Raw genomic sequence first — 232,304 nt, 5'->3', positions numbered from 1 at the left:
ACAAAAAAACGTCTCGTCCTGCAACGTTCTTTTTATAGTCACATAAATTATAATGCTTTTCTTTATATATTCCTTTAAAAATGTGTCAACTTTTCCAGCAACCTGGAGCTTGAAAACAAGCTTTGTGTCAAGTGTTGTAAGAGATGTATAAATTCCCTGTCACGTCTGGTCTGTGTTTTTGTTAGTTGTTTTTCTGCTTTGTTATACATGCCGTATCGGTCACAGTCGTTTCGGCCATACTGCCAGACTTGCCACAGTCGTTTCGGCCATACTGCCAATGTGTTTTAATTTAAGAATGTTATAAAAATATTCGTAAAATGTTGATTTTTAATAAAAAAAAATATATTTTTATAACAAGATATGTTTATTAATGAAAAGTGGTATATAATATAACAAGATAAACAAAGGAGTAGGTCCGGTAAGGGCCAATTTTGGCCTCAAAATTCAGGTTCATCTGATGAAAGATTTTGGACACTTTTTAAACACTTAAGTGTCTACTTCAGTCGATTCAATTAGTTTATGTGAAAGATTTGAACTGATTTAGTCATTAAAGACGCTCAAATGCAAGCTTAAATATGAAAAATCTATCAAATATGCCATAATATGTCACTTTTCAGATGGTTTTTGTCAAAAATGAAAGTGGCCGCATCCGTGTTCATTCTCAACCTTTATATATGTTATGTATTATCATCAAATACAACTTACATCTAAATATTAAGAATGAACACAAATGCGGCCACTTCCATTTCAGACGGAAACCGTCTAAAAATTAACCAAAATGCTAAATTTTCGAAGATTTCAGTAATTTAGCATGATTTAATGATGCTAGTACCCGATACATGTTCATTGTATTGTCAAAAACAGCCCATATTTATGTAACAGAAGTATTCTTCTTTCCAATAAATAGCTAAAAATTTACATTTCAACAATTTTGTAAAACTGCTATATTTTGGGGCCAAAAAGGGGTCTTACTGGGCCTACTCCTTTGAGGGGTGAAGATTTTGAGATAATTAGAATTACATTTTTAAATGGCAGTAATTCTATCTTTGCAATAACCTGTTTTGCGCATATGAGAAAATAAGTTATTTTGAAAATATGTATGATTTTTATAATATTTAAGATATTTCCTTAGAAAATTACCGCCTGTTTATGGACAATGAGGTCGACATTATTTGGATTGTGCAGAATGTGTAGATATTCCACAGAATTTGGGTGAAGAAGAAATGGAAGTTGAGGTACTGAAATTTCGTGATTTGAAAAATATTCTGTCAACTAAACACAGAATGAGTGCTTTTGCACGATTTAGATGTGGGGTAGCTCCCCTAAAATAGGATCTGGAAGGTATGAAAGAAAAAAAGTCTGTTAAAATAACATTCTAACATTTTATAATTTTTGAAAACTAAAAATAAGGATCAAATTACAAATAAAACATTGTGGTAAAAATAAAAGAAGACTCAGATTCGATTTAAAAATATACATTTTTGTTAATTATAATAGTTTTTGCATGTATTAAATGCACAGTGTACTATTTTGTCGATTTGTAATTATAACATTGCATGACTACGTGAATCTTTTTGATATAGTGTGTTTATTTTTCATTCCCAACCTGAAGCACCAGCTTCACCACAACTAGCACCAGCTTCACAACAACTACCACCAACTTCACCACATCTAGCACCAGCTTCACAACAACTACCACCAGCTTCACAACAACGTACCTCCAGCTGTAAAATTCCTTCCTAAGCAAAATTCTGTCAATCTAATTAATGCACAAGAACAATATGAAAAAGTATGGCCGAATCGACCGTAATCGAACTGATAGTGTGGCCGAAACTACCTGTGGACGAACTGGTAGTACGGCCGAAAAGTCTCAAAAAAAAGAAACCTAAATGACAGAATTTTGATTTATAAATATGAGAAGAACTCCTTTATAAAATGCTGTCAAAAAATATAAGCAAAATTGGTATATTATACCTGGGACTAATATACTACAAATGTAACTATACATGAGGGGCCTGATGGGTTATTTTCGTTCTTCGTGATCTGCGCATTTTCGCTATCGTGATCCGTTTTTCTACAGATTTTTTTTTTTTTTTATATTTTCGTGATCCGTGATCATGGATATTTTTTTCTGTGAATCGTGATTGACAAAAAAATCAACTCGTGAATCGTGATGAGACCCCCTATCAGGCCCCTCATACATGATGTCCCAGATTTTACATATGATAAAACAAATAGATATGTAATTGTAGTAACTTTTATTTATGGTATATTTGATATTACCTGATTAAAAACTATTTACTTTTACCCTTAATCATTACGGTATTAACTCTCGCGGCTGACGCGGCTGCACCACACTGCGCTGATACTGTTGGCCTCTTGATAAACGTAGTTTTAAAGATGCAAAGTAGTCTCCCTTGATAAACCGGAAGTTGATTCTTAATGCAATGGAAGTGGGAAATGTTTTCATTTACATTACAGTTATTTTGTCAGCTTTCACTTCTTTAGGTATTGGATGAATGACATGTTTAGTTTTTATCTTTAATTATGAATTAAGAAGCAACTTCTTAGCTTCAAAACTCTAGCCGACATTTAATTTTTCTTTGATATTTAACCCGGTTACCATTATCATTCATTTTCATCTGTCACTCTACATACATATCCGGAAGTAAAGTACAGAATTGTTTTCATAATCCACGAAACTGTGAGAAAGGCGACACGAAAGTATGATATACAAACTCTTTTTAATGAACTCCAAACACGATCCACAACATCATGATCATAGCCATAGGTGGTAAACATAACATGTTACTGTTAGCCCTGGTCCATTTCCCCAGTTTCCATTCTCCAACAGAGTTCGTTTGTCCAGTGTCAGTTTGCCCTATAATAATTTATTAATGGAAGTCCAAAATAAATAATGAGTTTCCTATTTCAAAAAAATAGGTAGAGTAGGTAGGTAGGTACATTTATGTAGGTATAACATATTTCTTTTTTATTGTTTTTTTTGTTCCCCCGCCGTTGCGGAGGGGGCATTAAGTTTTACCCTTGTATGTCCGTCCGTATGTCCCAAAATTTGGTTCCGTTCTCTAACTTTAGTTTGCCTCAACCAAATGTTATGAAACTTATACGCAATGCTTATTACCACAAAACACAGATCAAGTTTGAATTTTGGTGGCGTCACTTTTACTGTTCTAGAGTTATGCCCCTTTACAAATGGAAAAATTGCTGAATTTTTCGTTTCCGTTCTCTAACTTAATTTTGCCTCAACTACATTGTAATGAAACTTATAAACAATGCTTATTACCACAAAACTCAGATCAAGTACAAATTTGGGTGGTGTCACTTTTTCAGTTCTTGAGTTATGTCCCTTTAGAACATAATATGCATTGTGATTGGTTTTAATCGTACTGAACAATGGAAATTTAACTAATGATGTAACGTTATTTTCAGTTTGGTGTATGAACAATGATATTACTCATAGGTTTTAAATTTTAAAGAGGTGAATTGGAATTTTTCTAGCCTGTCTACATCATTGGAGAACATTGTGAACAGATGCTAAGCAGATGTTGATTATGATTACTCTGCCCTTGCACCCACTTTATTTAATATACAAAGAGGGTTTTTCATGTTAGACAGAATGGGATCTTGAAGAGTGGGTGGTTCTGACAATTATTAAAATTCCAGGTCTTAGTCTTAATATACTGGTTAAAGAAATAGCAGATATACATTGTAAATATGACATGAATTTTTTTGCTTATCTTGTATAAATTGATATGGATCAACCGGAGAAAATATAAAAGAATAAAAGTTGACATGGTGCAGAGGCAGATTCATTTATAAATGAACATCAATCATACACCAAGTCTGCCTTTTGGGGAAAGCTTCTTTTTCTTTTTCTGCCCTCTGCCATCATTAGCTCAAAGCATTGACAGCCATTTTTGTTGCTTCCTGAGCACAATTTTATACAACATTCGCAAAAGCATTTTTTACAACAAAAGCTGGATTGATTTAACATTCAAAAAATGTTTGTCAATTCACAAACAGATACAACCTGTCCAACCTGGAACGATTCTGACTTTTGGTCCAAAGAAATTGAGCAAAATACATCAACTTTGTATTTTTTTCATCTATAGGTCCCTCGTGATGTTCTTCAAAAAGGTTCATTATTTCATAATTATCTGGAATCGATTGCATTATATTTTTCGCATCCATGTGATCACATTTCACATATTTGACAGCCTATACACTGCACGGTTGTCGACAAGCCATGCTTTTTTATTTAAAATCTTGGTTCTTGATATGCTTTACTTATGCGTATTAGTCGTAATAATCAAACACTTTTTTTTGTAGATCAATAGTTATAGATTATCAATGGTTTTTTAAATGAGAGGGTTTTTCTCAGGAACAATCTCATCAAAGGGCCCTGAGATGAGATGTGGCAGAGAAACATCCTCGAATTTGAAAGACCATTGATAATCTGTTAATTTGCTATTTTACCTATGACGTTGAGGATGTTAACATTGACCAAGTGTGCACTTAGTCTCTGACAATAATTTTCCATCTCAAGCGAGTAGCGTGATATGAAAAATTATCACAAAAAAGAGAACAGGAAAAATCCACAAAATAGCAATATTATTGTAAACAAAGAATCGGATCCGGAAAGACAGAAAAATCTGAATTTTTTTTTTTTTATAAATCTTCAATAAAATGTTTAGGGTCGGCGTCTGAAAGGGAGTTGAGGTTGTGAGACCAGAAACACACAATTTATTAATTTTGGCCTAAGTACATTTATGTAAATGAATTGTTAATTTATGAAAACAAAAATTTAATTAGAATATGTATATATTTAAATGACAGCTGATTTATATTTAGAATGCTTATTAGGTATTATTATAATGTGTTTGATCTCAACAAATTCTCATGATTATAATAAAACACAACAAAAATTATAAACATGAATGAGGCAAATAGTTAAGTGGATGAACAGGTACGTCGGTGAACAGACCCATGTAGCTCTAAGATAGGATATACCAACTAAGTTAGAACTTTTCAAATCAGTTTTCCTTTATAACAAAATATATGCAATATTTGGCCAAATTAAAAAATATGTGGGTTCCAGGTTCCCAACCAATCCTAGTTTAAACTTGACACCCAAGAACTTTTGCATTTCTGAAAAAGAACTTTCCCATTTTGTGGAATGTGAACTTCAAAAATTATATTCACAGACTTCTGTAATCTGAATTTCCATTAGAAGTATCTACTGCGGCTAAAAATACAACAAATTCTTAACAGAATGCAACAAAATTAACTAAAAACATAACATGTCTGTTTATTTTACAACCAAAGGATCGAAAAAGGCGAAATTCCATTTGGCCTAAGGGCCGTGTATAACTCGGGAACTAGACAGTGAAAACAATTTTTTTCTGGATTTTTAAAATCCCCCCCAAAAAAATGCCTATCTGCCAACCCTTTTTTTTTCCAGGACGTACATGTAACTGGAACCACACATATATTTTTATTTGGCCTTATGGTATTGGCACATTGTATTTTTGAAAAATCTGAATTTGCTGATTAATCCTCAGAAGGTTGGTCATTCATTTCATAAGCAAGTTAACTCATACAATTATAAACCTGTTCCACTAAAAGTCAACTCATATTATTGTCAACCTGTTCCACTAAAATTCCACTCAAATTATTGTCAACACTTACCATAAAAAAGTGTCCAATATCCAGACTGTTTTATTCATTGTATTTGCACAAAATATATATTTTAAGCCATATGATACTTCATATTTAACCAAAAGATTAAAACTGTATATATGTTTTAGATAATTGATTGACTAAATTTTATTATAAAGCATGTGTACATTGATTTTCTTTCAAGTAAAAATCCTTTGTTTTATCTAAATCTTCACAAAATGAACTGCTATTGAATTATCAGTTTTCCACTGACAGCTTTTCTGTGTACATGTTACTTTTCATTAGAAATCTGACAATCGCAATGCACAAATACAAAAGGACCTTACATTGAACATGGACATGTCACCTCTGATTAGAAATCTGACACAAATTCAAAGAGAAAAAAGAAGATGGAAGAAAAGTGGATGGAAAAAAAAGTAAACAAATGTGGAAGGAAGATAGTATAACCAATTCTGAAATAACAACTGTTATGACAAAGTTTAATTAACAAATGAAAACGCATTGAAAATATTTATATAAAAAAATACAAATAAACATTGCTCTATCATTTCATTTACTATACCAATGCTGAAAATGATGCTCACCTATTTTTTAAATATACGAATGCAATTGGTCCAATTTGATGAAGTTGTAGTATTTGACAGTGTATTTTCATGCTATTCATGTTTTTTAGTACATAGTCTGAGAATAAGTAACAAGACTTACATTGAAATCCAAGGAAAAGCATGTTTTAGACGTATGAACGGAACACATCAGATTGGATGTTCATGTAAGTTTACTTTCATCTTAACGTATTTGTCAAACAGGGAAATAATAGAGGTTTTATTTTTAAAAAAAATGAGTTGTTTTGTAGATGTACATGAGTGAAAAAAGTAATATAAGTCAGAGAAAAAGAATAATAACACAACAAAGAAAAGTAAAAAAGCCCTTGACACAGAAAACTAAAGTTTAGAAACAAAAACTCGAATAAAAACTCAACATGAACTCTGGTGCTGCGGAAGGGTAAGCAATTTTGGTGGCATTGTTTTGTTGCTCATGACAAGTAAAAAGTCTAATAAATCCTGAACAAATAAAAGAAGAAAGGATTGGACCTACAACATGTGGAGTAAATCTGTGGTCATCTGTGGAACCTTAAAAGACATTTAAAGAGTTCATTTTATCTTCACCATCAAGACCCCTGGTGTTTAATATGTATCCTGATATATACCTAAAGCATTTTGTAAATGTTAGTTTTAAATTGATCCTTACTGTTAATTTCAAGTACAATTTTAGGTAAGAATCAGACCAAGCTGTATTAGCAGCATCATTAACAATGAAATTCAAAGAGACCATAGCCTTACATTTAACAATGAAATACAAAGAGACCAAAGCCTTACATTTACCAATGAACTTCAACTTGAAAAATGGTGAACCAACACCTGAAGTGGTTATCGTGCGGTTGGGTAATAGCGGGTGGATACCACGCGGTATTCACAGTTGTCTTTCACTATAAAAGCAAATAAACGACATTAAAGACAACAACACCCATCAATTACCGCATGGTGATTAATTTATTGTGGTCGACATGTTTCGCCAACAAGCGTGGCGTCTTCAGGACAATATTATACATGAAATCAAACAGTGAAGTACAAATTTTGCGGTTGTGTGGTTCGCCGAACAATAGAGGTTGTTATGACGATGTTATGGATATAAATAGAAAGTGAAAGTGAAAGTGAAATAAGAATCTAGTATAGTTAAAAGAGAAAGTTAGTCAATAAAGTTATTAACGATGTGGTTATCGGCTATTCTTGCACGTCTGTGTAGTGGTCCTCATAGAAGTTTCTAGTGGTAATATTGTAGAAATGATGGAAGTAGCTCATAAAATGTCAGTTCATTTCCAAATTGGACAACACATTGAGTTAGTAAAAGGTTTACCTTTTACTAACTCAATGGAAGCAGTACCTCCCTCGGAGCGAAGCCAGTTGGATTGGTACAGGATGGCCAATGGGGTGTTGTCCAATTTGGAAATGAACTGACATTTTATGAGCTACTTCCATCATTCTATGAGGACCACTACACAGACGTGCAAGAATAGCCGATAACCACATCGTTAATAACTTTATTGACTAACTTTCTCTTTTAACTATACTAGATTCTTATTTTACTTTCACTTTCACTTTCTATTTATATCCATAACGTCGTCATAACAACCTCTATTGTTCGGCGAACCACACAACCGCAAAATTTGTACTTCACTGTTTGATTTCATGTATAATATTGTCCTGAAGACGCCACGCTTGTTGGCGAAACATGTCGACCACAATAAATTAATCACCATGCGGTAATTGATGGGTGTTGTTGTCTTTAATGTTGTTTATTTACCAATGAAATACAAAGAGACCAAAGCCTTACTTTTAACAATGAAATACAAAGAGACCAAAGCCTTACTTTTTACAATGAAATACAAAGAGACCAAAGCCTTACTTTTAACAATGAAATACAAAGAGACCAAAGCCTTACTTTTAACAGTGAAATACAAAGAGACCAAAGCCTTACTTTTAACTATTTCTTTTTCTTTCTTTGTGTTATTTGATGACTTTATCTTTTGTTTCTTTTTTTTCAGCTGAAACAAAGGGGAATGTTGGTATTTTATATCACATTACTGGTGATAATGATACAGAATGGTTACTGAAGAGAGGTCCAAATAAACCATATATTGTGCTACTTAATTCTCTACATTTCAAATTGTAAGTTCCAGATATAGATAGCTAACCAATTGGCAGTGTTAGTTCTTTGTATACAGTTTCATATTTCAAAAGGTAGAAGACCTGTATACTTCATATATTGCATACAGATGCCTGATGTTCTGAAGTTTCTGTGTGATATATGCTCATGTTCTTGACCTCATTTTCAGTTAAAAACTTGATTGAGTGGAAATATATGAACTGCTCACTGTGACCTTTTGAAAATGCAAAATCCATATGAACTATTATATACAATGAAGGGTATTTTTCTAAAAATGTTTTGTCCAAAAATCTATAAAAATTCTTTTTGTATGTCGGGAAGTGACTAAGTGTACATAGTCCAACAGTGGCATTTAATTAAAAATGTTAAACAATAGCTTTCAATTAAGGAACAATATATATTTACAGAGATGTACATGTATTTCTGAATCAAATAGAAATAGATTAATTTCTAATGGTTTCTGATCTAAAAAGGGATAAAATATTTATGCTTCTGTAATATGTATAAATTACTTCCTTCAAAACAGGGAAAAGCTTGCCAACCAGCCTGCCTTTCTAACATATATTTACATCTATAATTATTTCTTAACTTTATAGAAAGAAACATTTGAGTTCTTGCATTCATTTAACAGTAACGATTTTTTATAAGCATTAATATATATTGAATTATTTTATTACAGAGATTTTGTAAAAAAGTTAAAGAACTCAGGGAAAGTAAATGGTATAATTGTTATACATGTGCTACAGAATGAAACATTAACACCATTCCCACCAGAGGGATTTTCTCCTGACAGTTCCTGTCCTAATGATAGATATGGTAGGTAAAAACTCAATCCCGCCAGAGGGATTCTCTCCTGAGATTGCCTGTCCTAATGATAGATATGGTAGGTAAAAACTCAATCCCGCCAGAGTGATTCTTTCCTTACAGTTCCTGTCCTAATGATAGATATGGTAGGTAAAAACTCATTAAGATCCAAGTACAGCTGTACTGAACACAGCAGAATAACACATTGATGTAATTCATGTCTTAATGGTAGATAACATTGGTAAAGCTCACTTGAGGGTCCAGATTGATTTCATCCTGCTCACTTGATATTCTGTCCTGATTAGTCATTTTCTGAATTTTGATGTGGTAAGTATTTAGAAGTTACTCTGTACTGCAGAATAAATCATGTATTAGTGATATAGCTGGGGAGATCTCATTTAACCATTCTCATTTTTATGAGGCAGAAATGGTAAAAAAAAACACCAGTTTGGATTTAGACAGAGAAGTCATGCAATTGTTATATACCAATAACAGGTTTTTTCCTTTATGTTTACATAATCAGCAACAATGCAATTTCCTTATTTTATACATTTAAATATTTGAATTATTAAGATTTACTTTTCTTGCTTAAAAAAACTTTCATTAATTTTTGTGTCTATATAAAAATAAGAATATGTGGTTTATATTGGTATGAATGCCCATGAGACAACTTTCCACCAGAGGCCAAAAGAAGTAGAAGTTACCAACTATAGGTCGCTGTATGGTATTCAACAATAAGAAAAACCCATACCGCATAACAAGCTATAAAAGGCCCTGACATGATAATTGTAAAACAATTCAAACAAAAAACTAAAGGCCTGATTTATGTAAAAAGCAAAAAATGAAAATCATATCTGATATGCAGCAACATGTTCATTTCGTAAGACTTCATTATAGGATTAAATGCCTTTTTAAAGGAATTAATTGGTGTATAAACTAGACCAAGTCACTCACAAACATATAAAAGTCCTTTGGTCCAGTTTATACACCAATAAATTCCTTCAAAAATGCGTTTAATCCTTATAATTCTTTTAAATTGGAGATAAGGAATTTGACATCCCCACTGGTAACCTCTATCACAGGTAAATTGTATATTTGTGTCATTGCATTTGCCTAACGGATGAATATATTTTTTGGTTAACAAAAAAAATGTACTCCATGTTATTTGCTATCTGAAAAAAAATAAACTACAAAAATATCTTATTATCATTCGAATGAATGTTTTGTGTTAATTATTTATATTAACATTGAACACAAAGTGAAAATGAATATTTTTAACGTCAAGCTGGTTTGTGTTATTATCACCGCCATCTTGCTTACATTAGTTACGAAAAGACGTTCCGTCAACCTCGTCAGTCCAAAAATATATAACTTCAAGAGCCACTACCTGAAGCCGTCTTGACCAATCATACATGTATAAACATATTCCCTAATATGCAAATCATATACTAAGAATTATCATTTTATATTGGGGATATTTGATTACTTCTTTTTCTTACAGAACAATATAATTCTGTAATAATTGGTTATGTATGACCTACATTTTATTTTGTAGAGTGATAATTATACATCATCTCATTGAGTGAGTGGTTAACTGTAATTGCCTTGTACATCCATATTCAGCTTTTTTTATGGAATGAGTCAAAATTTGGTCTTGAACTTTATGATGAAATATACTACATGTGATTCTCAGATCTAACAGTCATCCTGAACATGCTTGAAATATTTGCCACTGTTTGTTTGTTAAACAACCAACAATCAATCAATCAATCAATCAGATCTGACAGGGCATTCACTGCCAGTTTTTGATACTTTGAATTTTTATTATACCCACTAAGCAAGGAATTTTTTCATTAGATACAACTCCGCCTCTGTGTTCAGGAATACTTTGATTAATTGGTCTTGAACTTTATTATGATTAGTTGACCCTAATAAACAATTTTAAGATATGCCTGGCAGTCTCTTCCTGTTTGACAATACTTTGAATTTTTATTGTACCTTAGCATGAAATTTTTTTGTGACTTATTACCAGTATTCAGCTTCAGTATTAAGAAATAACAATGAATTTTTACAAGGAACTTTTTTATGATGAATGGTACCATGTAAGTAATTTTCAGATCTGTTGGGGAGTTGCTTGCTATTTGATGAACCTTTATTATTATACCAAATTAGCATGGAATTTTTCGTCATTCTCTGCTAACAAAGTTGGCTATAATTTGCAGGACGTTGCTTCCAACTTTGTTTTCTATTACACACTTTTAACTTCATAAGTAGGGGATCAGAAATTGTTGCATAAAGTTTTGTTTATTTTTAAGAACTTGATAGTAAGGTCATATTTAACCTGAACTTAACTACACCTATTTGAATATACTTGCTTTGTTTTAATGGAAGTTCTGTTATATATTAGCAAATCAACATATAAGCATGTTTAAACTGCTATCTTCAGAATTTTAATTATATAAAAAAATATCAATTCTCTGTCAAAAAAGACTATCACTTTTTGGGGAAAGTGCCACTTTTAATAAAGTTGAGCCATAATGTCTAAACAGTTTTCTAAAATTAATGTAAATCAACAATTCTACTTTAAATAGTCTTCATTTCATACTAATGAATGATAAGTATGTCAATAATATGGATACTTAACTACAAATATTTACATTTTATTTCAGGTTTATACCATGAGGATAAAAGTTATGGAAACTGTCAGAATGTAACATGGAATCCTGTAGGGCATGGCATGATGTTTGAGGACTTTGACAAGTTCCCCATCTTTGTTGTCATTAACCAGACTGAGGTTGATATTCTGATAGAAGATGTAAGTTTAGAGGCTACAAAGTATAAACTGACAAGTTCCCTATCTTTGTGGTCATTAACCAGACTGAGGTTGACATTCTGATACAGGATGTAAGTTGTTAGGCTACAAAGTATAAACTGAAAAGTTCCCCATCTTTGTTGTCATTAACCAGACTGAGGTTGACATTCTGATACAAGATGTAAGTTTAGAGGCTACAAAGTATGAACTGACAAGTTCCCTATCTTTGTTGTCATTAACCAGACAGAGGTTGACATTCTGATACAAGATATAAGTTTAGAGGCTACAAAGCATAAACTGACAAGTTCCCTATCTTTGTTGTCATTATCTAGACTGAGGTTGACATTCTGATACAAGATGTAAGTTTAGAGGGTACAAAGTATAAACTGACAAGTTCCCTATCTTTGTGGTCATTAACCAGACAGAGGTTGACATTCTGATACAAGATGTAAGTTTAGAGGCTACAAAGTATAAACTGACAAGTTCCCTATCTTTGTTGTCATTAACCAGACATTCTGATACAAGATGTAAGTTTAGAGGCTACAAAGTATAAATACACTAGAGTGTTGGTTGTAGGAGGGTTGAAGAAAATCGGAAAATTACATCATAGAACTAAAAATAAAAGGAGATGAGCGGTATACATCATTGAGACAACAACTTAACAACAAAATAACAGGAAAGACATTGTGAGGTCAACAAATGATATGAAACAATAAACTAATGTCTATGCAATTTGTCAAGTTCTATATTAAGTCCAGAAAAAAGGTTGATAAATTTAACAGAGACTACCAAATATTTACCTCAAACATTAAATTCTTAAAGATTACTAAATCTCAAAGAAATTAATTGTATGTGATCACATGATAAATTCAGGTACATATTATTAACAAATTTTATTTTAGTGTTATGAGAAGTTTAACAAACCTTTACCAGATGGTTCTGTCAGAGAATATCCTCTATGTGCTGTTCAGCTGAAAGATACTATGTCTGGTGCTAAAGATGCTAAAACCTGTTACCGTAGAACACAAGTCCCTACAAATCTCAATCCTGACACATACTGTGATCCTCTGGGAGACCACAACGTCATAGCTACAATAAAAGCTGTTCCTAACCAGGATGTCTATCCTAACAACTCTGTTATATTAGCTGCTGCAAGGGTGAGCTATTTTTAAGTTTTTAATTAATTTTGAAAGGTAGTATGTTTAGAGTTAAAAGTATTACCCATGAATCACAAAAATTAAAAAAGTGCCCAAACTCTTTCAAAAGTTGGTAATTTTCCAAAGTTTACAGGCTATATCGGAGGAAAATCGTTAATTATGATTTCACAGTTATGTCATCCATACATATCATAATTTGCATAATTTACTGATTCGTGTTTTCCCCCATCTGCAAAGCACAGATATTTAAGCTCAGAATTCTGTCCCTCGATGTTGTAAGTGCTCTTACACCATTAGTTCTCATTGGATTTTAAATATAATTTATGTCAAAGGTTGGAAATATATAGGATGAGATGGAAAAATATTTTTAGGGAAGTTATGTCCCTTGGAAATTCAAATTATGTTAGCATCATCATTTTAAGGGCTTTCTTGTCAAAATTTTTGAAATTTAACACAAAGGTTTACATTGGCAAAAATCAGTTATATTCCTCCTGGAACTGTAAAAAATATGGAAAATTAACTTTCTTAGAACTCTTCTGTGAACATTTTTCATTGCAGTTTAATGAAATTAATTTCTTAGGAATAGATCTTTCAGAGACAAATTTGAAAATCAATCTGGACTGATTATTTTTATAAGAGTTTTTATTACATGTTACCCTTGTCTGTACATACATAAATACGTCCCAAATTTGGTTTCCGTTCTCTAACTTTAGTTTGCCTCAACCAAATGTTATGAAACTTATACAAAATGCTTATTACCATAAAACACAGATCAAGTTTTAATTTGGTTGGTGTCACTTTTACGGTTCTCTGGTTATATCCCTTTATAACGTTATATGCAAGTAGGGGATGGACACATTCTACATTTATTTCAGTATATTGATGAGGGACATCAGCTTCTCTGTGGCAACTTGTTCTTAATTATTTCAGCTTGATTCATTTTCTATGTTTGAAAATATCTACCCTAGTGCAGACAACCATGTAACAGGAATTGTGGGATTGCTAGCAGCTGCAGAAGCTCTTTCTAAATATAAAGATGACATCATCAATAATAATAATACCAAAGATATCCTTTTTGCTTTCTTTCAAGGTGTAAGTATATTGTTTTTACTAAGTTATTCATTCAGATAGTTATAAAGAATTTCAAAGTAAAATAATGTTGAACTCTTTTCCATATCAATAGACAGTAATTATTATACACTGCTGACATTTGGTTTAACAAACATAACATTTAACACAGTTTAACACTGCAGTACAAGACAGACACACATAAAAGAGTATCTAATGTATACAGCTGTGGTCCATGTAGCATGCTGTCTTCTGAAGGAATATGTATTATCAAACATATTGATATTCCAGATTTACTTCCAATATATGACAGGAAATACAACTTAAAAAGTCAACTGTATAAATGGTAAAAGACAGAATTCTCCACAATGACAGAGCGTTTTACTTTGTCATATTTTGATGAAGTTATGCATGCAAGTTACATTTTTTTTGTAACCAAAAATGTGATAAAAGTTTAAATGTGGAGTGTAATGAATGAAATACTGACATCATCACAACTTAACAATAATAAAAACATTTCGGAATTAACATCAAATTTTTCTAGATTATGAAGTGGGTTTTTAAACATTGACATAATAAGACTTCACAGATATTTATTATGTATGGAAATAATTATATTCTAAATGACAAGTTTAAAAAATGAATCAGGAGACATTTCTGATCTGAGATTCTTTACAGATTTCATCAGATATGTGTATTAAGCTTGTATAATTGAGTTTATATATTTTAGGATGCTTTTGATTACATTGGATCATCTATGTGTATTTAGATTGTATAATTGAATTTCTATATTTTAGGAAGCTTTTGATTACATTGGATCATCTAGAACAGTGTATGACATGCAACATAATGTTTTCCCGATGGTGGAAGAAAAGGGAAAGTCTACTTTACATTTGGTCAACTTTAGTCACATATCACACTTTGTAGAGGTCAACCAACTCGGATATAGAGATGATGGGAAAGTCTGGCTCCATACAGATCCCCTCAGTCAAATTAATACACAAACATCTAAAGAGGTAATCATAGCTTACATTTAACACAACATGCTTCTTTTATTCATGACTTCCCATGTCTTATTTTATTCACACTTCCTATATCTTCTTTTATTCACACTTTCCATATCTTCTTTTATATACACACTTTCCATATCTTCTTTTATATTCACACTTTCCATATCTTCATTTATTCACACTTTTACACTTCCCATATCTTCTATTCACACTTTCCATATCTTCTTTTATTGACACTTTCACACTTCCCATATCTTCTTTTACTCACACTTTCACACTTCCCATATCTTCTTTTATTCACACTTTCACACTTTCCATATCTTCTTTTATTGACACTTTCACACTTCCCATATCTTCTTTTACTCACACTTTCACACTTCCCATATCTTCTTTTATTCACACTTCCTATATCTTCTTTCATTCATACTTCCTTTATCTTCTTTTATTCACACTTTCCATATTTTCTTTTATTCACACTCCCATAACTTCTTTTATTCACACTTCCTATATCTTCTTTCGTTCATACTTCCTTTATCTTCTTTTATTCACACTTTCCATATTTTCTTTTATTCACACTTTCCATATCTTCCTTTATTCATGCTAGTATAGTTTAGGTACATAATTGGATAGGAAACTATAACCAGGAATCAAGTGTCTATGAAGTTGAAGTCAATTTAAATCTGACCTTGTGTCTGAAATTTTCTTACCTTTCATTTTGCAACAATGGTTTCAATAGTTGAGTGTTTCATTTTTAGTATCATAATAACTGTTATTGTTTAAAACAGAAATTAAGTTTGGTTAAGTTCCAACAAATTTACTGCTTAAATATGGTACAGAAATGAGACATAGTTATGAAAACTTATCAAAGTCTTCTCACTTAAAAATATATAGCTGTAGAATTTTTATAGAACAATTCATACAAACAATACCTTATATTTTGAGTTATCACATGACTTAAAAACGACAATGATTATGATGTGGTGTGATGTGACTTAAATGTTTGTAGAGTGTATGCACCATATTATGGTAATTTGCACAACTAAAACCTCTTTGATCATTTGAATAATTCATGTTGATAATTATTTATTGACATGTTCAAATTAAGTTGATATTTTTTCTGGTATGTAGTTTAGGTTAGCAAATAAGATCTTTCTTAAACAAATTTAATTTGAACATTTAAAGAAGAAATTGTATGAATCTTCATTGTTATCACCACAATTACAGGATGAATCTGAAATAAATCTTCAAAGTCTGTTTCAAAATTAAGAAAAACAAGTAATTTTTTGATTGATTCTGATGAAGGTCTGATGGGGTTTACATAATAGAGAATATTAGGCTTAAAAAAAATAAGAGAAAAATTGGCAAACAAAAAACGAAAAAAATGATCTAAAAATACAAAAATGAAAATCCCCATCCAGACCCTCAAACATGAATAGGTGTTTTTGAGGAGATATCAGGATTATTTATGACACCAGATTATCAAAAAGTCAATATTACCATTGGTCAATTGGAATAGAGGTATAGCCCAAATGTGGAACAAAGTGTTCAAAGGTTGAAAATATTTCTGTAGTCTTTGATGGTGATCTTACTTGAGCAAGTCACAACATTGTTTGAAAAAAGAAAGACTTATATAAAATGTGATAAGACGATTTTAGTGAAAACATTACATTATAGATTGACAAGATGATAGAACTTATAAAGAGTGTAGCTGACAATATGAGTTTAGGTATAGGAGAGAACAGTAGATCCCAGCCACTACCTCCAGCATCTGTCCAGAGGTTCCTAAGAAAGGAAAAGATTCCAGCAGTGGTTTTTAGTGACCACCAACACAGTTTTACGAATAAGTAAGTGAAAATGGTTGATTATTGTTTGCTTAGGCCCAGGGTGCAATTTTGCTTATTTTCTGCATCCTTTCCAATATTTAACAACAAAATTTACTTATTGCATATATTTCACTGCTACATTTTCCATCGTTCAAAATACCACGATATTTTTGATTACTTTAGCAAAAGCGAATTACTATCATGGGAATGAATGTGTTTATGAATTAGGTTCTTTGTTCAAAGGACTTATCATCTGTATGTATGATGCTATACAGGATCATATTCGAAACATATTACAAAAATAAACAGCATTCTAGCAGCCAGGAAATGAAGGATCATGGATTTCATTTTGTGAATGTTTTTACGGTTCTTGATGTTGCTGTTCAATTTTTGATATTATTATTTGATATTATTTTTTATACATGTATCCAGGGGATATTTATATATTTTATTCCGTCATTGTAGATACTACAATAGCAGATTTGACATTGCCAAAGCAATTGAAGCAAGCACCAACGACTCAGACATTATCACAGAGCAAGCCAAAAACTTAACCAGGATATCTACCATGCTAGCACGGACCTTATATACCTTGTCTACAAGTCGGGATGCTCCTCAGGATATGAAAAGTTCTGAATCTATAGTAAGTTTTAGGTTATATTAAGCTTATATATGTAGGACTCAAATCTATGGTGGGTTCCAAATGTATGGCAGATTCCTAATCTATGGCAAATATGACGTTACAAATCAAATCTATGGCAGTTTTTTGTTTTCTCCAAATGTATGGCAGATCTTGAAATTGCGTAATTGTCGTGGGAAAAGAGTAACATATAGCGTCACAATTAAATGACTCCATAATTACGTCGTCGTCGCCTGTGCTAACGTTGGCAGAACCGGCATAGATTTGAACTTCATTTATAATTTTTTTCTTTTAATTGTATGATGTAAACCAAAAAAACAAATATTTGACACGGGGCTCACAGATTGCAAGTTTTTACAAACAAAAACACAGGGAAACACTCTCCCTCGAAAAACAATTTGCCGATGGTTTAAAGGAAGATGTGCTGTACTGTCTGAATCCCGCGATGAATAAAGGCATGGCTGTTTTTAGTAGTGGATATTTTAGGAAAGAAGTTATAATTAATTTTTAATCCTGAAGTCTGTATTATGGTATGGAATGTTTGTTTCAAAAATGTTTATAAACATGCTTCCGTTTTCATACATTTTCACTTGTTAAAAATTACAAAACTTGCCATAGATTAGGATTGTAACAAATCTGCCATAGATTTGGGATGTTAAATAGATGATAACTAAATTTTGTAAACTGTAATGCAATACAGAGTGAAATGTAAAGTTGGTTGACATATGCATAACAAATTACTCAACCTATCATCACTATATCTAATTATCCACTGGACATTAAGCATACAACAATCAATCAATCAACAACTATATCTGAGATTAAAGTCTCCTAGCAGTCAGTTGCAAAATAGGACTAAGTGCACTCCAACTTGTAGTTGTTTCAGTTACTTGATAAAGGTCACAGCTTTACCCAGTGCACTATGGTTTCTTCCAATAAAGGTCACAGCTTTACCCATGGCACTGTGGTTTCTTCCAATAAAGGTCACAGCTTTTACCCATGGCACTGTGGTTTCTTCCAATAAAGGTCACAGCTTTACCCATGGCACTGTGGTTTCTTCCACCTCTTTCTTGATATTATATCCACATTTATAAAAGGACAAATTAACAAATATATATTATCTGCATTTGAATAAATGGAGATGTGAAGCAGGTTTTAAGATGGGCCAAATCACTATTCTGTAAGAGTTATTTATGAGTAAAACAATGCACTTGTATATTCATAATATTATATTTATAATTAATCAATAATTCAAGGGATACTAACTTGGTAAAACTTGGATGGAGAGTTGTCTCATTGGCACTCATACCACATCTTCTTATATCTAAAAAATGTTTATATCAGTCGAACAACAAAAATGTCTTTTAAAATAACTTTCAGTTGTCATCATAAGAAACATTTTTACACTACTCACTGAAGAAGAATTTTCTGTCTAAAACATCCCCATTCTAATAACATATAACATAATATTGAAAACAGAACTCTTTTGATGTTTTTGTATTTGTAGGTGAATGACTTGTTATTTTGTTTTCTGATAACAAGACAGTGTGAAATGTTCAGAAGAGTTTTAGATGATACTGATAACAAAAATCTGGGTATGTTATGTTATCAATTGCTGTACTGTAAATTCAAAAATTATTGCATGTATTTATTATTGTGATTTTTGAAAAGTCCAGAATGGGAATTTAAGTATTGTGATTTCAAGAAAATCTGCATAAAGATATGTGTATTGATTTCAGAATGTGAGTTCTTATTATTGCAATAATCACCCAGTCGCATTATTCGCATTTATAGATACCTCACAATAATTTCTGAATATACTGTATTTTCCTGCCATGGAATGTGGTCTAGACACATTGCTTTATGAAATCAATCAGTCAAACAATTGAACCTGGGACCCAGCCCATATACTGATTTACCTCTGTCTGTCTGCATCCCTCCATAACACATTTCCGGCTCATATTGTCAGCAACTAAAAATCATTTTTTCTTGACATTTGGCGCCAAGCTTCATGTTGGTAAGATATAGACTTTTATACAATTTTAGATCCATCACTTGTCAAAATCCTGTTGCCATATACAATATAAGAATAAGGAGATGTGGTATGATTGGCAATGAGACAACTATCCACCAAAGTTCAAATGAAGTGGATGTAAGCAATTATAAGCAACCGTACAGCCTTCAACAATAAGAAAAACCCATACCTTATAGTCAGCTTTTAATATAATGTATGTGCTTTACATTGATACATTTATAAGAAATGTTTGCTGCATCTTATTTCATTTTCTTTTATTTCATCAAGGGCAGAAGTTTTTTTCAATTCTTTCTTTGAATCCCATATCCTATTTTTGCTTTGTCATATTTTCATTTTGTATAATATCATATTTGTTTTGTCAATAATTATAGATTATCGATTGTTTTTCAAATGACAGCCCTGAGATGTGATGGGGCAGAGAAACATTCTCAAGTTTGAAAGACTGTTGATAATTTGTTTATCACTATTTTGCCTACGACATTCTTGATGTTTATATTGGTAATGGCATGTGCAGCCTTAGTTTCTAAGGATAATATTCTATCTCAAGCGAGTAGCATGATATGAAAAATTATCACAAAAAAAGATCAAAGGAAAAATACACAAAATAGCGATAATTACATTTACATGTTGTTTTTTTAACATTTCAGATGAGAGTAGTCTCCCTTACCCATTCTATGTAAGTGTCACAAGCACTAGTAACCAGGTGACCTATTTAACCAAGAGACTTCTGAGTTACTTTATTGGAGATAGAGTCAACAATACAAAAGACAACTGTAAACAGTCTGGAAGTAATAAGGTAGTTATATTTGACATATTTCTATAAATATCATCAGGCCAAAAAAAGTAATACATGTGTTTCCGCTAACCCTACCTACCCTAATTTTTAGTGCCTACCCTAACACTTTTTATGCCATTTTTGAACAAGCACTGTTAAAGTCGGACAGATTCCCTAGTAGTAACCAGCTAAAAAATGTTTGTAAAATAAAATGATATTGTCTACCTACCTACCTACCCTATTTTTTCCCAGCACGTTAGCGGAAACACATGTATTATTTTTTTTGGCCTCAGTCAAAATCATACAAATGTTTTCTTTAGTAAATCAAATATGTATATATGTCTTGTAGAGAAATTACTCCCAATTTTGTTATGTATCTCACGAAGTCCCTGTTATAGTTCTTTGTTTATTGAAGTCTCGTTGACTATTTTTATGCCCCAGCCGCAGCTGAGGGGGCATAAAGTGTCCTAAAGTTAGTTTCCGTTCTCTAACTTTAGTTTGCCTCAACCAAATGTTATGAAACTTATACACAATGCTTTTTACCACAAAACTCAGATCAATTTAGAATTTGAATGGCGTCACTTTTACCGTTCTTTAGTAATGTCCCTTTCTAACGTTATATGCAAGCTGGGGCATCATTTGTGTCCCATGGACACATTCTATATGTATGTTCCATATGTTCTTATATGGTAGAAACAAATTCCTTTCCAATTATATATCATTGAAGAAATAATTTTTTAAACCCTCATGTTGAGACACACTGTTGATAATTAAACAAAGTGTGATCAAGGTTGTACCATACTTTCGAAAAATCATAGCTATATATAGCTTAGTTTACCCCAGTTTTGGTTGGGTTTGTGTTGCTCAGTCTTAAGTTTTAAATTTTGTGTTTTGTGTACAGTTGTTTGTCTTTTCGTCGTTTTTCGTTTTTTGCCATGACATTTTCTGTTTGTTTCAACTTATGAGTTTGAATGTCCCTTTGGTATCTCTTGCCTCTCTTTTAGTGTACCTCTGTTTCACCACATAAATATGGAAATTACTTTGTTTATGAAACAAATAAAGACACAAACTATGAATGTCATATATTTAATCACATAAATATAACAGTACATTTGATTTATTTTAATAACAAGGGATTGAAAAGCAGAAAACAAATATGAGAACCTGTATTAATGGATGTATGATCATGTGACATAAATATCAATTCCTCACTGGTTGTATTTATTTTACAGGTTAACCAGTATTACTGGATGCAGGGAGAAGTGAATACAACAACCAACAAGAGACAAGGATTCTGTAGCAAAAGTACAGCAGTGTACACCTTAGCTCAATCTCCTCTGTTTGATCAAGATGGTATTTATTATTAACTAGGCATATTGTATATAAAGCTCACAAGTAGATACTCTTACTTCCTCAAAGTCTAGCGAATACAATATGAAGGTGTAATACCACCAAATCATAGTACGTCACATCCGGTTGCATACGAAAAAGCGTCGAAAAAAAATATTCCCTTGAATTTGACAGTTGCAGTAAAAAATTTCTGAGTCATAAACATATATCTTGGGTGTTTCAAAGCACCATTCTTTTTTTATTTGGAGTTTCTATAAAATATTTTGGAAACTTGAGGTTACATCGTTACTAAAGCTTGTAAACAGGAAAGAAAAGTGTGGAAATTTGATTGGTTAACTTCCAGTGATGGTTATTATCTTATATGCAATGAAATGTTATGTGAAATTTTGTCTGTAGTACTGGACAGGATAAAACTTTACTCATGCCAAGTATTTCTTTATTTGAATCAAAGATAAATTCTGCACAATTTTTTGAAAAGTGCAGATTTAACAAAGACTAATAGGGGAAAAACAATGTTGGTATTACACCTGGAAAATGGAGTGTCCATATTATCTATGAGAACAAAATAATTATTCTGAGTGAGAAATGCAATCATTTACTGAAAAAATCTGTGCATGGTTCATCAAGATACATTTGCTGGTAAGGTGAACTAAATGGATTGATATATGTATAGTCTAATTACCCCATCTTTATGTTCCCTGCTATTATTTTTATTGGTTATGTGGTTAATCTGGTTATCTAGCCACTATGTAATTTGTGACCAGTTATTCACTGAGAAAAATTCATGATTCTCACTGTAAACTACAATAATAACTCTCTGACAAATCTTGGCACACAATAACCTTTATAGGCAGACAACCATAGGAAAATATCGTCTTTTAGATTAATATGATATGAAAGTTATAAATTATAAATAATGAATATCCAGTATGAATAAAAAAAAATCCAGGAATTCCGTTTGTAATTTATTGCTATTTGTTGTTTTGTAGATTATAATTGGAATATAGATGAATACTCAGCTTGGACAGAAAGCAGCTGGCAAACAGATTCCATACAAATGAGGATTTTCTTAGTCCCAAGTAAACATTTAGAGGTATGTATTTAGAAAATAAAATAAAGAAATTAGGTTCTTTATCTTGCACAAAACACCAGTCTGTCTTAGTCTCAATTTCCTTTACTATCTGAAATTTTTTTCAACATAAATGACTTGTCTTACCTTTCCAATTACGGCAAGAAAAATAAGGCTGATACTTGCTTTTGATGTTTATAACACAGTATGTCAAAAGTGTTCAATTTTGCATTCACTTTTCTTATTCTGATGCTTTATCTTTTGAACATCCATTCTTATTGGTTGATGGCAAAATTTCACAGTGTAAAACACACCATTGATGGTATTGAAAAACATGTATAATTTACATGATTGTATGTCAGTTATTTATCTATCTGCAAAAGATATGTACTTAAATTTACAGTTTTATTATAAGTGCTCCTAACATTATTGTGTGTTTCAAAATCTACCAACAACAATGCAACCAGTAAAATATAAATTTTCTCTGAAGGAAATGTATTGTTAATTGACAAAATAGGATTCTGCATCAATTAAACAATAGGATGTGATGTATTTTTGTTTTTGAATCTGTTAGTTCACCTTTTCATCCCGATCGATGGTTAGGTTGTTTGATATGAAGCTGAACTGATACCATAATGTGGCAAAACATAAAATAAGACATGTTAAAAATATAGGTCAAAAGAGTGAAATGACCTCAATTTTATAATTCAGTCATCATGGTAATGGTTTCAGTTTACCTACAGTTTTCAGGTTATGTGAATCAGATGTGATATCACAATGTCAATTCACTACTGAATAAAACAAGATATGAACAATTAAATATATAAATCCAAATGATAATTTGACCTAAATTTTCTGTTTTATTGATTATGTTAGTTATTGGTTTAGTTTAAGGGTAGATATAACACCACAACATAACATATTCAGATATAAGCAATCAAAATATATATTAAAATGATATCCATGGATTACTAGTATTTGTGTTTTATCATGTATCTGTTACATATATGACTATGTAGAAAATTAGATTAATCATTGAATGCTACAGCTGAAAGGTTTCCCTAAATACACATGTACAAGGGCAAAGTGAACTCTGTAAGCACACTTCTTCCCTTTATGTTATTAACTTATTACCGCTGAATCCTTATACTGGTTTATCAAATTTTAACCTTATTCATATTCCTCTGTTTCCCTAGTAACATTTCCCAAAAATCCCAGATCAACTGTATTCAATAATGAAATGACTTCAAGCAGGCCTATCATCAGTTATATCTGAATTGGATTATTTTTAAAATGCACCCATAAGGATCAATTTTTGGATATTGATGGTTTTCTTTTCATATTTTTTTAATTTGGTGGAAATTGCCTATAGGACAAGATGGCTAAGAGATCAAATTTCCCTTTTGAAGAAAAACCTTCCAGTTTTATTTCCTTTTGGAAAAATATTTGACGGGGGAAATTTACAAATTATTGACAAAACATGGAAAGAATGTCCAAGCTGTTTGACTTTCTGTTTTGAATGATTAATTTTTAATTCCTAGGATTTTGATACATAATTAATTTTACTGTAAACAATTATTATCCTAGTGCATAACTTAATAGGTTCTGCTGAAATTCGTCCTATCAGAATATTTGTTTTCTTTCTGGAGTTGGGACCAAGGCTTCCAAAACGGTCATATATGCCGGACATTTGTATAATGTCAGGTAAAAGTCCGGCTGGGCAAAGCATGAAAAGGTCATCTAATTTTTAGTTTTCAAGGCTTTCTTAAGAGACGGTCATTTTAACATAATTCGCGATCTTTTTGACCAAACCTTTTGCCATTAACAGCCACACATTTCCGGTCATAAAAGTGACATGATCATTAAGTACTATCAAAACAACCCCTACTTTAATACCTTCTCATTTTAATCAAGGCTAATTAGTTGTCCAACAGCTGAAATTTACCTGTTCAGGTGACAGGTAAACTATTTTGAACCGGACATTGATCGGTCTATTCAAAGTTATTTTCTTACATTTCAGCGGTTTGCATCTAATTAATATTGTCAAAAAGATTTAAATTATCAGAAATACGTTTACAAATAATATTTGATGAAAAAATTAAAAAGGTGAAAATGAAAAATCGTCATGAACCAGAGACATGTCTCTGTTTGAACTAGTACAAGTGTGCGCATGTGCGCAGTTGTGAAATTTAATTATGCATCCTAATTTCTTCAAAAAATGCTTAAATTGTCATTGATACCTTTATCTCACGTTTATTTTGAATATTTTCTTGAAGAAATAACGCAGAAAGAGCAACTTACACTCATTCATGCTTTGTAAACGTACACGGAATTTACGTATCCGTCTTAGGTCCATGTTTTACCATAGTCAAGATAACATCCTCTATAAGATTTAAAACGAAAGTAAAGTTTTTGACAACATTATTTTGCACAAATAAAGAGTCTAAGGCAGATATAAGTACGCTGATGTTGCACACTTCGAATGATGCCCTGCCAATTTAACAGTTTACGTCAGAACTTCAAATTTGAATCAAAGAAAGTTTAATATCGTTTTATTTTAATACAGTCAATCATTGGGATGGCCAAATTGGCAACTGATTACCATAATGTTTTTGTTTATTTTGTCTTAAGGGATTAAAATCGGGATAATATATAAAATGTCCGGCTGGCTAAAAATAATTTTGGAAGCCCTGGTTCGGACAGGGCCTTTCTCCTTTGAAAGAAGATTCTGTTTACTTGTAGAAAGCTTACACAAATGTTTCTTGTTATATCTATGTATGTTATCCTAATATTCTTACATACAGTAAGTTTTCCTCTATAAAATCACTCCCTATTACATAAATAAAAATAGGTGAAAGTGAAAATATATATTACAAAACAATGGTTGTGTAACAGATAAGAAAAACATACCATCACAGTTATTCTTGTTAGTATCTATGTCATAATAAACAGAGCCTTTGTCATTGTGCTAGATTGGTAGATATGTAGCAAATAGTTTATAAGAAAAGAAAAGCTTTGAAGCCATAATGTCTGGAGATTGATATAAAACTATGAATGAATGCTACACAGATATGCCATTCATACAAAGATTAATTTGAATGCATTTTACAGTCAATCTGTTTTTATTTTCAAAATTTGGAAATTTTACTCCAATGGCATCTTTGATTCTAAATATTCTATTTATTTACATTTGAATTCTTGATAAAAATAAATCAATACCAGTAGTTCGGATTAATTTTTAAGGTATTCTAAATGTTAATTTTGATTTTTCAGCTTTTGTTTAAATGTAATAAAAAAATCACAAATGTTTGCTGCATAGTCTATATGCTTACAAAATTTTGTATAAAATTCAACCTCAGATGAAATTGATTTTAATTTTGTTGACAGGTAGCCCTGTTGTGTTCAGGACTGGCCCTACTCCTTATTTCATTGGTCGCTGCCTATTTTATCAACCTGAAGGCATCCATTTTGTTCAGTATTAACAGTTCACAAACTACATAAGGTCTGCATTGTAATTAACAATATCTATTCAAGGAAAACTGGTTGAAATATTTGTCATAAACATGTCTACTGTGGATTCATTAATATTCGTTGGATATCAATTTTCGAGGATTTCGTGGGTACAGGGGAACCATGAATTTAAATGTTCAACAAATTACAAATTTTCTAAAGGAATGTATGCAGACTTTGCCCAAACAACAAAATTAAATATCCACGAAAATGCAAGTTTTCCTCAATCCATGAAAATTGATACCCACGAAAATAAATGAATCCACAGTATGAGGTTATGGTATATTAAACAAATTTACACTAGAATTTATTTCGGGTGTTAAAACAAAAACTGCTTAGGGTTGAAAACAGTTAGATTTTGTATAAGTTTAATGAATCAAGATATTTAAACAATAATAATTCCAACACCTAACAATTTTTTTAACGCAATTTGATATTAATTAAACTGACCATTGCATGAAAGTTTGTTAACACGCTAATAACCTCTGCTGAAAAACTGTTGAAGATCAAAAGTTAATACCTAAAGATAAATTAATTTGGTGATTCCAGTTTTCCTTGGATGGATTAGAACATTTGTATTTAGGTGTGTTCTAAATCTAGCTTGCATTCAGGTTTAGCCAACACCAATGCATGCTGGTATTATTAATTTGCATGAAAAAATACATAAGTATTCTGGAATTGGGTTGTACATGTTTATATGTTAATTTTGCAAATGAAATGTGTTGCAGGTTTTACTGTACCTTCAAAAATAAGTTTACAATAAATATGAAAGAGCTTAAAAAGAGAAAGAGAAAAAAGTAAATAATCTTTTAACAGGTGCAACTTTAGCTGACATGTCTAGTTCTTTTCCGATTATATATTCATATGTTATCTCTTAAAAATCTAATATTTTACCAGCTAAAGGTTTTTAAAACTATGTTGTCAGTACATAATGTTATGTATTTAAGTAAAGCAGACTATTTGTGACATAACATGTATTTGTTGAATATTCATTACGATATTGTACCTGTTGGATTTCACTATTATAACGCTGCAAATATTTAGTCTCAATGATTCTAGTGAAAAACCTGTGGAATTTTGAATAATATATTTTTTTGAAGAATATTAAACAATGAACAACTTATCGATTTGATATGATTATTTTGATCATTATACAATGTATAATTGCATGATCTTGCAAATTTTCTAGGCTGTAAGATCTTCACCAAATCTCTTATCTAGCATTGCTTCTATGTAGTGTGTGGCTGCATGATTTCTTTGAGTATAAGGTTGTCTGAGTTTTGCTAATATTGTAAATAAATGTATAAGTTAACTGAAAAATCCATGTCTTTAGCTATATCCAAGTATTTTAGCATTTTTAGTTCACATGGCCCAAATGACTCACTTTATAGGAGTTAATATCCTTTATAGATGATTTTATTTTTAATTTTCTTTATAATGTTTAAAACAAGAATGTTATACAGACATTTGACCAAAATGACCATCAATACAGATTCTGGTACACATAGTTTCTATTCATTGCACATAATCTTGCGGAGTTGTATCAATTTGGCAAAAATGTCAGGTGTGAGATTTAAGCTCCTTGTTTACTGATTGTTCTATTTTAAGTTTTTGTGAATCAGATTAATGTTAATTCTATTTCTTTTAAAGTGGATTATCTTATGCTTATTTAGTTATTAACATTATTCAAATCTAAGTCTTTTTTTTTTATTAATTGGAAAACCCTTGTAGAATTGCAATGCTATAAATAGGATGTTTCTGCACCTTTAAATTCATATCCTGTTGCAATTATGAAAACGTTGCAAGAATTTTTGAATTTAAAGAAACTAGGTTTCCTATGTAGGTGAGGAACCTATGATAACATATTGCTTAGAAATCTTTGATTATATTCTTCTTCAGGATGGTTCACAACTTTGACTACCAATGAGGGTTGATTGATGATGTGACAATACAACAGTTATCATCCACTGATATTTGACAGTTCAATCTGTCTTACTTGGAATAAATTAGTTCAAAAAGATTTAAGCACCTCAGTGGACTCCTTGTTGTGCCAGATCAAACTAAAGACTTTAAAATAGATATATGCTGTTTCACCCTAGATGCATTGTATTTAAGAGTGAGAGCAAAGACTGGTTGGCAGAATGATATGTCCAGATATGATCTTCCTGAAGATGTAACCTTATGTTAACATTCCAGCCAAGCATGTCTCTCTTATATAAAGCAGGGTATATTCTTATGTCATTAATATGTTATTGCCCTTATATGCATGTAATATTTGTTGCTGGTATAAAGCATCCCAACCTTCAATTAATCAATAACATTTTGGTTCTAGGAAACATCTGTGTGACATATGATCATTATTTTTCAATGCTGTTGACATATATATTAATGTAACTTACATTTACTATTGATGTTTTTTACTTTCAGACAGTGACATTGTCAGTAGGAGTTATTCTGACAGTTGTGTTTATGACCTTGACCTACTTCATCAATAAGAAGGCTGATGTTTTATTTTCACAGAGGAGGACAAGGAGATTTTAGAATGATAACAGTTTTGAAATTATTTTTTTTATTGTCTTTCATTGTCTTTATATGATCAAATCATATTTGTAACAAGAGTAGTTCTTGTCTATGTAGTAACTCTGATCATCATCATACTTTAATTAACTAACAAGAGTAGCAATAGTCTATATGCCAATTATCAATATGATTCTGTTATTGCACACTTTTAACACAAGTTGTTTACCTGTCAGTTGTAGACTGGTTCTAACCTGGACAAAATTAGCTACTACCAATGCAAAATTGAAAGTGATATAAAGGTGTATGTTGAAAGTGATATATATTTTATCTAACCAATTTTTATTGAAAAAATAACAATTGATATCAAAAAGTTTTAGGTAACAAAAGATTAAATGTAATTTATAGATTTGAGAAAAGTTACAGATTACTTACATTATGCACAGATAAAAGCTCTCTCTGCTTGCCCTTCATTGGCAATGAAAATGGATGCCTCTCCTAAAGGAAACATCTTGTGTAAATGGATCTCTAATTACAGGGTCAATTCAAAATTGATAAATAGACTATTATCTGCATCATATTCTAATGAACAAGTTTAAGATACACATTTTTTGAATAATAAAACAATGATGGGATAGATTTGATACTATTTGTTGAGGAGAACTATTCTCTGACCAGTAGTTATGACGCCTTCATACAATTTAGAAACAGGGATTACTATCTTATTAATGCTAGATCTTTATACTGTCTCAGGTGAAGTTTCATAATATCACTATTAACATTATGTTTATTGTGGAAAAATCAGCAAAATGAATGTTGAGTGCCATACACTAACATTGAGATATTGTAAATTTAGAAATTATTGTGTGCATTTATTATTTCAATTTTTTAAGAATGGACAAAATTGCGAGATTAATTATTGCGATTCAAGGAAAATCTGCATACTGATATATGTCTCAGATACCGGAATGTGAGTTTGTATTATTGCGATCCTCACTCTGACAGTCGCATTATTCACATAGATAAAAACCTTGCAATAATTTCTGAATTTACAATATTCATTTCTGTGTTAAATAATATTTCTTGGAAAACCTTTGCTACTATAATAACACTACATTATTGTTGTACATGTATAACATATTGTAAATTCATTAATTAATTACTGTGATATTTAATTAATGTAAATAGGATAAGCATTTCAATGTTCGACTACAAATGTACAGGACTAACATTTATTTATTTTACATAGAGTCAATTGTCAAAAATTTGCACCAATAAAAGCTGGCATTGATTTCTTAATTTGAAGTTTTAAAAATAGCTCTTAACAGTCACAATATCTTCAAAGATATATATGATCAATGGATAGAAAATGGTTCATTAACTCATTTAAAATCCATTTTAAGGGTGCTTTGCAGTGTCCAAATTTATGAAATGCAGCAATATTTTTAACCCACTCTGATATTGTGTAAAAAGAACTAAGGCTTGTCTTCAAGAAGAAATAAAGAAGTCTTTATCTGGTAAATTGACTTAAATTTCATTCACAGCATGCATATTTTTTTTATGCCCCCGCCGTAGCGGAGGGGGCATTAAGTTTTACCCTTGTCCGTCTGTACGTACGTCCCGAAATTGGTTTCCGTTCTCTAACTTGAGTTTGCCTCAACCAAATGTTATGAAACTTATACACAATGCTTATTACCACAAAACACAGATCAAGTTTGAATTTTGGTGGCGTCACTTTAACCGATCTAGAGTTATGCCCCTTTATAAAAGGAAATATTGCAAAATATTTAGTTTCCGTTCTCTAACTTAATTTTGCCTCAACCAAATGTTATGAAACTTATACACAATGCTTATTACCACAAAACACAGATCAAGTTTGAATTTTGGTGGTGTCACTTTAACCGATCTAGAGTTATGCCCCTTTATAAAAGGAAAAATTGCAAAATTTTTATTTTCTTCTAAATATCAAGTTTATATAATATATTTTTAAAATTGGAGTTATCTTCCTTTGACCATGATTATAGTTGAATCAACTACAATCAATGCTTTATACAATGCAATGTTTAATTTAGACTTCCACTGATAAAACACAGATCAAGTTGAATTTGGGTAGTGTCACTTTAACCATTATTGAGTTATGCCCCTTTATAAATAGAAAGATTGCAAAATTTTTTAGTTTCCATTCTGTAACTGAAGTTTTCCCCAGCCAAACATTATGAAACCTATACACAATATTCATTACCACAAAACTCAGTAAGGATCAAGTACAATTTTTTTGTTTCAGTTCTCTAACTTGAGTTTGCCTCAACCAAATGTTATGAAACTTATACACAATGCTTATTACTACATAATACAGATTAAGTACGAAATTAGGTGGCAACACTTTTACCATTCTAGAGTTATGTCCCTTTATAAACATAAAAATTGCTGATTTTTTTTAGTTTGTCTCAACCAAATGTTGTAAAACTTATACACAATGCTTATTACCACAAAACTCAGATCAAGTTCAAATTTGGGTAGCGTCACTTTTACCGTTCTTCAGTTATGTCCCTTTATAACTATATGATATGCAAGCGGGGGCATCATCTGTGTCCACATGTGGACGCTATCCACATTTATTTTATTATGTGATAATGATAAATTTTCCACTGTGCAATAAATATATGCCATGTGACATGAACAATTTATGACAATGTAGTTTGAATGTATTCAACCATTTTTTGTGCATTTTATAATTTGTTCAATTACACATGCCAACAAAGTCTGTTGGTTCATTGTGTACAGAGTCTGAACTCAGGAATTCAGAAATCCCATGAAAATAATTTTCCTTTCATTAATTCCAAAAATTTGTATTAAGGATAAAAATGAGTATAATGTAATTTTGTTTATTCCTGTGCTGACCTAGTATGTAGCCCTGTGTATGCTTTTTTGAAGATTTTTTGTTTTAAATAAACTTCTTGATATCACGATGTAAATATTTTTAACTTTTAATTTCCATTCCAAGTTTTTCATAGACATAGTGTAGATATTCATTATTTATGTCTATTTTACGTCTTTGTTACAGTACTGCTTCATTTAATGACAAAAAAATGTAGTCATCCCTTCCTAGTATTGTCCTGAATTGAAAATTACATTAATTTTGTCACAAAATAAAGTCCTTTCATTATAGGGAAACAATTATTAGGAAATAAAAATGTTCATTTCTTTCAGTTCGCATGAATCCATGAAAATAAATGTCTGTCAACTGGTAAAACATAAGAAGTACAAACTAGCACACTTTGGCTGGAAAATAATGGTTTACCACCTTTGTTTTTAGGGGTAAAGATTGCATGAATGCAATTAAAACTCTTTTGTAACTGGCTTGAGAGCTATATTTTCCAAGCATCATCTCTACATTTAAGAGCACAAACAACATATTGCATTGACTTTTACATTCTTTAGATCTTCTCCATGTGAAGCAATTTATTTATGATATATACTCAGATTTTCAAGTTACAAAATGATGTGTTTGTGTATAATCTTTCTTGACAAGAAAACTATTTTATTTTAATTACATACCGGTATACCTGGACATGAAATATGAATGTTATGCACTGCAATTATTGACAAGGAAGATAACTCTAATTCAAAATATTACCTAAATGTGTTCCATTGTTCAATACAATGCAGTTCACATTGCAGAATGAAATCAATCTTTACCCTTCTGTGCTCACAAGCACTTTGATTATGATCGTGCAGTAAGCTTTATTTGTTATTTTTACTGTATGTCATTGAGTTATTATCTCATGTACATTTACAATATGTCATTCATTGTATAATTTGTATGGATCATGAAGAAGAATAAGTGTAAAACATTGATTGAATATTTGCCAAACTTGTACATTATTTCCATGAATGTTAGAGGACCATAAATGAAGAACAAATGTATTATTATATTTGATTTTGAATTTATTATAAATATCATGAGATTATTTTTGTATTTCATTTATTTGAAACTTATGTAAATTGATTGTTATTTAATTTTAATGAAATCTGTTTTGGTATGTGATAATTTTATATTTCACTAATCATATGTAATAATGTGTATGCTGAAGTCATAAATTTTTAGTAAATGTCACGAGGAAATGAGGGATAATTAGCTTCAGGAGTTAACTCAATGTGCAGTGTGCAGAAATCTGTAATGCTGGCTGTTTCATTTTGAGAAATGAACATGTCTTTCCCAGTTCCTTACATAGTGAAGCTCTAATATAATATATATATATATATATATATATATGTAAAAATTGTCATTTTGTTTTGGTTTCAGAATTCAGTGTTATTAATGATGTATTGACATAATTAAAATGATATTGTGTCTTGCTTAAACAAGTTTATTTGAAGAAAAAAAGAGGAAAAAAGAAAAATGGAGTGAAAGGTTGAACATTTTATTTTTTATTTGACCTTCAAGGGACCAGAAGTGTGAATGTGAGGAATGGTAATAGATTATTGCATTAAAAACATTTTCTATGTTCCTGTCTAAATAAAGCATATAGTTACAACATTGCTTGTCTGTCCTTGATAAAAACTTAAGCAGCTTTCTTAGGTAGATATCACTGTGCTTTGACATAATTACTTTTAAAGATAGAATAGAGGTTAGTGCATTATGAATGTGTTTTTTGTTTGCTTGTTTGTTCTATTGGTCAACCCTATACACCAAAAATTCAAATGTATCTGAATTATCACTTGTCAATAAAATGCTATCACTTGATGTGTGACATCAGACATCAGTTGTCTGTCAGTAAAATTGTTCAGATTTTGTTCTCTGAAACCTAAGGTAAATTAAAACATACTTGGCCTTCCATTGGATTTCAAAAGTTTATATTCTGCATTTGTAGGTCATTTATCTTTCTCTTTTTAAAATCTTACAGATAAATTTAATTATTATGCATTGATGCCAATTGAGTCGATACCAGTTCTTTCGAGCCAAATGTAGGTCTATGTTTATTATGGTGTGTTTTGTCTGAAAGGGGCACAATCATATTTGCTGAAATAAAAAAAAAAGCTTTTCTCCATACAAGTCTGATTGGTTTTCTTTGCATAGAGATATTTGAGCAATGTTAATTTAATTGTCAAGAAGTATTATCAAGATTGAATTAACTTAAAACATCCTTTTCTAATTATGATTACTTGTTATGAAGTGCTTAATGTTTTTTTTTTGTATGAATGTTTTGTATGAGGATAAAATAAAAATGATGATTATTTTATGACTTTCTTGTCGTTGGATTTGATGGATGTTGATTGAGAACTAAACTTTACGACAAAAGAGAGGACTTCAATTTTCCCATTGTGAATTTTACAATACTATGTTTGAACATTCCAGTAAGACCTGCATATAGAGTATATCTTCAATTTGACACAATATTCTAGGATTAAGTTTCCTAACATGATTTCCATGATTGATTGATTGATTGATTGTTGGTTGCTTAACGTCCAGTGGCAAATATTCCATGCATGTTCAGGACAATGATCTCCATGATACAGGGTTGCTATTCACAAGAAAGCTACTGGACCAACTGTTCATGATGGTAAAGATAAAGTCAGTTCTTTAAAAGTTTTACCTCAACAATGTAGTACTGTTTGAATACTTCTTAATCATTGTACTGACTTTCATATATAAATTTTAGTAAAGTACTGGTTAATAAACTAACATGAAATACTAGGATATAACTAGATATTTTACCTGTTTACTAAATAACGTTAATAAAAACATTGGATTTTTTTTAGGCCTTCCTTCTGAACTACCAAGATATTCCAATGCCCTGCCCTTCCTGGACTGCCCAAAAGTTTTAAGGCTCCTTTTTTTCCTCCAATGTCCCCAGTCTGTTTCCACAATATTTACATGGACAGCAATTCATGATTAATAAGGTCAAGGTCATATGAACCCTGTCAGGCAGAATGTATACCTTACAATGATGATTGACAACAAATATAGCCTAAAACTTGGAAGTAACAGAGAATCTGATGTTATCACAAAATCTTTTCAGTTTATCAAAGAGCCATGCAAATGAAGTCAAGGCCATATGGACATGTACAACTTAGTCAATTTATATTCAAATATATCCCCTGTAATGTATAGTTTATCTCCAAAATTCTTTAGACCATGTAGTTTGACTGACAGTACATGAGAAACTAATCCCATCATGAAAACTTGACATTGACCATAGAAGAATTCTGAATGACAAACATGTACACCTTACAATGAGTTTATATACCAAATATAATTTACCTGTTACTCATAGTATATAAGAAACTGACCTAATAATGGAAACTAAATGTTGACCAGTGAACCATAAAAATGAGGTCAAGAACAATTGAATCTTGTCAGACATACATGTGCACTCTTAATATACAAATGCATACATTGCAATAAATTGTCCTATTACTTGAAGTATCTGAGAAACTGATCTAATCACAAAAATCTTTTTTCTTGACTAGTGAACCTTAAAAATGAGGTCAGTCATATGGACAAGACAGTTGCTGAACCATGAAATGAGGTGAAGGACAATTGACAAATACCAGATCAGAACATATGGTGACAGTATACAAGATATTAAGTATTCAGGTCTTCTACCATCTGAAATATAAATCATGATATAGTTTACATTGTTGGCATCCACTGGATTAGCATCCCTGTCTTGATATCACAGGTGAGACAAAACTGAATTATTTCATGTTAAATGTTTATTATATTGTGTTTAGGAAGAGACATTTATAAAGCATTCCATTTCTTTGAAATAGTTTTATGGTAAATTTTTATCAGATTGTTCTTGCCAACATCTAAATTATTTGGTCTCTTCTGGATAGTTGTCTCATTAGCAATCATATCACATCTCCTTATTTTATATTGGTAAATTATCTCTAAAAAAGTCACATATCAAACAAAAAGGGAAAAGAATTAGTGACCTGATGGCATTGTTTTTTTTTACACAAATCTGTTTTTAGTAACCATGACCTTCCAACTTCAAATTAATAGGGATCATCCTGTTATTATATGTTACCACATATCCAAGTAAGGTTGCAATCCAATATGAAGAATTTTATTAAGCACCCTAAAACCATTTTTCTGCACAAATTATGTATATTTTCATAAACTATGATCTTGACCATTGACCTTAAAATCAATATGGCTCTTCCTCTCCTATCTGACCATATATCCAAGCAAGGTTGCAACCCCATGTGTAGTATCTGATTTAGCAACGGGAAGCCCTTTTCTGCAACAATTTCAGTCTATTTTTAGTAACTTTGACCTTTATCTTGGATGTTGTGACCTCAAAATCTATAGGAATCTTCCTTTCATTTTGCGTGACCATACATCAGGGTATTTTTGCAATCCTATGTAAATTAACACACTAATAACCTCTTGAATTAATGAGTTTAATCCTTATAATTCTCAACCCAAATATTTGTTAATTTTTATGTCCCTCCTACTAGAAGTCGGGCAATTTAAAACGTATCCAATCGTATCAGGTGCGTTGACATATACGTATCTGAGGACATACTAAAATAATATGTGGTACTATCCTTGAGTTAATATGTGAAGGAGCTGCGCTTACGAGGTATGTGGCACTATGTGTAAAAGTGTGTAATTAATATAAATGTCAAATTTTAATTATCTCGTGTCTGGAACATAACCGAATCGAGTGCACCTTATTTTGAGCCACACACAATGTAGAAGAAGTTTAAGTCATTAAACTTAAGATTTCCAAATGGTATGATTTTAAATATAATATGATGCAAGATTAAGAAATGAAGCAAACTCAGCTCCTTTACGGAAACTGTAAAAACCATAAAACAGGCATAAAATAACATAGTCGACATAAAATTCAGATAAAGACAATCTGATGGACAGCAACATTGCTAATTAATTCAAAGTTGCTGGACCAACTAGTGGGTAGGGCCTTGAAATGGTTGACAAACTGAGATATACAGACAACAATGTAACTTTATAGAAAATATTGTCTATTGTAAGTAGTTCATATCAAACAAACTTAAGCAGAAAACTTACCATTGAAAATTGCTAATTAATTGAATCATGGCCTAGAGGGCAGGGCCTCAAAATAGTAATAGAACTGATATGTACTGATTGTAATGTAACTTCATACAAGATATCATTGATCTATCACAAGTAGTTCCTATCAAGCTAACTTAAGCAGAAATCTTAACAATTGTTGACGCCATCATATTCGTCGCCATCGCCGGAAAAGCAATCCCTATGGCGCAGGCGAGACAAAAATCATGGAAATAAATGCATACACACCAAGTGAACAATAAATTACTTTATTGAATGAGATAAAATGAAATAAAATAACAGTCTATTTACAAATTACTGAAACTAACACAACCTGAAGTCCTTCAAACTTCAAAAACATCTTTATATCAGAATGTCTTTCTAATTAACTTAACAATTTTTTTAAAACTCTTAATCATGCACTAGTACAGGAAATACTTGAATGTTGACGTTTTTACAATAAACAATTTTTCCATAGAAGAAACACTGCAAGTTATGTAAATGCAATTAATTTTTAAACATTTAGATCATTATTATCAGTATACCTCAATAAACTACAAACATTAACAAAATAAGGAAGATTCATTTATGAACATACAAAAATTATTGCTTTTCTAACTTAAATGTATTTTCAGCAAGTAAAATCAATTCAAGTGTCAAAGTAAATTTCATATGACAGTAAATTCACAGTTAAAATAGGGCTGTTGGTTTCTTAAAAATACAATGGCAAAATTTCATGCATGTCCAGAAAGTATATATCAAGTAGTACAGTCTAAATCAAAGTGCTTGTGAGCACTGAAAGAGTAAAGATTGCTTTCATTTTGCAATTTTGAGAATTTTAAATAAAACATTGAATCATATTTTGCTGGGCAAATTAAAATTTTTAGATGGAGCTATCTTTCTTTGTTCATGATTTTACATTTGTAGTTGAACCTATTTTTATAAGAGATTCATACACCATGCATTACTTATGTTATTTTTAATATTAAAATGTTTTCTTGACAAGTATTGTAATTCAAATACACATCATATTGTAACTTAAATATCAAATATCAAAGTATAACATATCATCAATAAATTGCATGACATTGACTGACAGGATCTAAATAATGATCACTTCACTGCACTATTTTGTTTGAACTATCAAAGGTAATGATAAACCTTGGAAAATATTGATATCAAATCAGTACCATATGGTTTTGATTACATTTCATGCAATCTTTACCCAAAAATGCATACAAGAGTACAGGGAAGGTATATAAATTTTCTTTACAAGTTATTAATTATCTGTCTTTGAAAGCTAAACTTTGCTAATAACTGAAATTTCATGTGTCGAGTCAAAGATGAAGTGATCTTAACTTAACCCTTTTACTTTTGGTCACATTTCTGTTGATTTTTTTTTTATCGTCATCTTTAAAAGACAATCTTATGTTAGTAATAATACAATAATAATAAAATGAGAAGGCAAAAAAAATGTCTTCAGTTTCACCTTTTTTTTAAAGCTACATATAAAAAAAGCAAAAAAGGATTATAAGAAATATAATGATTTTTTTTAATCTAATGGCCATGCATAGGGAGTTCAAATGTTTTTGAATTAACACTGTTAAAAAAGTCTATAATAAAAATGCATGAAAGTATGTATTTGTTTGATTTTTTTAATATTAATTCATACTTTACTCTTATTATGGACAAATCAGTATCTATTTTCTAAAGGATGGTCAAGCTACTTGCACAAAGGTCACTTGGCCATTTTATAGAAATTTCTAAGAATAATAATTTATTCTTTAGTGAAATCTGATAAGTGACATTTTGGTATAATTTTTTTATTTCTTTTTATTATTTCTTTGTTTTTGCTTTTTGTCACAAGAACATTTGCATTGAATATTTTAACCAGCAACACAGTGTAGGTAAAACCATAAAAAGAAGTCTTAAAACCACAATGTAAATTATCATTTTAAAATAATAATCATTATAATAACATAGTTTTCTTTAAAATTACTAAAAGGAAAATAGTAAAAATATGACTAATATGACTAAAAGGACACAAGGTAATTTACGAAGAAAATAATCATATCATTAATGAAAACAAAAGCCAAATTTGATTACATTACACAAGGTCTTATAACGTGTATAACAACATACAACGTTTAACATGAACACGAAATAACTACACAAGGCCTTATACACTGTTTGTACCAGAACAAACATTTGTAACAATTCTTTTGAAAAAAAGGTGAACAAGATTTGTAGCAATTTAATCCAAAAAATATTTCAACATTACAAATTTAAATATTACATCATAAAAATACCAAAATAGTTTTATACATATCATTATTTGTCATGAAAAATTGAAGACATGAACAATGTTACTTACTCTCTAACATTATAACAATAAACACAATATCTAAAAAAGTAAATGCACAAGGTTTTAGTTTTTTTTACTTTATAGTAAGTTTAATTACAGACATCATTTTTTTTAAATAATTAAAGTCAATTGCATTGATGTCTTTTTCATAAACACAAGTTAGGTCCAATAACAAATGCAATGTACATGAGGGTCTGGATGGGGTGTTCTTCATTTCTGTATTCTTTATTTTTTATGCCATTTTTCTCTATTCTTTTGGCAAATATTTCTGCAGTATTGGTCCATTATTCTCTGTTTTGTAAACCTCATCCAGACCCTTGTACATTGCATAACCAGAAATCTTCATGAAGAATGGAAAGTATGAAAATTAAATAAGTCTTGGTGGATATAACACCTTTACAACTGTTTTCTTACTGTTCATTGGTTGGATGAATATTAGGCGACATAAAAATTTAAGTATTGTTGATCTTCCCAATTTGCTTCTTTTAGGTCCAGTTTCTTTTAAAAAGTTTTTCTTATCCTTTCAGGTAACCTTAATATGTCATTAAGTAGTTCTCTGATATTTACAGTTAATATTGAAAGAAATTAGCAGACTACTGAATTAGAAAACTATGAATTCAGCCAGGACAAAAAACTGAAAATCAGTTTACTTTATTTTGTATTATTATGTAGTCAGCAATATCCTAGTAGTCTAAAGATTTAAAACAATAAATAAAAAACATAACTCTGCTGGCAGTCTACTTTAATCACAAAGCAATTAGCACAAGAGCTTTGCTATAAAAGTAGGATACAAAAGTTTTAAATTCACACTACAGAAAATGAAATAAAAATGTATGAATAGGCAGTTAAAGGTAATAACAACTGCAATAAGAACCTTAGTCAAGAAGTCATTTCTAACCAATACAAGCAACCTAGGATTTGTACCAGGATATTTTTAAACTGCCTTTGGACTTTGATCAAATGGAACAGATTCAATAGCCTCTAAAAACAATTAATCTAGCTAAAACATCTTTTTTGTTTCCTAATTATAGCTAATGAAAAAAGTCACCACCCATCTTTAGACTTTTCTCTAATATTTGCACAAGAAATTTCCAGTGATGAGCACAAGTTTTCTTAAATTCTTTGGAAATTGCAGGTTATAAACACTCCATCTTCGATCATCCGACTGACAACGTCAACTTCATTAATTACTGTACTGCTGTAGCTATTCCTTGAACATTCATTGGTATACTGGTTGAATTTGGTAAAGGTCTTCTGAATAGCAATACATGTGGTTCTGAAATAAAACATTCAGATATATATACAAATATAAACAGGCAATTCATCTCAAAAATATAACTCACCTATTTTTGTATCTAGGTCTGTTTTTTTTAACACAGATTGACAATATATCACTACTCTCGACTTTTCAGTTAAGTCAGAGTTAGATGCTTAGGTTAAATTACAGAACACTATTCCATTGTCCCCCTACTTGACACATATTTTATCTGTCCCAGGACAATAACTAAAAAAACTAGAGGCTCTCAAGGGCCTGTGTCGCTCACCTGTATTTACTGAAACTTTGGAAATCATGTAAAATAAGGTTAAAATCATAATTAATAGTATTAGATATTAGATATTATAATGATATCTAAGATAATAACAAAAAACTGCAAAAATTTTGTAAAATTACTAACTCAGGGGCAGCAACCCAACAACGGGTTGTCGGATTCGTCTGAAAATTTCAGGGCAGATAAATCTAAATCTGATGAACATTTTTGCCACCTGTCAGATTTGCTCTAAATGCTTTAGTTTCAGAGATATAAACCAAAAACTGCATTTTACCCCTATGTTCTATTTTTAACCAAGTCCGCCATGATGGTTGGAATGCGGGGTCATCGGACAAATTTTTTAAACTAGATACCCTAATAATGATTATGGCCAAGTATGGTTAAATTTGTCTCAGTAGTTTCAGAGAAGAAGAATTTTGTAAAAGATTACAAAAATTTACAAAAAATTGTTAAAAATTGACTAGTAAGGGCAATAACTCCTAAAGGGGTTGACTGACAATTTTGGTCATGACAACTTATTTGTAGATCTTACTTTGCTGAACATTATTGCTGTTTACAGTTTATCTCTATCTATAATAATATTCAAGATAATAACCAAAAACTGCAAAATTTCCTTAAAATTACCAATTCAGGGGCAGCAACCCAACAGAATGTCAGATTTGTCTGAAAATTTCAGGGCAGATAGATCTTGACCTGATAATCAGTTTTACCCTTGTCAGATTTACTCTAAATGCTTTAAAAGAGATATAAGCCAAAATCTACATTTTACCCCTATGTTCTATTTTTAGCCATGGCGGCCATCTTGGTTAGTTGGCGGGGTCATCGGACACAATTTTTAAACTAGATACCCTAATGATGATTGTAGCCAAGTTTGGTTAAATTTGGCCCAGTGGTTTCAGCGGAGAAGATTTTTGTAAAAAGATAACGACGACAACGGACGACGGACGCCAAGTGATGAGAAAAGCTCACTTGGCCCTTCAGGCCAGGTGAGCTAAAAAAAATTTTGGTTCGCTGAAAACATTTTTTATAAATATCTTAGAAAAATGAAGGTTTGAAACCTCTCACTGCAATTTTCCATACAATTAATATTTCCAAGGGACATAATTCTTTTTAAAAATTGTTGATGGGCACTGATTTTTCGAAATTATTAGAGAAATTGCTGATATAAACCCAATATTTATCTGGCAAGAATTGTACACACGAGATTTAAAATGGAATTTTCCATATAATCAATATATCCAAGGGCATAGCTCTTTTAAAAATAATTGATCTGCACTGATTTTAGAACTTGTCCAAGACATTGCTGATATAAAACTTTATAAATTTCATAACAATTTGGCTGGAATTGTACACATGAGATCACTTTCAATGCAATTTTCCATATTTTCAATATTTCCAAGGGCATAACTCTTTTAAAATTAATTGATTTGCACAGATTTTCAAACTTGTCAGAGACATTGCTGATTTAAACTTATGCTACATATTTCATATAAATCAGGCAAGAATTGTACAAGTTAAAGCTCTAAAAAGACAATTGTTCATATAATTAATAATTCCAAGGGGCATAACTCTTTTAAAAATAATTCATCATCACTGATTTTCTAACTTGTCCAAGACATTGCTGATATAAACCTATGATATAAATTTCACAAACATTTGCAGTGCCAACAAGATCCGATGGACAGATGCCCGGTATATCCAAGACCCCCGCAATGTGTTGTGCAGGGGTCAGTAAATGAAAAGTACATGCATCAACAATATCATGAATATATAAAGTAACTTCCACAAGAAAAAAAAACTTCCTTATATTATTCCTTAAAGTTAAGATTTGATTATCATTAGCTGAGTTGTTTCAGTGAAGATGAGGCCAAGTTGTGGTTTTTGTTTTGCAACAATGTTTTGGTATATTTTTGAGTGGTTTTGCAGCAAAAAAAAAATAGATGATAAATTCTACTAGGTTGTTTACAATAGTATCCACAGCAATTCCTAGCTAGTTCTTTATTTCTTTTGTAAGTATTGAACTTTGCAATGTTATTATTTTAAACATAAAATTACCTGGAGAATGAACCATGTAATGAATCCAGCCTGGAGACTGTTGTACACCAAGATTCCTCCATTCAGATTCTGTCATTAAATGATTCTTTGGAACTTTCTTAGCAATATCAGGTGGCAGTATAACATGTCTGTAAAATTAGTTAAATATTGTATTCAAATAATAGAAATAACAAATTTTTAATAACCATCTAAGATAGTGAAAAGTTGGCAGCGTCAACAGATGAATCAGCATATGGCATGCTCCTGGAACAGCGTGTGTTAGGATAGGCATGAAAATTTAAGGTACAGTGAAGAAAATTTTGGTATTTTGCAATAGAAACTATAATGACAGCAGACAGGGATAAAAAGATTGATCTAAGCTTAGTTAGTGTGCCTTATGTGACAAATGTGACTTAAATTTGATATTAAAAAGTTCCGTAACTGGAATGAAAGACCAAATAATGTTTAAAATTGAAAAGGAGCTTTTTCCCATTAATACAATGATGTGTTAATTCATATGCGGCTGACTTTACACAGGAAACTTCTAAGGAAGAAAGAAAAGAAGTTAGCAGTATCCTTTAACTTCACTTTCTGCTATATAGATGATGTTCTCTCACTAAATAATTCAAATTTTGGTGATTATGTTGAACACATCTATCCCATCAAACTTGAGATAAAGGATACAACAGATACAGTTAAGTCTGCCTCATATCTTGACTTACATCTAGAAATTGACAGTAAGGGTAGGTTGAAAACAAAACTTTACGACAATAGAGATGATTTCAGCTTCCTAATTGCAGACTACACGAAATTCGTCGAACCTTCGGACAAATCCGGTGAATAATGGATCGGTTTGGTAAAATTTTGTTGAATCTGGTCCGAATGTCCGGTGTTGTTTTTTTGTGGATTTTTCTAATAACCCTACATTTTTCCCAATTTTGGGAGCAAAATTCCCAAACGATCTCAAAATTCATTTTCATCTTTACTATTCATGACAGCGATGTTTATTTTGTTCAACCGCTAGCTTTATGCCGAAAATCGCCAACAAGTAATGTGTAAATCCGAGTAAAATCATATCTGACTGACAAAAACAACAATGGCTGCCATCAAACGGAAATATAGACAATACCGGATCAGATTCCGGGAACGAATAAGGCCAATTCCGGGTTTGCCGATCAAATACATAAATAAATAAAAAAAATCCAAGCAGGTTCACAAAATACAGCTATTAAATATAAACACTAGAATTGAAAACCAAAAGATATATTAAAAGGAAGAAGATACAGGAAATATTTCATACAGAAACTCTAAATTATTTTAAGTTCACAAATAATTTTCATGTCAAAATCCAATAAAATGTGACATAACTTTTCTTTATCACTGAAATGCATTAAAGCAATTGTGCACAACTTTCATCAAAATATATTTTACTCTTGTCACATGATTTTGTTTTTGTGCATTTTGGAGAAGAGTAGGGCACAACAAGTCATAAGTTTGTTGTATTTTGTCGGATAATATACAATTAGATGTAAAATTGGTCTGGTAAAGCTAGGTTGTTTACCAGACCGAATGTCCTGTAAAAAAAAAATTCATTCGTGTAGTCTGCTAATTGTGAACTTTTCATTTCTATGTAGCAACATTTCAGCAGTGCCTGCATACAAGTATATATCTCCCATTGATATGATATTCCATGACTTGTATTTCCTATCATGATTTCCTTGATAGAGGGTTGCTGTTCATAAGGAATTTATTAAACCACGAGTTCCAAGTGGTGAAGTTGAAATCATCCCTTTGTAAATTTTATGGACGCCATCACAAGTTGGTTGACCTTTATTGAATATCTGTTTCGCAGATGACGACGGATATGTTCCAATTGTCAAAAACTACAATCCTGTTCCCATTTTCCTCGAATGAGACCTAACAAATTAGACTTATCACCAGGTTTGTAGTTACATGAGCAACACGACATGTGCCACATGTGGAGCAGGATCTGCTTACCCTTCCAGAACACCTGAGATCACCCCTAGTTTTGTGAGGTTCATGTTGCGCAGTCTAGTTTTTTATGTGTATTGTGTACTGTTCTTTGTCTGTTGGGTCTTTTTCTTTTTTAGCCATGGGGTTGTCAGTTTATTTTCAACTTGAGTTTGAATGTCCTTTTGGTATCTTTCACCTCTCTTTTAAAATGCATGGGAATTGTTCAAAGCAAATTTGAGTTATTGTACGAAGTCCTGACATACAGACAGACTACAATATATAATATTATGTTTCTTAAGGACATACAAAAAACAATTTTTCTTTTGGAGACAAATTAGCCCAAACTGGTTATTATATCCCATTAAATATAAGACAGAAAACTGACACAAAAATTAGATGAACTAGCCCACACTGGCCCTTTCAGCCAAGTGAGCTAAAAATTGTAAGAACTACATTTCAAACTAATTGTTTTGTCTGGAAATCCCTTTGTGATTTACAATTTTGAGATAAAAATGAAAAATAAATCATCAACTGTTTTCATTGGAGTTTTTAGGTTGCATTAATATTGTCAGTTTGCTTTCATAATCATTGATACAGGTCAGAGGTTGACTTAACAAAATTTAAAAGTATGGCCAATAGGGCCAGTTAGAGTGTAAATTTACTGGCCCAACTCAAAAAAAAATTGCCCTAATAATACTATATAAGTGAACATATAGTCAAATGTAATTGCCAATGGGGCATTTAGTCTTTATGTTCAACTGGCCTTGGGCCAGTGGGCCAGTGCTTAAGTCGACCCCTGCAGGTCTTGACTCTGAAAAAGTTCAGACATAAGGAACTATGTCTTTTATAATATAATTAGCTATATTATCTTTTACAACTATTGTATTGAAGAAAAAAAATATTTTGAAATCAGACTTTACCTGTATTCATATTTATCATCAAAGTATTTTTCTGAGTACGATATCTGGTCAACTGGCATCTGAAAAATACATGTTATATAGTATAAATGAAAAAATTTAATTATCTACATCGATATATTAGATTAAGTATTGTGAATCAGTAATGATTTTGTTTTCAGTCACTGGTTAAATCATTTTTATATGGAACAATGTATTACACAGCATATTTGGATTATTATTAAAACTTAGTCATATGATATCTCAATCAAAAAAAAACAAGAATGTGTCCATAGTACACAGATGCCCCATGCACTTGCACTATCATTTTCTATGGTCAATGGACTGTGAAATTGGGGTCAAAACTCTAATTTGGCATTAGAATTAGAAAGATCATATCATAGGGAACATGTGTACTAGGTTTCAAGTTGATTGGACTTCAACTTCATCAATAAACTGCTTCGCTGAGCGCAGCTAGATACGCCCGCAGAGGTCCAACCCTGAACAGTTGGGGCAAAAATGGACACAATATTCAAGCTTGATTCAGGTCTGAATTTGGATTGTAATTAAATATTTGACATATTATAGGTTTCTGAATAAATGTAGTCAAAGAACTGGAAATTGGTTATATGAATTGAATTTATATTCAATTAAAGATTTCTTGCTGTTGTGCAATACTTAGTAAATCTGTTGTCAGACTATAAACAAATAAAGTTCAATTAATTCTCAATGACATATTAGAAATTTATGAAAATAAAAAGGGAGCTTACATCAATAGATATAAACAATTCACCAAAGTTTCATGAGAATTGGTGACAGCATTTTTGAGTTATTGTCTGAAAACTGAAAAATCACCCCTTTTTTTAATGAATAAAACCCCATAACTCAGAAATGTAAAATGTAAAATTTATAAAATTCTAAAGGGAGCTTACATCAATACATACAAATAATTCACCAAAGTTTCATAAGAATTGCTGAAAGCATTTTTGAGTTTTTGTCCGAAAACTAGAAAATCCCCCCTTTTTTTATGAATAAAACCCTGTAACTCGGAAACGTAAAATCTAAAATTTATAAAAATCGAAAGGGAGCTCATGTCAATAGATATAAACAATTCACCACAATTTCTTGCAAGTTGGTGAAAGCATTCTTGACTTATTGTCCGAAAACTGGAAAATCCCCCTTTTTTTAATAAATAAAACCCCATAACTCAGAAATGTAAAATCTAAATTTTTTAAAAACGAAAAGGAGCTCACGTCAATATATATAAACAATTCACCAAAGTTTTATGCAAATTGGTTAAAGCATTTTTGAGTTAATGTCCGACATGTTGACGACGGACAGAGGTATACCATAATACGTCCCGTAAACGGGCGTATAAAAACTACCTTGACCAAAAACTTTAACCTGAAGCGGGACAGATGGACGAACGGACAAACGAACGCACAGACCGAAAAACATAATGCCCCTCTACTATCATAAGTGGGGCATAAAAAGTTGAATATGTTTTATGTACATTTAATGTTACAGTTTTAACTATAAAACATGTGTACATGATCTTTCTTTTAAAAGTAAATCCTTAATCTGATCAAAATCTTCATAAATGTACTGACTGCTATTGAATTTTTGTCTTTCCATACTCTAAAATGGTGATAGCTTTTCCATATGCAGTCACCTTAACCCTGTGACCTCTTGTTAGTACTTTGGCAACTGCACCACACACATGTGAGAGAAAAACAGTGATGAAAGAAAAGGTAAACAAATGTGGAAGTTAATTTTGAAAGAAAGATTTTAATACACCAAATCATAAATTTAACAACTGTTATGATATATAACATTATAATGTTATAAAGGGACATAACTCAAGAACGGTAAAAGTGCACCACCCAAATTCAAATTTGATCTGAGTTTTGTGGTAATAAGCATTGTGTAGAAGTTTCATAACATTTGGTTGAGGCAAACTTAAGTTAGAGAACGGAAACAAAAAATTCAGCATTTTTTTCTATTTTTAAAGGGCATAATTCTAGAAAGATAAAAGTGAAGCCACCCAATTTCAAACTTGATCTGTGTTTTGTGGTAATAAGCATAGTGTATAAGTTTCATAACATTTGGTTGAGGCAAACTAAAGTTAGAGAAAAGAAACCAATTTCAGACTTACAGACAGACAGGGGTAACACTTAATGCCCCCTCCACTGCAGCAGGGGCATAATAAATATTAATCATCACTCTATTGCATGTCTATCATCTCACTTACTATTCATTGGTATGGGTTTTGCTCATTGTTGAAGGCTGACAGTGACCTATAGTTGTTAACTTCTATGTCATTTGGTCTCTGGTGGTGAGATGTCTCATTGTCAATCATACCACATCTTCTTATTTTGTTATTGGTTCAATAATTTCCTTAACATTAAAATTTCAAGAAACTTGCTACATATGAGTTTAGGTTAAGGCCTTTGAATTGAAATAAAATTGAATTGTTTTTATCGTCTAGTTAAACTTTAACCATTTCAAGAACCATTAGAGCTTAGGATTAAATAAGTCTATTAATATAACTTAAGTAAGAGTGCGGAAACGAAGAATTGCCATTTTCCAAGTTATAAAGGAGCACAACTCTAGAGCAGTTGATGACATACTGCAAAATTTAAACTCTATCTGCATGTTGTAGTTCTTAGCATTATGTATGAGTTTCATAAAATTTGGATGAGGAAAACTCGTTAGAGTGCGGAAATGAAACACTATGCAATTTTCCTAGTTATAAGGGACTTTAGAACGGTGACTCACTGCCTAAAATCGAACTCAGTCAGCGAGTTTTGGTTTTTAGCATTGTGTACAAGTTTCATGAAATTTGGATGAGGAAAACTTACTTCAAGTGTGGAAACAAAAATGGGACGTACAGAAGGTCAACGGTAACACTTAATGCCCCTGTTGCCTACGGCGGGGGCATAAAAATATAATATTTTGCCTTCCTACCTACCCTATTTATTTTTACATGTTAGCAATTATTGTATAATATTTTTAGGCCTTACATGTCACATGCATGTACAGTAAATCTAAGAAAAAGAAAAACCAAAATGAAATGCAAAACTCTCTAACAAGTCATAATTATAAACAAAATCCAAAAAAAAAATATTGTATGGTTCCTTCATGCTTCTCAGAATAGGGTATGTACATCATTTGTACATTGTAGGTAGCCAAAGGTAGAGAAATTTTTTACCGAATGTAGACTATTAAGGGTGTTGTAAATGTTTGCACTCAGCCACTGATTCCCAAGTAATAAAATATTGTTACTTTTGTATTTTTAAAATTTGCATCAGTTATTCATTAGTTATTCATACTTTGAAGTAAATTTTAATGAGGAAATACAGTATTTAAATAATATGTTTCACTTAACAAGTTATTACCTGTATTTATCTTGATCATCAAATATGGTGCAACTTTGTCAAGTATTATTCAAAATGTTGGGACTTTTTCTCTTTTGGTCTAATTTTCATTATTCCTGATGATTGCTATTATTCACTTTATTCAAATTAAATGGATATATAAAATTAGCAAATGTGCAGTCAAGCCCAATATTTAAAGTTGTAAGGCAAGTTGGAGAGAAAATAAAACAATATACGAATGTAATTATATTGCGTCAAAAAATGTCCATAGTTAGGAGGGTCAAGAAAATTAAATGCATCATAATCCAAAAAATGGGCGAATCAGTAATAAATAAATGGAGAATATGTCCATGGGAAACAGATGATGCCCCTATATAACATTATAAAGGGACATAACTCGTAGACTTACAGACGGACAAGGGTAACACTTAATGCCACCCCGCTGCAGCAGGGGCATAAAAAAAACCAGGGACAGTTGATTTTGGGAGAAACAACCCAACAAAAGATAAAACTAGGTGTGTCAAAACGACACAAAAGGCCCTGTCTCAAAGAGTTGAAAAATCTGCACTTTCAACAACACATGTGGACACAAACATGCATGGATAGTATCCAGTTCTCAAGACCAATACTAGTTTGATAAAAAATTTCCTTTATCAATGAGTAGTTAAATTTCAAACTATCTATCAAAGTCCAAAGTCCGTAATTTCGGCAAAAATTAGTAAAGCGGAACGAAACTTAAACTTGATCTGTAACTCAACATGGTTAACTCACATACCAAAATATCAGCCCAATATCAGAAGGCGTATAGAAACAAATCTGTATAACTGTGATTTTCAACAATTTATCAAAGTTCAAAGCCCATAATTTTCGGCAAAAATTAGCAGAGCGGAACGAAACTTAAACTTGATCTGGAAATCATCATGGTTAATTCATATACCAAAAATCAGCCCAATATCTGAAGGCGTTTAGAAAAAAAGTCTGTATAACTGTGATTTTCAACAATTTATCAAAGTCCTAAGCCCGTAATTTCCAGCAAAAATTAGCAGAGCGGAACGAAACTTAAATTTGATCTGTAACTCATCATGGTTAACTCACATACCAAAAATCAGCCCAATATCTGAAGGCGTTTAGAAAAAAAATTGTGTATAACGGTTTGTTGCGGAATGACTTTGTTGTGGGGCCATAAAAAAGATCTCTTCTGTATCTTGAACTAAACTCTAACCATGCTAACATGGTGTGTCCGATCAATTTGATTATTTTTTTTTAAACTGTACTTTAATATCAAACATGTTGCCACTTAGACAATCCCAACAAATGAGTTTATACCAGTTTGAAATCTATACACAATATGTTAATCTGCAAGGGAGACCATTATCACAGTCTACAGGGTATACTATAAGGTCTATTAACCGTTCTACCATAGAGTCTGTTCTCTCTACTTTTATAAAAGAAAATATGGTAAATATTAAAGAAATTATGTCATGAAGAAAATATGAATCGAAATATTTAAAAATAAATTACTTGCTAGGAAGCATTGATTGGATTCATTGTTACATTTGTTTTCATTTAGAATTACTTTAAATGACTGTTAATTGTAATTTAGAATGGTGATTAGTTATAATTATGATGTCTTCGATCTCACTGATTGTTGTGTAAATTGTCTTAGTTGGATTAATAATGAAAATAACATTTTCAAAATAAAAAACAAGTTAGCTTGGAATGAGTAAAAACAATAACGTACGAATTGTAAGACATGAAAGGGACTTTTTTTGGCAACTTAGCTTCTTTAATCTTAATTTTGTTTTGACAAATTTTTTATACATGGAAGTGGATTATTTAGTAAATCATGGTGTAGAAATGTAGGGTGAATGGCTGTGTGATAGTGTCTTTTTAGTATTTTATTTTTTTATAGAAAATTTGGCAGTGCTCCTTAAAAGTGGCGAAATTTTCAACAAACTTTAAAAAATTGAAAACAACACGTTTTAACTTACTGTATTCAAATTATATCGTTAAACAACAAGACAACAAAATAATGTAAAAATAAGGGCGAACATATACTAGTGTGAATAGGTATAAGGGCTAACAGGTACCAGGGCGCATGTGAATCAGGGGGAACGGACCCGATTCTGTCTAAAGCTATGCAAAACCTTGCGAAAACACACCTGGCTGAACCTTGACAGAATTCAAACAAAATAATGGATACCAAAGGCAAACTGGAATCAGTTCAAAACAAATCCGGGTGCTTAAGGATTGGCAAATTGGACGAGTACAAGTGATAACTGATATAATATTTGATCGAGTTGCAAAACTTAGTCATCAAAGATACCAGCTTTGGAATATAATTTGTAGACTAGAGATAAGACACCTATTCAATAGATTTCAACATCAATTATTGTAGGCTCAAGTATATTGGCCAAAGGGGTCAAACATTGAAGTTTCAGCAACCTAATAGAATTATTTTTTCTTTGTTTTGTAATGCTTTAACAGATGCAAAAAAAACTATTTCAGCGAGGAGAAAAACTTGTCAGGTTCGGTTACTGACGTATTTACGTCAACTCCACATTTTAGATAGACCATAAGGCACCTTTGATCAGATGTGCTGTATATTTTCTTCTGATATTAGTAACTACTTTTTTGTGTCAAAATAGGGCGGGATTCTCGTCTGTCATCCTTGAACTTTTGAAAGCAGACGATATTGGGAAAAGTGTGGTGTTTTCGTTTATGCATTGCAAGAGAAGGAACATTCAGAACCTACAGTGTTGAAATATGAAAATTCTACAATTATTTTCTTCTTTTGTGAAATGTCTGCGAAAAAATAAAGAGTTTTGACTTCATTTGTAGTTTCTCTTCTTCAAATTTCTGGCGCTCTTTTGAAGATCACGCGAGAATTTGGAGAATGGGGTGACTAAAAGAAAGAGGAACTAAAGATTTCAAAAATACGAACTATTTGATTTCAAAGGGCATATTTTTTGTTATATTCTCACCAACAGTGAAATAAAAATTATTAAGAGTTGCTATAATTGATTACTGGCCTTCGTTCTTGTTAATTTCATAATTTTTTTTTACTAAAGTGATTATCAAACTTAAACTGGTTCCTACACGCACTTGTTTCAATGAGCGATACACTAAAGGGAGGATCAAAATGAATACCAGATAACAAGGGAGAAAACCGAATTATGGCACAGCTTCTGAGGTGAAAAATATTATACAACGTAATAAGCTCTATCGCAACACAGAAAATGCATTACCCATATAAAAATGATAACGAATAAACTATTTGTAAAAAAAAACCAACTGCATAATAAAAAATTATCATTGAAAAGTCTACAGTGTGAGGAGTAAACACAAATGGTCTTGTTCAAGGACAAGTCCTAAAAAAAACTGATACATAACATCTTCAATTATGTAATTACAACTCTCAAACGTTGAGGTTACACCTTAAAATATTCCACATTTCACTCACCACACGCTTGTGATAAACATCAAAAACTTATTAATCCACCATTTTCACCAACTTAGGAAATGCCTGTCAAAGCGTCCATAATTTCACTAAATCTTAGATTTGTGTAAAGGGAAGTGATATCATAAGTCACCAGTTGAGTATCGGTTTCTATCTTTGATTTTTCCTGTACACTATAGTCTATAGACTATACCAAGTCAGAAATATGGCAGTTGTTTTCCATTGGTTTGAGCTTTTGGTTTTTCCATTTGATAAAGAACTTTTTGTTTTAATTTTCCTTGAAGTTAGGTATTTTATTTATTGTACTTTTTATTGAAACATTTTCAGACGCTCCAAGGCAATGTCTGCATGATCCTTAGCTGCAGAACAATAGCTTTTATAGTCCTAATGATAAGTTTTGACAATAAGTGTACCATAGATCTTAGAGGTACGGTTCCGCAGCTACATGATCCCACTTGTATCAAAAAATTAGTTTTGCTATTCATAATTTGTAATGTCAGTGTACACTGGGAACAGTATACCTAATGGGAAATGAATCTGATAGGCTTTTCAGTATAAAATTGATAAAATCTCAAACTTTATGAGACTTCACGAGATTTATGGATTTTGAAAGCTATGGATTGAAAAACTATCGGAACTGCTCAATAAATTAACCACATAATTCCAAATGTTTAAACAAATACAATGAATTCATAAGTTTGATCGTAAAGAAGATATATTTTTTCATATAAAATGACCAATATAAGTGTGATTTATTTGATGTGAAGTGTTTTATAATGGTTTGTGAAATTTTTTTTTATTACCCTGTTTGCATTGTGTACACTTCTGTGATGAAATGAATGCCACTATGACAAATTTGAAATGACAGATTACAAGTTTGATACACTGGCATCATTTATTACTTAGTTTGAATGACATTTTATTGATATTATCAGAAATTATTAAGATAATAGCGAGTAAGTATAACTCAACTGATAAACATATTTTATTATTATTTTCCCAACTTCAATATTAATAGATGTATTTAAACTTTTGGATATTTAATTTGTGACGAGTGAACCAACACCTTCTAACGGAAAAGCTGGTAGAGTAACCAAGATGGATACCGAAGTATGCTGCGGTTGTCTTAAAACCTCATGGAAATATAATATGTAGAGACAACAACATCTGGGTTACCGCAAGGTGATAGTTTTATTGAGTCTACATGTTTCGCCACTTACGGTGGCGTCTTCAGGACAATTTAAACATAGAAAACAAATACTGAAGTACATAAAATGCGGTGCATATGGGGTTACAAAGGTTAACAAGACGTAACGTCACAATAATTGATTTGACAACTTTAAAATGAAAGTGAAAGTAAAAGTTAATAATGCATTGTCAGTGTCTTTTCCAAAATGGACAACACCTCACAGGACATTCCATACCATTCCAAAAGGCTTCACTCGGAAAGAGGTACTACTTCCAATTGCGTCGGGAATGTTGTAAGATGTATGGTAGTCGCACATGTAGGGCATGGTGGAAGTTGTGGTGAATTGGTTACATTTTGCGGTTGTGGTACACTATCCATGTTGCAAGTTTATTTCAACAATAATCGTGCGGTTCAGTACGTTTTGCGGTGGTCTTCTTTTTCGCGGGTTTTCCTTTTCTTCGAGGTATGGGCGGTTTCTTCAGTGAGGTTGGTGGTAGAATGGAACTGGTCGGTAGACATGAGGCTAACGGTTGTAACTACAACGCAGGACGGCTAAGGTGGATCGTGTGCGGATGCAGGGGTTCACAGAAAAATAAATAATTTGTGACGAGTGAACCAACACCTTCTAACGGAAAAGCTGGTAGAGTAACCAAGATGGATACCGAAGTATGCTGCGGTTGTCTTAAAACCTCATGGAAATATAATATGTAGAGACAACAACAACCTTTGTAACCCCATATGCACTGCATTTTATGTACTTCAGTATTTGTTTTCTATGTTTAAATTGTCCTGAAGACGCCACCGTAAGTGGCGAAACATGTAGACTCAATAAAACTATCACCTTGCGGTAACCCAGATGTTGTTGTCTCTACATATTATATTTCCATGAGGTTTTAAGACAACTGCAGCATACTTCGGTATCCATCTTGGTTACTCTACCAGCTTTTCCGTTAGAAGGTGTTGGTTCACTCGTCACAAATTATTTATTTTTCTGTGAACCCCTGCATCCGCACACGATCCACCTTAGCCGTCCTGCGTTGTAGTTACAACCGTTAGCCTCATGTCTACCGACCTGTTCCATTCTACCACCAACCTCACTGAAGAAACCGCCCATACCTCGAAGAAAAGGAAAACCCGCGAAAAAGAAGACCACCGCAAAACGTACTGAACCGCAGAACCGCACGATTATTGTTGAAATAAACTTGCAACATGGATAGTGTACCACAACCGCAAAATGTAACCAATTCACCACAACTTCCACCATGCCCTACATGTGCGACTACCATACATCTTACAACATTCCCGACGCAATTGGAAGTAGTACCTCTTTCCGAGTGAAGCCTTTTGGAATGGTACGGAATGTCCTGTGAGGTGTTGTCCATTTTGGAAAAGACACTGACAATGCATTATTAACTTTTACTTTCACTTTCATTTTAAAGTTGTCAAATCAATTATTGTGACGTTACGTCTTGTTAACCTTTGTAACCCCATATGCACCGCATTTTATGTACTTCAGTATATGTTTTCTATGTTTAAATTGTCCTGAAGACGCCACCGTAAGTGGCGAAACATGTAGACTCAATAAAACTATCACCTTGCGGTAACCCAGATGTTGTTGTCTCTACATATTATATTTCCATGAGGTTTTAAGACAACCGCAGCATACTTCGGTATCCATCTTGGTTACTCTACCAGCTTTTCCGTTAGAAGGTGTTGGTTCACTCGTCACAAATTATTTATTTTTCTGTGAACCCCTGCATCCGCACACGATCCACCTTAGCCGTCCTGCGTTGTAGTTACAACCGTTAGCCTCATGTCTACCGACCAGTTCCATTCTACCACCAACCTCACTGAAGAAACCGCCCATACCTCGAAGAAAAGGAAAACCCGCGAAAAAGAAGACCACCGCAAAACGTACTGAACCGCAGAACCGCACGATTATTGTTGAAATAAACTTGCAACATGGATAGTGTACCACAACCGCAAAATGTAACCAATTCACCACAACTTCCACCATGCCCTACATGTGCGACTACCATACATCTTACAACATTCCCGACGCAATTGGAAGTAGTACCTCTTTCCGAGTGAAGCCTTTTGGAATGGTACGGAATGTCCTGTGAGGTGTTGTCCATTTTGGAAAAGACACTGACAATGCATTATTAACTTTTACTTTCACTTTCATTTTAAAGTTGTCAAATCAATTATTGTGACGTTACGTCTTGTTAACCTTTGTAACCCCATATGCACCGCATTTTATGTACTTCAGTATTTGTTTTCTATGTTTAAATTGTCCTGAAGACGCCACCGTAAGTGGCGAAACATGTAGACTCAATAAAACTATCACCTTGCGGTAACCCAGATGTTGTTGTCTCTACATATTATATTTTTGGATATTTAGCTGAATTTTCTCTGAATGGCCCTAGATCTTGATCCAAATAACCTTCTGATGTCTTGCAACAATAATTTTTATACAACTGCAAAAATTTTTGCGGTCGTATATTGGTATGACGTTGGCGGCGTCGTCTTCATTGTCTGAAGACACATTGGTTTTCTAACAATAACTTTAAGTGAATGGATCTCTATGAAATTTTACCATAAGGTTCAATACCACAAAAGGAAGGTTGGGATTGATTTTGGGGGTTATGGTACCAACAGTTAAGGAATCAGGGGCCAAAAATAAGCATTTTTGTAACTTCCAGACAATAACTTGTGTTTAAGTGTATGGATCTCTCTGAAATTATACCACAAGTTTCCATACCACAAAGGGATGGTTAGGATTGGCTTTGGGGGGTTATGCCTCAAACCGTTTAGGAATTAGGGGCAAAAAAGGGGAAAAAACAAGGGTTTCCTGGTTAATGGACAATTTAAAAGCAGTGAAAGGGAGGTAATCCTAAAACAAAATTGTACAATGTTGGATTACCTCCCTTACACTGCTTTTAAATTATCTATTTAAGACTTTTATGATGTATTTAAATGGGTAATTATGGTTGCAAACTACGTTGGAAATTTGAATTGAGATTATGACCATATCTTGAGAGAAGGAATTTTTTTTTGGAAAAAGGGGGGGAGGAGGGGGCTATAAAAGAAATTGTGGGAGGCAATTATTTTTTTTCATTTTATTTCAGAAATTAAAAAGAAAATTTCAATATATTTTTTGTTTTTGCAAAAAAAGAGGAGGGGGGGGGGGGGGGTCAATATGCAACAGCATAGTGTATTTCACAAAAGCAAAAAAAGGGGGGTAATTATTTTTTTTGGGTGGGGGGGGGGTCAATTCGCAACAGCATAGTGTTTTGCACAAAAGCAAAACATTGAATATAAATTCAAATCATATAACCAATTCTAAGTTCTTTGACTACAGTTATTAGGTGTCAGAAACCTATTATGTGTCATATATTTCATTACAATCCAAATTCAGACCTGTATCAAGCGCGAATATTGTGTCCATTTTGGCCCCAACTGTTCAGGGTTGGACCTCTGCGGTCGTATCCAGCTGCGCTCAGCGAAGAATTTTATTCAATTATGACATCAAATTTTTAAAACTGTGATGCAAAATTTGAGAGAACTTGTGTGATTTCAAGTAATGGCAGACAAATTTACATAAAAGTGTAAATATGTCTATGCATTTACAATGTTAGTGTTTATAACCTTTAGGCATAAATTGCTGTGTGTTACCATAAATTTATTCTGAATGCACACCTAACCTGTACACTTGGAAAAGTTGTAAGGCATGGCAGGTCCTAAAAAATGTTAAATGCATTTTGTGTTTCAGAAAATTAAAATCCTTTAAGGGTTTTGTGATTCTTTTATTTTCCATTAGTTCTTCGGACATATTCTTAAATTTCAATTTTTTGAAGCCCTTTTCCAAATAAGAAATCATTTTTTAATCTGTTCAATGACATTTTTATTAGTAATTAAATTTCAAAAAATATTTTGTGTATTTTAGCCTTGAAACAAAATATTTATGTTTCGTCGATCACTTATGTTCTCTAGAATGTCTAGTTGACCAACTTACTTGATCGTAAGATGTGGTATGATTGCTAATGTGACAACTATCCACCAGAGTTCAAATGAAGGAGATAAAGCAATTATAAAAAAATGGGAAAATGAGAAAAACCCATAGCGTATAGTCAGCTATATAACATTTATAAGGCCCTGACGTGAAAAATTTGAAACAATTCAAATGTGAAAACTAACAGCCTGATTTTAAGTCCATTCCAAGGGTCCGGAAATGGTCATATTTGCCAGTCATGTCCGAAACTGAAAGATATTTGTCCTAAACGGCAAATTGGGATTTAGGATAAATTATTTTTTTTACAGAAATAATTTCTGTCATTTCATTGAGATCGGGTTTCTTTATAGCCAATTTACACTTGTTTTTGTTTTGTAATTCCTTTCCTGTAAGAAAACTGCCACTCCATTATAGTATGATAATCCTGAGGGCCCTCCTAATAACCATATTAGTTCCTTTGGGAAATATTGGCTATTGATCGCTGATCAATATTTATACAACTGCAAAAAATTTTTGCGGTCGTATATTGGTATGACGTTGGCGTCGTCGTCCGAAGACACATTGGTTTATCGCACTCTAACTTTAGTTTAAGTGAATGGATCTCTGTGAAATTTTACTATAAGGTTCAATACCACAAAAGGAAGGTAGGGATTGATTTTGGGGGTTATGGTACCAACAGTTAAGGAATTAGGGGCCAAAAAGGGGCCAAAAATAAGCATTTTTGTAACTTCCAGACATAACTTGTGTGTTAGTGTATGGATATCTCTGACATTGTACCACAAGGTTCCATATCACAAAGTAAATGCTGGGATTGATTTTGGGGGTAATTGCCTCAAAATTTTAGGAATTAGGGGCCAAAAAAGGGGCAAAAAACAAGCATTGTTATATGGACAAATACTTTAGTACAAAACATAATTTAAAGCAGTGTAAGGGAGATAAATCAAATACATCATTTGAATTACCTCCCTTACACTGCTTTTAAATTATGTATAAAGTAATGGTTAATGAGCAATTAAGACAATTTAAAACAGTGTAAGGGAGGTAATCCACATACAACATTTTGATTACTTCCCTTACACTGCTTTTAAACTATGTTTAAAGAAATGTATATTTATAAAGGAAGACCAGTTAAAATATCTGCAAATGTTGCATCTTTTTTTTTTTACAAAAAAATCCATAAAAAGAAATTGTGGGGGGTCAATTTTTTCTCATTTCAGATTTCAGAAATTAAAAAGAATTATTCTTCATATATTGTTTTTTTTTCAAATTTCAAATATTAAAAATTTTCAAGAAGTAATATAACCTTTAATTGCACAGTATGGAGCATTAGATTTGTAAAATCTTTGACCACATTTATTTATTTGTTATGCCAAATCTGACCGCGTATTTAGATTTTTAAATTTGGGTCCAGTTTTCAAATTGGTCTACATTAAGGTCCAAAGGGTCCAAAATTAAACTTAGTTTGATTTTAACAAAAATTGAATATATGGGGTTCTTTGATATGCTGAATCAAACATGTATTTAGATTTTTGATTTCGGGCCCAGTTTTCAAGTTGGTCCATATTGGGGTCCAAAATTAAACTTTTTTTTTTGTTTGATTTCAACAAAAATTGAATATATTGGGTTCTTTGATATGCTGAATCTAACCATGTATTTAGATTTTTTATTTGTGGGCCCTGCTATCAAATTGGTTCATATTGAGGTCAAAAGGGTCCAAAATTAAACTGTTTTATTTCATCAAAAATTGAATTATTGGGGTTTTTTGATATGCCAAATCTAACCGTGTATTTAGATTTTTAATTTTGGGTCCAGTTTTCAAATTGGTCTACATTAAGGTCCAAAGGGTCCAAAATTAAAATTAGTTTGATTTTAACAAAAATTGAATATATGGGGTTCTTTGATATGCTTAATCTAAACATGTATTTAGATTTTTGGTTTGGGCCCAGTTTTCAAGTTGGTCCAAATTGGGGTCCAAAATTAAACTTTGTTTGATTTCAACAAAAATTGAATATATGGGGTTCTTTGATATGCTGAATCTAACCATGTATTCAGATTTTATTTTTTTTGTGGGCCCCGTATCAAATTGGTTTATATTGAGGTCAAAAGGGTCCCAAATAAAACTTTGTTTTATTTCATCAAAAATTGAATTATTGGGGTTCTTTGATATGCCAAATCTAACATTGTATTTAGATTTTTAATTTTGGGTCCCGTTTTTATACGACCGCAAAAAAATTTTGTGGTCGTAGATTGGTATGACGTTGGCGACGTCGTCGTCGTTGTCATCGTCCGGGCGTCGTCGTCCCAAGACACATTGGTTTTCGCACTCTAACTTTAGTTTAAGTGAATGGATCTTTTAGAAATTTGACCATTAGGTTAAATACCACAAAAGGAAGGTTGGGATTGATTTTGGGGGTTATGGTACCAACAGTTAAGGAATAAGGGGCTAAAAAGGGGCCAAAAATAAGCATTTTCTAGTTTCCAGACAATAACTGTGGAACGGTGTATGGATCTCTCTGAAATTATACTACAAGTTTCCATACCACAAAGGGATGGTTAGGATTTGCTTTGGGGGGTTATGGCTCAAACCGTTTAGGAATTAGGGGCAAAAAAGGGGGGAAAACAAGGTTGTCCTGGTTAATGGACAAATACTTTAGTACAAAACATAATTTAAAACAGTGTAAGGGAGATAAATCAAATACATCATTGAAATTATCTCCCTTACACTGCTTTTAAATTATGTATAAAGTAATGGTTAATGAACAATAAAGATAATTTAAAACAGTGTAAGGGAGGTAATTCAAATACAACTTTTTTGTTACTTCCCTTACACTGCTTTTAAATTATGTTTAAAGAAATGCATATTTATAAAGGAAGACCAGTAAAAATATCTGCAAATGTTGCATCTTTTTTTTTTACAAAAAAATCCATATGAAAGATTTGACACTATACTTTTAATTCTATTATAAAATAGATTAAGTTAGCACTATGGTAAATTTAAATGGGTAATTATGGTTGCCAACTCCATTGGAAATTTGAATTGAGATTATGACCATATCTTGAGGGAAAGAATTTTTGGGGGAAAAAAAGAGGGGGGGGGGGGGGGGATAAAAAGAAATTGTGGGGGGTCAAATTTTTCTCATTTCAGATTTCAGAAATTAAAAAGAATTATTCTTCAAATATTATTTTTTTTTCAAATTTCAAATATTGAAAAATTTCAAGAAGTAATCTTTAATTGCACAGTATGGCGCATTAGATTTGTAAAATCTTTGATCACATTTATTTATTTGTTATGCCGAATCTAACAGTGTATTTAGATTTTTAATTTTGGGTTCAGTTTTCAAATTGGTCTACATTAAGGTCCAAAGGGTCCAAAATTAAACTTTGTTTGATTTTAGCAAAAATTGAATATATGAGGTTCTTTGATATGCTGAAACTAAACATGTATTTAGATTTTTTATTTTTGGCCCAGTTTTCAAGTTGGTCCAAATTGGGGTCCAAAATTAAACTTTGTTTGATTTCAACAAAAATTGAATATATGGGGTTCTTTGATATGCTGAATCTAACCATGTATTTAGATTTTTTATTTGTGGACCCCGTTATCAAATTGGTTCATATTGAGGTCAAAAGGGTCCAAAATTAAACTTTGTTTGATTTCATCTAAAATTGAATTATTGGGGTTCTTTGATATTCCAAATCTAACCGTGTATTTAGATTTTTAATTTTGAGTCCTGTTTTTTAAATTGCTCTACATTAAGGTCCAAAGGGTCCAAAATTAAACTTAGTTTGATTTTAACAAAAATTGAATTCTTGGGGTTCTTTGATATGCTGAATCTAAACATGTGTTTAGATTTTTGATTATGGGCCCAGTTTTCAAGTTGGTCCAAGATAGGAGTATTTAAACTTTGTTTGATTTCAACAAAAATTGAATATATGGGGTTCTTTGATATGCTTAATCTAAACATGTATTTAGATTTTTGGTTTGGGCCCAGTTTTCAAGTTGGTCCAAATTGGGGTCCAAAATTAAACTTTGTTTGATTTCAACAAAAATTGAATATATGGGGTTCTTTGATATGCTGAATCTAACCATGTATTCAGATTTTATTTTTTTTGTGGGCCCCGTATCAAATTGGTTTATATTGAGGTCAAAAGGGTCCCAAATAAAACTTTGTTTTATTTCATCAAAAATTGAATTATTGGGGTTCTTTGATATGCCAAATCTAACATTGTATTTAGATTTTTAATTTTGGGTCCCGTTTTTATACGACCGCAAAAAAATTTTGTGGTCGTAGATTGGTATGACGTTGGCGACGTCGTCGTCGTTGTCATCGTCCGGGCGTCGTCGTCCCAAGACACATTGGTTTTCGCACTCTAACTTTAGTTTAAGTGAATGGATCTTTTAGAAATTTGACCATTAGGTTAAATACCACAAAAGGAAGGTTGGGATTGATTTTGGGGGTTATGGTACCAACAGTTAAGGAATAAGGGGCTAAAAAGGGGCCAAAAATAAGCATTTTCTAGTTTCCAGACAATAACTGTGGAACGGTGTATGGATCTCTCTGAAATTATACTACAAGTTTCCATACCACAAAGGGATGGTTAGGATTTGCTTTGGGGGGTTATGGCTCAAACCGTTTAGGAATTAGGGGCAAAAAAGGGGGGAAAACAAGGTTGTCCTGGTTAATGGACAAATACTTTAGTACAAAACATAATTTAAAACAGTGTAAGGGAGATAAATCAAATACATCATTGAAATTATCTCCCTTACACTGCTTTTAAATTATGTATAAAGTAATGGTTAATGAACAATAAAGATAATTTAAAACAGTGTAAGGGAGGTAATTCAAATACAACTTTTTTGTTACTTCCCTTACACTGCTTTTAAATTATGTTTAAAGAAATGCATATTTATAAAGGAAGACCAGTAAAAATATCTGCAAATGTTGCATCTTTTTTTTTACAAAAAAATCCATATGAAAGATTTGACACTATACTTTTAATTCTATTATAAAATAGATTAAGTTAGCACTATGGTAAATTTAAATGGGTAATTATGGTTGCCAACTCCATTGGAAATTTGAATTGAGATTATGACCATATCTTGAGGGAAAGAATTTTTGGGGGAAAAAAAGAGGGGGGGGGGGATAAAAAGAAATTGTGGGGGGTCAAATTTTTCTCATTTCAGATTTCAGAAATTAAAAAGAATTATTCTTCAAATATTATTTTTTTTTCAAATTTCAAATATTGAAAAATTTCAAGAAGTAATCTTTAATTGCACAGTATGGCGCATTAGATTTGTAAAATCTTTGATCACATTTATTTATTTGTTATGCCGAATCTAACAGTGTATTTAGATTTTTAATTTTGGGTTCAGTTTTCAAATTGGTCTACATTAAGGTCCAAAGGGTCCAAAATTTAACTTTGTTTGATTTTAGCAAAAATTGAATATATGAGGTTCTTTGATATGCTGAAACTAAACATGTATTTAGATTTTTGATTTTTGGCCCAGTTTTCAAGTTGGTCCAAATTGGGGTCCAAAATTAAACTTTGTTTGATTTCAACAAAAATTGAATATATGGGGTTCTTTGATATGCTGAATCTAACCATGTATTTAGATTTTTTATTTGTGGACCCCGTTATCAAATTGGTTCATATTGAGGTCAAAAGGGTCCAAAATTAAACTTTGTTTGATTTCATCTAAAATTGAATTATTGGGGTTCTTTGATATTCCAAATCTAACCGTGTATTTAGATTTTTAATTTTGAGTCCTGTTTTTTAAATTGCTCTACATTAAGGTCCAAAAGGTCCAAAATTAAACTTAGTTTGATTTTAACAAAAATTGAATTCTTGGGGTTCTTTGATATGCTAAACCTAAACATGTGTTTAGATTTTTGATTATGGGCCCAGTTTTCAAGTTGGTCCAAGTTGGGGTCCAAAATTAAACTTTGTTTGATTTCAACAAAAATTGAATATATGGGGTTCTTTGATATGCTGAATCTAACCATGTATTTTGATTTTTGGGCCCTGTTATCAAATTGGTCCACATTGAGGTCAAAAGGGTCCAAAATTAAACTTTGTTTGATTTCATCAAAAATTGAATTCTTTGGATTCTTTGATATGCTGAATCTAACCATGTTTTTAGATTTTGGATAATGGACCATAATAGGTAAAATAAAAAAATTTAAGTTCTTAGACCACATTCATTCTGTGTCAGAAACCTATGCTGTGTTAAATATTTAATCACAATCCAAATTCAGAGCTGTATCAAACTTGAATGTTGTGTCCATACTTGCCCCAACTGTTCAGATTTCAACCTCTGCGGTCGTATCAAGCTGCGCCCAGCGGAGCATTTTATTGTAACTTCCAGACATAACTTGTGTGTTAGTGTATGGATCTCTCTGACATTGTACCACAAGGTTCCATATCACACAGGGAATGCTGGGATTGATTTTGGGGGTAATTGCCTCAAAATATTAGGAATAAGGGGCCAAAAATAAGCATTTTTCTAGTTTCCAAACAATTACTTGTGTTCAAGTGTATGGATCTCTCTGAAATTGTACTGCAAGGTACCATACCACAAAGGGTAGGCTGGGATTGATTTTGGGGGTAATTGCTTCAAAATTTTAGGAATTAGGGGGCAAAAAACAAGCATTTTTCTAGTTTCAGGACAATAACTTGTGTGTAAGTGTATGGATCTTTATGAAATTGTACTACAAGGTTCCATATCACAAAGGGAAAGCTGGGTTTGAGTTTGTGGGTAATTGCCCTAAACGTTTAGGAATTTGGGGCCAAAAAGGTGCCAAAAAACAAGCATTTTTCTAGTTTCCAGACAATAACTTGTGTTCAAGTGTCTCTCTGAAATTGTACTGCAGGTACCATACCACAAAGGGAAGGCTGGGATTGAGTTTGGGGGTGATGAATCATAAGGGGATTCAAAAAATTTGGGGGGGATTTTTTTTTCTTTAAAATTTTCCATTTTAAATTGGTTATTTCTGATTTATATATAAAAGCAAATAATAATGATATGGTTTGAATAGGTAAATTAAAAATTTTTAAGTTCTTAGACCACATTCATTCTGTGTCAGAAACCTGTGCTGTGTCAAATATTTAATTACAATCCAAATTCAGTGCTGTATCAAGCTTGAATGTTGTGTCCATACTTGCCCCAACTGTTCAGGGTTCGACCTCTGCAGTCATATCAAGTTGCGCCCAGCGGAGCATTTTATTAATTTAATTAACATCTGACAGTGATCACAAGCTCAGAACTTATATTATAAAGAAATTAAAAACCAATTGTTCAGAGAACAATTGAAGGTCTTTCCACAGCAATTTTTAAATTTATTGGAAAGAAGCTAGTTCGTGTTTACTCAAAATTAAAATTGGCATCTTATCATCAGTTTCTTCATACTGATGCGATAAATAAGTTGTTTCTATATACTTCTGAGTGAAATAAGGGAGATAATTAGCTACTTACGGTGAAGTAAATGTCACTTCCGGTCTCATATAATAGTTTCTTTCACACTGATTCCAAAAATATATAGTTTCTATATACTTTTGCTTGTTAACCAGGAGATAATTGGCCACTTCCGGTTTATCGAAAGTCATTTCTAGTCTTCAGTGATAAGTTAATGTATTAAAATTACAAAATATATGGATTCTGAGTACTTTTCCATGAAGAAAGTGCAAAAATTGCTACTTCCAGTTTTCTCAAGGTTACTTCCGGTTGTCATTCTTCAAGGTCATATGTCATCCAACCTTTTGTAAAAGGTCATATGGCTTTATAATGAACCAAGTTGAACTAATAATCAATTAACCTTATAATTGGACATTTCAGGGGCACTTACTCCTATAAGATGCCATTAGATTGTTTCAGACCAAATGTAACATATCTTCATTACAATAAAGCAAACATTTTACACTTGTTGTTTCATATATATCTTTAAAAGCGTTTGAGAAAATGCAAAAATAAGGAAAAGTCAAAATTGAGAACTTGACCTTGACCTTTGACCTCATTTTCTAAGTTAGGACCTAGGGACCTCAAATAAAAAGATTCCAGGGTTATACAGTTAACAGTTTATGAGTTAAAGAAACATACTGACAAATTTATTTGGTAAAGGTAGATAACTCCTTTAAAATTTCATCGAATCGCTTCGATCCAAATTAGCAAAAAATTCCTGAGGATGTAATGTACAATTTAGAAAAAGAATTTTGTCGATATCTTTTTTTGTTACGAAGGAGATGCACACACTTGATAAACAGTGAATAGGGAGATAACTATTACAAAGAAAATTGTTCGGCTTAGAATAGGTGAAAATAAAAAGCGCTTAAACTGTATGATACTATATAAGAAATATCTTTACGACATATTGCGAAACAAAAATTTTACGCGATAACAAAATTTGGCGGAAGAAAAAAATAATAATCAGAACAAATACAATAGGTCTTTCCACAGAAAAGTGGAAAGACCTAATTAAAATTCCATGATAACTTTCTTCATTATTTAATTACTTTTCAGCAAAGACAATGGACAATTCTGATTTTGAATTAAAACTTGATTCAATTTACATAGAAAAAAGAAATTTTTCACAAGCCAAAACGTGTGCTTTATTATACGACCGCAAAAAAATTTTGTGGTCGTATATTGGTATGACGTTGGCGTCGTCGTCGTCGTCGTCCGGCGTCGTCGTCGTCCAGCGTCGTCGTCCGAATACATATTGGTTTTCGCACTCTAACTTTAGTTTAAGTGAATGGATCTTTTTGAAATTTGACCATAAGGTTAAATACCACAAAAGGAAGGTTGGGATTGATTTTGGGGGTTATGGTACCAACAGTTAAGGAATTAGGGGCCAAAAAGGGGCCAAAAATGAGCATTTTCTAGTTTCCAGACAATAACTGTGGAACGGTGTATGGATCTCTCTGAAATTATACTACAAGTTTCCATACCACAAAGGGATGGTTAGGATTTGCTTTGGGGGGTTATGGCTCAAACCGTTTAGGAATTAGGGGCAAAAAAGGGGGAAAAACAAGGTTGTCCTGGTTAATGGACAAATACTTTAGTACAAAACATAATTTAAAGCAGTGTAAGGGAGATAAATCAAATACATCATTGAAATTATCTCCCTTACACTGCTTTTAAATTATGTATAAAGTAATGGTTAATGAACAATAAAGATAATCTAAAACAGTGTAAGGGAGGTAATCCAAATACAACGTTTTGGTTACTTCCCTTACACTGCTTTTAAATTATGTTGAAAGAAATGCATATTTATAAAGGAAGACCAGTAAAAATATCTGCAAATGTTTTCATCTTTTTTTTTTACAAAAAAATCCATATGAAAGATTTGACACTATATTTTTATTAATTCTATTATAAAATAGATTAAGTTAGCACTATGTTAAATTTAAATGGGTAATTATGGTTGCCAACTCCATTGGAAATTTGAATTGAGATTATGACCATATCTTGAGGGAAAGAATTTTTTGGGGGAAAAAAGAGGGGGGGGGGGGGAATAAAAAGAAATTGTGGGGGGCCAATTTTTTCTCATTTCAGATTTCAGAAATTAAAAAGAATTATTCTTCAAATATTATTTTTTTTTCAAATTTCAAATATTGAAAAATTTCAAGAAGTAATCTTTAATTGCACAGTATGGCGCATTAGATTTGTAAAATCTTTGATCACATTTATTTATTTGTTTTATCTCGAATCTAACAGTGTATTTAGATTTTTAATTTTGGGTCCAGTTTTCAAATTGGTCTACATTAATGTCCAAAGGGTCCAAAATTAAACTTTGTTTGATTTTAGCAAAAATTGAATATATGAGGTTCTTTGATATGCTGAATCTAAACATGTATTTAGATTTTTGATTTTTGGCCCAGTTTTCAAGTTGGTCCAAATTGGGGTCCAAAATTAAACTTTGTTTGATTTCAACAAAAATTGAATATATGGGGTTCTTTGATATGCTGAATCTAACCATGTATTTAGATTTTTTATTTGTGGACCCCGTTATCTAATTGGTTCATATTGAGGTCAAAAGGGTCCAAAATTAAACTTTGTTTGATTTCATCTAAAATTGAATTATTGGGGTTCTTTGATATTCCAAATCTAACCGTGTATTTAGGTTTTTAATTTTGGGTCCTGTTTTTTAAATTGGTCTACATTGAGGTCCAAAGGGTCCAAAATTAAACTTAGTTTGATTTTAACAAAAATTGAATTCTTGGGGTTCTTTGATTTGCTGAATCTAAACATGTGTTTAGATTTTTGATTATGGGCCCAGTTTTCAAGTTGGTCCAAGATAGGGTCCAGTATTAAAACTTTGTTTGATTTCAACAAAAATTGAATATATGGGGTTCTTTGATATGCTGAATCTAAACATGTATTTAGATTTTTGATTATGGGCCCAGTTTTCAAGTTGGTCCAAATTGGGGTCCAAAATTAAACTTTGTTTGATTTCAACAAAAATTGAATATATGAGGTTCTTTGATATGCTGAATCTAACCATGTATTTAGATTTTTTATTTGTAGGCCCCGCTATCAAATTGGTTCATATTGAGGTCAAAAGGGTCCAAAATTAAACTTTGTTTGATGTCATCGAAAATTGAATTATTGGGGTTCTTTGATATGCCAAATCTAACCGTGTTTTTAGATTTTTAATTTGGGTCCCGTTTTTTAAATTGGTCTTCATTGAGGTCCAAAGGGTCCAAAATTAAACTTAGTTTGATTTTAACAAAAATTGAATTCTTGGGGTTCTTTGATATGCTGAATCTAAACATGTGTTTAGATTTTTGATTATGGGCCCAGTTTTCAAGTTGGTCCAAGTTGGGGTCCAAAATTAAACTTTGTTTGATTTCAACAAAAATTGAATATATGGGGTTCTTTGATATGCTGAATCTAACCATGTATTTAGATTTTTTATTTGTGGACTCCGTTATCTAATTGGTTCATATTGAGGTCAAAAGGGTCCAAAATTAAACTTTGTTTGATTTCATCTAAAATTGAATTATTGGGGTTCTTTGATATTCCAAATCTAACCGTGTATTTAGGTTTTTAATTTTGGGTCCTGTTTTTATACGACCGCAAAAAAATTTTGTGGTCGTATATTGGTATGACGTTGTCGTCGTCGTCGTCCGGCGTCGTCGTCCGAAGACACATTGGTTTTCGCGCTCTAACTTTAGTTTAAGTGAATGGATCTCTATGAAATTTTACCATAAGGTTCAATACCTCAAAAGGAAGGTGGGGATTGATTTTGGGGGTTATGGTACCAACAGTTAAGGAATTAGGGGTCAAAAAGGGGCCAAAAATAAGCATTTTTGTAACTTCCAGACATAACTTGTGTGTTAGTGTATGGATCTCTCTGACATTGTACCACAAGGTTCCATATCACAAAGGGAATGCTGGGATAGAGTTTGGGGGTAATTGCCTCCAAATTTTAGGAATTAGGGGCCAAAAAGAAGCATTTTTCTAGTTTCATGACAATTACTTGTGTGTAAGTGTATGGATCTCTCTGACATTGTTCCACAAGGTTCCATATCACAAAGGGAATGCTGGGATTGATTTTGGGGGTAATTGCCTCCAAATTTTAGGAATTAGGGGCCAAAAAGGGGCAAAAAACAAGCATTTTTCTATTTTCATGACAATAACTTGTGTGTAAGTGTGTGGATCTTTATGAAATTGTACTACAAGGTTTCATATCACAAAGGGAAAGCTGGAATTGATTTTGGGGGTAATTTCCCATAACGTTTTGGAATAAGGGGCCAAAAAGGGGTCAACAATAAGCATTTTTCTAGTTTCCAGACAATAACTTGTGTTCAAGTGTATGGATCTCTCTGAAATTGTACTGCAAAGTACCATACCACAAAGGGAAGGCTGGGATTGATTTTGGGGTTAAATCCCTAGAAATTTGAGGAATTAGGGGCCATAAAGGGGCAAAAAACAAGCATTTTTCTAGTTTCAGGACAATAACTTGTGTGTAAGTGTATGGATCTTTATGAAATTGTACTGCAAGGTTCCATATCACAAAGGGAAAGCTGGGTTTGAGTTTGGGGGTAATTGCCCTAAATGTTTAGGAATTTTGGGCCAAAAAGGGACCAAAAAACAAGCATTTTTCTAGTTTCCAGACAATAACTTTTGTTCAAGTGTATGGATCTCTCTGAAATTGTACAGTAATCATACATGTGAACCTCCCGACGGGAATACAATAATCCCGTTTTCAGGGGTCTCCTCCCGACCTCCCGTTGAAGACAAAAAAATACCGTGTATGAAATATTTCATGAATGAAAAATTTCAGCCCAACATATCTGGTGTAACTGACATTACCTGAAGTTATATTTTACCTGTAAATCAATTAACATGCATAATTATATGGCTTCACTTGTCACCTTGGGTGTCAAACATACTGGTAATCAACGATTTTTACATCAGGCTAACTGCCTAAATGAATGTTGGGTTACTTCCCTTGATTTATCCTGTTTTAAGTTACTTTCCTTTAAATAATGTAAATTTTTAAAAGAATATAAATAAAATATAAATTGAACAAATAATCATAAAAGGATGGTAATTAAATGATTTTAAATTTCTTAGGACAAATAAAAAAATAATAATTTGAAAATTATTTGAGGGTTCTATACTTCCTTTCAAGGCTTAAATTGAAATTTATATATTAACTATGACCCATGATTACATTTTGAATGTGTTACTTGTCATGCATTAAAAATCTACTTGCATATTAATGATAAATAAAAAATCTACTTGCATAAAGATGAAAATAAAAGATCTACTTGCAGATAGATAAGCAAATATTCTGATTGCAATGAATAATGGAAAGAAAGATATGACCTAAAAACTTTAAAGAACATACTAAAAAAGAAGAATGTTAGATTGAACAAGTTGAAAGTTTAAAAAGATAGAGAAATTTTATAAGTACAAGGGTACTATAAACATAATACATTTGGATGGAAAGTTGAAGAAAACACACTTTAACAGACAATTTCTACAGCACACGGTTACATTTACGACAGAATTTATGTCGATTAAAAACCTCCTGATCTGAGTCCTAATCTCCTGACCAAAATTTCCCAAACTCCTGATCTTAGTTTCACAGTCCATCATATGTACTGCAAGGTACCGTACCACAAAGGGAAGGCTGGGATTGAGTTTGGGGGTGATGAATCATAAGGGGGTTGAAAAAATTTGTGGGAGGGATTTTTTTTTCCTTTTTTTTTCTTTGAAATTTTCTATTTTAAATTGGTTATTTCTGATTTATATATAAAAGCAAATAATAATGATATGGTTTGAATAGATAAATTAAAAATTTTTAAGTTCTTAGACCACATTCATTCTGTGTCAGAAACCTATGCTGTGTCAAATATTTAATTACAATCCAAATTCAGTGCTGTATCAAGCTTGAATGTTGTGTCCATACTTGCCCCAACTGTTCAGGGTTCGACCTCTGCGGTCGTATCAAGCTGCGCCCCAGCGAAGCATTTTATTAACTATGTAATAGGCATGCATGAAATTGTCTTCAGCAGATTAGACTCTTAATCATAAAATACAAAATGATATCATGCTAAATTAAACAAATGCAACTATTATCTGTTATATTCAAACACATTTAAAGGTAATAAAATTAAAAATCCCGTGATTTCCTGTCAATTTGATAAACAGAACGAATCCCGGAAATGAATCAGGAATTACTCGTACTTTAGTTATGTCGTGAAACTTCTGGTTTTAATTTCGTCTTCAAAAGGGAAAGAAACGTAAGCGATGTCTGAGAAAATTACCATTTTGAGTCATATAAAAAATCATTTCAAATTTAACTGTTGCATTCTATTAACTGTTCTTGAACATTTTTAGAAAAACCGTAAGAAAATTTTAAGATCCTTGGTCCATTCACCTGATTTTTTCAGAGTATGCTGTTATGTTTTATTAATTAGATGCTTTACATTATGCCAGTACTGCTGCAGTGATCCAGTGTTAGCATGCTCACATTGAGTGCTTAAAGTCATGGGTTGGATACCCAGCCTGGTCAAACCAAATTCTTGAAAATTGGTATTTGCAGATACTTTTTTTTCTTCATTTTCTGTTCGTTTCAATCTTTGTGAAATTCAATGCTGTGTTTTTAAAAAGAAATTCCCAACTGAAATCAATGCAAAATGTAAATCCATGTTTGCTTCACTATTATTCAGCTACATGGACATGTACATGTATCATGGAACTATAAAGGAGAAATATGTAAATTTCAATGTCCAAAATTTTTGTATTTATATTTTACAGACAATTTGGAAGACAGAGCTGTCTTTTCCGACACCATGGTGCTCTTTTACAGAAAAGGTATTATTTTTTTTTGCTTATTACATTGTGTGTAATCAAAAAGAAAGGATACATATAAATGTTTAACATGTTTAATGAAATAATTTGAATTTTATATTGATTATAAATTGTTGTAGCTGATCACGATTTGAATTTGTTGACATTCTTTTTTTTTTAGTTTGATTGATTTGACCTATATTTTTGCAAAACATTATTTTAAATTCCTGCAGTTTGTGGTTTGACATCCATTAAATCGGTTGAAATAAATGTATGGTTTACATGTCAATTGTAAGGCAAAGTTTGATTCGGATTGGCAAATTTAAAAAAATCTTCCTCGTTTCCAAATGAAAAACATGACCACAAGAGGAGAAAAATCATCTTGATTTTCATTGTTATGAAACTTCAGGGTATTTATGATTGGAGGACCCTTTACATGTGCAATAATTTCTTCATTAAATAATGATCTGTTGGTTTTTATTGAACACTATGGAAAAATAACAATTTTGTCTTCAAACAATGTCAAAAAGCTGTAATTTTGAAAACATTTTTTTTGCTTCATTTTAGCAGTTATTAAATTTTTCAGGCTTTTGCAGTTAACATTTACATTTGTACAAACAGTATGGGGTTAAATTTTTCAGACATCAATTACTATGTTAAACCATCATTAAGCAGCTTGGACCGAAGCTTTTTCATGATCAAGGAATATCTTGTAATGGAAAGGATTAAACTTTATTTAGCCAAATTATTTCTTTATTTGTAACAAAAGTAAATTCTCCACAATGTTTTGGGGTAAAGATTGGGTGAAATGCAATCTAAAATCTAAACTCTTATGCCACTATCTCTACCTTTTAAGAGTTCAAGCAACATATTGCAGTGAGATGAACATTCTTTAGATCAAACCCATGTAATGCAATTTATTAATAATATATATATGCTTAGATTTTCAGGTTACAAAATGATGTGTAGTTGTATACATATAAAAACAATACTTGTCAGGAAAACTATTCTATTAAAAATTACATAAGTTGTGCATGGCATATAAATCTATCTGTTATCTAACTACAATTATGAACCATTCAGCTTTATAATTTTATAATTTATTTTAAGTTCACATTGCAAATTGAAAACAGTAGTTACCCTTCAGTGCCAACAAGCACTTTGATGGAAAAATGTTGATTATACATAGAGTAATAACAGAGATACTTTTGTGGTATTGCCCTTCCTCAGAGGTTTTAGTTTCAACTAAAATGTAGCAAATACAACAAATTTCAACTGTATAATACATACATGACACATTTAAAAGTATGTTTATTTTGTAGTATTCAGTCAATGGCTTCATAATAATGCTAGAATGTTTATTTTTCAGTATTCAGCCAATGGCTTCCGCCACAGCTTATGAAGAAATGAGTGACTTCTGGGCAAAAAACAGAAAACTGAACAGACCACTTTCTCCACATTTATCTATTTACAAGTAAATTATTTATTCAGTGATATAGATATGATATGTTTGTAATATATATTCTTAACTGTGTAGTGTACAACTTTGAACATAGTATGGGTTTTAACACAAACTTTTAAATAACTTTGTCATGGATTGTATAGATGATTATTGTGTCTTTGGTTAACCTGGGAAAGTAGTTTCTGGTAATTTGAGAATTTATTTTGTAGCTGCATTTAAGTTTAGAAACTGTAGTTTATGGTAAAATGAGAATTTATTTTGTAGCTGCATTTAAGTTTAGAAACTGTAGTTTCTGGTAAAATGAGAATTTATTTTGTAGCTGCATTTAAGTTTAGAAACTAGTTTCTGGTAAAATGAGAATTTATTTTGTAGCTGCATTTAAGTTTAGAAACTGTAGTTTCTGGTCAAATGAGAATTTATTTTGTAGCTGCATTTAAGTTTAGAAACTTGAGTATACTCATACTCAAAGGGGTGCAAATCTTCAAAAAATTTAAACAACACCTTTCATTTGCTTGGCAACATTATCTTCTGTGTGTAAAAAATCTTCTCTTTTTATGCCCCGCCGTAGCGGAGGGGGCATTAAGTTTTACCCTTGTCCGTCTGTACGTATGTACATCTGTCCGTACTTACGTCCCAAAGTTGGTTTCTGTTCTCTAACTTTAGTTTGCCTCAACCAAATGTTATGAAACTTATACACAATGCTTATTACCACTAATTACAGATCAAGTTTGAATTTTGGTGGCTTCACTTTTACCATTCTAGAGTTATGCCCCTTTACAAATGGAAAAATTGCTAAATTTTTCGTTTCAGTTCTCTAACTTAAGTTTGCCTCAACCAAATGTGATGAAACTTATACACAATGCTTATTACCACAATATACAGATCAAGTTTGAATTTTGGTGCCGTCACTTTTACTGTTCTAGAGTTATGTCCTTTACAAATGGAAAAATTCAGCATTTTTTTTTCTAAATATCAATAGATATAAGAAGATGTGGTATGAGTGCCAATGAGACAACTCTCCATCCAAGTCAAAATTTATAAAAGTAAACCATTATAGGTCACAGTACGGTTTTCAACACGGAGCCTTGGCTCACACCAAACAGTAAGCTATAAAGGGCCCCAAAAAATTACTAGTGTAATACCATTCAAGCGGGAAAACCAACGGTCTAATCTATATAAAAAACGAGAAACAAGAAACACTTATGAACCACATCAACAAACGACAACTACTGAACATCAGATTCCTGACTTAGGACAGGTGCAAACAAATGCAGCGGGTTTAAACGTTTTAATGGTACCAAACTTTCACCCTTTTTCTGAAACAATAGTGTAACATCACAACATAGAAAGACACACTATAAAATATCAACTGAAATAGCTTAACTCAATCAAAGGACATATTAACACCATTGAACATACACTGAACAAATAAATTTAACCTATGACACAATGTAAATACAAAATAAATAAACTAAGAGAAGAAAAATAAAAGTAACATGTTATATCGATAAGAAATGTTAAACAATTAAAGAAAAACAATATGCTCGAACAAAAATACCATCCGTTTGCAATAACTTTAAACACAGGTAAATGAAAATAATTTTGCTGTTAGGTATACGTGTACAGTACCAATAGAGAAAGGAAATATTTTTACAAAATAAATAATTTTTATGTTCATAGTACGAAGTAAAAATTTATAGTTATACCAAACACTTATCAAAGCTGGTATATAGACCAGATATAACCCTGAATAACATTAAATAACAAAAAAGCAATACAATTAGTATCAACAGGTCAAATAAACAAGAAAGTACGATTTGAGATCAAGTATATTTAAAATTGGAGTTATCTTTCTTTGTCCATGATTATAGTTGAATCAACTACAATCAATGCTTAATTCAATGCAATGTTTAATTTTACCTTCCACTGATGAATTAAAGCAATTTTTACCCTTCATTTCTAAAAGTATTTGAAAGTCTTCTTTGAAAATTGGAGTTATCTTTCTTTGTGCATAATGGTAGTTGAATCAACTCCAACCAATGCTTTATACAATGCAATATTCAATTTTACTTCCTACTGATAAATTAAAGCAATCTTTACCATTCAGTGCTTACAAGCACTTTGATTACTGTTCTTGAGTTATGCCCATTTACAAATGAAAAAGTTATGAGACTTATACACAATGCTTATTACCACAAAACTTAGATCAAGTACAAATTTAGGTAGAGTCACTTTTACCGTTCTTCAGTTATGTCCCTTTATATCTTTATAGGATATGCAAGCGGGGGCATCATCTGTGTCCATGCATGGACACAATCCACATTTATTTTAAAATTAAATACAAAATTCACATGCTTAGAATGAAAAAAATCGTTACTGAAAATGATAAGAGACAAAGTGGATAAATATTTAACATACTAAAAATTATAGAATTGGCACAATTTTATTTAAGAGTGGGAGCTATATTCCATTCACCTTGTCCATCTGTTTGTACAACAAATAATTATGTCAGCCTTTTTGACTTTATATTTGGCCAGCAGTTTAACAGTGATGCGTTGTAAAGTTTGAAGATTTTTCAGATCTGTCAGGCACCTGCTTCCTGGTAGCTAATATTTTGAACTTTTTAATATTTGAAATGAACCAAATATATGAAAAAACTCCATTGTTATATCAAATATTTTTTTCAGACCCCAGTTAACATCAATGCTGTCTTTATGCCATAGGGTAACAGGCATTATTATGGGTGTCAGTAAGTAACATTTTTACAAGAACTTTTCTTATTATTTTTTAATACATTGTGATTTATCATACATAGGCCAAGGTTTTAATTAGCAGCTGAATAAGTAGAATTTTATTTATTGAACAATTCTTCAGTAAACTCTGTTTTCCAAAGCTCTGAGATTAAACTATGATGAGGAACAGGGAATAGTTGAGGAGGAGACATTTGATCCATAATTTAATGGAAATAATTATTGTTACAGGCTGACAGCAATTCATATACTGGAAATAATGATTGTCAAAAGATATACTGGATCCGAAATAAAAAGGCCAATTGTCAGAAGATATGCTAGGAAATTTAAAATGACAATTGTCACAAGATATTCTGGAAATAAAGAAGACAGCTGTCAGAATATATACTAAAAACGAAGTGGACAACTGTTCTTAGACATACTGAGAAATAAGGAAAACTGTCAGTCCCAGGTTAGCCATTGGCAAGAAAGATTTTCAACTCCTTACTTTACTTGATATGGTAACCGTACTATGGGTATCACTTTGAGATTTTATGTAGCTTGACCTGGGTAACAGCTGCATCTTTTGTGACAGCAGTTCATCTGTTATAACATGGAGATTTGATAATTTATCTTGTGTTTTACAGCTCTACCTTGCAGCAGCACTTGATATTTTATAATTATTTGGTGTTTTCTTTTTTAAGCTGTACCTGCTGTGGCAGCAGTCCTATTGGTATCACCAGGTGATTTTACAACTTACATAACTATGATCAGAGATTTAAATTTGTCACCTGCGTTAATTGCAGCTGCTAAATATATCCTAGGATTTCCTGTTATATACCATTATATTAATGGTATTAGACATTTGGTGAGTATTTAGAGGCAGAAAACAAAGGGCTCAGGTGATACAGCGGTTTATAGAATGTGTTTTATATTTGAATCATCTGTAGTTGATTTTCTTGATGAAAAACTGATTTCCTCTTATATTCCAAACATGTTTGATAGATATGAAGTTCTCCACTTCTATCAGTCAAGGGTCTAACTTAAATAAGTTATTAGAAAAAAAATAACATGCATTTGTTATTGTGGACTAAAAATAAAAAAACTGTGATAATATATGTATGTTACATGTTTCAAAAGGGCATTATACATCCTTTATTTTGCTAAATTGTATACAAGTTCTATTGATATTATCATTGTCTTTGTGTATACTAAACTTTAGAAAGATATAACAGTTCATAGTTAGTCAATCATGCATAGTACACCTATGTTATTACAGAAAATATATGCCTGCAATAACTAATGGGTGTTATTACAGCTTCTCTACATCTCTTCAAAGCCTTTGCTCAGACATATATCACAATATATTTTAATTTATTGTAAGAAATAATGATCAGAGCATGTAATGAGGTTCTATGCAAGCTTCCCAGTAATTCCCAAGTGTCTCATATAATAAGTTACATGCCTGTAATAACGAAGCCTTGTTATTACAGCTTAGTTTATCCCTTAAAAGCCTTGTATCATTGATTTACCATGGTTGATAAAAAATGTATTAACGGAAAATTAGTTAACAAGGTTATGTATTAAGTTACTGCGCAAAGTTTCAAGAATTCCCAAGTGCCCACTAAAAATAAAAATATTTATGATATACATGTATTTAACTAATAACAAACATATGTTACTACAGATTAAGAAAACATGAGTAGACAACTCATGAAAGTATCTGTAATAACACATGTATGTTATTTTTCTCTAATAACTTATTTAAGTTACACCCTTGACTGTCTATGAGACATGCAATTATTGTAGTAAAGATGAAATTGGGTTGTCCAACAGAAAAATCTGGTCACTCCGGTATGTATTAGGTTAGTACAGCAGGTGGCTCAAGCTGTTTGTCAACTTGAGTGAAATGTTCCGAAATTCATTACGCAAGTACAAGAATGGATGCTTAATCATAAAATTTGCATTAATTTTCCTGTTGAATACACAAGTGAAACAATTATTATTAATATTAAAACGCTGTACAAGTATGATTCCCAGAGTCGTTGATTTAGTGCTATTTGAAAGATGGAAGAAAAAGCCTGTTTTGTAAATCCGATTTTGTTATACGACCGCAAAAAAATTTTGTGGTCGTATATTGGTATGAAGTTGGCATCATCTTCGTCCAAAGACACATTTGTTTTCGCACTCTAACTTTAGTTTAAGTGAATGGATCTCTATGAAATTTTACCATAAGGTTCAATACCACAAAAGGAAGGTTGGGATTGATTTTGGGGGTTATGGTACCAACATTTAAGGAATTAGGGGCCAAAAATAAGCATTTTTGTAACTTCCAGACATAACTTGTGTGTTAGTTTATGTATCTCTCTGACATTGTACCACAGGGTTCCATATCACAAAGGGAATGCTGGTATTGATTTTGGGGGTAATTGCTTCAAAATTTTGGGAATTAGGGGCCAAAAAAGGGGAAAAAAAACAAGCATTTTTCTAGTTTCATGACAAAAACTTGTGTGTAAGTGTATAGATCTTTCTTAAATTGTACTACAAGGTTCCATATCACAAAGGGAAAGCTTGAATTGAGTTTGGGGGTAATTGCCCAAAACCTTTAGGAATAAGGGGCCAAAAAGGTGCCAAAAATAAGCATTTTTCTAGTTTCCAGACAATGACGTGTATTCAAGTGTATGGATCTTGATGAAATTGTACAACAAGGTTCCATATCACAAAGGGAATGCTGGGATTGATTTTGGGGGTAATTGCCTCAAAATTTTAGGAATTAGGGGCCAACTAAGGGCCAAAAAACAAGCATTTTTCTAGTTTCATGACAATAACTTGTGTGTAAGTGTATGGATCTCTATGAAATTGTACTACAAGGTTCCATATCACAAAGGGAAAGCTGGAATTGAGTTTGGGGGTATTTGCCCAAAACATTTAGGAATAAAGGGCCATAAAGGGCCAAAAATAAGCATTTTTCTAGTTTCCAGACATTAACTTGTGTTCAAGTGTATGGATCTCCCTGAAATTGTACTGCAAGGTACAATACCATAAAGGGAAGGCTTAGATTGAGTTTGGGGGTGATGAATCATAAGGGGGTTCAAAAAATTTTGGGGGAGGGATTTATTTTTCCTTTTTTTTTCTTTAAAATTTTCCATTTTAAATTGGTTATTTCGGATTTAAAAGCAAATAATAATGATATGGTTTGAATAGGTCAATTAATAATTTATAAGTTATTATACCACATTCATTCTGTGACAGAAACCTATGCTGTGTCAAATATTTAATCACAATCCAAATTCAGTGTGTAACAAGCTTGAATGTTGTGTCCATACTTGCCCCAACTGTTCAGGGTTCGACCTCTGCGGTCGTATCAAGCTGCGCCCAGCGGAGTATTTTATTTGTAATTTATAATCTATTGTGAGACTTCTGGTTTTTCAAAAATAAAAATAGCATGATATCCTAAGGAATTTGCAGATTTAAGTCATTAAAATCATTAAACTGTTGCATGCCACATATCATTCTTAAACGCTTCAACAAAAACAGGTATGAAATTTCATGCAGTTCATACAGAAAAAATGTTGGAGGTTTTTGCATGAAAAAAACTTTGCACCCTTGATATGGGATATATGGTACAGATACTAAAGGTGTGCATATATATATTGTGAAGTTTTTGGTTTTCTTTAAATTTATCACAAATGACAAGGTATTGGACTTTGATATTTTTGTCACTGAAGCTAGACATAGCTATCCTACATTCCGTCTTTGACGCTATCAACATTTAGGTTCTGTCTGTGGTTACAAGTTATTTAGACATCAATAACTTTTTCAAACGTTCATGGAATTTTATGAATCTCAGACAGCAGCCTTTTATGATCAAAAGACAGTATCTTCAGCAAAAGTTTGAAAATATTTTTCCATTTTCCATATTTTACTGTTAAATGGACTTACGGTTCATCATAACCCTTTGGCTGATATGGCTGTATTTACACCACACATTTTACCCTGAGTACAGACAAACCTGTGCACCTGGAAAAGTTTCAAGGCATGGCAGGAACTATAGAATTAAATTTTAAATGCATTTTATGTTTCAGAAAATTTTAAACTTTTCTGGATTTTGAGGTTCCTTTTTTTTCGCTCCCACAGAAGGTGCCAAAATAAACTAAGTTTTGAAAAAATGCTTGAGATGTTCCCATATGTAAATAATTGTATTGATTTTTGTTGATTAACTAGACAATAGATGGACAATAGATATATGCAAAACGATAGGTGATTTAAACTGTGTAAATGAGTGGAGTGGACCATATCAAATGAAACTCGGGTGTTTATTTATTTTATTACCTTCTGCAGGCTTAAAAAAAAAGGAATCTAAGTGTTTAATTTTCTGAAACATAAAATGCATTCAAATGTTATTTACCTAGTTCCTGCCATGCCTTAAAACGTTTCTAGGTGCACAGGTTTGTCTGTACTAAGAGTAAATTTTGTGGTGTAAACACGGCCATTTTTTCAATTCCTTTTGATGAACCTTAATGTTATTTGCAGTTTACATTTGGAAACAGTCTCTGGTTAATTTTTTTTTTTTCGAATCAATAATTTTGTCAAACCTTCATAGAAGTTTATGAAACTTCAGCAGAAGCCTTTTTAAGATTAAGAGTTACTGTCTGAATCAAAATTTTGAAAATATATTTGTTTGTGTATAACCATACTTGTCAAGGAAACTACATAAATTGTGCCAGGTGTATGAAGCTAGAATTTTTTTTTTTTGGAATATCAATGATATCATTGTTAAAGTTATATTTAAAATTGGAGTTATCTTCCTTTGTTCATAATTGTAAATGAAGCAACTACATAGACACAGGAAGAGTATTGCCTTCCAATTTTTGATACAATGCTAATAATGTTTAATTTTAAGTTCCTGGTAAAATGAATGCAGTCTTTACCCCTCAGTGCTCACATGCACTTTGATTTCTGTATGCTACTGATGAGGGCTATTCCAGAAATAAATGTTTGGTGGGTCGGAATGCATTTTTTATTTAACCCTGCCATGCTATAAAATTTTAATTGATTCTTTCATAAAATTGTTAAGGCTATCTGTTTAAAATAACCACCACCTTTCAAATTTTAATAAAAGTGCCTTCCGACGCTATCCTTTATGTGAATTCAGGCTATTATAATATTTTTGTTATATTTTTCAGGCTTGGGACTGGGCTGTGGGATTTAGCTTGAAGGATACCTACAGAACTGGATATTTTGTGTTTGCACTATCCCTGTTTCTCACAGCTGTTTGTGTTCATATGATCTAGACAAAGACTTGTTACACTTAATCCAACTAAACTTAAAGCTTTTTTTTTATAAATCTCTTGCATTTTAATATTTTCTTGCCTAAGTAACCATAGTAACAGCTTGCAGAATAAATTTTTAGATACTATACATACCAAACTGGAAATATTTACCTTATGGAAGATTAAAGATCTTGTGTATAAATATAAAAAGATGTTTTGTTATCAAAAAGAAATTCAGTGTTGAAAAAGTCTATGCACAAAAAGTCAGATTGCTATAGTGCATGCAGTCCACATTGTGAATTACTTCTGAATCATGATTGGGACAAATTCAAAGTCAAATTTGATTACCGGTATTAATGTATTTGTAACGTGTTATAAATGTATTTTTGTTATTAAGAGGTTAAATGACTTTGTGGAGTAATATTTGATGTCCTTTTTGTGATACATTGTAAGCATTAATAGTGCTTTATATAATATAGATTATTATCTTGTTTTGTTTGTTTTTCATGAAGCCATACCTGTCTCTAAAAGAGTCAACACAGTCACTTAGATGAGCAAGGTTTAAAAGTATTTTAAAATGATAATTGTACCTGTAAGTCATTAATTTTAGTAGACTTTATTCGTCACAGAAAAAAATCCCAATACAAAAAAACACATATAAGGGAAAACCATGTAAATTAAAGGGGGTAGGGGTTATGGTATTTTGAGAGAGAGAAATATTCTGATTTCAAAGGGAAGAAAAATCAATAATCTGTCACAGCACAGAATTGGCCAAAATAAGATATGTTTTACAAAACTAGGGAATTCTGGTTCAGATGTATTTTAAAAAAAAAAAGAGTTGCTTGAAAAATCCCAAACATTACAAAAAAATAGTTGTTAATTTCTGTGTCATTTGGTCTCTTATGGAGAGTTTTCTCATTGGCAATCATATCACATCTTTTTATTTTTATATTTAGACCATATTTACATCAGGCCTGGGGCCATTACATTGCAATGTAATGCATTACATTACAATTACTTTGTGATTCTTCCATTACAATTACATTTTTATGCCCCCGCCGTACCGGAGGGGGGCATTAAGTTTTACCCTTGTCCGTCTGTACGTACGTACGTACGTACGTACGTCCCGAAATTGGTTTCCGTTCTCTAACTTGAGTTTGCCTCAACCAAATGTAATGAAACTTATACACAATGCTTATTACCACAAAACACAGATCAAGTTTGAATTTTGGTGGCGTCACTTTAACCGATCTAGAGTTATGCCCCTTTATAAAAGGAAATATTGCATAATTTTTAGTTTCCGTTCTCTAACTTAAGTTTGCCTCAACCAAATGTTATGAAACTTATACACAATGCTTATTACCACAAAACACAGATCAAGTTTGAATTTTGGTGGTGTCACTTTAACCGATCTAGAGTTATGCCCCTTTATAAAAGGAAAAATTGCAAAATTTTTATTTTCTTCTAAATATCAAGTTTATATAATATATTTTTAAAATTGGAGTTATCTTCCTTTGACCATGATTATAGTTGAATCAACTACAATCAATGCTTTATACAATGCAATGTTTAATTTTGACTACCACTGATAAAACACAGATCAAGTTGAATTTGGGTAGTGTCACTTTAACCATTATTGAGTTATGCCCCTTTATAAATAGAAAGATTGCAAAATTTTTTAGTTTCCATTCTGTAACTGAAGTTTTCCCCAGCCAAAGATTGTGAAACCTATACACAATATTCATTCCAACAAAACTCAGTAAAGATCAAGTACATTTTTTTTGTTTCAGTTCTCTAACTTGAGTTTGCCTCAACCAAATGTTATGAAACTTATACACAATGCTAATTACTACATAATACAGATTAAGTACGAAATTAGGTGGCAACACTTTTACCATTCTAGAGTTATGTCCCATTATAAACATAAAAATTGCTGAATTTTTTAGTTTGTCTCATCCAAATGTTGTAAAACTTATACACAACCGTTCTAGAGTTATGCATCATTACAAATAGAAAAATTGCTGAATTTTTAGTTTCTGTTCTCTACTTAAGTTAGCCTCAACCAAATGTTATGAGACTTACACACAATGCTTATTACCACAAAACTCAGATCAAGTTCAAATTTGGGTAGTGTCACTTTTACCGTTCTTCAGTTATGTCCCTTTATAACTATATGATATGCAAGCGGGGGCATCATCTGTGTCCACATGTGGACACTATCCACATTTATTTCTCACATGTAATGCATTACATTACAATTACTTTGTTTGTGTAATGCATTACATTACACATTACTTTTTCAATACAAAATCTGGCACTCCCAGGCGGGTATGGAGCAAGAGGGTGAACTGTGGTTTATTTTATCAATAGTACCGCTTAAGTCGACGCTAGGGGCCGTCTTGATGTAGGGTATGAAGGATTCGTTCTGTCAAGATGAAGAACAAGAATAATTTTTATATTTTGTCTATATACTGTGTGCGATTTTGTCCCATGTACATTTACTCCATATCCTTTTATTTTCTAAAAAGATTTCAAACAGATTTTATAAGAAATTGATAAATATTACCTGGGTATATGTACATATATATACAGTGTTAGTGACATAGACTTCAAATACTGGCTAATTAAATAAATTATCATATAATTTTGTTTCTAACATTGATCACTTAATCATTAAGACATCAAAGGGATATAATAAATGTGGCATTAAAGGATTATCTTGTTAAATGCCTAAGGGCTCTGTGAGGACAAACATAAGTTGAGAAGATTTGATTGCAATAAAATCATTTTGATATTAATTAGGTGAAATAACAACACAAGACAGGACCCAAACCACAGTTTGGGTGTAAAATGATGATTGACATATTCAATCTTTCATTGAAATAATGTAAGGTGTGTACAGAATTATGAAAAATTTATCTTCATATTTTTTCCATTCATCTATGTAGTTTTGTTTAATATTTTTTTAGAAGATTTTTCATGGACCACCAAACACCAAAATATTCCCAATATCATTTTATACAAATATCAGAAACCAAGATCAAGACTAGTTGGCTTAGGGGATTTAATAATGGATCTGTAAAGAAGTTTTAAGGGCAAACTATCTATAATGATATAATACAGTACTTAACTGTGACAATAATTTTATTTAATACTTTCTTTTGTTTTTGTTAATATTTTATTTTTATTTTACTATATTCTTCAATTTTATGTATTTTACCAATTTGTAATGAAAAGTAATGTACAGTAATGGAGGCATTACATTGACTTTTAACTAAAGTAATCATTACATTACATGTAATTGTAATGCAGAAAATGTGCATTACAAATTACTTTGCATTACATAAAAAAAATGTAATATTACAATGCATTACAATTACAAATTACCATTACCCCAGGCCTGATTTACATACATTTGTACCTGATTTGCTCTATTTTGAACTTAAAGGATTTTTTTGGTTTGTTCAAGTCCATACTTGACCTTTCAATGATTCATCATCAAGATGGAGAGCAACAATCAAAGCATTGTTTCTTTGATAAATATGCCTAAAGCACTTGCATTCAAATCCACCCCAATGTCCAGTGGTGAATTCAGGGGATGTAGAGGGCATACAGCCTTCCCCTTTGTTGAGAAAAATATATATTTTTTGCTTTAAATTGTCACACTCAAAAGTGTGCTTCATTACACTCAGTGGTACTTTTTACCATTTTTATACGACCACAAAAAAATTTTGTGGTCGTATATTGGTATGACGTTGGCATCGTCGTTGTCTGGTGTCGTCGTCGTCCGAAGACACATTGTTTTTCGCACTCTAACTTTAGTTAAAGTGAATGGATCTCTATGAAATTTTACCATAAGGTTCAATACCACAAAAGGAAGGTTGGGATTGTTTTTGGGGGTTATGGTACCAACAGTTAAGGAATTAGGGGCCAAAAAGGGGCCAAAAATAAGCATTTTCTAGTTTCCAGACAATAACTGTGGAATGGTGTATGGATCTCTCTGAAATTATACTACAAGTTTCCATACCACAAAGGGATGGTTAGGATTTGCTTTGGGGGGGTTATGGCTCAAACCGTTTAGGAATTAGGGGCAAAAAAGGGGGAAAATAAGGTTGTCCTGGTTAATGGACAAATACTTTAGTACAAAACATAATTTAAAGCAGTGTAAGGGAGATAAATCAAATACATCATTGAAATTACCTCCCTTACACTGCTTTTAAATTATGTATAAAGTAATGGTTAATGAACAATTAAGATAATTTAAAACAGTGTAAGGGAGGTAATCCAAATACAACGTTTTGGTTACTTCCCTTACACTGCTTTTAAATTATGTTTAAAGAAATGCATATTTATAAAGGAAGACCAGTAAAAATATCTGCAAATGTTGCATCTTTTTTTTTTACAAAAAAATCCATATGAAAGATTTGACACTATATTTTAAATTCTATTATAAAATAGATTAAGTTAGCACTATGGTAAATTTAAATGGGTAATTATGGTTGCCAACGCCATTGGAAATTTGAATTGAGATTATGACCATATATTGAGGGAAAGAATTTTTCAGGGGAAAAAGGGGGGGGGGAGTAAAAAGAAATTGTGGGGGGTCAATTTTTTCTCATTTCAGATTTCAGAAATTAAAAAGAATTATTCTTCAAATATTTTTTTTTTTTTCAAATTTCAAATATTGAAAAATTTCAAGAAGTAATCTTTAATTACGCAGTATGGCGCATTAGATTTGTAAAATCTTTGACCACATTTATTAATTTGTTAAGCCCAATCTAACCGTGTATTTAGATTTTTAATTTTGGGTCCAGTTTTCAAATTGGTCTACATTAAGGTCCAAAGGGTCCAAAATTAAACTTTGTTTGATTTTAACAAAAATTGAATATATGGGGTTCTTTGATATGCTGAATCTAAACATGTATTTAGATTTTTGATTTTTGGCCCAGTTTTCAAGTTGGTCCAAATTGGGGTCCAAAATTAAACTTTGTTTGATTTCAACAAAAATTGAATACATGGGGTTCTTTGATATGCTGAATCTAACCACGTATTTAGATTTTTTATTTGTGGGCCCCGCTATCAAATTGGTTCATATTGAGGTCAAAAGGGTCCAAAATTAAACTTTGTTTGAATTCATCAAAATTGAATTATTGGGGTTCTTTGATATGCCAAATCTAACCGTGTTTTTAGATTTTTAATTTAGGGTCCCGTTTTTTAAAATGGTCTACATTAAGGTCCAAAGGGTCCAAAATTAAACTTAGTTTGATTTTAACAAAAATAGAATTCTTGGGGTTCTTTGATATGCTGAATCTAAACATGTGTTTAGATTTTTGATTATGGGCCCAGTTTTCAAGTTGGTTCAAGTTGGGGTCCAAAATTAAACTTTTTTTGATTTCAACAAAAATTAAATATATGGGGTTCTTTGATATGCCAAATCTAACCATGTTTTTAGATTTTTAATTTTGGGTCCCGTTTTTTAAAAATGGTCTACATAAAGGTCCAAAGGGTCCAAAATTAAACTTAGTTTGATTTTAACAAAAATTGAATTCTTGGGGTTCTTTGATATGCTGAATCTAAACATGTGTTTAGATTTTTGATTATGGGCCCAGTTTTCAAGTTGGTCCAAGTTGGGGTCCAAAATTAAACTTTGTTTGATTTCAATAAAAATTGAATATATGGGGTTCTTTGATATGCTGAATCTAACCATGTATTTTGATTTTAGACGTTGGACCATAATAGGTAAATTAAAAAAATTCAAATTCTTAGACCACATTCTTTCTGTGTCAAAAACCTATGCTGTGTCAAATATTTAATCACAATCCAAATTCAGAGCTGTATCAAGCTTGAATGTTGTGTCCATACTTTCCCCAACTGTTCAGGGTTCGACCTCTGCGGTCGTATCAAGCTGCGCCCAGCGAAGCATTTTATTGACAATAACACCCTACCTTTCCCTGTCCCCTGGATCCCCCTGATGTCTATCTATTCACATTGTAGATTCCTTTGTAAACTTTGTATGTTGAAAAAGATATATAAATGCATTTCAACTTAAACCTATGCATAAAAGATATTCAATAAAAAGGCATTGCTGTCTCATGAATATCCACCTTAAAAGCTTTATTTACTATTCCTCATTTTCATAGGAATACACACACCTTTTTCTTTTAAAACAAATATTCTGTTTCTACTTTCATCAGAAGAAAAAAAATATTTTGATTGTAGTTGGAAAAGCAGAAATATGTCAATCTGTTAAAAAAAATCCATACCAATAAAAAAACAACAATTTACACGCTTAATTGGCTCACATGCTTTACTTATAATGATTGAATTCATGTTGAAATTCTGTAATATTAAGGTTATACTACAAGTATCACATACATTTTACATCATGTAAAGATGTCATGGTCAGATGAACCCTTCCAGACAGACATGTACACCTTACAATCATACCATACACCAAACATAATTGCTTATTGTATCTAAGAAACAGACATAATCATGAAAATTGAACATTAACCAATGAACCATAAAAATGAGATCAAGGTAAGATAAACCCTGCAAGACTACATGTACACCATGCAATTATGCAATACACCAAATATAGTTGACCTATTGCTTATAGTAGCCAAGAAAACTTAACATTGACTTATAAAATAACGAAAATGAGGTCAATGTCAGATGAACTCTGCCAGCCAGAAATGTACACCTTACAATCATTCCATACACCAAATATATTTGACTTTTTGCTTATAGTATCTGATAAACACAAAACCATGAAAACTTCAGGCTGTTAGTTTGAATTGTTTTACATTTGTCATTTCGGGGTCTTTTTAGCTGACTATGTGGAATGGGTTTTACTCATTGTTGAAGGCTGTATAGTGACCTAAAGGTGTTAATTTCTGTGTCATTTGGTCTCTTGTGGAGAGTTGTCTCATTGGCAATCATACCACATCTTATTTTTATATTAACATAAACCAATGAACTGTGAAAATGAGTCCAGGTCGGATGAAACCTGCCAGAAGGACATGTACACCTTACAACCATTCCCTATATACCAAAGATAGTGGTCCTATTGTTTATAGTATCTAACAAATAGACCAAACCAGAAAAATATTAACCATGAAAAAAGTCAAGGTCAGATGAAACCTTGCAGACTGACATAAGGATGTGGATGGGGGTTTAAAGAATAGAGAACAATGGGCAAAAAATTAAAGAATAGAGAAAAATGGACCAAAAAAATAAATAATAGAGAATAATGAGGTGCTAAAATATAAAGAAAAGCTAATAATTGGCAAAAAGTATAAAGAATAGAGAAAAATGGCCTAAAAAATAAAGAATACAGAAATGAAGGACCCCCCATCCAGACCCTCAGACATGTACACCCTACAATTATTCAATACACCAAATACAGCTGATCTATTGCTTAAAGTATCTTAGAAACAGACCAAATAACAAAAAACTTAACATTGACCAATGGAAAATGAAAATGAGGTCAAGGTCAGATGTACATGTACACCTTAACAATCATTCTACACACATTTCTGGCGATCTTTGACTTGATGTTTTGGTTCTTCAGGAAATAGACTGATAAATGCAATCCGATCTAACGTTGATCTGGTGGCAAATAATTTCATAGAAAATCATATTTTCAACTACTTTTTATTCAATATGAACCAATTTGACAGGACTATTAAATGTTTGAAAGGTCCTTTATCAAAATTTACAGGCGTTTGATGATTAGAAGACTCTTTCATAAGATCAGGATTTGGTGTTGATGATTAGAAGACTCTCTCATAAGATCAGGATTTGGTGTTGATTAGAAGACTCTCTCATAAGATCAGGATTTGGTGTTGATGATTAGAAGACTCTCTCATAAGATCAGGATTTGGTGTTGATGATTAGAAGACTCTCTCATAAGATCAGGATTTGGTGTTGATGATTAGAAGACTCTCTCATAAGATCAGGATTTGGTGTTGATGATTAGAAGACTCTCTCATAAGATCAGGATTTGGTGTTGATGATTAGAAGACTCTCTCATAAGATCAGGATTTGGTGTTGATGATTAGAAGACTCTCTCATAAGATCAGGATTTGGTGTTGATGATTAGATGACTCTCTCATAAGATCAGGATTTGGTGTTGATGATTAGAAGACTCTCATAAGATCAGGATGTGGTGTTGATGATTAGAAGACTCTCTCATAAGATCAGGATTTGGTGTTGATGATTAGAAGACTCTCTCATAAGATCAGGATTTGGTGTTGATGATTAGAAGACTCTCTCATAAGATCAGGATTTGGTGTTGATGATTAGAAGACTCTCTCATAAGATCAGGATTTGGTGTTGATGATTAGAAGACTCTCTCATAAGATCAGGATTAGGTGTTGATGATTAGAAGACTCTCTCATAAGATCAGGATTTGGTGTTGGTGATTAGGAGACTCTCTCATAAGATCAGGATTTGGTGTTGATTAGAAGACTCTCTCATAAGATCAGGATGTGGTGTTGATTAGTTGGAAACTGAAGGAGGTATTGGTGGTATATTTTTCGGATAAACCCCTATCATGCTATGGCTAAACACGCATTGATTTCCTTCTCTGATTCTACATGGCCATGTTTAACAAACTTTTAGGAATAATGTTTGGTAGGTCCCTTTCAAAATGGCCATCATTTTAATTGGATCCAATGAAAATTATATTTTTTTATTCTAATTGGTCAATTCTAAATAGTAAGCTATAAAAGCCACATGAAACCAAGTTTGTAAGAAGTTATGTTCTCTTGACTTCTTTAAAATCTTACAGATCGATATTTTGCATAGTAAATACCAGGTGAGCAACACAAGCTCCTTGGATCAAGTTACCAGGTGAGCATTACAGATCGCCAGTTTGATTTGATGTCAATGATAGATACATTATCATATAATTTTTCTTATGTTCCATTACAAAATGTTAAACACAATGTATGATTCCTATACAGAGTTATATTACATAGGACATTCCCAGATATTATAATAATTATAAAAGATTGTAATTTAATATACATATATACAAACTTCAATTTTGTCGTTCTTGTCATTTTTTTACCTTGAAAATCTGCATATTGAAATTTAGTACAAAACGGGTGACTACCTTCCCTAATGTTTATCCTCGCGTATATTGTAGATGATTGGATATAGTGATGTTAATTGTGTGGGTTTTTTTCCGTTTGCAGAAGTTGATTTAAATGAAAAGTAGACACTCTTCTTTACATATCAACCTCAACTTTGACATACTATTTTATTTCTGCTCTCAAATTAGTTACTTGGTGTCAATGAAACTTAACTTTCACAGAATCTTTTTAACACAATCCTTTTTTTTGCAACTCCTGTTTTATTTTTTTAACTGGAATTGTTTATGCAGATGGGGTTTCTCATAGCAAAGTATGTGCGTTTCTGTATCTACAAAAGGTGGTAGGCATCTGTTATTGGCAGCTCCCCTTAAACCAGTGAATATATTGAAGGAAACATAATTTCACAGAAGTGATTTTTTTTTCGTGTGGTTTTAGCAAAGCATGGGCTATATTGTGTCTATACAGATATGAAGAGTAGGGCTATAAATTGATGGGCTAGCCCTGTTCATTTTTTTTAGTTAATTTTGCTTTCTTTGATTGTCTTTAGTATAAAGTGTCGCTTCTTGGTTTTATATTTGCAAATGTTCGCAGTGAAATCTCAATTGTCAATTTGTATAGTATATTATTTCTAAAAACTTTCATAGGATTGTAATAATTTTTCAAAAATACAGGGGTTTATTGTGAAATATGATGATGTTTTTCATAATTGATATGTCACGCGCAGCTTTTTACAATACTTGTGAGTGCAGACTTGTTTCAGGGCAATACACAAAAATAAGAAAAGTAGTTCAGGGTTATGAATTCTTTAATTCGCCAAATATAAACCAAAATACTCTGTTATAACAATACATCATTTAAAAAATATTATCTAATGATCAAAAGACACTATAGTACATAAATATTAGGCTATAAACAATAATGAACCAGGAAACTGATTAATTTTCCGAGCACTTAAAAGGGCATTAGCTGTCAAATTCATGTTCACCGATTTGACTCAAATTCTCATATTTGATTTATAACATACTTAAACATATATCCAAATTACAATACGTCTGAAATAAACAATAAACAATGCATGAACTCGATAATATATATAATCATTTCGTGTATATTTAATTCTAGACGCCGTCTAATTAACCATCGAGATGACCTCCGAAGACTGCCGACGGTCACATAACCCGATATAAACATAAACATAAATATAAATAGACAGCGACAGCGACATGCACGAGCAATTAGACTTTTCTAGGTCTGTTTGATTTGATACCATAGGTTTAAAAAAAGTTAATGATCGTTTTTACCTGTTTAAGAATTATTTTTTATGGATCGAATCAGTCAACGAAATGGTTCACCTTTGTTTCACTTTCAATGTTGACATTCTTTTCCTTCTAATGGCTGAACACGCATAATACATTCGTAACCCATCTCTATAGCTAAGGGGTTAAATTGAAGGCCACATGAATACGGATTCAGTGAAGTCGAATTATTCACTTGCAAGTGAATAATTCATCAGTTATGTTTCTTATCGCTAATGCCCCTTTAAATGGTAAAAGTATAATACATGATTTCATCAAGTTTGGAGACCACGGTGGTCTCCAATTCTGTACTTCATGATGATAAAAATGGATGATACAAAAAAATCTACTCTTCGTCCCTATTTCGATGAATAATTACATAATACGACAATATTTTTTTAAGCTGCTTAATACAAATTTTTCAACGAACATTTACAAAATATAACATATATACTTGCAAAGCTAAACGTAAGTGTAGACAAGACATTAAGCAATTACACAGGTAAATATTACAATCAGCAAAAAGCACAGATTGAATTAATCAACACAACAAAACCTACCTCACACTGATGTATTTGTTAAGAATTGCAATATGTAGAATCGCAGACTTAAATATGACACTCAAGACACATTCAACGAATTTAGTTAAAATAAGTCCTAAACAGTCTGAGAAAAATACGACCTTGTATGCAATGCCAAAATATAACTATCAACAGAATGTAGACCATATGATAATATACAAATAAAAAGATGTGGTATGCTTGTTAATAAGAACTCTCCACCAGAGACCAAATGACGTAGAAGTTAACCATTATGTCATCGTACAGCCTTCAACCATGAGCAAAACCCATAGTAAGCTATAAAAGGTCCCGAATTGACAAATGTGAAACAATTCTAAAGAGAAGTCTAATATGACAAGTTTTTTATAGCTGTATAACAAAACATATCTGTTTGTTTTAATTCATTAAACACCAAAATGTTAAAACCTACAGCGATCTTACTATAGTGTTAGAATAATAACCTTTAAGAATACGTTTATTCAAAGGATCAATAAGTTTACACAGATCGTTAATTCGCGGGCTCTGTATATACAATATCCCCGTAAAAATGGGTACAGCCAAACTTCAAACCCAACTATTTGTATCTAATCTTTGTTATTCAATGTAATTGTGGGATATGGTCATCGTGGGCTAATGTAACATCAACGTAAAAAAAAGGAAAATAAGCATAAGGGAACGAAAACTCGTCCCTATTGTCGAAACTGGAATATTGAATTTAGAAAGGGACAATTATTGTTGTAAAATGAAGATTTATTCAAAGGCAGTTCCCTTGAGTTAATTTCCGCAATATCAATAAGAGATTTTTTTATTATTTAAAGCAAAAATATCACCAAGGTAACTTTTCAAGATCTGTACTCAAAATGTTCTTGCCTTGAGATTGTCGGACCAGAAACAGCAGAGGCCCTACATGAGGTAAACACTTTATAAAACTCGTACGTCCGAAGCGCTTTTCTTGATATACCTTCATCAGGAATGCTAAACCCCAGAATTGCCAAATTCATCCAAGGTCAACTTTCCCCGATCGCGCGAGGGAGTTGGCATCCTAGTGTCTTCATATATGAATGGTGAATTTCAAATAAGTATTTGTTCTTAATCATGTCAGTATCGGCGCACTAATGTAAAATATACAGTGTGGTACTCCAGCTGAAATCAATCTTGTACCGGATGACTCTGATGTACACGATTGCAAAATCCATTGTATTGCCATGACAATCGGAACAAGAAATTAAAAATCTGCGGTACACCATAGCAAAAACTATTATTTCTAATGGCAATCGGGAACACAGATACTATTCTATCTGCCCTAGTGATACCGTCAATAGGGTGTGCATTTGTATAAGAACCAATCTAATTAAAATATAGAATATACATGTAGTATAACGAAATCCGAGTTCTATATTTTAATTAGATTGTATAAGAACCGTTTGGGATCTTTGTGACAAATGCTATTGAAACCACGTATACACACAATAGCTTGAATAGTAAGCCGTCGTGCCACTTTAATAAAATTGTTATACGCTTTCAGTAATACATCTACAAATACCGCGCAAACATAACTGTCACTGTAGGTAATAATTAGTCCAGGGCAGATGCGTTTTGGCAAACACAAATGGCTGGTATAAAAAAAAAGCCAAGGGTTAAATAATTTACTATCATTTTTAGTTCCATGTCAGTCATAAAATTCCACAGATTTATTTTCCTAGGCTAAAATGTCCATGTCCTCTATTTTACTAAGAAAATTCCTTGTTCTGAAGAAAATCATATAGATGTAAACAGAGGATTTGATTATTTATGGTAGGTAACACAACACTAATTTTCCTAGCAAAATTCATAACAGGGACTTTCATTATGTTTATAACTTGGGTTTCAATTTTTTTACTTTTCAAATATTCATTATACAAATTTCAAATGAAGTAAAAGACTGTCTAAGAAACGAAATTTAGAAGGGACTTATTTTCCTAATAAAACTGTCATGATAACATGGACCTTTATGATTATGAAACTTGAACTTTCCATGTTTCAATATTTTTTTCATTTCTTCTTCAGAAAACTTTTGATATAAATTTGAAAATTGTCCTTAATATGTGCATGAAATATTTAGCATTAGATGTTAAGCAGCCAATAATCAAATTCAATCAATCAAATCAGATTTGAAATATGAAGGATTTTTTAAGAACTGAAGTTGAAACAGCACATATTTTTATGCCCCACCTAGAGGCATTATGTTTTTCGGTCTGTGTGTCCTTTCGTTCGTCCGTCCGTCTGTCCCGCGTCAGGTTAAAGTTTTTGGTTAAAGTTTTTGGTCAAGGTAGTTTTTGATGAAGTTGAAGTCGTATCAACTTGAAACTTTGTACAAATGTTCCCTATGATATGATATTTCTAATTTAAATGCCAAATTAGAGTTTTGACCCCAATTTCACGGTCCACTGAACATAGAAAATGATAGTGCGAGTGGGGCATCCGTGTATTATGGACACATTCTTGTTTAAAGTAAAATTGTTAACATGGACTTTTATCTCTATTAAAAATGATTTTTCCACACAGTTAACAGTATTCCCAGTCTTTTGCTTCCTGGGGGTAAACAGGTCCCCGGCCGTCCAACTAAATCAGCGGCCATGTTCCATGATTTGCCAGAAAATGAAGTGTTTCTGATTTTCGTCGGGAAATAAGTGCCTGGTTCAAATGACTAACTATGGACTAATTTCTGAAGAAAATTCTTCATGGGACTTAAGTCTGTCCATTAACAGGGAACAAATACTGACCTTTTTATTATTTTTGAGAAATTAATATATACGCGAATTTGATCAGTGATGATGCAATATTGATAAAAGAAACAGACACAGATCAAGAAAACATTTTGTTAGTGTCAACTGAGGAAGGGAGTCAAACCTAAATTTTGTCAATTTTTACATGATATTAGAGACATGCGTGGTTTATATGTCTGGTGATATCAATATCCGAAGAAAAGGCCAGGAATTGGCCACTCTCTGAATTCACAAATGTGACATGTTATATATATATTAAATTATCATATATAGAATTGAGAATTAAAACGGGAATGTGTCAAAGGGACAACAACCCGATCAAAGAGCAGAAAACAGCCCAAGGCCACTAATGGGGTCTTTAAGCGAATGGTAACGCCACACTAAACTCCGTAACATATAAATGAACCAAAATTTAAAAAAAGCACACAAGACTAACAAAGGCTAGAGGTTCCTGACTTGGGACAGGCGCAAAAATGCGGTCGGGTTAAACATGTTTTGTGAGATCTCAACCCTTCCCCTATACCTCAAGCTAATGTGGAATAAACAATAACACAACAATACGCACAGTAAAACTCAGTTTAAAAGAAGTCCGAATCCGATGTTAGAATAGGTAACAGAAAAAACTAAGCAAAATGACAATGATCAACATAAATGAACAAAGGACTACTAGCATGCAGTTATTGACATGCCAGCTCTAGACCTCAATTAAACTGCATGATCGAAAAATTATGTCTTAATCATATGAAAAGCAAGCACAATCCCTCCCGTTAGGGTTTTAGTATCATGCCATCATAAATAATACGAGTAGAACATAACCCGTATGATGCTAACAACTGGTTTTAGAATAAATGTGTTTATTTCCGATGCAAAGACACTATGAGTGAATCAATATTAAGTCCAAAAAATGCCATTTTTAATGACTTGACAACAGTATCGTAATTATATATCCCTTCTGAATAAGTCTGATTAAAGGTTAAGTTAGCTTTTGAGGTGAATGTCGACATTTTTCTGCTTTGTATAGAATATTACCATAAACGATGGAATGTGAAATACCTAAACTTATAGCATGTCTGCACGTGGATTTGTATTTATGAATAATGTCCTTGTACCGATGATGAAATTTAGTAAAAGTTTTGACAAGTTTGTGATTTCGAAACTGAACCCTGGTGTAATTATTTTTTAGTAATACCTGGGAACAGTATATCTAACTATATATGTTCCTGGTAATACATAGATTTCTTTCTATAGAATGAAATACCTTGTTTCATACACGAGTGAATCGAACACATTGAGATATATAAACACCATAAGATGGTTCCAAGGGAATTTCACTCTCTAAAAATGGAAAAATGGTTAATTAACAATAGGAAATTTTAGTCATATGCTTCCCGTTAAAGATATGGATATCAAGATCCAGGAGAGGACAGTGTTTGTTGTTAGTATTGGTTCTATTTAAAGTAAGTTCAACAGGATACATCTCTTTAGTGTACATACTGAAGTCGTCATTATTGAGAGCCAATATATCATCCAAATATCTAAAAGGGCTATTAAATTTTTGTATCAGATGTTGTTTCGATGGGTCTTTGCTGATTTTAGTCATAAATTGTAATTCGTAACAATGCAGAAACCTGAGGTCCGCCATAAGTGGTGCATAGCTAGTCCACATTGGAATTCCGATAACTTTGGCGATATACGGAATCCCACCACCTAATTGATATGCTCATATGGGCCCTTTGATTAGGAAATAAACTGTTTTAGGGGCCAGCTGAAGGACGCCTCCGGGTGCGGGAGTTTCTTCCTGCATTGAAGACCCATTGGTGGCCTTCGGCTGCTGTCTGCTCTATGGTCGGGTCGTTGTCTCTTTGACACATTCCCCATTTCCATTCTCAATTTTATATGATATGATTTGATTTGATTTATAACCTTTGATAAATTTGGTGTGTTAAGAATTGATCGATTTAGCAAAAATAAAAAAGATAATATTATTTGTGCTTAATCATCTTTATTACTGTGCACTTAAATGTTCTAGTATTTTATCAAACCCCAACATTCGCCCCAAAATCTTTAAAAAGTAGGCGTGTCACGCAGTGTGAACTCTTTAATAATGAAAGTAGGAATATGTATTTCAATTGCCACTTCCGGTTTCAATTAGCATGATTAGCAAACTTTAAACGTTAATTTTGATTTAAATAAGAAAAAAATAAGCCTATTATTTATATATTGGTATTCTTAAACATCTACTCAAACACAAAAAATATCCTGCGTGGCGAAGAATAACGAACTTTTGACACAAAAGAGAAATAAAGTTGGACTGCTAATTTTGTCATCAAACAATGGCTGGAGTTTTGTTTGAAGATATTTTCGATGTGAAAGATATTGATCCTGATGGGAAAAAGTTCGACAGAGGTAAGCCAAATAAAACGCTTTATTTTCTAAAAATTCTCAACCTCGTCACTAGGGTTGAATTTTGTCCAAACGTGTTCAATCTCATTTACCGGCAAATGACATTCCAAGATGGCGTCTGCCGGGTGAAACGTGACATTTTCCTTTAGATTCTGACGATATTTGGAATTTAGCCAAAGTGATAATGTAGTTGAAGCTGTAAGCAAAGTTCTATCTTCTTATTTTTTTTGAAACAATGTTCAGAAATTTTGTTCCCACGTTGGAATTCCAGCATGTACCCGGTCTTTTGACGACATGTTTGTTCATGTCAGACCATTCTCATGTGATTGGCTTGTCACATTAAAAGAAGTACAAAACCCCCTGCCGACTGTTAGTACTTCATTCTGGCACAATCAAGAGAAGAGATTGGTACTGTAAAGGTTACTGAAGATCTGTAATTATCAGAAATTGACATGTTTTTATCACTTGAACTTCAACTAAAGATGCAAACTGCTGTATGCTTTTTTGGAGATCATTTAGAAGTAGACTGTAGACCCAGGAACCATGACCTCACACCAGTACAAGTAAGGCTTCAAATTATGTGTTTTAAGTTGGTGCCTTAGAAATTTCTTTCAAAATATAAAATTGCTCTTATTATTTCATGCATAATGATAACAGACATGATAAATGATGATTGATATTGCAGTGAAATTATTTGATCAATGTTATCTGCTATTGATTTACAGTTTATTTGATTAACAGGCTGGAACATGATAGTAACCACCCCTTTTGATCAATCACTTGACAAAAGTATTTCATTGCCATTTCTACTGCTAACTTCAATTACAATAATTATTGTAACAGATTGAAGTCCTTGTCATGTCTTGCATTTTTATTCTGTACAGATAAGCTTTTTTTCCATCACTGACATTTTTCTGACAGAAGCCACATGTTGGATCATGCACTGGTTGCCTAGGAAAGGGAATACACATTACCTACCTGTATGTTACCTGTGGGTTGACAAGTTCATTCACCTTTCAAATTAACCATTACCCTATTATATTTTTTTATTACACTTCAGCAAACTCTTCTCAATTTACATGTAATAGTTTATTAAACAATTTGATTTTTATTTCACTTTTGATTATTTATGTGAAGTGAATTTTCTACATGTACCCATATAGTCTGTGTATTTCATCTTAAACATCCATTTGCATTGATAATGCTTTTTGTTTGAAAGAGGGCATGGTTTTTAGCTAATAAAGTATAATATAGGTTTCCCCCTTCTGCCTTTAACATAGTCCTCCTCAGTTATCATTATTACTCTAACAAGACTATAACCCAGTTTACAGTTCAAGGTATTTACCAAAGTTTTGCATATTATCACTAATTTATTTTGTTCAAATTAAACAAAAAATACGAAATACATAGGGTATCCTATGTCTGAGCCTCTATTATATTAACTGCATATATTTCAGTTACTAGCAAATTATTTTGTATACTTTATAAAAATAAGTTCAACTTGTAAAAGGGGGATGGTTCTTCATTTGCTCTACCATCTACTTCAACATTAAATTTGATGAAAATATTTTTTTTTTTATTTTCGACTTTATTTGTTTATCAAGTTGAAACAAATGAAAAAGGAAAAGCATTAACAAAAGACATGTATGTTGAGTTTTCTTTATGATATTTTCTTTGATTATTATGTCAAAAGTTACCTGAAGATAACTGTAAAGTCATGAAGTACAAAATCTACAATCAAAACATGACAAGGTTACTTGCATGCACTGATATTTGATCATTCTTCCAAAGAATATTTGCTCTCTTTAGAAGAATTGCTGCAACTGATTAGAAAAGTCATGTCTCATAACAGAGCATTACAGAGCTTTTTTTTTATAACAATCCATAATCATTGATTTCAATATGGATGTTTACAATTGTAAATTTTATGTAAGTCATCAGGTTCAGACCTGGCAGGTTGCAAAGTGATTTGATTTGATCAATTCAATTTTCTATTAAACCATGCATGGTCTTCCTTTCCACAAAAATGTACATATACATGTACCTCATCAGCACCATGGTTGTCTTTGATATACCATGTTGTCATTTAGGGAATTTGGTTAGAAATCGCAACTCTCTTTGACTCGTGCAGATTTATTTATTTTTTTGTATTGTTGGTTTACCATCTCGTTGATATAAACCCTGAATCTCCTTTATTCCTATAGTTTCTGTACCATTGTTTTATAATCTGTACATTTGTTCCTCACAAGTTATCATATTTCAGTGTAAGTAATCTTATTAGTGTTTCTTTTGCTTATCTAGGATAAGAATGTTTTTGGAGTTCATATATATTATATAATTCACAGCACTTATAGGAAAGCCAGGATTTTTCACTGGCAACTATTCAAATTTATGAAGTATGAAAATAAATACTTTCTAAAGAGACAACAGATTCTTCTTTATTATATAGTATGTTTTATTTTGTTTTTTTTAAAAGCTTTTGTCCTTCTGACAATGTTTATAATGATATATCTTTATTTCAGTATCCAGATTGTTTTGTGAGTCTGAATCTTTCAAGATGGACCTGATTCTGGATGTGAACACTCAAATTTATCCTGTTGATCTGGGTAAGTGAATTACAAATGTGTATCAGAAATTAAAAAAAAAATAACCTTTACATATATGTTCATTCTTCAAAAAAGCAGTTTATACCTAGGGGAATAAATGTCTCATTAGTTCACCTGGTGTAAAAATGTAATGTCTCCTTAAGGCTATGGATGTCTTCCTCCTCATCAACTACAACAAAAAACAATGAAAAACCAAATTTTTATTGAAAAAGTGCCAGAATGTAACACTTAATGGTCATATTATTTTGGAAAAATACTGTTAGTGACCTACCAATATTGGATTATCCCTGTCCCATGGAATATGCTGGTCTTTATTTGTTTTAAGTGCATTCATACATGTACATGTCTATGTTTGGTTAATACCTTACATGTATGTATGCCTGTTAAAACATGTAGCTGTACTGTGTTGTTTTAAGTTAATATAATTTGTGTACACAAAAAATATTCTGAAGTATTTATTGCCATTGATTTCTCATGAAGACACATTTTTTTTGCTTATCCAGTGAATCAGTTTTCATGAAACTTCTTTAAATTCCATGAAATTTGGCAGACATCTTTCACTTCTCAAAGCTTTTTGCATTCCCAAACAGTTCTTGGGTGGAATTTTGGGTGTCTGTGTGTACAAATGGTTTCAGTTGGTGATTTTTTTTTATCAGTGATCATGATGTGAACTTATCAGCCTAAGTCGCTGAATAATTTATTTGTTGCAGTTTGTTTTATCCGTAAGACAAAATTTGCTGTATGAGGCAAAGAAAATGCTTAATGAGCATTTGGAAAATTTGACTTATTGTGTGCTGAAATGCATTAATAATAAAATAGTAATTTAATATGTAGCTTGGTAGAACATAAGTAACTCCTATAGTAATTTAATGTGTAGCTTGATAGAACATAAGTAACTCCTACAGTAATTTAAAGTTTAGCTTGGTAGAACTTAAGTAACTCCTACAGTAATTTAATGTTTAGCTTGGTAGAACTTAAGTAACTCCTACAGTAATTTAATGTGTAGCTTGGTAAAACATAAGTAACTCCTACAGTAATTTAATGTGTCGCTTGGTAGAACATAAGTAACTCCTACACACCATATGTGACAACTTGGGAGTATATAATCCTTCAGAAACATCTGGAAAGCTGCAAGTTCTCTTTCAGAATAGAATGACTTTGTTTTAAATTATTATTATTATGTACATGTACATGTATGAGGACTTGATATTTACATGTATAAACTAACAACAATGATGTCCTGATGTCCAGTCTTTAGGCTGAAGAAAAACTTAGTTTTTGTCCAAAATTTAAAAGCTTGTATTTGAAATGTTTAATAGTTGCTATGTCATTACAGCCAATCGGTAGTATGTGTACACCAGTCAATAACAGGCTAAGATATCACTGGGGATATTCACTCATATATTGATCAGTTCCTGTAAAAACTTGATTTTTCTCAAATTGAATGTTTAAATAATGTTTAAATTACTATTCATTGGATTTGATGGAAAATTCAGTATACACCTATATAGCTAGCATAAAAAATTAAATAACCCCCAGCCAAGAGTAATTAAACAAATTAAAAACCTGACAAATCTACAGGTACTTACAGGTAAATGGTGGGTTAAAGTTCTATCTACATATATAAAATGGGTTGAGTCAGGAAGTAAAAAGGCAGAGATCTTTCTAAACATATTTAGTCTAAAGTAAGGTTTGGACACTAACCTAAAGCCCAAAGGTCCTTTCAATTAAAGAAAACATTTAATAGTTAAAATAGTTAAGTAGATTTGCTGGCATCTCATTCCTCATTCTTAATCATTTAAAATTGATTACCAGAGTTGAAAGAAGTATTCAGAAAATTATCTAGGAAAATATGACCCAAGTCAATAGACTGTTTTGTTTGTTTGGTTGCTTGGGCTCCTTTTTGAATTTGATCATGCATTTGGCATTACAGACTTATGGTCTCGAGTATGTATCTGATAACGGTTATTTTCAGTAGCGCTGGTCTTGCACACTGAAATCAAGTACTTTTCCTGATAATTCCAACATTCACTAATGAATGTTTATATAAAAACAAAAAAAAATGTAGAGAGCTCTTCATCTTAATAGCCACTGGGATGGTATGCAGTTGTACTAATTAAGTGAATGTTTGTTTCTAAACAACTTTTATTATTGTGTATGCAGCCATTATTAATGATAACGGTAATTAACCCAGACTGATGTATCTTAATAGCAATGTCACTTACAGTAGTTATAACCAACATATAGACGAGGAATGATATAGCATGTTTGTCGGCATAGTTTTGGTCAGTTAAATCTGTTGGTTGCTCTTTATTTGTATCATCTTGCACATCAGTTTTAGAGCAGGGCCAATTATTATAAATTAAGCATTCATCGTTGTATGTAAGAATGGCCACATTCTTGTTAAGTGTGTTTTCTGGAATGGTGAATTTGTAGGTTCCTATAGATTTAAAACATGTATATGGACTTAATAGTCAATTGTTGCTATTAACACACTCAAATTGGTCTCACAATCATAGAGATATAAATAAAGAGGGAAAGTCCATGTGTAGTAGGATTGTGGTTACTCCTACATAGAAATAGATAAACATACAAGTCAGAAGATCATGTCTAAACATGTCAAATTTAAACTATTGATAACACTTATCTTCTAAAATCACTCAAATACCTTTCATAGTTGAAATATTACCATTGATATTTACACAAAAGAATATTTAATTGAACTCATTTAGCTAAGCCAATACAAAAAAAATGAAATAAAAAAAAAGGCCTAGTAGGATTTTTTTTTAAACTAGATGTGTTAATGGCTGGTTCTTCCTTTAAAACATGTACAACTGTTGGATTTAAGGACACATATTTAGACTATAACATGGTTAAAGTAGAGAAGAATAAAAGGAGGTACAGTGTACATGGTAATGAAACTGCAACAAAAGATTACACATTACAGCATCAGAGGCATTAATACCTTGGTTGTATGTTTATGTATGATTTGGTATTGACTGGGGTCATTGGTTCTGCCCTCAGATGATTGAGGTTTAACTGGGGTATTTGGAATATCATTTTGTAAGTTAAGATCTACTGGTTTGGGCAGTGGGACATAGATTCCCCTTGACCATATGCAGTCCCAAAACATACTTCTTTGATTGCACTGGAATGTCAGGCCTGTACTTTATAAATCAATCAATCATTTTATGAAAATTACATTTTTATGTGAACATGCAATATGCAGTTTTGATATTTTCCTTAAAGGTGACAAATTTCGTATGGTATTAGCCACAACTCTTAGAGAAGATGGTGCTCCTGATGATGGAGAGTTCAATCCTACAGATACTGGACCATCAAGAGCAGACAGCTTTGAATATGTGATGTACGGCAAAGTTTACAGAATAGAGGGGGATGAATCAGGACCTGATACAAGATTGTAAGTTATGGTGGCCATTTTGAATTGTGATATAGTTTTGGCAAACTGCTGTTAGTAAAGTTTAATATGTAGATATATATTTGATGTTGTAATTCTGTGGTAGATTTGATGAAAATTTCAGTGTAGAAGTTAATTGCAAGAACCCTTATAAGATCAGTAGTTATTAATGAACTTGAAAAATATATAATAAATATAAAAAGGGTGTAAAATGCATCATAGTCTGTAGAGATGGGAGCAGAAAAAAAGATTAACCCCCAAGACTTTTACAATAACTTGCATTTCATATAATGATTTTATTACTGGACTATTTGATAGTTAATTGGAAGAATGGGCTAAAATAAATAAAAGACACTTAAGTGCAATCATGGCAAAAAGTTAATTGGAAGAATGGGCTAAAATAAATAAAAGACACTTAAGTGCAATCATGGCAAAACATATTGTAACATTTAAGTTTTTGATAGAACTCCAGTTAGACTTATATATCCATCCAATCATTTCAGCTTAAACTTTTAATTTTTTCTTCCATATGATAAAAATAATCTTTATTCTAAACTTAAATAGATTGTTAAATTCTTCAAATTTTTCACTGTATAAAATTCCAGGAAGTAGAGTTTGTTTATTATCTCTTCTATTTTCCATTGTACATCTTATGTAACAAAATCCCCAAAATTGTCACAATATATATGTATCTCACTCCGGATTTTTTTTTTTTTATAAAGTCTGTATTAAATGCATACTATTTACATGTACAGTTCCTGTTCAAAAGGACTATAAGTTTTATAAATCTTAGTAGAAATAGATATTGGGATCAATTTATTTAAATAACATGACGAAGCCTGTCACAGCTGCTTAATGACTGAAGGAAAATGTCTGAACTTGTATGTAAGTTTTATAATACCTTTACATCTGATAAAATGTAATTAAGATTTATGATAATTTATTTGATCACTTTGAACTTATAGAGATGAATTGAAATTATCATTTTTATGGTTTATTTATTTTTTTCAACTTTTTACAATGAATTGTGGAGAAAAGTTGCTCCATGTTGAAGTGTCGTATGTAGCGTTGTCTGAGTCAGTCGGGAGATGAATTTAATTATAGTCTTGTCTGCTTCACATAAAAAGATAGCATAGTAGTATATTTTCCTTTGACAGTATGCCAGGGGACCTGTGATGTGAAATAAGTACACAAAGATATTTAGGATAAAACAAGTTCTCATTATTTTCATTTTTAAACTAAAAAATAATTACTACAAAAATTCTTTTGACATCTTTCAAAATAGTCTCTTTTATAAGGCAAAACAAATTCCTTCTTATTCATGATTGAAACTATGAATATCTTTTAAACAAATATATCCTGCTTTGAACCTCTAAATACCTGTAGATAGTAATGTACACTTTGTGATGTCATAATCATGTGACCTCCAAAGGTCATTGTATAGACTTATCTGGGTAAGCATTTTTTTCTCAAACTTCACTTATTTGAATTTTTACTTCAATATTTTTCAAGAAATTTTGTAGATAATAGTCTTAAGAGTATGCATTTAAGTTTTTAAGCCTGGAAATTTTGATTTATTGGAGAAAATAGCAGTAGTAACATTGTAATGACAACTGATGCTTGTACAAATACACAATATGTATGTGTCGGAACTTGTTGGGGTTGTTAAAGGTATTCATTAATCTTGTTAAACTTATTGATCAGATTTTTCTTTTTTTTTTATTTTATACCTTTGAAGAAGTTATTAAAGTATGATATTAGAAAAATAAAAATTAGTTAATTGCAATTTAATTTAAAATGTGAAATGTAAATGATTAGGACAATGTAATTATTGACCGTATTAAAAAATAAATGCTTCATTGACTTTTTGAAATAATTGTACATGTTTGAACATAGTTTAAACATACAACAATTGCAGTGTACAAACTATGATCATTATTTATTTTGTATCCCTGCCAGTTAGTCGTGCTTGACATTTGGTGTGATGTACTATCAGATATATTTTGCAACAGGGGAATTCCATACACTGTTATTTATAAAACTGATGATATTTTGAATTCACTGGTTATAAGAAGATTTTTGTAAGGTTTGTACTTTCTTTTTTATGTTAGGCATCTTACATGAATTAAAAAGATCTTACGTTTCATTTCTTTATTATAAGGTGTCATATTTTAGCTGATAGTAATTTATCCTTTTCTTATCTCTTGGCTTGCCTTTTTAAATGCATGATTAAAGATCTAATTTCAAGGCCTTTAACTGCTGTTTTCTTTTTTTTTTTGGAAAGCTGAGATTGCATCTGTGCAGATATACTTGCATTCTTAGAAACAGTTTTCTAGGTTATTCATGGAGTCACTTGATAGGATGCAGTTAATATACCCTTATTATTGACAGCTGGTTGCCATGGCAAGATGATGGAGACTTCTGGTATCAGCTGAGTAAAGCAATCACCATAGCAACAAGATGTAAGCTTCCTGTGGAAAATCTTGTCGAGAGAAAGGTACCATTGGGTGTTCACGTTGAAAAATAAGGTGAACACAGCTGGTGGTATCTTTTTCTAGGGAAGAAAATCATCCTAATAACAGCATTCTGATGGTATGGAGGAAAAGGAAAAGCAATGGCAGTGTTACCAGCTACTGTAAAATTAAACTAATCAGTATTTGTTCCTGGTACCCATAATTGCTGAGTATCTGTTCCTGTTTTCCTCCATTGTGATATGTGATATATCACACAATCATTCTATATGAGTAAACATCAAGATATATGACCAGTGCCTTGGTTAATTGCTTTTTCATTCTGCTATAATCAGTTAGTTTAATATGCCTATCATTTCACCATTGATATTGTCTGCACTCATCACTTTCCTTCAATTCACTGTGGTTGGTTTGTCTGTACTGGTTGTTTTGGTCATATCACAGTTACATCCTCATCTTCTCATTTATCTTGTTGTCAAGGTTATTTAGTATGACCCTATGATGTTGTCTTAGTAACTTAAGTGTAAATATTAGATGTTGTCATGGTAACTGTTATAATGTTGTCATTGTAATTCAAGTGTGATACAGTAATGTTGTCATGGTGATAGGTTCAAGAAAATGATATTCACATTGCTTATATTTCTCTTCACATATTGATACTCCATATTTATATGGTTTTTCACATCTACATTTATTCACTTTTATCTGGTTCTATTTTGTCAAGTCAGCACATTATCATATCATTCATGTGTGGTTGTCTTAGTGATAGAGGTTCAAGGTCATGCACCAGTGTGAATTACAGGAGAGATTGGTGGAGGCGTTAAGTTCTTGTACAGGAAAAATACTATCTCATAACTCACTAGTTCTCTTGTGTCTCACTTTATGTGAGAAATTACTTACAAGAGAATTTAGTATGAGACCACTTGACTTTTTTCCTGTGCAAGATAGTTCAACACACAGTATTACAGAGCTGAACAGTGTTTCCTCTTAAAGCAGGAATTATAATTATCAATCTGTGGACTAACAATCAACTAAAAGTCAACAATGTTTGGGGAGATATACCTCTTTCTTTGGACAATGTCCATTTTTTTACAAACTTTATAATAAATATTTTAATACGTGTTGATTTCTTTTTCACTGAATATCGGCCAGAGGGAACACTGGCCAGTTTTCTGTAATGGTAAAACTTACACACAAACATCAACACACACACACAATCCAAGATAAACACAACACTGTGTGCTTTCCTGTATGGAAATTGTTTTGAAGGTTAATTATAGTAATTTGAGCTTATTTTTGGAGCAAACTACATTGAAAGATCTTTATTTGTGAAGGATTTATTGGTTTATAAGAACTGCAGATTTGAATTTCAAGTAGAATACCAAATTAAGATGGTTAGAATGGGGTATTGGTCATGACTGTAAACTTTGAAATTTTGTAAAAATAATGTTTACGCTAAACATTTTTCTCCATTTAAAGACAATAGTAGCTCTAAAAATAAAAATGTTAAGTTCATCTGATGCTAAGGATAGCATTGTTTGATGCTTGACGATAAATGTCATTCCTACATTAGGTATATTCATATATTTTTGGATTATTTGTGAAGCACAAAATCTTTAACAATATATAAAAAAAAAAACATAAACCAGTGATTTTTTTATGAAACAAAGAAATTGGAATCCACTTGTACTGTTGTACTGGTAAAGTTCTTTTACAGTGTCTATAATATGAATGAAAAATTTTGTTCTACAACAGAACCTGAAAAGTGTGACTTATGGTCAAGTTCCAATTCTTTCTCCCTTCCTTTTAGTTCAAATTCATATGAAATATGAACAGAGAATAGAATTGACAATAATATATCATATCTTGAATAAACTATGATTTAAAGGACGGTCTGATATATTCAACTAGTAAAGCTCTTGTAGAAATCAAAAATATAATTCAGGAACCATAATTTTCTGAAATTTAATATGACCTCAATTTTGAAAGTTAACTAAGTGGACTTTAGCCTTGATGTAAATATTATATTTAATAAGATAAATTTCACAAAGCAGGATACACTGAAAATACCCAGTATGTAATGCATGAATTAAATCTTTTGACATGATAATGTATTGTGATATATATACATTATATATTACATATACTTGCATCATACCTATTTTAAATATCCTCCTACATGAATTAATGTTGACGTTTATATGCAAGGTGTATTCTATGAACAGGGTAGATTTTTTGGCTTATATCCAACTCAAACATGATTGTACATTTTGAAAAATAATCAATGTATTAATGTAAAATAGTTTGTTTTTAGTTTTGGAGTTATCTCCCCTTGGCTGATATTATATAGGTTGCCTTAACTTTCAAAAATTGATTTTTTACATATCATTGCAGGGTAGTTTAAGACATTTTTTGTAAACATTTATTTGATAATTTGAGTCACCTTTTCTTTTTAAATCAACATTTTTTTGGGGCATTTGTGCTACCGTTGTAGTATCAAAATGTCCTGTCGCCTTCTGGACTCGAAAAAAAGAAGGCATTAAAGTTAAAAACTAGACTTAATGTACAAAAAAATAAGAAAGTGGTCTAAGTTTATGTAATTTGTGCATTTTAGTTAAAGGATTTTATTATAAGAACTTTCTAAATAAAATAAAACCCATGATGCAGCAATAACATTTACTTGATAGAGATATTTCTAAACCAGTTATATAGGAAAAACCATTGAAAGCATTTCAAATTACATAGATAATTTTGATTATGTGTAAATATTTGTATATTAGGAGTGATGTTATTTTTACAGGTAAATGTCTACATTAAACAGTATTATGTCGAGTCATTTCTCTCTGTCTAGGTTAGCGTGTTACAACTTGTTCTAGTCACATGACCCTATCATCTGGAACATTTTCAATATACACATTTTACAATGTCAAATCTACCTTTTCTGGGTGTATTATTGCATTTTAAAAAAGATTGTCAGACTGCCAGTTGGAAATAATAGTTTACAGAATAATACATTAATTTTAAACCTTTGATTTTTGATTAAGATATCTGTCTATAAGTTAGTGTATTGTGAAATAATAATGGTTTAACAAAGTCTGAATTCTCCCATAACGTAATCATACTTTGAACCCTGGCTTAACAAATGAACTCTTCCCAGGTGATCATGGGATACTGAAAATACCTATATGCCTATCTAATTGTAGGTAATATATATATATATATAAAGGTAGGATCTAGATCATATTACTTTGGAACATACCTGGCCATGTTAATTACAGGTAGATGTAAACTTATTGATGTTCTTATCTTTTAATATTTATACCTAATTAATTTTAATGGTGCTCTTCTAAATATGTGAGCTGAACCTTGAGGTCTAATGAAATGTATTTCCATTTCTTAACAACCATTAAAGATCCATCTGCTTAAACATTTTATTTCTGATCTGTTGAAATTTATTTCTTAATTAAAAAAACTTTCACTGTAAAATTGACTTCTCTGTTTGTAGTATAGCAGTTATTTAAGGTATTAATTTCATTTTCAACATTAAATAATAAAGATACATGTATTTTTATATTGAAAAATACAATTGGGAATTTGAAAGTGAAAGTAGAATAGTTCAAAGGGGTGTGACTGTAGCCCGTGACTGTACATATACAGTTAGTATAAAGACTTTAGGACTTGTTACTTTCCCTTAAGCTTGGCACCACCTGTTCAAGAGGTAATTTTCATAAGAGAGTGATACATTGTATTTATAAATTCATAACCAAAATTTGTACTTGATTATTCTGTTGTTCAGATGTATGCTTGCCTGAATATCTTTTTTTAAAAAGAAATTTCATCCGATACTTTTTTACTTGTTTTATAGATGTGATGTATTTCACATACTTTACTGTTAACATGTACAAATTAGTACACTTAGGTCAAAGGGATATGGTAACTTGCTTCGCCAAGGTCAAGTTAGCTTTTCTAATAATACAGATAGATAGTTGTCTTTTTCAACGTTTATTTAAGCTTTTTTTTTAACTATTCCTCTTACTTATTATAACTACATTTATTTTTGTTCAAGTAGATAACACATGAGACAAAAACTCAGATGAAAAATAGTTTTCTTGTCATACATGATTACAGAAAAGGAAGAAATTATCAAATCTACAAAATTCTTAAGAATGAATTGATCGAAGGTAAAACAATGGTAGAATCTTCCTTAAATTGTATTCTGATTATCATACATCAAGGAAGCTATGAAATAATAAAGATATTTGCATTTACTAGGAAGAAAAATGTACTGAAAATTTATTTTAAAATGAATCAAAGTTACATTCAGTTCATTGGTCATCTTTAGCCAAAACTTGATACAATAAGTTAAATTTCTATGTCACATATAAAATCTTAAGAAAAACCACATGTTGTGTGCATTGTTTAAGAGTGTATGAAGCTATTCAGCACTTTTATTGCTGTTTGTTTTGAAATTGATAGTTTGAATTTTTAGCATGGTAAACTTTTGATAAAACCAGTCAGGATACCCTGAAATCTTTTGATAAACTAGGGTCAAGCATTAGGCCATGGCATTAGTTAATCGATCATTTAACTTTGATCTTTTGGGTTTTTCACAATGTTAAACTGATGGTGAAACTTCTAACCTTTGGTTTACAGTTAACCGACTTCATTTGATTATAATCAACCTATGAAAGGAAGCTTTGATATATCAATATCTTAGGTATCATAACTATGGGTTTTTAATACGTAACCAAATTAAATTTTGAATTAGGTCTGCACAAATTGATAAAGTTTGTTATTTGATCAGTTTCCTTCTGAAATGGTTATTTCTATAAAGTTGTGAAGTGAAACAATTTTATTCCTTGAAACACAATAAATTATTAATACCAGTCATATTGCCCCCTCTTTTTCTAACATCATCCAACTTATTGCCAAACATTCAATGTTTTTCTGCATTTTGTCATTAATTTTGGGACCATGAAATTCCTTCATTATATTACATTTTGCTCATTACTTACATGTAATTTTTATCAAAAAAATTTCAATTAGGGTAAAGGCTGGTATATTTTTGATACTGATTTTAACTGGCACCTAACAGATTGTTACTAAAGCAGTAGACTGTAACCCAGTTAACTGTACTGCATCCCTTCAATGTTATTCTGATTTTGGAGTGTATAATGTATAACATCAATATCTGGTATATTTTTGATAGTTCTTTTAATCTGCTGAAAAAATTTTTATTTGTATTAGAAAATGAAAAATCATGAACATTTTTATTCTCAGGCACAATGCATTATGAACTATACAAAGTCCAAATGAAATATGAATTTCTCAAGAGAATTGAAATGCATACCATATATGAAAAGATTTTTCTTGGTTGTTTCAGCTAGATTAACCATAATACATGTAAAGTTAATGAGACATGGGGATTTGAGAAGGTTAGTTGTGATAAAAAATCGGGTCAAATGTTAGAAATATTCCATTTAAATGTACAAGCTAACAATAGTATAGGGAATGGAATGTCTAATTTTTCCTGGGACTGTACAAGTCGTTACTTACCGCCACGGTTAAAACAATAGGTATATAATAAATCTTTTATACTGACTTATAAAACCTTTGGCAGAGGTATCTGATTTGTAATTTAAATCCTTATGCATTCCCACAATATGGTTAAATGATTTTTGAAGGGTATTGTATTGTGCAAATTCAACGTTTTTTATATGGCGGTTAAAATTCTTGTTTTTACTTGTAATCTTGATTTTTATTTTAATCCATGAATATGAAAAATGTAGTTTAAGAAATAATGAAAATTTATAGAATTTAGTGCTGAAAGAATCCTTTTAGATGCTAGCTAAGGCAAAATGAATAAATAAAACTCAAATGGTTGATACTGGTTGGAAAATAGAATGCTTATTCCGTTTTAAGTGTAAAAAAGCAATAATCCAAAGCTACTTGTCCTTTTTACAATTTTCAGAAATCCATAAACAGAAGTTTTGATACTTCATTATTAATACCTAGAAATGTAGAAAATTACATCAGTAAGGAGGCCTTCTTAGAGCTCATTCTTTAAGGATTTGACACTTTTGGTTACATTCCAAGACTGCTCTAACACTTTAGTTGTCTTTTTGAATATATAATAACATATACATGTAGTACCGGTATTATAAAATAAAAGAAAATATGGGGAATAAAATAAAGTCTAAATTGAAGGCCATGATTTCTAATTACTGAATTTTTTTCAAAACTGGAAGAACAGCATATAAGTTTTTGCTGTAAAATTTATCTCAAAAGCTAAAAACCTAGAAATTTCAGGTGGGCTAAATATTTTTTTAGCACAATATATAATTTAAAAAAATGTCTTGACATAAAATTGTAATAGGAATATCTATTATATTGAAATAGTCTATACAGAAGAAAAATAAATCTACTAAACCTAACTGAAAACTTGTTTAAATTTTACATTTCCTTTCAGTAAATTGACTTTTGAGGATTTAAACATGGGGATTTTGTACATGATTGTACTTGACAAAGACATAGGAAAAATTTATTGATCATAAAGTAAATTTCATTCACAAATGGTTCTGTATAAAACTCATTGATTAAATCTTTAAAATGGTGTACTTGGTGAGTCGATAATCTACATGTTCAATCGTGTTACAGCTGTTGAGTGGTGGTGAACGTTTTATGCAGTTGAAGTCCATTTTCTGGCCTTTGTCTTACTGATTGTGCATAACTCTAAAATTAAGTTTCTCAGAATTGGTAAGTTTAATCAAGGGAAAAAATCTAGGTTAAATAGATAAATAAAACTGTATAGTGTATCTCACATAAAAGTATAGAAATATATAAATTCTATTGATATAGAGACCAAAATGCCATCATAAGACCAAAAATGAAAATGACCTGCAAGTACTGTATTTAACAGACAGTTATTTATAAGAGGAAAAGTAAGTTTTTCCATTTTCACTAATTTGAAACTATGGTATAATAACAAGTAAAAGATAGATACCCAAAAATATTTGCATTAAAGGCAACTCAGTATCCATAGGACAAAAGATGAATGAGGCAAATCAAAATCGACGATATTAACTGTTCTCACACACAAGGAAAGATGGAGAACTTGTCGATTTGGATTAAAGTCTTGGGATTAAATTTTATAAATATTTAAAAAAAAAGATGTTTGGTACATGTATATGTCAATGAGACAGCAACCTAACAACAAATAAAACAAAAAAGACTTTTAGAAGTGAAAACTTGATTTTTCAAGGACAGACAAGTGAGGAGTATTTCAAGCCCTAAAATCATCACCCAAGTCTTCATTTCTCAAGTTGTGAATAAATTTAACAGAGACTATCGAAGAACAATCATTAATACCAAATTCCCTATATATATATGAGAAAAAACTTAAAAGTTATAACAAAAGACAACCACTGACGGAGTTGGTCAGTTATGAAAATTTGAAAAAAGAAGTTTAAAAGTCTTAATAACAGCATGTATTAACATGATTTACAAACAAAAGGGGGGACAACAGATGTTAAAAACCTTTTGAAATAAGTTTCGTGACTGTCAGAATAGAATGATTATTATCTAATGTTTTAACTGTTCAGTTAGCTTCATGGGGGACCAGATATATTAAAACTTGACAGATTTTCATACAGAATAATTCAATATATACCATGTAAGCTATAAATGATATAGATTTTGTATAATTTTCAGTTGAATGCATGTCTTACAAATGATAACAAAAAAACGCATAAAGCAACATATACAAGAATGAATAGTAGCTGATGTCATTTGTCCATAAATTGGGTCCGATTTATATTTATTACATGACAACACAATTCCATATACCTACAGTAATTCTTTCTTTACTATAATTGAAAGGGTAAATATATTTGTGTTATGTAATTCAAAGGTAATGACTGAGATTGCCGTACTTGAAATAAACTTCCTGTTTTTGTTCATATGTGTTTTTCTACAGAAACTAGAAAATATTTATAATGCACTGTAAAGCTTACCAGGGAAAAGCAGTTTAAAAGATTGTTAAAAAATTTCACTTTTATAATGTTCACGTGAGATAACATGTAAATTCTCATATCTCAATAAATATTTTAAGTTATAGAATGATAAAATTGGTACTATTTAAGATTAAAGGACTTGCTAATGGAGATTTAGAACCTTTTATTTGTTTCATGGATACTTCAATATTTATATTTAAACAGACCAAGCTACAAATCACTTTATCCAGATATTGAAGTTCTATTTAAATGAGAAATATTTGAATGTTGTCTTATTATCTTTTTATTTAGTCATATTGAATATAAAAATTACTTGAAGAATGTGTGAGAAAAAAATTTTCCTGTGAAAATAATATATATGTAATTGCTTGTTGGATCTTGTCTTTAAAAACTGCAGATTTTTAAAAAATCAGTTATTGGAAGATTGACAAATGAGTTTTTATGTTTGACTTTCTGGCTGATTAAGTTCTATAGTTCTTCACTTCCCTATAGTAGAAGTTAAATATCAGAACACCTCGTAAATCTTAACAGGTATGTTCAAACTTGGTTCTATTTACTTCGAAATTTAAAACAAAAATTCAAACTAACATTGTTATAACTTTAAGTTTCTATATCTTTGCAGACTGAAGAAGCAGTGATTTTCTAGAAATATCAATATAAACTTAAATTTTAGCCTACAATTTGAAATAAAAATTTTGAAAATAAAATAGTTTCAATGAAATTTCGAAGAATTTTATTAATTAGTAACGCAGTAATAATTGCTTATTAAAAAAACCTTCCCAGTAAAAGGAAGCAGATTTTCCGCTGCTAATCAAACACGAAGTATTTGACGAGCAATTTCCTTTTTGTCTGTTTGTTTGTGATAAAGGAAGGAGGTAGTAACTTGTCATCTGGTATTGTTTTCCGTCATGAATAACATCTTCATATAAAGGCAACGTGGACATTACAGTTTTTTTGCAAGCAAGTTTAAAAGAAACATTTTAAGAAGATAGGTATTTTGACAAATTAGTTGTTTGAATGGTTCATAATTTAAAGCAGGTAGGCTAGATCGGTTAAATGAATATTCCAAATAATTTGCATGATAAAATTGAAATATTATTGATCAGTCTTTAATTATGTTTAAGAAAATTAATCAAAAGTTACAGATGTAATGAATATAGCATTATTTCTATTAAAGTAATTTTCATTTATTAATTTTCGAAATTTGCTATGAGTTAAGTTTGTACTCTGCATTACTGTCTCGCTATGTCTGTCTTTTTTGTATTGACATATTTAATTATTGTATTCTCCAGCAGCTGTCCATCTCTCCATTTTATTCACATGTATATAGTTGTACAGTGGGGAGAGTATTTAAACCCAAAATAAGCATTTTTTTATCATGGCCTTAAAAAGTAATCATTATTCAAAGATGTTATTAAAATTATTGTCTAATAGTCTTTAGAAAGCTTTTTTAGTAGAAAGGATGCTGCTGATGAATATTGTTTTATTATTTGTATAGTTTAGTCTATATAATATTAGTATACTTTTATTTATGTATGCATCTTTTTTACTGATATTTATATTCGCTTTTAGCATGTTGTGTTAGAATTTTAACTAAAAATGTATGTAATATAAATATATATATCAATTTATGCTAGAATTTTAGATATAAAGAAGTCATTTGGTTCTTAAATTGGTGAATAGAAAAACAACTATAATTTGCAAAATTTACCAAAATTATTTTTTTTAGCATTTTATGTATTAGTAAAACATATCTAGAACTGAATGATTTCTGTTTACCTAATTCTTCTGACTTTTTTAATTAATGTTAACCCTTTCAAATAATGGATAGATACAAATTCAAGAAATAAAAAAATATTACATAAAGTTATATTTTTGTGATTTATTCTGAGTTTTGGATTTTATTACTCTATTAATTTATATGACAAAATAATCCTATATAATTAGAAATACTTTTAAAAAAAAAAATGTTTTAGATCAGATGCATATTTGTTATAAGATTTACAATAGATTATGTCACAAACAGTTAATACATTGTTATCCTTTTTGATTTTGCAGTTTATGCACATTTCAATGGCTTTCAATAGAATTAGAATTGCCTATTTATTCACTGTGTGTGTCATTTAGCACTATTTTTTTTTTTAGAAGAATGAGTGTGGAATTTGAGTACTAACATTAGCCCAACAAATAATATTCAAACTTCTGCATATTTCACTCTGGAGGTGGGACTTCTGAGCTTTGTAAACCTGTGGCACAAAACGCAATTTTCATGCAAAATTTCTAAATATTATAATTAAAAACTACAGATATTGATATGTTTGGGTTTTTTGCAAAAAGTTTTAAAAAAATAATGGAGGTGGGATATTTTTCACAAATTCAATACACATTTGCACAGAAAAGCAAAAATTGCACATACTTTTGTAAAAATTATTGCAAATGTTTAATTTTAGGCCAGAGTAAACAGTTTCTATGGAAACATATTGCCTTTTCACAGTTACTACCAGATGTGCATTATACATTCGTTTTATCTTTGTAAATGCATAATCTGGTATGTGATTGGCCAGGGCTTTTCACCTCCTTGTCTTCTTATTGGTTGGAACTTGACCTTCACCTCCAAATCTTCTTGACCTGTGACCTTTGAACCAAGCTCTGACTAGGATGTTGGTGCATGAAGAAAACTAACTACTGATTCTAACATTAATTACAATTGTGTAGTTAGATTAACAATGTTATAAATTAAATGTTATGTAGAACCTTGTTTGTGTGCATGTTAATATGTTAACTTTGTTTACTTCATATGCATGTGTGTATATTGAAATGGCAAATTCATTTTTTTTACTCGAATTTCATACTTTCAAATTAGCCTTTACTTATTATGACAATAAATATGATACTTGGAAACATTTTCAAGAAAAATGGATTTGCCTCAAATAAATGTTATATTTAATTTGATAATATATATATATATATGTCTCCATTGTTACAGAAATGAAATGCAGAGTACAAATATTATCTTTAACAGCAAAATTTAGTTTAGTGGCAAAATATGTTTTTAGCCAAAAAATCTTTATGTCATTTTATTACATCATTGTAAGGGAAAACATATCCTTTTACCATCCAAAAAAGGATCAAATATATTGGCTATAAAAAGTCAAATGCATTATACCATTTTATTTTTCTAGTAGAAAGCTAGATGTGTCTTGGCCTCTGAATATTACGAGTATTCACATTCAAGGTAACATTTGGCCTCTGAATATTACCAGTATTCATATTCAAGGTAACAGTAGATCAATACACAAACACTTATCTTTCTCCAAACTAAAGACTTAAAGAAAACCTAACTTCTTTTTATTTCCATGTTGACTCTATGCCACATGTATGAGAAGGACTACCGGTTTACTTATTTGGTCATGTTTCTAGTTGTTTTGAAATTTTTGTTCACCTTCACTTGTCTTGAATGTTTGTGAATTATGTAATGCCTACAAATAAATTTGCCAAAGAATAAGGAAATAATGTTTGTTTTAATCTTTCTGAGGATTTATTGTGATAACCTTAAAGACCCATATCCATTATGAAAGATGGCTGTAACTATAGCCTTACACCATTTATGCCTTATAGTCAAATTTTAAATACTGCAAAAACATACATGTCCTACTTCATCTTGCAACTGGTTTTAATAGCTCCTTAATAATATTATGAAGATTTAATTATTGTTGTTGAAAATTAAATCTTAAGAAAATGTAATGGTGAAATTATTTCAATTAAGGAGTTCTTGTGAGCAATTTTGATTCCTCGAAATTATAGCAGTTTTTTTACATTGATTGGTCTGAATTGAACCTAAATTTAACTGACCAGTATACAGAAAATATTGGTATGGTACAGGCATATTTGGTTTTTTGTTATAATGAATAAAATGTAAATTGTAGTAAATAATATCATAAGTAGAAAATATCTGAAAGGCTATAAATTTTCTACTATACTAGTGCTTTAAAAATATTGACAATTTTGCAAGATGAACAAAATAAGTATCCATGATAATATGAATATAAAAGGGCTTCAGTTTACAATTAAATTTTCATGTGACAGTTTTATGGATTACATATCATATTCTTACTATAAAAACTCACTAGTATTCTTTGCACATATATGTGTAGTACTTGAATAAAAAAGATATTAAATATCAGTCGTTTAAACTATTTTGAAACAGGAAAAACTTTCAGGAAACACGGTATTTTAAGTTTATAAGTAAAATGCTTTCCTCAGCCTGAAGTTATTTCAGAGGAAAACTAATGCATAAAAAAAATGTTAATTATAAATGTAAGAAACATTATTTACTATAAAATTAATGGCAGCTTATAAACATATATATACATTAATATTTTAATCATTGACACACCTTGAAAATTGAATCAAGTTTTCAACCTTTCACATTCTGGTATCAGAAAAATATTTTTTTATCTTTGTATTTGTGTATAGTTTAAGTCAGTCAATTTGTATGGAAAATTTCGTATTGGGCAATATTTATATTTAAAACACTGAAAGGAATTACGTCTATTTATAAAGTTTAGTTAACTGTGTAATCATATGACAGGTAATCAACTGATCGTCACTCGGAGATCATAGGAGTTAAGTATATTTTCTTATTAAACTGGACTTGTTTAAAAAAAAAGATTACATACAGGGTTGAAATTTTGTATGATGGATTTAAAAGTTTTGGACACTTGTTTGGTACATGTAAGGTGACAATTTTTCAATAGTTAACAATGACATTGGTAAGTATTTCAGTGAAACCTTCTGGACTGAAATTTTATTCAGTTTAGTACTTGACACGCTCTGATACAAGAGACCAGTCTCCAAAGGTTTCCATTTTATGCAGAGTCCAGTTTGGACAGGTTATGCTTTTCTTCAAAGTGAAATTTTATGAGTTGTCATGATGATTTAAAAATTTCAGTTTTATTACTGTTGTATAAATTTTGTGAAAGGACTTGTTAAAGCATGAAATAAATCTCTGTAAGTATAAGTTATACAAGACCGTATTCAGTAAACGACCCAAGATTTAACCTCATTTTATCTTTTATATAGTCAGGTAAGTCAATATTGAATCACACCATATAAAACTTTGACAGCAGTTTGCTAAATAATTTGTTTGAATTTTTATACAAATGATTTACGTGAAATATCAAGATAAATTTGACTTTGACAGATTGTGAATTTTTATGTAAAGGTGGAGGACACGGTTCTCATTTCTGTTTTCACACATATATTATGAATTGCTACATCTATATTACCATTTATTGCCAACTTAATTTTGGATCATAGATTTTCATAATGTTTTAAGCAATGGTCATTACACTAAATTGGTTACTGTTATCGGTAGAGAGTTTGGGAGCCTTAAAGAAACTGAGATATTCTTAAATATCTCTATTTTTCAGCAGTATAAAATTGAAAATACACACATATATATTTGATATCAGCAATTATACATATTGACATCACTTCTTATAAAAGCATCAATTGGATTACAATCAGGGGGTACTAGATTTTTCATTTAAAATCAATAAATCAACAATAATTTAATGTAGGTACTTTTCAAAGTTATGATGATTGAGTTACCTAGGACACTTTCTTTGTATAATTTATTATTGCAGAAACAGACCTGTTGCCTAAACAATCAATGCATTTTAATACTGTACATTTAGAACAAAATTTAGTATAAATCTGGGTTGACTTTATATTTAACAATATTCTTCTGAATTTTACATTTGTTGTCATCACCATCCATCAAACATTATCCAGTTAATCCATACGATCTCTTCGATCAAATTCAAATTTCTGCTTTAAATGATTTGATTGGTTTGTTTTTGTGGCAGTGTGGTTAGCTGGTTGTCTTGGCAACAAGAGGACAACCACTTTCTACACTTCCTGTAAGACAGGCCTATTTTCGGCCATTTTGTTCTTGGAATTCAGCTATTTAGCATTTCATTGGTCAATTTTTGCTCATGAATTTTCATTATTTCATAATTATCAACCAATCAAAATGGATGTATGGATGAATTTTGATGGATGTGTAATTGACCTTGACATTTTTCTTTTGTTATAACACATCTTTGTATCATTCATACATTCATCGCTCACCTCATATCATTTAATTCAGCAGCTCATGAATTTAAGAAAACCTATTATTGACCACATTTTTCAAGTGCAAATTGGCTTTAAATTTTTAAAAAGAAACAGTTTTTTTTTCCTGGAATTTCAAATTAAAGATTTATTTGGATTCTTTTTGTAAAATACAAACATCAAAATAAATGTGGCAGAGTATGAAAAAGTTTGACTAGGTCATGGCAAGATAGATTGTCAATCATTATAACATACATACATCAAAGCATACATATAACCTACGCTTGGCACTACAATGGAGGATGATTAACAACCTAGCAGTCTATCTCTTCTTTCTATACTATATTCATAGTCATAATACACCATTATCACTCATGTACACTTGACAGTTTGGGTTTTGTACTTAAGAAAAAGGGGACTGTGAAAGGCTAGTAGTCACACTTCTTGCAAGATCAAATGTAAATTAGTCCATATAGAAATGTACAGGATTGAATATGTGTGGTTGTTAAGGCAAAGTAGATATCTTTTTAATAAAAGGAAGAAGGGATGCACAAATATCCTATATAAAAAAGTAATAGTAACAATGGTAGCTATAAACAAGATTTAAATACTATTCATGAACATTGATGAAATTGGCAACAAACACAATAATGACTATCTAGTATGTCTGTTTTCTCTGTGATATAATTGGACATGATTTTATGGACCTATATTTGTTTATTTTTCAGAGCAGCATATGTGTCCTATGGAGGTCTGTTAATGAGACTACAAGGTGATGCCAACAATCTTCATGGATTTGAAGTGGACTCACATGTGTACCTTCTGATGAAGAAATTAGCTTTTTAAGACCTCAGGACTGTTCACCACTGTGTTCTTTTCAATGACATTTTCATTTTATATTGTTAGCAATCATATCAGTAAATTCATAGTAAAAAAGCTGTTTTAGTGCATTTTATACAATAAGAAATATTAATAACAGTCCTGTGTTGTAATATTCTTAAAAAAAATCAGTCCATAGTAAGTGAATATATTATATTATCAAAAAAGGGATTTTTGGCACCATGTAAAATTTTAAACATTTAATGATAATAATACTTGTTCAGCAGATGACCTTTTAATTAATAATTATCAATAAAAGATTAATTAGATTAGAACGTGAAGGATTCTCCAGTATTGGATGCACAAGTCTTCCAAATTCATGGATGGATGCTCAAGGTGGGTGACTGCCATCATACTTAAAAATAAATCAGTTGGCATCATTCCTAGAATTCACATTTTAAATAGGTTCAGTAATAAATACATTGCGTTATTAAATTTGGTTACCTAAAATAAGTGGAACATCTTGTATCAGGTATACATGATTTCAAAAGAATGGAGGGGCAAATACAACGCATCATTTGGAGCCAGTAAAACAAAACAGGCCTAAACAAAAGTAGTGAAAGTATCCAGTGAATTTTGACTGAACAGAAAATACAGGGGGAGGCAAACCCTTAATGAATCTTTTATTATTTCTCAAGAGTCCAATTATACAGTGGGCAAAAACCTTTATGACCATCCAACATTTTAAAGAAAAGTTCCTTATCTTAATCTTTGTTTACATAAAACATTCTGCAGGACTTGATTTGAACAGAATCAAAGTATTCATTAAGAACCGATTGCCGATTGAAATGGTAGTACCTCAGTTTTTTGGTATAAGATACATTAAATATTGTAAAATTACACACTACAAATTTTCACTCATAAAACAAGCTTATTTGAGCAGTATATTAATCAGATGAAGTCGTGAAGTACATGGGAAATATTTCATAAACTTTTTTATATAAATTGTAACTTCTACATTTAAATCTGTAGGAAGTTTTAGGCTCACCTGCTTTACATAAAGAAACCAATTGACACTTATGTTGAATCCATTTCAGATTTTTGTCTACACTTTCTGTAAATCAATTGTATATAAATACAGTCATCTTTTTATCATGTGCTAGTTTTGTTTTTGTTTTATATCAATAATCCAATGTTGTTCCAAATTAACATGTAGTTCATTTTCTCACCAAGTCTATGTCAAATGAAGCCAAAAGAAATGTTTAAGGACAAATGCACTGAATGCTGACAAAACATAGCCCACAACAATAATGTTGTTTACAGTTGATTTGCGAGATTTGAACATCCGTAAACTACTGTCTTCTTAATTTACATTGAAGCCCATTAGAAATATGGTAAGAATATCATATTGGATTTTTCATAATTACTTCTTTCTTATCAACTATTGACTTATATCAACCAGTGATCTTAATTATAAAGGGTCTTGTATATTCCAAAATGGCATAGTAAACTTATTGTTGAATAAATAAAAAAAATCTTAAGAAATGCTCAACCTAGAATTAAATCTTCTTGTATGACCCTCTTCAGAGTGTTGATAACCACCAAAGCAGTTGAAACGACAGAAAGGCTAATTTAAGGTACTTTCAAAGATTGTTATTTTGGTGTTCAACTGACAAATCTGGCTTTCAGAAAAGGGAAAATACATTTACATTGGTGCTGGTATGACCAGTCTGGCCTACATAATAGGGAGAATACATTTACATGGGTGTGTATGGCAAATATGAGGACAGATTCTTAAGAACTGTTACTCTAGTTGAGACCAAATATGGCTTGCTGATTTCTCGAGAAGGACTTTAGATTTTGTATTTGCATATGATTGTTATTGACAGAGTGTTATTACTCACAACAGATATTGGAACTGTCAGGAGACTATTTTCGATCGAAGCCCATGAAGCTTTTGTAGCAGTCCAAATATTGCTTGTGTTCTCTGAGAGATACTTAAGATTAAGTTCTTTAATTATTCAAGGGAAATCTATATTGAAAATCTGAAACTTATCACAGAAGACATTGCTATTAATATACCTGATGTGAGCCTCCAGTTTAGGTGGTAAACATATGCAAATCATAAACACTTATTTAAAGACAATGTTTATCGAAAAAGAAAACTTAAAACCACTTCCAACCCAAGGTCTGTTGAAAACCCAAATAACTGGTAACAGTTTCTTACTTCATAAATAACAACATTAATCCTTTTGATACCTTGATACATATAAAGAAAAGCAGATATGAATGAGATAGCAACAACAAAAAATGAAAACCAGAGGTCAACATATGGTCTTCAATAACAGAAAAATGTCCATACCATATTTCGAATTAAATTTAGAGCTTTGACAGACTGGAAAACAAATCTGCTAATGACATCAAATCTTTAAAGTATTTAGATAGAGTTAATACTGATAAGGTTCCTGCGTTTGGACAGCCACTTAACATGGGTTAAGATTAACCTACATAGTTTGAGTGCTCAAAACCCCATCCATTTACAGACTTTTTACAACTGTCAATTACATTTTATGTTTAGTGTTTTAGCCTGTCAGATATTAAATGAATTCACATCCAACAAAAAGAATCCCCTGTGAAAATGTGCCTTACTTTTGAATTCTGACTTGGCTGTTGTAAATAGTTCTTTCTGTGAATTGCTAATTCATTGGACGTTGGATGTTGTATAGAGTATCCCTTTTGAAATGTTCCATCCTGTTTCTAGTGTTCTCTGACTTGGCAGTAGTATAGTGTTCTTTGTGAAGTATACATTTATGTTACTTGTTGGTTGTTGTATGGTGTCTTTTATGAAGTGTTCCATCATATTTCTACTGTACTGGGACTTGGCTGTTGTAAGGTGTCTTTTATGAAGTGTTCCATCATGTTTCTAGTGTACTAGGACTTTGCTGTTGTAAGGTGTCTTTTATGAAGTGTTCCATCATGTTTCTAGTGTACTGGGACTTGGCTGTTATGCTCTCTATGAAGTATACTTCCATGTTATCAGTGTACTTTGGTTGCCTTTGTATGGAATGCCCACCATGGAGTTTTCATCCTATTTCCAGTGTATCATGACTTGGTAGTGGTGTGCAATGCCTTAAGTGAAGTGTTCCTTTCTTTTTCTAGTGTACCGTATTTTGGATGTTGTATAGAATTCCCTCTGTTGCGTGTACTTACTTTCCTGTTTCTGATTTATTATTACTTGTTTACAGTAAAGAGAGCAATCTTCGAAGTATACCTTCTTGTTTCTTGTGAACCGTGACTTGGATGTAGCATAGAACGCCCTCTGTGACGTGCATCTTCCTATTACTTGTCTACTGTTTCGAAGGCACTCTTCAAAGTTGACATTCGCTGCGATATAGCCTTTCCGTGCTGATGCGGCGTAAAGCATCAATCAATCAATGAATCAAACGAAGTTAACATCATTGTTTCTTGTGTATTATGACTTGTGTGAGCCAATGCTCCGTGTTGAAGGCCGTACCTTGACCTATAATGGTTTACTTTTATAAATTGTAACTTGGATGGAGAGTTGTCTGATTGGCACTCATACCACATCCTCCTAGGGAGCTACCATTTTATTTTTATGGGGGGGGGGCTAGGATGAAATTTGAAAAAAAGGCAGGACAGGAGTTTTGAGTAAAAAAAATAGCAGGATGAGCAACTTGGCAAAAAAAAAGGCAGGATGACAATTTATGTAAAAAAAAGTCAGGATAAACTAATAAAAAAAAGGCAGGACCGTATAGAGTGAAAAATAAAAAGGCAGGACAGAGATTACAACTATAAAAAAATGCAGGACAAAAGTTTTCATCCTAGCCCCCATAAAAATCAAATGGTAGCTCCCCTATATCTATTGACTTGTATAAAATGCCACCCATTTTGGATTGTTTCTTCCTGCTACTGCTTTCAAATGACTAAGCTTTTTTCATAGATAACCATCTGTGAAGTGTACCTTCCTGTTTCTTGTGATTTATTATTCGGCTGTCGTAGAGAATTCCCTTTTTAAGGGTATTCTAATACTTCTAGTGTATTTTGTCGTGGTTGTTGTATAGTAACCCTGTTTGTGGTTAGTATATTGTACTATTGTATATTATGAATTTGCTGTTGTATACTGTCAACCTGCAGATGGCTCCTTCAGGTTGGTGATGCACTATGACTGCTTTTTTTGTTTTGCCGTAAGATGAAGTTCCTCTTCCTCCAATTGATGATACCATTAATTAATTATTATTTCTTGTGACCCTTGATAATTACTTGGCTTTTGTAGATGGTCTTCTCTAAGGGTACCGTCATGGTGTTGGTGTATTATGACTTGACTGTTGTAAAAAGTGTCCTCTAAGATTTGGGTCTTCCTGTTTTTGATGAATTATGCCTTGGTTATACAGAGATCCCTCTGCGAAGTGTACCTTTCATTTTTTGCTGTACTAGTAGTATGAATAAGAGGCAACAGCAGGTTACCTATGTTCAATTCTCTCAAAACATTAAGGAGCCACAAATCATGGTCAAAATTAAAACTTAGGGAATTGCATGAACACCAAAAGAAATTAAATTGCTTTAAAAAAACATTGTCCACACTTTTCCTGTTAATCCTGAATCAACTAATTACATTTTTTTAATACATTTTGTAAATAGATATAAGAAGATGTGGTATGAGTGCCAATGAGACAACACTCCATCCAAGTCAAAATTATAAAAGTAAACCATTATAGGTTTTAAATTCATATTATAAGAAGCGACAGATCAAGTTTGACTGGTTTCGGTTAATATATTTTTGGTGACATGTCCCTCGGACATAGAAAGTTCAATATTCTTGGAATTATCAGTTTTCCACACATCTGCAATGCCTAATTCAATTAATAAGGCATTTGGTGTATACCGTAGTCATATCAAGGATAGTGATAGGTGTATCATTGGTCATATTTTAAAAATGAAAGATGGAGATTTGAATTATTCGTCAAGTTATGCGATTTTTTTGCATAAGTTGTGGCCCCAGGACATAGAAAATCGCATTGAAATAGATGCTTCAAGGATTGGATTGGTTCAGTTGTTTTTGTCAATCTTCAAATAAATTTTCTGATCCAATTTATAATAAGATGGAAATTTTTTGCTACATCAGAAATGTTTCTGCCATATAGTAGTAAACTTAAACACAAATTTAAATATTACAACCGAAGGGGACACTGCATTGCAATTTTAATACCCACAGAAGGCTTGCTGTTACTGGTGTATTATGTCTTGGTTGTTGTATAGAGAGCCATCTGTGAAGAATACCTTCATTTTTCTGATTTAAATGCCTTGGCTGTATAGAGAGTGTTGATACTTTCGTCTTGTTTCTATTTTATTGTCTTTGCTGAAGATCCCTTCCTGGTTTTAGTGTTAAATAAATTATATAAAGTGCCAGGTCTCCTGTGAAAGATTCCTTTCTGTTTCTATTGTTATGTGACCTGGCTGTAGTATAGAGTGTTCATCTACCTGTGAATGATCCCTTTATGTTTCTAGTGTTTTATAACTTGGCGGTAGTAACAAGTGTCTTGAGGAAGATTCCTGTCTGTTTCTAATATTATATGACTGGGCTGTAGTATAGAGTGTCCCCTGAGGAAGATTCCTCTGTCTCTAATGTTATCTGACTTGGCTGTGATTCCCAGTTTTTGGTGGGGTTCGTATTGCATAGTCTTTAGTTTTCTATGTTGTGTCATCTGTACTATTATTTGTCTGTTTGTCTTTTTATTTTTGGCCATGGCGTTGTCAGTTTGTTTTCGATCTATGAGTTTGACTGTCCCTCTGGTATCTTTAATCCCTCTTTTATGACATGGCTATTGTATCGAGTGTTTCACTATGGATTGTTCCTTTTTGTTTCTAATGTGTTATGACTTGACCTTTATTTATCTGATGCATAGAATACTCCTGCTCCGTGGATGCTTCCTTCCTGTTTCTGGTGTAGTATGGCGTGTTTGTTGTATAGAGAGCCCTCTATTGAGGGTTTCATCTTGTTTCAAGTGTGTAGTCTGGTTGGATATAGTCTGGTTGGATATTGTGTTATGTCTTATCGCTTTTGATTTGTTATTTTCTACATGTATGTAAAAGTTAAGATAATTAATCAGCTAGTTCATTTATATGATTTTTAGATTAAAGCTTCTATATGCACAGGATTTATTTGTTTGTACAGTTTTGATTTAGAAGAAAAACCGACATGGTTAGAAGATACAAACAATTACACCATTACTAACACAGTTCTATATAAATATTCTTGTGATGGTTAAAAAATACATAAAATAACACCATTACAAACTTAATCCCAATTTTATATTCTATTTTTAGAAATTTACATGTGACGTCAGTTTTTGTGGCGTTGATACATTCGTGTGACGGACAGTTCATAATTATATTGTGGTGTAAATGGGAGGTGTCCGTTGTTATTCTGTGGTTTATATATTATATTATTTATCTATGTATGTCTCTGTCCTGAGTATTCTTGCGTTTAGTTGTAATGTATTCCTGTCACGTAATGTTGTCATTTTAGCGGTCTTTTAACATTGCAATATAAGCGGGAGGTTTGGCTAGCCATAAAACCAGGTTCAACTCACCATTTTTTCTTAAAATGTCCTGTACCAAGTCAGGGATATTGCAATTGTTATCAAATAGTCCGTTTCTATGTATGTTTGCGTTTGTTTTTGTAGCAGTTCAATGTTTATTTTGTTCCGTTGTTTTCCTCTTATAGTTTCGTTTCCCTCGGTTTTGGTTGTGACCCGGATTTGCTTCAGTTAAATCGATTCATGACTATTGAACAGCGGTATACTACTGTTAAAATTGAGAATGGAAATGGGGAATATGTCAAAGAGACAACAACCCGACCAAAGAGCAGGCAACAGCCGAAGGCCACCAATGGGTCTTCAATGCAGCGAGAAAATTCCGAATCCGGAGGTGGTCCTCAGCTGGCCCCTAAATAAAATTGTGTGCTAGTTCAGTGAAAATGGACGTCACACTAAACTCCAAAACATATAAATGAACTAAAATTAAAAAAAACATACAAGAGTAACAAAGGCCAGAGGCTCCTGACTTGGGACAGGCGCAAAAATGCGGCGGGGTTTAACATGTTTTGTGAGATCTCAACCCTCCCCCATACCTCTAGTCAATGTAGAAAAAAGAAACACATAGCAATACGCACAGTAAAACTCAGTTTAAAAGAAGTCCGAGTCCGATGTCAGAATACTGTTGCCTTTATTAATGACTTGAATAATGTAAAGTGTATCCCTCAAGTATGGTTTTTTTTATTTAAGTATATTATGACTTTGATATTGTATAGATTGTCCCACAGTGGATTGTTCCTTCTGGTTTTGAGTGTACTATAAAGTTGTTCCTGTTTCGCTGATGAATATAAGACCCCTCCTTTGCAGATGGTTGCTTCCGATTTTTGATGACCGTATATTATGATAGGATGTTTTATAAAGAGTCATCTTGAAATGTAGCTTCGTTTTTCTAATGTTTTATGACTTGACTGCTTTATAGAATACAAACCCCTGTAGATGGTTCTTTCCTGTTTCTGGTGTATTGACTTAGATGGTGAATACAGTGCACTCTGCAAAGGGAACCATCCCGTTTCTTTTGAATTATGCCTTTGTTGTTGTATAGAGAACTCTCCGAGTCTCGGTTAAATTTACCTTCCTATGGCAGGTGTATTATAACAGGCTGATGTATAGAGCACCTCTGTGAAGTGTACCATCCTGTTTCTGGTACATTATGCCTACGTTTTTCTTGTGCTTTTTCACTGTGATGTGTTCCTTTATTTTATGTTGTATGCCTTGGCTGTTGAATAAAAAGGCCAATGTGGATGCTTCCTTCCTGTTCTCCGTGCATTATGACTTGGCTGTAGTATAGAGAGTCCTCTGTGAACTATACCATCCTGATCCTGGTATATCATGCCTTGGTTTGCCTATAGAGAACCCTCTGTAATGTGTTCGTTTTCTTTTCATATGTTCGATCTACGCCTTGGTTGTTGAATAAAATGGACAATGTTTCCTTTCTGTTACTAGTGTATTATGAATTTGCTTTTGTATAGAGAATCCTCTATTGAAATGTGCATTCTACATTCTGATATATTCTGACTTGGCTAGTGTATAGCGTGTTCCTTGTCATAAAACATTCGAAACAGACTTGTTTCTTGTATATGATTTGGCTGTAATACAGAGTGCTCCCCTATAGATTGTTCCTTCCTGTTTGGAGTGTTTTATAACTTGTATATAGAGTCCTTTGTAAAGGAGACATTTCTGTTTCTAGTGTATTATAACCTGACTGTTGTATAGAATGCCATCTTGTATGGTTCTTTATTGCCACAACCAGTGAATGGTGCCCTCCAAATTCTAGTGTATTATGACTTGTCGGTGTTAAAGATTGTTGTTCGTTTTTGTTTCAAGTGTACTGTGTCTTGCTGTTGTCCTATGTTGATTTTTCCCATACTGTTTTAGTGTATTTTGCCTTGGCTGATTTAGAGAGTGGCTCTTGTTGAATATGCCACCGTGGCACAAATGTACTGGGACTTAGTTTTTGCATAGTAGCCTCTGTCAAATGCGTCGTTCTGTTTCTTGCAAGCTTTAACTTGGCTCTTGAAATCATTATCATCTGTGAAGTGTTCCTTTCCATTTTTATTGCGCTATGAATTGATTGCTGTATATAGTTCCCTCTGTGAAGTGTTTCTAGTGTATTGTGACTATTGTATCAAGTGCTTTTTTGTTTGAGTGTAGTGTGACTTTGTTTTATAAAGAATGCTGTCTACGAAGAGTGCCTCCTGTTATTAGTGTACTGCCTTGTACGTTGGCATTTGTAAAGTGTGCCATCTTATTTCTAGTGTACTTTGACTTGACTGCTATGAAGTATGCCTTCGTATTTTAATGTCCTGAATGAGTTTTAGCTTAATTCTTTTGGCATAGAAGTAAAGCATGAAAGTTTTATCAGATGACAATGGAAACATGTATGTAAAAGTTAAGATAATTAATCAGCTAGTTCATTTATATGATTTTTAGATTAAAGCTTCTATATGCACAGGATTTATTTGTTTGTACAATTTTGATTTAGAAGAAAACCCGACATGGTTAGAAGATACAAACAATTACACCATTACTAACACAGTTCTATATAAATATTCTTGTAATGGTTAGAAACTTGGCTGATTTAGAGAGTGGCTCTTGTTGAATATGCCACCGTGGCACAAATGTACTGGGACTTAGTTTTTGCATAGTAGCCTCTGTCAAATGCGTCGTTCTGTTTCTTGCAAGCTTTAACTTGGCTCTTGAAATCATTATCATCTGTGAAGTGTTCCTTTCCATTTTTATTGCGCTATGAATTGATTGCTGTATATAGTTCCCTCTGTGAAGTGTTTCTAGTGTATTGTGACTATTGTATCAAGTGCTCTTTTGTTTGAGTGTAGTGTGACTTTGTTTTATAAAGAATGCTGTCTACGAAGAGTGCCTCCTGTTATTAGTGTACTGCCTTGTACGTTGGCATTTGTAAAGTGTGCCATCTTATTTCTAGTGTACTTTGACTTGACTGCTATGAAGTATGCCTTCGTATTTTAATGTCCTGAATGAGTTTTAGCTTAATTCTTTTGGCATAGAATTAAAGCATGAAAGTTTTATCAGATGACAATGGAAACATCAATGTCAAAATATACTAAAAAAATCAAAGCTCAATGCATAGCAAAATGTTAACACAGTATGCAATGGAGTTTATAAGGGACAAGAACAGTTAGTGTCATATAAGTGTTTAAGTTACTCTGCCTTTAACTTATTCTGTGAACTTTATTTTCATGTAAGAACATTGCATACATCACATACAATTATTCATACTTCCAGGGAAGTTTACTGAACAAAATTAAAAAGACAGCCTACGATCTTGATAAGGAAATGTGACAGCAACTAAAAGAAAACTATATTTTCCTCTTCCAGATATCTATCTTTAACAAAAGTGTCAACTTCTATCAGTTTTTGCAACATTTCCTCATGTTTGTGTTGTAATGCTATCTGATCCTATCTAGTGCATATATCTGTGAATTCCTGAATTCTTTTATCCAGCTAGGCTGACTGTACAATGATGACAATATAACTAATTTTATTGTGAAGACAGCATGGCGTATAGACAAATGAACAAATGAACAAGGAAGAGACAGTAAGATAAACTGCTATATAACATACTCTATGTACACATGTATAACTATGATCAACTACATTTTTCTGATAACTGTCACAATCTACCTCCTAGGAAACATCACAAACCATCTCAATGGCATCGTAAAAAAAACATCCCAATGGCAACATAAAAACTTATCTCAATGGCAACATCACAAACCCTCTTCGTGACAGTGTCATAAAAAATTCCTTGCCAACTTATGGCAAAAAGTCTAAATAATTGTAGTCTTATTGCAAATTTTCATGATGAGTTTTCTGTACTCTTATTGGCATTTGGTGTAACAAAATTCATTTATATGACCTCTGAAATTTTGTTAAGGAATTAAAACAAATTTGTTACCCTCAAGTAGATGAATTCGTTCTATATTAATATGTACAAAATGCTGACAAACCAGAAATATCAAATGTTTGTATCTTGTTCACATTAATAAATCATCCAGTCATTCTGGCCACGCGACATAATTAAATCTTTATGCATATTGATTATACATAATTGACTTTATTTTAATTGAATACCAAGACTTAGGTCCTTTACTTATTTTTAAATGGTAATTTATCTTCCACAAACAATGACTGTCATTCAGCCGTCATCTCAAAGTATAAACAGATAACAACATAGTCACAGATGTATTTAGGAAATCTGCCAAAATAACAATTGCAGTCATTTTTGTACTTTGTATTATCTAAATATAGATAAATTACGTCCAAGTTAGTACAAGTTCTAATATCAAATTTCAATGATAATTGTAATAATGAATTAACAAGTATAAATTTAATATAACTTTAAAATTCAATGGTTATGGAAATATTATTGTGGATTCATGTTTTTTTATTATAGTATTTTTTTTTATAATAAATAGAAACTTTTTTTTCCACAAAAATTTCTTGTAACATTTAAAAAGGAAAGAAAATTAGATTTCAATTTTCATATTTTTATTTATTTTAATGTGATATTTTATGTTTGTAACATTTCTATAAATACTCCTTATATCGAAAATGAAAATTATAAATTACTACATTACATGTACATTTTTATCTGAAATATCCTTAGCACTCTGTTACCTGAAAAAACTTTATGATTGCGATTAGACTGACGGACAGAGTGCAAACCTAAAGACCCCATTGGCTTTGCCGGAAGAGGACTAAATATCCTTAGCACTCTGTTACCTGAAAAAACTTTATGATTGAGTCCAGTTAAAGGACATTTCACTGACATATCTACCTTTTGCTAGACATGCATGCAAAGCTGGATGAAAGTTTACCTATGATTTTGTGCAAAATGTTATCCTGCATTTTTCAATATTTAATGTCAGAATATTCATTTTCATCCTAACTTTCGAAATATTTTTTTTTTCCAGAACTCACTAGGTTACAAATATTCATTTCCATAATAATCTTGCACTCTCCCCCTGAAAATGAAATGGCCATACCCTAGATCAAATCAACTTGCTCTCAATAATAGGTCCTCTAGCATTTTTTTTTACTGAAATTCTTAGTTTTGGTCTGGTTGCCTTCTAAACAATTAAAAGGAAAACAGGAAAGGTCATCAATACATCTATACAATCCTTTGAAAAATCCAGGAAGCTGTGAACTAGTTATTGTTTTCCTGGGAGTTGTATGTTATACAAATGCTAAACTAAGACTGATGGTGGTTTCCTTTGAATTATTTCATACTTGTTATCAAAGCTGTTCATATGTTGAGTTCCTGTATTCTTTGTTGAAGGCCATTGAAGGTTTAAAGTTTTTCTAACAATAAAATGTTCATTGATTAAATATCATGTGTTAACTGACTTTCATCTTCCTCAATTACTTACAACCACCATGGAAATAATAGATAATTTGTCAGAAAATTTTGACATAAAAATGTGTTTTTTACATGATCTCAGTTTTCTGCCTGTAAAGGAGAAAGCCAGGTTCTCTGCATGTTAAAGAATCTTTGTAACAACTCTTTGAGGTGTCCCTATGTGACCTGTTTCAATGCATAATTTGTGCCCCTATCCAACATACCATCAGTTTTCAATGGAAGTCCAAATTCCTTGCCCTTTGTATCAATTGAACAACTTTGCAGAACCTACCTATTGTATTAATTGTTAATTAGTTGTCATCCTGAATATACATGAAATACTAGCCACTGGACTTTAAACAAGAAATAAATCTATCAAACAAAATTGTTCAGTGACATTATTAAGCAGTTTATAACTGAAAACAGAACTTTCATCAGGGGGTGTACATGGGTCCAGGGCACCGTCTTGGTGTGGACCAGAAGATAAGGGTTTTAAGAGAAAGTGCTTGTTAGAACCTTGTTGAAGTAAGTTCATGAGGTCACACCTTATCTAAATAGTCAACAAAAAATTTGCCCATTCAAGTTGAATGCCAAGTGAAAGATATTAAGCTATATATTTTCTAAAATAAAATGCTTCGCTGGGCGCAGCTTGATACGACCGCAGAGGTCGAACCCTGAACAGTTGGGGCAAGTATGGACACAACATTCAAGCTTGATACAGCTCTGAATTTGGATTGTGATTAAATATTTGACACAGCATAGGTTTCTGACACAGAAAGAATGTGGTCTAAGAACTTCAATTTTTTTAATTTACCTATTATGGTCCAATGTCCAAAATCAAAATACATGGTTAGATTCAGCATATCAAAGAACCCCATATATTCAATTTTTGTTGAAATCAAACAAAGTTTAATTTTGGACCCCAACTTGGACAAACTTGAAAACTGGTCCCATAATCAAAAATCTAAACACGTTTAGATTCAGCATATCAAAGTACCCCAAGAATTCAATTTTTGTTAAAATCAAAGTAAGTTTAATTTTGGACCCTTTGGACCTTAATGTAGACCAATTTAAAAAACGGGACCCAAAAATAAAAATCTAAAAACACGGTTAGATTTGGCATATCAAAGAACCCCAATAATTCAATTTTTGATGAAATCAAACAAAGTTTAATTTTGGACCCTTTTGACCTCAATATGAACCAATTTGATAGCGGGTCCACAAATAAAAAATCTAAATACATGGTAAGATTCAGCATATCAAAGAACCCCATATATTCAATTTTTGTTGAAATCAAACAAAGTTTAATTTTGGACCCCAATTTGGACGAACTTGAAAACTGGGCCAAAAATCTAAAATCTAAATACATGTTTAGATTCAGCATATCAAAGAACCCCATATATTCAATTTTTGTTGAAATCAAACAAAGTTTAATTTTGGACCCCAACTTGGACCAACTTGAAAACTGGGCCCATAATCAAAAATCTAAACACATGTTTAGATTCAACATATCAAAGAACCCCAAGAATTCAATTTTTGTTAAAATCAAACTAAGTTTAATTTTGGACCCTTTGGACCTTAATGTAAACCAATTTAAAAACGGGACCCAAAATTAAAAATCTAAATACGTGGTTAGATTTGGCATATCAAAGAACCCCAATAATTCAATTTTTGATGAAATCAAACAAAGTTTAATTTTGGACCATTTTGACCTCAATATGAACCATTTTGATAGCGGGTCCACAAATAAAAAATCTAAATACATGGTTAGATTCAGCATATCAAAGAACCCCAAGAATTCAATTTTTGATGAAATCAAACAAAGTTTAATTTTGGACCCTTTTGACCTCAATGTGGACAAAGTTGATAACGGGGCCCAAAAATCAAAAATCTAAATACATGGTTAGATTCAGCATATCAAAGAACCCCATATATTCAATTTTTGTTGAAATCAAACAAAGTTTAATTTTGGACCCCGATTTGGACCAATTTGAAAACTGGGCCCATAATCAAAAATCTAAATACATGTTTAGATTCAGCATATCAAAGTACCCTAAAAATTCAATTTTTGTTAAAATCAAACTAAGTTTAATTTTGGACCCTTTTGACCTTAATGTAGACCAATTTGAAAACGGAACCAAAAATTAAGAATCTAAATACACGGTTAGATTCGGCATATCAAAGAACCCCAATAATTCAATTTTTGATGAAATCAAACAAAGTTAAATTTTGGACCCTTTGGACATCAATGTGGACCAATTTAAAAACGGGGCCCAAAATCCAAAAACTTAATACACGGTTAGATTCAGCATATTAAAGAACCCCAAGAATTCAAGAATAAAACCCCATTGAAATTGATCAAGAAATAAGCAATTTATACGAAGTATCTTCTTTTGCACAATACTGTGCAATTGAATATTTCTTGCTATTGTGCAATACTGTACAATTGACAATTTCTTGCTATTGCGCAATATTGTGCTATTGGATATTTCTTGCTATTGCGCAATACTGTGCAATTGAAGATTTCTTGCTATTGCGCAATACTGTGCAATTGAAGATTTCTTGCAATTGTGCAATACTGTGCAATTGAAAATTTCTTGCTATTGCACAATACTTATTATATAATAATTTACACATCCTGTTTGGTGTGTATCTCCTACCATATCATTATTATTTGCTTTTAAATATTAATCAGAAATAACCAACTTAAAATGGAAAATTTTAAAAGAAAAAAAAAAGGAAAAAAAGAAAAAAAAAAAAAAAAAAAAAATCCCCCCCCCCCCCCAAATTTTTTGAACCCCCTTATGATTCATCACCCCCAAACTCAATCCCAGCCTTCCCTTTGTGGTATGGTACCTTGCAGTACAATTTCAGAGAGATCCATACACTTGAACACAAGTTATTGTCTGGAAACTAGAAAAATGCTTATTTTTGGCCCCTTTTTGGCCCCCAATTCCTAAACGTTTCGGGCAATTACCCCCAAACTCAATTCCAGCTTTCCCTTTGTGATACGGAACCTTGTAGTACAATTTCAGAAATATCCAAACACTTACACACAAGTTATTGTCATGAAACTAGAAAAATGCTTGTTTTTGCCCCTTTTTTGGCCCCTAATTCCTAAAATTTTGAGGCAATTACCCCCAAAATCAATTACAGCCTTCCCTTTGTGATATAGAACCTTGTGGTACAATGTCAGAGAGATCCATACACTTACACACAAGTTATTGTCTGGAAGTTACAAAAATGCTTATTTTTGGCCCCTTTTTGGCCCCTAATTCCTTAACTGTTGGTACCATAACCCCCAAAATCAATCCCCACCTTCCTTTCGTGGTATTGAACCTTATGGTAAAATTTCATGGAGATCCATTCACTTAAACTAAAGTTAGAGTGCGAAAACCAATGTGTCTTCGGACGACGCCGGACGACGCCAGACGACGACGACGACAACGACGACGACGACGACGACGACGACGCCAACGTCATACCAATATACGACCAAAAAATTTTCAATTTTTGCGGTCGTATAAAAACTGAAATCTGTCTGTAATTCAATTTACTTATTCTATTAATGGCAGAAAGTTTGACTTTTTATACAAAATATAAAGCCCCACTCCCAAAATTCCCTATTGAACTCATAACTGCCTAAATGAATAAGAAGAAACTTCTTCCACTGGCTACATTATGGTACATCACTGTTATCACCAAGATATCTCCAATATTAATCAAACAAATAGATTTACAATAAACTTTCCTTAACAGTATTTCTCCATTCTAAATGCAAGAGATATCCTTATAATGAAATGTTTCCTTTATTTAGATATGTAATTTTCATTGTCAATTGCTGTACTTGTTTATACTCTCAGATGTGCTTTAAAAGACACAAAACTCTTTCTATTACTAATGATACTTGTTCAAAAGCTAAATATAATAATAATTGCTAAAAGGAAACATTAAAAATCTTATTTCATGTATAATGTCTTCTAAAGAATTCCAATTTTGATCTTCAATGAGCATGAATAGAAGATCTTGAATATCATGGGGGATTTCTATAAAAATAAAATGCTTCGCTGGGGCGCAGCTTGATACGACCGCAGAGGTCGAACCCTGAACAGTTGGGGCAAGTATGGACACAAAATTCAAGCTTGATACAGCTATGACTTTGGATTGTCATTAAATATTTGACACAGCATAGGTTTCTGACACAGGATGAATGTGGTGTAAGAACTGGAAAAAATTTAATTTACCTATTATGGTGGAATATCCATAAACTAAATTGTTTGTTAATTTCAATATATCAAAGAATATGTAGAATTCAATGTTTGATGTAATGTAATAAAGTTGAAATTTGGACCGTTTTTGTTCAATGTGGACCAATTTGGTAACATGTATAAATAATCAAAAATCTAAATACATGGGAGCCCATTTAAATACATCATAAAGGTATTAAAATAGAAAGAGACATCATAGTCATGGCTAAAAATAAACAAAAATCCTTAATCAGCAACATTTAAAGTAATATCTAAAAATAAAATTCCTTTGTAACCATAAAAGCCCATTTAAATACATCATAAAGATATTAAAATAGAAAATGACATCATAGTCATGGCTAAACATAGCAAAAACCCTTAATCAGCATCATTTAACAGTAATATCTAAAAATGGAAATTACATCATAAAGGTATTAAAATAGAAAATGACATCATAGTCATGGCTAAAAATAAACAAAATCCTTAATCAGCATCAGCAACATTTTATAGTAATATCTAAAAATAAAATTCCTTTGTAACCATAAAAGCCCATTTAAATACATCATAACAGATATTAAAATAGAAAATGACATCATAGTCATGGCTAAACATAGCAAAAACCTTAATCAGCATCATTTAACAGTAATATCTAAAAATAAAAATTTCTTTGCAACCATAAAAGTAAAATAGAAAATGACATCATAATCATAGCTAAAAATAAACAAAAATTTTTTTTATTGGCAAATTTTAAATGGAGTTTATTATACTAAAACAATAAATTTGCAACCATAAACATGATAAAACCCCATTTAAACACATCATAAAAGTATTAAATAATTCAACTACATCATAAGGCTATAAAAAAAGAAAATGACTTCATAGTCAAGGCTAAAGGTAAACAAAAAACCTTCATCAGCAAAATTTTATATTGGCAAATTTCCAATGAAGTTTATTACACTAAAATTGTTGGCAAATTTCCAATGCATTTATTAACAATAAAGTTATTGGCAAATTTCCAATTTACATAATTTAAAAGCAGTGTAGATGAGATATTTAAATGAGTTTGAATTACCAACCTTACACTGCTTTTAAATAATGTTCTTTACTCAATTATTTGTCTATTAAAATGGAAACCCTTGTTTTTTAACCTTTTTTCCCCTTATTCCTTAAACATTAGAGCCATAACCCCCCCCCCCCCAAAGCCAATTATTACTTTCCAATGTAACCTAAATTTCCAATATACATAATTTTAAATTTCAATTCCTCATGATATATAACCGTATCATTATTATTTTCTTTCATATATAAATCTGAAACAACCATCTTTAAATGGAAAATTTTAAAGAAAAAAAAAGGAAAAAAAAAAATCCTACCTCCCACACATTTTTTCAACCCCCTTTTGATTCATCATCCCCCACCTCAATCACAACCTTCAATTTGTGGTATGGTACATTGCAATACAATTTCACAGAGATCCATACACTTGAACACAAGTTTTTGTTGCAAACTAAAAAAATCCTTATTTTTGACCAATATTTGGCCCCTTATTCATAAATGTTTGAGCAATTAACCCCAAAACTCAATTCCTACTTTCTCTTCGTGATAAAAAATAACTAACTTAAAATGTAAATTTTAAACAAAAAAAAAGGGAAAAAAAAAAATTACCCCTTTTTTGACCCCCGCCCCCCTTATGATTCATCACCCCCACCCCCTTTCCCCCCAAACCAAGCTCAATAACAGCCTTGCCTTTGTGGTATGGTACCTTGTAATACAATTTTAGAGAGATCCATACACTTGAACACAAGTTATTGTCTAGAAACTAAAAAATGCTCATTTTAAACCCCTTTTTAGGCCCCTTATTACTAAACGTTTTGGGCAATTACCACAACACTCAATTCCAGCTTTCCCTTTGTGAAATGGAACCTTGTAGTAAAATTTCAGAAAGATCCATACACTTACACACAAGTTATTGTCATGAAACTAGAAAAATGCTTGTTTTTTGCCCCCTTTTGGCCCCTTATTCCTAAAATTTTGAGGCAATTAACCCCAAAATCAATCCCAGCATTGACCCTTTGTGATATGGAATCTTGTGGTACAATGTCAAAGAGATCCATATGCTAACACACAAGTTATGTCTGGAAGTTACAAAAATGCTTATTTTCGGCCCCTTTTTGGCCCCTAATTCCTTAACTGTTGGTACCATAACCCCCAAAATCAATCCCCACCTTCCTATTGTGGTATTGAACCTTATGGTAAAATTTCATAGAGATCCATTCACTTAAACTAAAGTTAGAGTGCGAAAACCATTGTGTATTCGGACGACGACGACGACGACGCCAACGTCATACCAATATACGACCTCAAAATTTTTTTGCGGTCGTATAAAAACTACTATAGTATACAAATAAATTATATGTCCTGGCATTGAATAAAAATGCTGAATATTATGTGCATTTTATTCTGTTAAACTTAAATAAATATATCAATACATACAGCAATATAACTAAATTGAATAAAAGTGGCTTCTTATTATTTCCTTTGTTTAAATAAATATATTTCCATAAAAAGAAAAGCTTATTATGAGACAGGAAAATGTTTTCACCCACTTCCTATAAATAAACCCATTAAAGGATTTACTCAATACGTAACTCAAACCATGGGAAAAACGTTACTTCTGAAACTAACAACACAGTCAATAGTCTTTTCTAATACAATCTGATATGTCAATTCTGCAAGGCCAAACAATAAGTGTTGGTGTGTGTTTTCTACTTTCAGAAAGATAAAAGTTAAGAGTCAGCCAATATGTATTTTTTACAAAATGAAAGATCAGATATTGGCCATAACTGTGCTAATCTGAATAATGCAAAAAATATTTAGTGTTTGAATCAAAAGATGCAGCCTCAAAGGCAGCAGAATACAAACATTTTTTTTGTATATGGTTAATATTTAACCACCCTCCCCCCCACAGTTTTCAATTGATTTTGTTGTGTTTTGCATGACAATTGAAAAGGCGTTTTTTTCCCCTCATAGAAATCCTTAAGACATAAAACTCATAAAAAGAAATACCAGGATGTTTAGTCTTTTTTCAAATCAAGTTTAACATCCAAATTATCAGATATTTTACTATCTGTGTTTTCTGATGATTCATCTGTAGGTGTATCTGTTGAAGGATTTACTGTATCTTCTAGTTCCTCATCTGTTGATTCACCTCCTGTTGTGAAGGTCACTTTGTCAGGAGTTTCACTATGTAACAAAGGTTTTGATTGGATATCTATGTTAGTTGATGTAACATTATCTGATTGATCAGTATGTGTGATGTTTGTTGTGTTTTTTGTATCAACTGGTACACTGTCAGTTTGTTGAACATCTAGACTGTTATCTATTGGTTCTAGTTTTGGTATAAGGTGCTCTATTGGAGTCAAAACTTTTGTTATATCAACAATACCCAAATTTCCCTGTAAAAGATAATTATTGAGTAAATTTCAGTAATTTCAAATACTCAGAATTTTAACTGCATAAGATAAAACAATAAAGTAATGCAAAACAATAGACCATATCACTAATTGGGATTCTGCTCCACTTGAAACAACATTTTCTCTTGTGATGTGTAAATTTTATGGAAACATATGATATAAAGTAATGGAGGAAAAAAGCAAAGTGTTTTATCCTTGTTAATCCCAACGATGAAGAAATTTGTTGTTTTGCTGTAATATCTTAGAACAGTTACATGCAATGTGGCTCAATAAAATTGTTTAACACAACTTAATAATTTTTAAAAACTTTTTGAAAGTAAGGCCATTTTTAATGTTCACATAGATGTTGAAAATGAGATGTTTACAATGACTGATTCTCTGACAAAGTTTGAGGGAATACAGTATCTGTTCAAATATACCATCTTTGTTTGTTAATGCCATTACTGATTTAATGCAGATAGAGGGAAAACACCAAAGACATCTAAACATCACTGTATCACAACTGCTAGTTTTTCTGACAGAAAACAGTGGTATTCTAAATTAACCAGTTTGATATCAAGATTTTTATTAAATACAGTATTGAAGAAATTATAGTGTGCATTTATTATTGTGATTGATCAAAAGACAAAGATGCCATCTATTATACATGAGATTTCAGGAAAAGTTAGCATAGAAATAGAGCAATCAGAATTTAAAATGTGAATTCTTATGAATACTTATTGCATTGCATTTTTAGCAATAATAAAACATTGCAAAAACTGAATTTACAGTAACTATCAAAATGAATATATCCAATTTAGGAATTTGTATGTCTGCCTTTTTTGACAATATTCTGAACTATTCTGGTAACTATGACTGCTTCCAGACTCTTGTTACTTTTACAAATATATTATTTATAATGAACTCTGCATTGCTAAGTATAAATCAATTTGCCATATTAAAATCCACAATTATTTTTGGCAAATTTTTAAATACATCAATATGATCTTCTTTTTTTTGAATAATTTTGATAGGACTAGAAGACAAAAGCACACAATTTTGTATAAAAAATCAGAAACTTTTTGTCAAACCACACACAAAGTTAAAATAATGCACATTTTACAAAACTTGTAAATGTAAAAGCTTACCATTTTATTAAATTCTAAGATAGACACTCCCAGTATCTGTGCCAAGTGTTGTGGAGGAAACAGTGTCTGTAGACATTTATTTATGTATGGTACCAAGTCTGTTATATAAACTGTACAAAAATTATCAAAATTATCCTTCTCTTTTTTGTCAAATGTGGTTTCTTCAGCTCTGTAAAACAAACAAAAATATATCATATCACTGTCATGTTAACTCATAGATTTAAAGGTGGGAAAATATTTTCAATACTATTGTGCTAAACATTATAGACATAACTTTTCCGAATAAAAGACAAATAATTATACTTTGTTTGTCTGTTTGGAATATTAACTGTTCTTAAAATTTTACATTAAAAAGAATATCTTTATATTGTTTATCTAGAGATATAACTTCTGCCACTGCATCAAGATTAATATGGTATTTCTCCTCTAGGGATAGTTCAAGGAGTAGGACTGACAAGACCCTTTTTTGGGCCCAAAATATAGCATTTTAAAACTTTGTTAAAAATGTAAACTTTTAGCTATTTACTGGAAAGTAGAAAACTTTTGTAACATAATCATTGGCTGTTTTTTACATTACACTGCACATTCATCAGGTACTAGCATCATTTATTCCTGCAAAATTACTGAAATCTTCACAATTTTAGCATTTGTGCTAATTTTAAGATGGTTTGTCTAAAATGAAAGTGGCCGTACTTGTGTTCAGTCTTAATATTCAAATATAGGTTGTATTTGATGATGATACATAACGCATATAAAGGTTGAGACTGAACATGAATGCAACCACTTCCATTTAAGACACAAACCATCTGAAAAGTGACATTTTGTGGCATATCTGATCAATTTTTCATATTCAAGCTTGAAGTTGGGCGTCTTTAATGACCAAATCAGTTCAAATCTTTTACTTAAACTGATTGAGTCGACTGGAGAAGACATTTAAGTGTTTTAAAAATGTCAAAAATCTTTCATCAGATGTACTTCAATTTTTAGGCCAAAATTAGCCCTTACAGGACCTTCTCCTTTTCAAATTTAACATGCAAGGCTTGTTCAAATAGCTCAATAAAATTCATTTGCAAGAAAACGGATTTATATGTATAATGTTTTAGTAAAGATGTTTCAATCTTCATAAACTCTGGGACTTAATGGTTCTTCAATTAAATTTAGAAATTTAATCTCATTCTTTTTCATAACTGTGCCACAATAACTGATATTTTACAATTTAGGAATATCTTGTTACCTGTGGAATGCCAGTATAATTCTGTTGATTTGCTGTAGTGATGATTCTAAAGCCTGAGATACTTCACAAGCCATGGATATAGGAGCACAGAGTCGTAACTCATTAAATGCTGTCAGTATATGGTTACAGTAGGCAGCCAGGGGATAGAAGTCCAACAGTACATTAGGAGGGTACATTTGTCCTGCCTGAAAATTAATTATCCTTTAAATCAAATTGATTAAATAATAAACTGTAAGTTTACAATGCCTATGGATACTGATATTGGTGAGTAATTATTATTTTTTTAAATGAAATTTATATTTACATATCACTAATCTTATTTGATAAAGTAATCAAATAGAAAATCAGGTTTATACTCTGCAGTATTATCAAGAAAATTACCTCTCCTACTCTCATACTTAACTAATGTCCAAATTTTATTCTAAATGGGATTCATCCAAGTCTCAATTCACTTTCAGTGCTAAAAAGCATATGCTTCAGAAATGAAGTTTAACAGTGTTTTGAGGGCTATTTAGTAGAAAATAACATTACTTACCCCTCCATTGTTGCATTTATGTACTTCTGTACCATTCCAATTCTAAGCAAGGTGCCCTTTTTAAATAGGGGGATACCAGATAAGCAGTGCAAGCTCATTTACCCCTCTAAGTTTTATAATCATATGTCCATAAAATTTAATTTATAACAGGGAAGGGGAAATAACTCAAATATGAAACTATCATTACTACACATCTCACAATGGTCTCCCCCTTAAATTGAGTCAAATGTAAATAAATGTATACCTGACTGGCTGAAACATAAGAACTACCACTGGTTGAAGTCACATTCAAAAGATTATAAGACTGCATATTTTCCTCAAATCTAAAATATAACACAATCACATGATAAAAAACAAGGGAATATGTATGAGCAATTGAGAAAGGAGTAGGTCTAAAATATACTTCTATACATTTATAAATAAAGAAATTGGTGGCACCCATTAAAACATAATTCTTTTATAGGTATTCACTCAATAGTTATCATTATTTTTCCATATCTGTTTTAGCTGTATGAGCTCTTGCCATTGCTCAGAACAATCACTATAATCCTTGACATGTCTTACAATTATTTGAGAAATATTCGTTTCAAGACACTCTGATATGATAATATCACTGCTCTTACTTTTTAATTGCCTCAGTCAAGGCCAATGTAAATGTATTTAGTGCTGCCCTCTGGAAGATAGGTGCCAATAGTCCTCTGAAGTCAGCACCAACTCTACTGAAAGACAGTCCAAAGTACATACACTGCCCAAGGATAGAATCTAAACGTCCACCTACTCCTCTCTGTAAATCTGATTCTAATGTTGATAAAAACTGAGAAACCTGAATCAAAGAAAATATAAAGTTACATACAACATCTACACAAAACAAAAAGTATTTTATCCTGCAATCAGCCAACTATTGTACAAATAACAGGTACACAAATAAATTTTTGCTTTTTTTGTACTTGTACAAATAAAGTCTCCTGTTTCCCTCTGCCATGTTGAGCAAGCGGTAATGTGGATATTTCTTTTAGGGGTCCACTTCCCGGTCCGCGTTTAAACTATGTCGATTTCTTTGAAAAATTAGAGACAATGATTTAGATTTTAACAACTAAAGTTTCAAGTGTTTGGTGTAAATTTCAGGATTAAAACAATATATGTACATTGTTTGAAAATATAAAATTTATTTGTACATGCTGCGAAACAGGAGAAAAGCTCGGTGAGCCTTGCTTTTCGTCCTGTTTCTTAATCTCATACAAATAAATTTTATATTTTCCGATAATGTACATATATTGTATATATACTTTTGCAAACTGTTGTATGAATAAATCACATATACCTTAGATTATACAAAAATTAAATTAATGTTAATCAGGGTTTTTTTTATGAGAGTCCAGATGCTTGCCAATGTTTTAAGCTAAAATATCAATGCCATAGTTTATTATTATATCTTCTGGTCAAAACAAAATAAGAAATTTGTTTATACATTTTTTTAATACTTTTGGATGACTGGAGCTGATACAATCTGGTTCATATTTGGACTCAACAGGTAATAAAATGATAGAAATATTAATGATGCAACTGTTTTAACCCATCCACAAATTTATGTACCTTTTCAGGCCATTAAAAATGGTTTTATAGTTATAACTGAACATTTTATTTTCTTAAAGCAGGATTTGGTGTTTACCGCAGATCTTCTAGAGTAAATTTCTTCACACTTTTTTTCCTCACTCATAGCATATAAGTATATTGTTGAAACAGAAGGTTCAATTTTCTAGAAGTCTTATGAATTTTTTGTATTGTTGGGTTGCTGTTTCATTGATGTTAATCCCATTTCTCCTTTGATTTGTTTTTATTGCTTATATCGCTATTTTACCTATATTGTTACGTTGCAAGAACAAGTGTTGTTGAGTTGCTGTCTCATTGATGTTAATCCCATTTCTCCTTTGATTTGTTTTATTGCTTATATCGCTATTTTACCTATATTGTTATGTAGCAAGAACAAGTGTTGTGGAGTTGCTGTCTCATTGATGTTTATCCCATTTCTCCTTTTGATTTGTTTCATTGCAAATATTGCTATTTTACATATTTTGTCATGTAGAAATACACTCTTTTTCATAACAGACCTTCTGGACAACCCATCCATGAAACAAAGCAGCTTCATTGATAGATTCCTCTTTAGCTGTACTTAGTAACGGATCCTCATCGGAGAATATAGCTCTGTACTGTGTTATTATATCAAAAAGGTGTACTCTACTAGCTTCTATTGTCTTTGTGATATGTGTATAGGCTGAAAAAAATGTTTTCCTTTGTTAATCGTGAAAGCATATATAATGATTGAAACAAACAAACATTTAAATTTATTGCTGAAGACCTTAAGACGGTCTAAAAAAATTCTAAAAATAAAAGTGACTTTTCTTGGGATATTCTGTTTTTTCTCTCTACTATTACATGATATTATTTTCTCCTTTATAATTATATCAAACACATATTCTTTCAAGGATGTGAATCTCATAAACTGTTGAACACAGTCATTATTATTGTGACTGTTTATATCTGGAATTAGTACATTTGTAATTCAAAGGAATTCGGTCTTCATTTTAAACACTTTGTTTTTATTCTTATATTCTTCTTAAATTCATCTTTAGCTATGTCTGTGTGATCTTGTTCACTATACATATGGGGTATCTTAAGCTTGATCTATGATGAAAGATTGTAGAGGACCATATATATACAATATTTTTTTTAATTTAGACATGATGGCAAATTCATGTTTATGTATTTCCTCCTCTTTCTAAACATTTCTAAGCAAAAAAACTGAAGTGAATATTTTATAGCTGACACTTGGCAACAAGTTACAACACAAAAAGTTATCTGAATCAAAAAATTTGATATGGGAGCTTATAATTAACATTGTATTTATTCAAATAAAACTAAATAATGGGGAAAGTATTTCATCAATAGCAATTTTCATGGTTTATCATACTTTTAAAATTTGTATGTTACAAATCAATGAGAACTTCTGTCTTTTATTCATGGTTAACATTGTTCCATTGTCCCTGTGTTGCACATATTTTATCTGTCCCAGGACAATAACTAAAACTTTCAAAACTTTTTATTTATATCTTAGAGAAATGAAGGTTAGAAAGCTCTAACAATGCAATTTTCCATATAATTAATATTACCAAGGGCATAACTCTTTTAAAAAAATAATTGATCGGCACTTATTTTCAAATTTGTCTGGGACATTGCTGATTTAAACCTATGCTAAAAGTATCATAAAAATCTGGTAAGAATTGTACATGTGAAAGTGCTTACAGTGCAATTTTCCATATAATTAATGTTTCAAAGGAACATCACTCTTTTAAAAAAAATTGATAGACACTGATTTTCAAACTTGTCCAAGACATTGCTGAAAAAAAAACCTATGACATAAGTTTCATAAAAATTTGACAAGAATTGTACATGTGAGAGTGCTAACAATGCAATTTTTCCATATTATAAATATTTCCAAGGGCATAACTCTTTCAAAAAAACTTCATCAGCACTGATTTTCAAATTTTCCAAGACATTGCTGATATAAACCTATGATATAAATTTCATAAAAATTTGGCAAGAATTGTACATGTGAAACGCTAACAAGACTGGACAGTAAGACAGAAGGACGCCCGTTATTTCTATGTCCCCCACAGTGCATTGCGCAGGAGGCAATAATACTTCCACATGATGTTAAATTATTACATACGATCATCTTTAGGTAGTGCACCAAGAATTCCCTGGAACCATGAATCTCTTGCCTGAAATGAACAACACAAACTATATTGTTTTCTACAATAAGTATATTTCTATCTTACTAGCTTCTATAACTTCTAGGTAGATTATTTTATATCTACACATCAAAAATTTAAGCTGTAGATTTAGTTTTCAGCAACTTATTATATGTAACTAGATTTTCATGTAACGGTACTCATATAACCCCCAAAAAACTATGATTGCTAATATGACAAAAAAAAGTATCAAATTTTAAGTCTGAAGTCAATAAACATCGACTCCTTTCATCAAACTAGGGAAAACAGTTCTTATGCAATACTGTGACAATTTAAAAAATAAAAACCAACCTGTCACATTAATCATTGTTCTGCCTTAATGATCATCAATTGGGATATGGTTCTAAAAACAAACTTAAAACTCAACTTATCTATTGATTTTTGTAGTGCGGAACCTTGAGATTTTAATCATCTGAATAACTTACATTGTAACAGTTGTGATTTTTTTATTTATAGAAAAGTTGAAATAAATATTTTCTTCTCATTATTATAAAGTCTCAATATCTTCCTTTAAACAAGATAAACTATGTACAAATAATATGATTTCACATTTATATAGGTATAAGTGATTATGCACACCTGTAAGAATTTGATCCTGAGTTCTGCCTCTGTAAATACATCCATACGTCTAAGATATCCTATAACACGTAGACAAGCTGGTAGTTGTACATTGGTCCTTAACTGCTGTATCAGGTGGTTCAACATCAGTTGTGTAGAGTTCTTTACTTCATTCACTATATTCTGTGAAAATATAACCAAAAAATTCAACGCTCATCATTCCATTCTTTTAAACCCTCAAATTGTCTTTATTGTGGACATGGAACTATTCCTTTTTGTAAAACTAAGGACTATAAGTGACTGAAATTATTTTATAATTAAGATTCTTTTCATTGTTTGTATTTTATAAACAGTGGACAAGTCTAATGTTAGTAACCATGGAACCGATTACTTACATTTATCACAGATATTGAGGAATGTTTCTTTTCCAGTCTCTTGACGTGAGCTGCAAGTTCCAGAGCCTCTTCAAAGTAGCCATTCCTGACACAAGTATCCATAAGTTGAGGGATTTCCAGTACCTCTAATAACTGGGTGTGTCTCTGTAGCGTCAAATTATTCATCCTACGACTAAAAATTTGAAAGAAAATTAATTTAATTTTTCAAAATATTTTGAATATATAATTATTCAAAGGTGGTGAAAATAGCAGGGTTAGCAAAGTATTGTCCTGGCGTGAAAACCCAGGTCTGGGATTATACTCCCTGAAATGGATATATATAATACCAGGCAATACTAGGCAATAAGATTTTTTAAGCTTTTTTTTTACATAAAATAGTACAGAAATACTGTAGTTTCATAGTATTATTGCTATAAATTTTATACAGATAAACATAGTAATTTTTTTTAGAGGATGAACAAATGCAAGATCCTCCTTTTCTTTAATAATTTATTATAGACAGAATATATTTAAGTTTTGCAAATTTTTGGACACCTCGTTTATTTCTCAGTTTTTTTTTAATCAATCAAAAGATTGAAAAAAATGTATTTTAACAATAGTACAATGAATTGGAAAATTTAATTGCTTTACGATCAAATTGCTAAGTATATACACCCTAAGAGGTCATTTCATCCATACTTATAAAGATGAAAAAGCTTGTTATTGCAAAATAAACAAATCTGTGTTATAATCTGAATAATTACTTATTACATTTGTAATTAGTGACGTCATTGTAATCGTGCTAAAATTGTTTCAACAATAAAAATAGAACATGTTATGAACAAAAAATGTTGAATAGTCATTTTCCTTACATAATAAATAGTTTACGTTAAATCTTAGTTAGAAATATAAAAAAATTAATAAAAAGAATACTTTGGCTCATGATAACAGTTTGACCAATTAAGACAGAATGGCAATTTAAAATATTTATAAATGTTTTAGGAGGATTATCTATAAATCTTATTTAGATTACATTTCAATCAAGTCTATGTGTGCTCATGTATGTATTAAAGTTGCTGGACCAAAACTCACTCAAATTTTTACACCTTAAAATAAGAGTCTCAAACAAATGAGCTAACAAATTAAAATATCATGTCTTATATATATCTTTTATGCACTGCATTTGTAATTGTAATCACTGAATCCTCTTTAAAGAGTCACACCAATATTTCATATTAACCAGTATTGCAAAGTAAAACCTGGGTTTTCCCCGTATTTCCCACTGGGCTGGGCAATACTGATTATACACAGGCACTTGTCTCTAAAAAAAAAAATTTACCTACATACTTTAATATAACACAAGGTACCTAACTCACATATTTGAGAAATGTCACCAGGTCGCAAACATCCATTATATTTCGATTCTGCAGTTGTCTATCCCACTGAAACTTTTTATGTCGTAAATCTACATTTAATTATCTACAAAATGGTGTATAACACGCCTATTTCTATTGTCGCAATCATTCGTAACAGGCCTTCAAAGTATGTCAACCATAATTATTTCGTCTTCTCACAGCCGATTGGAATTGTAAGGCTCACAGTGAATGATTACGGTGTAATAGTCAAACAGACATAGGCACACTGTTGTTAAAACAAGTCTATGGAAAGATGTTACAATTTTGTACCTTGAATTAATTTCCTGTGCTTGTTTAGTAACCACTTCACATTCCTCTGACAAGCTTGGTAAGTTCTGTAGTAAATTGTCCACATGTTTCTCTATGATCTGGAACTACAGTAAAAAACAATTGAGATAATTGTAATGAAATATTGTTGACTGGGATATGTTCAAAATTACAAGGCATTAATCTCACAGATATGGTATATAAGTACAATATACACTTGTCACAGGGATTGCCATGGTACTGCAAGGGAATGACTATTGAACCTTTACCCAATAAGATGAAAACAAGTTTCTTATTTACATTGTCAAAAAATTTCACCGAAAAAAATCAAATACAATAGTATTAATTATTTCTGGTTTTTATATCAGTTGCAGTTGTACTTCAGTGATTATTTCTTTCCACAGACAGCTTCATAAGCCTAATGTTAAGTTACACTTACATCCTCAAATATTTCTCTCGAACATTCGGCAGTTTGAATAAATGTCTTGTAATGTGTAAAAGCTAAGTTCTGAGTTTCTTGTAGAATCTGTGACTTTTCATCTGACAGTCTGTCAGGTTCCATGGCTGAAACATCAAATAAACAAGTTTTTTAATACTATTGGAATATTCCTACATTAACCACACAACTGCTTTAATGTAGTTTTTTTTTTTTTCCTTTTACAACTTTTGTTGTGTTTATTTTTTCCCAAAATATATATTTAAAGCTTAGATTTTTTTTAAGGTTTTCAAGACTGCAAAGTTCATTATTTTTAAGGAATGACTGAAATATTTTTTCTGTCTATGAAGAAATAACATAAAAAATGTGGTGCACACTGAATAACCCGCATAGCAGGTTATTTAAAAGTGTGCACCACATTTTTTAGGTTATTTCGAAAAGACAGAAAAAATATTACAGTCAGTCCTTTTAATTTGATTCTAAATTCCATTTTTAAGGAGTAAATCATAAAAAAACATTTATGACGTCACAGTCACAGTACAAAATTATGTCTATGAGCTGATAGACAAAACACTTTCAGCCAATCAGAAGAGGTGTTTCATCTAAAATTAAAATCATATTATTATAACTAAAACATAATAAAAACAAGAGTGCACACGCTGAAATGTCTCGCCTTCTTTACTAATCATTGATATTATGTTGATAGTCCTAAATATAAAGCTTTATTACAACTGCCACATAAACTTAACATTAACCAAGTAAACTAAACATTGACCAATGAACCATGAAAATGAGGTCAAGGTCAGATAAACCATGCAAGGCAGGCATGTACAGCTAACAAATCTTATATACAACAAATATAGTTGACCTATTGCTTATAGTTTAAGAAAAACAGACCAAAACACAAAAACTTAACACTGAGCAATGAACCTTGAAAATGAGGTCAAGGTCAAATAAAACCTGCGTGACTGACATATAGATCATAAAATATTTCCATACACCAAATATAGTTGAACTATTGCATATATAGTATTAGAAAAAAAGACCAAAACTCAAAAACTTAACTTTGACCACTGAACCATGAAAATGAGGTCAAGGTCAGATGACACCTGCCAGCTAGACATGTACACCTTACAATCATTCCATACACCAAATATAGTAGACCTATTGTATACAGTATAAGAAAAACAGACCAAAACACAAAAACTTAACTATAACCACTGAACCATGAAAATGAGGTCAAGGTCAGATGACACCTGCCAGTTGGACATGTACACCTTACAGTCCTTCCATACACCGAATATACTAGACCTATTGCTTATAATATCTGAGATATGGACTTGACCACCAAAACTTAACCTTGTTCACTGATCCATGAAATGAGGTCGAGGTCAAGTGAAAACTGTCTGATGGGCATGAGGACCTTGCAAGGTACGCACATACCAAATATAGTTATCCTATTACTTATAATAAGAGAGAATTTAACATTACAAATAATCTTAACTTTTTTTTCAAGTAGTCACTGAACCATGAAAATGAGGTCAAGGACATTGGACATGTGACTGACGGAAACTTCGTAACATGAGGCATCCATATACAAAGTATGAAGCATCCAGATCTTCTACCTTCTAAAATATAAAGCTTTTAAGAAGTTAGCTAACGCCGCTAACGCCGGATCACTATCCCTATGTCGAGCTTTCTGCGACAAAAGTCGCAGGCTCGACAAAAATGACTTTATTTAAAATTGTTATACTTATGCATATACATATGTCATGTATGTATAAACAAGATGGTGTATATAATATATAAATAAAAGGAAATGTGAGGTATATGTCAATACAATAGCAACCAAACTAGTCAACTAAGGTCAGTCAGGGGTACTACTTGTGCAAGTTATTTTTATTTACTTGAAGAAGTAAATATTAATATACTTATACATGTTATATAAGTAAATTTGTAAGATATTTATACAAGTGTATTTTATTAACTTGTATAGGTAAATTATTTTAATGGCTTAGTTATGTCCCTTAGACAATCAGATTTTTTTTACTTATACAAGTAAACAAGTCATACTATCATCTTTTCTTGAATTTTTCGAGACATCTTTGCTCTAATAGAATTTTTAATTGTCTGTCCTTTGCAGATGTCTTTACTAATCGTTAAAGTGTAATTTCATGGACAGTGAAAATCACATTTGTCTGTTATCTTCAAAACACTGCTCATTTACAAGCCCCCAAGGGTCAATTTTTGAAGGCCTTGTGCAATTACTTTTAAAAGATCTTTGGGCAATTAGTTTCTTTGTTGAATTAATGAGATGAAACATTGAACTCTAATAAAAAAAATTATGAGCTAACCAGAGAAAAATTGTTTAAGGCATGTTTTTGCATCCCAAAACTTGAGAATTTTAGGGATTGTAAACAAAAATTACTAATACAAGTAAATTTTTTGAGAAAATTAAGGGGAGATTATTCAAACCTTATAAGAAAATATGAATATAACAAATTTACTTTTATAAGTGTATTATTTTTACTTCTTCAAGTCAATAAAAATAACTTGTACAAGAAGTACCCCTGACTGAAGGTTGATGAAATAAAGTAATAGATTTTTGTGTAAGATCAACACATAAAGATCTACAAAATGTATATAAAGATTACAACAGCTACTCTTATTATTTGAGTATTGGAAATAAGCTACTTAAAAATATGTTCCTTGACCTATGATCTCGCTTGCTATGCTGTATTGTTTTTGCTCATTGTTGAAGGCAGTATGGTGATCTATAGTTGCTAACATCTAAATAGTTTGGTCTCTGGTAGGCAGCTGTCTCATTGACAATCATACTACATTTCCTTATTTCATACACATACAACAACTTACATAACTTGCTGACTCCATAAGAACTTAGTTCTGATAAATAATGGATGAAATCAGGACTTTCTGTCCAGGAATCTATAAAAAGAAAATATATAGAATCAATAACTTTTAATTAATGCATGGGTTCAATTTTCATTTCCTATACATTATTCCTGGCAAAATACATGAATACGATGTAAAACAATAGGTTCCAAACTCTAAAGAGCCTGTGTCGCTCACCTGGATCTAAATACATGTATGTGAGTTTTTCAACAATGGCCACTCTCAAACATTATAGACTAGAATATAATTTGTGTATTGCTGATAATTTTTTTTTCAGTTTTCAGTTTCTCGTTATCGACTTTAGTTTTTGCCCAAAATACAAAAAAATGGGTAAAATTTTCAATCAAGGGCAACAACTTTCATAAGAAGTGGACTTTTTGGGAAATGTTTGACTCATTTGTAGATCTCATTTTGTTCATTATTTCTGCAGGTTAAAAATTCTCTCTCTATTATCCTACTTTAGAAAATAGACAAAACTAAATAAAAAGTGGTTAACCAAAAAGATTGTCATTTAAGGGCAATAATTCCTGTTATGAGTAGTTTGACAGTTTTGGTGTAAATGGACAGTGGGTAAATCTCAACATTTTGAACATTTATAACCGTCTCATATTTTCCCTATTTACAAAAATGTATAGTCGATTTCAAAATAATAGACAAAACTTGCATTTTACCCCTATGTTCTGTTCTTAACGATGTCAGCCATGTTGGTTTGACAGCAGGATTATTGGACACATTTTTTAGAACTTAATATATGCCAATGAAGATTATGGCCAAGTTTGGTTCCAATTGGTCCAGTAGTTTAATATATACCAATGATGATTATGGCTAAGTTTGGTTCCAATTGGTCCAGTAGTTTAATATATGCCAATGGTGATTATGGCCAAGTTTGGTTCCAATTGGTCCAGTAGTGTCAGAGGAAATTTTGGTAAAAGTTAACAGAAGATGACAGATGTCAACTGATTTGCTGATGGACCGTAGCTCTCATATGGTCCTTATGATATGTTTTGACATTTGTGGACCATAGATCTACAGATCATGCAGATTATTCCTATGTTAAAATGTTCGGAATTGAGAGCAATGTTCAGGTTGCATTTATTTCCAAAAACTGTATTGTTTATCAACCATGCATAGCTTGTCAATGCATATAGTTGTTTCATCAGATATTTTTCTATTGATAGTTATATTTTAATCGCATGCCATTTGAGGGTCCATGATTGGTTAATAAAATCTTGATTCTTTGTCTCATTGACAAGCCAAAAAGTATTATGAAAAGTTAAACATGCAAAATAAAGTTGTAAAAAACAAGAGTCGCTGGGAGTTCATCAGGCAGCACCTTTACTTCTGTTATGCATCTTTACATGGAATCCAGGTCCTTTCGCCCCAAAACATGTTCGCTCCCATTCACATTTACACCCTACACGTTCGCACCCTGGGTCCTTTTGCACCCTACACGTTCACACCCTTTTTATTGGTTTTGTGTTGAATAATTTTTCTATCGCTTTTTGGTTAGTGTATTGCTATATGCTATAAATATTTTTTTTGTTCATTGTTTCAAAATGAAGTGACTTTCTAAAACGATTTTTGTGTTGAATAATTTTTTAATCGTGTTTTGGTTATTGTATTGCTATAAACATGATAAATAAGATCTTTTTTCATTGTTTCAAAATTAAGTGACGTTTTTTGTGCTGAATATTTTTTTATCGTGTTTTGGTTATTGTACATGTTGTATTGCTATAAAAAAAAAAAATATTGTTTCAAAATAAAGTGACTTCCTAAAAAAGGTTTTTTGTGTTGAATATTTTTTTAATGTTAAGATACCAAACTGCTATTAAACTCAACAACAATAACATTTTGAATCTTCGTTGTTTTTACTCATACCATGCTAAATACATGCTAACTACATGTACATGTAGAATTTACACCAAAGCTAGTTAAAACAACAATCACGATTTTCAAACACATTTATAACAATAACACCAAGATTTGCTGCTGTGTAAACACCATATTATCAGTAATCACACATAATTAACATTTAAATAATAAATAAAATTAAAATAAAATTGAGAATGGAAATGGGAAATATGTCAAAGAGACAACAACCCGACCAAAGAGCAGACAACAGCCGAAGGCCACCAATGGGTCTTCAATGCAGCGAGAAAATCCCGCACCTGGAGGTAGTCCTTTAAGCTTGCCCCTTACTAAAATTGTTTGCTAGTTCAGTGAAAATGGACGTCACACTAAACTCCAAAACATATAAATGAACTAAAATTAAAAAACATACTAGACTAACAAAGGCCAGAGGCTCCTGACTTGGGACAGGTGCAAAAATGCGGCTGGGTTAAACATGTTTTGTGAGATCTCAACCCTCCCCCTATATAACAATTAATCATCAATTCAATTTAAAACAATATTTCATTTAAAAATTCCCGAATTTCTATTCATGAATATAAAAATATTTTGAAATAAACATCTAATAATTCATCAGGTTTTTGAATAAAAACAAAATGTGTGCAAACGTGTAGTGTGCGAACGGACCCGATTCCCTTTACATGTTCATATTCTCCTGTAGATCCATCCTCTATCAGGGGAACCTGGAATTTCTTCCAGTCATATGTTCCTAAATAACTGGCAATGAAAACTATGGAAAAACAAGAACTTAAAGAAGCCCCTGGGAAATATTATAGAGGTGCAAGGTGGACACTGCTAAATTGATGCTGATTTTAAAAGGAAAATTTCTCGTTATGAATATTTTCTGTTTATGTTTTCTTGAGGTAATTAGCATGAAATTTAAACCTGGGAAGGATTCCTTGAATATAGATGTCAGAATATTTTCGTCTTCCACGTCCGTCATTTTTACTTGATCAATGTCATAATTTATCTTGCATTGCTACAGATTTTCCTAGTTTTAAAACGTTTACATGATTTCAAGAAATAATTAACGAATCATTTCCGGATATATCATAACTCGAAAAGGCTCTCCTAAATCCTGACCTTTTTGTAACCAATGTAATTTTTTAGAAGTTCAATGATCACCCCAACACATTCATAAAAATGGCACTATACAGAGCAGATCCAAGTAGGGTACCATTACTGACAGAGGAAAATTCATTGGTCACCTTTGACGAAGATGACATTAAAAGATCTGTGATTAGAAAAAACAAGAAATCAAGGTATATGAGTATTTGTTTATTGATGATGGTGATCTTCCAATAGACAACTTTCGAGTTCGTTGCATTTCCGTCAAAAACTTTGGTTTTAGTGAACATCATTCGTGTATAAATGATGTCATAAGGGCGTGCGTAATTGACGATCTTTTCCGGTGAAAGACATGATTTGAATAGACGTATTTCATTTGTATGCAAATTTGTCCGCCATTACGTAAAATCACACAGGTTCCCGTAAACTTTGACATCATAATTCAAAACATTTGACGTCACAATTAAAAAGTGATTGTTGCCTGACGTCAAAAGGTGATTCGGAGTAGATCCAAGGTCATTCGGAGGCAAAATATAGCTAAATACCAAAAGTGTAAATACGTTTATAATAGCCTGTTGTGACTGATAAAGTACCTACGGCTACGGAATAAACATTATTTCTAGTTTATCCTACATAATGATGACCACGAAGACGATTGATGAACTTTAATAGTGCAGGGATACAGGTGGTCCCCTCTATCTGGTAAATGATGTCATCAAAGAGGCATAATTGAAGAACTTTTCGGTGAAGGACATAACTCGAAAGTGGTCTATTGGTGCTTTTTTCCCGAAAAAAAAACATTTCTCAAAGCAAATATCTTTATGTCACAATGTCCTTTGACATGTTTCCTCCCAAATGACCACAGGTCAATTTATTCATAAAACTGAAATTGGAATATCGTGTATTGTTATATATACACAATATGCAATAAAGACCAATTTCCAGTTCTATTTTATATATGATTTACGCAGTTTTACCATTTGTCAATCAATGTAAATGACCCCATAAACTGTCACGACTGTGACCTCATAACATACATGTATATATATATAATTGGAAATAAAATATCTTATCTTATATAAGAATTGTAACATTAGATATGTATGGGAAAATGCACAAATGTGAAGTCATCTATTCAATATGAGACGGGTGTATACGTATATGGGCAGTCTATGTATATTTTGGATTTTATTGAACTTTCATATGCATTTTGAACTCATTGAACTATTCATCTCCTCCAAAAAATGCAGGATTGGTAAAAACAAGGGTGTTATGAGTATTGCCCATCCAAGTGGGAAATCTGTAAAACCCATGATTTTACTGAGTTTTTTATGCCCCCGCCGTAGTGGAGGGGGCATTAAGTTTTACCCTTGTCCGTCTGTACGTACGTACGTCCCAAAATTGGTTTCCGTTCTCTAACTTTAATTTGCCTCAACCAAATGTTATGAAACTTATACACAATGCTTATTACCACAAAACACAGATCAAGTTTGAATTTTGGTGGCGTCACTTTAACCATTCTAGAGTTATGCCCTTTATAAATGGAAAAATTGCAAAAAAAATTTTTTTCTTCTAAATATCAAGTAATTTTTAAATTGGAGTTATCTTCCTTTTTATACTTGAATCAACTACAATCAATGCTTTATACAATGCAATGTTTAATTTTGACTTCCACTGATAAAACACAGATCAAGTTGAATTTGGGTAGTGTCACTTTAATCATTATTGAGTTATGCCCCTTTATAAATCGAAAGATTGCAAAATTTTTAGTTTCCATTCTGTAACTTAAGTTTGCCCCAACCAATTATTATGAAACTTATACACAATGCTTATTATTACATAATACAGATTAAGTACGAAATTTGATGACAACACTTTTACCATTCTTGAGTTATGTCCCTTTATAAACATAAAAATTTCTGAATTTTTCGTTTTCCGTTCTCTAACTTTAGTTTGTCTCAACCAAATGTTATAAAACTTATACACAACCGTTCTAGAGTTATGTGTGTTTACAAATAGAAAAATTGCTGAATTTTTATACGACCGCAAAAATTAAAAAATTTTTTGGTCGTATATTGGTATCACATTGTCGTTGTCGTCAGCGTCGTCCGAAGACAGATGGTTTCCGGATAATAACTTAAGTATAAGTACATAGAAATCAATAAAATTTTAACACAAGGTTTAACCACTAAAGGAAGGTTGGGATTGATTTTGGGGGTTATGGTCCCAACTGTTTAGGAATTAGGGGCCAAAAAAAAGGGGCCCAAATAAGCATTTTTGTAGTTTCCAGACAATAACTTGTGTTAAAGTGTATGAATCTCTCTGAAATTATACCACAAACTTCCATACAACAAAGGGATTGTTAGGATTGACTTTTGGGGGTTATGGCTCAAACCATTTAGTAATTAGGGGCAAAAAAAGGGGAAAAACAAGGGTTTTTCTGGTTAAAGGACAATTGAGACAATTTAAAAGCAGTGTAAGGGAGGTAATCCAATTCAAATTAAAGAACACTGTTTGATTACCTCCCTTACACTGCTTGTAAATTATGTATTAAGAAATGATGATTGTCTTGAGGTGATTAGCTGTCAATTTATTTTTAGCAGTTACTATTAATTAATATTAATTTTAGCCATGACTATGTATGTCATTTTATATTTTAAAACTTTTATGATGTATTTAAATGGGTAATTTTGGTTGCAAACTGCATTAGAAATTTGAATTGAGATACTGACCATATCTTGATGGAATGACTTTTTTTGGGGAATAAGGGAATAAGGGAAAGGGGGGGAGGTGAAAAAAATTGGAGGGGGGGGACAATTTTTCTCATTTCAGATTTCAGAAATTAAAAGAAAATTACTTCAAATATTTTTTTTTGGGGGTCAATATTCAACAGCATAGTGTATTGCACAAAAGCAAAAAATCGGGGTAAATTTTTTTTGGTAGGGGGGGGGGGGGGGGTGGTCAATTCGCAACAGCATAGTGTATTGCACAAAAGCAATAAATTGAATATAAATTCAAATCATATAACCAATTTGAAGTTCTTTGACTACAGTTATTCTGTGTCAGAAACCTATTATGTGTCAAAAATTTAGTTACAATCCAAATTCAGACCTGTATCAAGCGTGAATATTGTGTCCATTTTGGCCCAACTATTCAGGGTTGGACATCTGCGGTCGTATCCAGCTACGCTCAGCGAAGCAATTTATAAGTTTCTGTTCTCTACTTAAGTTAGCCTCAACCAAATGTTATGAGACTTACACACAATGCTTATTACCACAAAACTCAGATCAAGTTCAAATTTGGGTAGCGTCACTTTTACCATTCTTCAGTTATGTCCCTTTATAATTTTATTATAAAATCATCATGCACCTAAATTAATGATTTTTGTATCTCTGTCAAACAACTTAGACTGTACAATACATAAATGGACTATTTAGCTACAGTTATGTAGTTAAAAAAGAAAATGTCAAAACTTTCATATAGGTTTTTTTCTTGAATAAATCTTATGTGATAGTTGTCTCATTGGCAATCATACCACAATCTCCTTATTTTTATATGGGTTGTTTTGTGATGCAGTTTTGTTATAATCAGGGAATGATTTATTTTTCAGACGACAGTTTGTTTGCTATGTTGTATTCTCAGTCATACTGATGTTAATGTTTGGAGCTGCTCTGTATCTTCTGTCAGGAAATCTCAGTGAAGATGATGACTACAAGAGACACGATTTCCCTCCATCAAAGTCAAAACTGGGAAAATACAAACAGGCAGCCATAGCTTCTGATAATGAAGTCTGTTCACAAGTTGGAAAGTAAGAATATATAAGATTCATAAGTATTAAAATGGATCTAAATAAATAAAAAATGAAAAAATAATCATAGTTTGTGGACTAAGGGCCATTTAGAATTTGATATGATATAGACACTTTTCTATTATTGGAGACTGTTGACCTTTAGATGATATTTTGTATTTAATATTTCTTCTTCAAAGAAATGAGGTAAATTGATGTTTGTTATTTTTACTTAATGACACTGCTTTATTTGCATTTACCAGTACTAGTTTGTATGTTTTCTTATTATTTTTTACATTAATTTTCAAGTCCCATCTTTAAAAAAATGTAACTGATGCTTAAACTTATAGATGTACCACTATCAGTGATTAATGTAGAAAGATGTCCAAAATATAGTCAAATAAAATTTTGAATGTGAAACTACCATTAGTTAATACTACATGTATTTTAAAAAAAACTTTTTATAATGTAAGTTTCTAAAAATACTGTTTACTTGTTATCAACTTGTTTTCACAATTGCTATTACATTTTTTACCAGGAATTTATTTGTCTTTTAGAAAAATACTGGAGGAAAAAAGGGGATCAAGCATAGATGCTGCCATAGCCGTTCTTATATGTTATGGTGTAACAGATCCACATAGCTCTGGGATAGGTGGTGGATTCTTTATGACAATTTATGACAGGTAAATATATGTTATGGTGTAACAGATCCACATAGCTCTGGGATAGGTGGTGGATTCTTTATGTATGTTATAGTGTATTAAACAGAAAAAATTTAAGTTAACATATCCTTTTCCTGTCTCTATAAAATACAAATTACAATTGATGACAATAAATGTATATTATTTTTGCTGTACATCCTCATTTTTGCCACATTTAACTTCAGTTTTGTGTAATTTGTTATAGATAATTTTTATACGACCGCAAAAATTTTGTATATTGGTATGACGTTGGCGTCCGTAGACACATTGGTTTTCGCACAATAACTTTAGTTTAAGTGAATGGATCTCTATGAAATTTTACCATAAGGTTCAATACCACAAAAGGAAGGTTGGGATTGATTTTGGGGGTTATGGTACCAACAGTTAAGGAATTATGGGCCCAAAAGGGGCCAAAAATAAGCATTTTTGTAACTTCCAGACAATAACATGTGTTTAAGTGTATGGATCTCTCTGAAATTATACCACACATTTCCATACCACAAAGGGATGGTTAGGATTGGCTTTTGGGGGGTTATGGCTCAAACCGTCAAGGAATTAGGGGCAAAAAAGGGGGAAAAACAAGGGTTTCCTGGTTAATGGACAATTTAAAAGCAGTGTAAGGGAGGTAATCAAAAAAAAAATTGTACAATGTTGGATTACCTCCCTTACACTGCTTTTAAATTATCTATTTTAGACTTTTATGATGTATTTATTTGGGGGGGGGGGGGCAATTTTTTCTCATTTCATATTTCAGAAATTAAATAAAAATTTCTTCACATATTTTTATGCCCCCACCGTAGCGAAGGGGGCATTAAGTTTTACCCTTGTCCGTCCCTCCCAAAATTGGTTTCCGTTCTCTAACTTTAGTTTGCCTAAACCAAATGTTATGAAACTTATACACAATGCTTATTACCACAAAACACAGATCAAGTTTGAATTTTGGTGGCGTCACTTTTACCGTTACATAGTTATGCCTCTTTAAAATTAGAAATATTTGCTGAATTTTTCGTTTCCATTCTCTTACTTAAGTTTGCCTCAACTAAATGCTATGAAACGTATACACAATGCTTATGACCACAAAACTCAGATCAAGTGCAAATTTGGGTAGCGTCACTTTAACAGTTCTTGAGTGATGTCCTTTTATAACAATATATGCAAGAGGGGGCATCATCTGTGTCCCATGGACACATTCCCCATTTATGGTGGGGGGATTTTTTTTTTTGGGGGGGGGGGGGGTCAATACAATGCCAAAAAAAATGGGTTAATTTTTATTTATTTATTTATTTGGGGGGGGGGGGGGGTCAATTCGCACAGGCACAGTGTATTGCACAAAAGCAAAAAATTGGATATTAATTCAAATCATATAACCATTTCTAAGTTCTTTGACTACAGTTATTCTGTGTCAGAAACCTATTATGTGTCAAATATTTAATTACAATCCAAATTCAGACCTGTATCAAGCACGAATATTGTGTCCATTTTTGCCCCAACTGTTCATGGTTGGACCTCTGTGGTCGTATCCAGCTGCGCCCGGCTAAGCAATTTATTAAATAATGTGGTCACTAATGGTCTGTATGTTTGTAATAATAAAAAAGAGTGTGTTCAACATACAAAATCAGCATTCCATACTTCAGCATGTGGCCTTCTTCTAAGGAAGATCGTTAAATTTGATATTAATCCTCATAGAATAATAACATGGCTATTCCTTCAACTTTGAAACTCTCTCTAATTTTAAACTGTTTGAAAAATAAATTGTGATTGATAAGACTGATAATAGAAAAACAAAGGATATGGGGTATCCATCCATGACACAAAATCAGTAAATGCACAACAAAAAAACATACAAAAAGCGAAGGAACAGCACTTTTATTACTGTCTCCAACTCAAAGTCACAGTGAGACCTCAACACGGAGCAAAAAAACTCTCACCTCACTGCAAGTTTAAGACAGCCCCTTGCACCGGCTTAAGCGGAATTCTTATTGCTGTATTCAAAGCTGAAGATATTATGAGCAGCTTTTCAATCCTCAGTGACCTCCCTTTATTCCCTTTATTCTGTGACAATTAAGTCATTTATCAATGGTATTATAATAAGTGCTTTTTTCTAATTAATGATTGAAAAAATGTCATGTTTCCAGATGCTTGACACACCATTTTATTTTACCGATAGTAAAAATTGTTAATGCTGATTGTACAATTAAATTTTTCATACTTATAAAAGGTTTTAGACCAAATAAAGAATATCATGGAAGAATAATGAATGAAAAAATGGACCAATTGTTCTATGCCCTTTTAGGAAACACAACACAATTTTTTTGGGCATATTGTTTATCATAATATTCAAATTTTAATCCTTATTTTGAAAATCTTAAGCCATACTAATTTTGACAGATGAAACTTTGAATAAATCACTGTTGCATCTTTATTTCAGTAAAAAGAAGACTTCAGTTGTACTGGATGCTAGAGAGACAGCTCCTCTTAATGCAAAAGAGGACATGTATGAGAAAGATCCTGAACAATCAGTTTTAGGTACTGGTACACATTGTATACATGTAAAATTGTTTTCATGACTTAGTGTTTGGAACATTTCAGGTTGAAGCAGCTATTTGAAAATTCCTGATTGTGCTTCCTATTGAAACCAAATGTGTGTATCAATACATGAAATTATAACCATTTTATTACAGCTTACATCAGCGATGTGTTCTTTCTATGTGACTTCATTGGATCGGGCATGGGTGCCTTTTTCATGACATCACAATTGGAAATTCAGAAAAAAAATATTTGATGTCATAATTGAATTAAGACCATTGTGAACTGAGATAAAAATTTATTAAACGTTAATATGATTCCGGGTAATCAACCGGACTGCCAAAGTATGAATCGGCTTATAATCAGAGAAATTACCTTAACAGAATAATTAACCAGTGAATATTAAGATTAAACTATTACATTGTTACTGATATGTACATAATGATAAAATTAAAATATTTTAATGTCACTAATATGTATTTTATAGGTGGACTGGCAATAGCTGTACCAGGCGAGGTCAGAGGTTATCAGAAATTATGTGAGATGTACAAATGTCTGCCATGGAAGGATTTAGTACAGCCGAGCATTGACCTAGCTAAGAATGGCTTCAAAATAACTGCTAATACGGGAAGAGCTATAGAGAGTTCAAAGGATAAAATCAATGCCAACCCAGCATTTAAGTAGGTCCATAAATATTGAATGGGAATAACAATTTTACCTCTATATGTGTGTACATCTAGATTTTGATCAATAACTTTCCACTTAGGGGAAAGTATTGAATTCCTGATAGATAAATTAAGTAATAATTGTTTGTTGTAACAATATTTGATTACACAAACATTATTTGTATATCATTAGTGATGTCTATATTATATGGACCTTAATATTAAATGTGATTAAAGTATAAAATATAAGATAGGGTGGGTGGCCCAAATAAGAGAGAATTTTCATTTTCCTATATATAGCAAAAGTATCTTTGATATGTCTCTATGAATTTCTGAGACAAAGATCTACATGCAAACCTTAACCACCATATAAAAATAAGGAGATGTGGTATGATTTCCAGTGAGACTACTATCTGACAGAGTTCAAATGTTGAAGATAAAAGCAATTACATGTTTAGGTCTTCTTTGTTTCACCAAAGAAACTTGAAGTGGTGATAGATTTCCAATGTATCAAAATCTTATACTCGATATTTAACAAGGTATTGTTGTGTTTAAGGGGAAATAATTGAAACATTGAATAAGTACCCAAGAAAATTCAAAAGCTTTAAAAAATTTGACAATTTCATAAACTTCATTCCCAAGGAAATCTGTGTTTAATAGATTGGATTAGACAGTTTATATTAAATTCAAATTATATTTACAGGAAAGCATACACCAATCCAGCAACAAATGAGTTATACAAGGTAGGAGAGTTTGCTAGATTTCCATTACTGGCTAATACACTGAGGACTATAGCAGAGGAAGGACCACAGACCTTTTACAATGGAAATTTAAGTAAAAACATACTGGAGGACTTGAAAGAAGCAGGTTTGGACACACTTTTAGTTTTTGAAGCTTTCTATACACTGCAATACTCGTGACAACTCTTCTTATATTCTGGTTCTATTCAGCTCCAGCATAAACACAATTCACACATTCAAAGTGTAGAACAAAAATAAAAACCTTCACAGAGTTTTTGTGGATTGAGAATTGTATAGATATGGGTTAAATAACAACTTCCTCATGAGAATTTTAGGAGGAAGAGATTAAGTTGTTATTCTGTTGCCGAGTCAGCACCAGCTCATCAAATCATATCACACGAATATTGAAATGATAACATGTTAATATCATAGGACTAAACCCTGTATTAAACTGACACAATTAGTCAGATTTTCGACATACTACAGTACGGGTAGAGACTTATTATTATGGATGTCTTAATCCGTCTAGATGTCAGACTGGTCGGACTGTTGTCTCAGTGTAATTAACACCTGCTGTGATATTAATATTAACCTGTACAGTATCTGAGTGGAAGGTCGTAAATCAATCTGTACCAGCTAGATTAGAATTAAATTTTACCTGTACAGATATTTTAGTATTTATGGAGGATAGATAATAAATATAAAATATTGTTTTGTATTCAAAGAAAAAATTACAATAAAAATAAAAATTTAATATCATGAATATGGGATCAACTTTTTTTTAACTTGAAAATGATAGAAAGACGATTTTTAACAATGTACTGTAAAAATGTGTTGCCAATTATAATAATTGTGTTTGTGCCAATAAACTATTTGTATTTGTATTTGTAAACCGTAAATATTTCATTTTATTCAAAATTATAACAACCAGGACTGTTTTCAATAGAAGTTTTAATCAAAATGTTGAGACATCAATCCCGTAAATTATACAAGTTTTCGTTGATGGTTACAATATTTCCCCCTTTTAACGTCCTGTTCCTTTATGTTATTAATAGAAACACAATTTTAAGTATAAGGCCAACATATCGTATTTATAAAGTATATAAACAAATTGAATATAGGCATTGTGAATAAACTGTTATTTTCCTTTCGATACCACGTTCCCCGTCGGAGCCTCTACGTCTATTCATACCTAACCTGTCAATCATTTCTCGCAAGTAAAACAATTTGGTCATATGAAAATCACGTGCATTTGACAAAATTAATCCCAGCTATTTTTAGCATTCAACATTGTATTGTGAGTGAAGTCAAGTTCAAAGTTCAACCACATGCTGTTGATCACTGATATGTGTATCATGGAATTGTCTTTTCACGGCAAATATTTTTTTTAGATTGGTGTCAAAAATACAACATACAAGTTAACATGCATTGTGCGTAAATCAATATTATGCAATTAAGAGTCAATGCAGCACCATAAAATTATTTAAATGGGAGCAATTGCATTTCTTTAGACTACAAATCATAGTAAATATTTAATTAACTGGTCATCAAACGATTGAATGCTTCTTGTTTTAATGTCCATTCATGTCAGTGGCAATTATTTCATGCATATTTAACAAACACAGAAATATCAAAATAAACCTAATTCCCGAGAAGTATCGTTATCTTCTTCTAGTGTTATTAAAACAAAGTTGTCTCCAGTACTTCACCTTTAAAAATATTTTATGTCAAATACGATGTAGAACTAATCAATAAAGTGACTGAGAGGTTTAAATCACAGGTAACCTGATTCTGAAATCAGTGAAGTGTAATAATCTAGTAGCACGGATTGAGATGAAAGGACAATTATATTACCGTTCACACCTGGATCTGTTGATTAATGACCATACTACCTACCATAAAAAAGTCGGATTATTCATTTCCGACATGTCCCAGTCCGTTATTTATAGTAATAAGTCTCTACCTGTACTGTAGATCACTTATCAGCAGTCTGCAGGAGATAAGTAACCATACCTGATCATATCATTCTGACTCCAAACTGACAATTCTTACTTTCATATATCCTGAACTTTAAAAAAAAGAAGCAAATATCAGTCTTAAAAATTGTAATTTTATCCAGGCATTGATGGAACCTATGACCTCCGCACTTTATGTGAGCATACTAGAACAAGACCGCTGATATCCACTCCAAATTAATAACAAAATACAGTCATTCAAATTTTTATTATTCAAATCGAGCAATACATGTCTTTTTGAGATTGTAAACTTATAAGATTGCTTTTTTTGTACAGATTCCATTATACAAGAGAGAGATTTACAGAGTTATACTGTACTTCAAAAAGAGGCTGTAAAATCTGTTTTGAATGATGGTTCTACACTGTATTCAGCACCAGCGCCATCTGGTGGTCCTGTCTGGTTGTTTATCATGAATATAATGGATGGTAAACAATATCAGTTTTTCTCAGTCTTTCAACATATCATCATCCAAAATATCATAATGAATATTATTATTTCAATACAGTATTTTCATTCAACAGTACAATACACTTCTTGAACAATTTGATTACAATAAGGTTCCCTTTTTTCTTAACGTGACTTTTGATCATATTGATAAAAGAAGATGTGGTGTATATGTCAATGAGATGGCTAACCAAACCCACAAAAAAACCCAAACTTTTACATTTAAGTCTAGTTGTTAGAAATCTGATCAAAACCTGCAATTTATGCATTGAAGAATGATATGAAGGTCTACATTTAGATCTTACTGATAGCTTGCTGCATTAAATGAATGAGAATAAAGTTGATAGGAAATGCCAAATATACCGAATAAAAAAGTTATGCAACAAATATTTTTCATTTTATATTTAAAAAATTAACTATACTTATAAACATCTCAATAAATGAATTATTGCAAGTTGCAACAAAGAAAATATACCATAAGGTGCAATTTTTACTTAAATATAATCAATGTTAGAAATGCATTTCCGCAACTCTAGATTTTTTTTATTTAAATATATGGTGCTGAACTTTTTTTACTCAAGTATATGCTAGAACCTTTAGCAAACCACACTAACAACCAGTGACCAACTTGTCCAAGATATTGCTGTATATTTCTACAGAGTAAATATTTATTGACAGGATATAACATAACTCCGGAATCTGTTTTACCTGAGAAGTCAGAACTACTAACATATCACAGACTTGTGGAAGCCTTTAAGTTTGCTTATGCTAAACGAACAGACCTTGGTGATCCAGATTTTGTCCCTAATGTTACAGCAGTAAGTTGTCTATCTTTAAGAAAAAAAATGAAGAGAACATATCAGGTGTGATGCATTTGCAAGCACTAATTCAGGATATGAGGTTAGTTGGGTTATACGCCTAACAGTTTGGCTGAGTAGAGAAAGCTATTGTCCACTTTAGTGACTTATTGTTTTCTTCTAATCTTGAACATGCCATTAATATTGGCTATTTATTTTCTACAAGAAAAACCTAAGAAATTCATACAAAAAGTAAGATAATACCAAGGAAGTTGTAATAGTCACATATAGACAAAGAAAAGATTTTTAAAAGAGTTATGCCCCTTGAAAAGATTGATTACATAAGGCATTGTAATGCATTTGCTCTCAAGCCTTCATTTCTTTAAGATATTTATACAAAAATTTAAAAAAACTTTTTTTTTTTAGTTTAACTTTATGCCCTTGGACAGATAAAATATGTGCAAAGCTTGGGACATTGGAACTCTCTTCTTTTATTCAGTTATTTTTTTACTATTTGAGTATTTGTTTCCTATCCTACTATAATGTGGGGGAAAATAACTTGAGAAACTACTAAAATGACATATGAAACAGAATGAGAAGTTAATGATCAGATTTGAGTTTCACTGTGGATATGTGACTATCATGGCTAATAGACATGAAAAGGTCTTGCAATTGAGTATTCTCTTATTTGATTTTAACAATCCTTGTATATAGTGAGCTTAGATTTCATTTTGACTTGATTTGTGATTCCTATTTAACACAATTGTGAGTTTAGATTTAATTGACCTACTCTTCACCTAATTGCAGCTCCATAAATATGGGTTTTCTCCTCCATTGTCAACTCTCTGCAGATATTTGGTGTATAACTGTATAATGAGTAGTCAATAATCATGATTGAGTTCATTTATAATCCAAAACTTTTTGGTCTAGGTGTGGCCATTGAACTTATAAATTTCAGATTTAAATACCTCTCAGACCAGACCCCTACCCATTTTTTTTTTCTTAAATGAGTTTGATGAGTAGTATAGAGCATGTATGAAATAACTATAAAAATCCTTTCCTTTGAAACACTGTAATATATAAAGTCATACATGATTTGAAAGATTCCTATGTAAACTAGGTTATGCATTGTTAACTTCTATGTCCATGGTCTCTGGTGGAAAGTTGTCCCATTGGCAATCATAGCACATCTTATTTTTTTAGATATATACCAAATTTACTCTTGATAGAAAGTCTAGAGAGCAATTCTTTGGCTCCTTGTCACCTCAAGTATTGTCGTTTTGTTTGCCTCAATCTTGTTATTTCATTAAACAGGTTTGTTTCATAAGTCAGGTTACTAAAAATATTTTCTTCTTAATTATATGTATATTTTTTTTGAGACAAAAAAATGCATATACATCATAAATTAATTACATGTAAATAGTATATACCATTTTTCAGGTTGTTAAAAATTTAACATCACGTTCCTATGCTGATGGTATTAGACATAAAATCTGGGATAACCAAACACATGATTATATGTATTATGGACCAACATTTTATGACAAGTTAAAGACAAGCACAGCACATTTATCTATGGTAGGGAATGATGGTTTGGCAATAGCTGTTACCACGACAGTAAATACAGTGTAAGTCTCTTACTATCGGATTAAAATCTTCATTTTTAGTCCCCTACCGACGAAGTCGAAGGGGACTTTAGGTTTTTTAGGTTTGCACTCTGTCCATCTGTCCATCCATCAGTCCGGCAAATCAGCTTTCCACACTTTTTTTCTTCGTTCTTGTTAATATAACAAAGTAATGTTATAGATCATATTAAGTTAAAATTACTGTTGCAACTACAGTTTAAATTAAACTGTTGATAAAAATGAGTGTCATGTTATTTGCAAAATAAAAGTAATAGAGAAAGAGACATAAAGTACATTTTGTTGTTTGTTTTATTGCTTCATTGCTGACTCATTGATCTATACTCAACATTGCCTTTTTATTTGTAATTCCAAATGAACATTTGACAGAGAAAGAAGAGTTAAAATTGGTTTTAAATCAAAATACTACTAATCTACTAATTTTTCATAGAAATAGTTGTGATATAACTACCGTAGTTATACAAAATAACTTTTTTGTCAGAGCTTTAATTGATATGTAACAGTTTTTAGAATAAATAACTTGGCCACAACCACTGATATAGAAATTACTGTGTGAAGGGATTTAATATAAACATTGGCATCTTTTGGCTACAGAATATTTGGGATCGCAAATTGTGCTTTTATGACGATATCTTCAAAATGTGCTGACATTTGGAGCTTATTATGTACTTTTATAAAGAGATTTGTTTTACCTATTAGCATTAAGGCATTGGAATGGATCCATTAAAGAATCTAATGTGGCCTTTTTATAATTAATATCTGTTGATATAGGTTGATAATCAAGGTTGATACTAAACCCCTAACAGGAGGGATTGTACCTGATTTTCATATGATGAAGACATAATCTTTCAATCAGTTTAATTGAGGTCTGGAGCTGGCATGTCAGTAACTGCTAGTAGTCCTTTGTTAATTTATGTATCATTGTCATTTTGCTTAGTTTCTTTTGTTACCTATTCTGACATCGGACTCAGACTTCTTTTAAACTGAGTTTTACTGTGCGTATTGCTATGTGTTTCTTTATTCTACATTGGCTAGAGTTATAGGGGGAGGGTTGAGATCTCACAAAACATGTTTAACCCCGCCACATTTTTGCGCCTGTCCCAAGTCAGGAGCCTTTGGCCTTTGTTAGTCTTGTATGTTTTTTTTTTAATTTTAGTTCATTTATATGTTTTGGAGTTTTGTGTGACGTCCATTTTCACTGAACCAGTACACAATTTTATTTAGGGGCCAGCTGACGACCACCTCAATCAAGGACTGGTATTGTATTTTTCCCTGTACTATTTCAGATTTGCATCAGGTATACTAGGATCAAGAACTGGTATTGTGTTTAACAATGAAATGGATGACTTCTCCTCACCTAACATTACTAATGACTTTGGTATCAGACCATCACCTGCTAATTTCATCAGACCTGGGAAGCGACCACTATCATCCATGTCACCATCGGTTGTTGCTGGTAAAGATGGTGATATTAAACTTGTCATAGGAGCAGCTGGTGGATCTCATATAACTACTTCTGTTTCTTATGTAAGATATTATCTCATAAAATTGCATATGTTTCTGACATAAGATACATCTGTTTTCTGTGTAAGTTAACATCTCAAGTGTATACAGCAATTTTTCTTTTATGTGGTACTTATTGATTGTTGATGGTACATTGTACCGTATAGCGGATTATTTTCGTGGAGTGTTTTTTTTCACTTATTTTGGAGCGTAAAGGAAAATCGCGAAAAATAAATTCCACGAAAATTTATGCATACGTTCGGTACTTTCTAATAACTAAAGTGTTTTGTAAACCATCTATTTTTTTCCAGGTTGAAGGGTCAATAATAGTTTATGATAATTTGAACAACATAAATGCCAAAGGGTATTATTCACATATATTTTATAAAAATTATAAAATGGCTGTCGGGTGTTAATTAGTTTATTGGTGTCAAATGATATAAGAGTGTAAGGTACTCTGACAGGTATTTTACCCTTATTAATAAGTGTCAAATATATAATTGTTACAAGTCACTCTTGATAATTTTATAATCTAATTAGTACATCAAAGGTCCAATCAATTTCGTAACAAAACAACCGTAACATTAACAAGAAGTTTGTATGCCTGTGAAAAATATCTAAGTACCGGTATTCTATTGATTAACTATGTCAAAATGTAATCAATAAATAAGACTTCATGCAGGTTAAACAATCATTTAACCATAACAATAGACACTTGTTTGTCAAATTTTACAAATTTTTAAATGCAACCATTTCAGTATCCGCCAAAATATTTAATTGAAATTGAGGAATCCACCAAAATAAAAACCACCAAAATTTTTCGTATACTTTGTTGCCCCTAAATTGCGAAATTTTACACCCGCAGAAAAAACCCGATGTACGGTATTTCAAACAAGAGGGCGTTTCACAGCTAAAATCTCATCAAATGGTGACAGCCCTGAGGTGAGATGTAACTGAGAAACCTCTTCCAATTTGATGGATGGAAGACTATTTAATTTCCAGCGGCAAATTAAATACATATTCAGGACGAAAGCATGGTAATGTACTATGAATATTAACCCTGCTTTGTACTAGATCGACATGCTGAGCAGGATTTTTAACATGCTTGTTCACAAGGTAACAGTCTGCAGGAAGACATGTCATCATACCTGGACACATTATTTTGACTTCGAGCCAACCAGTCTTTGCTCTTACTTCTTAATGCTGCGTGCTTAGAGGAGAAGCAGCAAATACCATGTTGTTAGTTTTCTAGAAAATAGGTTCATTATCACTGAACTAGTATATATATTTGTTTAGGGGCCAGCTGAAGGACGCCTCCGGGTGCGGGAATTTCTCGCTGCATTGAAGACCTGTTGGTGACCTTCTGCTGTTGTCTGTTCTATGGTCGGGTTGTTGTCTCTTTGACACATTCCCCATTTCCATTCTCAATTTTATTTAGACAGACATTTATTGAAACTTTTTGAAATCATTTCATCCATTTCAAGTGTTGACATAAGATTTTCATGGCTACAAAGCTAAACCTTTCAGATTGACATGAATGTGGAAAAAAATCTTTCAGCCACTTTTAGCTTCAATATGCATATATTTTTTTCAGATTACCATGAGGGTGTTATGGTTTAAAGAAACAATAAAACAGGCGATAGATGCAGCCAGAATTCATCATCAGCTATTGCCTCCTTATATTTACTATGAATCAGAATTTCCGAAGGTAAATGCTTACATTTTATCTTTCAAATCCATACTGAATCAGTGGTGTTGTTGAGATGAAGGACTTCTTTCATGTGCAGAACATTGATATTAGTAATTAGGGCCACAATCCTAATAATTACAATTGTCCGAGTGAGTCGAAAAAAAATTGATGCGTTTTATGCTAAGAAAAGTATGTTTTTCCTATTTAGTTTTCCTTGCTTAATCCTCTGTCTTTTGTATTATACAATTACTTAAAAAAAAGACAAAATTAAAAAAAAAGATGTGCTGCACAAGTCAATAGAGACAGTAACCTAATAACACATGTGATATCAAGAGGTCAACAAATTTACTAGATATATACAAGTTACATGCATGTACTAATATCTTACTGTATTTTTTAGGATTTAACAATTTTGTGGTCACAAGATTTCATAAATGAATGTTGTATTTTTTTACAGCATTTTGTAGAAGGTTTAAGAAATTTAGGACACAACATTACAGACAAACCAGCCTTCAGAACAGATGCTAATGGAGTCACCACTAAAAATGGATTATTGTATGCTAACTGTGATTTCAGGAGAGGTGGTGTGCCAGATGGATTCTAAAGAGAATTATTAGGGGAAATTAAGATGTAAACACAAATATACAAATAAGAAGGAGAGAGAGAGAGAGAGTAAGAGAATAAAATGTTAAAAGGGAGAGATAACAAGATGTTAAAAAATAGAAAGAAAGAGAGAGACACTTGAACGCATAATAATGACTTCCAATGAATAATTGAGATTTATGAATAATTGAGACTTCCAATGTTTAATTGAGACTTCCAATGTTTAATTGAGACTTCCAATGAATGATTGAGACTTCTGATAAATAATTGACACTTCCAATCATGGGGGTCTCAACCTACAAATTTGAGTACAGACATCTGGAAGGGGTTTGAAAAACAAACCCCCCCCCCATTCATATATTGATTTATGCAAAATCCCTACCCATTCATATATTTCAGAAGAAAATCACAACCCATTTATATATATTTCCCAGCTATCATTACATCTTCTTTCAATAACCACATGGGATCCGTGATTCATTTTATGAGATAAAAACATCAGAACACAGTTTTTTACAGACATCTTAACAGAAAATGAACATGTATGACCCACTGACATATAAATTTCTACACATTGATATATTACCTCTGTGAAATTGTACCCCATTGATATAATTGACATTCCAAAAAAGATACCCATACCAGCAGCACGTCTGTGTATACCTTTATATTGGAAGAGACCCCTCCCCCGTGCTTTCAATGAATAATTGAGACTTCCAATGAATAATTGAGAATTCCAATGAATAATTGAGACTTCTTATGAATAATTGAGACTTCAAATGTATAATTGAAAATTCTAATGAATAATTGAGACTTCCAATGAATAATTGAGCTGTCAATTGAATAATCGAGCCTTTCAGAAAAGGAAAATATGACTGTATTTTATTTGTTGATTTGAGACTTACCCAACCTTTTACTTTGGGAAATATTGTTAGTATTGTTAATAATTTTAGTGTCCTATAAATCTCTGGCATAAAATGATTTCTTTAATCTGTGATATGTTCCTCAATTATTTGATTAGAAAATTAAAAATTTGATACAAAATTTATCAATAGGGTTTTAACTTTAATGCTCAGACATTGATGGAATCATTCTACAAAGTAATTTTCTGACTTTTTACTACATAATTGTTATTGTTCTACCTACAGTCCCATGTATCAAAATTTCAGGTACATTTAAATTTTGTGTTGATATGAACTGTATAATAAAATGTAAATGATGATCTTGTGAACTGTATAAATATTATGTAAATACATGTAGAGGACTGAAAGTTCTCATTAAATATCTAGACAACTATAAATTTTATCGTGGGTAGATTATCTTTACAAAGATTTGAAAGTTATGAAAGTTATAACAAAGATTGTATATATTGTATAATCCTATTAAGTGATTTAGACTTTATTAGACCCTTGAGATACCCGTTTTTCAAAGTATGTTATAGGCGATCGTTCTAGTATTCAAATTTTAATAATTGATACAAATTTTCTAGTTTATTTATCTTTTCTGATATATGAAGTTGTAATACAATACACATATAAAACATTTGACTATTTTTAAAATGAACAAACATAAGTATTTGATTAATTAGAATTTAGTAAGCTAAAACACCTATTTTATAACATTCCTTCACTTTTTTTATTCCTGTTTACAATATATTAAACAATTGTCTTTCATTGTTATGTATTTTTATTGTGGTTTGGCTTGATATTATATTTGAAATTATTTTAGCATTTTCACAAATGTTTTGTCTATAACCTTAGAAGATTTTTTATAAAATTTTGCTCAAATTATGATATTTTCATGGAAAATTTATATAATGAAATAATATATCCCTTAACATGCATGTACAAATCCTGTCTGTTGATGACTGAGGTGTCAATTTGGTTTATTCCCACACTTCTTTGGTGATAAATGTATTATAAATGCATATTTCCTTTGATATAGGGGTGGTAGTTTGATAAGAAAATCTACTTTTATCAGGACAGTAAACATCTAAAAAAAGACAGGTAGTATTGATTATAACATGTGAAATATTGACCATTTGCAGTGATGGATTCAGGGGTCATAGAGAGTGTAGTACTTTGAGGCCCTTTCCTCAAACACTTATCCACCCCTGATTTGAATTCCAGATTTACCTTGTTTAAAAAATCATGAAAACTTTCCATTGTTTCTATTTTAACCAGAAAATAATCGCTGAAAATTGTGACAAATTAGAACTCATCTTTTTTAATTGTGATAAGATTTTAATGCATCATTTATGAAATCACATTTTTGTCTATTGATCGGTAAATCTGAATAATAATTGTTTAATTATTTCTGACTTTATATATTATTTACTGATCATTACATGAAATGTAAACGGTTCTGGGAATATGATGGTAACATGCATTGTATATTTAAAATAAATCATTCCAACTTTACCAATATTCCATTTTAGCATTTATAAGTTTAGCATTTATAAGTTTATGATTTTGAAGAGTTATTATTGTGGTTTGTATGATATTTTTATGTTTTTTATTGAATAGTGTATTTTTTGAACTGCAGAAAATGAAAATTTTTATATCTTTGTATCTACTTTATAACTGTTGTTGCTTATATTTGATTTACATTGACTTATCTTTGTAAACATAAGGGGAACATTACTTATTTATTTGGCCACATTTTTTTTTAAATACATCTATTTTCCTTAATCATCAATTCAGGTGGATTGTGATACAAAATATGTTATATTTGCGGGTTGGTGACATGTCTGCTTTTGAACTAGAACATTAAAATATATTTCAGCTTATTGGTTTATTATAAAGAAGGGTTTTTATTCAAATCATATTTACATGTTTCTGTCAAGATATGCAAGTTATAGTTGCCACTGGACATTAAACACCAATCCATCCTTCCATCTATCTATCAAACATTCAAAGTTGTAGAGGTGAGCAAATAAATATTTACAGTTTAATATTTTTTCATTTGAAGTAAATATAAAAATAGGATGTAGTATCCACCAAATGATGTAGATAAAAGTAACTATGAGTTACTGTGCAGCCTTCAATACTGAACCTTCAATGGAGTTATGGATGTAAGACTTTGGCATGCTGTTTACAGCGATGGTGGAGATAACAGTGTTTGAGGTGTCAACAAGTTATTTAAGTTTGTGATAAGGTCTGTTTAAGAGAAACCACTATTGGTAGGTCCTAATAATATTTGGTCTGATGAAGTTGTATTAGCACATGGTATAAAAAGTTTTACATAGTTTACATATTGAAGTGTTGTCATTTTGGTTTCAATTATTGCATTTCGCTACCAAAAATAACATACAGGAAAGACAAACATGTATCTCTGTGTCAACAGTTTTTTAAAATAGTAATTGATGTACCGGTAATTTAAATTGAATTTGATACCTAATAAGTTTGTTGACAGATGAATGTTTTATGCTGTAAATATTTACAGGTCATTCCATTTGTGTATTTTATATTTGTTGTCATTTTAAACTGCAATATTTTTATCATGGATCTAGATTATTTACCTTATTTATATTCTTTTTTTGTGTTAAATCATGAGATATATTTGTTTTGATATTGTATGATTTTGTCTATAAAGATGGTTTAATTTTACAGAAAAAGAGTTGAATAATAAATATTTTGGAAACTTATGCTGTCTTATTAATACTAGTAAAACATTAAAGTAATCTGGTAGTTTCTTTTTGAAATTAATATTTACAGACAGTTCTTTGGACGCAATATGCTAATATCAAATCTGGTGCTGATTCAGGATTTTGAAAAAGGGGGGCCCCCTAGTTAGCCAATGTTTGGACTGATGCTTGTAAAAAGTATATGCATTTATTGTATATGAAGCTCCATAAGGGGGGGGGGTGCCAGGCCCCCTGGGCCCCATAAATCCTCCTCTGCAAATGATTTCTAATGACGCTTATGGAACTATGTCATATAATCATGGAAAGATCATATTCAAAGAGCCTGAAGTCATCACCAGTTTTTTGGGGATTTGTATTGGTCAGTCTTTAGTTTCTATATAGTGTTTTGTGGACTATTGCTTGTGTATTTTACTTTTGGCCATGGTATTGTTTGTTCTTATTTGACTTATGGTTTTTTTATTGCCCCTTTGGTGCCTTCATACATTTTCCAGCTGTTTTTACATTTTATTGTCCAAGATACATCATACCTGTTAAATACATTAATGCAGAAATAAGGCTTCTGTCCATGATTTCATTCATCAATTGTTTTCTGCATTTCAAAAGGAAATCACAAAGGAATGACAAAAACATAATATGAACTGTCGAACTTCAGATTGAGGTAATTTTGGTAAATGTACATCAAAAAATCAAAAATAACTGCAATGATGAATTTAAAGGGTTGGATTGAGCTGTCCTTTATCAGATACAAAATTTCCTATTTGTTTGATGTTGAGTTATAATTTCAAGGATCTTTGATTAATTTTTGGGTCTTTATTCCCTTGATTGAAAAGCCAGTCTTCATCAATGGACAGCAACAACTATTGTCAATTCTGCTGTTTGAATGCAAGTAATTCATAAATTTATTAGCAGTTGTTTGGTATTGTGTTGATTTGTCAGCACCTACCAATAGATTCAGATTTCAGTTTGGTATTGTGTTGATTTGTCAGCTCCTACCAATAGATTCAGATTTCAGTTGTTTGGTATTGTGTTGATTTGTCAGCAACTACCAATAGATTCAGATTTCAGTTGTTTGGTATTGTGTTGATTTGTCAGCACCTACCAATAGATTCAGATTTCAGTTCATATATTTGATTTATTATTGCTAATCTTTGACAGCTAACATAAATACAATATAACTACAAGTACTTGAAATTCCTGTAACAGAACATGTTACAGTATAGTATTGCTAGAAAAAATGAAGTTGCAAAAGTCTCTTTTTGCAATATTCATTCTTTTTTATCCTTTTAATAGTAAAATCTTCTTATTTTACTTAACTTACAGTCCTCCATGTCCTTCTTTTTTGGTTGAAACTATGATGGAAAAACAAAGGATATGGGGTATCCATCCAGGACACAAAATTAGTACATGCACTGCAAAAAACACACATAAAGCAAAGGAATAGTGCTTTTATTGCTGTTCTTCATCTCAAAGTCACAGTAAGGCCTTCAACACAGAGCAAAAAAAAACACTCTCACCTCACTACAATTTTAAGACAGCCCCTACCACCGGCTTGAGCAGAATTCTTTTGCAAAAATAATTCAGATAGACTTTATATGATGTAACACCACCAAATTGGGCCCGGTCCAAAAGAACATAGTGGAATGTACCCGGTAGTATGTATTTATGAGTTAGCTTTAATGGTTGTCAAATGACATTAATGAATGTTTCCATGCAGATAAAATTTTTTGACAAATGGGATTTTGACAATCAAAATTCATGAAAGAAATTTTTTATGCCCCCGCCGTAGCGGTGGGGGCATTAAGTTTTACCCTTGTCCGTCTGTACGTACGTACGTACGTCCCAAAATTGGTTTCTGTTCTCTAACTTGAGTTTGCCTCAACCAAATGTTATGAAACTTATACACAATGCTTATTATCACAAAACACAGATGAAGTTTGAATTTTGGTGGCGTCACTTTGACCGTTCTAGAGTTATGCCCCTTTATAAATGGAAAAATTGCAAAAATTTTAGTTTCTGTTCTCTAACTTAAGTTTACCTCAACCAAATGTTATGAAACTTACACACAATGCTTATTACCACAAAACACAGATCAAGTTTGAATTTTGGTGGCATCACTTGAATCGTTCTAGAGTTATGCCCCTTTATAAATGGAAAAATTGCAAAATTTTTATTTTCTTCTAAATATCAAGTAATTTTTTATGATAATTCAACTGAGTTCATAATACTTAAAGTATGTCATACTACATTAAATGATACTGTGAGAATCACACAAATATTCAATCCTCATATATTCAAATTATCTCCCTTGTCACAATATTTTCATTAATTCAGGGTCATCTGTCTATTGGTTTGGATATGATATAGAACAAATATTAGTGCTGATTAACAGTTTTTTCTGCATATTTGTATTGTAAAATTTCAACTGTGAGAAAAAAATATGAGGCTTTTGTGGGGAGAGAGCAAAGCAAAGAGCTCCATATTGTGTTGAGAAGTGATATTTTCCAATATCTATAATTTATAAGGAAAATCTGATTCTCCATTTACTTAAAGTTTTTATAAGTGTGGTTTCATGATGGAAGGGATATTTTTGCTTTTACTTACAAGCCAACTTGAAGACAACTTGAACTTGAGGGTCAAAGTTTAATCAACATAGAGGAAAATACTATGACATCAGTGATCATTTTGGTTCAATGTTATATTAAGACCAGGTAAAACACATTTAATGTTACAAAGGTACAAAGAACTGACAAGGATGGAACTTTTCTTTTTCTTAGCAAAAAGATTAAAGGTGCAGTCAATCTCTAGATGTAAATGGGAGTAACCCAATCAGAAGGCAAGTCTAAGATTTTTGTTAAGAGGTCAAATAACAAACAAACAAAAACATTGCCTGGTATTATGAGCCAAATGAAAAAAATAACATTATCAGGTACAATTTGAAAAAAATAAATTATTATTACAAAATATGATATAATTGGAAGAAAATCATGTGTTCTATATATAAATTGATTTTTTTATTGAAAGTTCTAAATTCCACATTTGCATATGCTTGCTCAACCTACTTGAATCTTTGTCTGCAAATATTAAGGAAAAAAAAAATCACCTTGAAGATCAAATGAGGGATTCATCCCTTTGGAGAAGAAAAATCTCCCAATTTTTCAATAACTTCCCACTTCACAATAACAAAACAATAAGTAAAATTGAGAATTGAAACGGGGAATGTGTCAAAGAGACAACAACCCGACCAAAGAGCAGAAAACAGCCCAAGGCCACCAATGGGTCTTCACCAAACACAGCGAAAAAATCATGCCAATCTTTGGCTAGCCCCTAAACAAAAATGTGTTCTAGTTCAGCCAAAATGGACGTCACACTAAACTCCGAAACATATAAATGAACCAAAATTAAAAAAACATACAAGACTAACAAAGGCCAAAGGCTCCTGACTTGGGACAGGCGCAAAAATGTGTGTGTGTGTGTGTGTGTGTGTGTGTGGGGGGGGGGGGGGGGGGGGGGGGGGACATGTTTTGTGAGATCTCAACCCTCCCCCTATACCTCTATCCAATGTAGAATAAACAAACTCACAGCAATACGCACAGTAAAACTCAGTTTAAAAGAAGTCTCAGTCTGATGTCAGAATAGGTAACTGAAGAAACTAAGCAAAATGACAATGATACATAAATGAGGATTGTTTAGGGGGGGTATCGATATCCCATAAGTTTTTGTCCCAATATCCCATATCCCTATAATGTTTACCCCTAATATCCCAATAATTTATTTTGACAAATATCCCGTATCCCTAAAACTATTTTGAAATATCCCAAAAAATCATTAATTCATTTCCAAACCCATTTTTGTATACAACATTTGTAAATACATGTTGTGCGTTGTAGTATGGATGTCAAGGATGTGGACTTTTTTCACAGAGAAAAGTTAATCATTCAGAATTATCCAGAGACCTTTAAATTTTAATCTACATGTCTCTGGAATAACCAATATATAACTAAACGTTTGTAACAAATAAAAAGTTACTGTAGAGATAAGCAAGAGCCACCAAATGTGAGCTCATCAAAGGCACGTAGCTAAGAGAATCACCCAATGTGAACTCACAGATGACACGTCGTTTTAATAGAAATGCTAAGAAGCAAAAAATCCAATTCTACTAAAAAAAAAAAGAACTGAATGAATATAATATGCAGCAAAGAGCTGCACATGCAAAAAAGCATGTAGTTAATCTATTAAAACGCAAATTATCAAATCAGGAATATATCCTGTTGGCGAAAGGCTTGAAATTTATACCAACTCCATCAAGCAAAAATGCCAAAATGTCTATACTAAAAGACTTAAGTGAATTTGCTAGACAACTGCGATGTCGATATATGTTCAGTCATGAAGAAAAAAATGTGTAAGGGTTCCACGGAACCCAGTGTCTCGCCTACTTTTGCTGTTAATCGCAGGCTCAACAAAAATGAGGGAAAAAAATAATAAAAATATTCCTCTCGATACTATCTTTTGATTGTAAGAAGCTTCTGTCCAAGTTTGGTAAAAATCCAGGATAGTTTATGATTCTAATAAATGTTTTAAAAACTTTAACTGCAGACTGTATGTAATGTTAACTGGAAGAAAAACTAAGTCCATTTATAAGTAAAATAAAGAAAAACAGGTACAAAATTTTAACAAAATTTCCTTCTAGATACTACCTTTTGATCATAAACACGCTTCTGTCCAAGTTTGGTACAAATCCAGGATAGTTTAAGAAAGTTATTAAAAATTTAAAAAACTTTAACCACAAGAAAAAGAAAAAAAATGAATTTCAGCGTAAAAATATTAAATACAAACACAAATATTTATTTATTTATTAATGCAATGCACATTTATACCCCTAGGGGTTGGAGGCATATATAAACTATACAATATATACACAAACAATATATATGCAGAAATTATAACAAATTAAACATCATATATAAAGTAGTATATATAACAGTATTATTCATGCAGGTTTTGTGTCTCCTCTCCTTTAATAGTGCAAATGACTATTTTAATGAACGGAACTGCATAATATCAAATTACCGAAGATAGACGTAATTGTAATCTATCTTTTTCAGACAATAAAGTATTATCCCCGGCTTAGTATATTTCTAGGAGTTTGATTGGTTAACGCACGTCGTTACAAAACCCATAGCCCCTGGGTGTTGCTAACCCATATTCCCGGACGTTGCTACCCATTACATCGGGGAATTTCACGCGCGTTTTCCTTAGTTCCATGGTTGTTCCTTATGAAATATCGAATTCTGTAGATTTTCCATGATGTCTGTATAATTAAATACGTAATCCACTAACGATTTTATCTTATTACATCGATTATTTGCACTCATTTTAGTAAATGCATCACTATGCAGCCACATTGTCAATGAATGGTTCTACTGACCTAGCTATGCAAATGACCCACGTTGACGTCACACCGTTTATGATGTAACTCTCACAACATTGCGCGCCAAGTTCGACCCATTTCAGTTTCTCTGTCTCTAGTTTAAAAACGTCTTATATTTGTCTACCTGTAGGGTTCTACCAAAGGTAGTACCCTACACCCCGTTAAAAATATGTCAAATTCCCAGATTTCAATAAAAGATATTTAAAAAATGAAAAAAACGTTGCTTTCACGTTAAACTTTGTGGTCGAATTTCTCTAAAAATCGCCAGATTTAGACTAAGACCGGGGATAAATTCGTTATCTACGTTCATATCCGTAGATATGGATATTTTAACACCCTTCAGTACCCTGTACACCCTTCGGCTGCGCCTCAGGGTGTACTTGGATACTTCAGGGTGTTAAAATATCCATATCTACGGATATGAACGTAGATAACTTATATTATGGACATATATTATTTATATCTTTTTCAAACTGATTACGTAAAGATTTATGAATGGACCGAGTTTGTAATATGCCGAGTTTGTAATGTGCCGAGTTTGCACTAGGCCGAGTTGACATGTGCCGAGTTTGTAATGTGCCGAGATGTCTTGCTTCGCCATCAGTGGTGCTTAAGTGTTTAATATGACGAGTTATTTACTTTTGAAAGTTAAGAAACAAACAACCCTGAAGTAAAAAAAACAGAAGAAAAAACAACACGTGTGTTTTGGTGTAATGAGAGAAATGTAATCTTTTGAAGGTCTTTTGATATACACTACAGCGCTTAAATTAAAGACAATATAAATTATATTAAATGGATATTTAACTTAACTACAAAAGCCACCCAGGGACGGTGCTGCATGGCAAGGTGGGAGATAGACGCACATGGTATACATGAATGTAAATAGACAATTTGGTTATGATATTATGAGCAGATGCACAACCCTGGTATGTCATCCTCATGCCTTATGCAGAGGGGTTGATACATATTGTAAGATGACCCGACTGCAATAGGCACCAAGGGTTGATGCTAAATGACTAGTCCGAGATTACTCTGATGTCCAACGGCTGTTTTGCCAGACAAGCTGGGGCCGTGGGACCACGGCCCCAGCTTGTCTGGCAAAACAGCCGTTGGACGTCAGAGTAATCTCGGACTACTAAATGACATGCCCAAGATTAAGTTTTCATAGTACTAAATGGAAAAATACTTAAATATAATATATATAATGGAATAATTCTGATTGTCAATAATAAAATCAATACAAGAAGGTACATTATTATTATTGGTGAGTCTAGGTAACCACCATGCCATCCTCGTGCCTGATGCAGAGAAGCTAGATCTATATTTTGCCTTCATCAATCAGATCACAAACAGATTTTAATATATCAACATTCTCTTCATTAAGTAACCAGATTAGTTTTTGACTAGGAATCAAGTGCTTAAAGCTAGGACAGAGTGAGTTAATCATGGAGTACATGCAGTTTCTCCTAGTTTAACATTGATAGTTTCAGATGAAGACATTTTTTCTTTAAAGTTTATTTTGAGTAAGGTCTACTAAGGATAAGTTATTTTGACTCCAACAGCCTTTAAAGCTTGGAACACTCTACCTCCTGGGGTTGTACCAGCACCGTGAGTCGTGGCTTTCAAAGCCTCTGTGACAAAGTTGAACTAAATTCAAACATTATGGGGGAGGGGTCCGTATGCACACCTAAGTCATGGCGAAATATACAGTAGAAGTGGAAGTAGAAAGTTTCATCCAATAGTTTGACATACATGTACCATTAGTTTGACATCGAAATATTAAAAAAATGTGAAACATTAGTGACAGCTGTATTAACAAAGCAACATACTCAACCTCCCGGTTGCTACAAACAATGTGGGAGAAGGAATTGCTTATGTTGTAAAGCTGACAATACTAGCAGTTCTTTCTTCAGCTCCTTTACAAAACAAAGTTATAACATCTACACAAATTCCAACTGTAAAATGGAGAACTCAATTTATGTATTTACATGTAACACCTGTGGCATTCAGTACGTGGGAGAAACAATGGACAAATTAAATATTCGGCTAAATAACCATCGATCATGGTACAAAACCAACAAAAACTGTCCCCTCACAAGACTATCTTTGTTCAAAGAACAGGGTTCTCAGTAAGGCGAGTCCATGAGTCCTGGACTCATGAAAATCTGTCTGGACTCACCACTTTTAAAACTGGTGAGTCCAAAGAAGCATCAAGATTGAAATATTTTGTATAAACTGAACACACATTATATATCATCATTTTATAGTAAAAGTTTAAAAGTAATCTGAATATAATCTCATTTCATTGCTCTATTAGGTCATGGAGACTAAAATGATAAATTATATTGCAATAAAATATCTTCTTACTGTTGGACTCACCATGGCCAAAAATGATGATTCCTGGGATTCGCCTTCAAAAATCCTTAGTGACAACCCTGAAAGAAACTTCCTTTTGATAATGTTACTTTCCAAATCATAGAAGTGAACACTGAGTGGGACACCACGGCGAGAAGGAGATGAGCAAATTTTTGGATCCACCAGCTCCATACTTGAGAACCTGAGGGGCTTAATGAAAAAGATGAGAAAAGATACAGGAAAGATAAAGAATAATTAATTATACAGTATCGTTCTTTAAATCTCTGTAATATTGGCCAATGGAATTTGCAAACTTCAACCAAAAGTTTCGTAATTAAATAAATAATCTTGAACTTCATTCAAACTTTGAATTATTTACAAGGCAACAAAAGTCATGTACAATGAGCTGCAAAATTTTCTTATCTGCATCTGATTTCACCTGGATAGATGCACGCTAGATGAAGCTAGTTTGTCTAGCGAAATATTGCTTTTATTTTTTATCGCATTGTAAATATTTTTAACATTTTAATATTTACATACTAAATAGTGTGTTAAAATCACATTGTTAGGCAATTTATAATTTCATTTTTGTAATTGTATTAATCTTTGTACTGATTAATCCACACTCAAATAGATTTGTATGTTCTTATATATATATATATATATATAATTACTCTAAATATCAGCACACCACCACAACAGTGTTAAATCTGCAAATTTGCGGAAGCAAATTTTTGTTCTCCCCTCGCTGGGATTCGAACTCATGCTATTCATGCTATTGGGTTATCGAGACAACACCGCCTGCACTGTGTCCAGAGATCTTGACTGAACTAAAAATTCAGCTTTCTGTGGCCTAGTGTTACCTTTCCTCGTCAGTAGAATCTAGAGTTGTAAAACAGTACATGATATATAAGGCATGGAGATGATTATTTGATAATTACGTCTAAACAAGTGACAACTCCACGACAGATATGTCTGCCTATGTGTAGAGACAACTGTAAATTATACCTTGTCCATCAGATTTCTTATGATTAAGAAATACCAGGTCGTTAGAATATTTATAAAGTGCCTAGAAAATCAACCTAACAAATTTAGAGTAGATCTGATTCTTTACTTCCTCCCCGACCAGGGCTGGAACCTGTACTTTTCACTTCATACTTCTATGACAACACCGCCTAGCATTGCCCAGACACCTTATCCACTCCTCTAACTATAGCTGATTAAAATCAGCTTTCGTTTTTGGAGGTGTTACCTTCTCGAAATACACAAAACATTTTTGGGTAAAGATTGCATGAAATGCAATCAAAACCCTATGGGACTGACTTGATATCAAAATCTTCCAAGGTTTATCACTACCTTTCATTTACACAAAATATAGTGCATTGATCATACCATTCTATAAATTCTATCCATGAACATTTCCAGAAATTTATCAATGAAATATATGCTCAGATATTCAAGTCACAAAATAATGTTATACTTGTCAAGAAATTACACAACTTTTGCAAGGTGCAGGAATCTAATATCTGTCCTAAAAATATCAGTGATGAAATTCTTAAAGTCATCTTTAAAAATTGGAGTTATCTTCCTTTATCCAGAACTACAACCAATGTGTTATACAATGCAATATTTAGTTTTACTTTCCACTGATAAATTAAAGCAATCTTAACCCTTCAGTGCTTACAAGCACTTTGATTAAGTGTACAGGAATGATAAGTTAGAGGGGATAAGGCGTCTGCACAATGCTAGGTGGTGTTGTCATTGAAGTATGAAGTGAAAAGTACAGGTTCCAGCCCCGGTCGGGGAGGAAGTAAAGAATCAGATCCACTCTAACATTGTTAGGTTGATTTTCTAGGCACTTTATAAATATTCTAACACCTGGTATTTCTTAATCATAAGAAATACGATGGACAAGGTATAATTTACAGTTGTCACTACACATAGGCAGACATACATATATATAAATTTACAGTGATTGTATGCTTCTAAAAATAGAATAGCATCCTGTAATTATACTGAAGAGATGAGTAGATTATCATTCCTGTACATTTAATTCCTACGAGAAAGTAACACCTCCCGAAATGAAAGCTGATTTGAATTAGCTATAGTGAGAGGAGGAGATAAGGTGTCTGTGCAATGCTAGGCGGTGTTGTGGTAGAAGTATGAAGTAAAAAGTACAGGTTCCAGCCACGGTCAGGGAGGAAGTAAAGAATCAGATCTACTCTAACTAACATTGTTAGGTTGATTTTCTAGGCACTTTTAGGATCATGGTATTTTTACGTACCAGTTGTGAAGTGCTGTCTTCTCCCTTTCTTTACATGAAGTAGATTTTCAATTACAGCTTGTGTCGGACTATTGGGGTGTCGGACTAATGGGGTGTCGACCAATGGGTGTCGGACTAATGGGGTGTCGGAATAGCTGGGCGACCCCCAACAAGGGTTAAAGGCAAGCGCAACTGTAAAAAAAAAAAAATAACAATTTTGAGCTCATTAGTAAATTGATTTTTCTTCTGCTATATAAGAGCTGAGGTTTCGCAGCTAGAAAATTTCCTGAAGATTATTGGTACATGCTTGTGTTTAATATCCTAATACTTTTCAGAAGATATTCAATAGATGAAAAAATTGGATGATATCAATCACATGCCTCTTTATGGTGTCTTTATAGTCTGCAGAAGATGTTACAAGAGCAAATGTGCGTAAATTAAACAATCAGCCGAGTTTCATTTGATAAGGTCCACTCAGTTACACAATTTAAATCACCTATTGTTGTGCAGATTTCTATTGTCCACCCATTGTCCATGTCAATCAATACAGTTCACTTCAATTGATACTTGTGTTTTTGTATATGTATTAGATACAATACAAAGGTAACAAAGAAACAGGCCGGTAACAACCGTTGCCGGCTAGTTTTTCTGCACGAGTAGTCAGGTCAAGGTCCGAGGCGATAGCCGAGGACCTTGACCTGACTACAAGTGCAGACAAACTATACGGCAGGTTGTTTCCGGCCTGTTTTTTGTTACCTTTGTTTTGTATCTGACTTGTACGACGTTTCAAGAAGGAAGAAGTACATTTTGCATTTAGAAGAGGTAGCAAAACTAAAGATATTAGAAACTTAAATGGCCATATACCAGTTAATGTAAGTTACAGTTTAAACTCAATTTTTTTTCTCACTTCCCTTCAGCCGAGAGTTTTTTCTCAAAAAAATCAAGAATCTAATAACTTTATAAAAAGAACCATTTCAAGTTAAAGGTGAATGTTATACACATTTGAGACTTTTTGAAATACAACTTCGCAAGTAAGTAATGTATAAGATTTAAGCAAGCTACCATTTGATTTTATTGGGGGGGGTAAAATAAATTTAAGATAAACAGGCTTCATCCTTTTTTTGTTGAAAAAATGCAGGATGTGCCATGTCCATGTCTTGTTATTATATATAGGCATATGTTTTGGATTCAGAAAAAAAATGTTCATGCTTATAGGTTTTTATACGCCCGTTTACGGGACGTATTATGGTATACCGTTGTCCGTCTGTCCGTCCGTCCGTCTGTCCGTCCGTCTGTCCGTCGTCAACATGTCGGACATTAACTCAAAAATGCTTTCACCAATTTGCATAAAACTTTGGTGAATTGTTTATATCTATTGACGTGAGCTCCCTTTCGTTTTTTATAAAATTTAGATTTTAAGTTTCCGAGTTATGGGGTTTTATTCATTAAAAAAAGGGGGATTTTCCAGTTTTCGGACAATAAGTCAAGAATGCTTTCACCAACTTGCAAGAAATTGTGGTGAATTGTTTATATTTATTGACATGAGCTCCCTTTTGATTTTTATAAATTTTAGATTTTACGTTTCCGAGTTACAGGGTTTTATTCATAAAAAAAGGGGGGATTTTCCAGTTTTCGGACAAAAAATCAAAAATGCTTTCAGCAATTCTTATGAAACTTTGGTGAATTGTTTGTATGTATTGATGTAAGCTCCCTTTAGATTTTTATAAATTTTACATTTTACATTTCTGAGTTATGGGGTTTTATTCATTAAAAAAAGGGGTGATTTTCCAGTTTTCTGACAATAACTCAAAAATGCTGTCACCAATTCTCATGAAACTTTGGTGAATTGTTTATATCTATTGATGTAAGCTCCCTTTTTATTATATGTCTCTGATAGTGTTGATCAGGATTAAACATGTGTCACTATATGATCCAATCAGAGCTTACCGTCCAAAATTGATGACATAAGTTGAATTATTTTCTTTACGATTTGCTGCATATTTGAACATGTATTACACGGACACTTTTTATTTATAGGATCAATCGTGCATTGGTGAGTTGATAGGGATTTTATCTTTTGATTAGATTTGATTTTTTTATATATATTTCCCGTCTTTTTATTGAAATATAAACGTTGGTACCAGCATTTCTTTCAGCATTGTCCAGAATACTATTCATGTCCATATATTGAAAAAAAAAATACATTTACGGACCGACCATTTACCTTCAAAAGGGGGTGTGTTCTTTTCTGAGTAAGAAAATTATTTAGTTTTTCAACGCTATCGCCCAAATATTTTTTTTTTCGAAATCAGCACTTTTATATACGGTATTCGGAAAATCAGGAGCCAGAACATTATTTTCAGTGTCATCTGCTTGACCATTATATATTTTTTCTCAGAAAATTGGGGATCAAAATGTGTTTTTTTAGGAAAAAAACATAACCGGCCTTTTGAAGTTAAATGGTCAACCCCTTAGTGTACTAATATGAATAGTTACTGGAATTGTTTGAAAAAAAATATAGTTATTGATGCTAACGTAAATATTTTTAATTAAAAAGACAGGAAATATGTCGGTGAAACAAAAAGTTCAAATCTGATTGAAATTTAAAGTGCCCATGAACTCACTGATCATGCACGAGTGATTCTATTCATAAAAAGTGTCCGTGTAACAACTAAAAAGTGTCCGTGTATCATCTAAAAAGTGTCCGTGTAACACCCGTTAATGTACTGTTTTTCTATAGCTCTGCTGGGGGCAAAGTCGTACAACATTGTATATGAGAGAAACTTCTCAAACATCTTTCCCTACTTCCACTGGTACCGTACGGTAGTTTATTTTGGCACCTATTTTAGGAACAAAAAGAAAAGGCATAGCAAAATCCAATTGAATTTCATTTATCACTGCATATCCAGTGACTGATTCCAGTCATGCTTTAAAACTTTTCAAGGTACACAGATTTATATGTACCGTCCTGTCTTGTTAGCGCTTTCACGTACACAGTTCTTGTTAGATTTTTAGGAAACTTATATCATAGGTTTATATCAGCAATGTCTTTGACGAGTTTGAAAATCAGTGCCAATCAATTATTTTTAAAAGAGTTATGCCCCTTGGAAATATTGATTATATGGAAAATTGCATTGTTGGCACTCTCATGTGTACAATTCTTGCCAGATTTTTATGAAACTTATATCATAGGTTTATATCAGCAATGTCTTTGATGAGTTCGAAAATCAGTGATGATCAATTATTTTTAAAAGATTTATGCCCCTTGGAAATATTAATTATATGGAAAATTGCTTTATGAGCACTCTAACATGTCTAATGTGTACAATTCTTGCCCGATTTTTATGAAATTTATATTATAGATTTATATCATCAATGTTATTGACGAGTTAGAAAATCAGTATGGATCAATTATTTTTAAAAGAGTTATGCCCCTTGGAAATATTAATTACAATGGAACTCACCTTGCATTTGCTTTTAAGCCTTCATTTCTCCAAGATATTTATAAATTGTTTTAAAGAACAAAAAAAAAGGTTTTTTTTTTAGTTATTGCCCTTGTACCTTCGATAGATGAAATATGTGCAACAAGGGGACATTGGAACTCTGTTCTTTTATTCCATTTTGTTTTTATACCTCTTTTTACTTGCATTGGTGTACTGGAAAAAGATTAAACATACTAAGGAAATTTCAAATTATATTTTCAGATATTTCTTCCTTGTAATGGGTGTATAGTGTAACACAAAATGTGACTAGCTGAAATAATTTCTGAAAGTTTTGCTACAGAGGACTGACCACTACTTTTCACTATGGCAATAAATGTTGTTGGACTAGTTGTGCTGTTGTTGTTTTACATTGTCATTCTAATTGTTGGTGTTGTGGCAGCTCGTCATAAAAAGATGCCCACCAGAATGACAGCAATGGAGTCTTCCATTGTGGCAGGAAGAGATCTAAGTGCAGTTGTTGGAATATTTACTATGACAGGTAAACAATACCATCCCATCAAATTTGTCTATTTTACCACATTTTTAAGCTGCACAAATTTCCAGGAGTGTATTGTCATCCTTTTGTTCATCCATCCTTCTGTCTGTCCTTACTAAAATAGAAAAATTTGGGGAAAATGGTTACAAGATTGTCACTTTTTGTTTTGATTGCCCAGATTGGAATGAAACTTATAGTCAGATATAGGGAAGGGGAAGAGTCCTGATTTTTGAGTCAAAAGGTAGAAGATCAAGATCATTGTTACTAAAAATAGATATTTTTTTCAAAGTTGGTTGGGATGGTTATTAAGTCTCCCAAACGAAGTTTGGGAAGACTTATTGTTTTTGCTCAGTTCTTATTATTATTATTATTCTTCTTCTTCTTCCGCCGCTTTTAAATTTGAACTTGTCCGCACCTGTTCTCCAAAACCGCTTGTCAGATTAACTTAGGGTTTCACAATATGTTAGACTAACATGTCTAGTGGTGCAATCAGGGTTTTGTTTGTGCAATGGGGTTTATAAAGGGGTACTTTGAGGGGCAAAAAGAAAAGAGGGTTTTACTATAGAACCCTATGGGATTTTATTTTTTTAAATTTTCAAATGATTATAAATTGAAAACCATTTGTGATAAACACTTTCTTTTTAATTGAAAATGTTCTAAATGATAAAGCCCATTAAATGAAATACAGGGTTAGTCCCCAGGGGTCACCCCCACCCCCTGCCATTTAAGAAAGTTCTATTACCTTGTAAGTGGTCAAGATCCCCACCCCTAAACCATATATATTCTGGTTTGTCATGCTAAGATGGTTTGAATGATATACAGGGTTAGTCCCCAGGGGTCATCCCGACCCCCTGCCATTTGAGAAAGTTCTATTATCTTGTAAGTGGTCAAGATCCCCACCCCTAAACCATATATATTCTGGTTTGTCATGCTAAGATGGTTTGAATGATATACAGGGTTAGTCCCCAGGGGTCATCCCGACCCCCTGCCATTTGAGAAAGTTCTAATATCTTGTAAATGGTCGAGATCCCCACCCCTAAACCATATATATTCTGGTTTGTCATGATAAAGCACATCAAATGAAATATAGGGTTAGTCCCCAGGGGTCACCCCCACCCCCTGCCATTTAAGAAAGTTCTAATATCTTGTAAGTGGTCAAGATCCCCACCCCTAAACCATATATAATCTGGTTTGTCATGCTTAGATGGTTTGAATATACAGGGTTAGTCCCTAGGGGTCATCCCTACCCCCTGCCATTTGAGAAAGTTCTAATATCTTGTAAATGGTTGAGATCCCCACCCCTAAACCATATATATTCCTGTTCTACATGTTACTAACATTTGAATGACGTATAGGGTCAGTCCCCAGGGGTTCCCCCCACCCCTAATGTTCTCATATCTTGTAAATGGTCGAAATCCCCACCCCTAAACCATATATATTCTGGTTTGTCATGCCAAGATGGTTTGAATGATATACAGGGTTAGTCCCCAGGGGTCATCCCGACCCCCTGCCATTTGAGAAAGTTCTAATATCTTGTAAATGGTCGAGATCCCCACCCCTAAACCATATATATTCTGGTTTGTCATGATAAAGCACATCAAATGAAATACAGGGTTAGTCCCCAGGGGTCACCCCCACCCCCTGCCATTTGAGAAAGTTCTAATATCTTGTAAGTGGTCAAGATCCCCACCCCTAAACCATATATATTCTGATTTGTCATGCTAAGATGGTTTGAATGATATACAGGGTTAGTCCCCAGGGGTCATCTCGACCCCCTGCCATTTGAGAAAATTCTAATATCTTGTAAATGGTTGAGATCCCCACCCCTAAACCATATATATTCTGGTTTGTCATGATAATGCACATCAAATGAAATACAGGGTTAGTCCCCAGGGGTCACCCCCACCCCCTGCCATTTAAGAAAGTTCAAATATCTTGTAAGTGGTCAAGATCCCCACCCCTAAACCATATATATTCTGGTTTGTCATGCTTAGATGGTTTGAATATACAGGGTTAGTCCCTAGGGGTCATCCCGACCCCCTGCCATTTGAGAAAGTTCTAATATCTTGTAAATGGTTGAGATCCCCACCCCTAAACCATATATATTCCTATTTGTCATGTCTCAAACATTTGAATGACGTATGCGGTCAGTCCCCAGGGGTTCCCCCCACCCCCAATGATCTAATATCTTTTAAATGGTTGAGATCCCCACCCCTAAACCATATATATTCCTGTTCGTCATGTAACGAACATTTGAATGACGTATAGGGTCAGTCCCCAGGGGTTCCCCCCACCCCCAATGTTCTGGTATCTTGTAAATGGTTGAGATCCCCACCCCTTAACCATATATATTCTGGTTTGTCATGCTAAGATGGTTTGAATGATATACAGGGTTAGTCCCCAGGGGTCATCCCGACCCCCTGCCATTTGAGAAAGTTCTATTATCTTGTAAGTGGTCAAGATCCCCACCCTTAAACCATATATATTCTGGTTTGTCATGCTAAGATGGTTTGAATGATATACAGGGTTAGTCCCCAGGGGTCATCCCCACCCCCTGTCATTTGAGAAAGTTCTAATATCTTGTAAATGGTCGAGATCCCCACCCCTAAACCATATATATTCTGGTTTGTCATGATAAAGCACATCAAATGAAATATAGGGTTAGTCCCCAGGGGTCACCCCCACCCCCTGCCATTTAAGAAAGTTCTAATATCTTGTAAGTGGTCAAGATCCCCACCCCTAAACCATATATATTCTGGTTTGTCATGCTTAGATGGTTTGAATATACAGGGTTAGTCCCTAGGGGTCATCCCTACCCCTTGCCATTTGAGAAAGTTCTAATATCTTGTAAATGGTTGAGATCCCCACCCCTAAACCATATATATTCCTGTTCTTCATGTTACTAACATTTGAATGACGTATAGGGTCAGTCCCCAGGGGTTCCCCCCACCCCTAATGTTCTCGTATCTTGTAAATGGTCGAAATCCCCACCCCTAAACCATATATCTTCTGGTTTGTCATGCCAAGATGGTTTGAATGATATACAGGGTTAGTCCCCAGGGGTCATCCTGACCCCCTGCCATTTGAGAAAGTTCTAATATCTTGTAAATGGTCGAGATCCCCACCCCTAAACCATATATATTCTGGTTTGTCATGATAAAGCACATCAAATGAAATACAGGGTTAGTCCCCAGGGGTCACCCCCACCCCCTTCCATTTGAGAAAGTTCTAATATCTTGTAAGTGGTCAAGATCCCCACCCCTAAACCATATATATTCTGATTTGTCATGCTAAGATGGTTTGAATGATATACAGGGTTAGTCCCCAGGGGTCATCTCGACCCCCTGCCATTTGAGAAAATTCTAATATCTTGTAAATGGTTGAGATCCCCACCCCTAAACCATATATATTCTGGTTTGTCATGATAAAGCACATCAAATGAAATATAGGGTTAGTCCCCAGGGGTCACCCCCACCCCCTGCCATTTAAGAAAGTTCTAATATCTTGTAAGTGGTCAAGATCCCCACCCCTAAACCATATATATCCTGGTTTGTCATGCTTAGATGGTTTGAATATACAGGGTTAGTCCCTAGGGGTCATCCCTACCCCCTGCCATTTGAGAAAGTTCTAATATCTTGTAAATGGTTGAGATCCCCACCCCTAAACCATATATATTCCTGTTCTTCATGTTACTAACATTTGAATGACGTATAGGGTCAGTCCCCAGGGGTTCCCCCCACCCCTAATGTTCTCGTATCTTGTAAATGGTCGAAATCCCCACCCCTAAACCATATATCTTCTGGTTTGTCATGCCAAGATGGTTTGAATGATATACAGGGTTAGTCCCCGGGGGTCATCCTGACCCCCTGCCATTTGAGAAAGTTCTAATATCTTGTAAATGGTCGAGATCCCCACCCCTAAACCATATATATTCTGGTTTGTCATGATAAAGCACATCAAATGAAATACAGGGTTAGTCCCCAGGGGTCACCCCCACCCCCTTCCATTTGAGAAAGTTCTAATATCTTGTAAGTGGTCAAGATCCCCACCCCTAAACCATATATATTCTGATTTGTCATGCTAAGATGGTTTGAATGATATACAGGGTTAGTCCCCAGGGGTCATCTCGACCCCCTGCCATTTGAGAAAATTCTAATATCTTGTAAATGGTTGAGATCCCCACCCCTAAACCATATATATTCTGGTTTGTCATGATAATGCACATCAAATGAAATACAGGGTTAGTCCCCAGGGGTCACCCCCACCCCCTGCCATTTAAGAAAGTTCAAATATCTTGTAAGTGGTCAAGATCCCCACCCCTAAACCATATATATTCTGGTTTGTCATGCTAAGATGGTTTGAATGATATACAGGGTTATTCCCCAGGGGTCATCCCGACCCCCTGCCATTTGAGAAAGTTCTAATATCTTGTAAATGGTTGAGATCCCCACCCCTAAACCATATATATTCCTATTTGTCATGTCTCAAACATTTGAATGACGTATACGGTCAGTCCCCAGGGGTTCCCCCCACCCCCAATGATCTAATATCTTTTAAATGGTTGAGATCCCCACCCCTAAACCATATATATTCCTGTTCGTCATGTAACGAACATTTGAATGACGTATAGGGTCAGTCCCCAGGGGTTCCCCCCACCCCCAATGTTCTGGTATCTTGTAAATGGTTGAGATCCCCACCCCTTAACCATATATATTCTGGTTTGTCATGCCAAGATGATTTGAATGATATACAGGGTTAGTCCCCAGGCATCACTAATGCATATAACTTTACTTGACCAAACCAATTTTCACTTGTTGTTGCCCAATGTCAGGCGACCCTGGGAATTACGAATTATGGGAGCTTCGTTTGGGAGACTTCGTAACAGCATCCTGTTACAATCATTTCTTGTTCAGGATGCTTTTTGGTTTGAAATGAAATTTATATAGATTGAAGATATAGAGAAAAGAAATCCTTTTGATTTTCAGCCCAAAAGGTTTAGGGTTAAGATGGTGTGCACATCCACAAATTAAAGAAAACTTCAAGGGTATAAATATTTTTATTAATCAGAATGCAGAATTCATTACGATAGAAAAAATTCAAATGGCAAACTCAAAAGGCACAACCCTTGATCAGATATTTACTACAAATTGTACCTTTTTCCTTTTGATGAATCAAACATGTTTGGCTGTAAATTTGAACTTGACATATATAATACATGATTGATGGTTGTTTCTTTAACGCCCAGTTGCAAATTTTCAAGTATAACAAATTAAAAATAATACAATAGATAGTTTCTGCAATGTGAGCTGACCAAGATGAAGGGCATTTTTTTTTTTTATCTATTGATGAATTTTGAAAAATAATGGTGGTTCTATATTAAATACATAGAAAGTGTATTATCAGTAAATTGATAAATATTGAAATGATGGCAGCATTATATTTTATTTGGTTCAGTGATACCCTGAAAAAATTACTGTAAATTCAGAAATTATTGCAATTTTTCTATTATTAAGAAAATTGCAAAGGGATAGGTTTCGCATAATTCAAAACTTGCATTTAAAATTTTGATAGCTTTATTTGTATGCAGCATTTACTGAAATCACAATGATTAATCTCACATGTTTGTCAATTGTTAAATAATCCAGAGTGCCACATTTTGTCTCATTTCAAATTTAATGTATACATATTATTTAACCCAAGCAATGTCCATGGTGATCAGAGTTAAAGAGACATTTGAAAAAATAAATATATATATATGTTTTAAGCCTTACCATGTGGGTCCTGTCTTTGACAAGTTAAGTACCAACTTACCTTTAAGGCCTCCAACGGTGTTCCATAGTTTCAGAAGGGGATGAGGCAAGTTATTATTGTTTAACAGAATACACTTCTGCAACAAGTCAGTGTATGCTACCACCCATGGTTCTCTAGAACTAAAATTGGGATTGGAAAATAATTGAACATGGTTGGTGAAGCCTGAAACTTTGTAATGACACATGCAAGGTTAAGGTGAACCCGAGATCTAGAAGTCTAGGAATTTTCCACACATTAAATCTCTTTCAAGTGCTTAGACATGGTGAGAGCCATAAAATCACTTCTGCAGCTTTTATGATCAAGTTAGTGATATATGGTGCAAATACTTTTGACTGAAATTGTTTCCTTAGACTACAGTTGTGTGGTCTGTAAACACTTAGGTGATCTGGGTACTCCAACTGGTCCAGTCTCTGTGCAGTATGAGTTAAGTCCTTAAATGCAATTGTAGTATAAAATAATAATTTTAAGCCTTTGTCAATTATGACTGTGATCATGTGCAAATTAACAAAAAACAATTCTGTTGTACATAAAAAGTGTTTAATATATTTGTTATTTTGTTTGTATTCAATAGCAACAACAGTTGGAGGAGGTTACATAAATGGAACAGCAGAATCCATAGCAACTAGTGGCCTTGTATGGACATTAGCACCATTTGGTATATTTATTGGACTTATTGTAGGTACGTTAATGTAAATATATATGAATAGCTCCTCTGTCTACATGCTAGGTGAATGGTTGTCGAAAGATGTAAAACATGGTTGTAAGTTTGTCGCTTGACAAAAAGTAGACTGGTGCTCTCACAAACTGAACAAAAGTCTGAATGGGTAAATTGGGTTGATGCACTCACAAACTGAATAAAAGTATTTTTATATAGAATTTGTCATTAGTGCATCAGCCCAGTTTACACATCATAGTTCTAAATGCATGAAGAAAGCTTGCATCAGATCTTTTGTTATCTATATTGCATTTATTGACTTCCTTCTTGAGACCTTAATTTGGATGATACATGTATTAAGGTTTTTAAATCTGGCTGTGAATTTTTATGTAAATTTTAGTTTGCTTTTTGTTTCATTGAGGGTTACCCTTTGTATATATAATTATTATATAATTTTTCCATAGGTGGTTTGGTGTTTGCCAAGAAAATGAGGGACCAGAATTACTTAACGATGTTGGACCCTTTCCAGGAGGTATATGGTAATACTTTGGTATTTATGGTCTACCTAGCATCATTATGTGGAGATATTTTCTGGACTGCATCCATTTTATCAGCATTAGGTAAGACAGACATAAGTAATTATGTAATTGATAAATTAACATAGAATGTCATACATGAAATAAGTCCATTAGATTCGGGAAAATTGGCATAGATCATTCAAGGTAAAAAATGTTGGTGCTTTCCTAATATAATTTTTTTTTCAACTCATTCAAATTTTTGAAGGTGTTAGACACCAAATTTCAACACTTCACAATTTTTCCTGACTTTATAGGATACAAGTTATGTGTAATCAACTTCTCCTCCAGTTTTCAACCCTGATCCCAGAAACATCACATGAAGATTGCACATATGTCAAAGCTGTGCACCTGCTATTATGGAATTATGGAATTGTTTAAGGAATTTTTTCTCATTTGCCTGACTTGGAAACTTAGTCATTTTTCAAATATTTAAATGTTCAGTATAGGGCATTCTCCATTGTTTAAAAACTATTCTGCACAACCTGTCCATATGTGAGATTTGAGTTAGGGCTGTATCTATCAGTTAGTAATTGTCTTTTTAGTCTCCTACAGGCAAAGACGAAGGGGGCTTAAGGTTTGCACTCCGTCCATCTGTCTGTCTACCTGTCCGTCAGTATGTCAGGCAAATCAGTTTTCCACACTTTTTTCATCGATCTTGAAGATAACGATTTGATATTTGATATGTAGTTTTATCATGACCAGTAACAGATCAAGTTTGAATTTTGTTCTGGTCTGATTATTTTGTGCAGAACTATATTCCTCGGAAAATTCACGCAAATAATCAGTTTTCCACACTTTTTTTGTAACACTTAAATATATTGATATGAGATTTTTTTTGACGTTTGATCATGAAAAGTCATAGATCAAGTTCGAATTTTGTTCCGGTCCAATAATATTTTGCAGAGACTTGGTCCCTGATCTTAGTAGCAATAACTGTTTTATGCACAATTTGGTAATATTTGAAAGTTTTGGTTTCATAAACGTTTTAAAACAATAGAAATCACACTGTCTGTCATTCTGTCTATTAATCTTGTTGATACAACTCCTTCAGTGAAACACTATTCACAAGAAAAACTCTTTATATATTTGAGTATAAACAGATTTAGTGCTCAATATTTGCACCAGAAGATATTTTTAACCAGTAGGGGACTATGTATTGCCATGCAATACTCTCAGAATGCTTGTTAATTTTTAGGAACAAGCTTGAGTGTGATTGTTAACATTCCATTGACTGTCGCCATAGTAACATCATCTGTAATTTTTAGGAATAAGCTTGAGTATGATTGTTAACATTCCTTTGACTGTTGCCATAGTAACATCATCTGTAAAATTAGGTACCAGCTTGAGTGTGATTGTTAACTTAAAAATTGACTGTTGCCATAGTAACATCATCTGTAATTTTTAGGTACAAGCTTGAGTGTGATTATTAACATAAAAATTGAATGTTGCCATAGCATCATCATCTGTAATTTTTAGGTACAAGCTTGAGTGTGATTATTAACATAAAAATTGACTGTTGCCATAGTAACATCATCTGTAATTTTTAGGGACAAGCTTGAGTGTGATTGTGAACATTCCTTTGACTGTTGCCATAGTAACATCATCAGCAGTAACTATTATTTACACTATGATTGGTCAGATGGTTTCTGTAGCATATACAGATATAGTGCAATTAATATTTATTACGTTTGGATTGGTTAGTACATTTTTTTGTGCACTCATGTTATTTATCAAATGATTTTATTTTATTTTTGTGATCTTAGTAGTAAAAACTTTTAAATGCACTCTGCTTGAGAAATACCATCAAAAGATATGATAAAAATCTGTCTATTTTTCTAATTATATAGTATATTAAACATGTTAAAGGCTAACTATAAATTTTAATGGTGTAACAGATGTGTCCATGATTCTTTTAACTATTTTTATATATTTTTGTTTCTATTATAGTTTAAACTGTTTAATATTCATAGTGAACTAATTATCACAAGAAAGTGAAAATTCAACAATTTACAGCATGCAACAAGATTTTATGTGAAAAACAAATGAAAGAATTTAAATACATTGCAAGATTTTTAGTTACAAAATGTTAAATGATGATACTGGGAATTTCTTGACAGGTTCTGAGTTTGCCATTTATACTGACCAATGAAAATGTTGGAGACATCTGCCAAACATCTGAGACTTGGATTGGAACTTTTGATATTTCATTTGCTGGTCAGTGGTGGGATCTGTTTGTTGCCATGGTGAGTTTTTAATTGCATTATAAAAAAAAAGCTCTTGAATGTAAGAAGAAAATGAAATATTAGTGGAGTCTTTTTTTTGTATTTTTTGTGAAAATTCATTTTTTCCAGTATACAAGAGAGTACACTACAAGTAAGGTTGATGGTTTTTAACCGGATTTTCGAAGTAAAAATTGGTTATTGATTTATGGGTTGTACTGCGGGCGGGCGGCTGCCAAACAGTGTCCGTTCATTAACATGAAAACGCTTTGAAGAATTTTTTTCAAATTTAGATATGTTGTTTCCTGTGACTAAATGAAGGTCAAATTCAATTTTCACGATTTTAGCTTTTTTCGTTGTTCAGTTATAGCCCTTTCTCAAGAATTCAATTTTTGATGTATTAATCCATTTCTGTACAAAGGGAAATAACTCATTTTTTAAAAGATTTTTAAAAGACATTGTATTAATGTTAAATGACAATTTGGATATTTTTTTCTTTTCTTTGGTAAATTGTTTGAAGAATTTTGTGGTAGGTTTGTTTGTTATTCTGTATAAACTAATTTTCTGAATGCTATATATATATCTTTTTTTTTTATGAAGTGAACTCCTTTAATTAGATAATAATCTATTTTTAGGATATATTTCATTACATTTAGAGTTGTTGACATTGATCATAAATAAGTTGCAGATCTGTATTAGTTTGTGACAAATGAAAGAAAAAATATCTGGAACTATTAATTATATTTGAATATAATTTGAAAATAGATATACATTGTGTTACATCATATATAATTTTAGAGAACTATTAATCATATCTAATGTTAGAGTACTATGTTAAGCCATATTTCTGTTCAAAGGGAAACAACTCAAACTTATTCCATGAACACATGATAACTATTTTTTTAAGTCATGTGTGTTATGAAGGTAGATGTCACAGTTGTTATGTGGTATTTTATTTTTGTTGTGTGTGTTAATGTTTAATTTTTACATGATCCTGTTTGGGGTTCAGATTTGTAAATATCATTTTCATTATTAATTAGATAATAATCTATTTTAAATATTCAATCACAATCCAAATTCAGAGCTGTTTTAAGCCTAAATGTTTTGTCCATACTTGCTCAACTGTTCAGGGTTCGACCTCTGCAGGAAAATACGGTTTGCTGTCACTCAACAGCCTCTTGTCTTAATTTACTACAGTTGTTCCTCGAATAAAAAAGCCAACTTTTTTATCAAATATCCAAGAATAGTTTTATTTGGTATTCTCCTGTTGACTCTGGTTGATATTTGATAGTTTCCATCTTATTTTACTCAAGTTCAAGTGATTTTGTTTGTTTCAGACACTGGGCACAATTCCATGGCAAGCCTATTTCCAGAGAGTACTATCAGTGAGGTCTGGAAGGCAGGCACAGATCTTGTCTGTTGTTGGAGCTTGTAGTGCTGTTATCCTAGTAATTCCATCTGTGATTATAGGAGCTGTGGCTACAAATGCAGGTAGTATATCTAGTATTTTTAGACATGATATTTTAAGGACACATCATAACAACAAATCTATGGTTAAAGACAAAATACAAGCATGTGAATGAAAAAAATGTATCTGTTTTAGTGTTTATTTGAACTCAAAGATAATCAAATCATAATGAATAAGAAAACATTTGAGATCTTTGTTTCAGATTTGAAAACATCCAGATTTACCGTATTTTAGATCTTTATTCTATATTTGTACAGGTCCAGCTTTAGAGAGTCGCTATAAGATCTAGACTTGGACCTTTTATAGCTGACAATGCGGTATGGGTTTTTCTCATTGTTGAAGGCCGTATGCTGACCTATAATTGCTTATATCCACTTCATTTGAACTTTGGTGATAGTTGTCTCATTGGCAATCATACCACATCTCCTAATTTTTATATGGGATCATTTAAGTACATCCAGAGTCTTACAGTGTTTCAGATCTTTGTTGCAGTTTTGAAAAGTGCAGTTGTGGATCTTGTAGTGCCGATCAGAATTGTATTGAAGTTTTGTTCAATGAAAATAGAAATATGTGAAACTAATGCAATGTTTTATTTAAATATATTAACAGTTATGTGTGAATGTTGTTTAAAATAATAATTAATGCAGTGTGTGTGCAAAATATACCTGTATACAAACAAACAATTCTTGACTATAACAATGAACTGTTCCATATAGGAAGCATCAGATTTCAAACTAAAAACTGTCATACTCTTTTTAGCATGATAAAGATAAAAATAACTACACAATAACATAATCCCTATTTCTGGTCAACATGCAAAAAGACAATGACATATAATATTGCTTGATCACATTGTTGTCAAGTGAATTTTCTACGCAAAACATCTGGGATGACAATGGGAAATGAATGTCATATTCACAGAAAATTTATTGCGGGAATTATGAAGTGAAATGAAATGCAATAATTGTTCATTATGAAGATAATAGATTCTAATTTTGCACAACAGATCTAGACAAAGTACATTCTCTAGATTTGTGGTCTTTTATATTTTCATTAAAAACGTAAAACTGGAAAAGCTTAATAGAGTGACCTACGAACCTGAATAGTACTAGTATGAAAAACATCAGTTTGAAAGTAATTTATGTCTATTTACAGATTGGAACAAGACCAGTCTTGGAAAGTCACCTATGGAACTGAACCGGGGCAGTATGGTACTTCCTCTAGTTTTACAGAATTTTACACCAAACGTTGTAGCAGTGATTGGTATGTATACAGTGAAGGAATAAGTATATATTCTCTTAAATTATTAGTAAATAACACAGCTCATTGGCTAAGTTTTGTAAAACAATTCTGTGTTAACAGTTTATTTAAGACAATGGACAGTAAGTTACTCAATAATATCATGAATATTGCAGATAAGTTACTCAATAAAATACACAGGACAAACAGTTAAGCAAAGATGTGCAATATGTGATGGAACAAAAAAGTTATCACATAGAAAATTTTGTTATATAAAGACTATAGAAGGATCTTTCCATGTTGTTATCTTACTTTGCAGGTCTAGGAGCCATTTCTGCTGCAGTAATGTCATCAATGGACAGCTCCATCCTTGGTTCAAGTTCCATGTTCACATACAATATTTATGCTCATCTGTTTAGAACCAAGGTAAGTATTTTAGCTTTGAGGTATTTGTATTTTGCAAGAAACTATATAATGAAACAGTTTATTTGTGTGCAGTTGTCAAAATGAATCTACACACTTTCAGTTATTGCCTCTTTAGCTCACCTGGCCCAAAGGGTGAAGTGAGCTTTTCTTATTAAAAACTTGGCATCCCTGGTCGTCTGTCATTGTCAGTAGTTGTTAACTTTTACAAAAATCTTCTCCTCTGAAACTGCTGGGCCAAATTCAACCAAACTTGGCCACAATCATCATTAGGATATATAGTTTTAAAAATATGTCCGATGACCCGTCCTGCCAACCAACATGGCAGACATGGCTAAAAATAGAACATAGAGGAAAAATGCAAGTTTCATCTATTTACTTGAAAACTGCTGTCCATAGAGAACATCTGACAGGAGCAGAAATGTTTAGATTGATGAGATCTACCTATGGTTTATTTACATCAAAATTTTCAGACGACTACCTATAGAGTTATTGCCCTTGAATGACAAATTTTACTAATTTTTATCATTTTTGCCTCTTATCTTGAAAATTATAATAGTTAGAGCAAAACTTTAATGGCATAAATGATCAGCAAGACAAGATGTACAAATGAGTCAACATGGTCCAAATCATCAGACGACTCCTTATTGGAGTTATTGCCCTTTAATGAAGATTTTATCTTTTTTTATTTTTTGCCTAATATCTGAAAAATTATAATAGAAATATAGAAACTTAGATTAGCAAAAATGACAAGATCTACTAATAAGTAAACATCCCGTTTTCCCGTTTGAATGGTTTTACACTAGTAATTTTTGGGGCCCTTTATAGCTTACTGTTGGGTGTGAGCCAAGGCTCCGTGTTGAAGACCGTCCTTGACCTATAATGGTTTACTTTTATAAATTTTGACTTGGATGGAGAGTTGTTTCATTGGTACTCATACCACATCTTCTTATATCTATGGTCAAAATCGTCTGACAACTCCTTATTAGAGTTATTGCCTTTAATGACTATTTTACCCATTTTTCACGTTTTTGCCTAATATCTGAAAAACTATAATGATAGAAAGAAACTGAAAAAGCAAAAATGATCAGCAAGAAAAGATCTACAACTAAATTCACAAATATCTGAAAAACTATAATAGGTAGAAACTTGAATAAGCATAGATGATCACCAAGACAACATTTACAAATATGTCTACTGGCCAAAATCTTCAGTTCACTCCTTATTGGAGTTACTGCTCTTTAATTTCAATTTTTACCCATTTTTAGTGTTCTGCCCCTTATCTTGAAAACTATTATAGATAGATAACCACTTTAAATAGCAAAAATTAACAGCAAGACTAGATCTACACATATGACAACATAACCCAAATTGTTAGTCTACTCCTTATTGGAGTTCTTGCTCTTTAATGGTGATTTTTACCAATATTTTATGTTTTTACTTATTATCTTGATAACTATCAAAGGTAGACACTTGAAATTGTCAAAAAATGATCAGCAAGACAAGATCTACAGATAAGTCAAATTTTGATGAAATCTTTAGACTCTTTGCAGGAGTAATTGCCCTTAAATGACTATTTTTATATGCTTTTATGTGGTTTGTGCAAAAACTAAGGAAGATAGAGAGAAACTGTACACAGAAAAATTATCAGCAAAATAAGATAAACAAAAAAGAGATTTTTGTCATGAATTCTCTTCTAGTCCACATTGTTGAAGACGCTCAAAGACCTAGGTGAGTGACACAGGGTCTTTAGAGCCTCTAGTTTTAAAAGGAATGAAACTACCAATTCATAGCCCATTGCTTTCTATGTAAATTCTGCAATTTCAAGCATTCATTTTGTCTTAATCTTAAATTAAGTGACAGTCATTAAATGTCAAAACTATACTATATCCTGGCTTGTTTTGACGATTTTAATATAGTTTCAATTGCATACAAGATACACTTGTTCCCAAGAGGTTTGGTAATACAAAAACAGGTACTTCTATTCTGAGCAACAGGCAAAAAATGTCTTTCTTTTTCAATTTCATATATTTTTTTCTTATTATTTGAAAAAAAACCTTCAAGAAAGATATTACAGCGACCCAAAATCCTTAATCTTTTATTTGATACCAAAATGACCCAAATACCTTACTTATTTACTAAGTTAGAGTTCTGCATAGGAACTATTTTGTTTAAATGTTCTTGTATGTTCTTTCTGACTGGGCCTGAATTAATGGTTCTATAACTTAAAGATAAACAGGGAACCACTGCACAAAGGTCTGCTTTATGTAACATGTAAATAACCTACCAAAACAATGGAATTTGTGATAGACAATACTAAAGATTTGATTTATATACATTGATTGGTATTTCATTGTTTGTGGTGATGATTTTAACTTGTAATAATTAACAAAAAGCTTTTTATTTATCACATACATGTAAAAAATATTGTTTACTTCACAGGCATCTGACAGAGAGTTGTTATGGATACAGAGGATAGCCATTTTATTTGTTGGATCCTTGGCAACAGTTATATCTATATTTGTTCCAATAGTGTATGGATTATTTATCTTAGCAGCTGACATTGTATTTGTGATTGTATTGCCCCAGTTAATATGTGCCGTATATTTTAAATGGACGAACAGTAATGGTGCCATCGTCGGATATATAGTAGGTGTGACATTACGCGTAGGTGCAGGAGAACCAACAATCAATCTGCCATCATTTATTTTTTATCCAGATTATGATGTGGATTCTGGTCAAAATTTTCCATTTCGAACATTTGCCATGGTAACTTCATTATTGTGCATTGTCATTGTTTCCATAGTAACTACTTATATAGAGAAAAATGTGATGTCTAAGACTGAGTATAAACTGGCCAACGTATCAACAACGAGTAGTAAACAGTTGTTAAAATTACAAACATTGGACAGTACAAGTTGAGGTGGTAATCCGAGGGATGTAATATGCTGTTGATCAGTACCTTTATATCATGTCTATTGTAAGTTGTATAGGCCAAAGATCAAATTAGGTTTGGAAATCTTAAAATCAATCCTTAAGACTTATTATAAAATTCTATCATTTTTCTCCTATGCATGTAGTGAAGGAGGAGATTTTGAGAATGGAAAAACAAGCATAGCCTAAAGATTGTAAGTTTTTGAATCTAGAAATATCATCTCACCAAAACATATCAGAAGACCATTTCAAGTGTCAGTTACAATATTCCAAACCACAACTTTGATGATCATTATAGCTTGGAGTATCCTAAGTATTAATATAAACACAATGACAATGTTATAAATTGTGTTTATAAAACAGCATATTATGAAACTAACTTATTTAATACTGTTTTACAATCCTTACCAAAGTTGTGGTATTATATTTGTAATTATTCCTTACAGTCACTTAGTCCATTATGATAAAGATACCAAGGACACACTATTAAATGTTATACATTTATGTTTAGCTCAACTGGCCCAAAAGGTCATGTAAGCTATTGCCATCACTTGACGTCTGTTGTCATCCATCATTGTCTTGGTTTTGAGAAATGTTGGTACATGTAGCCTTTGTTTACCATGTTTACTCTAGTCTCTTAGTCTTATCTGCTAAATTTTGGAATTTTTGATTTTCTCAAAAACATGTAAACCAAATGGAACCAAACTTGACAGATATGTTCATTTGGCTGTTTTGAACAGGTTTTGTTACTCTAGAATAGCCAATCATCCAAGCATATGTTTGCCTTTTTACAGACAATTGTATGTTTGTCATAGTTTTGCTACCAAACTTAAAATTGTCCTCAATATTACCACAAATATATATTCATCTACTTCAGTGCTGTTGTTTACAGCATCATTATTATTCCCATCAGCCTGAAAGATATGGAAATCCTCAAGATTATTAAGGTCTGATTGTCAATATTGTCAACCATAGCTTGGAAGTCAAACTCTGGTTGTTCAAGTGTGCTGGAACTTGGACCTGCCTTATTTTGAATGTACGACTCAAAAAAGTCTTCAATTAAATTATACAGGGTTCTATATTCAACTCCTCTCTTAAATAAATTATTTTTGCTCTTTTTAGCTGAGGAACATCTCCCTCTTTCTGATTTTTACGTTTCATCCGAGGTTTCTTCTTATTTTTTTTCTGGTCCTTTCCTTTCCCTGGACTATTAGACAAAACCTGACTTTTTATTTATACTCACAGATTGCGCTGTGTAACTTTTGTATGTTCTAAGTCTTCGACTAAAGATAAGCCAGAAAATTCTCTTACCTCACTGTTAGAGACAAATAACTGCATCATGTCTTCCTTACTAAGTGTATTATTCGGCTCCGTGTTGGAGTATGACATGTATTAATTTCAATGATATAATACAATTATCTGTTTGTAAGCTTTAATTCAATGTCTGTCTCATATTTATGTAAACAGATGAGTATGATTAACTGTTGAGGAAGACTGCTTTATAATATCTTGTTTCTTTGTTATTTTTGTTTTTTTTAATTCCCTTTACTTATTCTTGTTTTTCTTTTTGTAGCAATCAAAAATTTTCTGTGTCAATTTAAACTAACAGATATTGTTATATAATATACATTAGTGGTCTGACATAATTAAACTGATCTCAGATTGCACACATTCAACTGAAGAAATGATCTGATTTACCTCTAATTACATGTCATGTATGTAGTCTTTTAAAGACATTATTTATTTATTTTATTTTCAAAACAATTGTTGAGGCATTATTATAAATTTAATGTCAAATAGTTATACATGCTGCATCTCTAACCCTAATGGTATGGTTCACCCTTGATCAACTATGATTTCTCTATTTTATGCTGAAAGTAATAAATCCACCTCCATAATTCCAAAATTATTCATTTAATAATTTTACAAAAACAGAATCTCACTTATTTATGATAATATTTAGTCTGTATTGAACTTTTACATATTATGTAACTTATATTTTTCATTTTATCTTTAAAAGAAAATATTTAATATATGCTATTTTGATGGAAGGAGTTTTCATAAATATGATAAAACTTGTCAATGTACTCACAAATTCTTGACAGGTAAAACAGTATTATGTTACTATATTTTTGTTATTTGTAAAATTAAATATGTTATTTATGTTTATTGAATCATGACTGCCAGGATCAAAATCCTTTTATACACAAAACAAGGTATTTTCCCAAATTTATTGCTAATTTTGTACATGTACTATATTCTATTAAAATTAAAAAAAGCTAACAAAATAATTGTGATAATATACTTTTGATGTTGTTTATTCTTAACATTATTGATAAGAATATTGATACTAAACATGATCAGATGGATCTAACCTGTTTTTCTGTGTTTCTGTTTTATTAGTAGATGTGCATTCATTTACATGTTATATATTTACCATGTATGAAACTATATGAGGATGTGCCCATTGACAATTTAACATATATTCCACATCTTCTTTTATTTACATAATGTTGAAAATGTCTTTAACAATTAAGGTGTACTGTTCAAGAAGTAGCTCAGGAAGCAATTTTTATTGTTGTATACATATGATTAATACTGCAAATAAAAATTATCATTGTGTAAAAAGTTATCATTTAAAAAGATTATACAGATCTGATAACCATGGATACTTTTTTAATAAAATAAACTTGTATAAAGATATGTTTTGAACATATTCTCTGAATTAAGATAAATGATTTGTTTACCTTCCTAAAATACAGGTGGACAATAAGAACTTTTCAGATAATTCTTGTAAGTTATTCAGAGTGAAGGTCATAGTAAAAGGGAATTTGAAATTTCGTTTTGTGGATCCTCATTGTTCCCTTAATTTTACTAATTTCAGTTTGATAATACAAAAAATGAGGATGTGGTATTATTGCCAATGAGACAAACTCTCCACCAAAGAAGCCTTCTTTTAATTTGTTGTTTGTAAAGATACATTTGCCATTTTATTAAGGTTAACCTATGTTGAATATCAATTGAATTGAATTTTTAGTTGTGGATTTTTATCTAATATATCTTTGATATCAAAATTATAACTTTGGACATACCTACATTGTCTCTAAAACAATTGAATTTCTACTATTCCAATATTCAACTTACCAAATGTCACAGTATTCAGTTATTGACATGGTTAGAGGACAAAAAGTGATTTTTTTGAAGATCAAACTGATACCCAAAGCCAGAAAAAAAATCTGTATGAGAGTAAATCTAAATACAAATATCTGAGAACGCAGTCTACAAGAGAGGGACAAAAGATACCAGAGGGACAGTCATACTCATAGATCGAAAACAAACTGACAATGCTATGGCCAAAAATAAAAAGACAAACAGACAAATAATAGTACAGATGACACAACATAGAAAACTAAAGACTAAGCAACACAAACCCCACCAAAAACTGGGGGTGATCTCAGGTGTTCCGGAAGGGTAAGCAGATCCTGCTCCACATTTGGCACCCGTCGTGTTGCTTATGTTATTACAAATCCGGTAAATAGTCTTAATTCGTTAGGTCACATTCGTGAAAAGGGAAGGGTATTGTAGTTACGACATAAGGAACATATCTGATATCATCTGTGAAACAGTTATTCCATAACGGTCAACCAACTCGTGATGGCGTCCGTAAAATTTACGAAGGGATGATTTCAACTTCACCATTTGGAACTCTTGGTTTAATAGCTTCCTTGTGAGCAGCAATCCTCTATCAAGGAAATCATGATAGGAAATACAAGCCCGGGAATATCTTATCGATTGGGAGATATATACTCTGTATGCAGGCGCTGCTGGAATGTTGCTACATAGAAATGGAAAGTTCACAATTGGGAAGCTGAAATCATCTCTTTTGTCGTAAAGTTTTGTTTTCAACCAGATGTAAGTCAAGATATGAGGCAGACTTAACTGTATCTGTAGTATCCTTTATCTCTAGTTCGATGGGATAGCTTCGTTCAACATAGTCACCAAATTTTGTATTATTTAGTGAGAGATCATCTATATAGTGGAACGTAAAGTTAAAGGATATTGCTAACTTCTTATATTTCTTCCTAAGAAGTTCCTGTAAGAAGTCAGCCTCATAATAATAAAGAAACAAGTCGGCAAGAAGAGGGGCACAATTGGTTCCCATTGGAATTCCGACAGTCTGTTGGAAAACACGTCCTCCAAACGTAACAAATATGTTGTCAATCAAGAAATCAAGCATCTTGATAATGTCAGTTTCAGAGAATTTTTTGTTTGAATCAGAGTGATTCTTTACAAAGTAGGATTTATCCCTCCCCAAGACAAGATACTTGTATCTACGTTCGCCATTTTTTTTAATGAAACAAAGTAATACCAACTCTTTCAATTTGTCTTTTAGTTTGGAATGGGGAATACTTGTGTAAAGTGTAGAAAAGTCAAATGTTTTAATACTATTGCAAGATGAGAGAGTCTTAGATTGTATGTACTCTAAAAAGATCTTTGGAATTTTTTAGTATCCACATCTAGAATAGGCAGTTTCACAATACAGTAACTTTGGAGCCCGGCTTTGATTGATGATAAAATAGATGTTAATAATTGAGAAAGAGGTTTCGTGGAGCACTTGGAAGACCCAGCAATATACCGTTGTTTGTCAGGACACTTATGTAGTTTTGGTATCCAATACAGTGATGGAAGATCCAGTTCTTCATCTTTGGTTGAAATTCCAAAGGAACAAAGAACAGACCTATGATTATCCAGGATTTCCTCTTTGGTAAGTGTCGTGAGAGTATATGTTGAGTTTCCAAATCAATTGTCAATACCTAATTCATTTATCAAGCAGTTTATGTAATGATATTTACACACAAAAACGATGTTGTTTAGGGCTTTATCTGCGGGAACAACAACATATTTGTCATGGAGGTAGGACAAGTGTTTTGCAACATTTGGGTCTTTAAAAATTGACGTAGCGTTGCTATTGATAGACCCATTTAGTTTCTTATTTCGGATTTGTATCAACGACCTCACAGCCTTAATCCAAAGATTATCTACGGAAAGATTATCTACGTCTTCTTTCTCGCGTTTAGCCCATTGCCTGGCATAATTCTCGACTGAATCCATCAGTATTTTGAAGTGGTATTTCCAATTGATGGATTAAGGCTCACGATATTTCGGACCTTTGGATAACAAATTTCGCAGGGAAGTGTTATTGACAATGTTGAGGTCTCCGGTAATAACGTAGCCAGCCGGATTATATGTGAATTTGGAACTAGCACAGGTCAGGAGGTTTAGACTTGAAGTGGTCAATGTTGAGATCCTGCAAAACGTGTTTGTAATTGAAAATTTTAGTTGTAATTGGTTTGGTATAGGTATAAGAAATTATTGGTACAGACTGATCTTTAAAATAAGGAGGTATTTTTGACTGAACTAATTTATGATGAAGGATATTGCCTAAGTTGACGCCATCGAGACCTTTGTTGGCAAAGGAAAGTTTAAGAAAAGATCTTTTCTCTTTTTCATCTTTTCCAATGCGAACTGGTTTGAAAAGTCTGTGACTTGCAATATCCGAAATGATAGCTGTAAGTTTGTATTGGTTTGAATGAGGGTTTGTAACAGTGGTTTCCAAACATAAATTGAACAGAGAATGAAGTTTTGAAAGGGGTAATGAATAAAGTTTCGTGCGAATGTGATGAATACCTAACGGCTTTTGTATAAATGACAGCAAGTCATTAAATAGAGACATCATGCAAAGTAGGTGATGTATAATGACGATGACCATGACTGCGTCTACGTCGATGAGTAGAGTTGAAAATATTCATCACATTCATCGAGCTACAGGAAGGACTAGATAGAATACCTATACCATCAATTTTGTCATTGCAACTACAACTGTTTGTGATACCCTTTGTTTCTAGAAAGAAACACTATTTGTTATGAGGTTAATAGCCAGTCAATGACCTTATAGTCAATGAAATGTAAGTTGGTGTTCAACTGATCGCTGACTGTCAAACAGTCTCAAAACTTAGAATCAAATGGTTGCAAAACACATATTGTGTATACATATAACAAGATTTATATCCTTAAATCCTCTCGTTTTAAAGGTCTCCTCTGTCTTCATTTATGACACATTTTATCCTTTGTAACTAGACAGTTTATAGCAATCACTTCAGTATCATTCTAATTACCTTTTGAGAGCAAGGCCACAATTTTACAAAACTCTCTATAATGTCCCATATACTGCATTATCTTTTCCTCTCTTGTGCTTGTCTGCAATTTCGCTGTCTTCACTGTCGTCCAAAATGCCTAGACCCAAAACTTGACCTTTAAAATTAAATACAAAGGAATATAAAGCAGCATACGTTTTATGGTAAATGTTTAAAAACAGACATTTAATGCATTAATTTATTTTAATTTAGTTGGTAGAAGTGAAGTGTTATAATAATTTTTACCTAGCCTCAAGGAGATTATATATCTATACAGCGAAAGGGAGTTGAAACACAGATAAGGTTTTAAGAAAATATTTCATTACAGTTAACATTGATCATGAAATGAGGTCAAGATCAGGTGAACCCTGTGAGACAGAGATATGTCGATAACATTTCGAGACAATGTTTTTTTCTCAGAATGAGATACTATTAATATTGAGTCAACTTTGTTGGGTGTATAGAATACACGTTTATCTAAAAGGGTTCATCTGACCATGACCTCATTTTCATCATTCATTGGACAACTTTTTCCGTGATTAGGTCCGTTTCTCAGATAAAAAATAAAATAAGTAATTGGTCAATTACATGTATATGAAGATTATAAGGTTTATATGTCCGTCTGACAGGGCTCATCTGATCTTGAGCTTATTTTCATGGATCAATTATAATGTTAAGTTTTTGTTATACCTATAGCAAAATCTAACCTAAAAGAATTTCAAAATAAAATTCAATAATAACAATGCAGACGAGATGTTTTAGCATAACATCTGCACTTTTGTTTTTATTCACTAAACAGAACAGTGCTCTTAATACCTCATTTTTTAAATCAGGACCTGTTCGTTTAAGCCCTAAAATGCACTTAACAGTGCTTATCATGTTTATAATGGCAAATAAAAAGATGATAACAAATCATTGAGATTTATTCTTGTTATCTAGTATGTTGTCCTGCCTTTCGAAGTTACAAATGGTATATGAATCGTATCTAAAACATCCCGTTTATACTATATAACACTATTTGTCATTATTTTTGGACGCAACTCTTCATACGATATTATTTAAGGATGTTCGCTCCTCTTGTTTTTGAATTTTTGCCAGATATTCGGAATCCTCTGGTTTAATCCATGTAGTGTCATTAAAAAATTTTGCTCGCTTACCCCTACTTTTCTTTTCATATTTTTATTACATATAGTTTAAAGAGCCATATTTGAAAATCTTATGAAATCCTTGTTATTTTTTCATAGTTTTTGAAATAAAAAAAGTGCTAATGTTAAATATATGAAAAATCTAGAGAGAATTATTTCCCGCCAAATATTCAATGGCTTATATCTTGAAAACAAGCACACGGACCCTTCATTTTTTATGCTTTTCTAGTTCCTTCATTCATATACTTTTAATTTATAACAGTCTTTTAAAAATCTTGTTATTTTGAAACAGAGTAGCGAACATCCTTAAGAGAGTAAAACTACCTCAGGTAGGACTTTAATGCAATTGATTTATCTTCACATACTTGTCAACTTATAGACTTCTAAAAATTATCAATGAATTACTTTGATTATTTTTGTTTTTCTTACTTATTTACTCTTTGTCGAACTTCAGTGCACCAATTCAAAAATTCAAATCCCCGTCCTCGATAACATCACTCCAAGATTGGCCTATATATTTCAGCTTACTACAAATTATTACCTTTTACCTGAGTTTTGTAAAGGTAAAATGGTGACACATCAGTGTTTTTCATGAATGTATTCCTTAATTGTTTCTTCAGTGTGAGACGTAATGTGAATTAGATCAAAGATTGAGGAAAGTTTTGCTAGAGAGAACTGACAACCACTTTTCACCATGGCAATAAATGTTGTTGGACTAGTAGTGCTGTTGTTGTTTTACATCGTGATTTTGGTTGTTGGTGTAGTGGCCGCTCGTCGTAAGAAGATATCAACCAAAGTAACAGCAATGGAAACGTCCATTGTGGCAGGCAGAGACCTAAATACTGTTGTCGGAATATTTACTATGACAGGTAAATATTATCAGTATACCGCACCCTAGATATGGGGCTATATTGCAATTATCTAATCCGTTTGTCCGTCCGTCGTCGGTTAGTTCAACGAAAATTTTTGTCTATTTTTTCTCGTAACAACCAACCAGAATGGCCTCATATTTAGTCAACATCTTGACAGTGATGAGTTGTAACATATATCTACTTTATGTAGAGTATCGATTTACAAGTTACAAGTCGAGATGCACAAACAAGTGGGAGGTTTAGCTAGCTATAAAACCAGGTTTTAGCCCACCATTTTCTTCGGAAAATGTCTGTACCAAGTCAGGAACAAGACAATTGTTTACCAATCGTTCCGTAGGTTGATAACGTTTGATTTTGTCAGTTTTTATGGACTTCCCCTTTTTGAATTTACCTTTGAGTTCGGTATTTAAAAAAAAAAATTATGTTCCTTTGGAATGTCATCCAAAGAACAGCTTTTGAGCCACACTGTTTGATAGACAAATCACACAAGTGCCCATTCAAAGTCGTATATTGCTAGGTCTGCCAAATGTTCAACAAAATCGTTTTTCAAATTACTGACATCTATTACAGTTTGTTCACACTCAGTCAATATGTTATAGACTAACGAGTTGGTCCTGCTTTGTTTCATAAATAAGAATGGCCAACGTAGATACAAGAGTCTTGTCTTAGGGAGGGAGAAATCGTACTTTGTAAAGAATCACTCTGATTCAAACAAAAAAATCGCTGAAACTGACATTATCAAGATGCTTGATTTCTTGATTGACAACATATTTGTTTCCTTTGGAGGACAATCGGCATTCCCATGGAAACCAACTGTGCTCCTCTTTTTGCCGACTTGTTCCTTTATTCATATGAAGCTGACTTCATACAGGAACTTTTTAGGAAGAAAGAAAAGAAGTTAGCAGTATCTTTCAACTTCTCTTTCCGCTATATAGATGATGTTCTCTCACTAAATAATTCAAATTTTGGTGAATATGTTGAACGCATATATCCCATCGAACTTGAGATAAAGGATACAACAGATACAGTTAAGTCTGCCCCATATCTTGACTTACATCTAGAAATTGACAATGAGGGTCGGTTGAAAACAAAACTTTACGACAAAAGAGATGATTTCAGCTTCCCAATTGTGAACTTTCCATTTGTATGAAGCAACATTCCAGCAGCGTCTGCATACGGAGTATATATCTCGATATTCGAGGGCTTGTATTTTCTATCATGATTTCCTTGATAGAAGGTTGCTTATCACAATGAAGTTCCAAGTGGTGAAGTTGAATCATCATTTCGTAAATTTTACGGACGCCATCACGAGTTCGTTGACCGTTATGGAATATCCGTTTCACAGATGACAACGGATATGTTCCAATTGTCGTAACTACAATCCCGTCCCCTTTTCACCGAATGTTACCTACCGAATTAGACTTATCACCGGGTTTGTACAAACATTAGCAACACGACGGGTGCCACATGTAGAGCAGGATCTGCTTACTCTTCCGGAGCACCTGAGATCACCCCTAGATTTGTTTTAAAGGGGTTCGTGTTGTTCTTGCTTTAGTTACAAGTGTTGTTCTATGTGCTTTTTAACTTTTCAATGTTTGCGTTGTTTAAAACAGTCTCGTATATCCTGTGTTTCAATTTTTAAATTTCACATTCGGTCAAGTTTCAGGGTTAGAAAATTTTACATGACAGTGGTCTAGAATTTGGTGATGTCTTAGGATAATTTAAGAGTCAATTACCAATCTGCTATTGCGTGATGTCTAATCATTTGATTTAACTTATCAACGTACTAGTATTTCATGAGAGTAACACGACTGGTGGCACATTTGGAGCAGGATCTGCTTACCCTTCCGGAGCACCTGAGATCACCCCAAGTTTTTGGTGGGGTTCGTGTTGCTCAGTCATTGGGTTTCTATGTTGTATTTTATGTACTGTTGTTTGTCTGTTGGTCTTTTTCTGTTTTTGCCATGGTGTTTCGGCTAATGAGTTTGCATGTCCCTTTGGAATCTTTCGCTTCTCTTTCATAATCGGGAATAGGACACACTCTTTAAAATTAAAGATTAGACGGCACTATACTGGTATCTAAAGATAGAAATCAGAATTGATAAAAAAAGAAAAACTTAATCACATGGGCATATGAACACTTATCCTACTTAATGATAATCAACTATCTTACCTCCATGAGAAATACAATGTTGTACTTACAGACCAATACAAAAAATGTAATTGTTGTGTTTAATTATACTATACAAATTGCTTGATATAGGAATCATGCATAAAAACAATTAGCTGAGAAATTCCAGAAATACTTCAAATAATTTTTGAAAATAAACCGTAGTTCTATTTTTATGTTTCCATGGTGTTTCAGCAAAAGAGCCGAATCGTCTTTCACTCTACTGGGAGCCAAAAGGACATTAGTGTCCTTAAATAAACATATTGCTGGTTGTTATAAATACGACACAAAACCCTTCCAAATGACTACCTTGTCTGCAACCAAAAACGAGCTTCAGACATACTATGAAAATTAAGTGCGTTGTGATACAGATGTTGATACTAAAAAATTCTGAAGATCTCTAAGCATACTTACATTTCTCGAGCAACAGTATACAAACATTTGACTATACTGCTCTTTACACAAGTAGGCCTCATTCTAAATTTAAATACAGATTGAAAGACTTCTTCCAACTTTGTTGCATAGATTTGTTTTAGAAAGAGCAAATGATATTTTGTGAGAAAAAAAAATCTGATTCTAAATAAAGGCAACAGTAGTATACCGCTGTTCAAAAGTCATAAATCGATTGCGAGAAAACAAATCTGGGTTACAAACTAAAACCGAGGGAAACACATCAACTATAAGAGGAAAACAACGGAACAACAGAAAAATGAAGTGCAACAAAAACAAACGCCAACATACATAGAAACGAACTATTTGATAACAACTGCCATATTCCTGATTTGGTACAGGACATTTTAACAAAGTTTCCAGGAAACTGACATCCCAAGCAAGGAACCTTTAATGCTGTAGCTGTTGTTGGCGCTGCCTGTCATATTTGTTTTTCGTTCGTTGTTGTTTTATAAATCAGGATGGGTTTTCTCTTACAACTGTTTCACATTTTGTCATAATTGTTCACATCTTTGTTCTTTGGTCTATGGATAGTTGTCTCATTGGCAAAATTACCATATCTCCTTGTTTTGTCTGTCATCAAGATGCTGAGGTTTTGATTTACATCATAGTTGTTACGGTTGTTTGATGTGTTTTTTTCAGCAGAAAGTCGGTATTTCTTTTGGAATAAACTGAATTCCTCCTCTTGTTGACATGATCCTAAATTTTCATGAGACAGACTTCATATAGGGGCTTCTCAAAATTATGAAAAGAAACTAGCTTTTTCCTTCAAGTTCTGATATATAGATGATGTCCTCTCACTGAATATTCTAAAAAATATTGTTGGTTTTGTTGAAAACTTTGATCCCATTTAACTCAAAGTAATGATACTATAGATACAGTTTCATACTTTGACTTCTTTGTAGAAATTGACGGCGAGGGAGTACCCTGTGTACTAAACTTTACAACAAATTAGACGATTTACGAACTTTCCAGTTCAACATCAGCATATGGAGTTTAAGTCACATAGTTGCTATTCTAGGACTTGCCTTATAGTTTCTCATCATGATTGCCTTGATAGGGGGTTACTGTTTACAAAGAAACATTTTAACCAAGTGTCTAAATGATAAATTTAAAGTCATCCCTTCGAAAGATTCACGGACGTCATCATTATTTTGTAAACCATTAAGGAAATTCTGTGTCACAGATTATCAAGTATTTGTTGCACTTGTCGTAGTTACCTTTTTCCTTTCCGAGTTTATAACATCACCGAATATGCCTCATTTAATTGGAACTAGTCATGAGCAACACGAAAGATACCACATGTGGACCTGGAACTGCCTAGTATTCTTAGGCACCTGAGCTTCTTTATGGGGTTCGTGTTGCCCAATTTTTACTTTTGTGTGTAGTGCTTTAAGTGGACTGTTATTTTTCTATATCGACTTTCTGTTTTGACCATGGTTTTGTCTCCCTTCGGCTAATGGTTTTTTGATTCCGTTGATATTTTCTTATATTTGCTTCTGCAACGTCCCTGGTCATGTGCATTATTGAAGAAAATATTCTCTCATCAATCAAAATATGTTTTTATTGTTCTCTTTGTATTTGATAGCTACAACAGTGGGTGGAGGATATATAAACGGAACAGCAGAATCCATAGCAACCAGTGGTCTTGTATGGACCTTAGCACCATTTGGTATATTTATTGGACTCATTTTAGGTATTATATTTATTTTTGTTCAGCAAAATATGACACAGTATAAACAATGTTGCGATCTCATTTAAATTGTATGGTTCACACACTTTAATACACATTTCCCGATATCTCCTTTTATTCATATATATAACAACCCATGAAAGGAAAATTTAAATTTGTTTAAGGCAGGGTCACCTTTGAAATCTAACTACAAGCAGAAGTCTATGATAGATATAAGAAAATGTGGTATGAGTGCCAATGAGACAACTCTCCATCCAAGTCACAATTTGTAAAAGTAAACCATTATAGGTCAAAGTACGGTCTTCAACACGGAGCCTTGGCTCACACTGAACAGCAAGCTATAAAGGGCCACAAAAATGACTAGTGTAAAACCATTCAAACAGGAAAACCAACGGTCTAATCTATATAAAAAACGAGAAAAGAGAAACACTTATGCACCACATCAACAAACGACAACCACTGAACAACAGGTTCCTTGTTTTAGTCAATTTTATTGGTGGTTTTGCTGTTATCCGTTGTCTGATATCCATGGATAAAATATAAGTATCATGAAAGGGATAATATTGTTGATACAATATCAAGAGAAAGGAATAATATACATAAAGAGAGGCGAAAGATACCAAAGGGATATTCAAATTGAAAAGTCAAAATCAAACTGGCAATGCCATGGCTAAAACTAAAAACAAAACGACCAAAGGACAAATAACAGTACACAAAACACAACAAAAACAAGGAGAACATCAAAAACCATGGGTTGAATAAAAGCAGACCAAGTTTGGCCAAATAAAAAAAAAACGAAAAGACAAATAGCAGTACACAAAACACTACACTACACAGAACTCGTGCTCCACGAGTGGCACCCGTCGTGTTGCAATTGACAATATGATGATAAGTCGTATTTAGTAATGTCAAAATCGAGAAAAACGAGGGCAGGGTTGTGGTTACTTCAAGTGGAACATATCCATGGTCATCTGTGACACAGAGGTTCCATAACGTTCAACCAAATCAAGATGGCGTCCGTAAAATTTCGATGAAATACTTTAACTTTACCATTTGGAACCGTTGATGCAATAGTTTCGTTGCAAGCTATGACACTCTATCAAGGAAATGATGATAGGAAACTCAAGTCGTAGAGGATCAACTGGCGATAAACACTGCTTATGTTGGTGTGGCTTGAATGTTGGTACAAGAAATGAAAAGTTCGTAATTGAAATCTATTTTGTTGTAAATTTTATTTCTCAACCTAGTTCTCAACCGACTACCTCAATGTCAATGTCTAGATAAAAGTCAAATTATGAAGCAGACTTAGCTGTATCTGTTGTTTTATCATTTTAAGTTAAACGGGATAAACGTTTTCAACATAATCAACAAAGTTTTAAATATTCAGTGTGAGGACATCGTCTATATATCGGAACATGACTCGAATGCCGCTACATAGAAATGGAATGTCCCAAAGAGAAATAGAATCAAGATATGAAGCAGACTTTACTATGTCTGTAGTATCGTTTATTTTAAATTTATTGGGATTAATGCAGTCAGCAAAGTCACCAAACTCTGAATTATTCAGTGAATGGATGTCATTTATATAGCGGATTGCAAAGATGAATGCCAGCTTCCTTTCATTTTCTTGAGAAGCTCATGTATAAACTCTTCCTCATAAAAAAAAAGAAAAAAAGGTTGCAATCAGAGGGGCACAGTTGATTCACATATGAATTCCGATTGTCTTTTGAAAAATGTATCCTCCAAACGAAATAAATAAGTGGTAAAGAAATCCTGCATCTATATGATGTCAGGTTCAGTGAATTTTTTGCATGAATCCAATTGGGTTTTTTTTACAAATAATGATTTGTCCCTTCCTAAGACAAGGCCTTTTAAAACAAAGTTAGACTTATTCTTTCAATATGTTTTATGTTAAGAATAAGGAATACTTGTGTAAAGAGTAAATAAGTCAAATGTTTATACTATTGTATGAGGAGGGGGACTTAGATTGTAAGCTTTGAAGTTTTTAGTATCCAAATCTGATTCACAACACCTCAAGAGTAAGTAGTTTTTCAATAACTATGAAGCCCGGTTTTCGTTGCTAAAATAAATATATGTTAATAATATAGAAATAGATTTAGTAGAGCATTTGGTAGAGTATTTGGCACACCAAGCATTATAACGTTGTTTTTAAGAACACTTGTGTCATTCGGGAAGCCAGTAAAGCAAAGAAAGATCCTGTAGTTCCTTATCTGTGGTTGAAACTCCAGAGGAAAATAAAACTGACCTTTGATTGTTCATGATTTCCTCTACAGTAAGTGTCCTTGGAGTGTATGTTGGATTTCCAATTGAATTGTTAATACCTTATTCCTTTATTAGCAAAAAAAAACCAATTTAATGTAATGTGGTTTCAAACAAATCGATATTGTCTGAACAACAACACATGTTTCATGGAGGTAGGAGAAGTGCGTAGCACTATTTTTGTCAGGTTTTTATTTTATAGTTATGTTTCCAGTTTATTGATTTTGCTTCAAGAACTTTTGGCCCTCTGGCGCCGTTAACAAAGTACCATTGATGACTTGCTGCATGAAATTTTACGGTCGTACTTTGTAACTGTTATCTGAAAGGTTGTCTAAAGGAGAAGTTGAATCATATAATGCACCATTTTCTAACTGTCAAAATATTCAACTTTTATAAAAAATAAAGTTTCGAAACAGCTTTTTACCCCTTCGAACAAGTAAGTCATGCACATGCCCGTACGGGATTTACGACTGTCCTTTACTTTAAAATATTTTATTTGCCTTTGACTTGTTTTCTCCATTGGACGTTTAACAATCAATAATCAATCAACAAATCAATTCAAAAACCATTAAATATTGCTATTTAAGAAATTATTCTTTATTATGCAAATATTTTTATAAATAAGAAACAACAGTAGTTTTATTCTCTAGATGGTTGCCACATGACGTAAATTCTAGCGTATGACCGAATTAAATTGGGTATTTATAAAATCTAGGAAGAACAGTGTACAGAACGAAAGAGACTATTGAGAGCTCTTGCGATATTGATCTAGATGTTTGATTTTGTATAAATGTTTGTGTTTGGTTTCTGTTTCATTGAGGTTATTCCATATCTCCTTTATTTATATAGTACTATTCAATAGGTGGTTTGTTGTTTGCCAAGAAAATGAGGGACCATAATTACCTGACCATGTTGGACCCTTGTCAAGAGGTATATGGTAATGCCTTGGTGTTTATGGTCTACCTTGCATCCTTATGTGGAGATGTTTTTTGGACTGCTTCCATTTTATCAGCGTTAGGTAAGGTAGTTATGGAACCATAACTCTCATGGTACGCACACATCAGAAATTGACATAGACCAAAAAGCTGTGATTCTGCAGCTATAGATAAGGCAGACAATAGTAGTAAGGTAATAGATAAATAAAAATAGAATGTTATGCAAGTGTTAAGTAGGACAGATCAAGGGGAATCTAACCTATCTAAGTGGGGGATTATTTTTTCCGGTCTGTGCGTGCGTTCATCCATCATGAATCAGGTTAAAGTCTTGTTCAAGATAGTCTAGGGTTTTTGTTTAAGGTAATTTGCCACGAAGTTAGTTATGGTAGCATCAACTTGAAACTTAGTACACATGTTCATTAGGATATGAACCTTGAAAATATACGAGAAATTAGTGTTTTGACTATGACTTCACCGTTCACTAAGAATAGAAATATGATAGTGCAAGAGATGCATGGTGTCTGGATATTAAAGAAAATTAAAAGACAATTGTGAATAAATACTAACGATCCCTCCTTTGAACGAGTATATATACATTCTTATTCTATTTTCTACTTTTCTAGCGATCAGGAAGCACGTATATGCTTTTTCTGGTTATATAGCGTTGTTACCGGAGATAAGCAATTTGCAACCAAATATATATCTATAAATAATTTTCTGAGGTCAAAGAAATGACAAAATGAAATTTGGAATTTTTATTTCGAGTCTTTCAATAATTTCTGTGATATTTCATCTACCTTTCAGACAGAATATATATCAGAAGCCTAATAATTGAACTTTTTGGAGCTGTCATACATGTTTCACATGCTTTTTTTCTAAATTGCTTAACTTTAACTCATATAATGACTGCAAGACTTCTGCAACGTCCAATAGAGAAAATATATTATTATATGTAACTGGTGTTATTTTATAATCAAAATGTGTGATTTTTTGAATGTACATATAAAAACAATACGCCTAAGACATGCAATAGTAAGATAATACTAAATGAACCTGTACAAACTTTATACCTGCTAACGATAGATTAAACACATTTGAATTATGACTGTCTTTCAGATAGTATTGTCTTTATAATTTTAGGGACAAGCTTAAGTGTGATGGTGAACATTCCTTTGACTGTTGCTATAGTTACATCATCAGCAGTAACTATAGTTTATACTATGATTGGTCAGATGATTTCTGTAGCGTATACAGACATAGTGCAATTAATATTTATTACATTTGGATTGGTTAGTACATTTTAAACAAATTAATTCATAATGTGCTATCTACAACTTTTCGAGATTTGAATGGACTCTGCTTTTAAGATACATAGGAACTTGCCAATAGGTATTCTCTTTGCAATTTATTTGTTGATATTATTTCTAAAGCGAAAGTTTCTTATTTCTAGTGAAATAAATATCCCATAAATGTAAACATTGTTTAAAAATTTAAATACAATTTTTTAAAAGGTAAAGATATCAAGCCTCTAAAAACTTAATAAATGTGTGAAATTCTTGTGAAAAATAAATGTTGGAATTCAAATACATTGCAAGATTTCGTATTTACCAATAACTGGAATAATCTGATAAAATTATGTATATCAAAATTTCCTTAAAGGTTCTCAGTTTGCCATTTATACTGACCAATGAGAATGTTGGAGACATAAGCAAATCAGCTGATACCTGGGTTGGAACTTTTGATATTTCATTTGCTGGTCAGTGGTGGGATCTCTTTGTTACCATGGTGAGATTAAACGGCATTTTAAACAAAGTTCTTGAATGCAAAATAATATATATCGTATAAAAGCTTGTTGATATTCTTAAGTTACAACAGTTTATTTGCCAAAGAAAAAATAAGGTTTTCTAATTTCAATGGTTAGTTTATCATTGGTTATAGCTTTCAGTAGTGTTAAAATCATCATTGAGTACTTTCCAATGATGCTTTTAGGAACTGATCACTGCTTAAAAGTAAGCAGTATGTTGATTTTCAAAAGCAATCTTCTTACCAAGATCAAGATTTATAAATTTTTAAAAGACAAAGACATCAACCTCCAAACACTTATGCAAATGAGAAAATACTGGCCCATAAGAATATTCCCTTTAATAGACATCGTATGTAGAGTTTTTATCCATCTTCACTGTATTTTATAAATGATTCTGTATGGAAAAAATCGACATGATGTTTTTGTAAGTAAGGTGGCAACCCAAAAATGATAAAACCAGAAACACATCTACAGGCTCACCTCATTACAGATGGCTCGCCTTTGTTAGCTGTGATTGCCGTATTTGTTATGATGAATTTTCCAAAAATCTTATATATTTTTTCCAGACACTGGGAACAATTCCATGGCAGTCATATTTCCAGAGAGTACTATCAGTGAGGTCTGGAAGACAGGCACAGGTATTATCTGTTGTTGGAGCTTGCAGTGCTGTTATCCTTGTGATTCCATCTGTGATTATAGGAGCTGTGGCTACAAATGCAGGTTGAATATCTGTAGTATTTCAAAACCAAATTTTAACAACACACCAGTTAAATCAAATTCTTGTTAGTGAAAAGTGTAAATAACAAAACAAAACAAAACAACATAAACATTAAGATACGGCATTAGACGACCACTGAAGAGGTTCCTGGCTTTGAATGAATATGTGGCAGGGAACACTATATTTTAAAATGTCAACCCTTCCCATATTAATCTCTATCAGTAAACATCTATTTACAGATTGGAACAAGACCAGTCTTGGACAATCACCTATGGATCTGAACAAGGGCAGTATGGTACTTCCTCTTGTCTTACAGTATTTTACACCAAATGTTGTAGCAGTGATTGGTATGTATAAAGTGCAGAAACCCCTTACAGTTATGTTTAGAGATTTTATACATGTACATAACTCAATAGAATACAAACCTTCAAACGTTTAAGGCAACAGTGTGTACTTATTAGATGATGTCGGAAGCGTACATCAACTGCACTAATGTATCTCTCCTTCCCACTAGTTTGTTTGTAACGTTGGATATGATACCATAGATAAAATCCATACTGGATTTTTTATACTTTTGTATTTCTTTCAAAAGGAAAGAAACCAACGGTTCGATGTATGCTAAAACAATAAACGAAAAATAAATATGACAGACCAACGACAACCACTATATTATAGGCTTCTGACTTGGGACAGTCACATGAAGAATGTGGCAGGGTTAAATATGTTTTAGTGCTATGCCCTCAACCTTACTTGGAGCCTATTTTATGTAAGTATTCTGGTATGTTGTTAATACTATTAGTTTTTATAACAGTTTCTTCATGAAAGTGTTTATAGGACACAAGGCAATCACTTAGAAAGTCTTTATTTCCTAAACAAGGACTGAAAAATTTAAAACAAAATGCAAAGTATGAAACTCTAGGATCATCTTTTTTTTATTATACTCATTTGCTGAGAGGAAACCATACACGACTTTATATACTACAAAGCTATGCCCGTAATAGTGCCAGGTTATACACTTCTAATGTTTTTTTTTACTTACTATTCATGTTTAAGTCTTTTGAGATAGACAACAAATAAAAGCGATGTCTAAGGAATTATGATTTAAATAATAAATAAAACATATTGGTACTGTCTTTACACAGTGATTTACATGGGTTATAAAGAAATATGTGGAGTCTATGAAAAAATCTTTTACTGGGACTAAGCTAATTTTCAAATAATTTTACAGGTCTAGGATCAATTTCTGCTGCAGTAATGTCATCTATGGACAGTTCCATTCTGGGCTCAAGTTCCATGTTCACATACAATATTTATGCGCATCTGTTTAGAACAGAGGTAGGATTTTCACCTCTATTTTTTTAAACTTCATGCGCTTACATTTAATCAATTGGCTTATGTGCAGTTGTAAAAAAAAATGAAACCCTATTTTTTATAGTTTGCTTTAAAACCATACTAGGTTGCCACGGGAAAAGGATCCGAATACTGAAAATGGTAATAATTTTGGAAAATTGAAATGTTTTATACTGACATGACAAAATAAAGATTGATGTGAATTTAGCTGTAACATAATATGTGAGTCGCTGATGAATTTAACTATTGAAAATTAATAAGAAGTCATTTATTCTTGAACTCATTGCTCTCGTTTTTATTCACAGGCATCTGACAGTGAGTTGCTATGGATACAGAGGATAGCCATTTTATTTGTTGGATGCTTGGCAACAGTTATATCGATATTTGTTCCAATAGTGTACGGATTATTTATCTTAGCAGCTGACATTGTATTTGTGATTGTATTGCCCCAGTTAATATGTGCCGTATATTTTAAATGGACGAACAGTTATGGTGCTATTGTTGGATATCTTGTGAGTGTGATATTACGAATGGGAGCAGGGGAACCTACCATCAACTTGCCAGCATTTATTTTTTATCCTGATTATGATGTCGATACTGGACAAAATTTTCCATTTCGAACATTTGCCACGGTAACTTCAGTACTGTGTATTGTTATAGTTTCTATAGTAACAAGATATTCACAGAAAATTGGGAAGTCTAAGACTAAATATAATGTGTCGTCGACAGCCAATAGATCAAAGAGTAATAAACATATATTAAAATTACAAACATTGAATGGTCAATGACACTGGAGAGGAATCTTAGTCATATATGTTAGAATTTGATATTGTTTGCTGTAAATATTAATCATTAATTTAGTGGATAGGTTTATTAGTCTGATTTTGATGCATTATTAGTCTGATTATTTTGATGCCTTATAATGTATGATTGAATTGGAGTTGTCTCCTACATTATATTTATAGGAAAATCGTCAGAAGCTAATTAAAATCTTATTTAAACTTTTAAAACTTTGTTTCTAGAAATCCAAACGGGTCTGGAATGGTTAGAATAGTCCGGCATAGCCAATTGATTCTGAGTTATTGAAATAAGAAATATATTTAAGTATATTAAGTAAGATATAATGTCATCACAACAGAATATATAAAGACGTTTGATTTGTAATTTAGTTTGCTCATTGTTAAAATGCCAACGCACAATTGTTCCTATGATGTATCCAAATTTTGTGCCTTTATTTCCTTGTTCAAGTTAGGGATAAATAAACTCATCATAGATACCAGGATTAACATTTTGTACGTCAGAGGCGCGATTCGTCTTCAAAAGACTCATCTGCGACAATCGAATAATAAAAGTTAAAAAGGCAAAAATAAGTACGAAACTGACGAGCATCGAGGACCCAAAATGCCGAAAGGTTTCGCAAAATACAGCTAAGGTAATCTATTTCTGGGGTAGAAAATCCTAAGTATTTCTGAAAATTCAAAGTTTTTTGGGCGCGTTGTTGGTAGCTGAACCGTAGAGGCCTTTATTTTACTTTTTTGTCTCACGAAGTATAGTCTTGTTAGGCAGGGATAAAAGGGGGGAAAAGAGGGGGGAGGGTCTGTGCGTACTTCAATCTGGTTTACCAGCACGGTAGCTGGTATGGTATGTTATTCTTGCCAGGATAAATGTGATTTAATGACTAGAAAAATAATTTCATGAAATATTATGAAGACGTCCTGTATATTTTGTCGAAGTATATAATAATTAGACATCAATTATGATATAGAGTTATACCAGCTTATACTGGTGTGATAAAAAAGAAGGGATGTGGTGTATAAATTCATGACACAAATGCCTGCAGATACTTGACAATGTTTTCTAAGCAAAAAAGAGTGTTTTTATTGCTGTTTTTCATTATAAAATCTTTATGAGGCTTTGCTCTTTGCAAAAAAAAAAAAAATTATAAAGTAGCGACAACGATACATTTGTGTGCTGTAGAAAACGGCCGCCGGATAGAATCAACAAATTTCAAAAATTTCACAGACAAAGAAATCTAAGAAATAGTGTAAGAAAGGGGTAATGCTACATTAATACAGAGAAGTAAAAGAAATATAAGAACTACTGCCATAATTTACCCAACAATTATAGTATACAAAAACAACCAACACGTTTTGACAGTGCATTTACAGAAACGTCAGACGTATTTCTAAATAACAGTGCTAACTGTGTTCTCTGTAAAAAGGTCAAAAATTTGTGATTATTTTATTATTATTAAAAAATTGGCATGGCATGCTTGAAAAATTAGATAGAAATATTGTCACCTCAATTAATCAATGAAAATAACATGTGTTTTTGCTTAATGTTCAGCAGGTGGGGTTAACATAATATATATATAGAACTGTGCCAGGATATGACGAGAATTCAGGTGCTGTTTTCTTATGATAATCATCATATTTCCGAAAACGTAAATTTAGTTAAGTATTTTCCTAAAAGTAATGATTAAATATGTATTAATCATCTTATTGCATGAAAATCCGAATATATCCTATTTGATTAAAGTTGGCTGTAATAGAATTTTGGAATTCGTTTTAATTTAAGAAATATAACTCCCTCACGCAAACCTCTGATGCTCGTCTGGATCTGGCTATACTTTATGTCCTTTTTGGTTTAATAAGCTCTTCAAAGTTTGTATTAGGTTTCGGAACTTCAAATGTTTTGGGCTCTAGCATCACTGACGATACATTATTTGTCGAAATGCACATCTGGTGCAGTAAAATTGGTAACGTTAATGTTATAATAATGTTGAATTAAAAACAATGTAAGACCACAAGACCGCGAAAATATGTAGTTATTTCAGACACAGACACATTGTATCGGGCAGCAAATTTTTGACGATGGTAGGTGACTGTAAAACTTACATTGTGACTATTTCAGTCTGTTTTCCTCATAACTCTGTTAGAGCAGTTTTTTTTTAGTCAGCAGCACAACTTTTTAACGAAGTCAGTATAGTGTGAACATGCACGAGCGTATCGAATAAATTGAGATATGTAAACGCAGTGCGATATTGAGAGGTATGTTACTGCTGAGAAATGTGAAGTTGACAATTGGAAAGTTTAAATCATCAAGTGTGTCATAGATTATAGATTTGGGGTCGTTCATCTGTATCAATATCAAGGAAAAGATCAATATATTAAGCAGAACTTCTAGTTATATCAAGGAAAAGATCAATATATTAAGCAGAACTTCTAGTTATATCAAGGAAAAGATCAATATATTAAGCAGAACTTCTAGTTATATCAAGGAAAAGATCAATATATTAAGCAGAACTTCTAGTTTCGGTAGTGTCCTTAATGACAAGTTCACTGTGATATATGAGATGCAAGCACTCACTGAAATGAATATCAACAACAGAGTTATCAGAAAAACAGCGGAAATCAAAACTACAAAAATTTTCGTTCCCCATAACGAACGGGTTGACCAATACGATGTGTCTGTATCTCAACTGACTAGCAACATGCTTTGGCGATCTTAGATCTTTAGATAACAAAATAGTGGTCTGGTCACCAGTTGTGTCCTATTCCTTGCTGAGACATTTTTTACTGATTGTGGATTCGTAATAGTATGTAATGCATGCGTAACAGTAACAAGTCTAGACACAAAAATTCCTACAATATAGAAATAGAATCGAACACTTTTTTGTTTAATGGCTGTTAATTTAACAAAACACATGGCAGCACAGCAGACCACATCAACCACCATTACCCGACTACTCCGTAAGTCGATTATCGATTTCAACCATTCTGACTTATTTGTAGATCTTGTATTGCTAGCATAGTTTCTGCCTGTTATAGTTTTCAAGATAATGAGCAAAAAAGCTAGAATTAGTAAAAATAACTATTTGTGACAATAACCACTATTAACAGTCGTAAAACGTTTTGGTCAAAACTGATAGTAAGTAAATCTTGACACTCTGAACATTTTTGCCAGCTCAAGATTTACTTATTCATGCTGAACTATTTTCAAGATTTAAGACAATTTTTATTCCCCCTAATTATGTTCTATTTTTAGCCATAACGATAGATTAATTTGCGGGTTCGATAAAGGTTAATGACGACAGACGACTACGGATGGCAATAGACTAAGCTCACACTGGTCTTTTGGAGAAATCTTTTCCTCTAAAAAATAATTTAAATGTAAAAGAATTTCTTTGCAACGCTGAAAACATTCTCCAAAAAATGAAAAGCGAAACAAGAACTGTGTTACAGGAAACGGTAAAAATAGCCACTTGGATAAGTTTAATGTCGATTGTATTTTGCCAACATGACTTATAATCCAAGAATTAAAACAAAAATATATATAAAAAGTATTAACAAAAATAACGAACTCAAAGTTTAATTCAAAAAGGGGGAAGTCCATAAAACCTGACAAAATGAAACGTTACACTATATCAACCAACGGAACAAATGGAAAACGACTGTCATATTCCTGACTTGATACAGGTAGTTTCCGAAGGAAATGATGGGTTAAATCTGGTTCATAGCTAGCTAAACCTCCCACTTGTACAGCAGTTGTTTATATAAAGAAATTACTGACTAGGTTAAATGTTTTGTTAAAGTTTTTCTTCACCAGATCTTTATGATATAAGGAAAATACACAAACTTGACTAGCTACAAGTTAAGAAACATTATGGTGACGTATTGGCTTATTTTTTTAAGTCAAACAAAGACTATTGATTAAACTTATTTCAAACGGGATAGTACATCTTAATTTTTACGGAGATGTTGTTTACCGAGCCCGGAAATTTAGATACGATCCAGGTAAACTTAACTATCCCTTAAATAAACTTATTCTTATAGGTTACTCGATCTTTGAATACTGTTTTTATCTGGGCATTGCACAAGGTCATGTTTTTCTCTGACTGTTAATTGCGTCTTTACACTAAATCCATTGGATGTAGGATGTGTACTGATTGATATTTTAGTCTTATTGGTTTTCCGTTCATTATTTTGTACATAAATCAGGCCATTAGCTTTCTCGTTTGAATTGTTTTACATTTGTCATTTCGGGGCCTTTTATAGTTGACTATTTGGTATGGGTTTTACTCATTGTCGAAGGCCGTACGGTAACCTATAGTTGTTAACGTCTGTGTCATTTGGTCTCTGGACAGACTTGTCTCATGGCAATCATACCACATCTTTTTTTTTTATATTTGACTGATTTATTAGTCATATGATCCTTCAAATTTAACATAAAAGATGAATATGTTTTATATACTACGTACTTGAGTGGCTAGTTTTATCATAAAATACCTTTACACAGAATTTCGTTTTAAAGAAAATCCTTTATTTTATCAAAATTTTCAGAAATGTACTGCTGTGTGAAGTATTGTCTTCCCGTACTCATATTCAGAGACAGCTTTTCCGTTTGCGACGACCTTAACCATGATACCTCTCGATAGAAATTCGGCAATCCAACAGCGCAAGTGCGAAGGCAAAAATCGCGATGAAGAAAAAGTAAACAAATCTAAAGTGGAAGGATGAAAGTATTAACCGATTCTGAACAAAAATTCTAATACAGCAAATTATTTAACAACTGTTATGCCAAAATTAAATTAACAAACGGGAACGCAAGGAAAATATAGAAAGAAATAACAAATAATCATCTCACTTATTGTTCACGTGCTCCATGCTTCTGTGTTGATTGATTATCAAGGCCACAATTTGGTAAACTTTGCCACCAAGACCTGCAAGTAAATTAGTAGTCAAAGTTTTCTTTCAACAATCACCGAATGAAATACGATTTCTCGATTATACGTTATGGATTCTTACTAAATGTTAAAAAAAAACGTGCCTAAAGGATTAAGTTTATTATATATGCATGCATTGGTTCAATAATTTCCTTAACATTATAATCACCAAATTCTCGGTAAATATTACTTTAAAGAGTAGGGTCTCGCATATATATAAAAGATACATAGGTTATAACATATGCGTATGATATACGTATATAAGGCAAGGTAATG

General features: G+C 32.1%; 8 protein-coding genes and 1 long non-coding RNA gene across 14 annotated transcripts; 7 read left to right on the top strand and 2 right to left on the bottom strand.

Annotated features, from left to right (window-relative positions):
- The first annotated feature begins 2,437 nt into the window (after positions 1–2,437).
- On the top strand, positions 2,438–34,232 carry LOC127700737 (nicastrin-like). Of its 2 annotated transcripts, XM_052204382.1 has the most exons (16): positions 2,438–2,508; positions 6,374–6,469; positions 8,303–8,426; positions 9,104–9,240; positions 11,898–12,043; positions 12,943–13,197; positions 14,128–14,289; positions 15,063–15,281; positions 16,950–17,119; positions 17,564–17,741; positions 19,246–19,333; positions 20,421–20,569; positions 21,781–21,901; positions 22,888–22,991; positions 26,355–26,469; positions 28,905–34,232. In XM_052204382.1, exons 1-15 carry the CDS (start codon positions 2,448–2,450, stop codon positions 26,466–26,468), a joined length of 2,124 nt encoding a protein of 707 aa, XP_052060342.1. In that variant the 5' UTR covers positions 2,438–2,447; the 3' UTR covers position 26,469; positions 28,905–34,232. The 2 variants fall into 2 exon arrangements, with proteins under 2 accessions (XP_052060342.1, XP_052060343.1); XM_052204383.1 differs by lacking the exon at positions 26,355–26,469.
- A 3,062-nt stretch (positions 34,233–37,294) lies between these two features.
- LOC127700761 (cyclin-dependent kinases regulatory subunit 1-like) lies at positions 37,295–87,684 on the bottom strand. Of its 4 annotated transcripts, none has more exons than XM_052204420.1 (4): positions 87,607–87,684; positions 45,885–45,943; positions 43,012–43,139; positions 37,295–40,682 (listed from the first exon to the last, which is right to left on the bottom strand). In XM_052204420.1, exons 2-4 carry the CDS (start codon positions 45,941–45,943, stop codon positions 40,594–40,596), a joined length of 276 nt encoding a protein of 91 aa, XP_052060380.1. In that variant the 5' UTR covers positions 87,607–87,684; the 3' UTR covers positions 37,295–40,593. The 4 variants fall into 4 exon arrangements, with proteins under 4 accessions (XP_052060380.1, XP_052060379.1, XP_052060378.1 ...); XM_052204419.1 differs by lacking the exon at positions 87,607–87,684 and adding an exon at positions 52,701–52,897; XM_052204418.1 differs by lacking the exon at positions 87,607–87,684 and adding an exon at positions 51,993–52,136.
- On the top strand, positions 52,299–82,152 carry LOC127700758 (succinate dehydrogenase cytochrome b560 subunit, mitochondrial-like). Of its 2 annotated transcripts, none has more exons than XM_052204411.1 (6): positions 52,299–52,430; positions 72,165–72,221; positions 73,567–73,671; positions 76,347–76,408; positions 77,093–77,256; positions 81,575–82,152. In XM_052204411.1, the coding sequence occupies exons 1-6, from the start codon at positions 52,414–52,416 to the stop codon at positions 81,680–81,682; spliced, it is 513 nt and encodes a 170-aa protein (XP_052060371.1). In that variant the 5' UTR covers positions 52,299–52,413; the 3' UTR covers positions 81,683–82,152. The 2 variants fall into 2 exon arrangements, with proteins under 2 accessions (XP_052060371.1, XP_052060372.1); XM_052204412.1 differs by having other exon boundaries at positions 52,425–52,449.
- On the top strand, positions 63,041–70,318 carry LOC127700764 (uncharacterized). The gene is made up of 3 exons (XR_007981700.1): positions 63,041–63,349; positions 67,717–69,264; positions 69,415–70,318. It is a non-coding gene; the product is annotated as an uncharacterized LOC127700764 (long non-coding RNA).
- A 9,811-nt stretch (positions 87,685–97,495) lies between the features above and the next one.
- On the top strand, positions 97,496–122,385 carry LOC127700760 (DNA-directed RNA polymerases I, II, and III subunit RPABC3-like). The gene is made up of 4 exons (XM_052204416.1): positions 97,496–97,788; positions 100,308–100,391; positions 103,641–103,812; positions 121,138–122,385. The coding sequence occupies exons 1-4, from the start codon at positions 97,716–97,718 to the stop codon at positions 121,253–121,255; spliced, it is 447 nt and encodes a 148-aa protein (XP_052060376.1). The 5' UTR covers positions 97,496–97,715; the 3' UTR covers positions 121,256–122,385.
- A 17,518-nt stretch (positions 122,386–139,903) lies between these two features.
- Positions 139,904–156,651, bottom strand: LOC127702884 (conserved oligomeric Golgi complex subunit 8-like). The gene is made up of 14 exons (XM_052207189.1): positions 156,646–156,651; positions 156,398–156,491; positions 153,566–153,637; positions 150,695–150,819; positions 150,259–150,362; positions 148,595–148,766; positions 148,221–148,382; positions 147,560–147,611; positions 145,941–146,104; positions 144,456–144,655; positions 144,077–144,155; positions 143,298–143,482; positions 142,064–142,232; positions 139,904–140,918 (listed from the first exon to the last, which is right to left on the bottom strand). The coding sequence occupies exons 1-14, from the start codon at positions 156,649–156,651 to the stop codon at positions 140,538–140,540; spliced, it is 1,965 nt and encodes a 654-aa protein (XP_052063149.1). The 3' UTR covers positions 139,904–140,537.
- LOC127700743 (glutathione hydrolase 1 proenzyme-like) lies at positions 156,559–177,341 on the top strand. Its single transcript, XM_052204391.1, has 12 exons — positions 156,559–156,774; positions 160,191–160,388; positions 160,925–161,050; positions 163,497–163,594; positions 164,082–164,274; positions 164,963–165,126; positions 167,291–167,440; positions 168,138–168,277; positions 169,697–169,884; positions 171,186–171,426; positions 172,997–173,110; positions 173,550–177,341. The coding sequence occupies exons 1-12, from the start codon at positions 156,656–156,658 to the stop codon at positions 173,694–173,696; spliced, it is 1,878 nt and encodes a 625-aa protein (XP_052060351.1). The 5' UTR covers positions 156,559–156,655; the 3' UTR covers positions 173,697–177,341.
- Positions 177,342–191,094: 13,753 nt separating this feature from the next.
- Positions 191,095–209,395, top strand: LOC127700749 (high-affinity choline transporter 1-like). Its single transcript, XM_052204397.1, has 9 exons — positions 191,095–191,368; positions 197,748–197,855; positions 198,296–198,451; positions 199,957–200,105; positions 200,527–200,652; positions 201,966–202,119; positions 203,252–203,359; positions 203,655–203,761; positions 206,201–209,395. The coding sequence occupies exons 1-9, from the start codon at positions 191,194–191,196 to the stop codon at positions 206,678–206,680; spliced, it is 1,563 nt and encodes a 520-aa protein (XP_052060357.1). The 5' UTR covers positions 191,095–191,193; the 3' UTR covers positions 206,681–209,395.
- A 5,198-nt stretch (positions 209,396–214,593) lies between these two features.
- On the top strand, positions 214,594–227,401 carry LOC127700748 (high affinity choline transporter 1-like). The gene is made up of 9 exons (XM_052204396.1): positions 214,594–214,900; positions 219,112–219,219; positions 222,359–222,514; positions 223,572–223,720; positions 224,091–224,216; positions 224,802–224,955; positions 225,193–225,300; positions 226,182–226,288; positions 226,609–227,401. Exons 1-9 carry the CDS (start codon positions 214,726–214,728, stop codon positions 227,089–227,091), a joined length of 1,566 nt encoding a protein of 521 aa, XP_052060356.1. The 5' UTR covers positions 214,594–214,725; the 3' UTR covers positions 227,092–227,401.
- The last annotated feature ends 4,903 nt before the right edge of the window (positions 227,402–232,304 follow it).

This window comes from Mytilus californianus, unplaced genomic scaffold (assembly GCF_021869535.1).
Source record: "Mytilus californianus isolate M0D057914Y unplaced genomic scaffold, xbMytCali1.0.p SCAF_5, whole genome shotgun sequence".
NCBI classification, from domain to species: domain Eukaryota; kingdom Metazoa; phylum Mollusca; class Bivalvia; order Mytilida; family Mytilidae; genus Mytilus; species Mytilus californianus.
This window is presented reverse-complemented; position numbering and strand designations above follow the sequence as displayed.

Bases quoted from the DNA above. Each gene is read 5' to 3' on its own strand.
- LOC127700737 (XM_052204383.1), top strand. From the start codon at position 2,448: ATGGAAGTGGGAAATGTTTTCATTTACATTACAGTTATTTTGTCAGCT. The intron at 8,427-9,103 runs GTAAGTTCCAGA...ATTTTATTACAG, and splicing joins AATTCTCTACATTTCAAATT to AGATTTTGTAAAAAAGTTAA. The intron at 22,992-28,904 runs GTATGTATTTAG...TTTTACTTTCAG, and splicing joins TCCCAAGTAAACATTTAGAG to ACAGTGACATTGTCAGTAGG.
- LOC127700761 (XM_052204420.1), bottom strand. From the start codon at position 45,943: ATGCCAGTTGACCAGATATCGTACTCAGAAAAATACTTTGATGATAAA. The intron at 43,140-45,884 runs GTAAAGTCTGAT...CTAATTTTACAG, and splicing joins GATGATAAATATGAATACAG to ACATGTTATACTGCCACCTG. The intron at 40,683-43,011 runs GTAATTTTATGT...GTTTTATTTCAG, and splicing joins TTACATGGTTCATTCTCCAG to AACCACATGTATTGCTATTC.
- LOC127700758 (XM_052204411.1), top strand. The intron at 73,672-76,346 runs GTAAATTATTTA...TATTTTTTTCAG, and splicing joins CCACATTTATCTATTTACAA to ACCCCAGTTAACATCAATGC. The intron at 76,409-77,092 runs GTAAGTAACATT...TTCTTTTTTAAG, and splicing joins AGGCATTATTATGGGTGTCA to CTGTACCTGCTGTGGCAGCA.
- LOC127700760 (XM_052204416.1), top strand. From the start codon at position 97,716: ATGGCTGGAGTTTTGTTTGAAGATATTTTCGATGTGAAAGATATTGAT. The intron at 97,789-100,307 runs GTAAGCCAAATA...TCTTTATTTCAG, and splicing joins TGGGAAAAAGTTCGACAGAG to TATCCAGATTGTTTTGTGAG. The intron at 103,813-121,137 runs GTAAGTTATGGT...TTTATTTTTCAG, and splicing joins TCAGGACCTGATACAAGATT to AGCAGCATATGTGTCCTATG.
- LOC127702884 (XM_052207189.1), bottom strand. The intron at 148,383-148,594 runs GTAAGTAATCGG...ATATTTTCACAG, and splicing joins CCTCAATATCTGTGATAAAT to AATATAGTGAATGAAGTAAA. The intron at 143,483-144,076 runs GTATACATTTAT...ATTAATTTTCAG, and splicing joins CTTATGTTTCAGCCAGTCAG to GCAGGACAAATGTACCCTCC.
- LOC127700743 (XM_052204391.1), top strand. From the start codon at position 156,656: ATGGCACTATACAGAGCAGATCCAAGTAGGGTACCATTACTGACAGAG. The intron at 160,389-160,924 runs GTAAGAATATAT...TTTGTCTTTTAG, and splicing joins GTCTGTTCACAAGTTGGAAA to AAAAATACTGGAGGAAAAAA. The intron at 169,885-171,185 runs GTAAGTCTCTTA...GTACTATTTCAG, and splicing joins ACCACGACAGTAAATACAGT to ATTTGCATCAGGTATACTAG.
- LOC127700749 (XM_052204397.1), top strand. From the start codon at position 191,194: ATGGCAATAAATGTTGTTGGACTAGTTGTGCTGTTGTTGTTTTACATT. The intron at 200,106-200,526 runs GTTAGTACATTT...ATTTCTTGACAG, and splicing joins TATTTATTACGTTTGGATTG to GTTCTGAGTTTGCCATTTAT. The intron at 203,762-206,200 runs GTAAGTATTTTA...TTTACTTCACAG, and splicing joins CTCATCTGTTTAGAACCAAG to GCATCTGACAGAGAGTTGTT.
- LOC127700748 (XM_052204396.1), top strand. From the start codon at position 214,726: ATGGCAATAAATGTTGTTGGACTAGTAGTGCTGTTGTTGTTTTACATC. The intron at 224,217-224,801 runs GTGAGATTAAAC...TATTTTTTCCAG, and splicing joins GGGATCTCTTTGTTACCATG to ACACTGGGAACAATTCCATG. The intron at 224,956-225,192 runs GTTGAATATCTG...ATCTATTTACAG, and splicing joins AGCTGTGGCTACAAATGCAG to ATTGGAACAAGACCAGTCTT.